This window comes from Schistocerca cancellata, chromosome 5, assembly GCF_023864275.1.
Source record: "Schistocerca cancellata isolate TAMUIC-IGC-003103 chromosome 5, iqSchCanc2.1, whole genome shotgun sequence".
In the NCBI taxonomy this organism is placed as follows: Eukaryota; Metazoa; Arthropoda; class Insecta; order Orthoptera; family Acrididae; genus Schistocerca; species Schistocerca cancellata.
In genome coordinates this window covers 491,743,373-491,987,165 of record NC_064630.1, presented here as the reverse complement: position 1 = coordinate 491,987,165, position 243,793 = coordinate 491,743,373, and the positions used below count along the sequence as shown (strand labels likewise).

The 243,793-nt window shown below is 39.6% G+C and overlaps 1 protein-coding gene across 3 annotated transcripts; it reads right to left on the bottom strand.

The window, feature by feature from the left end:
* Positions 1-2,257: 2,257 nt before the first annotated feature.
* LOC126187728 (mothers against decapentaplegic homolog 4) lies at positions 2,258-148,399 on the bottom strand. Of its 3 annotated transcripts, none has more exons than XM_049928975.1 (13): positions 147,915-148,398; positions 147,672-147,820; positions 145,451-145,555; positions 128,566-128,740; positions 126,634-126,825; positions 98,630-98,767; positions 89,951-90,382; positions 81,336-81,533; positions 72,550-72,799; positions 62,893-63,061; positions 46,534-46,672; positions 23,225-23,355; positions 2,258-4,498 (listed from the first exon to the last, which is right to left on the bottom strand). In XM_049928975.1, the coding sequence occupies exons 2-13, from the start codon at positions 147,810-147,812 to the stop codon at positions 4,418-4,420; spliced, it is 2,151 nt and encodes a 716-aa protein (XP_049784932.1). In that variant the 5' UTR covers positions 147,813-147,820; positions 147,915-148,398; the 3' UTR covers positions 2,258-4,417. The 3 variants fall into 3 exon arrangements, with proteins under 3 accessions (XP_049784932.1, XP_049784931.1, XP_049784933.1); XM_049928974.1 differs by having other exon boundaries at positions 148,138-148,398; XM_049928976.1 differs by lacking the exon at positions 98,630-98,767 and having other exon boundaries at positions 148,138-148,399.
* Positions 148,400-243,793: the final 95,394 nt, after the last annotated feature.

Sequence of the window (243,793 nt, the reverse complement as noted above, 5' to 3'; positions counted from 1 at the left end):
TACCTGACTTCCCTCATACGTCTATCATCCTGTTACACATCCAGAACGCAATTTACCCCTTCAAAGGTTTCTACTGCACGTAGATGTGGTACATATATTTAATGTCTGCCGGCCAGAGTGGCCGTGCGGTTCTAGGCGCTGCAGTCTGGAGCCGAGCGACCACTATGGTCGCAGGTTCGAATCCTGCCTCGGGCATGGATGTGTGTGATGTCCTTAGATTAGTTAGGTTTAATTAGTTCTAAGTTCTAGGCGACTGATGGCCTCAGAAGTTAAGTCACATAGTGCTCAGAGCCATTTGAACCATTTTTTAATATCTGTTCTCAGCCTACTTCATTTAACAATAAGCAACAGTTTTATGCCATTAAAACAACATTTTTAATTAACTGTGTTCTTCCATCTCCTGCAACATGAAAACTATTAGTTCTACAGAAAGAATGAGCAGTACCCTTTTTTGTAGGGAATTTACATGTATATTGCCCCATAATTTTCCTTCAACTGGACTATTTGGCAGCCAGTAAAAGGAAATGGGGGAACGGTTATAGATACAAAAATTTGTGGTAAATACCAGGCCCCGCAGATTTGTGTTGAATCACTCTTTGAAAGCTGTGCCTTGAAATGGCATTTTGAAACATTTGTGATGTATTCTGATCATATTGTAACACTAAATCAGACAATCAATAAAAAATAGTTTGCAATTAATTCTCTGTCTTTACTATTCTTGGCACATACAGTAAATGCATATAACCAACTCTCTAATTTGAAAAGAATGTTGACTAGTCTCTTCTTTGTCTAAGGCTGTATCATTTATTGCACACCAGCCAGTAGTCATAAAATCCCTACTCAAACAAAGAGAACTGTTACTGATATATTAATACAAACCTTAATTATATCCATCCAGTGGAGCATGCAGATTTTTTCATGCAGTCCGCCCCTATAGCTGAGTGGTCAGTGCGACAGACTGCCATGCCAAGGGGCCTGGGTTCGGTTCCCGGTTGGGTCGGAGATTTTCTCCACTCAGGGACTGGGTGTTGTGTTGTCCTAATTATCATCATCTCATCTCCATCAACACGCAAGTCACCAAAGTGGCATCAACTCAAAAGAATTGCAGCAAGCGACCGGCCTACCTGACGGGAGGCCCTAGCCACAGGACATTTCTTTTCATTTCTTCATCCATTTAAATGGGCAACTATTATACAAAAATTAAAATGGAAATAATACCTAGCAATATCTACAATTTCTCTCATTCAGTCTCCTATTATTGTCAAAGTACGTTTCCTGTGGAACCATACTGACTGAACAGAGTTTCAAGTCGTCGTCAAAGCTTTTTCTTAAGTAATATTCCATATACCACTTTTTTTTTTTTCAAAACACCAGTAAATACACACTTTCTGTATCAGTGTGCATATCAGTGGTAAAGAATAAATTATCGATCATACTGTGATGTCAATAACTTATGTAAATTAGCAAATTTGTGCAGCCTTAATAGTTAAAAGTGGCTATTTTCTAGAAATTCTTCTCCAGTACAGTATATGGAAAGTGAAGCACGAAAATCTTATAGAAAGGATAGCATATAATTACATGTCAATTTCCTTCCAATACAATTACAATGCTTGCAAAAGAAAGCGATAAAATGGACCAAAATAGCAGACTATATTAATAATTGTGAGGTTACATCTGTGAGAAATTGTATATACTGATGTGATTCATACCAAAATAGTTCACCTATGAAATATTTCATCATGAATAAATTCAATACATATTTTTTTCCAAGTGTGTTTCAACTCAATTTCTCAAAAAGCATTTTCTATGGGAAAATGTTTAACTTTGCTTACATGTGCGCCTGCTCTTACTTGTGGTGAAATACTTGTTTTTATGTTTTTAATGCTGTGCTGAAATATGTACATAAGTCTGTGCACTGTGGTGAAAAACATTTACAGTGGTCGAAGTAATAGCTTTACTAGCTGGGAGGCAAACACGCAAGTGCAAGACAACTTTGTTACTGATGAAGCTTATTGATAAATTAAAGCAGAATATAAACTGCATTTATTCATTTACAAATGCACGACTAAAAAACTATTAATATAGTACTACTAGCAAACAACTGAAGATCAACAGGGGAATTATACATAATACCTGCCTGGATTGGTGATACTCTATATAATGGGAAACGGCACCCTAAAAGAGTTCCTGAAATTAATGTGAACAAGTAGAAATATTTTTTTAAAATTCTGAAACAATTAAACACAGTGATTTCTTAAGATAAAATTTATTTTCTTTCACATACAAAGTAAAACATCTCAGTAGAAATAGGTGCAAGTTTGCTCTTCAGCAGCAAGATGCTAAAGCTTTTCATGAAGACATGCTTCTTTCATCTCTAGCATTACATAAATAATTGCAATGCTCTAAGAACATAAATTTTTTGTTAACATCCACTGACATACACAGAAATCTTCTGAATGCATGAGGATTCCATATAGTTCTTATGTTCACAATTATACCAGTTTATCCACGTGAGTAATATTTACATTATCAGTTATGTGTATTTTCCACTGTCAGCAAGGTGCATTAACTGAATAATATTACTGATTGGGCAAAAAATACAGTCCACTTCCTAATGCATTCAGTATTACATTCACACAATTTCTTAAGCAGTGCTCTTAGCCACGTACATAACCTGCTACATAGAATCTCAATCATCCACCACTCTAAGCTTTTAATACATTTGATTAATTTAGGAACTATAATCCCATGGTCATGTTCCTCGATGTACAAGTTGCTGTTAGTAAATGTGTGGCACAACCTTTCAGAGTCCATCAGCTATGACAGAATGACATACTACCAATGACTTGAAACTAAGTGACTCATGCCAAAAGATAACAAAATCAAATGCTTCGGGAATAGGTTAGGCCAGTTGAGACTAACATATGCATCAGAAAGCAGGTCAGGCATTAGGATAAAAAAAAATTATAAAAGCAAGCAAATAGCTCTCTCAGTTATGACTGATTTACATAGCAAGACTTAATACAATAACTAAAGAATCTTCATAAAGAAAGGAGCATGCTGGGAACCATAATATACAGCAGGGAATGACCACCTACTTGCCTATCAGGAACAATGAAACCAATTTAACAACCTTACATCATACTGAGACTATTTCATTTATCACTGTCCATGATAATGCCATTAGAGGCAGTCACAATTTTTAAATTCTCTACAAATGTGTGTAAAGAAACAAGCTAAAAAGTCAATGCATACTAAATCTTTACTGAAAACTGACTTGATGCCACACTATCAGGGTCACATGCAGCAAATACAAACATTTGAACTAAATTAATTCATCAGGCTTTTGTAATAGCAGTCACTTTTCCATACATTTACCTTAGATTCTGTGAAACTTATTACTTTTATGAATCCAAGCTAGGTATACAATATTAGCATATGTCTTTCATGCTTTTTTTCTGGTTTCACGAATGAGACATGTACTTTCCACTTCTATAAAAAGCCTCCACTGATTAAAAATCAGTTGAAGAAAATCTCACAACAGTAGACACACAAGCTTTAACATCTGTCTTTTGCAGAAAGGATCACTCACTCATTTATTCCGAAGTTGCATCTTATTACAACTGAACTCTACTTCCATTATGCAACTATCTTCTTGGAGACACACACAGCTCTTACCTAAATACAAACTGCTGTGAAGATTCACATTTCACAGAGTTTCTACACTCGACTCTGCTCTGGTCAACAAATCTGACAGGAGTTACATTTCTCTGTCTGTGGACATGATTCACTGCCCACCAGACCTTATCATATATTAAAAACAGGGAAACACCCTCATTCAAAGGCTGTCACTTGTTCCCAAGAGCATTACATCACAATATCCTTATACTTATTTTGCAAAACAACTCCAACATTAACGATTTCCTTGCATTTTCACCTCACAAAATCCTTTGCTGCCAGCATTGTTTCCTATAAACTACAATTTTTAAGTGGTTACCTTCATTTTATACAAACAATGTGCTAGATTGCACATACATGCCTCGTTACAAAGACTGCTCTTCTATTTAGACTGATAGAAGGGAGCTGTAGTTGCCAGTCAGCACAGATTCTACCACAAAGATTCTCTGCACCTATATGTAATGTTTAAACTGCATTACAATTTGGCACATGTCTGTTTAAATATCAAACTTCCATCCTGAACGTAACTTTGTGCCATTTCTGATAAACACTTGACTGTACAGCATAACGAACATCAAAAAGTAGTAAAAATGCTTTGATAAAATACTTTAAGTGTAGTCTCAAAAGGGAATGGATTGTATCGACTGATACATCCTGACTTGTACTCAGAAACAGTAATAAAGTACAAAATAAATACAGATGGGCAGTGTAACATAACATCATGGAACAATAACCTCTTTCACTCGATGCCTCTTGGTCCATCAATTGGCATCGTGTGTAGAACCTCGTCCAACAACTGCAATGCTCTGTGCAGGTGTACCTGAAATAAATTACTTTTATTAGCTGCTGAGGAGTGCCCACACTACACAGGAAAAATCAATCTCCCTCTCTCATGTGTGTAAGGGGGAGAGTGAGGGGTGGAGGGATAGAGCGATGGGGAGGAGTTAATGAAGGGGAGGGAAGGCGTGAAGGCAAAAGTGAGGGGTGGAGGCCGGGGAGGAAAGGAGTGGGGTGAAGTGAGGGAGGGAAGAAGGGAGAGAGTGAGGGGAGTAGTAATATGGGAGATAATGAGGAGTAGTAACAGGTAATGGGTGGGTGGGGGACAGGGAAGTGAGAGTGTGGTGTTGGAGGGAGAGTGTGAAGGGGGGTAGTTGACACATCCATGCCCGAGGCAGGATTCAAACCTGCGACCGTAGCGGCCACGCGGTTCCAGACTGTAGCGCCTTTAACCGCTTGGCCACCACGGCTGGCATGATGAAGAGGCATTAGTTCTCAAAATCTACAGTGAATTTGGTTGGGCTGTATCAAATGTCAGTCACTGAGAGACTTTTCAGAGTTTGTGGATACAGAGTTTACGGGAATTTTATGAGAGAGCCATACAAGATGGCTCTTGCTACTTCCTCAATTGACGGAGTTGTATACTGCTGGTCTGCCATCAAATTGTATTTTATTTCAAAGACAATAAAGATTGTTCAAGACTGATTTGACAGTTTGTGACATCAAGCGAGGAGCAGGATGCTGAAGAAACTGAACATTCACTTCCTGAATGCTGTCTATATTCTCTGCAACATATTTTGCCCCTATTTGAAACTGCCATTAGAAAACTGGAAAACAGCTCTATTATTTCTGTTTAGTTGGACATAATGATAAGGGGCCTTAAGAGCAAGCTAGAGAGCAGGAAACAAGAATGAAAGTTTATGAAAGCCTGGAACAAATTGCAAGATCACAGAGGCAGGGGTTTTGAAAATGTTGTACAATCTTTCTTGTCAAATTGCATTGATTATTTGTCCTAAAACTGTAACTTTTCTGAGGACAACATGTTCAATTTGCTTACTAGTTTTTTGCTTAACAAAAAATAAGAATTTTGTCTGCACTGGCATTATTTTTTAAAGGTTACAAACCAACTGAATCTCACCATGCATGAAAATCAGCTACACAATGAGTTCTGCGACTTCTGTAATGCGTATCCTGGACTTGATAAAACTAGGGAGATTTGGATAGATTTCTTCAAGCAGCAGACAACAATTTATTGATGTCTTCCATTCCCAACTGCTTAAGCTTATATCATACATATTTTCAGTCCCTACCAGTAACTCATTCGCTGAAAGAATCTACAGTTTGATGAAGACCCAATGGTCAGACGAAAGAAATCAGGAAAACAGCAATCAATAACACAAAGTATTATGGACAGTGTAAATTACTATACGTCTAGCACGTTTCAGACAACCTATCATGCTGTAACCACTCCTCAATTTTCTTTATTCTTCCCCCCTCCCTGTAACAGCAAAATCACAAATGCACCTCATGTATACTAGTGTTTGTCAACTATTTCATTTCTTGAACTATGTTACATTCTATTATTATAGTTATAGAGTTTTTATTCTTAACACTGTGATGCAATTAATTTTGCATCAAGTTAACTGGTTCATGAGCTAGCTTGATTTGAATATTTCGTAAGTTCACCTCCATGCAAAAATCTAAAACCTTAAATTTAATTTTCAGATCCAACCATCAACCGGTTTTATTTATGGATGTCCATCCTATCGCATGGACGAGGGACGTCAGCTGATGTATATATGAGAGAAAGTACCACTACAGCAGAGAATGTCTTTATTGTCTTACACGACTAGTTTTGGCGGCACATTACCACCATCCCTAGGCCCCATCACTGCCAAAAGAGTATTAGATTTCCTCGGTGCATTTATTGTGTATTTCTTGTTACTAGTACACGTGGACTAGCTTTCTTCAGGAGTCTCTACTTGACAACGTGTTGTCTCCAATGCAATCACATGTACATACCCAAGGCCAAATATTGTTGAACTGGAGAAAATGATTAGTTTCTCTCAAAAATCTACATTTTAAAAGTTATTAGTTAAATAAGATTTGATTGTTAAAGTTGTAAACCAATGTAGATGATAAGTTCTCTAAATTCTGCACATCATTTAAATTAATTTTTAAGGCAACATTTCCTCAAGCAGGCACTTCAAAGCACCAGCTAAGGCAAATGGATGTATAATTGCAGTTATTAGAAATTCTTTCCAGACACTCAGATTCATTAGGTCTTTACAAAACTGCTAGAGGTACATGTGACTGCATTGGACACAACACGGTGTTGAGTAGAGACTCCTGAGGAAAGCTAGCCCACATGCACTAGTAACAAGGACTCCACAGTAAATGCGCCAAGGAAATCTAATACTCTTTTGGCAGTAATGGAGCCGGAGGATGGCAGTAATATGCCACCGAAATTTGTTGTGTGAGACAATAAAGACATGCTCAAGGTACAGCTGTGGTGTTACTTTCTCTTACATCAACCAATTTTGTTGGCCAAGTATTGTTGACCCTGGAAAAATAATTAGTTTCTCTCAAAAATCTGATTTTTAAAGATGTAAATCAATGCAGATGCTGATTTCTCTAGATTCTGCACATTGTTTAAATTAATTTTTTGAGGAAACATTTCCTAAAGTAGGCACTTCTAAGTAGCATCTAAGGAAAACACTCATGTTTCTAAGTTCTTCACAGAACTGCTACAGTAGTCCACAGTTCCTAGACACTATTAGAGCTATAAAAAATATGACAATACTGAATAAAAAAGAATTAATGACAAAAAATATGTAATGCAAAAAATAAAAGCAAAGTACTACAGCATGTTGTAAAGCATGAAACTGGAAAAGGCAAGCTCATGTATAATTACACACAAATCAAAGATGGAGGTAGAATTAAAGAAAATCATAAAGAACTGGCAAATTTTTGTAAATGACTACACACTAAAGTGTCATTACTCTGGCCCACAATAGTCCATCCTCTCAGTAATCTGGCCCACAATCAGCCTCAAGCAGGAATGATGAAAACAATAATGAAATCTCTTGTGCAACAATATTTTTAGGCTTGAACAGACAAAGAGAGAATCAAAAACGTACAAGAAAGTTATGATGAAAGTGATAAGGAAGAGCACACAAAAGGAGAGAACATAAAGATATCTCACACTGCTGGTGCTGAAGCTGCAGATGTTTTTCTGCAGTACATTATGCAACAATCAGAAAAATGCAGTACTAATGTAATGCTCGTAAAACTGTTGTGTGATAAAGCACACTGCTGTCGTGTCTCATCATTGTGACAATAAAAATTTGGGATGTGTTTCATAGTGAGTGATACTACTGTATATGTACACACTCAAGAACTAAGTTTCCTATGAAAATGAATGTATCTTTGGACAAAGTATAACCTCTATGTGTTTACATTAAAGACACTCTCAATAATCTGGCACCTGTATGTGTATGGACTGGTCAGATTAGAAGTGTCTATCATATCTCTCTGGTATTGTATAAAATGCAGTCCAATAAAATGTGGAGCACCGTGATCTGCACGCCACAAGCACCACACATCGGAGGGTCCTCTCGCTGGAGTCAAAATCCATGCGTCATAGGGCTGTGGCCAATGCGAAGAAGAGTAAGGAGGACCTCGTCCCATCAACGTGGCTGGAAGTAAGTTTGCCACAGCCGAGTTGTGGGCTTGACGACATGGAGCTTGTTGTCGGTCACTTCTAGGCACTCATCTTCCCAATGACACAGGACTTTATACCTCAACAGTAAGGTGAGAACATGCAGGTGCAGGGGGATAGTACACCGAAAGACCTGACGGTCAGGACATGCCTCCTTGGCTGCTCAGTAGCCGCCTCTACGAGGGCCAGGTTGTCGACAGTGGACCGATATTGGCGGAATCCACACTGAGAATGGCTAAGGAGTTGCCTGGTCTCTAAAAGCCAGACCAGACGACTGTTAACCATTCGCTACATGGTCTTTCCTATACAGCTCATGAAGGTGATGCTCCGATAACTACTTGGACATGTGCAGTCCTTTCCTGGTTTGAGGAGAGGGATCAGAATTGCCTCCTTTCAAGAGTTGGGGAAGTTGCCTGTCTGCCATATTAGATAAAAACATTTGAGGAGGATTTCCTGGAACACTGCTGGCACATGTGGAAGCATGCATACTGGATGTGGTTGTGACTGGGTGCAGTCTCATAAGTCTCAGCCGGTGCCGATTTGAGCTCTCACATGGAGAAGGGACAGTTGTAGGCCTCAGAACCGTTGGACCTGAAGTCCAACTTTTCCCTCTCTACAGATGCTTAGTAGCGATGAAACACTGGATCCTGACTTGCAGTGGCAGTAGATTGTGCAAAATGCTCAGCCAGCATCTGAGCAAAGTCTCTGGGTGTCATCTGAAGGCACCCTTGTTTCAGCAATGCTGCTATTGGTAAATGGCTGCATGTACTGTAAATCCTCTGGATGGCTTCCCATACTTTTGTGGAACAAGTGGAACAGTTGAAGAAAACCAGGAACTCCTTTGATGACCATTTTTTGCTCTCTTTAAAGACATGGTGAGCCTTGGCTCTCGCATTTCGAAAGGCGGTGAGAGTTTCCGCAGTGGTGTGGCATTTAAACTGTCGAAGAGCTACACACCTGTCCCAGATGGCTGAATAGCGCTCTTCTGTCCACCAAGGTACAGGTTGCCACTTAAGTGGGCCGAAAGACTTTGGTATGGTCACGTCAGCAGCATGGTGGATCACACGTGTGATATGATCCACCCATTCCTGGATGCTGTCACGGCATTCTAAGACAGCCAACTGACTGAATAGCAGCCAGTTAGTCCTGCCAATCATCCATGTTGGCAGCTTCTGTTCCAGCAACACACTATCCAGGAGGTGAATATGGATGGGGAAGTGATTGCTGGAATGAAGGTCATCAATGACCTCCCAATCGGTTTGGGCTGGAGAGCAGAGGGAAAAGTCGATGGCTAAGAATGATCCAGTAGCAGCACAGAAATGAGTCGGAGTACCAGTGTTGAGGATGCACACAACACTTGAGATGTCAGGAGGCTCCCCAACACTCGACCCTGAGGGCAAGTAGAGGTTGAGCCCTGCAGGACATGATGGGCATTGAAGTCTCCCAGGAGGGGAAATGGTCAAGGAGTTGTTCTATAAGATCGGAGTCTACTGCATCCAGAGGAGGTAAATAAAGGGAGCAAACTATAAGCACCCGATGTGAATGAATTTCACCTGCAACTGCTTGCAGGTTGGTACTCAGGTGGAAAGCAGAGGAGTGGTGGCCATTACTGACAAGCACGGTGACCCCTTCTTTGGCCCTTTCCCCAGTCAGGTCATCCTTGCGACAGAGCATATAGCCCCTTAGTACAGGAGCATCAGATGTTTTGAAATGTGTTGCCTGTAAACTCATGCACAGGGGGCATTGCTGTGCTACGGGTTTCAGTTCCTCCACAAGTGTCCAGAATCCATTCATGTTCCACTGTATAATGGGAGCCATCAATCAGGGTGGGACTACCTTCATCCTGACTTTCTGACAGAGAGGGGAGCCCACAATCAGTGGTGGCTCTGTTTTGGTGTGAGATGATTGCCCCAGTCTGACATCAATCTCCATCGCCTCTGGAGAAAAGTCGAGAGAGACGTCAGAGAGAATGACATCAACATCAGTCTCTGCAGTCTCCTTCAGTGGGTGAGTCTTTGCTTTTGATTTCGTTTTTTTGGTTTGAGGCGGCTTTGGAGTCACAACCTCAGAAGTGGTAGGGGGTGTAGCAGTGGTGGCTGGTGCACAAGACTTGACCTGTGGAGGAGCTGGAAGGGCTATGATATCAGCAATCACGGCCTTTTCTGAAGTTCAGGGAGGAGGGGGCATGCTTCAAAGTAACTGCAGCAGCACATGTGCATTCACAAACACAGGTGCTAGTGCTGACAGTAGCAACCTCCTTTTGTGTAGCAGCATCAGTTTTCAGGACAGGCCAATTCAGAATGCAGTGAACGTGGGTGGCTGCGCATGGACCTGTATAACTTCTTCGCTTCACCATACGGGATGTGCTTTGTGGTTTTGATCTCCTGGATCTTCCGCTTCTCGAGGAAAACTCTGCAGTCCCTGCTCCACACAGGTTGATCCCCAGAGCAGTTGACACACTTTGGAACAGAGGAGCAACCAATTCCCTCATGGGTGGCTTTCCCACATTTCCTGCAAGTGGCTTCCCCTCTGCAGCCAAGAGTAGTGTGCCCAAAGTGCTGGCATTTAATACACCACATTGGATTGGGGTAATAAGGCTGTACACTGAGATGATGAAACCCACCTTCACTTGCCCTGGTAGTATGGTGCTGTTAAAAGTAAGGATAAACGAGTCTGATTTGACGAGAGCACCATTCACCCGTCTCATAATGTATTGCACGTCGACAATGCCTTCCCGGGACCATTCAGCTTTCAGTTCTTCTTGGGAAATGTCAACTAGATCCCTGCAAGTCACAACACCTTTGCTGTAGTTCAAGGTGTTGTGCAATTCAGTTTCTATCGCAAACTCCCCAAGGCATTGTGCTTTCTGAAGGTTCTTGAACTGTTGGAAACAAGATGTTTCAACCAACAGGGTCTCATTTCACAAGCGATTTTAAGGTGCCAGCAATGCCTTCTACACCTTTCTGTATGTAAAATGGTGAAACTTTGTCAAAACTCCCCTCTTTTCTTTTAACTATAAGAAACACATTCTGCGAAGCAACATGCATTTTGTTACTACTGACTGAATCAGGAGGACTGGCTACACGAGCCCTCTTGTTGGACTGGACATTGGTACCATCCAGCGGCCCACCCTTTCTGCTGGGTGGGGGTAAAGAGAATTTCGGAGGATCCATTTCACAAGCAGCTAGGAAAATAAGGGTTCACTGAGACAGAGCTCCAAGTGCCTGAGTAAGCCTTATATAACTGAGATGCGGCAGGTTCCCCAGAGGTTGCCCACTAATGACTGTTCCACCTCAACAGCCATGCATCTCATCAGTGCGCAGCACACCTACACCTCGAGACTGAGGGTTTTTTTTTTTTTTTTTTTTTTAAATAGAGGTTTAAGATCTCTGTTCCCTGTGACACACAAAATTCCACCGTCGCACTGTGCGGTGGTCACTGAAGCATGTCCAGAGCTTACAGTGGCAGAGAACTGGCGGCACTTACCAGTTCCCAGCTTAGGAACCCCGGGGTCGCCAAGCCCGTACTCAGCAAACAAATGCCAAGCCCCTGAGAGCCCTGGTATTGTGGAGAAGTTGCAATAACATCTTTGTAAAACACAGGTAGCACTCATTGAGACGTACACAACAAGCACACTGATGTTTCCCCATAATGGAGCTTGCAGTCAGGAAGACAATAGGAAAATTAAAAAAAAAAAAGAAGTCAGCAGGAATAGAAGAGACTCCGGCCCTCTTCTGAATGCATGCATAGACAGCATACAAGCCCCATTAACAAACATAATAAATGAATCAATCATAAAGGATAGTCTAATGTGTTACACAAATAAATACTTTTTTAATGAAGCACAGCTTGATTTCCAGTGGGAAAAGTATAATATCAGCTGTTACACATTTAAAAAAAGTGGTACTTGAAGCTATTATCAAAGATGACCATGTTACAGGTATATTCTTAAACTTTACCAAGGCTTTAGACACTGCTGACCATAAAATACTACTAAACAAGCTAGAAGCACTACGTGTAATAGGAATAGCAAATGAGTGGTTCCAGACTTTCCTGGAACAGTGGGTGCAGATGGCAGGAGAGGTTACATGACTGCTGGTCACAAATTTTTAGTAGAACAATTGTCAGACCAAGAAAAATATAAACACAAGTGTCCGTCAGTGTAGTATACAGTATACAGGGTCCAATTCCTTTCTTAATATACATATCCATGACTTTCCAGACAGTTTAAGACATGGTGTTTGCTGATGACAGAAACATCATGCTCACTGATAAAACACCAAAATGCAAAGAAAAGTAAATGAAACCTTTGAGGACATTTATGACTGGGCAGTGCGTGATAAGTTATGTTGAATATAAAGAAAACAAACAATATGCACTTCAGCATAATGAGGGAAAACAACTGTCACATTAAGCTTAGGTGATGAATCTAAAGACTGTAACAAACACAAAGTTTTTAGGGATGAATATTGGTAGTCAGTTATCATGAAATGAACACACAAAGGTATTGACAAAAATAGTGTCATCAGCGTGTTGTGCTCTTAGCATCCTATCATCAGTGTGTAGCAGCCAATGTATTGCAGTGACGTGCAGTTCCTATGTACGCACAATTCTTAGCTAGGCGATTCTTCTCTGGGTATCGAAGACACGCAAAGCATGGAAACAGTTTTTGAACTGCAGAAAAGGGCCATAAGAGCAATAATTAGATGTAGTAGTTGGGCTTACTGTAAAGAACTATTTAAAGAATGGTATCCTTATTGCACCAAGTGAGTACATCTACCAATGTGTTGTGCACATTGTGGAAAACAGTTCTAAGTACTTCATTAATAGTTCTACACATAATTATGAAACAAGAGCCAGTTTGGACTTATATTATTATTATTATTAGTTGTAAAGCTCCCAACATGGAAGACGCTAAGTAAAGATGGTTCACTTCTGGGGCTTCTTATTCTTCTTGTTTGCCCACCAGGTCTTCATTCTTTGCGAGAATTCAGCTTTTCTTTCTTCGCTCCATTTTGTTCCAGTTCTTGGCGCTTTTGTCTCTGGTTTGACCTCCCATTTGTCAACTTTAAGTTTGAAATTGTTTCTTTTGTTCATGTCTTCAGTAGTAATGTTGGCTAATTCCAGATCTTTCTTTACATTTTTGATCCATTCTCCTCCATTAACAAGGGATGCTACGTATCTTACTATTCTTTTTGTAAGTCTGTGATCGGGAAGTCTCATTATGTGGCCATAGAATTTTAGACGCCTCTTCCTCATGTCTATCTCTATGTTAGAATATTCTTCAATTTTAGAATTTTTCTGTAATCTATACCCCTCTTTGGTCCATCTTGGTCCCAGAATTTTCCTAATGATTTTCCTTTCCTCTTTCTTCAGGTTTTCCATATCTGTTTTTCTTTTAAGTGTCAAGGTTTCGCTGGCATATAGCATTATTGGTTTAATTACCGACTTATAATGTTTAATTTTTGTATTTATAGATAGACATTTTTTATTGTAAATGTTTTGGACCAGCCCTAGACCCCTACGAGCTTTTAATATTCTTTCTTGTTGTGAGTATTTTTCAGAAATTATCTCTCCTAAATATTTAAAGTATGGTACCCTCTTAATTTCTCCATATTTGGTTTGTAACTTAGAAATTTCTAGATTTGTTGTTGTACACACTGTTTTCTCAAAAGATATTTGTAGGCCAACTTTTCCTGCACACTCTTTTAAGGTTTCTATCTGTTTGACTGCCATTTCACTAGAATCTGCCATTATTGCAAGATCGTCTGCGTAGGCTAAGTAGGGGATTTGTAGGTCATCTTTTTTGGTTCCCAGTGATATTGGTTTCCAGTACTTTTCTTTTTTGAGTTCTTTTTCCCATTCTGCCATGACTCTATCCAGAACTAAGTTAAATAACAGAGGTGATAATCCATCACCTTGTCTAACCCCAGTTTTTATCTCAAATGATTTTGAAAGTTTTCCCATGAATTTCACTTTGCATTTTGTATTTGTTAATGTCTGCTCTATGATGTTCTGTGTCTTCTTATCCAGTCCTTGTTCTTCAAGAATTTTAAATAGTGTGGGCCTGTGAATTGAATCATATGCCTTTTTAAAGTCGACAAAGACATATACTGTAGGCTTCCTTCGCATTTGTCTCATCCTTGTAATCAATTTCAAGTTTAAAATTTGTTCTGGACATGATCTGTTTGGTCTGAAACCAGCTTGGAAATCTGAGATTTTGGGTTCTAGCAGTTTTTGTGTTCTTTCAAGAAGACAAGCTGATAATATCTTGTATGTGACGGCAAGTAAGGAGATTCCTCTATAGTTGTTCACATCCGATTTATCACCTTTTTTATGTAATGGATGTATTAGGGCACATTTCCAATCTTCTGGTATTTCTTCAGTAACCCATATGTTTTGAATAATTTTAACTAGCTCATTTCTTGAGTTAGACCCTAGACTTTTGAGAAATTCGGCTACAATTCCATCTTCTCCTGATGCTTTGTTATTTTTGAGTTTGTTTATGTGTTTGATAATTTCTTCTTCAGTTGGTGGTACAGAGTCTTGCTGTTGCGGGGCTTTAGTGCTGGATATTGGAAGAGCTTCTGTTGGTTCTGGACAGTTTAGTAGCGTTTCAAAATATTTGGCTAATTCTTCACAGTTTTCTTCGTCGCTTAGTGCCAGATTCCCATCTGATTTCCGAAAACAGACATTTTGAGGGATATACCTTTTAATTTGGTTTGCAAAAGTTTTGTAGAATCCATGCGTATTATAATTTTTAAAATCTGCGTCTATTGATTCCAGTTGCTGAGTTACATACTTTCTCTTCTCTTGTCTAATAAGTTTATTTGAAAGTTTCCGTGTTTCTAAAAAGTTTTGAAGAGTTTTCTCATTTTTATTTGAACTGTACTTCGCAAAGGCTTCTGTACGAACTTGAATTGCCTTTTCGCATTCCATATTCCACCATGGATGTTTGTGCTTCTTCTTCAATGGTATTTGCTCCTTCGCTATTTTTGTGATTTTTTCCTTGAATGTTTCCCAGTTGTTTGCGGGAGAATTTTCCCATTTTTTAATTGTTTCTGATTCTGTTAGTTTTTGTAGGTCAAATTTTGGGATTGCTGGTGGAATTCTTGGTGTTTTCCTTCTTGGGGTGAATTGGACCCGAACTCTTGTGAGATAATGATCTGAGTCAATATTTGAACCTCTCCTAACCTGGATATCTCTGATCTCTTTTTGGAAGTTATATGAGATGGCCACATGGTCAATTTGAAATTCTCCCAACTGGCTTATAGGGGATCTCCAGGTCTTCTGTTTTCTTGGTTTCTTATTGAATGAAGTTGAGCTGATTTTCATGTTGAATTGTTGACAAAGTTGGATTAGTCGCATGCCATTTTTGTTGGTCAATTTGTGTGCTGGGTATAGCCCAACCGTCTTCCTGTATTTCTTTTCTCTGCCAATCTGTGCATTGAAATCTCCAAGAAGTATTTTGACATCATTCCTCGGTATCTTTGACATTTCACGTTCTAATCGTTCCCAAAATTTATCCACATTGTCTAGGTCCTTTCTATTGTCAACGTTGCAGGGTGCGTGAACATTAATTAGGGTGTAATATTTATTCTTGTGTTTCAACCTAAGAAACATTAGTCTATTGCTAATAGTTTTTACAGATTTTACAAATTTAACTGAGGATTTTTCGACCATAAAGGCCATACCAAGCATGTTTGCCCCTTTACCAATTTTTCTGTCCGTTCCACTTTTGAAAATTCTGAAGCCATTGTAGTCAGTGATTTGATTATCAGGAAATCTGGTCTCTTGTACTGCTAGGATTTGGATTTTCAGCTTCTTTAATTCTTCTGTTAATGTGTATAATTTTCCCGTTTGTATTAGTGTCCGTATGTTTACTGTTCCAAAGTAATCTTCTTTTTTGGGAAGTTTTCCAGAGTGCTCCGATCCACTCACAAGTCGTGTAGGTCTGGTCTCCCCAGAATCCGATAGACCGGTTGCCACCTTTCTGCTAGGTGGGTGGATTTCACCACCTGGGGTACTTTTGTTATTACATACACGAACCATGATTTTACTTGTAATTGGACTTATATTTATTAAGGAAACCAGACAAAAAACTCAAAACAGCATTTCCTAACAGGGAATAAAATGGTACTATAAACTGTCCAAGGAGATGAAAAGACCACTGAAATAAATCTGCTTAAAATGGCAACTAAAATATTCTTCATCAGTAATGCACTCTACACAATTAAAATCTATTTTGAGGACTGAAGAGCAGAGGTTAGTGACGGGGAAAACTATAATGCCCTCTCAAATTACAAAACGTGATCACAATGTAACGCTTTTACAAGAAAATCATGTCCAATGATTGATAGGATATGACAGTATTGCCATGTCATTGTTCTTAGATCAATACCTCACTCATCATGAGGGGATGCTGACTCAGTTTTTCAGGTGTACTGAGGGGAGAACATGAAGAGGCACATGGGGCATAGTTGCATGTTTACAAGCCTGCAGTCAGTTTTCTGAATAGATTGGAGTTAGTGCAAGGGGTACAACAGTGTTTGTAGTCCAAAAATCACCAGTGGAATGTTGTTAGTGTGTGCAGTGATGCGCTGCAACACCATGTTTTATGCAGGGTGTATCAAAAAGAATTGTCTGATTTAAAATATCATAACTGTTATGTTATTTGAGATATGTGCGTGAACAAAATATGTTGGAAAGAGCAAGCTCTTGAGTTTTACATCTTTCCCATTAGGTAGCAGCAGTGTGCGTCCACTTAAGTTCTAGTAAAAAGTTTTTGGAACAACAGAAAGTGTTTTGTGTTATACATTTTGCACAGTGTGGGTCAGTAATAACTGTTCAGCGTGACTTTCGTACTAGATATGGTGGGGATCCTCCTACTGCACAGAGCATTAGATGATAGCATGAACTATTCTGAGAAACAGGTTGTTTGTGTAAAGGCAAATCACTGGGCTGACCTCGAGTGTCTGACACCGACGTTGAACACATCCACCATAGTTTCACAAGGAGTCCACAGAAATTCGTTTGCCGTGCAGCTCGACAGCTCAATGTGCCCCTGATGTCCATCTGGCATGTGTTGCATTGATGTTTACACATGAAACCATACAAAATTCAGCTACTACAAGCTCTTCGTGAAGGTGACAAAACAACAACATGTGGAGTTCTGTAATTTTGTTCTTGACAAGATGGAGGATGAAAGTTCTCTTCCACGCTTAGTGACGAGGCAACAATCCATTTAAATGGAAAGGTGAACCACCATAAAGTGACAATACGGGGTTCAGAACAACCACATGAAGTTGTACAACATGAGAGGGACTCTCCAAAATTTAATGTGTTTTGTGCAGTTTCACAGGAAAAGGTATACGGTCCATTTCTCTTTGCTGAGCACATTGTTACAGTAAACACATATCTCGATATGCTTGAGAACTTTCTTTTCCCACAGTTGGAGACTGATTCAAACAACTTCATTTACCACCAGAATGGGGCACTGCCACACTGGCATCTGGAAGTGCGGGAATTTTTAAATTGAAGGGTTACTTAACGATGGATCGGTCACACTGCACCAAAAGATTCAACCTTACATTACTGGCCTCCAAGGTCACCAGACCTGACTCTGTGTGATTATTTCCTGTAGGGGTTTATAAAAGACTTTGTCCATATGCCTCTGTTACCAACAACAATTAATGAACTGAGGCATCGCATAACTGCAACTGTGGAAGCTGTCACTCAAGACATGCTTGCTGCAGTGTGGGAACAATTTGAATTCCGCTCTGACATATGCCATGCAGCTCAACGGGGGCATATTAAATACCTATGAAAATGCACGAAAAAAATTTTTTTTTTCAGTTTCCTATTCATGAAAAAACAAAATTCATTGTATACGTTTATTAGTTTCAGAAATATAGATGTGCCAAAGTGGACAGTTCTTTTTGATAGACCCTGTACGATATACGATGAGTTATCTGGTGCAAGTATTACATCAAAGAATATTGTACAATAGGGACCAACTGAATGAGGCAGTGCAGTTGTAAGACGCTGACCTCATACAGTGGGACTTCAATTTTATGTTCTCTAGTTTTATGTTCTCTGTGATAGTACACCACAAATTTGTAGCAATAGTGAAAAACTCATAATATCAATGCTAAAAATTTTCTGTTTTTATGTTTATTCCTGGTAAAGTTTATTTGATTCAAAATTCTTGTTCAATGTCTTGCTTGACCTCATCCTGTTTGTTCCAACTGACATTTGATGTGACTGAATGAGTTATAAGTGGCGCAAAAGAAGACGGTTCACTCCGTGGGTGATGGCAGAGTTAGGGAATATTTTAACCTGCTGCGGAGAGGGAGATGTGATAGAGGAAATGTTGACATAATCCACGATCAGCATAGCCAACAGAACTTGCATAATTTAGCTTCACCGTGCAATGATGATGGGTCGAGTACATTTCACACTGTTTTCTTGCAAGAACTGATGTAATCGTGATGTGGTGGCGCAGTGAAGGCAACCGGGAATGAGGCTATTGATTTGTCGATCACTATAGTGTCAAGTTGATGTTTATGGATTGTTAGTGACAGGAGAGTTGTAGCAAGAACTCTTTGGGGAACTATGTGATTGTGCAATATGCGAAATATTTGTGACAAGTAAGAATATGAATGTTATTGCTCAATGTTTCACTTGCAGCAGTCTACGCTGTCCTCTTAGGTTCCTGCCTAACCACACACTCAGAAATCACCACACATTCGGAAATTAACAGAAAAATATTTGTTTCATCCTTCATTTTCTAACCAGAAAGAAATGTCTACCATCATCAAATATTGCAGAACATATTGTATTACAATCCTAAAGAACATGATAGCAAAGCTAAGTTGAAAAGGGAGGGGGGGGGGGGGGGGGGGGGGGGGGAATGGTATGCAGTGAGTTGCGCAAACTTATAACCTCTAATTCAGCTAACCACAATGTTAGCCATTACATTACAGCTTAATCAGCTGAATTTTGTACTGTGTATTAGTTATCATAATATCTCCTGAAGCCTTACATCGCTGAGCACATTTCACACTATCTTTTGTACGAACTGACATAACCGTGACACGGTGGCACTGCGAAGGCAACCAGGAATGAGGCTATTGATTTGTTGATAATGACATTTAATGATAATTGTGACATATTTGTGATATGCTTTCATTGCGCCATTGCTTTTAAATGGCATACTGTGCACACACCTCACACACTACAAAGGAAATGAATAATCAAAATGCACGCAGTCCACATAGGAGTCGCTCAAAGCACTCACAAAAGCCGACATTCGGAAGTCCACTAGTGACGTCATCACTGATTTTTTAAAAAAGGTGTAAAGCTGTGTACACACTGTCACTGGAAACATGCTTCTGTTGGGAACATTATTTCCTACAATGTTTCACATCTATTTTGGATTTTGTTTCTGTCCACACTGGCAGCAAACATTTCTCGGTGTATTCCCACTGTCTGAAATGCTATTTGTTGTATTGTTTTCCTATTGTCTGCCACGTCACGTCTAGAGACGAGGAAACTGTAACAAGTGTTACTGCATTATTAATACATGAAGGTTCATGGAAACAAAATGAAAGACATCATCGTCATTCATTCTTCCTTATTTATTGTCACTTGTGACCTGAAGGCCATTAGCAGTGTTTTGTAGTTTTACAGAATAAGATTGCATTTATCAAAGAATTTTGTAATTGGTTTTAAAACAACAATGGAGAGTTTGTATAGTAATTGGTAATGGTTGATAAAATTGTATTAGCTGTTGTATGAAATCTAATTGTTGGGGGGACTGAATATGGAAGACAGCTCTAGCTTCCATAATTTCACTTGGATATTGTCTAACGATTTTGATTTGTGTGAGTTTCAGACTGGCAATGGCAAGGAAAGCATTTCTGAGGAAGAGAAATTTGTTAACATCGAGTATAGATGTAAGTGTCAGGAAGTCGTTTCTGAAAGCATTTGTATGGAGTGTAGTCATGTATGGAAGTGAAACATGGACGATAAGTAGTTCGGACAAGAAGAGAATAGAAGCTTTTGAAATGTGGTGCTACAGAAGAATGCTGAAGATTAGATGGGTAGATCACATAACTAATGAGGAAGTATTGAATAGGATTGGGGAGAAGAGAAGTTTGTGGCAAAACTTGACTAGAAGAAGGGATCAGTTGGTAGGACATATTTTGAGGCATCAAGGGATCACAAATTTAGCACTGAAGTTTAGTATTGGAGGGCAGTGTGGAGGGTAAAAATCGTAGAGGGAGACCAAGAGATGAATACACTAAACAGATTCAGAAGGATGTAGGTTGCAGTAGGTACTGGGAGATGAAGGAGCTTGCACAGGACAGAGTAGCATGGAGAGCTGCATCAAACCAGTCTCAGGACTGAAGACCACAACAACAACATCTTATTCCCCTGGCCACCAAACTCCCCAGATTTAAACACAACTGAGAATATGTGGGACCACCTCAATCGAGCTTTTTGTGTCATTTATCCTCAACTGAGAAACTTAGTGCAGCTGGGCATGGCGCTGGAGCCATCATGACTCAAAATCACTGTCAGTATATTCCAGAACATCGCTGATTCTTTTGCCATGTGCCTCACAGCAGTCTGTGCTGCAAAAGACAGTTATTCAGGCTTTTGAGAGGTGATCACATTAATGTGGCCAGATAGTGTATATCCTGTATGTATACAGCAGAGACAAACTGATACAGAAAAATACCTGTGAATTTTTACACAATTAGATTTTTACTTCTTCTCAATGCAATCCCCACCAACATTAATACACTTATCACAACAATGTACTACTCTTTTCCATACCGGTCTTGTTATTTGTGCCACTTTCCCACAATTTCTCTGACCATCTCACGTTGCTGAACTTTTTTCCGTATAATGTCTCCCAACACATTTTTACAATGGTGTCCTTGATCAGCTGAGCAGTGTGACGGCATGTAAAAATGTCATGCCTTTTCTTTGAGATCCATGATATTTTTCTCTCATTGCTCATTTTACTTCGTTCATCAAATGGCTCTGAGCACTATGGGACTTAACATCAGAGGTCATCAGTCCCCTAGAACTTAGAACTACTTAAACCTAAATAACCTAAGGACATCACACACATCCATGCCCGAGGCAGGATTCGAACCTGTGACTGTAGGAGTCGCGCGGTTCCAGACTTAAGCGCCTAGAACTGCTTGGCCACACTGGCCGGCTCTTTGTTCATCAGCATGTCTGAGTAGCAGAAACTATTTATTGTATGAAATAATCACAAAAGATGACACCTTGGGCATCCCAAAAGATAGTCAACATGATTTTCCTGCTGATGCTTGTGAACTGAATTTCTTTTGGACAGATGAGCTGGTGTGCTTCCATTCCAAGTTTTATCTTTTGGATTCTGGTTCAATATGATGAACCCAAGTATCATCACACATTAAAATCTTGTTTAGAAAAGGGTCACCTTCCATCTCATTGGTGTCCTTCAAGTCTACACACACTTTCAGTCTTGTTTCCTAGCCTTGTTGGTTAACTCTTTTGGGACTCACCTTGCACTTGTATCACTGTAATTGAGCTTCTTATTGATAATGTTATGAACTATGCCAACAATTACTGCAACTGTGTTTGCTATATGTTCAACTGTAACACTTTGGTCTTCATGAATAATGATATCAATGTAAATTTCAAGTGAAAAAGCTGACACTTCAAGAGGCCAAGCTAGAATGCTGCTCATCAGTCACTCCCGTAAGACCATTTTTGTACTGTTCTACCTACTTATAAAAATTTCCATGGTTCATCCAACTTTCACCATATTGTAAAATCATTTTACAAAATATTTTAGGTGGTTTTTCACCTTCGGAAAGCAAAAAAACAGATCACTGAATGTTATTCAACTAATTTGGAAACTTTGAGTGGACGTGTCACCATTAAATGCAGTATTGAGGTTATAAGCAACACAATTTTTATCTGTCAGCTGTTCTCAGCTCATCCCAGCGATGCCACCCTAAGGTTACGAAAGTACAAAACTCGTCCTACCAACTGTTTCTTACACAGTTCGTTTCCTTAAGTAATGAATGTCCCTCATATATTTTGAGCTATTTATTTGCACTGTATTATGATGACAAGTCCTACATCATTGTGAAATGGTCACTGAATGAGTAAATCTAATAAGGAAGTATCTGGCACCGTCAGAGTACTGGTAAATATTTAAGTGAATGAACTGCCCATAAGCAGCAATTACTTAATTTCAGTTTTTTTTTTTCAATTAACACCAAAACAGTAAGCAACTCCATATCCCACTGTATCACAAGTTCCATTGTTTCTGACTTTTCAGGTCACAGTTTTAGTGGGCTATAAAGCAGTATATGATAAGGAACAGAACTGTTTCAAGTGAAAGATACAATCTTTGATTTATTTTGTTCTTTGTTTGTCTGTGTGGCCTTATAAGCAGGTGATGTTTCTACCTGCACTCAAATAAAGCTTCATTTTGGACATATTTCCGTAAATGAGCTTTATGATGTGAGATACTTATGTTAATGTCTCAGAGATTTTGTTGAACTACTCGAAATAAAAAAGGAATGCTAACCTTATCTTTGACAGAAGAGGGAACAGACACTTCTCATCAGTTATGCTCACAATCATCACTGTTCAGAGTGACTTGACGAATCCAGAAAGTATTGTTTAACATGCACATAACATATGAGATGACTGAGGTGGATAAAGTAGAAACAGCAAGAATATCAACAAATATGCTATGGACTTCGAAGCAAACAAATAGCACACTCCATACCTCATATACTAACAATTTGTTCTCCATGAAATAAAAGAACAGAAAGAGGTTCTGTAAGCATAATCCATCTTAACCCATGGTTCTTTATGCAAATGTATATGAGGGAGAAATTAGCAAAATCAAAGTGAACTAGTTAGAAAACAAGATGGAAGCAATATATATTGTAGGAAGAGAGCTTGATGATTACTTAGTGATTACATAAACTAGATTTTTGAAAACTGTATTTTACAGGGCATTATTACCTCAATCCAGCATGGAGTTTCCTTTATGGACTGGCGTGGGTAGTCTGGACCCCAACCCTTCACAAAACTCAGTCGTAAGATGCAAAGCCTCCTCAAATCATCAACTCCAATTCCAGCAGCTGCACTTAAACCTAAAAGTAACACATGGAAAGTCCATATTACAGACACTGAAATAATTACTACAGGTTCTTCTCATCCACTTCTGTGGTACAATGCATACTTCCAGCAAGTGGTTAGAGTTCAAAAACTAACAGCTGATATCATTTTACACATGTAACTTAATTTTATTCTTCAGACATTTAGCTATTTACAATCAAACATTCTTCCCTAAACCAATAACACAGTTATAAAGAGTAAGATTACTATCATAATTTTAATCTTTTATACATTACATCACGTCAATAATGAGTTCTGTAGTTTCAAAATCGAACAAATACTGCTCCATTTTGTGTTAAGAACTGCCTTTATCTACAAATTCTCAGTCTACTCAGAGAATAAATAAGAAATCCAACTATTATTTTTCCACGTATAAGCAACAAGAGTCTTCCAGTTTTCAAGAAACATCATCACTTTATATGACCAAAACTGTTACAGGGAGACAAATGACAATGTCTAGAGTAATCTAGATCAAACAATGGAAAACCAGGATGGAGTGTAACAATATTATGAAAAGGAAAGTTGCTATTCACAATATAGTGAAGATGCTGAATCACAGAAAGGCACAATAAAAAGACTGTCACAAATATAACTTCCAGCTGGTAAGGCCTTCGTCAAAATTAGATGACAGACACACACACACACACACACACACACACACACACACACACATAACTGCAGTCTCAGGCAACTGGGCCACACTCCAGAGTGAGTGAGTGTGTGTGTGTGTGTGTGTGTCATCTAATTTTGATGAAGACCTTACTGGCCAAAAGCTATATTTATGACAGTCTTTTTATTGTACCTATCTGTGACTCAGCATCTCCGCTATACGGTGAGTAGCAACTTTCCTTTTCATAATATTGTTAGAGTAATATAGATATGTACATAACTTTAACAAAGTGCTGTTTAATATATTTAAGTGGAGGAATCTCAGAAAGCAATGCCCCCCCCCCCCCCTCTAAATAGCATGAATGTGCGCTCTGCAACAGAGTAGCCATGGTATTGGTGCTTAATTGGGCGCTATATGGATCATCCTTCTTAATACTGAAAGCTCAGGTCTTCACAGATTGCAATTTCCTCTACAGCATGTGCTGCTTTCCAAAAACTAATTTACCCTCAACTAATGTCAACTATTTCACTAATGTTTACCTACTTTCCAATCTCCCTTAGTCATTGTCATCAATGGCAATCCTCTACCTCCCTTTCATATAGGCTGTTTTCTTTCCTTTGCTCCATCCCCCCCCCCCCCCCCTTCTATTTTCGGTTTGTCCTTTCCTTAACTATTACTTGTTAACTGCACTCTCTGTCACTTTTAGCTGCTTTGGTTAACAAATTTTTCTTGTTACAAGCATTTAACTTTGTAATTCTCTCTCCCCTCCTGCCTTGCTCTTTTGTTTGGATTCCTGGCTAACTGTTGCAGTTAATTCCAGAATATCTCATTTTCTGAGTAAGTAGTAAGTTGTTAAGGTACTGGACTCACATTTTTGATGAATAAGTGAAACAGAGCAAGTGCAGGTGACTAGAATGGATGTGTGTAGTGCGGTGTTATGTTTGTGCTGGATGATGACAAGAGAAGGGAGTGTGTGAAACATGGTGCCAGCACACAGGCTACTCTTATCAAATAACACCAGTGGACTGCCATGCTCTCAGTCAGATCACCATCTACACTATCACATGCTCTCATTCCATGAGATGCTGCACAGAAGTTTGGAATTTAATCCAGGACACTGGTGCAAAGCCTGGTGAGCAGGATCTCTTGGCACCAGCTGTCTTTCCCTTTGCCTGTGGAGAAGCTAGCAATATGCCAGTCAGGCCATACAGTTTGCTCATGTCTGTGGGCTAAGAACTGTGTGCATTTATCATCTGCAGAGACTATCTTTAACTGCAAAACAAAGGATGCCTTTGACTAAAATGGTCTGATAGATAGAGATGTACATTATTGGCAACAAATCTAAATTAAAAACTACTATGAGGGGGTAAAAAAAAGGTGGGCTACAGTTGTCCCATCAGTGCTTCCACTGTTCAAAACATTTTTGTAGTCATATGGCTGACAGTTCCTTCCTCGTTTTTTTTCTTGACTTCTTCAATGTTGTCAAGTCAGTGTCCTTTCATGACCTTTTTCATGCAAACAAATTAGAAAGTCACAAAGAGCCAGGTTAGGTGAGTAAGGTGTATGGGCCAATGGAACAATACCACTTTTAGCCAAAAACTGCGTAATAGAGATCGCTGTGTGTAAAGGTGTGTCGTTGTGATGGAAGAAACAGTTTCCTGTCTGTCACAAATCGGGTCTTTTTTAATAAACACTACTGTGCAATCTTCTTAAAACTTCCAAATAAAAGGTTACATTGACAGTCTGACCTGGGGAACAAATCCTGAATGAACTACACCTTTGGCATCATAAAAGCAAATCAGCATTGTTTTGATGTTTCATTTGATTTGACAACATTTTTTTGGATGGGATGACGATGACGTCTTCCATTGACTTGACTGTTGCTTTGTTTCTGGGTCATAACCATAGTACCATGACTCATCAACAGTAATGACATTTGACAGAAAATTTGGATCAGTTTCAAGCTGTTGTTTCAAACCATGATGTTTCAACTCACCGTTCCTTTTGATTGTCAGTCAGAATCCGAGGTACAAACTTGGCAGCAATCCTTTTCATTCCCAAATCTTCTGTTAAAATTCACGGAACCAAGCTCCAAGATAACCCACTAATTTCTTAGACCTGATCAATTGTCTGTCGATGGGCTGTGAGCACAAGCTCTTGAATTTTTTCAATATTTTAATTGATTTGGGCAGTTTATGGACATCCAGAATGAGGTTTAGCATCAATTGACATGTCACCATTTTTAAATAGAGCAAACCTTCCGTACATTTGAGTTTTCCCCATAGTGTCATCTTGGTAAGCTGTTTTCAACATTAAAACAGTTTCAGCAGCATTATTATCGAGTAGAAAACAAAATTTCACAACTGCATGTTGTTCACTTAAACTTGCCATCATAAAACACAAAACAAGAGCAAAACAGCATTAGCGAAAGCAATCACAGCAGGTGAACAGAATAAGCCAGGTTGACAATACAGGCGGCACTGAACTGGCAATGAGTTGCGTTATACACGCCTAGCCGCAGTGCTATGACTTTCAGTTTTGTATTCAGTTTGTTGTTTATTCGATATGTTTAAGTATGTTACAATATTATTTTACAGAATTGCTGTTTTGCGTTAATAAATGTGCATATTTATATACTGGCTATTTCACGAATTACAATTATGTGGCCTCTAACCAAATAATATATTATTTGGTGATGAGAATTCAAAGAATTGTAAAGATGATCCAGAATGGTAATGGCAGAGCTCATGGAGCTTATCAAGATGTTGATGCTGCAACTGTGGAGTTCATGGAACAACGACATGAAATGTCAAAAGAACAATGAGATTTTCTAAAACTGGTGACAAAACAGAGTGCTATGTCACTGGAAAAAAAAGAAAAAAAATCAAGTGTTCCAGTGTTTCCTGCATCTGAAAGAACAAAGGAACAATGGGACACATACCTGAGGCACACATGGCAACAGCCAATGACCAGAAACGGGCATATTTCCTGTCATAGCACTGACACATTCCACCTGCTGGTGAAGCTCTTTGGACAAAAGGACATCAGTAAGAAAAATTCAGAGCTAGTTAAGCAACTATCAACCTATTTTAAATAAAAAATACATGTGCTGGTGGCCATTTACAAATTCCTCAAACACAATAAAGAAGCCTGGGCAGGCATATTCAGAATAGGTTGCTGATTTAAATGTGAATATGATGGTCACGAGATCGCTTAAACTGACAGATTGATCAGTGACATTATTATACTGCATACCTCCCATTGTGACATGTGTAATTTGTCTCTGCAATACAGCAGCAATCCTCACTGGCAAAGTTCTGAAGACTACTGAAACATATGAAGCTACTCAAGGAACCGTAACACCAAACAAAGATGAAAATACAGTACATTTACCTGAACTTTTACAAATGACAAGCCACTAAAAGCTGAAAAACCCACATACAAGAACCTCATCATAAGAAATAAACACTAACCAGGAAAAAGTATAAGACTTGCTCAAAATATGCAGTAAACTATAGCTGGAATGTATGCACATTCAGAAATGCAGTGTGCAATATTTGCAAGAAGATCGGCCACATCTGCCTGCGGCAAAATAAAAATCTTTTCACTGTCAAGAAGCATCAATATTGAGACTTGCAGACTAGGAAAACAGAATGAAGTAAATTAAGTTACAATGACTGAAGAAAACTGTAGTACTGAAATCGTCAGCAGTGAAGATGCAGTAAAAGTCTACATAACACTGGATATCAACGGATGCACAACAACATTCTAGTACAGCTTGCTCACTAATAAACCTATATGCTTACGAATTACTGGGATCACCAGACTACTTCAATTCAAATTCAACACTAAATGTACAAAGCAGCCAGATTAATTTACAGGGAAAATTGATGGCAACTGTCAAATACAATGAACCAAAAAGCTTTAATTAATTATTGTGAACTCATTAAAAGCAACCAGTCTCTTTGGCATGAACTGGTTCAATGTCTTAAATTTAAATACAAGGTCTGTTCAAAAAATTCCGGAACATTCGTAATTTTGCGCCAATGGTATGTTGGAGACAACAGTGGTTGGCAACCCTGCACACGCTTGAGTATAATATGTAACTGCCGCAAGGTTCATTGTTGTACATCCGTTAGTTATTGTTCGGTGCTGTATTGAGTAGAACGTTGTGTCCCACAGTTTGTGAATTTCAAGATGGTTACAGGAGCAATGTGTCTGCATTAAATTTTGCACGACACTCAAGAAAACCCATACAGAGACACACCAAGTGATGCAGGAAGCCTACGCTGATAAGTGTTTAAGATGTACTCGGTGTTACGGATGGTTCACATTGTTTAAAAATCGCTGGACGGAAGTTAAAGATGACTCTCATTCAGGACGCCATCGACTCTACCGATGATGCTCACGCCAGGAACTTCAACAAAATTTTGCATGTCAATCAAAGACTGACTGTCCGAGAAATTGCAGAAAAAATGTACCATTTCAGATGGATCAAATCATGAAATCCTGTCAGACAATCTTGGAATGAAACTTCCTGACAGATTAAAACTGTGTGCCCGACCGAGACTCGAACTCGGGACCTCTGCCTTTCGCAGGCAAGTTCTCTACCATCTGAGCTACCGACGCACCACTCACGCCCGGTCCTCACAGCTTTACTTCTGCCAGTATCTCGTCTCCTACCTTCCAAACTTTACAGAAGCTCTCCAGCGAACCTTGCAGAACTAGCACTCCAGAAAGAAAGGATACTGCAGAGATATGGCTTAGCCACAGCCTGGGGGATGTTTCCAGAATGAGATTTTCACTCTGCAGCGGTGTGTGCGCTGATATGAAACTTCCTGGCAGATTAAAACTGTGTGCCCGACCGAGACTCGAACTCAGGACCTTTGCCTTTCGCGGGCAAGTGCTCTACCATCTGAGCTACCGAAGCATGACTCACGCCCGGTTCTCACAGCTTTACTTCTGCCAGTATCTCGTCTGCTACCTTCCAAAACATCCCCCAGGCTGTGGCTAAGCCATGTCTCCGCAGTATCCCTTCTTTCAGGAGTGCTAGACCTGCAAGGTTCGCAGGAGAGCTTCTGTAAAGTTTGGAAGGTAGGAGACGAGATACTGGCACAAGTAAAGCTGTGAGGACCGGGCGTGAGTCATGCTTCGGTAGCTCAATTGGTAGAGCACTTGCCCGCGAAAGGCAAAGGTCCCGAGTTCGAGTCTCGGTCGGGCACACAGTTTTAATCTGCCAGGAAGTTTCATATCAGCGCACACTCCGCTTCAGAGTGAAAATGTCATTCAATCTTGGAATGCATTGTGTTGCCACCCAGTTCGTCCCAAGGTATGAGTCAAGACCAGAAAGACCTTTTCCTCACAATCTGTGATGAGCTTTTTGGTTGTGCAAATGAGAACAAGATGTTCTTTAACAGAATTATAACTGGTGATGAGATGTGGGTCTGTGGTTATGATGTTGAGACCGAGGCTCAATCTACACAACGGGTCAGGAAAGTTTCTCGAAGACCAAAAAGAGTTCGTCAGGTCAGGTCAAATGTCAAAGCCATGTGATAGTTTTCTTTGACTTTGATGGATTAGTTCATCATGAATTTGTGCCACAGGGACAAATTGTTAATCGGTGGTACTATCGGGATATGTTGCAACACCTGTGAAAAGATATGAGAGGGAAACGGCCTGAAATGTGGTGAGACAATTCATGGCTCTTGCTTCACGAAAATGCACCTGCGCATTCACTGCTATCAGTGTGTGACTACTGTACAAAAAATGAAATCACTATGCTGCCTCATCCTCTGCTCTCTCCAGACCTGGTCCCTATAGACTTTTTTTTTATTTCCAAAGTTGAAATCCCCATTGAAAGGATGAAGATTTGCAATGATAGATTAGATAAAAGAACATTCGCAGATGGTGTTTCGCGTAATCCAGTAAGAGGCGAATCAAGACTGCTTCTGGAAGTGGAAACTGTGTTGGGAGCAGTGCATCAATTGTAGAGGAGAGTATTTTGAAGCATATTGTGCACAATAAGTAAAAGGTAAGCATAGAAAAATTTTGTGGAAAAAGTTCCAGAATTTTTTAAACAGACCTCGTATTAGCAAAAGGAAGTCACAGCCTATAAACATGGTGGATCAAAGTAGTCAAAATAGTTTTAAAGAAGCCAAAAAGAAAATACGCCACAACCTTGAATCTCTTTTCCAGTGCCTGGCTTAGGCAAATGTAAAATCTACAAAGCAGTCATGAAATTGAAGACAAGAGCTACACCAAAATTTTTCAAGCACTGACCAATATCATTGGCTATGATGGATAAAGTTAAAGAAAGACTGAACAAAGAAGGAATCTGGAAGCCAGTGAAACCCAGTTAATGCGCTACACAACTGTGGCTGTACCAAAGCCAAACCGATCAATAAGAAGCTGTGGAGATTTCAAAGAATGACCAGTATCCAATCCCTAGGCCAAAGGAGCTCTTTCAAAAAATTAGATATGGCAAATGTTTTACAAAAATTGATGTACTGGACACACATCTGCAGTGGGAAGTAGATGTAGAACTCAACAAGATGACAGTTGGCAATACTCCAGTTGGTCTTTCTTTTTATCAGATGTTACCATTCGGCATAACAAGTGCTCCTGCAATATACTAACGATTTGTGGAAGAAATGACAAGTATGAGGGTAATCCCAAAAGTAAGATCTCCTATTTTTTTAAAAGTACATAGACTTTTTTATTTCTACAATGGTTGACATCAGTTTACAGCTTGAACATTTAGCTTATTTTTCGACATAATCACCATTTCTGTCGATCCATTTTTGTAGATGCTGTGGCAGTTTTTATATGCCCATGTCATACCAGCTCGCTGCCATGCTGTTCAGAAAGCTATGAACCTCTTCTTTCACCTCGTTGTTGGAGCTGAATCGCTTTCTGGCCAAATGTTCTTTTAACCTAGGGAACAGGTGATAGTCACTGGGTGCCAAGTCAGGACTATAGGGGTGGGTGGGTGATTATGTTGTACTGAAACTGTTGCAGGAGAGCAATGGTTTGCCGAGCGATGTGTGAGCGAGCGTTGTCATGGAGAATGTGTACGCCCTTGCACAACATTCATATTTCCCGGTTCCGAATTGCCTGTTTGAGTTTTTTCAGTCTCACAGTACCTGTCAGCATTAATTGTGGTCCCAGTGGGCATAAAGTCAACCAACAATACCCCTTTCCGATCGCAAAAGACAGTTGTCATGACTTTACCGGCAGACCGTGTTTGTTTGAATTTCCGTGTCTTTGGTGAAGAAGGATGCCGCCACTGGCGTAATTGTTGCTTGGTCTCAGATGTAAAGGGGTATGCCCAGGTTTCGTCACCCGTGACTACTGAGTCCAGAAAGTTATCCTGTTCAGCTGCAAGGCGGTGAAGGAATGCATGGGAAGCATCAACTCGTTGCCGCATGTGGTCCTCAGTCAGCACACGTGGCACCCATCTTGCGCACACCTTCTGGTAGTTCAATCTTTCCGTTAAAATTCTGTACACAGTGCTTCAGGAAACCTCAGGAACCAACATGCAGAGATCATACACTGTGACCCGCTGATCTTCACGCATGCTTTGCTAAACCTTCAACACTGTCTCCTGAGAAATTGATGATCTCCCGCTCCTTTGTTCGTCATGAATTTCGGTCCGACCAGCTGCAAATTCTCTACACCACTTATGAACATATACGACATCCATGAATGACTCACCATACACTTCAATCAATTGGCGATGGATTTCAATTGGTGCAGTGCCCTTTGCATTCAAAAACCGAATAACTGCGTGCAATTCTCACTTGGCGGTAACATCCAATGGGAGCTCCAGTCTCAAGGGCTGCCAAGCCAAGACTGAGCGCCTCAGCATGGCGTGCGCATATTTACAAACTGCACGTGAAGCACTCCTCATAACAGTTTGACGAACTGCCACACAAACAGACGTCTGTACTTATAAAAAAAATAGGAGACCTTACTTTTGGGATTACCCTCGTACCATACCAGAACATGCTGATTACTTGGATGACATAACTGTCACAGGCACAACCATGGATGAGCACGTGGAGAATTTGGACAAGCTTTTCACATGACTGGAAGAACGTGGCCTCACATGCAATAGAAAGAAATGTGAATTCTTCAAAACACAAAGTAGAATACCTAGGCCATGAGGAATCCAGCAATCCACCCACATGGAAGCAATAAAATCTCTGACTCTTCCAAAGAATATCCAGGAACTAAAATCTTTCACTGGAAAAGTAAATAACTACAACAAATTCATCAAGTGGTTTGCTGGAATTGATGGACCACTGAATCAACTTTGGAAGACAAATGCACAGTTCAAATGGACCAAGCAAGAAGCAGAAGCATTTCTTAAGCTCAAGAAGGAAATTACTTAGGAAACTAAACTGTTGCACTTTCACAGAACTAAAACTGTGGTATTAGCCACTGATGCTTCTTTGTATGGAATGCAAGCAGTATTGTCCACAAGTATTCACATGGATCAGAAAACCTATCACTTTTACTTCCAAAACTTTAAATAAACATCAGGCCAGATATAGCACTATTCATAATTTATGAGATCAGGAAATTTCACCAATACTTGTATGGAAGAAGGTATCAACTGTTTGCCAATCACAAGCCTATGGTTGCAATATTCCAGTAATGACAGTTCAGAGGTGACAAAGATGGCCATTCACATTGATGAGATATAACTAATACATCAGATACAGGCCAACAGAAAAACATTGCAAAGCTGATGTCTTACGCAGGCTGCCTGCAGTCCAGATGAAAAATTCAGTACGTCCAAAGAATTTTGCTTGCAGATTAATGAAGAAATTAATAAATAGTTCAATTCATTTTCAGTTGATCACAGAAAGTTTTGAGAAGCCATGAGCAAAGATGCAGGTTAAAAATGGTTCTGCATTATGTGAAGAACATCGCCAGACTATTTGCCAAAAGACAAAAAAATTTTTGAAGCCGCATTTTAGCAAAAGAACTGCCATCATCACCACCATGGCTTGTCACTTCTTCAGACAGATTTCACAATGCTTATCATACCCAAAAGCTACCGTAAAAAGATTTTGAAGAAACTTCACGAGGGACACAGGCGCATTATCAGAATGAAACAAATGCCAAGAAGATATTGTTGGTGGCCAAAAATTGACAAAGAAATTGAAAAAATGGCCGTACAATGTGAACTTTGTCAAATGGCAAAACCAAACCCCAGAAAGGATCTTCAAAGATCCCAAACAACTGAAGCATAAGAAAGGAATTCACACTAACTACGTTGAACCATTCTGGAAAGCATCCTGGTCCATATTTGTGGATGCATGTCATATTTCCGTTATATATTTGACATAACCTCAGCAACAAGCCACAACAAAAGCAGTCAAAAAAATCTTTGCTATATGATGATTCCCCAATACCACAGTTTCTGACAATGGTACAAAATTTGTATCAGAGAAATTCAAAAATTCCATGACATGAATCACACACACCACCTGACTACACCTCAATTTCACCTTGCTTCAAATGGTGAAGAAGAAAGACTTGTCAGGACTTTCAAGGAAGACATGAAAAGGGCTAAGTGGGGACAAGGGATCACGCAAGATACTATACAGAAAATTCTGATTCTTATCACACAACTCCAATTACAATAACTGGAAAATCACCTGCTGAATTACTTCATGACAATCACCCAAAAATCACACTGTCAAGATACTTAAGCCAAAAGATGCAGCTTCTAAAACATTGTGCACAAGTTAATAGGTGTGAAAAACTAAGTGTGTTGCGTGTAAAAGAGGTGGGAGGGGGGACGGCCAAAAATAGACAGGTCAGGAAATGACAGATGTAGAAAACTAAAATGGCGTGAAAAAAGGAGTAGTTACTGTGAAGAAATGCTGGGACGGAAGGAATTTACGTAATATAAGGCCAGATGGGTGGCGAGAACCAAGGCCATATTGTAGCACTAGTTCCCACTTGTTGAATTCGGAGAAACTGGTATCTGGGGGAAGAATCCAGATGGAACATGTGATGAAACAGATGCCGAGGTCTCGGCTCTTATGTTGTAGAACATGCTCTGCAACAGGATATTGAGTGTTGCCAGTATACACCCTCTGCCTATGCCCTGTCTGATAACTGGGTGGTAGTCAAGGTAATGTAAAAGGCCAAACAGTGTTAACATAACAGCTGGTATATGATGTGTCGTTTCACAGGTGGCTCTCCCTTTGATAATATATGTCTTGCCAGTTACAGGGCTGGAATAAGTGGTGGTAGGAGGGTGCACAGGGCAATTTTTGCAGTGGGGACGGTCACAGGGGTAGGAGCCAGTGGGCAGGGAGATGGGTGCAGAAGGAGCACAGGATCTGACAAAGATATTGAGGACGATGGGAGCATAATGAAAAGCTATTCTAGGTATGGTACGCAAAATCTCAGACAGAATGGATCTCATTTCAGGGCATGATTTTACAAAGTCATACCTTGTCAAAGTAGCTGATTAATACATTCAAGATAGTAGCTGATTAATTTATTCAAGACCAGGGCAATACTGGGTGACAAGTGATGTGCACCAAAGTTGTTTTTTGGAGGGATCAGCAGTACCAGGATTAGATGTGATGACTCGGGAAATGTACATTTGAACTAGGCTGTTGGGGTAATTATGTCCAGTGAAGGCTTAGGTGAGAATGGGGATGTATTGCTGCAAAGAGTTTGCATTCAAACAAATATGTTTGCCTCAAATGCCAAGGCTGTATGGAAGGGAACATTTGACTAGGAAAGGATGGAAACTGCCAAAATGTAAGTACTGTTGTCTGTTAGTAGGTTTAATGTGGATGGAAATGTATGTACGAACAGGTCAGGGGTATGGCCATAGGAACCAGGATGGCTCCTTCCTAATCCAACCTTTCATGGCTCACTTGGAGGAGACTTTCCTGGGATCCATAAGCCTTCAGCCCCTGTTTTGGTTTAGATACAATGATGACACCTTTGCTGTATGGACTCATGATAAGGCTGACCTGTTAAAATTCCATGAACTTCTACATACCTTCTTCCAATTAAATTTCTCATGTTCTTATTCCAAATTCCACGCCACTTTTCTTGATGTTGATCTCATCCTCACTGAGAGCCAGCTACGCACTTCTGTCCACATTAAGAGGGCCAGAAAGTCAGTCTGACCGACTTAGCAGGAGAGGCACCACAGGACATTTGAATTTCCACTGTCTATACTTTTACACATAAATTCATAAAACTTCGTCAGCATCACCAGGAAGGATTCAGTATTCACACTCACAGAAGTGGAAGTTCAAAAACATAACAATATAAATTTTTTATATGTGAAATTTCATCATTTTTTTCACTGACTATTGGCCGCATTTGTTGCTACAGGTACACTTTTCTTCATAAGTAAGAGAGATTCTTTGATGAATTTTGCACAGCATACAAATCATACTTACAGGTGTATGAAACTCTAGAATTTACTTACTTTATGAAACAATGAAAAAGCTGTTACATTTTAATCTTCATGTTTAACTCAAATTTTAAAGTTAATTGCAATAAAACTTCATTTATACGTTTTTCAATGGACTACAGAAAAAAAGTATAAATGTGAAACACATATAGGGCCTACATGAAATACAGCACCATACTATCAAATTAATTGGAAAACACAAATGAAAAACCTAGTAAATAAAAAGTTATGTCCTATAGAACATTATACAGGCTTACTAGGTACCATACTTAACAAGGATATAAAGAAAAATGTAAACCTCTACACAGAAAACAAATGTCATTTCGTAAAAAAAAGTACGTAATTTTTGCTAGTTTTTTCTTTGACGCGGCAATAGCATACACTGTACCCTCCAAATGGGATAACTCTGTCATTATTTCATCAGAAACACTGTGGCACATCACAAATTGTTTCATTATTTCTAATGTATTTACTGCATTGTTAAACGTCACACTTTATGGTGAAATGAATTCCCAGTCATGAATGGTCGTTGCCAACATCAACACACTAAACCACCGAAGCCGTAAGTAAAATTATACCTGGTCTGCAGTTGCTTGCACTGCAATTGCATCTGCACGAAAAGCAGAAGAAAAGGAAACTTACTTGGGTGAAGATGTGGACTTCACAGCGAAATGCGAAAGATATACAACAAAATTTGCTATGGGAGCTGCAAGTCGAGGACATAAAGTTGCATGAAAATCCCTATGGGAATGGACGAAAGTGCATTTCAATATGTGCTCAAGAAAGTGGCTCCTCATATTATGAAGCTGAACATTCTCCTCAGAAATGGTACATCCGCGAAAGACAGACTTACCATAATACTGTGATTTCTAGCTACTCTAGTTTACAGTGCTGGTATAGCGCTCTAATGCTGCAGTGCACATTGACGAAAATAATATCAGAAATGCTTGAAGCTATTTATAATGCACTGAAGGAGGAATATGTGAAGGCAAATAAATTTAATATGTACTGCAGTCATGAAAAATTTTTATTTCCACAGAAGTTGTAGATTTTCTCCTTTATATTCTCGGGGGTATATCCTGGCCATAATACATGGCTAATAGCATCTGCAATTTTTTTATAGCTCTCTTTTTATTTTGTTTTTGTATCTGCCTCAAATATTTCCATCAATTTCATTATATATGTGACGTACCATGTCAATTTGGGAGCCATACTGAAAAACATTGTTTGTCAGACAGCTGCAGTGGTGCTAGAGCTCCAAGCAGTTGATTTCTCCAAGCAGTAAATGTGAAACGAACGCTTCCTTTGATCAAATCTAAAGTGAGGCACTAGATTTGATCAAAGAAAATTTGACAAATGCCTAACTTTGATAAAGTTCCTTATTACACTACCAAATTTTATTATAGTCTAATAGCGGCCTTACCAATCCACTTCCTGGCAATCCACTCTGAAACAGTGTGTCTTAACTTGTGCACACAGTGGACATTTTGCTGGGAAAAAACCATATAAGTGAGAAAAAAGTATAAAAATGTATAAATGAGGTTTTACTGTATCTCAATTTTTACCACAGTTTTTTACAAATTGGAAAATTCTAGAGTTTCATAGATCTGTAAGTATGGTTAGTATGCTGTGCAAAATTCATCAAAGAATCTCTCTTACTTATGAAGAAAAGTGTACCTATACCAACAAATACAGCCAATAGTAAGTGAAAAAATGATGAAATTTCACATGTAAAAAAAAAGTTATGTTTTTGAACTCCCAATGCTGTGAGTGTGAATCCTGAATCCTTCCTGGTCATGCTGACAAAGTTTTATGATTTTATTTGTACAAAGTTCAAACAGTGGAAATTAAAATTTCCTGTGGTGTGTCTCCTGCTCCAAGAGAGGTCATTTGACATCCTACCCCACCTAAACCTACTAACAAACAACAACACTTACATTCTGATGGTTGCCACCCTTTCCATATCGAACATTCCCTCACATACAGCCTTGGCATTTGAGGCAAACATTTTGTTCTGATGCAGACTCTTTAAAGCAATACATCAACATTCACACCTCAGCCTTCACTGGATGTAATTACTGCAACAGTCTAGTTCAAAAGCATATTTCCCAGTCCACCACATCCAATTTTGGTACTGCTGATCCCTCCAAAAAACAACTTCGGAGCACACCACCTGCCACCCTGTATTGTCCTGGTCTTATATGTATCAATCAGCTACTTCAACAAGGTTATGGGTTCCTAATATGCCCTGAAATGAGATCCATTCTGTCTGAGATTTAACCAACCACACCTAGAATAGCTTTTTGTCACCCTCCCATCACCACAATATTCTTGTCAGACCCTATGCTCCTCCTACACCCATCTCCCTACACAATGACTCCTAACCCCGTGACTGTCCCTGCTGCAAGACTTTTCCTACACACCCTTCTACCATCACTTATTCCTGCCCTGTAACGGGCAAAACTTATATTATCAAAGGTAGAGGTACCTGTGAAACAACACGTGATATACTAGCTGTTATGTAAACACTGTTTGGCCTTTTACATCACCATGACTACCACCCAGTTATCAGTCACGGCATAGGCAGAGGGTGTATACTGGTAACACACATTATCCTGTTGCAGAGCATGATCTACAACATCAGAGCCACAAGCTCAGTGCCTGTTTCATCACACGTGCCATCTGGATTCCTCCCCCAGATACCAGTTTCTCCGAACTCAACAAGTGGGAACTAGTGCTGTATCATGTACTTGGTTCTCACCACCCACCTGACCTTAATTTATGTAAATGCCTTCCATCTCAGCATTTCTTCACAGTAACTACTCCTTTTTCCACTCCACTGTAGTTTCCTACATCTGTCATTTCCTGCCCCGTCTATTTTTCACCACCCCCCTCTCACCTCTTTTACGTGCAACACACTTAGCTTTTCAGTCTTATTAACTCGTATATGATGGTTTAGTAGTAATCTCTGTCTTGCATACTACCCTGTCTTCCACCTTTAAGCTCTCAAGTTTTCAAATCTCATCTGGCGCAGTCCCCAACAGTTTGTCTTTCCTTCTCACCCTGTCTGGTAAATCTCAACTGACCCTGGGTGACTTCTCTGAGCTGTACCCATTTTCCTAAACCTATCCATCTTTTTCCTTCACTCCTCATCCTTGCCCTTCAATTCCTCTGTCAGAAGAAGGAACTACTGGTTCTGAAGGTTGTAAAAGTTAAACCATTGTGTGAGTGTTTTCTCCTGCTGCCTCAAGGTGAGTAAATTTTTTATCTAGCGATTTACATTAATTTGTTAAGTGTGTTATATCCATATGTAGCTGGATATCAGAGCACATGTCGGTACTCAGGAGAGAAACAGGTGAAGCGCAAGGTGGAAGGGCTGTCTGTGTAAGAGAACATACTACCAAGAGGTAGTCGAGCTAAACACAACTGACCGACAGCAGAGAAAATAACAGACTAGAAAAACCACTTAAGCAACCTAGGCAACAAAGAGAGGTAAAGTAAGAACCTTCACCACAATTATGTCAACAATACAAAAACAAAGAGAGGGAGACAATCCAAAACACTATCAGGTAGAAGAACCAAGTGGCAAGCTAGGTTGTTATTAATCCATAGTACAGAATTGACAGTAATCAGCAATATCAGATGCAAGTACAGAACAGACTGACTGTTTGCTGGTCAGCCATATTTATATGGAGTGTGAAGAACACTACTGGCCAGCATATTTATGTGGTGAGATGGGTGGCAAACTCATTATGAGCATGCAGTGCTGCTGTGAAACTATGCCCTCTACTGGCCACCTAGGTCCATTTCCTCCAGCGGCTATTTAATTTCTGCTGAGCCTGATACCATATCTTCCTCCTCCCCCCAAAAACAGGTATGTATGGACAGAAACGCCCCAGACGGTGCTGTGGAGGTATGGACGAAGACCCACACCTTTCGATTGCAGGCAGTGGGAAGAAAGGTGTCCGACTGCATCTATCAGTACATCGCTGGTGATGAGCATACAAGGGGGATCCACCAATCCAGATGTACATAGAAAGTATCGCTCGGGAGCAGCTACCAGGAGCGCTGGCTGTGGCGCCTCGGTGTCACCAGAATGCTTGTACTCGGGGTCAGACCTGGTTGTGGTGGCGGTGCTCGAGTCCCTTCTCTTTTTTGGAGCAATGTAACTCGCTACCCATGGGTCTCCACTACCTTTACTGACATTTGAGTAATTGTAGATCATGCTGCTCAGCAGACTGTGGATTACTTTAACAGCTGCTTTACAGCCGGCACCATCTCAAACCTCGCTTTTGGTTGGTCCCCATCCTCCATAGTCGCTCCCATCCTTGTTCATTCCATCCTCTTGTAACCTCCCCCATACGTTCTAGATACCCCCTAGCACATTTTAACTCCACAATAGTTCTCCCATATCTCCATTCCTTTATATTTTTCGCATCCTTGGGTCTCTCACTGTGCTATTTTCTTAACGTATTCTGTCCTTCTTTATGGATATAGGAACCAACAACTTCCCCCGTGCATATTTGCATACCTACACATTTCACCCCATTGTTCTTCTTCGGCCCTCATCTCACACCCCTTCCTTGATCCTCTCAGTAGTCTGGTTAGTAGAGACACATCTCCATTTACAGTTACGTGCCCCATATAAGTTTTTCCATAAATAAACTAGTGGAAAGAGTGATGATGACAACGAGAACATTTTGAAAAACACTTTGAATGTATTCACATTTTGGTAGCTCAAAAAGTGACAAACAAGCCTCCATCAGATTTTTCATATCACACAGGAAAACTTCGAAGTTTTTTTTTTTTTTTTTTTTTTTTTGTTGGTTGGGTTTAAGGGCGCTCAACTGCTGAGGTCATTAGCGCCCAGTCACTGTTGTTAAAGCACATGGAATCTGGTAAAACTCAAGGGGATGGAGGGGACACCAGAAGGACCCGACAAAGATGCAGACAAAATAAGTAAAAAGATTAAATGTCTTTGGACAAGCCAGTTAAAGTTATAAAATGCAGAATACGAGCAGCTGCTCGAGCGTCATCAGCTAAAACATCCGGTAAAGTAGATGGCAGGGACAGGACAACACGAAATTGACTAAAACGGGGACACGACAATAAAACATGGCGCACTGTTAATGCCTGACCACAAGGGCACTGCGGGGCTGGGTCACCGGAGAGCAGGTAGCGGTGGCTAAACCGGCAATGCCCAATCTGCAACCTGGTCAGAAGGACCTCCTCGCGCCGAGATGGTCGGGAGGATGTTGTCCAAGCAGTTGGTAGCGGTTTTACTGCCCCGAGCTTGTTTCCTTGGAGGGATGACCAAGCATCCCACCACAACGACACAAGCCTCTTACATACATCCCCACGAACGTCGGATGACGGGACACAATGGGAGGCTGGCTGAGGCAGGAGGACTGCAGCCTTGGCTGCAGCATCCGCAGCCTCATTCCCAGGCACTCCTACATGTCCGGGAACCCACAGAAAGCTGACAGAACCACCGTTATCAGCGAAAGAATGGAGGGACTGCTGTATCCGTTGAATCAAGGGATGGACCGGATAGGGAGCTCCAAGGCTCTGAAGAGCACTGAGTGAGTCAGAGCAGAGTACATATGATGAATGGCGGTGGCGGCGGGCATACTGAACGGCCTGATGGAGAACAAAAAGCTCGGCCGTAAAGCTGGAACATTGGTCGAGGAGCCGGTGTTTAAATGTGCCGGCCCCGACGACAAAGGCACAGCCGACACCATCGTCAGTTTTGGAGCCATCGGTGTAAATAAAGGTGTGACCGGCAAGTCGAGCACGAAGTTCGACAAACCGTGAGCAATACACTGCAGCCGGAGTACCCTCCTTCGGGAGTGAGCTGAGGTCGAGATAAATATGAACCGGAGCCTGGAGCCAAGGTGGTGTCGGGCTCTCACCCTCTCTGAAGGTGGTAGGGAGGGCAAAATCCAATTGTTGAAGCAGGCGACGGAAGCGGACTCCGGGGGGCAGCAGGGCAGACACATACAACCCGTACTGACGGTCGAGAGAATCGGCGAAGAAGGACTTGTAAGAGGGGTGGTCGGGCATAGACGACAGCCGGCAGGCATACCGACACAGCAGTACGTCGCGCCGGTAGATCAACGGTAACTCGGCAGCTTCAGCATAAAGACTCTCGACAGGACTAGTGTAGAAGGCTCCGGTCGCAAGACGTATCCCCCGATGGTGGATGGAGTTGAGCCGGCGTAAGAGGGACGGCCGAGCGGACGAGTAGACGAAGCTCCCATAATCCAGCTTCGATCGGACTATGGACCGATACAAGCGAAGCAGGACAGTGCGATCCGCTCCCCAAGATGAACCGCTAAGAACTCTGAGGACATTAAGGGAACGTGTACAACGGGCCGCCAAATAAGAGACATGTGGAGACCAACACAGTTTCCTGTCCAACGTGAGCCCTAGAAACTTACTTGTGTCCACGAATGGGAGAACAACGGGACCGAGATGTAAGGATGGCGGAAGGAACGCTTTATATCGCCAAAAGTTGATACAAACCGTCTTTTCTTCAGAGAACCAGAAGCCATTTGCCACGCTCCATGAGTAGAGGCTGTCTAGACAATGCTGAAGGCAGCGCTCCAGGAGGCATGTTCTCTAGGCACTGCAGTAGATCGCGAAGTCATCGACAAAGAGAGAGCCTGAAACATTAGGTGGAATGCAATCCATAATTGGATTGATCGCGATGGCAAAAAGGGCTACGCTCAAGACGGAGCCCTGAGGCACTCCGTTCTCCTGGAGGAAGACGTCGGACAATACGGAGCCCACACGTACCCTAAACTTTCGATCCGTTAAAAAGGAATCAATAAAAAGGGGCAGGCGACCGCGTAGGCCCCACCTGTGCATAGTGCGGAGGATACCTCCTCTCCAACAGGTGTCATAAGCCTTCTCCAAGTCGAAGAACACGGCTACTGTTTGGCGCCTTCACAAAAAGTTGTTCATGATGAATGTCGACAAGGTCACAAGGTGGTCAACAGCGGAGCGGCGGCGACGAAAGCCGCATTGGACATTAGTAAGTAGCCGTCGAGATTCAAGAATCCAGACTAACCGAACATTAACCATGCGCTCCATCACCTTACAGACACAGCTTGTAAGAGAAATGGGGCGGTAACTAGAAGGAAGGTGTCTATCCTTCCCGGGTTTGGGTATAGGAACAACAACGGCGTCACGCCAACGCATGGGGACTTGACCTTCAGTCCAGACGCGATTGTAGGTATGAAGAAGGAAGCTTTTGCCCGCCGGAGAAAGGTGCGCCAGCATCTGAACGTGAATGGCATCTGGCCCCGGAGCAGAGGACCGGGACAGTGCAAGCGCACGTTGGAGTTCCCGCATAGTAAAGGGGGCATTATAGGTTTCCAGATTCAGTGAGTGGAAGGAAGGTCGCCGAGCCTCTTCTGCCTCTTTCCTGGGAAGGAAGGCAGGATGGTAATGGGCGGAGCTTGAAACCTCCTCGAAAAAGCGGCCAAAGGCGTTGGAGAGAGCCACAGGATCAACAAGGACCGCATTACCTGAGGTCAGGCCAGGTACCGAGGAGTGGGCCTTAATGCCAGACAGCCGGCGCAGGCTACCCCAAACGACGGAAGAGGGAGTAAAACTGTTAAAGGAGCCGGTGAAAGAGGCCCAACAAGCTTTTTTGCTGTCTTTGATGACTCTACGGCATTGCGCTCGGAGTTGTTTGTATTCAATACAATTCGCCAACGTAGGATGGCGGCGAAAGGTGCGTAAAGCACGTCGTCGAGCACGGATAGCGTCCCGACAAGCCTCGTTCCACCAGGGGACGGAAACGCGACGTGAAGAAGTAGTACGAGGAATGGAACGTTCGGCAGCATGGATGATAACAGCCGTGAGGTATTCGACCTGACTGTCACAACTGGGAAAATCGTGGTCCGGAAAGGTCGCCAGGGATGAGTAAAGTCCCCAGTCAGCTTTCAGTATGTTCCAGCTCGAAGGACGTGGGGATGGGGTGTGGTGCAGGAGACGAACGACACAGGGGAAGTGGTCGCTCGAATAGGTGTCAGAAAGGACATACCACTCGAACCGATGGGCAAGAGTGGTAGAACAGATCGAGAGGTCCAAGTGGGAGTAGGTATGAGTAGAGTCCGAGAGGAAAGTCGGGGCGCCGGTATTGAGGCAGACAAGATTGAGATGGTTGAAGACATCTGCCAAGAGTGAGCCTCTTGGACAGGATGCAGGAGAGCCCCAAAGGGGATGATGGGCATTGAAGTCGCCAAACAATAAAAACGGCAGGGGAAGCTGAACGATCAGGTGCATCATGTCAGCCCGACTAACAGCAGACGACGGTGGAGTGTAGATGGTACAAACTGAAAAAGTAAAAGCAGAAAGAGTAATGCGGACAGCTATTGCTTGGAGTGGGGTGGTCAATGGGATGGGATGGTAATAGACGTCGTCCCGAATGAGCAACATGACCCCACCATGAGCTGGGATCCGTCCACAGGGGTGAGGTCATACCGCTCCGAGGTATAGTGGGTAAAGGCAATACGGTCAGTCGGGCGCAACTTGGTTTCCTGGAGTCCAAGGACGAGCAGACAGTGCAGGCGGAGGAGCAGTTGTAATTCCTCCCGATGAGATCGAATACCTCTTATGTTCCAATGAAACAAAGTCGGGGGAACGAGACGGGGGAAGAGCTGGTCACCTCGACGGCCGCGGAGGGCCAGGTTGCGAGGGAACAACGCTACAACCGACGGGAGGCGGATCCGGTTCCATCGACTCGTCGCCAGCTGCGGCCGCTGTCCCTGGTTGTGTAGGAGGGGCAGCATCATTTGCCGACGAAAGGCCAGCTGAGCGCCTGGCAGCAGAGCGTCCCGGCGAAACTGAGGACGGCCGGGAGCAGCGACTCACGGATGGAGCGTCAGTCGAAACGCGCCGGGGTGGAGAGGGGGATAGAGACTTCTTCTTGGAGGCCTTCTTGGAAGGCCGAGGAGGCACAGGGATGGTGGGCTGGACCCGAAGAAGGTCCTCACGCGCGGGGTCCGTTTTGGAACGCCGGACCTCGGAAGCCGGGGTCCGGAACGTTTCCCCGATGGACGCCTGAGAAGAGGATCGCTTCTCAGGTGGCGTGGGGGGAGAAGGAGGAGGAAGGGTGGCCCCTGGGGCAGAGGGGATGGGGGCCACAGGGGAGGAGGATTTGGAAGGGAGGGATTTGGGAGGCGGAGGCAGAGCCCCCTGATGGGCGGAGGAGGCGGAGGGGGGACAGGAGACGGGTGAGGATACCGCAGAAGGAGTGGACACAACTGAGGCAAACGAAGTGGTCAATGGCACGGGATGGAGGCGGTCGTACTTCTTCCTGGCCTCAGAATAAGACAGCCGATCCAAAGTTTTGATTTCTTGTATCTTCTTCTCCTTCTGATATGCGGGGCAGTCTGAGGATCTAGGCGAGTGGACGCCAGGACAATTAACGCAACGAGGTGGTGGGGTGCATGTATGTTCCTCACGAAGAGGACGTCCACAATCGTCACAAAGGGGCTCAGCCTCACACCGTGACGACATGTGCCCAAAGCGCAAACAGCTAAAACAGCGCATAGGAGGCGGGACGTAGGGTCGCACGTCACACCCGTAGCACATCACCTTTACCTTCTCCGGGAGAACGTCCCCCTTGAAGGCGAGGATAAAGGCCCCGGTGTCGATGCGACGGTCTTTGGGGCCGCGCTGGACTTGCCGGACGAAATGCACGCCTCGGCGCTCCAGGTTGGCCCTGAGCTCCTCATCAGATTGTAGCAGGAGGTCACGATGAAAAATAACCCCCTGCGTCCTATTGAGTGCCAGATGTGGGACAATGGAGACTGGGATGTCCCCTAGGCGGTCGCACGCCTGGAGCGCCGCCGACTGTGTGGCGGAGGTTGTCTTGATAAGAACGGACCCTGAACGCATCTTGCTGAGAGCCTCGATTTCCCCGAAGATGTCCTCAATGTGCTGAACAAAGAACATGGGCTTGGAGGTGGCGAATGTCCCCCCATCGGTTCGAGAACAGACCAAATAGCGGGGGAAGTACTTCGCTCCAAGCCGGCGGGCCTGACCCTCCTCCCATGGAGTGGCCAAGGGGGAAAGGGCAGGAGAACCAGAACTAGAAACGGTACCTTTTCTTTTGAAAGACTCGGCCGCAGAGCGACCTGATACGTGGTGACGTTTCATCTGCGAAACGTCCGCCCCGATACCACCCACTCCGACCAGGGGCTCTCCCCACGGGCGCCACCCAGCCGCAGCAAGGGCCACCTGGCAGGATGACCATTGCCGGGAGTCCTGATGCCCCAAGGAGACGGGCATCTACTTCTTGGCCGACGTGGGGAGGGTGCAGCTCAGGTATCGGCAGTACGATCCCTGTGTTGTCTGGGGGCTACAACCTAGAGGGTACATGATGACCCCACCACAACGGGCTGGCTACCGTGCTGGATTCCTGGTGCCATGGAAAGTCCATCATGATCGCTGGTGCAGATGGTGACGCACTATGGGCGTAACTTGGACAACCCAAAAGGCGTTTAGGCCCAATTTGAGTAATAGTGGGTATGGTTACAACGCCGGTGCAATGCTGAGTGCCAAGGTCTGAGTGCACTTAGGACCAGTGGTACACCACGTAAGGTGTCCTTCCCCAAAAGGCTCGTACTTCTGTAGAATTTTGAAAAATGGAGGTCAAACCCCAAGGGGGACCATCACATGGAAGGCCGAAACGGTTGAAACTCCTTTTAGTCACCTCGTACGACAGCCAGGAATACCTCGGGCCTATTCTTACCCCGGACCCGCAGGGGGGAAAACTTCGAAGTGCGTATCTGCAAAAGTTGACTTTGCTATAGTATGTCAGGTAGTATGTATCACATGACCCCTGTCACACCTCCATCCCCAAGAAAGGAGAAGACCACTGTTTCGACTCTACTAACAGACGTTGATTTATGCACACACAGAAAAATCTGTTTGGTTTGCTTTACTTATTCAATACCGATTTTATAAACAATGTTTCAATATTCACGACTTAAAATTAAGATTTTTTAACTGCTATATAGAATTTGGTGGCACAAAAATTCAAATCAACATTCATTTTTTGCTTACTGATAGCAGGTGCAATGCCGCCGACAGAGTGTGGGCCTGGGATGTGCCCTGCCACGGCTGCTGCCTGAGCTGCTGCAGCAGCCTGAGCAGTCATTGCTTGCTGCTGCATCTGCTTGTGACACTGGCGTAAATCAAAAACCTGGGGGGAAAAAAATCAATGCTCCATTTCATATTTTATCCTAACAAAAGAATCACGTAAGCACGAAAAATGGTTTGCCAGGAAATAATATTAAGAAATACATCTGGCAAATTAAGCAACACAACACAAAAAAAAGAACTAACACTTAAGACGAAAGATTTAGCCACTTTCACACTGAGTCATCTGTGGTGAGAGCAAGAACCAGCTCTATTACAGGAGCTGAAGGAGGCCCTGTCTATTGGTTTTCACCTTCCATATACAACTTTAAGTTCCTTAATTGACTGAAAATGGGAGTTTTGAGATATAAAACCAGTCTTGTTAAAGGCAGTTGAAAGATGTGACTGTGGACTGCCACAAACTGAAGAACATCTGCTAGACTTCAGAATCTGAATGCAATCTGCCCCGACTGAGATTTTACAATATGCAGTGACAAGGATATTCTTGTAGCTAGATACTGGTAGAACCAAATAGGAAATATGATTTTAATCTATTACTATTGGTTTATTATTACAACTGTTATTGGTGAAGTATTGATATCCATATCTTGATGTATTAACATTTATAGTTGTATCCAGACCATGCCTGAGAAATGATGTGAATAAACTTATAGTATCACAGACCTTCAGCTAGGGTTGGTGGTCTAGTGGTAAAACGCACACCTGGAAGATGAGAGATACAGACCTTGAAATTTTTTAGTCTGCCCCAATCCTAGTCTTCGCCTCTCAAACATGTGAAGATATGTCAGGAATGACATATGGCTTGGATTTCTAGTTAAACTATAGATCTCCTTTTGCCAGTAATATTACTGGGGTAGATTAGAGTGGACAAGTCACTGAGTGGTGTCCAACTGAGAGACTTGCAGCAAGTGGCTGAATGTTCCTCTTCAGGGGTTACCAGTAAATCAGCTCATACTACTATATTTTTAGTTTTCATTTACACTGAGGGAAATGATTATCCATTTTGCACAAATTACAACATGAGTGATTTCACACCACAACAATAATATGAGTTTCACAAGGGAAACATGTTCTTTTAGAAATACACCAAGACACGATGAGAAGGGAAAAGGTCGAAGTTTAACATTGTGTTAACATCACAGTTATTAAAAATGAAGCACTTGCTCAGTTGGATGAGAATGAAGGAGTTAATCCATGGGCCTTGCTGACTGAACGAATCTGGTATCTCAATAAAATGAGATAAGGAAATTACAGGGAACCTAAGTCAGTATTGCCATTGGAGGCACTATTAATTCCGAGTAAGAGTCAAGTGTTATAACAACTGAACCACAGACCTTGCTATGAGAAGAATTGGAGAAAATATGAGTACAAAAATGCAATGAAATATCAATGTGACAGAGAAATGTTGAAAATCAGTACCCTGTTTTTAAATATTATGAATATTAACTTGGAAGACAATAAAGTGGTGTTACTGTTACATTATAAATGCATCAGAGGGTGTCTAAATGCTAAAATCTGCATAACTGAAAATGGGAAGGTAATAAAATCACATAATTTTTATCAATGTTCTGCTGCAGAACTGATTTTCCAACAGAAGCAAACTGTCAAGTGTACTTGCAGGCCACTAAAAATAGAAGCTGAAACGATGGTAATCATATTACCAACAAGAAGAAATTCACAATTAGATGATCCCATCATGTTCTACTTGCGGTGACACAGACAAATGAATTCTAGGGAAAGTTTACAAAATAATCGAATAAAATTAAAACTGAAGGAAATATTTAACAAAGATGCTGGTCTGCAGTAAGTGTAGCACTGTATGCACCACTAACAAAAATAGACCTGGTATGAATGGCAAAGAAGGAAAACACTATCACATAAGACAATGGATTAAGGACTAGTGACATCAAAAACAATAGACTGTGTATAAAGGCTCACACTGCCATTAACAGCACTGCATTAATGCCACCAGAGATACACCATTTTACTTAAATTACAGTAAAACCAATAAAAACAAACTCTGGATGGTGTTATGTAGGCCATGTGACCAGCCATGTGTGGACAGCTCATTGCACATTGCAGGGAAGAGTTTGCACCAAGTAGCCAACATGTACAGGGCTGGGCAACTGAGAAGGGGTGCTTACAATCTCACTGATACACTGAGTGGATGGTCTTGCAATCCTGCTGGACATACAGGTGCATCTCTTGAAATAATTATGCACATGTCCAGCAAAGTTGCTAGGAAACACTGTGTGGAAGCACTTCTATTATCTACAAAGCCACAGCTTTATTATCAAGTGAAAAACTGGCCCCTTTATCTGATCTGTCAGAGCTGCTTCTCACCACTATTGACTTGCTTGTAAGTGAATATTTTGCTACAAAAATGCAAGTGCTGGGCATTCATTAGAGTTCCTTCAACATTGTAAGGCACCAGACAGTTATGTATCATGGATCATAGACTTACAAGGCCTGAGCAGGAAATGCAATCTTTGTGGCAGTCAGATCCCTCTTTAGCTGAAATTTTGCGTACCGCTAGGACTTTCAAGATTTCTAAATAGCTCAGGCTTTCATTTCCTGACTGTAAGATATCAGAATTGTCATCTCGATCAGCAAATGTGGTGAAACTTAGTCCGTCTGATGGTGAAAATGCAAAAATGTGCAATTCAGGTAGCAGTGGAGTGGCTCCCATTTGAACAGACAGGAATCAGCCTCAACACCATAACAATTTTTCCACCTCAGTTTAGCAAAATTGTTGTAGACTGTCCAGTAGTTCTGATTGTTTTTATATACATGCCAGACATAGTTGCTTACATTATAATGATGTTTGTCAAGTGTTTTTGCCAGTGTCATACAGCAGATGTCCGTCAGAGCTAGCTGCGCCATCAGCAGTTGAATGCACCAATGTAAATGAGCAACATCCCAGAGTCAGGGGTAGCATCATGCCATTTTATGATGTCAGCAATGGTTCACGGCATTCCCATTTATTCCTTTTTAAACAGGGCATTGGTTTTGATTATTAATCACCATACATATTTCAGTTTGGAATCCACACTCTTAAAATCAGTAGCAGCACAGTTGTGGAGTTACATTCATAGTGAAATTCTGATACAAGACCAGATATTTCTGGAATTAGTGTGTGTGGTGGCAGAACAGTTACTGGAAATATTTTTCACCTACATGCATATAAATCCCTTGTGTTTTCTATCCAGTACTCCGTCCAACAAAATAAGAATACCATTCAATGTGCGTAAGTGGACTCTTCATATCTCCAATATGCTCCCTTGTTTTCCCCAGGCCTGGGAAACAATTCTAATTTTAGCACCTACATTGCTTTAAAAGAGTTTGCAGTGTCAAAATTAATTTTTCAAAGCCCACACAATACTTTTAGCCTCGAATGACCAGGTTCATGTAGCATTGGATCACTTAGAGGAGTTAAAAATGCTATCCTCAAGTACATGTAGCAGCCAGAAGGTGCATTATGCCTTTGTGGGGACTTCAAATACATGGTAAACTCTCGGTCAATTGTGGTCTCATATTCACTTCCGATTCCTGATGAATTATTTTCAAAATTGGCAGGGATGGCAGTGGTCAGCATTTCTCCCAAGATTGATCTTTCGCAAGCTTATTTTCAACTTCCAAAGCCATTTTGGTATTAAATACTCCTTTTGCTTTCTATCAATATACCAGATTGCCTTTTGGCATCAGCAAGCTTTCAGAAATTGTTGGAAAAAACTACTGCCAATATCCCATAGTGAACGAATTATTTGGATGCTTTAGTAAAAACAGGAAAGATTCAGGAGAAGCTTATGCTGAATCTCTGGTTAGCATTTTCAGTTCTTTTGCAAGTTGGTTAAAGTGTAGCTTGTTGAGATGCTCCTCCTTTTAGTCTTCAATTAACTGTATAGCATATATCCTTAGTCAGGATGATGATAAACCAACATCAGAGAATGGGACAGCATTTCCCATATTCCTACACCAAAGAATGCAAAGGACCTGCAGGATTTTATATACAATAGTGCATTTGTTTAATCAACTGAGGAGAAAAGGGGTCCCTTTATAGATGTCTGCAACCTATCACCAAGCATTTCTTAAACTGAAGGAATGTCGCGAAACTGTATATTTGGTTAATCTTTGATCAGCCTCATTTACCTCATTTGTTGACTATAAACATGTCACCATGCTCTGTTGTCATAAGTATCACAATGGTTCAGAATGGCATATTATGTTAACTTTTAAGAGGCTAACCTAGAAATTTATTCCCAAATACAAGAGGAAGCTTTGGCAATTATCTTTTGTATCCAGATGTTCCTTGTTTTACTGTATGGCAGTTTGTTTCAGCTGCTCACGGATCACAAGCTGTTGTTACCTGAATGAACATCTCGCAGGTTACAATGTTAGTTTTTTTTTTTTTTTTTTTTAAATTAAGTTACCATTATACCATCATTATTGTACATCTGTCCAGCATGCAAATTTACCTAGAAATGTTGTCATGGTGCCTTACGGGTTCTGATGAAGAATTTGATAAACAAGAGAACGTTTGCTGTCACAGTGATCACAACTGGAACAGTCAGTGTAAGATATTCCCAATACTTCTGGAGATGTCATAGTGACACTATGCTCTTTGTTATTTCAAATGTGTCTTACTAGTGAGTCAAGATGACCGTCAGTATTGAGTGATGATTCCAGAGGTTCTGCACTTAGTATATTGCAACTGCTGCAACAACCCCACTGGAGCATTTCCAGAATGAAAATTCCGAGCTGTCAATGTGCATTGGCCACAGGTCAATGAAGATAATGTGCATGTGGCTCAACACTGCCAAGCTTGTCAGATGCCTCAAGCTGTGGCCCCTACCAGCTGTGGCTTGTGCCTACCCAGCTGTGGGATCAACTGCACGAGCATTTTGTGGGGCCATTCCATGGAGTCATACAGCTGATTTTAACACAGCTGATTTTAACACATCTATTCTCATTTATCATCAAAAAACAAGACCACAGCAGGAATAACTCTAAGGACCTGGCCATCACTTTTTTTTTTCTAGGGAAGGATCTCATACAGGCTCTCATCACTGACAATGGACTGCAGATTGCATCTGGTGGTTTCCAATGGTTTTGCACCCAGAAGGGAAGAAGCATATTATTGTACTTCCATTTTAGCATGCCTCTAATGTAAGGGCAGAATACATTGTGTGAAGGTTTAAAATGCAGATGGGAAAAATATTTACTTCCTTGCCTATCGATTCTGCACTACTTTCCTTTCCATCCTCTTACAAGGTGACACCTATACACAATCTAAGCCTGGAAGAAGACTTGCATGGACACTCTATTGTCCGTTGGTAGATTTGTTCAGCCTCCATCGGTACAAGAAGAAACAGCAACAGCACACCTTTTGAGGTATCTGGGTGTGCATGTTCGAACATACACATGGCACGTTGTATGGCTCACTTCCAAACAGGGCTGCCAGTTGGTCCTGGTGGCCACTTCTCAAGACGTCCTCCACTGGCAATGGAGCTAGCTCCGTTGGCGTCATCCAGCCAGACTCTGTCTCAAGATCTGCCAGACTGGTGGAATTAGTCCACCATCCTCAAACCAAGGTGTCTGGTTTCAGGACTACATCCCAGGTGGTGGCACCTGGAATTCCTGGATTTCCAGCTGTCATCATCGCTCCTACGGATCTGGACCAGAGCAAAAATAGCCGCTCCCCAGCCTGCACTGAGCCTTCTCCAGAGCTAGTGGCAAGCCGCAACTCAGAACCACTGTCATCTCCTGCCCCTCTGGTGTCAGACCGAAATGACTTCCTTACCACTTGCAGCACCTGATGAAGCACCCTAGCCTTCACAGCAGGCTATGCCCACCTCTTACTCCCTTGCATTGGCCAGAATGGTTCTGGCCTTATGGGCCAGTTCAAGGGGGAGGAATCTTGTGATTCCAATGGATGTACTAACAGAGCAATTGATATAATTATGCATACATATAGTGAGGTCATTAGACGCAGTGCAGAAGTGTACACTAGCCAGCACCAGGTCACATGCGATCAACACCATACGGGTACCGTATTTACTCGAATCTAAGCTGCACTCGAATCTAAGCCGCACCTGAAAAATGAGACTCGAAATCAAAGAAAAAAAATTTTCCCAAATCTAAGCCGCATCTGAAATTTGAGACTCGAAATTCAAGGGGAGAGAAAAGATTTAGGCCGCACCTCCAAATCGAAACAAAGGTGGTCCATTGTAATATGAGACACAATTTAGGTCGAATGAATGACGATACAGCTACAGTAGTTTGGTTCGAGTCGTAAGCTTAGCAGTTAAGCTTTACCAGGTAGCTATTGCTACGCGTCAGGCGCTCCATCCATATTTATACGGATACCCTTCCTTTTTCACGTGCTTCGTCTAGTTTGAATTGATTGCTTATTTTTCTTTGATCTGATAAGTGCCGTTCTCTTTGTTATAGATGTTTACGTCACTCTAAGCTGAAAATGCATTATTGTACTGTGTCATGCATTGTTTGTCGCATTCTGATAATGAGTGTTAACGACCTGTCGCCGCTCGCGGCTTGGCTTGCTTTTGTGCGCGCTACCGCCACTTCCAATTTAAAAAAAAATTGAGGAATCTTCTCATTAGTGAAACAATGGCAAGAGACTGCTATTTGTTGTTACTTACACTGCTGCTTTCTTTGATAATGATTAAGAAGAACCAAATAATAGACTGCGTGTGACAGAAGATGTTGTGAAGGAGAGTTTAGTGAAAACTTTTCCTCATTTGAGAATCTTTGCAGAGGCCACTTCAGTACATTACATTCTGCACAGAAATTAGAGTCATCTTAGATTTAAAAATCTAGTCAGTTGTCGTGCTTCATTCCTGACTGTATCACTATTTGGCATTAGAATAATACGAATATAAACATGATATGATATGTATATTCTTCCGCGTTTGCTGTTGCCGCACTCTAGTTTCGTGGTTTATTAGGCAGACAGGATTTAAATGAGGTAGCAGCAAACACGAAAGAATACGTGGCAAAATGTTTATATTTGTATTATTCTTATGGTGAAGAGAATACTACATGTGATTCATAATTCATAAAAGTTCCTATTAGCAGCCATCTCTTGTCACAGGTAGGAAAAAATTCAGAACGTAGAGTTGGCCATATTGACCTACATCCCAAACAGTCTTGCCAGTCGGATTTTCATAGTACATTGAAAGGCTGCTACATCCGAAGATGAACAATACGGAATTTGTATTTACTTCATTGGATAATGTATGAATATGCAGTGGTCGAAACTCGGGGCAGAGAAAAAATCTCGTCTTCTACCTTTTTTTAAATTTATTTACTGACGCAGAGGTTTTGGCGCCAGTATTTATCTTTGTGCCTGCAAAGCATGCCTATGTAGTGCTACATATATTCAACGGCAGAAGTTAGTTGTGGCGGCACCTACCAACATTTTACAGAACTTTCGTTTACTTTGCACTCGATTCTAAGCCGCAGGCGCTTTTTTGGGTTACAAAAACCAGAAAAAAGTGCGGCTTAGATTTGAGTAAATACGGTATTTCAGTGCTTCCCAGACAATCTTGCGCACAGTTTTCTCCTGCACTAAAAATTGAGTTATTCAACCAGCTTCTGTAGCACTATTGGCTAAGAGGTATTCACTTCCAGAAGTTTTTTCTTTTGTGTATTCTGGTACAGTAAGAAGCTGTTACTTCCTATGATTTTTTTGTAAATAATTTATGCAGATCATAAGAAAGATGGAGAATCAGGTGGCCAAGGATCTTCACATAACTGGAGCAATGAAAGATAATGTCAAGAACAGGACACTGTTGAGGAGGTTACTTGATGAGGCCAAAAACCTTCTGTGGTTTGCGAGATCACGAGAGTATGAGTGTGTAATTTGTACTTAATAAAACCTGTGTTGTTGAAGAAGCAGACTTACAGCAGTCGGCAATGTGAATTTACAAAAACAAGGTTAATTAACCTGGCCATAATAGGCCAGCAATGATAGAAATTTGAGGCAATGGTTCATGAACAACCACGCCATTATGCCTCATGCGTCACAGCTGCAGCAATATTGCAACACACCAAAATCATGGTTACTATGTAAGGTAATCATAGTTAAAATATTTTTTTAATTGTACATTGATGAACCTGAATCAGAAAATGTACAAAAATTTTTTCTAACTTTGTTAAGACAAGTGGAGAGCCTGTACTTGTAGGGAAATTTCAAAGCGCAGTGATAGCAATAAGTGTAATATTTTTATTTTTTTTAGAAGATACGGAGGATGAAAATAAAAAGTAGACAACAGAGGCACAAGTTACTCAGAATGGAGTACTGATGGAGAATGCTGTGTGCAGCTCTCTATGTTGACATAAACATGATGGAACTTCCTGTATGGAGTAATGGACAAGGGTTAAAATGCATACTAACCAATACACATTACTTTATTTTCAGTTTTGTTTCATAATTTCAGCCACTTAAGTACAACAACCCAACACCAGTGACTGTAGAGACGTAGATGGTAGCTGGTTTCAAAATTGGCCACAATGCCCTTAACACATACCACTCTATTTTGTTACTGTTTATTCTCTGTCCACAGCCTTGTTTCATCTTACTTCAAATCTTTCCTGTCATTTCTCAATGTTTCATCTCTGTTCTTATCACCTTCAGTACATATATATTTTCTTAAACTGGGTTCTGTCTTGCTCCACTCTTTCTGTTGCACCTCTTGTTGAGTTCCAAAACAAGAAATAATATAATTCCAAAGATTCAAGTTTTATACTCTCTGGCTTTGATGACTACCCTATTCTCTTACATACAGGGGAATTTGTTAACATATTATACAAATAAAAGTAAATGCCAGCCATGAACAAGTCTTTCAATATGACAACCCTAGTGGCGGGTGTCAGTTTTGCTGCTTATCTACTCAAGTAGCTTCTCATCAGGCATCACAATCAAATCTACCACATAACACCTTTCTATAGCAGGAAAATCTGAGGCAGCAGCCAGGAATGAACCCATAACATCCCCATCGCCAATTGGTGTCAGCAGCCATCACACTACCAAAGCAAGCTTAATGTATACTTACCAAGTGTGAGTGCAATACTTACGACAAATGACGTGGGAGACATAAATATGGCTTAAGACTTAAAACTGATATTTAAGTGTGTTAAACATACTGGAATGTTGTGACTGGAAGCATGTTCCACAAGAATGAACTATAAACCACATGTGGTTCACCAATGTGAACTGCCATATGGATAAACATTTACTAGGTACCGGTAGGTTACTATACAAAATGGTGACAGAGACATACATATATTTAAACATTAAATAAGGGTTAATATCATACAATTACTTAAATCTCTGTAAAACGTGCACTTGGAGCTGACACATTAGTAATTAACAAATAAAATACAATAAGAAAGAATGCCTTGAAAGTATCAGCAAACCTCTATAATTAATACGGGAATAACATGTATTTGGAAAACATATAAATGACTGCTTAGGAGATATGCAGTTTGCAGTGTTTACTGTGCTGCAAGAAGACTCCTTCACGCAAAATGAACCAGATTGCACACATGACTGAGGAATTATTTGTTGTGCCATATTAATATGTGATTGTTTTTCGATCTTGAGCTGTTTCCTTAGACTGTGACAAATTTTACTAAAGTCGATCAACTCAGAGGCAGCAGCTTTGAGATATATAACAGATATGTTCTCGTGTTATATAGTCTGACACAAGAAACTGATGCTGCAAGTTTGTGTACTGGGCAAAGATGTTAAATTAGTAGTGGCCATCTTCCAAGCAGCAACCATTCAAGTTAACTCTCCACTCACTACCAACAACATTTCTACAGGTTGTTTCTAATTAGTGTGTAGAACTGGTCCACCAGTTTTCCTTTCGGCAGAGGGCAAGAGCACAAGTGTAATAAACTGCCTGTCCATTTCCACTAAGTTTATTTGTTTGATGTAATGTGTCGCTGTGTAACAATAGATCAAGCCTGAAAACAGCCCCACATTAATAAGCCACAAAAAATAATTCCTTAATGAAGCAAACTGGATTGATTCTTTTGTACCGAGATAGTATAAACTGCTGCACCCTGGATCATTTAATTGTATTAATGCAGGCAAATGACAGATCTTCGTAACACACCAGCACGTAGTTGTTTATACACACATTGCTTTTCCTTATTTCTTAGTTTTTTTTTAAAAAATGGAAGCAGTAAGAGATATGACAGATATAACCAAGGAAAAAATACATTCAATGCTTGAAGCGATCTTAACAGCGTCACAAGAAAGTATAGAGAAAATATCCTAAGAAAACTAAGAAAAATCATGAAAAATCCAAGAGAATACAGAGACAATGTTACAAGAAAATCTGAAGGAATTCCATGAATGAATGAGGAGAGAGTTGGTAAACAGCAGCAGAACATGGGCCAAATCCATGAAGATATGAGCAAGCTGGAAGTGTAGATAACAAGAAAAGCCAAGGAAGATACTAGGGGAGTTAAAACTGAATTAGAAGGGAAGAGGAGGATGGGGTTGTTTGGGAGAAGAGACCAAACAGCGAAGTCATCGGTCTTATCAGATTAGGGAAGGTGGGGAAGGAAGTGGGCCGTGCCCTTTCAAAGGGACCATCCCGGCATTTTCCTGGAGTGATTTAGAGAAATCACAGAAAACCTAAATCAGGATGGCCGGACGTGGGATTGAACCGCTGTCCTCCCAAATGCAAGTCCAGTGTGCTAACCACTGCGCCACCTCACTCGGTAGAAGGGAAGATGCAAGGAGTAGACACACATCATTAACAGATTAAAGAAGTAAAACAGGTACAACAATAGTGTAATGTTACTACTAATGGATTACGAAATAGAAAACTGAACTGGTTGTAAATTTAAAGAATGTGACAGTGTTGCAGAGGCAAGAAGACAATCAGAGCGTCATGGAAGGGATTAAACATTTACAGGAAGAAATATTCCTAATGGAGAATAAAACCAAAGAGACTGATAAGACAATTAACAGTACAACCTTGAAGATGGGAAAAGGTATTGTTGTTATACTGCTGAACAGTGATAACAAGCATATTCAGGTTAACATGGGGCAAAAGTGTAAACCAAGGGGGAATTGTGCACAGTGATATTTACCAAATAGTTACAGGAATTTTTTTACAGCAGACTTTAAAGATGAATAGAAAATCCAGTTCACAGTAGACACAAGGCAAGATTAAGTTTTCAACCAAGGGAGTTAAAGAGAAGGAAGAAGTTAACAATTACAATCAATTTGATGGATAATTTCTTAAGAAATACTCGTCGAAGAGTTATAAGGAAGCAACTTTGAAAGATGTATTGCACTGCAAATCTCTTAAAATATATGGGATAACTCAAATGGCAGAGTAAAATCAGATAAGGCTTAGGAAACCAGCAACTCTTTTGCTGGTATACCAACTGGCAACTGGTACACACTCAGCTGGGTGAAACCTTACTTCTTGTTTTCAAGTTTCACTCCTCTCCCATCTTTCCTACAGACAGTTTAAGAAAACTATACCATTAAATAAATTAAGCAGTGATTGTTCAAGTATTTCAATTAGGAATGTTTAGTAAGACCTACCATCTACATCTACAACTATTCTCTGCAAATCACTGTGAGGTGCATGACAGAGGGTACATTCCATTGTATCAGTTACTAAGGTTTCTTCCCATTCCATACACATATGGAGCACAGGAAGAATGAATGACTGAATGCCTCTGTGAGTGCAGTAATTAGTCTAATCTTATCCTCATGATCTCTATGTGAACAGTACGTAGAGGTTTCTAGTGTACTACTAGAGTAATCATTTAAAGCCAGTTCTTGAAACTTTGTTAACAGTGTTGCTTGGGATAGTTTACGTATATCTTCAAGAGTCTTCCAGTTCAGTTCCTTCAGTATCTCTGTGACACTCTCCCAACGAACAACCAAACCTGTGACCATACATGCTGCCCTTCTCTGTATACATTCAACATCCCCTGTTAATCCTATTTGGTACAGGTCCCACACACACTTGAACATGATTCTAGAACTAGTCGCACAAATGATTTGTGAGCAATCTTCTTTGTACACTGATAGCTCTTCCCCAGCATTCTAGCAATAAACTGAAGTCTACCACTTGCTTTACCCACAACTGATCCAATGTGATCATTCCATATCATATTCCTAGAAAGTGTTACACCCAGATATTTGTATGAGTTGGCCAAACCCAACAGTGACTCACTGATATTATAGTCATAAGATACTACATTTTTCCGTTTTGTGAAGTGTACAGTTTTACATTTCTGAACATTTAAAGTAAGTTGGCCAATCTTTGGACAACTTTGAAATCTTATCAAGCTCTGACTGAATATTTGTGCAGCTTCTTTCACAGAGTATTTCACACAGATAACTGCATCATCTGAAAAAAGTTTGAGGTTACTATTAATATTGTTGTTACTACTAATATTGTCTGCAAGGTCATTGACATACAATATGAACAGCAAGGGTGCCAACACACTTCCCTGGGGCCACCTTAAGTTACTTCTACATCTGACCTGTGGTACATTCATCATAATAATATGAAGACAACATTAAAGTAATAACTGAGATATCAAAGAATCCATCATTTGTGTAATTATTTAACGTAAACACATTACAGATGTAGTTGTGCTAAAAGAAGAGAGACAAGTGCCAGATTTGAAAAACATCATCTACAAAATATTGAAATACACTAATTAGTTTCAGTAAAGAGTTAAGCGAGATCTAGTAGATTTTTTTTTTTTACAAGTCGCAAACAGAGAAACTGTAAAGAGTTGGAGTTACGTAACAAAATTGGTTCAAATGGCTCTGAGCACTATGGGACTCAACATCTTAGGTCATAAGTCCCCTAGAACTTAGAACTACTTAAACCTAACTAACCTAAGGACATCACACACACCCATGCCCGAGGCAGGATTCGAACCTGCGACCGTAGCAGTCCCGCGGTTCCGGACTGCAGCACCAGAACCGCTAGACCACCGCGGCCGGCAGTTACGTAACAGCTGATGGTAGTGATAAATAGGAAAATGTTTAAAATGACATACAGACAAGGAGTTACTTGTTTAGATGAGTAATGTGATGTGTAAGGATGATTAACGTATTGAGATAAATGATGTATGGAAAAGTTAAGGAGCCTGAATTAATTCTTATGTATTTTTTTAAGGTGAATAAGGAGGATTAATGGATGTTGAAGGAGTAAATATTTGAGGTAAAAATAATATGGAGGTGAGAGAGAAATGTGTAGTGGAGATTTAGGGGAAATGAATGGTGTCAGGAGCATGGGATATGAAGTATTTAAGCACCAATTTTTGAATAATGTCATTTATTTTCACACAACTTGTCCTGTCTGTCTTTATATGTAAGTGATGATGAGAAAAGTATGATGACAACAAGTAATGGGTTACTCACGAATGGCAAAGAAATTATTTAGTTAGCTGTCAAGGTCGACAATACATGTACAGGGTGACACAGAATAATGAGAATGTTTGAAATGAGTAACGGCATCCATGGGCAGGTGACAGTACTGCGGGTTCATGACAGTTAGCAAGTAAACAATCTGACATTTCAGTAATCATGGATCAGTGGAATGGACAACAGCGTGCGTTAGCCATAAAAAATGTTTTATAAAAATGATAGTTTGGTAGCGGAGCAGAGGGTGTTTCGACATTTTTATAATTTAGGACGTCATGATGCCGTTCTGTCGAGACATGCGATAAAATGTTGGATTAATAACTTTGAAGAGACTGGATCTGACCTTGAGAAGCAACCAACAGGACACCCAAGAAGTGTACGGTGTCCATCGAACATTGATGTTGTACGCGTGTCAGTCTTATGGAGCCCACAGCGTTCAATTCGTAAGCAAGCAACAGTGGTTGGAACGTCCCGGGAGAGCGTTCGTAGAATTCTACATCTTGATTTAAAATTTCATCCATACAAACTACTGGTGCAACAACTGGAGGACAACAATTACTGTTTACGATTAGGATTCTGTCAACAAATGATAACAAAAAATTTAATGACGATGAATTTCTAAACAAGTAGTGGATGTCAGGTGAGGCACATTTTCATCTCACAGGTTATGTGAATAAACAGAACAACCATTACCGGGCAAAAACACAAATCCTAATGACGTTCATGAGCACCCCTTACACACTAGTAAAGTGACAGTGTGGTGTGGTATTTCATCTCATGGAATTATCAGACTGTTTTTTTTTTTTTTTTTTCGCAAATGAACAGGAAACACAATAACTGTCAATGCCGATCGTTACATGCAGATGTGAGGAATTTTCGTTACAACTGCATTGAACAACATTCCAAACATTCAAGAAGCCTGGTTTCAACAGGACGGAGTGACATCACACACTGCATGACAATCAATGGCATATGTGGGAGAATTGTTTGGCAACCATGTGATCTCACGATTTGGTAACATTCCCTGGTCCCCTAGACCACCAGATTTATCTGTTTGTGATTTTTTTCTTGTGGGGCTACCTCAGGAGCTACACGACTCGACAGAGAACCCAGGGTGAGTTAAAACAGAGAATTCAGGATGCAACTCACAGTATCCCAGCTGAGATGTTGCAGCAGTCAATGAGGAATCTCAACAGAAGAGTACACGAATGTATTCATACAGGAGGATGCCATCTAAAGGACATAATTTTAAAAAAATGATAAATGCCATCAATGTTTTGTAAATGGCAAAGTTGTAAGGTTTCAATTATTATGAATGCAATTTTTTTCCATCACTTCTAGTTTTATTGGATTGTGGAAATGTTCCCAATTTTTTTGTGTCAACCTGTATTTGAACTGGGTTCAGAAGTAGAATTCTGGCACTATTTAATGAATAAAAAGTGCCAACACTTCACAACTTTGAATCAAATATCAATGAAATAAGAAAGTGCCATAGAAAAGTAACTGCACTGGCGATACTAACAGCTGTTTAACCACAATAAATATTCTATGAGAGAGTAAAATGGCCATTGCTTCCAAAATTTCTTTCTGTGCAACCACATTAGTTATAATAGTGTTGTAATTCTTTAAGATATGTTTAAAGCATTCAGTTATGACCTACATTTTTGGCTGATATAATACAAAGTAAAGAATTATCCTCCTCCCAGACATGAGATGAGCAGGAAAACAAAATCTATAAATACATCAGAGATCGTGTTACCATGGAATTAAAAATAACCACTGGAAGGCATACATCTAAGAACAGAAGAACATTGAGAAACTGTCATAAACCTCACACACTGCGACACTATCTGGCATAACTCTCAAAAAACAAACAGTATGATTAAATTACATGAATGTAGAACCACATGAACACAAATCATACAAGCAATATCATTTTACTGGTAAGAACAAAAATATGACCAGCAGAATACCATAGAAACTGCCTGTAACCATATAAATAGCTGACTCAACTGCCAATATGGCAGTCAAGTAAAGTCATTAAGAAATAACAACTCGACAGCTTTAGAAATAACTGCTCCAACTAAAATTTAACACCTACTCTAGTTCCACCAACATCAAAGGCGCAAATTTATACAGCAGTGACAGCAACTGAGGTGTCATGTCATATTGATATCAAGACCTGCTGTACATAGCAAAGCATAATTCCATAATGCATTACATTATGTACTTCAAAATCTGAAATATTGTACCAAACTATGTATTTTCCACAGATAACATGAAGTTGGCAATCTTGCTGAAACAAATGTCTGCTTGTGTCTGTGTGTATATGCAGATGGATATGTGTGTGTGTGCGCGAGTGTATACCTGTCCTTTTTTCCCCCTAAGGTAAGTCTTTCTGCTCCCGGAATTGGAATGACTCCTTACCCTCTCCCTTAAAACCCATATCCTTTTGTCTTTCCCTCTCCTTCCCTCTTTCCTGACGAGGCAACCGTTGGTTGCGAAAGCTAGAATTTTGTGTGTACGTTTATGTTTGTTTGTGTGTCTATCGACCTGCCAGCGCTTTTGTTTGGTAAGTCTCATCATCTTTCTTTTTAGATATATTTTTCCCACGTGGAATGTTTCCCTCTATTATATTCATATCATTAAAGTGACAAATCTGTTACATTTCAAGTGATGTACATAGTAGTATTCTACCAGAAGCCATTAGTTACAAGCACACGTATTTTACATTAGGTTTTGGTGTTCTTACACAATTTCAATGTGATATACGTCAGCAACAATTATCCATGGGGAAATAATACAGACTGATACTTACATACCTTTATATAGGCACTAGGATAAATCTTATGTACAGCATCCCCTGGAGCTCTGCCAGCTTCCCGATCTAGGTAGTAACTCTGAACAAATACAGAATGGTCACTTAAGCATCGCAACCAAACGTCTCCTTCTCCTCTCAAATCTAGCATCACACCTTTTCCTATATGTAACCTGAAACAAAATTTCATATTATCAGAAAAGGAAGGAAGACAATCACAGCATCATTTTTTTTAAAGCATTTGTCCTTTCTGGTGATTGTGGCAGTAACAATGCTGTGTTTTCATTGTGACTTTTTGTGACAATTGTACAAACAAAAGCACAGTCCACTTATCACGACACATTAAAAAAGATTGTTATTTCTTATTTGGTGAGCAATGTCTGGTAAAGTTTTGAGAGTACTAATCTATGTCAGATGGAGGTAATACATACCTCAGAAATACAATTTGATTTCTTAGCAACTCTCATCAGAAAATCCAGGCACAAGGCTATTTGAAAGTCTTGGTGCTTCTGTCCAGTTGCATTTTTGCAGTTCGTTTGTCATAAGAACACGTTATAAACTACTGTTTCTCTTTTCCATAGAGTTATTGGAACTGCCCTCCATACCCCCCCCCCCCCCCCCAACCTCCTTGTTTTTACAACCTTCTAAGCAGTTTTATTCATCACACATGAAAAACAGCAATCCAAGTATGAATTTACTGTTTCTTAGTTTTAAATAAAATGTTGAGAGCAAGATACTTATACTCATCTGTCATTTTGATTTCTATGAAACACATGAGATGTACTACCAGTACTATGAGACTGCTGTGAACTGAACTGAGTTGTGACATCAAATGTAGCAATTTTGGATGCTGGGGGAGTGGTGTCCAGTGTAAGTGGTTGTTCCTGTAACTGTGCATGTGTGATGGAGCACTTTCTCTGTTACAAATTAAATGTACTTGGGATTTTTTGTTGTATAAGAAAAGGAAAAAGAAAACCATGGCTACTCACTCTTGCTTGTTATTGCTGCTAGAGGTAACAAGTGTTGTTTTGTATCCCATAAACACTGTTTTATAGAATTATATTGTAAAAATTAAGTGATGCTGAAGTAACTGAGTTAGCTGTTGAGCATTTTCACGTAGGATGCTTTGGTTGGCGGTATTAAGTAATGAGAAAGCTTAGAGCTGTAGTAACAGCAGTTGCTTAATGGACTGAGATCAAGTTTGACTGGTGGCAGGTAATGTTTGTACAGTTTGTAAAGATAGAGAATAATTCTTGTTGAAATGGCCCATGTAAAGATGTCTTTTTTTTATTATTCAAGAGGAGACAGGATCATTAAATTTGTTGCCCTGCCTGTACCAGGATTGACTACTGCACAAAAAATAAAATCACTGTGCTGCCTCGCCCTCTGCACTCTCCAGACCTGGTCCCTACAGACTTCTTTTTTATTTCCAAAGTTGAAAATCACGTTGAAAGAACAAAGATTTGCCCATTAACTGTAGTGAAATGTATAAAATGCATATCAGGTTCATTTCAAGGTGTGTGCCAACCCTTATTCTTTGTATTCCAAAAATGCAAACTGCATATCAGTTGAGCCAGGGTTGAAGCAATCTGTTTAGAAAAATCGTATTTTTGCAGTTACATTGTTAAACAAGTCAATTATGGCACTAATTTATGAGGAAGCCCACATTCTGACCTTATTTATGTGCTTAGCAATGACACTGCACATGCATGGCAAAGAAACACTTATCTCCAGCATAGCAGCGAAACAGTGTTACTGTCAGGTAATTATCAGATGTAGAGAGAGTATTTTTTTTTTCTTTTTTTGCTGTGGATGCACAACATTTGTGCGTGTTTGATAGTTTGCTGAATGCTTGTACAGTTGCCAGTGCCAAGTTGCCATTGCTGTAGCTGGAAACACATACCATTTGGATGTGTTCAGCAGTTTGCAAAACGCTTTTACACTTTTCAGTGCCATCAGATATTGGTTTTTATGTGGATTAGGTTCCAAGTGGGTGTCATTAGAAGTGAAACTAATTGAGAGAAGATTTATGCACAAAAATGGGGTACATTCAGTCTGCTGAAGAGACGGAATACTGTCATACTGTGTTTGCAAGTTTTGCATCTTGTCTTTACCACAATTAATACTTTGTTATTTCATTGTCTGCCTGATAGACTGGAACCAAATTCTGAAAACATAATGTATTATTTTATTTTACAATACATATTGGACTTAATAACTAACAACCTGGGAACTGTCTGCTTGTTTCAGAATATTTATTTGATTTGCCCACTTCATATAGGTGAAGAAGTTCTGATGATAAGACAATTTTAAGTGTTGAGTGTGTTTGGTTCCTGTGGTGCTACATTTTGGTGTATACTGCAATTTATGTCATGGCATGCACTAATGAGATGTAAATGGTTTTGCACTAGTGAGACGTACACAGTTGTTATTAATCTTAAGTGCTTGTGTAACATTTGATGGATACCATGGTAAAATGACCTTTTAGGGCATTGTTTGTTACTTCATAATCTGCATGTAGTACATTTTTCTACCTCTACATCCACATAGATACTCCGCAAGCCACTGTACATGGTGTGGCGGAGGGTACCCTGTACCACTGCTTGTCATTTCCTCTCCTGTTCCACGTGCAAATAGAGTGAGGGAAAAATGACTATCTGTACGCCTCTGTATGAGCCCTAATTTCTTGGATCTTATATTTGTGGACCTTATACACTATGTATGTTGGCAGCAGTAGAATAATTTGGCAGTTAGCTTCAAATACTGGTTCTCTAAATCTTCTCAATAGTGTTTCTTGAAAAGAACATCGCCTTCCCTCCAGGGATTCTCATTTGAGTTCCCAAAGCATCTCCATAACACTTACGTGTAGTTCGAACCTGCTGGTAACAAGTCTAGCAGCCCGTCTCTGAACTGTTTCGATGTCTTCCTTCAGTTCGACCTGGTATGGATCCCAAACACTTGAGTAGTACTCAAGAACAGGTCGCACCAGCATCCTATATATGATCTCCTTTACAGATGAACCACACTTTCCTAAAATTCTCCCAATAAACCAAAGTCGACCATTTGCCTTCCCTACCACAGTTTTCACAGGCTTGTTCCACCTCGTATCACTTTGCAACATTAAGCACAGATATTTAAACAACTTGACTGTGTCAATCAGGACAGTAGTAACACAGTATCCAAACATTGCAGGTTTTTTCTTCTTACTCGTCCACATTAACTTACATTTTTCCACATTTAGGGCTAGCTGCCATTCATCACATCAAATGGAAATTTTGTCTAAGTTATCTTGTATCTTCCAACAGTCACTAAATTTTGACACTTTGCTATACACAACGGTATCATCAGCAAACAACCGCAGATTGTTGCCCACCCTGTTCACCGAATCATCTATGTATATAGAGAACAACAGCAGTCCTATCACACTTCCGTGGGGCACTCCTGACGTTACCCTTATCTCTGATGAACACTTGTCGTTGAGGACAACATACTGTGTTGTATTATTCTTGGTATGTCTAGGAGCCACTCACATATCGGTGAACTTATTCCATATGCTCGTACCTATGGTAACAGCCTGCAATGGGATGCTGTGACTAATGCTTTCTGGAAATTTAGATATATGAAATCTGCTTGTTGTCCTTCATCCATAGTTCTTAGTATATCATGTGAGAAAAGGGCAAGCCGAGTTTCGCATTAGTGATGCTCTCTAAAACCATGCTGAATCGTGGACATAAACTTCTTAGTCTCAAGATTGTTAATTCTATTCGAACTGAGAATATGTTCAAGGATTCTGCAGCAAACAGAAGCTAGGGATATTGGTCTGTAATTCTGCGGGTCCGTTTACATTTCTTACATATTGGAGTGACCTGTGCTTTTTTCCTGTCACTTGGGACTTTGTGCTGGGTGAGAGATTCACAATAAGTGCACACTAGGTAAGGCGGCAATGCTGTAGAGTACTCTTTGTGAAACTGAACTGGGGTCCATAAGGACCTAATGATTTATTTGCTTTCAAAGCTTTCAGTTGTTTCTCTACATCAGGTGTGCTTATTCCTATGTTGTCCATATGGGGGTCTGCCCAATGGTCAAATGATGGTATGTTTGTATGGTTCTCCTGTGTAAACGATTTCTTGAATCTGAAATTTAAAACTTTGGCATTTCTTTTGCTATCTTCAACTGCCACACCTGACTGGTCAACCGGGGACCAAACAGAAGCCCTAGACCCGATTAGCGATTTTACATAACAGCAGAGCTTTTCGTCTTCTCTGCCAGATCTTTGGCTAAGGTGTGATGGTGGTAGTTGTTGTAAGCTTTGTGCATAGATCTTTTCACAGATGCATGAATCTCTACTAACCTTCGCTTATCGTCACTTGTGCGTCTCCTTTTGAACCTAGAGTGCAACAGCCTCTGCTTCGTCAGCATCTTCTGAATTTCCTTATTAAACCATGGTGGGTCTTTTCCATCCTTTATTAACTTACTAAATACATAACTCTCCAGACCACGATTTCCAATCTGCTTAAACTTTACTGATAATTCATCTATATCCACCTTACTGGAACTAAGTGATGCCAATTCACTTCCTAAGTGAGATGTTAATACCTGCTTGTCTGCTCTACCTAGCAGAAACACTCTCCCAACCTTCTTGACTGATTTATTAACTTTCATAATCATAGTTGCTATAATGACATCATGATTGCTAATCCCCATTTCTATACCGACATTGTTGATAAGGTCTATCCTATTTGTAGCTATAAGGTCTAAGATATTTTCACAGCTTGTGGGCTGCCAAGCTAGCTGTTCAAGACAATACACCTCATGTGAATATAGGTAATATCTGGCTTATAGCTGTTATAAGTTCTAATTTTTGTGTCACTTCATTATGTCTGTAAACTTGTACTTATCTTTTGGTCTATGTTTTTCATTGCTGTTGTTGATAAAGTGATTCAAATGTCTATTCTGCTTCACGGTATTCACTTATAACTTTAATTTTATAATTCCTGCTTAACAAGTACAGCCTTCTGGATATTGATAGGATCCTGATTTTGAAAGATCTTTCCATTCGACAAATAGAAATGCAATAAATGACAAACACATTTCTGTTAAAGACATCAGAAGTGGGTTCTGTTAGTACAAGTTGGTCTGATTTTGGGTATTGTGTGTTCAAGTGGACTGCATTCATCAGTTCTGGTGGGAGTTTTATTGGTATCACACAGATATCTACATCCCTTATGAGGCTAATACTTTAAACATACTCAGTGCCTCAGAGCCTGCATTCCAATTAGTGTTTTGCCTTTTCTATAAACACTTGAGCATGTTGCCATATGTTAATGTAATATGTGAGACAGCCAACATTTGTAGAGGCACACAAGTTGCAGCAGGTACATCTGCCTTGGTGTACTCTACTAAAAGTAGTAAATCAAATAACAAAACAATAGCAGCTTTCTTTCCCTGCTTCCTTTACCATACAACAACACTTTTACCCTATTTTGTTGTTGCACTCTCTACATATTTCCTAATGTTTTGCATATATGAAGTCTGTTCCAAAAATTCCTGAACATTCTTAATTTCATGCCAATGGTGTGTTGGAGTGAAATGCAGCTGGCATCCTTGCACATGCCTGTGTTTAATGTGTAACTGCTAGAAGTTTCACTGTTGTATGCCTGTTAGCTATTGTTCAGTGCTGTACTGAGTAGAACTTTGTGTCCCACAGTTTGAGAATTTCGAGATAGCAGAAGTAGAGGCACAACATGCCTACATTTAACTTTGTGTGAAACTCAAGAAAACCTTTTCAGAGACACACCAAGTCTTGCAGGAAGCCTACGCTGATGAGTGCTTAACTATACTCAGTGTTACAAATGATTCACATGGTTTAAAAATCGCCAGACGGATGTTAAAGATGACTTTCATTTGGGACACCCTTTGATGTCTACCAACGACACTCGTGCCAGGAACGTCAACAAAATTGTGCTTGCCAATCAAAGACTGACTGTGCGAGAGACTGCAGAAGAATGTAACATTTCAGTTGGATCATATCATGAAATCCTGACAGACCATCTTTGAATGCATCGTGTTGCCGCCCAGTTCGTCCCAAGGCAAGTGTCAAGACCAGAAAGAACTTTGCCTCACAATCTGTGATGAGCTTTTAGGTCATGCAAATGAAAGCAAGATGTTCCACAACAGAATCATAACTGGTGATGGGACATGGATCTACGGTTACGATGTTGAGGCAGAGGCTCAATCTTCACAACAGGATGGGAAAGTTTCTCCAAGACCAAAAGGGCTTGTCTCGTCAGGTCAGGTCAAATGTCAAAGCCATGTTGATAGTTTTCTTTTTCTTTGAAGGATGAGTTCATCACGAATTCATGCCACAGGAACAAACTGTTGATTGATAGTACTATTGGGACGTGTTGCGATGCCTGTGAGAAGGAAATGCCTGAAGTGTGGGGAGACAATTCATGGCTCTTGCACCACGGTAATGCACCAACAACATTCATTCCTGTTAATGTGTGGCTATTGCACAAAAAACAAAATCACTGTACTGCCTCACCCTCTGATCTCCAGACCTCGCCCCTACAGACCTTTTTTATTTCCAAAGTTGAAAACCCCATTGAAAGGACGAAGATTTGTAACGACAGACGTGATGAAAGAAAATTCGCAGACGGCACTTCGCGCAATCCAGCAAGAGACGTACCAAAACTGCTCCTGAAAGTGGAAACAGCGAGGGGTGTGGTATATCAATTGTGGAAGAGAGTATTTCAAAGGAGACAATGCACAGTAAGTAAAAGGTGAGTGTAGAAAAATTTTGTGGACGAAGTTCCGGAATTGTTTGAACAGATCTCGTATTTTTACTACGCACAAAATTCCGATGGAGAATCATTCAAAGTAAGTCTTCGCTCAGTAACATGGAAGTACTGATCTTGCAGTGTTAGTTGGAGGCAGTTTTAACATAACAAGCATAAACTAGGAAATCTACGAATTTGTTGCAGTTGGTATGGACAGTCTTCTTTCTCCAGAAACTGTATTGAGAAACTAGTGCAGCAATCCACGTGCAATGAAAATATTTTAGACATTGTGGCAAAACATAGATCTGACCTTATTGACACTGTCAGAATAGAGACAGGGATTAGTGAACATTATGTCTTTGCCAATATGGTTAATAAAGTTAGTAAATTCATCCTTCCGACTAGGAGAGTTTTTATTCTGGAAAGAGCTGAAAAGCAGTAATTAGCATTCTTCTTAGACAATGAATGAACGTCATTTATTTCCAATACGATGAGCATAGAGAGATTACGGGCAAAGTATAAACTGATTGTAAATCACACTAGAAACCTAGAAAATTCTGGTCTTAAATAAAATCTCCAAGTAGGTCAAAGCTTTCTATTTGGTCACTCATAGATCAGTCTGATGCAGCAATAAAAGACAGTAAAAGGAAAGCTGAAATTTTAAATCTTGCATTTAAAAAACTGTTCATGCAGGACGCTTATACAGACATACTGTAAATATCATTTGACTATCACACTAACTCCCATATGGACGACACAGAAATAGGCATCCCTAGCTTTGAAAACAGCTGAAAGAACTGAAAACAAATAAGTTGCCTGGTCCAGATGGAATGTCAATTCAGATTTACAGCACTCGGCACTGGCCCCATACTTAGCTTGCATTTATCACGAAATTTTTGCCAAGTGGAAAGTCCCAAGCGAATTGAAAAAGTGCAGTTGACTCTTGCATATATGAAGGTAAAGTACAGACCAATATCCTTAACACTGGTTTGCTGAATAATTCTTTAATATATTCTAAATTCGAGCATAATTAATTCCTTCAGAGAGAAGACAAATCATGTGAAACTTAGCTTTCCACTTCTTACATGATGTCCCTCGAACACTGGACGAAAGTCAACAGGCGGATTTAATATTCATAGATTTCGAGAAAGTGTTTGGCACAGATCCACACTACAGACTGTTTACGAAGGTCCGAACATACGGTACAGGTTCTCAGATGTGTGTATGGCTTGAAGACTTTTTAAATAATAGAACCAAGTACGCTGTCCGGGACAGGAGTGCCCTAAGGAGGTGTAATAGGATTGATCTTGTTCACAGTATAAGTAAATAATCTGACAAGATAGGATGGTCACGAATCTGTTACTGTTTGCTGATGATGTTGTAATGTACAGGGAAACTGTTTGCTTTGATTGACTGTACGAGGAAACCAGATGACCCAAATAAAATTTCTATTTGGTGTGATGAGTGCTCGAAATGTGAGAAAAGGAAAGTTAATGAAGTAAGAAAAAAAAATTCTGTTGTGCCCAGATTCAGTACTAGTGGTGTGTTATTTGACGCAGTCACAGCTATTAAATATCTAGGTGTAGTGCTGCAAACTGACATGAAATGGAATGAGTATGTAAGATCAGTTGTAGGAGAGGAACTGTTGACTTTGATTTATCGGAAGAATACTAGGGAAGTGAAGTTCATATATAAAAGAGACTCCCTACAGAAAACTTCTACAATGCTTTCTCGAGTGATGCTTGAGAGTTTGGTATTTCCATGATATCAGATTAAAGGATGACATTAAAGCAATGCAGAGGCATGTCACCAAATTTGTTAATGGGAGGTTTGGTCAACATACAATTCTTACAGAAATGCTCCAAGAACTCAAATGGGAATCCTGGAGGTCGGATGACATTCCTTTTGTGAAACACTGTTAGGAATACACAAAAATTGTAATATCATATGTAGAAAATTATTTAACACAATTAAATGAAATTATTATACACATAAAACAAATACGTATTACAGGCCACTGAAGAGGCTTCATAAATAAAAAGAAGCAAAATGTGTATGGCGTTTAGTTGCACAGGTGGATAATGTAGAAGCAACAAGTAATGATAGAGAACACAAGAATTACTACTGAGAAAATTTAGAGAAGGAGCCTTTGTGACAGACTGTTGATATCTCGTAGACTGGTATAAATAAATGATTACAGTTTGGTATTAAAAAAGCTACATCACAGGAAGAGAAGAAAGTGATTGCATCTTGAGTTGCAGTGTATCCAACTTGGTTTAGGTGGTGCAACACAACAGTGAAGGTGTAACTATACAATGATAGTAAAAATGAAGACCCCAAAAGACAAGCTAAAAGAAAAGAATGGAGGCACATCACTTTGGGATAATTAATCAAACTTATAAAGGGGGAGAGGACATTGGAGATCTTAAAGGAAAGTAAAAACAAGAAAGCCAGGAAAAGGAAAACATGAATTTAAAGAAAGGATACCGAAAATAAAAAGAAATTACATAATAGTTATGATTAGGAGAAGTAAATCCTGACAACCTGAAAAGTAGGTCGCGCAGTTTGAAAATGGGTCAAACACAGTAACTGAAGATAAGAAAAAACAAGCAATAATATAAAGAATAAACAAACCAAAGAACTAAAAATGAACAGTATCAAGAAGTACTAACTGCACTGGTTTGGAATCAATGTTTAATTTTCAAAGGGTTATAAATCAGATCTACACCTTAAAAAATTGCCATTAAAAACAGTTAAAGAAATGAAGATTAGTGTCACAATCTCTATTTACAAATTATTTGCAGTGAAACTACACTGAAAATAACATTCACACTCTTTGTATTTGTCAAATATAATCATTACTTTTGATATAATTTTTGTACCTTGCTTTTTCACTTTGTTCAGTTCTGTGTACATTGCTAAGAGCTCCAAGGCAAAAGCGATTTCCTCCAGAAGGATCAACATATCCATCAATAGTTACATTAGGACAGGATGAAGGCACCTTGAACGTTTCTCCAACTTGTGTGTCCAGTTCAAAATAGGCAACAGAACACCAATATTCAGGTGCTGGCTGGGTTGATAACAGCCCTGTCATTGGAACATCTGAAGCTAACTGTCCAGTGCTTGGACTCCCTAAGGGCAAAATTATACACTTGAGTCATATATAAAAATCAGTAAAGTAAAATGCTGTAATTAATATTACTTCATGATGCAAACAAAAAATTACATATATTGCAGTCCTGAGAATGTGGAAAAAAAACAGTAATGGATCTTTGACACAATAATCATTAGAATACAAACACCTAACAATTTTTTGGGTTAATCTGAAGTCATAACAGACAACAGTGCTATATTAATCATCAAGTACATTATTAACCAAATCTTTTAGCTGTATTTGACTTCTACGAAAGAAACCTATGGAATTTTCTGCAAATGTACTAGTATACTCCTAAGATATGTTTAAATCAAACAATGGAAATTTGGGGCTGGAACAACAATATGAATTAAGATTGACTGCTGCTCACAGCACAGAGGAGGCGTTTAGCAGTGGACAGGCACTTTAAAAAGTAGACTGTTGATTAAGTTATTGGACTAAGTCCCTATTTCCTTACCGATTATGACATGTAAGAATCTATAAGTCAAAGTTTTTTAAGCCAATCACCTATTTTAGAAGGTACTGCGTGTTTGAAACAGGTAAGTCAATTGGGAAAACTGTTAAAATTTTAAGTAGGCTGAATGAGTAGCCACTAGTTAGTTTCAAGAGGCCAATTCCCAGTGCTGCAGGTAGAAACATTTAATGTACAAATGTGAAAACTGAAAAAAGCAAGCTGTAATTCAAATGAGTGAGTGGTCTTTTGTAAACCTCTGCTGAGCCACTGGAGAAGCTTATTTTCCTTGAGCAATGTGCATAGATTCGAGCATAGAATATGCTCTAGAATTGTGCAACAGACGTTTGTTAGGTGTTGAGTAGTGGACAAACACATTTAAAAGTAGAATGTTGGATAGCTATGCGACTATGGCTTTGCCCCCCCCCCCCCCCCACACACACACATACACAAGAATGACAGTGGCTCTGTGTGTGTGTGTGTGTGTGTGTGTGTGTGTGCGCGCGTGCGCACACACTGTACAGTCCTACAGCATATTGTATGTTCAAACATACACAAATTCCTCAAGAAAATTAAGCTTTTCCAATGGCTCTGCTGACGTTTACGTACAACCACTCACTCATTTGAAACATCACTTGATTTTTTTTTCCATTTTTCACATTTCTGCTTTAAATATCTCTACCAGCAGCACTATGAATTTTCCCTCCTGAAGCTCAGTACTGTCCAGCCATTCTGCCTCCTTGAAATTTTAACAGTCTTCACAATTTAATAACCTGTTTGAAAGAATGAGTACCTTCCAAAATAAGTGACTGGCTCAAAAATTTTGACTAATAGAACCTGATATGTCACAATGGAAAGGGAGTGTTACACACAGAGTGCCTCTAAGAAATGTAATAGGACTGCTAATGTTTTCAACATATAGGCATAATTTATTACATGAGGTTAACAGAGGTCTCTGATTGTTCATTAAGAATGGTAGTGTCTGCAGAATAGTATTGTCACTAGATGTCAGTAAGGAAAGGAAGTGCGACTTAAACCAAATTTCCACTCAGTGACTGAATGGCAGCTGCTCTTAAACGGGGATGACGACAAGATGAATATAAATAATAAGAAAAAGGAACTGTTAGTATCTTACAGAACATGTAAAATGATTTGAGTTTATAACAGTAACATGACTGCATAAGAAATGGAATAGAAAAGAATGAAAACTTGCAGTCAGTAGGAGGGAAGGGAAAGGATTGAAATTGAATGTTGTGAGTATTCTGAGATTATTTATTTATTTATTAAGGAAACTGCATACAAAATTTTAGAGCACATTATTAATAGAAAAATGATCATATGATCTAACAACAACCTTACTTATTATATAATTGGGCTTGGTAACTTAAGTTGCCAGTCAAAATGAATGTCAGAGAAAAACTAGGCATCAGTAACACGTTAATTCCAATGGCATCAAAACTGACCAATTATTGTGTTTTCATTCATTATAATCAAAAGCTGCTGATTGTGTCATCCCATTTCCATTTGTATTAGTGTTGTTCTGCTTCTCTTACCCTACGTGTCTTAAATACTCCAATTTGGCTTACATTATCTCTATTTCATTTATGCCATTTGTATGTAACAGTAACAATAATTACATTTTCTTACTGTAAACATACATTTCTTTTTTCATTCTCTCAGTTTCCCCTCAGTCTTTTCCTGCATTTACATTTGTATTTTACTACCTCAAAGTTAAGTTCTCACCACTGTGTTACTGATTACCATAACTAATTATTAAAAATATTCTGAATCTGAATCATGGATATTACTTCTGAATCATTTAGTGGCATAAATGTTTTTATGTGACTAAAAGAAACATCAGAACAATACATCATTCACTCTATCAAAAGAGACTGTTGATATTCTGTGGCATTAGTCCACATTTTTCTTCATATTTAACTGTTGTTGTTGTCATTGTTGTCTTCAGTCCAGAGACTGGTTTTTGATGCAGCTCTCCATACTACTCTATCCTCTGCAAGCCACTATCTTCGAGTAATCACTGCAACCAATATCCTTCTTAATCTGTTTAGTGTATTCATCTCTTGGTCTCCCTCTATGATTTTTACCTCCCGCACTTCTCTCCAATACTGTATTGGTGATCCTTTGATGCCTCAGAACGTGTCCTAGAAACCAATCCCTTCTTCTTACAAGTTGCGCCACAAATTCCTCTTCTCCCCAATTCTATTCAGTACCTACTCATTAGTTATGTGCTATACCCATCTAATCCTCAGCATTCTTCTGTAGCACCACATTTCAAAAGCTTCTATTCTTTTCTTGTCTAAACTATTTATCGTCCATTTTTCACTTCCATACATGGCTACACTCCATACAAATACTTTCAGAAAGGACTTCCTGACACTAAAATCTATACACGATGTTAACAAATTTCTCTTCTTCAGAAACACTTTCCTTGACATTGCCAGTCTACATTTTATATCTTCCCTACTTTGACCATCATCAGTTATTTTGCTCCCCAAATAGCAAAACTCATTTACTACTTTAAGTGTATCATTTACTAATGTAATTCCCTTAGCATCACCTGATTTAATTCAATTACATTCCATTATCCTCATTTTGCTTTTGTTGATGTTCATCTTATATCCTCCTTTTATCTATTTATTTCATGTTCAGTAGATCCTGGAAGCGAGTGAATCGCAAGGATATGGAACGTGTCAAATTGTACATAGTTCAAGCATAACTTGTACAAATACATACAATAAAGATACAATGTAAATAAAATCAATAGACAACAGCACAATCAATAAACAGAAAATTGTTTTTCACATATTAAGGATAAGTCATATATATATGATATGGCATGTGTCTGATTGTACACACCTGAAATATATCTTACATAAATGCAACAAAAAGATACAATGTAAATAAGATACCAACTAAACAACAGCACATTCATCTAACAGAAAGTTTTTGTTTCACATGTTAAGGATGAGTAATATATACAGGAATCAAGATAAGTTCACTATTCCAAGGGAAATACAGAAATACCAATAAAAATTTTCATATTCCCATTCAAAACAAAATTAATTACACTATTTAAACAACACTTGCAAGTTTAGTGATTACATACATTTTCTTTCACATATTCATCAATTGTATAAAAAGATTTCTCTATCAGGTACTCCTTGAGAGTTTGTTTGAATGCTGGCAATCTATTGTTAAGGCATCTGATGTGTGATGTGTGGTGGGAGAGCATTAAACAGCTTAATACTGGAGTAGTTGAACCATAGTGAGACTTTTCAATTCAATGTGCAGACTGTTTTTGGTCCTTGTGTTATAGCCATGAAATTGGCTGTTATCTTTGTAGATAGAATGGTTATTACAGACAAAGGTCACCAAAGAAATGATATACTGTGAGGCGGTGGTAAGGATCCCCATCTTTTGAAACAAGCATCTACAAGAGTGTCTGTGATGGACACCACTCATTATTCTGATGGCTTTTTTTTGTGTAGTGAAAATTTCCTTCACAAGAGGTTGGTTCCCCCAGAATATAATAGCATATGACATTAATGAATGAAAATAGCCGAAGTAAGAAGCCTTAATGGTATCTATGTCAGCCACTGAAGCAATAACCTGTAGCGCAAATATTGCTGAGCTAAGTGTTTTATAAAGATGAAGAAAGTGTGTCGACCAATTACATTTGCTGTCTATATAAGCACCCAGGAATTTTGTAACCTCAACTTTTTGTATTGCTTGATTTCTACATTTGATGTTAATTTCTTCCAGATTTCTTTGCGGAGTATGGGATCTCATATAAAGGGTTTTATGTGTATTGAGTGAGGGACCATTTGAAGAAAACCAATTTACTATATCATTGTAAACTTCGTTTGTGGTTTGTTCAAGATTGTTGTCTGTAAAATCATCAATTAGAATTGTAGTGTCATCTGCAAAAAGAGTAAATTTACCCTTTGTACCAGAACAAAGTGGGAGATCATTAATGAAGATGAGAAACAGCAGTGGACCCAAAACAAAGCCTTGTGGCACACCACAACTTCCTGCGCCCCACTCAGATGAGGCAGGTTCTCCGGATGTGCCATTCAGCATTACAGTCTACTTTCGGTCCTTTAGATATGAATGGAGCCACGAACCAATGGAACTAGTCAAACCATAATATCCTGATTTATTCAAAAGAATTAGATGGTTTACACAATCAAAGACTTGAGAGAGGTCAAAAACAATACCTACTGGAGACATCTTTTTTTTCATGGCTAACAGAACTTGCCTGGTGAAAGAGTATATTGCTTGTTCTGTACAAAGACCTGCACGAAAACCAAAATGACTTTTGTTTAGGATATTGTGGAAGCTGAGATGATTGACAATCAACCTGTGCATCAGTTTTTCAAGAATTTTTGAAAAGATAGTTAAAAAGGAGATTGGGCGATAATTTGTAACATTGTCTTTCTCACCTTTTTTAAAGAGTGGTATCACTACAGCTAGTTTTAGCCTGTCAGGGACAATTTCTTCTTGCAACGAAGCATTGAATATGTTGCATAAGACTGGACAACATTTCAATATTTTACAGGAAATATTGTCCACACCTACAGCTTTTTATTTTTTAATGAGGTAATAATTCTTTCAATCTCTTTTACTGAAACATAAGATAAGGATACCTGTGGGGGTCTGTTACTGATAGATTTCTGTAGAAGAGCCAATGACTCATCCACAGAACCTTTACAGCCTGTCTTCTCTGCTGCAGACAAAAAGTGCCTGTTGAAGATTTCTGCAACCATTTCAGGTTTCTTTACAATATTGGTACCTTGTTTAAGTTCTATGGGTGTCCTGTTACCTATTTTTTTGGTCAGTTTCCCACTTTATTACATTCCAAATTGTTTTTATTTTGTTGTCAGACTTACCAATTTCAGACTTAATGCACATATTTTTTGACTTATTTATTACCTTCTTCAGGATGCTGCAGTAAAGTTTGTAGTGCTGACATTTTTTTGGACCATACAAGTTCTGAGGGAATTATATGGTACCCTCTTTGTTCTGCTGGATGTTTTTACCCCTGCAGTGATCCATGACTTATTGATAGTGCTTGCATGACTGTTTCTAATTATTTTTGTTAGGAAAAGTGGTTTCAAAAATAGACATGAATTCATTTAGAAATGGGTCGGGTTGTTTTGGGGAAGGAGACCAGACAGCGAGGTCATCGGTCTCATTGGATTAGGGAAGGACGAGGATGGAAATGTAATAAAGTGGGAAACTGGTAAAAAAATGGGGAACAGGACACCCATAGAACTTAAACAAGGTACCAATATTGTAAAGAAACCTGAAATGGTTGCAGAAATCTTCAACAGGCACTTTTTGTCTGCAGCAGAGAAGACAGGCTGTAAAGGTTCTGTGGATGAGTCATTGGCTCTTCTACAGAAATCTATCAGTAACAGACCCCCACATGTATCCTTATCTTATGTTACAGTAAAATAGATTGAAAGAATTATTACCTCACTAAAAAATAAAAAGTCTGTAGGTGTGGACAATATTTCCTGTAAAATATTGAAATGTTGCTATAAATATATAAGTCCAGTCTTATGCAATATGTTCAATGCTTCGTTGCAAGAAGGAATCGTCCCTGACAGGCTAAAACTAGCTGTAGTGATATCACTCTTTAAAAAAGGTGAGAAAGACAATGTTACAAATTATCGCCCGATCTCCCTTTTAACTATCTTTTCAAAAATTCTTGAAAAACTGATGCACAGGTTGATTGTCAATCATCTCAGCTTCCACAATATCCTAAACAAAAGTCATTTTGGTTTTCGTGCAGATCTTTGTACAGAACAAGCAATATTCTCTTTCACCAATCAAGTTCTGGAAGCCATGAACAAAAAGATGTCTCCAGTAGGTATTTTTTGTGACCTCTCTAAAGTCTTTTATTGTGTAAACCATCTAATTCTTTTGAAAAAAGCAGAATATTATGGTTTGGGTGGTACCACTGGTTCGTGGCTCCAGTCATACCTAAAGGACCGAAAGCAGACTGTAATGCTGAATGGCACATCCACGGAATCTGCCACATCTGAGTGGGGCACAATAAGTTGTGGTGTGCCACAAGGCTCTGTTTTCGGTCTACTGCTGTTTCTCATCTTCATTAATGATCTCCTACTTTGTCCTGATACAAAGAGTAAATTTACTATTTTTGCAGATGACACTGCAATTCTAATTGATGATTTTACAGACACTGTCCATTCTGTTCAACTGCTCTTCCAGATCCTTTGCTGTCTCTGATAATATTACAATATTATTGACAAACCGCAAAGTTTTTATTTCTTCCCCGTGGATTTTAATTCCTACTCTGAATTTTTCTTTTGTTTCCTTTATTCCTTGCTGAATGTACAGATTGAATAACATCGAGGATAGGCTACAACCCTGTCTCACTCCCTTCCCAACCACTGCTTCCCTTTCATGCCCCTTGACTCTTACAACTGCCATATGGTTTCTGTACAAATTGTAAATAGCCTTTCGCTCCCTGTACAGGGCTATTACAAATGATTGAAGCGATTTCATAAATTCACTGTAGCTCCATTCATTGACATATGGTCACAACACACTACAGATACGTAGAAAAACTCATAAAGTTTTGTTCGGCTGAAGCCGCACTTCAGATTTCTGCTGCCAGAGCGCTCGAGAGCGCAGTGAGACAAAATGGCGACAGGAGCCGAGAAAGCGTATGTCGTGCTTGAAATGCACTCACATCAGTCAGTCATAACAGTGCAACGACACTTCAGGACGAAGTTCAACAAAGATCCACCAACTGCTAACTCCATTTGGCGATGGTATGTGCAGTTTAAAGCTTCTGGATGCCTCTGTAAGGGGAAATCAACGGGTCGGCCTGCAGTGAGCGAAGAAACGGTTGAACGCGTGTGGGCAAGTTTCACGTGTAGCCCGCGGAAGTCAACGAATAAAGCAAGCAGGGAGCTAAACATACCACAGCCGACGGTTTGGAAAATCTTACGGAAAAGGCTAAAGCAGAAGCCTTACCGTTTACAATTGCTACAAGCCCTGACACCCGATGACAAAGTCAAACGCTTTGAAATTTCGGCGCGGTTGCAACAGCTCATAGAAGAGGATGCGTTCAGTGCGAAACTTGTTTTCAGTGATGAAGCAACATTTTTTCTTAATGGTGAAGTGAACAGACACAGTGTGCGAATCTGGGCGGTAGAGAATCCCCATGAATTCGTGCAGCAAATTCGCAATTCACCAAAAGTTAACGTGTTTTGTGCAATCTCATGGTTTAAAGTTTACGGCCCCTTTTTCTTCTGCAAAAAAAACGTTACAGGACACGCGTATATGGACATGCTGAAAAATTGGCTCATGCCACAACTGGAGACCGACAGCGCCGACTTCATCTTTCAACAGGATGGTGCTCCACCGCACTTCCATCATGATGTTCGGCATTTCTTAAACAGGAGATTGGAAAACCGATGGATCGGTCGTGGTGGAGATCATGATCAGCAATTCATGTCATGGCCTCCACACTCTCCCGACTTAACCCCATGTGATTTCTTTCTGTGGGGTTATGTGAAAGATTCAGTGTTTAAACCTCCTCTACCAAGAAACGTGCCAGAACTGCGAGCTCGCATCAACGATGCTTTCGAACTCATTGATGGGGACATGCTGCGTCAAGTGTGGGAGGAACTTGATTATGCAGATGTGATGTTATAAGATGAAACTATTTTTATTTCAATGGTACTAGCTTCCCTGAGGAAAGAACGCCATAGTAACATACTTTTATTTGAAACTTCAGAAAAAATGTTTACCAATAAAGCAACAACAAGCACATGATAGGAACAACAAACGTCACTTAAATCAAGTTGTAAATACAAAAAGGTATACTATAAAAAATTTGAAAGCTAATATGTATATTTAAAAAATAAAATGAAAAAAAAAAAAAACCAAAAAAATCTTGTTAAAATATTTTCCACAGCCGTTGAATAGTAGCAGTTCTAACAAATGTAACGAGATAACAAGCAACGTGTTCTTGAATCAGAGAAGTGAGACAATGAAAAACTTACAGAAGCTGGGATGGTGAGTCCTGGGATCAGGTGGCTGCATACTCTGTGTGTAAGTTAGAGTATTATTTCCTGTCCAAGTGCCTTGAGCAGCAGTAAATGGCTGTTGTGTAGGTGAAGTACCTCTCAGTGCTGCTGCATTAAAGCCATTTTGCTGTACACTTGGTGAAATTGAAGCTGCTGGACTTTGCTGACTAGCTCCTATAACAATTAAATGATAAGCTACATACTCTTTTTTTTAAATCAGCAAATGAAGTTGGAACTGTAACAGGAGAAGATGAAGCAAATTAATACCCACAATGTAAAACCTTATGGAACCAGCAAGAACACATTCATTAGAAAACATAATTTGAAGTCTTAGAAATGTTTACCTTTTAAAAATCAACTTCTTGCCTTCATGCCTAACATATGTAAGGGGGAGGGGGACTCTTTCTCTTTGAACATAATCACATTCTGAATGTTATGTCCATGTCCTTTTTAAGAGACACACAGAAAATGGCACTAGAAACCAATATGTAGCTTAAAGGTAGCAAACAGACTTTGACATGGACAGTCATCAATAATAAAAAGAACGATGAGTGGTTACAGCTCAATCACCTTTTTTATTATAAATTTATTATACTATTTAAGAAGAGGTGGTTAATTTACCAAAATATTTTAGTGCACAGTAAATTTACTCTGATTTGCACACCTGTACGTTTCTGAGAACAATTTGTAATGGCAATTTTAAACAACATATGCAGAGAAAATATTATGTCTCTTGCAGCAACATTGGCACAAATTATTCTGCGCTGTTATCTTCTTCCAGTACTGCCATGGTTTCAAATATGTATGGCATATCAGACATCTTGCAGTACTTTATTAGTCATAAAACACCAATGCTCAAGTTCTTGCAGTGTCAAGTAGTCTGTGACTAAAAAATTTTCTACTTTTAAATAAGTAATGAACAAAGCTTATATGGTCATCTTTTACAACAACATCTAGTACTAAAGCAATACCACATCTTGAATGCTAGTGTCCTTTTTCGCTCTTTAAGCTTCACAATACTCGATCTGAAGAGATGCAGCATATCAGTTTGCTGTTAAGAGTTATGTCTCTTTTGCAAGAAATTCTATGTCTGTTATATGTACATCATTAAGTAACCATATTCTGACCCAATCTGGATAATCATTTTTCAGAGCACTGTTACTCACTGGGACACTAAAAATCACTGTCTTGCTAAGATGTAAAGAGTGACAGAGGAAGAGAAAACCCAAGGAGAAGTTTGTTTGAAATTCTGAAACACTACACAAAAATGTGATAGTATCGACCATAGAAAATGGAGAAAAATTGTGCTTAACTCAGACTAAAAGAAACAAATGATTCCACAGTATAAACTGACTGGAAAATTATACCTGAAATGAAACAAACAATATTTTACTACAAGATGTGTTTTTAAAAAATTGAACACTATCCCACAGGTCTGAAAAAAGGACCATACATTGCAGAATATGTCCCATAAAGTCATGTGATCAAGACAGTTATTTTTCACAATGTAGTAAACACCGTGCACTGAACATTCGGAAATGAAATAAACTGACACAGAACAGAAGTACTGATTGTAGAGACAAGGGAGCAACAGCTGTAAAAAGAGATAAAGAACTAGTTACAAGTATGGAATGAAGTGTAATGTCTTAGACCAGATGAAAATAGTACATGAAAGATCTGTTAGATATGCTTCTTGACTTTAGGGTCTTGTCCATTTTATTTCCAATCCATTGGCTTCTTCCTATTATTATTTTTAAATCTTGTAACACACATCCTGTGGTTCTTTATATGTAGCTAATCATATTTATCTGCTTGTCTTCTTGGCAAGAAAAACATTTTTTTAAATTTTATTTTGTTCATAACTTCTACAAAAACCATGAAGCCATTTCATTTTTAGCATCGTCAAAATTCTTTGGTATTAAGCAATAACCATACCTGATTTTACAAGGAGAGGCAACAAGATCACCAATACCCGATTTTTCTTACACCATGCTTCCTTCAAAATGTCAAATTCCACTGGGAACTATGTGACCCCACGACCGTATTATTGCAAACATATTTTGGATAAATGACAGCATTGGTCATAAATATTGAAATCCATTATTGGTCACTGTGTGACTATCCGCAGTGCAAATTATTCCAACCTTGTACACCATTATTATAATGGCATATCATTTTCTATGAGGTGTAACATGCACTGTGATGATTATTTTCAACAGATATCTTCACTTTTAATGCATACAATAATTTTTAAATTTACTGTACAATGGATTGGCAACTGCTAAAGTTAACCGGTAAGGTTACAAGATATGCTCTCTTGAAAATTTAAAAATTATTGTATGCAGTGAATGTGAAGATATCTATTGGAAGAAATCATCACAGTACGTGTTACTTCACAGAAAATATTGTGCTATTAGGATATGGGCCTATAAGGTGCAAATAATTTGCACTGAAGATGTAACAGCAAAAACAATCAATTATTGATAAAATTATTTAATTTGGCATTTACATATGTCTGCCTGTGTCTCTATGTGTGCGGATGGATGTGTGTGTGTGTGCGCGCAAGTGTATACCTGTCCTTTCTTCCCTCTAAGGTAAGTCTTTCCGCTCCCGGGATTGGAATGACTCCTTACCCTCTCCCTTAAAATGCACATCCTTTCGTCTTTCCCTCTCCTTCCCTCTTTCCTGATGAAGCAACCTTGGATTGCGAAAGCTTGAAATTTGTGTGTGTGTTTTTTATTGTGTCTATCTACCAGTGCTTTCCCGTTTGGTAAGTCACAGCATCATTGTTTTTTATATATATTTTTCCCACATGGAATTTTTCCCTCTATTATATTCAAATTATTTAATTGGATAGATTAAGAAATCTACTCACCAAGTGGTGGCAGGACCTGCATATAAACGACTGTTGTGATTGGCAAGCTTTCGGAGCAAGTGGCTCCACCTTCACCTTCAGGCAGATGGGTTGAAGGGGAAGGAAGAAGGGGGAAGTAAAAGACTGGAGAGGCCTAGGAAAAGGGGTAGATTTTGGGAAAGGCATTCAGAACTGCAGGTCAGGTGAGACTTACCATATGGGATGAGAAGGAAAGACTGATTGTTGGGGACTGCATCAAAAACAATTTAAATAATTTCTTGCTAACCTAGTTTATTATAACAAGTTTATTCTGGCAATGACAAAAATTGCATTTCCCATTGACAAATCTCAGAAAAAAAGTATACAATTTACCTTGTCAACAGAGTCGAGTAGACATTTCAAACCTCCATGTCTGGCTATGTTTCACCCAGGGAAGCAGTAGCTCATCATGGCTACTGGTGCTTCAGAGCAAGGGATTCGAACATACTAGTGCACAGGAACCCAGACTGCTGTGAGCAGCGAATAGCCTTTCACTTCAGAATCTCTCAATTTGACACAAAAGAAGTATTTCCAAGTTGAGAAAGAAGCACTGGACATTATCTTCACCCTTCAAAAATTTCAAGTCATCTTATACGACATCATATTTCATCTCATCAAGGACGTCAAGTCACTGATATCTCTGTTTGGTCCAGCAACACGGCTACTGGATAGAACTGCACACTGACTCCAGCACTGGACCCTTTCTTAAGCTGATGTAATTACGAGTCATTTCAGGAATGCAGGATAGCATGCTAGCGTCAACTCTCTCTCCTGCTCGCCTATGTGACTTAATCCAACTTTTGACCACTAAGATATACCATGTTTTCAGTAGGATGCGGCTGAGCAAGCAGTTTATCATTTCCCTATGCCCAGCTGCTCACATAGCTGACGCCGTCAGCGTCGACCTGATTATACAACAGTTGTGCCAGTTCACCATGCGAGGGATAGCTAGACTGATCCTCTTGAAAGAAGTACCGCCCAATACACAACATTTCTTTGCACTCTGCCACTAGCTCATTCTGACGGATTGCATGGTTTTGCTAACTAAAGACCAGAACTTGCTGTGGGTGGTGATTCCCAAAGGCCTTTGGTCCAACGTGTTACAGCTTCTCCTCATGCTCACTGGGGTGTATAATGCACAAAATTGCTCGCATGGAGATACGTTTACTGGCCAGGCACTTAATTCAACAATGCAAACAAAGTGTGACACACCAAGCAGTGCCTTGACAGTCTTTATCACCTTGGCCCATATCCAAGGAGCCCTAGGAATGAATCCATCTGGATTTTGCAGGCTCTTTTTAGATGACAACTAGCTCACTGTCGCAGACGATCAAGATTCCCATACATCATAAAAAGCCGCTTGACTAAAACGGAAGCTGCAATAAAGGCACCCACAAAAATCTTTGCAACTGAAGGCCTCCCACGCACAATTACAATGAACAGCAGCACAAATTCTGGGCTGACATATTTGATGATTTTTGTCATCAGAACAGTGTCTACCACACTAAATATTTGCCGCTTCACCCTCAGTTGATGAGTGAAGGGGACTGACTAGTCTGCATATTTAAAAGTCAATTGAAAAAAAAAAAAATACATCAAACAGTTTCAAGCAGAAGATGGTTTGACATTTTTCTCTCTTCTTAAAGGGCAACATGGTTAGGAGACAAGTGTCTGGCGGAGTTGTTACAAGGCTGCCACCCACATATCCTGCTGCACCTCCTCATTCCAGTACCTGGAGCACAACCCCCACCACACTTGTTGGTACCCAGTGGAATGGCACTGGACACTGACATAGGTGAAAGGATGGTTGTCCATCATTAGAATCAAATCTGCCTCCGCAGGTTGGCTAATAGACACCTCCACTGGACACAGCCCCTACTTCACCCTATTCTGATTGTCCAATTGTTTCAGTGGAACCCCAGCCAGTGATCTTCTTTCCTGGCTCTGAACTTGTTTCCCAGCCTCCGCTACAACCCTGCACCCAGCTCCCAGCTGAAGACTCATCACAATCCTGTAACACAACTACCAGCCAGAGTGCCTCTTCCTGAAGCCTGATTTGTCATTTGACACCTGTCTGATGAAGCCACTAGATCCTACTGTCGAGCCTGAAATGGACATAGCACCCGTGCAGACTCCACTGGCTTATGCCCATCCACCACACAGTCCTTGATGGGTCCATCCACTGTTCGGGCTGCTTCCAGCATTACACACCTGCACTGACAAACAGGAAGCTTTTCACCCTACTGAGCCAGTCCACTTGACACAGATATCATATACCTGGCAGGTGTCCTCTGACATTCTGTGCAGTGTGTGGGTGCATGTCGCTGAATGGTACCCTTCTTCTGCAAGGGGGAAAGACAGCGATAACCCACTGGTTTACTACATCTTTTGGCCTGCATTATCCAGCCACAGATGACACTGCCTCATCCAGCCACTGCTGGACCACTGCTGCACTCCACCTCTGTGTCTGCAGGACATATACACCAAGCCACACCACGTTAACCTCCAGCTGACGCGGATCTCAGAATGGTGCACCATACTGAGTCGCATCCATCAATCCAGAGGTACATTAATGAGCCAACTGCCAGGAGAAGCACCACAGATGATGGCACAAGTGCACAGCCAAGATTCAATCATTGTTGTCCTCCTAGCAACATCGCTAATTCTTCGGATTACTGCTCCTATTAAAAGCCTACACAGCAGCTCAGAAAGACATTTCATCGCTCATAATGTTAGTTGTCATTCTAGTACTGCGCTTTGATACTTGGATTTGCTATTAACTCGGTTATGCTGTTGGTCTGCCCATTGTTATCTGTGTATTACACTTGTGAACATTTTGCACTGTACTTGTGCAGTTCCAAACATAACTGTTTAACATTGTGTCATGTTTTACTGTGTTGAGAGCTACAACAGTCATCACTTTGCAGAATGGCAGGCAACTTACATACATTACTGGGTTAGTGTTCCATCAAAGTACTGGAAGTTGCGCACCATGTCCAGCCATCGATCTCCAATTCTTTGGCAGCATGTTGGAGAATTTCTAATAGACACTAAGCAAAGTGTGTTAGTTTTACTGATTTTAAGTCCCATGTTCATGAATTCTTTATGCCAAAAATCTAGTATGGTTTGTATTTCCACTTCTCTCATCCCAAACCTTTATATCATTGGCAAAAACTAAGGAATTACACACTGAGCCATTTCTTTCGACTGCTTTTAAAACTTCATCTAGTATGATGATAAAGAGGAGTGATTTCTTTGTTGAGCTGAACACTTTGTTTCAAACTTTCCTGACTTCCCATTCCGGACCCACATGCAGCTCTGTTTCAAAATGTAATTCCCTCACTTGTGTGGTGACGTAATAATTACTTTGCACACCAGTTATTTGCATACATTCCTGCAAGGTACATCATCATAGTCTTTTTCTATGTGCAGAAAAACAGTTAAGAATGTTTTATTTTCCTTCTAACACTTGTGACAAAATTGAGACCAGTAGTTTATCTCTGAGGTCTAAAATCATGTTGCTCTTTCTCAAGTATAGATTATTTTATTCTGAAGGAGAGACTAATAGATTTTTAGTCCACAGAATAACAGAGCTACATCATGATACACAAATTTCTGTCACCCTTTTTAATAATGGAACGATTATTGCTTGCTTTCAATCATTAAGTATTACACTTTCTTTCCAAACTCTGTTTAGTGCTCTTTACAGCCACTGGTATCCAATCTTTCCGATTACTTTGATTATTTCTACATCAGACCAGCTGTATTTCATTTTAGATACCTTGTCTTACATTTTCCAATGAGGTCAAGATAACCATCATTACATGACTAGAAGTACAGAGCAAAGTAACAGCAAATTAGCTAAACATTATTACAAAAAATTAACATCATAAATTCCTTACACAATCTGCACACATATACTTTCTGTTCATTTTTTCTCTGACACCACTTTTCATTCTCACCCTTATTCACACACTTTAACACAAAAACCTGGTAGAATACCATTGTCTGAGATTTTATCAGACATGAACAGAAGTTTAGAATCGTGTGTTTCCATTTTGGAAGTGTATGTCAAGACATCTAAGTTATTTATACTCAACATTGTTGGTAAAATACCTCCGGCCTTTCAGTATCAGTTCAAGGAAGCACATGTAGAAGTTAGTCCTCGTGTTTTGTGCATATTTGTACACATTTTTTGCACTCATCTTGCACACAGTTTCTGAAAATTTATTGTAATGTTGTCCCAGAACACCAGCGGAACTTATAAAACAAGTCAGCTTAGTATAAAGCCGCGATTTTCATTACTTCGTTATTAAAACCCTAAATGATAAGCGTGACACTGCTCTCGCCATTCACACAACTGTACTGTTACTCCTAATTCCATGACATTGTCTTGTTTTACATCCGCTCACTGATTAAGATTTATAAATCCACACAGTTTTTGGTGAATTTCATATGAATTATGCTCTCTTATGTTGAAAAATCCAGTTAATGGCCAGAACGCACAAGTGGCAGGACAGCTTATTTTCACAGCTGCCTTAACTTTATGCCACATAAGAAAACAACAAAAACTATATGCAACTACTTGTGCTTTTCCATATAAATTATTTCTCAAGTGCAGTCTGATCCCTACAGACAGTCACACTTTTCCACCAACTGACCATTACAGGGTGTACATAAAGTCGGGGAACACTTTCAATTATTTATTGCACAAGAAGCAAACAGTGTACAGATATCATACATGTCATTTTGAAGAGAAACCTTGAAAGTTTTTTTTCATGTATATTGCCACAGAATAGTTTGGTAATTTGCCGATAGTCAGCGCCAGTCACAAACGTGGCGAGTTTAGGTGCGATGTGGATGTGTATTGTTGATCGCTCAATTTTTAGCGACAAAGCCACTTTTTACACTAATGGGAAAGTGAACAGGCATAATTGTCGAAGCTGGGGTACAAAGCATCCACATGAATGCATTGAATTTGAGTGCAATTCCACAAAGGTAATTGTTTTTTGTGCCTTGTCACGTCGAAAACAGTACGGGCTTTTCTTCTTTGCCGAGAGCACTGTCACTGGATATTCCTACTTGGACATGTTGCAGCAATGGCTGATGCCTCAAATGCAATCGGACTCTCTGTTCATCTTTAAGCAAGATGGGGCTCCACACCATTTTCTTCGTGAAGTTCGTGGGTACCTGAACATGGAGCTGCTGCATCGTTGGATTGGCCGTGCTACAGAAGGGGGACAGCTGTTCATGAAATGGCCTCCCCGATCACCAGATCTCATTCCGTGTGACTTTTATCTGTGGGGACACATTAAAGATCTGTTGTATGTACCACCTCTACCACGTGATGTAGCAGAGCTTTGGTAGAGGATATGGGAAGCGACTGTCACAGTCGACGATGCCATGCTGGGATGGGTATGGCAAGAATTCGATTACTGTATTGACATTTGCCGTGTCACTCATGGTTCGCATATTGAAAGTTTGTAAAAAAATTTCAAAGTTTCTCTTCAAAATGCAATATGTATAACATCTGTACAATGTTTAGTTCTTGTGGAATAAATAACTGAAAGTGTTCCCAACTTTATGTACACACTGTACTTTTGGGACACATGCTCAACACGTATTTGGACATATACCAACTTCTAGTATTTTTTTAATATCTAGCCACGATGCTTAATTTAGTAGTATTATATCATACCTAATGTGGAAGCAAGAGTGTCAGCTGCAGAAGAGAGGCTGTCAGTGCTAGCAAAGAAGGTCTGTGAAGCCACAATTGCAGATGAAGCAGCTACGGGAGCAGCAGTGGCAACAACTGGTGGCTGAGGTTGTGGTGTTGGTATTGGTTGTTGTTGCTGTTGTGGTGGCTGTTGTTGTTGCTGCTGCTGTTGCTGCTGCTGTGGCTGCTGTGGTTGCTGCTGTGGAGATGACACCATGGGGACAGAGCCTGGAATGTTTGCTGTCTGTGGCTGTGTTAGTTGCTGCTGTTGCTGCACAACTTGCTGTTGCTGCTGTGGAACTACAGTGGGAGTGCCTGGAACAGCAGCCAGTGGACTGGTAGCAGCCTGGACAGGTGCAGCCATACCGTGAACCAGTGTATGGCTGCCAACTGCTGGGGAGGCTGCTGCTGTCGCTGCCACAGAAAAGTTTACTATCCAAACTCGAGAATCAGTTGTTCCTCAAATAATAAACTAATATGTTACAAGATCACTACATAGATGATATCAACTACAAGATAGCATGTTACCAAATTTTATAATAGAACTTTCACAGTAATTACACATAAATAAATAAAAGTAATTGGAAATGTTGAAATTACTCTTTTTGGCAGGTAGAGTAAATGAAATTTTAATATGTACACTGAAAACTTCATTTAAATTAGATCAACAGATTGCAAGAATAATGTATCGGCTAACTTATTAATAGCTCTAACATTTCAAATTTTGAGTAAGAAAGTTTCTTTTCCTTTACGGCCATCACATATACAATAGGGTGAATGAGAGTCCTGCTCCCTCCCTCTCCCCAACTAGCCGGTGTATGAGAAGAAAAGAAAATAAAGTCACAGTTACTATGTACTCTTGGCTCAAATAGTGGAGGTTGATATACAGACCATATAACATGAATTAATATGCCAAAGTTAGTCAAAATACACAGAAAAGACAGCATTTTTCAGAGCAAGTTATTATGCATGTTCCAGTAAAAGAATAAGTTTAACCACAAGACATTTGGCAGACATCATCAACACTTACATTCATACATAATCCACAAGCAATGGAATAGCATGCCACAGAGGGTACCTTGTACCACTACTAGTCACTTCTTTCCCTGTTCCATTTGCAAATAGAGTGAGGTAAAAACGGACTGCCTATATGCCTTCATATAGGCCCTAATTTCTCTTATCCTCATTGTACACACACAAGATGTACACTGATGGCAGAAGAACTGTTTTTAGTCAGCTTCAAATACCAGTTCTCTAATTTTCCTAAATATCATTCCTTGAAAGGAACATTGCCTTCCCTCCAGGGATTCCCCATTTGTGTTTCTGAGGTGTCTCCTCGACACTCGAGTGTTTATCGAACCTATCATTAACAAATCTAGTGGCTCCAGTGTGGTAGCCATGAACTTTTACCGCTGCGCTACGCTGACTTGCTTGGAACACAAGTAATGTTACAGATATACAAATCCCGCAATGAGCTTCAAAATCAATTTTCTCAAAAACCAAGGCCCATCGCTAAAAAAACGGATACCCAGGTACTCAGGGTAAGTGCCTCTATAACATATTTGAAGCACATCAAAATCTGTGATTTACAGTATGGAGTGTCCCCTTGTACTCTCCTACAGTCACTCAACTATGGTACCTTCCTGTGCACCACAGCATCACCAGTAAACAACCACAGATTGCTGCTCATCCTGTCATTCAGATAATTTACATGTGTGCAAAAATAGCTTAGCACCCACTACTTCCCTTGTGTAGACTGTGTGGTCTGAAAAGATTTTTGTTTTTCTTTAATCAAATTACTATGTTGTTTACAAACTGCAACATCTAAACTTTCCACACTAATTAAGGCCAAAGAAGCACAGTATTTTCCAAATGTACTTCTGAGCAAAAAGCAATTCTGGTAGCTGGAGTCAGAGGTCTTAGTTAATCCTGCCTTTTGAGTTCTTGTGGTTATATTTCCAAAGAATGTTTCATCCCTGAACAAATATTTCTTTAGAAGTCAAATACAAATTTTCATAGATTTAGATTTAAGAATATTTTAATACAAAGAAATGTTTCTACAAAATTTTTCATCCCTTATTTCACCCCCTTAGCGGTTGAATTCCCAAAAAATGCCAAAACACTGCCCGTGAAAGGCAAAGGTCCTGAGTTAGTGTCTTGGTCCGGCACACAGTTTTAATCTGCCAGGAAGTTTCACATCAGCGCACACACTGCTGCAGAGTGAAAATCTCATTCTGGAACAGTGAAACACTTTTTTTTTTTAATTTCTAACCAAGAAGTGAAATACAGATTTTCAGATTTAGTTCCAAAATTCTTTCACAATGAAATATTTCCATAAAAACTTTATCCCATATTTTACCACCTAAGGGATTGAATTTCCAAAAATAATGGAACATATATGTTCTTTATTTCTAACTGACAAGCCAAACACACATTTGTTTGGATTTAGCTAATGCTGTCATACTGAAATGTTTTCATAAAAAATTTCATCCCGTATTTCATCCTCTTAGGCGTTGAGTTTCTAAGAACACTGAAGAATGTATTTTTTTTTTTTTTTTTTTTTATTTCCAACTGAAAAGTACAATACCAATTTTCACAGATGCATCTCTGAAAATCCTTTAATAATGTTCAACCTTTTAAAAAACTTTCACTGACTATTTCACCCCCATATAACCTAAATTTCCAAAAATTCTTCAACATATAGTTCTTTATTTCTGACAGAGAAACCAAATAGCAATTTTTGTAGTTATAGCTGCAAAATTACCTACGCAATTTCAAAAAACTTTTCATCCCCTTATGGATGGAATTAAAGGGGAAAAAACCTTCTTAAACAATGCCTACAGTATAAGATCAACATTCTCTCCAAATTTTATGTTCCTGTCTTCAGTAGTTTGGGCTGAGCAATACTGAGTCAGTCAGTCAGTCAGGCAGGACATTTCCATTTATATTCAGGGTGTTTGGGGAGGAAAGGTCAACATTTTATACAGTGATAGTACAAGTAATTCTGAACAAAAAATGTTATATGAACATAGGTCCGCAAATGCTTCGTTAGGGAGGTATGGGTATTGAAAGGAACTTTAATTCTGCAAAATTGATATGCACAAGGTGAATGTATATGCAATACAACTGGACCGTAATGTGATTTTCTTGAAAACAATGTTACAGAGAAGTAGAGTTCTGTTACACATTTTTACATAATGTTTATTTACTTTGCATTTAGTACATAATGCGTTACAACATGCATGTTACATGAATTCAGTTGAAAAAGGCGTACCATGTCTTTTACAGACGGCTTTAACACTTATCATACAGATGTTGTACAGTTCACAGAACAGGTTCGAATATCCCACCATGAACATCAATGCACTTTTGTGCTCTAGTGATATCATGTTATGTTGCTTGTTCAATTGCCTGTGGTTGGTTCCTAATCAATTTAGCAGCGTCCAATGGTGCAACGAAGCAGTTTATCTTGTGTATTTACCTTCACTTTGCACACCTCTGATTTCATCCAACCCATAAACAGAAATCTAAAAGTGTAAGGTCGCATGATCTGGGAGGCCAGTTAATAGCAATGCCACGGCCAATGCAGCGATCAGGGTAGGTGCTCACATGGAAGGTAACATGGAGGGGCACCGTCATGTTGAAAGTACATTCCAGTTCACTTGGCTAAAAGAACATCTTCCAATAGTTTCAAAAAGTAATTTTCCAAAAAATGTGGGTACCTCTCTCCCGTCAATCACTAATTGATAATAAATGGACCTATCAAAAGGTTCCCGATCATGTGGCACCAAACATTTATGGCAAAATGAACTTGGAAACTGCTATCCACTGAAGCGTGTGTATTTTCCTGTGACCATCCATGATTATTGTGTGTGTTGTTTATACCATGTCACGAAAACTGCGCTCCATCAGTGAATACTATGCGTGGAAGCAAATGACTATTCTCAATTACCCAGTGACAGAATTGAAATCGTTGGGCATTGTCGCCAACGTGGAGATTTTGACACGATGTATGTGACATGGATACAGGTTTTCCACACGTAATGTTTCCCATACACGTGTCTGTGGGACATTCATACACAGGGACATTCTTTGTATGCTCGTACCGGGACTTCGCTCAACACTTGCGATAATTTCTTGCTGTTCTTGCAAAGTTTGTTGACGTGCATGCTTGGACAAAAAATGTCAACTTAGAAGAGAGCCCGTTGCACACAAAGTGATAAACACTTTGGTAAACATCCTGTGGTCAGGTAGTCACTGAGTCGGAAAGTGCCTGTAGTATTCTTCTCTCACAGTGGTGGCACTACCGTCGCAGAAGTCATAAACATAGATCATATCTGTGTATTCCTCATTACTGTAGACATGTGGCATTGTTAGCAGCAGTTGTACGAACACAATGAACACCACACACTGCACAGCTAACCGATCCATCACCGGTACACAAAAAAGTATTCGGCTTACACGGCACAACTGCGCAAACAACAGGTGATTGTACTATGTACATCACATGACCATAAAACGTGGTATATTGCATAGCGTAAACATTGCATGTGCCTGTGCATTGTTTGCAAGAAAATCACATTACGGTCCAGTTGTATTGTGTATATGCTCATGTTGTGCACATCAGTTTTGCAGAATTAAAGTTCCTTTCAATATACCCATACCTCCCTAACGAAGCATTTGCAGACCTATGTTCATACAACATTTTTTGTTCTGAATTACTTATACTATCACTGTTTAAAATATTGACCTTTCCTTCCCAAGCACCCTGTGTAGAGATAAGATTGACCCTAATGCATTTCCCTGGGGTACTTCTGATGATACCCTCGTTCCTGATGGACAACTGCAATAGAGGATGACTTGTTGGGTTCTATTACTGAAGAAGTCTTCAAGCCACTCACATATTTGGGAACCTATTCCACATGATTGTAACTTCATAAACAGTCTGCAGTGGAGCACTGTGTCAAACGCTTTCTGGAAATCTCAGAATACACAATATGCCTGCTGCCCTTCATAAGTGGTTCACAAGATATAATGTGAGAAGAAGGCAAGCCAAGTTTCACCCAAGTGATGCTTTCTACATCCATATAGACAGAAGCTCTTCCATATCAAGGAAATTTATCATATTCAAAACGAAAATACGTTCAAGAATTCTGCAGCAAACTGATAAGTGTACTGGTCTGTAATTTTGCATGTCTGTTCTTTTACCCAACCACTGGGGACTTTGTGCTGGGTGAGACATTTGTGATAAATGCAAGCTAAGTTAAGTGGCAAATGCAGTACAGTACTCTCTGTACAACCGAACTGGGATCCCATCCAGGTCTGGTGACTGATTTTCAACACTACCAGTTGCTTATCTATCCACGGATGACTATTACTATACCTTGCATTTGACAGTCTGTACAACAGTCAGACAATGGTACATTTATACAATCCTCATGCGTGAATAATTTCTTAAAAGTGAGATTTAAAACTTTGGCTTTCTTTTTGCTGTCTTCTACTGCCAGATCAGACTGGACAATGAGAGACCTGCTTAGTGATTTCGCATAGAATCATAATTTTCTCAGGTTCTCAGCAACATCACTGGCTATGGTATGACTGTAGTAGTTGTATGCTTTGCGCATTGATCTCGTTACAGACACACCAATTTGTACATTTGCATATTCTTTATTGAACCAAGAGTTCAACAGTTTCTGTTTCTGCAGCAATTTCCAAATTCTGTTAGTAAGTCATGGTTAGTGTTTTTCATCCTTAATAAACTTACTTGACACATACTTCTCCCTCTCTCCATGGTGTGATTTACCATCTGTTTAAACTTTGCCCCTAAGCATCATACTGGAACTAAATGGTGTCAATTCATTTTCTAATTGGGATGCTAACAACTGCTTACCTGCTTTTTCTAGCAAAGATACTCTTGTAGCCTTCTTGATGATGCTAACAATTGCATACCTCCTCTTTCTAGCAAAAATACTCTCATAGCCTTCTTGATGATTCGAACAACTGTTTACCTGCTCTTTCTAACAACAATAATCTCCTAGGCTTCTTAATGGATTTATTAATTTTAGTAGCATCGCTGCAATGACAACATGTCCACTAATCCCTGTCTCTAAACTGACACCGTCAATAAGGTCAATTGCACTGTCATACTAGTTGGTCATGACAGTTTTAAGGAAAATATGTTCAAAAGTACTTCACAAGACTGCCTGTCCGCACCATCTGCAATGAATCCAGAAATGTTCCAGTCTATACTCGGTAGGTTAAATGTGACTTTAAATAATATTGCATAATTTTAATATTTCCACATTACTGATCACAAGTTTTCTTTGAACGATTCTATAACTGTCATGGTGGAAACGGGTAGCTGGTAAAAATATCCAATACTTAACTTGAGTTCACCTAGGTCTGTTACAGTGTCCAGATAACTTCACGGTCAAGACTCAGTTTTGACCATGATAGGCACAATATTTTTGTCAACTGCAATGAACCATCCCCTTCTACGGCATCTAACTTGTCTTTTTGATGTACATTTCGTGCCTTGCAAATTATTTCAGAGCCTTCTGCTTCAGGTTTCAGCCAGCTTTCAGTTTCGAGAATACCTTGGGCATGACAACTTTCCCAAAGGGCAGTAAATTCAGTAATTTTGTTATGAATACTTCAACAATTTACCTTTAAACTTCTGATAGTCTAAGTGTCTTTACTTTGTCTGATTCCACTCTCTGTGTACTGACTGGTGTGCATTCATCAGAGGACTCCAAACTAATGCCTAGCTTAAAAAGCTCTCATGTGCACTCTACAAGTACTCTGCTAAATGAGGAGCTGCTTCCTTTGTGTAGTGCACCCCGACCTATCAAGGGGTTTCCTCCAATTCTCCACACCATAACACAGGTAAGAAATCTGCAGCCAAGACCATCACAGAACCATGGAGCCTTTGGTTGAGACCCTCCACTTGGCTCCATACCAAAGGACCCGATCAATACTGGGTACGACATCACAAATGCATTTAGAAAAACAGCTTGGAATCAGAATGTACAACATACATAGACACAGACTATACGCAACTGCTTAAATACAGGGTGTCCAGGTTGAACATGTAATAATATAAAAAGTAATAACTTGATACGTAATTGAGATAACTCAAAATGTTTTCTGTGTTTGTTTGTGACAGTTGGTACTACTTGTGCATGCGTGTAATAGCTTTGTTCACGTAAATGCTTATCAGAGCCATGTGGACTCCACAGCAGAAGGTGTTTTGTGTGCTTTCTCTAATGGAGCTGAAGTATATTACACTGATACAATGTTGCTTTCAATGTGAGTGTGGACTGCACATCATGCCATTTTATGGACACTGTGAGGGATTTCTTGAATCACGAATGTCCCGATCACTGTATTGGGACTGACAGTCCATCGTTTGCTCGGCTTGCTAGAAGCCCAGACATTACGTCACTTAAATTTTTTTTTTTTTTCTGTGGGGGGTTTATGAAGAACCAGGCACCACCTCATGATCCACCAGAACTGCATCACCGCATTCATACAGCCATCGCAAATTTTACACCTGCAATGCTGCAAACAATCGGAGAGAAGTGGAATACAGATTAGATGTCTGTCATGCCACTAATAGTGTGTACATAAAGTTGCATTATGTGTGTAAAAAAACTTTTCAGATACCATACTTGTGGAAACATACCATCAATAAATACCTCAATTATTTCTCAAGTTATTAAATTTTATATAATAATATGTTTAGCTTGCACATCCTGTATAATCTTATGGAAAATAAAAACACTAAAAATACACTTTTGAATTCCTGTGAGGAACTGGTTGGAAGTGTGTATGATTTCTGCCATTGCCTTAATGATTCAATATATTCGTTCATATTAACACAATTTAATTTTATAACTATATTATCATAACATATTCAATAAATTTACTGAGTAAGCTGTACGCCCAAAATTAACCGCTGATGAGTAGCAGTGACATGCAAATATGACACCATGACAGCTGCTAACAAATTTTGGCAAACACCATCTCGAAATATGTCAAGTTAGTACAACCAGACTCACTATAATATCACAGAAGATCACAAACAGGCTTGTGGGTGCAAGCGTGTGCGTAACTGCCCACTCCCCACTCTCCCAACCCAAACAAACACACACACACACCTGAGGGAGGACTCAAACCTCCGGCAGGAGGGGCTGCAGAGAGACAGAGCGAGAGAGAGAGAGAGAGAGAGAGAGAGAGAGAGAGAGAAGTGATGGGGTAGTAAATAAATAAATTGATTAGTAGCTCTGTTTTTGGCCTGGAGAAGTAACAACTCAAACTGACTCTGAATAAGTGGTTTACCAACATGTCACTAAGAAAATGAAGAGAACTTCTTTTGAGACATTGTGTCAATACTATAATGTGTAGAGCTGAACAAAATTTTAGCTTACTAATTATAATTTAGTTTAATCACAAACAGTAACTGAGTGTAATTAAGTTTATTCTTCCAAGCGTAAAATGAAAGTATAAGAGTGGTTTCACTATACCTCACAAATTTGAAATACAGGGCATTCTAGTGGATTATCAATGACATATGTGTCAACTATATCAGTTACAGTATAATGCACAGCATCTATGACATCAAGCACAACAAACAGTCATTCAATGTGTCATCACCCTTACAATGAGAAAGTCGTGTGGGGACCCATGTTGAACGAGGACAAGAGTCTGGTGAAGGCTCCAACTCTGATGTTCGTCCATGTGTCCCATAGAGGGGTACATCAGTTGGTGGACACGGAGGGTTTGGGTACTTGCTACAAACTTGAAAACAAAAGACAAGAAAGAAACAAAAATAAAAAATCAAAACAAAAGTAAGCATAAATAATATTGCAAAAAATGATATGAGTATTCTCTTTTATGAAATTACAGCTTTATGAAAATCAAATTCAGGTAAACAGAAATACTACAGTGATAATCAATTGAAATAACTGTAAAAAGTGTGAACAAAACTATTTTCAAACATCTCTACAAAGCAGCAAACAGAATACAATTATCTTTAACTTCATATTGTGCAAACAAATAATTATAAACTTTGTAAGCAAGTAAAACATGCAAAACTACCATTTAAATTATGAGACAGAACAGTTTGCCAGTATTTATCTCCAAGAGGCAAAATGTACAGTACCACTGTTACATGCATATAAAAGCAAAAGTGACACATTACCTAGCTTTCAGCACTAATAGTTTCTTTCTCAGGGAAGAGACAATAAAATGATGTGGGAGGTTAGAATGGAAGAGCAAGTCGCTTGGAAACTGGAATAAGAAAGATCAGCATATGGTATGAATGAGGGTAAACAAAGATGGAGGGGGATGGGTCAGAGAGAGAAAGTGCTAGTTCACCTCCTGAAAATGCAATGAGGTGATAAAATTCATGGGATAGATATATGCACACATACACATGGTGGTAGTATTTTGTACATAGGCTATAAAAGGGCAATGCACTGGTAGAGCTGTGATCTGTACTCAGTTGATTCATGTGAAAAGGTTTCCACTGTGATTATGGTTGTACTTTAAATGTGGAATGGCAATTGGAGCTAGACTCATGATTTCACAAATCGTTAGAGAATTCAATATTCCAAGTCCACAGTGCTAAGAGTGTGTCAAGAATACAATATTTCCAATGTTACCTCTCACCATGCACAATGCAGCAGCCAACTGCCTTCGCTTAATGACCAAGAGCAAGCAGCGTTTATGTAGAGTTGTCAATGCTAACAGACAACTAACATAGCATGAAATAACTGCAGAAATCTATGTGGGATATGATGAACATATAAGTTAGGACAGTGCATTTTGGCATTAATGGGCTACGACAGTAGAAAATTGATGCAAGTGCCTTTGGTAACAGCACAATGCTGCCTGCAGTGCCTCTCATGGGCTTGTGACCATATTGGTTGACCCTAGAGAACTGGCCTGGTCACATGAGTCCCAATTCCAGAAGGTAAGAGCTGATGGAGGGTTTGAGTGTGGCACAAACCCCATGAAGCCACTGATCCCAGTTGTCAATAAGGCACTGTACAGGCTGGTGGTGTTTCCACAATGGTGTGGGTTGTGTTTATATGGAATGAACTGGGACCTCTGGTCCAACTGAAGTGATCATTGACTGGGAAAGATTATGTCCGGCTACTTGTAGACCACTTGCAGCCATTCAAGGACCTCATGTTCCCTGACAACAACGGAATTTTTATGGATGGCAATGCGACGTTGTCACCAGAACACAATTGTTCGTTGCTGATTTGAGGAACATTCTGTACACTTTGAGCAAATGGTTTGGCCACCAAGACTGCATGACATGGGACTTAATTGTGAGGTCAGGTTGTGCACAAAATCCTGCAATGGCAACACTTTTGCAATTACGAATGGATATAGAGGTGGCATCGCTCAATATTTCTGCAGGGGACTTCCAATGACTTGTTGAGTCCATTCCACATTGAGTCACTGCAGAGATAAGTTCCTTTTACATGAATGACTTTCTTGCGTCGGTCAACTACTTGTAGTGAGTTAGTCTGCTGCCCTGCCTGTAACATATTATTCCTATACTGAGTCTCACTTGTCCACACTGACAGTTGTTCATATGTCAGCGTTAAAATTGTGTTTGTCGTGACAGATGCCTGCTCTGCAGTTTGGAATCCGAACAGAGAAAGCAACATTATGAGAGGCAATTATTCTTACGAAAAGTTGAAGTATTGTAACAGGAACAAAGAATTAGCAACGAAAATAGTGTTTTCTAATGATCAAAGCAACACATGCTGAATGTTCTGGACAAATATGGTAAATTTTCGACATGGTTGACAGCTTAAATAATTGGTGAAATGTCACCCTCCCCTCACTTATATTACAAAACAGCTTAATTTATTTTAGAAGGCAGTGAATAATGCCTTTTTATTTTATGCTCTGTGCCTGGTTTTCTTTCTAAGAACCAAATAACATAGAAAATTATTTTTCTTGTTCAACAGAGTTGACTGTTCCAGTGTTGAAACAATTTTCATTTAAAATTTTGATCTGTTTACATTCTTATTTATGCATAGTGTACGTATTTGCTTTGTTCAGGTTCAATGAAACCTAAATACCTTTTTACTTTCAGGTATTTGGTCTCTTTTGTGAGAGAACACTGTAGGAAAAATATCTTTGCAGCATGCCACACAACAAAGCAAAACCTAAACTAAACATTAGGAGCACACAAAAGCACAAAATCCATTATACTGTGAGTGTGCATGATGAGAATTGGTTAGCTTCTGACATCAGCAGACAATGCTACAATCCCTGTTCACGTGCATGCGCAGTTTTCAGTATTCATGTGATTATAGATTATGACAAAGTCAATTTATCATTGACATCACTGATTTACCAGCGATGGGGTTAGCAGGTGCGGGTTGCGCACCCAACACATACAATCAATTTTGGCCAAAAAGTCATCATGTAAAATACGATACATAAGGTAGAGGTGTAGCATGATGGTACAGCTGAAGAACAATTTTCAAGTAAACGGTCCTAATCTATTCATATAATACAATAAAATAGAATAAGAACTGTAGCAAAAGCAAATATGCGAAGATTGAAACCAGCACAAGACTGTGTATTCAAATATCTGCAACCAGTATCTATTTCAATATGTGATAAAAAATAAAAATAAAATAAACAGTAACTGACAAGACCAGATATACAGTATGAATGTAGGCCTACAGTTGTAAGAGATGTAGCCACAGAGCAAAATCTGACACATACATAGAAGTGCTGTCACAGTGTAGTCCCTACACACTCAACCACACAGCACTCCACACCTCTCCCCCCCCCCCCCCCCCCTCATACACTGCTATCCCTTCCCCTTCCCTGCCCCTCTAGACTGCTGCTTCCATTCCACGTGACAGTCGCATTCTTGTACAAACTGCTGAAAATGGTGATCATGTGTGCATGAGACGTGCTCGCTTGTGTGAATGAATGGTGAGTGCTTCTCTTTCTTTTACTGCTGATGGCTGTGGCCAAAAGTTAATGTGTAAGTGTTACTTAATTGAGACTGTTTGCAACTTAATGTGTCATTTCATGGTAAGTAGCGATTTAGCTTTTCCTCACATAATTTGTACTGTATTGTCAGCTGTAAATAACCTTTGTCCTTCAACAAATTTTAGTTGCATTATCTCTGGCAACACAACCACTACCCCCTGAATTTCAGTATATGTCTATGTTTATAAATATTGTGTGTAATATATTCTAAAAATTACAGCAGCACTATCTTGTTTCGAAAAATCTATTCCTATTAGTTGCAGTGTAGATACCAATGTGATTAGTTCAATAATTCCACTCCTTTTCAGTTTGTTGACCTAATAGTTAAAAAAAAGTGTTTGTAATAAAGATTATAATTGCAATGCAAATAAAGCTCATCTGAAATTAACTGCTGTGGCATAATATAGTGTTTAGTGCAAATTATAATTGTCATATAGTATTCTATTTAGATTCTCTCTTCCACAGCAGTTAATACTGCAGTAAATCACCACTATTTTCAAGTGTGTTATTACATACAACCTCAACAAAAGAAGAAAAAAAAAGACATATTTGAATTTGTAAAGATAGCTCCAGGTAAGCAGTAAATTTTATCCCATGTTTTTTTCTCATTATAGCCCAAATCACTTTCTTGGGCACTGTAGCTTCAGTTCTTAAAAGTAACTTCTTATCCTCATAACGTAAATCATCATGAAATTACAATAGAATCATTGAGTTAATTTCATATTATTTGTTTAGTGTTTAGAAAAAACATGCCAAGTCTTGATGTGGCCTGACTGTGATTGTTGTTCTTGGGAATGAGATGAGTCAGTTGCAGTTTGTAAGCAGCTGGGGATTCCCATGTCAAGCAATTGGAAGCTGCTGTGAATGGGTGTGCTACCAAGACACGCTTATAATAAATATAAAAAACACTTCAAATACTATCTTTTCCTGTGGATACTGCCTCCTACGCATGTAACACAGGACATACCACAGGAAAATTTCATTTCAACAATAACATAATGAAGAGTGTGAAATCAGCACTGTTTAGTGAAGTAACGCAAAATCTGTGAATTTTAGTGAGATAACAAGTTACTGGTAGTTATTAAAGAAATAATGTGGAAAATAGCAGTTTCCACTACTCGAAGGTAACAAACATTGTACATCTCTGGATGTCCGTGACATCTGATAGCTATTTAACATTGAAATCAGGTACTAACTTTTCCATCATCACTGACTGTGGTAAATAGTCTAATTTAAAATAACAGTTCACTCCCCATGTTAAGAAGTGAGACTGAGGGCACTTTGCTTCCAGTCGCTGCCAACATGAGTGATTAAAGAGTTTTGTGCACAATAGATGGCGGTATATATGGTTGGACTCTGTGCTTCATAAGCACTAATGTTTATTTTTGTAACAAAACTACCATTAGTGAATGTAATTTAAATTTCTATCAGACAAAAAATTTCAGCATTCGTCATATAAGTCAAAGCACAACAAACTCTCTATCTGTTAGAAAGTAAACTTATCTTGTAATGTGTACAGTAGAGTCCCGTTAATCCGAACTAATTGGGATCAGACCGATTTGTTTGGATTAGCTGGAATTATGGTTACGAGTTTCTAGAATGAAGTATACCAAGCAGAGAAGTAGATACACCATGGTAACAAATGGGAACAAGTGTGGGAACAATGGCTCTCTCTCACTCCCTGCCATTGTTGTTGTGAATTGTGGAGACCTTTGTAGTGTCTGAGGTCAGTGCACTGCCAGTCGGCTCACAAAGTGCTTGGTTACGTTAGTTATCAATCATTGGCATGCGTAACAGTTTATCGTATTCATTCAGGTGTAGTGGTGTATGTATTTTCATCATGAGTAAATGGAAACATACAACGTTAACTCTCAAAGAAAAGCTGAATGCTTTGAATCGGATAGACAATGGTGAGAATGCATCTTAACTGGCAACGGAACTGGGTGTTGGCAAAGCAACCATTTGTGATTGGAGGAAGAACCTAGTGAAGCTGTGCAATGTCTTCGGGGAAAAACACTTGAAATTTGGCAGACTTTGAAACAGTCCCAGTACGATACAGTGGATGAAGCTCTTTTCCTTTGGTTTACTCAGGAAAGAGAAAGGGGAACTCCTTTGAGTGGAGCACTGGTTCAGGAGAAGGCTGTTTACCTAAACAAGTTATTGAATGGTGATCAGTCTTTTAGTGCGAGTACGGGTTGGCTGGGCAGATTCAAAGAACATCGTGGAATCCATCAGCTAACAATTACTGGAGAGGAACTTTCTTCTGACTGTAATGCAGTGAAGGAATTCTTAGGTGAGTTTATAAAAATGATAAGAGAGGGAAAGTATTCTCCCCAACAAATTTATAAAGCTGACAAGACTGGCCTTAATTTTAGGGCATTGCCAATAAAAAGCCTGGTATCAAAAGCAGAAGACCATGCTCCTGGTTTTAAAATGTGCAACGATTGTGTGACTTTATTAGTGTGCAGTAATGCTGCTGGTATTCACAAGCTGCCTTTAATGCTGATCGGCAAACTGCTAGGCCCAGAGCTTTTAAAAACTGCAACATGAAGTCCCTGCCCGTATATTATTGCAACCAGAAAAAAGCATGGATGGATGGATGGATGGATGGTAAGCTGTTCAAAGAATGGCTTCATGGCCAGGAAAATCATTTGTCTCCCCATACAATCCTTTTGATTGATAATGTGTCATCTCACCCCCAGCACTGAGTAATTATGTGACAGAGAAATTGTGACGAAGTTTTTGCCACCAAGTGTTACACCACTTCTACAGCTGATGGACCAGAGCGTACTGCAAATATTAAAACTGATTTACAGAAAACAACTTTTAAGAATGCTGATCCAAGATGATAGCATTCCTTTAGTGGACAAAATAAGAAAGACCAATGTGAAGCATGTTGTTTATTGGGCTACTGAGGCAGGGCAGAATATTTCAGAAAAGACTGAGAAAATCATGGAGAAAAGTGTGGACTCTCTTGAATTTCAGAAAAACCTAGTTGAAAATGAAGAGAAAAATCTACTACAAATGATACAGACAATCCCTGGATGTGAAGAAGCTAGTGAAGGTGATGTAGACGAGTGGATGGCAGCAGATGGGGCGTGTGTGGAGAACCTTACTGACACTGATTTAGTTGCTGCTGTGACTCAAGACCAGGAAGAAGTGGACAGCTGTGAAGGAAGTGATAATGAGCCTGAAAGTGACAAAGGAGAGCTGTGCCACACAGTGATGCAGCAGAAGCCCTTGACCTTGTGCTACATTATTTGGAGCAACAGCCCACTGCTAAACCTGCTGATTTGATGTTTATGAGATGATGGCGCAGCTATGCCTCATGTAACAGACTCTTCATTATGCCAAAAAACAATGACAGTTTTTTCATCTAAAAAGTAGGGACAAAACGTCCGCTGTATTTTAGTAAGTTTGACAACTTTTCTTTCATTGATATGCATTGTTTAAACCTAATGTTTTCTTGCCAATTTTTCTAATACATGTTTACTGTACTGTGTAAATTAAAATATGTACAGCAGTTTACTGCACAGTTTTCCATACTTAGACTAACATTTTTCATGTTCGGATTAACCAAACATTCGGATTACCGGGGTTTGAATTAGTGGGGCTCTGCTGTACTATGTTATGAAAAGTGATTTAATATCAACATAATTGTTCAATTCAGACACCAATACATACAACTTTTTGTTGTTCATCTCACCATACATTTTTTGGTCATGTAGCTGTTTCACCCCAATGTTCAAAGTTTGCAGCAGTGCAGCACTATCAATGTTTTCTCTAAAATTATCATGAAATCTCAAGTTAGAACACATTCTGTCTCTATTCATTGCATCCTAAACTCGGTGAAGTACAAATGTGCTGAAGTAATTTGTAACTGTGAAAATGCTGAAGCCTACAGTGACTGCTGATGACAAGGTGTGGGAATTTGAAACTGAAGGGTTTTACACTCCTGATAAGTCAGTAGTTTCTTTTTTCTTTTTTTTTTTTAAAGCAAAGACACCATTTTGAAACACAAGCAAAAGGAAACGTGTACATGCAACAAAATGAACAGTCCAGTTTGCAAATAAAGTGGTAGTCTTCAATTAGTAGCAGCTTTGAAATTGCAAAAAAGAAGAAAAGTAACTGTAGTTATCGGGCCCATTTCACTCCACAAACTGGAAAACAAAGATTTTCAGCAACAGAAGAATGATTTCATTGAAGGTAGGCTGCATTTTGTTAACAGGTAAAATACAGTCTGACAATCTCCCTAATAAAAGTTAAAACTTAACATTTAATAAATTGTGCTCTAGTAGAGTACCAAATTAATTTAAAAAGCCAGGTACGTAACAGAATAAAAGATCCTTATTAGGTGCTGGTAACACAAAATGTGTAAAAGCTATGATACAACAACAATGAAAAAAATGATGTAATGGAGCAGCTAGCAGGTAAATATGTTATTATATTAGCCAATGAGCCCACCAACAGAATTGGTTCGTTTCTCTGCTGTGCAGTTGATAACTGCTGAAATGTCATATGAGAAGAAAGTTTTTGTTGCACTTATAAAACTTCTGGAAGCAGCAAACTCAATGCACTGTGCTTGTATAATTTTAGGGATCTTCTCAAATACGATATACAGTACAATAACGTGAAAGCTGCAATGAATGACACTGCCTGACACATGAACAAATTTGTTGACTGTTAGAAAACAATAATAGGTGATCACATTTAAACCACGTTAAATGCTGGGTATATTTAATGAATGTGATTGCAAACATTTTTTTCACAGGAATTTAATAAGCCATTTTAACATTCTGGAACCCATGGTTCTCCACAACCACTGGCAGAATATTTTGAAGACATGATTGAATTCTTCCACAGTGATGATATGTGAGAGCTGTCTAGTGCAGGTACAGAGTGTGGCAATTCCCTGTTGGGTGATGCAGTGAACTGGATTCTTGTGAAGACTACATTTGTTAAAGAATATGTCAGTGAATTCATTACTATGACTGCCTTGTTAAAGGATTCAAAATGTTCCACTTTGCACAAAGTTAAAACGGCTTGAAGAATGTTTGAGTACTGTGGGCAAAGGAATTTTTGGTGATTAAACCAATATGAATAAAGAGAGAGAGAGAGAGAGAGAGAGAGAGAGAGAGAGAGAGAGAGAGAAAGGGGGAAGTATTTCAGACAGAAGTTAAGAAGGGATTGAAGCATACTACATTGCATATTCAGATGAGGTTGTCAACTCTCTTGGCCACAGATCCAAACAAACCAGTCTTCAAAGCCTTAGATTCATGTTTTAACCCAAAGACAATAGGCTTGAAACCCATTAATGTAGACCTTGCAAGGATCTTGCAGACTGTACCTGGAATGACTGGTCTCAATAGTGCAGATACTCTAAAAGTGTGTAAATTTCTTCAGATGTTCGCTGAAAAGCATGTGTCCATACCATGCCAATTACATGTTGACATGACAAATGTCTCAAAGTTGGTAATCAGTAGTTTTCGATGCTGGGTATTTGGATTCAGTGTTCCAGTGTACAAAATGTGAGGCTATTTTCTAACTTGGTTCAAATGGCTCTGAGCACTATGGGACTCAACTGCTGAGGTCATTAGTCCCCTAGAACTTAGAACTAGTTAAACCTAACTAACCTAAGGACATCACACACATCCATGCCCAAGGCAGGATTCGAACCTGCGACCGTAGCGGTCTCGCGGTTCCAGACTGCAGCGCCTAGAACCGCACGGCCACTTCGGCCAGCTATTTTCTAACTGCAGTGAAGTGTTGACAGGTGGGTGGCACAGTCTCTCAGAAGCCTAGAAATTATGACAATGCTGCCATCTGAAAAACTGTCCACAGTATTTGGCTGAAAAACATACTGCTTTGGAATAGCTTTTTTTCTTTAATTATGAAGTGTAATATAAATGTTTTCCCTTTCTCTTCAAGTTAGCATAATGTAAATAAACATGATGTGTATGGTGTAATAAATACATTGTAAATGATAGGTATAGTTTCATTTTCAACACAGAATTGGAAAGTGGTTAAACAGATTGAAAGTAAGTAATTGAAAAGAGAAACAAGTTGACAGTAAATAACGCTGAAATTAAAAAAAGAAACCCTGAAATGGAGGAGGCAGGGACCAGGGAGAATTCAGAGAACTACACACATTGTTCTACCAACAAATTTGAGGTGCTGATCCCACTGAAATTGAGCCAGTGAGGCACCTTCACCTGTTGGGAAGTCTAGTGTCCTACGTCAATGGAAAGTAGATGCAGTTGGTAGGAGTTTGTTAATTGTTGGCAGTTAGAATTTAAAGTGAATAATGGTACCCATTAGAGAAATTGCATCAAATGATAAGCAGAATCACCTTGTGCAGTGGTGCATATACCTGAAGAGGCTATTATGGTGACAGTTGAGAGAATATGGTGCAATCAGCTGCAGATTGTCATACAAATTGGAAACACTGATACCTGCCAACTGGGCTTCCAAGGTAATATTTGAATCATTCTAGCAACTGGCAGTGAATGTGAAGAACACCAGTCATGTTCACAGGATGATAATGAAGCTCATAATCTGCAGAACTTTCCCCAGAACAGATTTTGTTTCCTGATTTTAACTGATGTGGAAGGCCTGAACCACAGACTTTGAAGGTTTTGGGACAGCCTAGGCTGTGATTTCCTAGACAAGCACTCTATATCTGAAAACTGGAGGATGCCCTTTAATGGATCAGGAGTGCACCACACATCAGTAGCTATTACCCAGAAAACTAACTGTGTGTGGGGTGTGCAGGGCCACAAATGTATATTAGTTTAGGTAGCTCTCCAAATAATGATAGCTGTAGGAGATCCAATGTATTAAATCCAAAGAAGTGCAGCTTAGAGAAGAGAAATTAAAATACTAGTGATCAACTGCCAAAGCATTTGAAACAAAGTTCCAAAATGTGTAGCACTCCTAAAAAGCAGTGATCGTCATATAATCCTACATACAGAATGTTGGCTAAAATTTGACATTAACTGCAGTTTTTAAGTTTAAACTATGTCTATAGTGAAAGGATAGGCTAATGGGAAATGGAGGTACGACTTTCATCAAAGTATATGCAATACTCAAATCTACCAGAACAGACAGTGTAGCTGCAGGCGAGACTGTTGGAGCAAGACTCAGTATCCAGTGTGGGGATAAACTTGTAACTGGGTCCTTCTATCGAACACCAGACTCACACCCAGATGTAACTGAGAACTTTTCAGTGAACATTAGCTCACTAATTCATATCTTTTCCACCCATACTACCATCATTGGAGGAGATTTTAATCGTTCAGCTATCATCTGGGAAAATTAGTTTTATAAATTGTGGATGTGAACAGACATCTTGTGAAGCAACACTAAACACATTCTCCGAAAAGTACTCTGGACAAATAGTTCAGAAGCTCCCTCATGATGGAAATATATTACACACAGTGGAAACAAGAAACCTGGACTCTTTGAGGATCTCTATATTGAGACTTGTGTCAGTGACTGTGAGGCAGTTGCAGCAGCAAAGTTTACTAAAGTACAAAGGACAATCAAAACAAGTAGAGAGATTTCTATGTTCATTAAAATAAGTAAACACACAGTTATGTAATCCCTCAAGCAGGAACCCTTAAAAGAGTTAGCTCTGGGCATCATTATATACAGGAACTATGGCTCAAATGTACAAGAGTGACTGACATATCTACCAGAACATTTGTGACTGGTGGGACCCTCCAACACAAGCTGTTCACCTTGAGTGCCCACATGTGGGCAGGAAGGCACCTGCAGGCACAGGTGGGCATGGTGAGCAAACAACTGACATGTGGGCAGTCAAACAGCCAAGCTTTAGTATAGATGTTCGTACAGCCCTAAGGGGGTGTGTGAGGGCAGGAGAGTGGGCAACTGGCTCAAGCACAACAGGCAAAATACATGCAACAGCACTGCTCCACAAGTATCCAGTCATCTTAATAAAATTTCAAAGTAGTGCAAAGATTGGCAATTTGGTTTAACCGTTCAGAAACATAAAATTCTGCAGTCACAAGATGCAGCAACAAACTCAATGAGTCACAACTGAAATCAAGCAATGCATACAAATATCTCAGGGCAACAATTTGTGGGACTAATAACTGGAATGATCAAATAGTCTCAGACTTTTGGAAAATATATAAAGGAGATTGCTTACAAAACTCTCAGGCAGCCAGTCCTAAAATATTGCCCAAGTGCGAAGGACACATACCGAACAGGGCTACAACAGGAAATGAACATATATGATGAAGGCCAGCAGAAAAGGTGACAGCTTTGTATGACCCACAGAAGGGCACCATGGAAAAGTTGAAAAACCTGAATTCACAGAGGCTTGAAGATAAAACTATGAAGTTTAACAATGGAAAATCCAGGGTGGAATGTAACAATATTGTGAAAAGAAAGTTACCACTCACCATATAGAAGAGATGCTGAGTCACAGATAGTCACAACAAAAAGACTGTCACAAATTAGCTTTCGGCCAGTAAGGTCTCCATCAGAATTAGACGGCAAACACACATACATACACACTCACGCAAACGCAACTAACACACACATGACTGCAGTCATAAGCAACTGAGGTAACACTGCAAGCAACGGCACCGGTGCATGATGGGAGTGGCAACTGGGTGGGAGTAAGGAAGTAAGGAGGAGGCTGGGGTGGGGAGGGGGAGGGATAGTAGGGTAGGTGTGGCAGACAGATGTGTTGTTGGGGAGCACAAACGGATGAGGTGGAAAGAGGGTAGGGCAGCTATGTGTAGTTGGGAGGTTAGATGAAGGGAGGGATGAGGTGGAGAGAGGGTGGGGGATAGTGGGAAAGGAGAGAAGTAAAATGACAGCATGTGATGGAGGAATGAGGGCTGTGTAGTGCTGGAATAGGAACAGCGGAGGGGCTGGATGGGAGAGGACAATGACTAAAGAAGGCTGAGGTCAGGAGGATTATGGGAACGTAGGATATATTGCAGGGAAAGTTCCCAAGTGTGCAATTCAGAAAAGCTGGTGTTGGTGGAAAGGATCCATATGGCACAGGCTGTGAAGCAGTCATTGAAATAAAGGATGTCATGTCTGCCAGTGTACTCAGTAGCAGGGTGTACACTTTTTTCTTGGCCACAGTTTGTCGGTGGCCATTCATGCGGACAGACAGCTAGTTGGTTGTCATGTCCAAATAGAATGCAGCACAGTGGTTGCAGCCTAGCTTGTAGATTACATGACTGGTTTCAGAGGTAGCACTGGCTTTGATAGGATAGGTTATGTTTGTGACTGGACTGGAGTAGATGGTGGTGGGAGGATGTATAGGACAGGTCTTACATCTAGGTCTATTACAGGAGTATGAGCCCTGAGGTAAATGGCTGGGAGCAGGGGTTGTGTAGGCATGAAAAGTATATTGTGTAGGTTCGGTGGACAGTGGAATACCACTGTGGGAGGGGAGGGAAGGATAGTGGGCAGGACATTTCTCATTTCAGGGCACGTCGAGAGGTAGTCGAAACCCTGGCGGAGAATATGATTCAGTTCCTCCAATCCTGGGTAGTACCAAGTTATGAGGGGAATGCTCCTCTGTGGTCAGACGGTGGGACTTTGTGAGGTGGTGGGAGCCTGGAAAGATAAGGCACAGGAGATTTGTTTTTGTACAAGGTTGGGAGGATAATTATCACGTATTTATGCTAAATCACTGCTGGAAATTATGTTGCACTGTTGCATGTGGGTCTGCTTCAGACTAATGTGCTCATTATGTGAATTATTTCTACCATCTCGAGTAAACTGTGCCTCATCAGTAAATAAAATGTATTTGCGTAACCGCCAATTAGTATTTAACCAATTGCACAACTCCAAGTGAAGCACAGGATCTCCTGGATATAAATGATGCACTTTTGTTAATGGTAAGGATATAGATTATTGTACCTCAGTGTACGCCACACCTTAGATTATGAAATGCTAATCACTGAGAGATACGTCATGTACTGGCACCTAGGCTATGTTGAACAGCATCCATAATATCCTCATCACCGTCTTCACGTATTGAGCACTTGCACCGATTAAGAACGCTAGGTGGAGAACCTGTCTCCCATAACATTTGAAATACTCCACTAATGGCTGGTGCATTTGGAGTTGGATAACATACGTGATATTTGTTAACTGCAGCCATAACATTACCATCACATTTACCAGAAATAAACACCACATCGGTGTATTCCTCTGTCGTAAATTTGAAAGGCTTCTCTATTTCATAAATAATCTACAAAGGAGTGGAGCCTACTGCAGAGTCTACCAATACTTTCTGTGGTCTTAGTATCTTTTGTCCTCTCCACAAGGAATGTGTTCTTTCTGTGCTGTACGAAAGTACCTACTTATGCTATGGAGCAGTGAAAGTTATGGCTGAGAGGGCCAGGTCACTTCTTCTACCCCTCATCTTTACTGTGTTACCAAGTGCCAATGAGAAGCCTTTGACCAATTCCAGCTTGTTCCACGACTCTACACTTGGCCATGCATGGCGTTCAGGTGGCATTGTAAGCAGCAATGGCTAACAAACAAACACCTACCATTAACAGGATTCTTGTGGCAATACTGTACATCATTCATGCTGCTACAGGTATGGCATGTTGCTATCTGCTATCCAGCATTCGTTTGTGTGTGCACAACATGGAAGTGTATGTTTGCAAAGAGAACACTGATTTTCACTGAGCAGTATTTTTTTGTTTGAAAATTATGATGAGCGAGTTTCAAGACGCAGAGAGCAAAACAAAGACTGTTATATACCAGGTATACAAATTCCTTTGTGATCTTAAAGACAATGCCAGAAGAGATGAAATTGTATTTCCACTGCAACAACAAGGGCATGTGGTGTTTCACTACGAACTGCACACAGCATATTTTCTGAAGCATGGGCAACGGAAACCTATGGTCAAAAAATGAAATTTCGATCTCCGAGAAAAGATATTAGTGGAAGAATAACTGTCACTGGATTGTAGTTTTATCCACAAGATGTTCATTGCACTGTATTAGAATTTTATGACTGGCAAGTATCTTACAAGGCAAAGGGTCACAGATGTGTTAAATGACAAGATTGCTTCAATGGGGGACACCATTCAAGTGGAAGAATTTTGATATCGCTAGAATTTAGGTACAGAAAATGCAATGATGGAAGACACATTCTGATGGAAGAGATCTGATACTGCAACAGCCAGGACTACTTTTCTGAAAAAACATGCACAACATCTGAAAAGAAAATCATCATTGCCCTATTATTTATCTCAATGAGACCTAGCTAAGTCAAAGTCATGCCAGGAAGGAGATCTGGCAGGATTTGAAAGTCAATGATGGGTTGAAAGTATCGACTGGCAGAGGAAACAAGACTTATTGTCTGTCATCCAGCATCATTTGAATACGGCTTTATCATAAGAGCAAAGCTAATATTTACATCCTGCAAATCCATTGATTATAATGAAGAAATGAGCAGTTTTGTATTTAAACATTAATCCTAATTCAAGTACAAAGAAGGAAGAAATTACACAGTCGCTAAAAGAGTGGAGTATTTCTATTTCAGCCACAATACAAAAGCAGATATGTTGAGGAAGTCAGGCACCACAAGCACCTTTATAATCAATAGGAATTTGACAGCTTAGCAGCAAAAATGGGCCATGAAGTTGTGAGACTGTTGCCCTACCACTGCTAATACAACCCCATAGAAAATTTGTGGGCTCTAGTGAAGGGAAAGGTTACATCCAGAAATTGGACATTCAAAATGAAAGATGTGCAGCATGTCCTTGAGGAAGCGACTGATGATGTCACAGCTGTGAACACTGTTCCCTCTCTCTGCTCCCTTTCCTGTCATCTTACCTCTGACCCCGTCACCTCTCCCCACAAAAAAATAAAAAAAAGTCAACAAGAGGCAGAACAACCACCTGGTGCACACTGCCTGTGGTGACATTTGTCAATGTTACTTTTGGGGAGGAGGCAACACGTGTTTTCTGCCTGGTATCTAGGTTACACCTAATTCGCAAAATGAAGGAATGCTTAAATGTTTACATAATCGTAACAGAAATTTAACATATGAACAGTAATACTGTAGCTGGCTTAATATAACTTCTACAACATACGAGAATACCTTAATATGAGGGGACGGCTGTTGCACAACAGTATTTTCTACGCACTTTCTTGACATACAGCTTCACAGCCATAATAAATAGTTTAAAATAAGTCACTGCCTGCTTCTGATTCAAAAATCATTATTTCAATGTGCTGTCTGCCAGTTTTGGTTATCAATGTGCTGCCTGCCAATTTTGGCTATCATACCACTTTCAAGGGAGCGCCATGTAATGTACTGAGCATACATGTGCCAGGAAGCACTGCCAGATCACACAGTTTGCTGGGTTCAGTTCAACATGTGCAGGACAAGAGTTATCGACATGGGATGATACAGGTGTGTGGCAAGGACAAAGCGTATAGAAAAGATACAAGTGATGGCATCTACGCTTGCCCCTCCAGCCGTCACTTTTGCTGCTCCCTAATATAGCTGTAATTACTGTTGTCTTTGTACCTTGTGCACAGAAGCAATATTGTTTTTCTGCTACAGAGGTTGATCAGTTTCTGCTTGGAATTTGCTGAAACAGGAGAGTAATGCTAATAGTAACTCAAATACTTGAGGAAACAGAACATCCTCCAACTCTTCCATTACAATTTAATGACATCAATCCACTAGCAAGTTTAGATTAAGGTTATTATCTAAATTAATGTTTTTATCTGTCCAAGTACACAATATAAGCGAAGATCTTATGGAGTATACGGTAGTATATTTTATAATGGATTTAATTTAATAAATGACAGAATCGCGTGAGGGTTTATCTAATTTTCTACTGGATGGCAATTATAATTATAGATAATGGTTGGGTTTGTACAACTTTTTTTAGGGCAGGTTAATTTACACTTTAGGCAGCCAAGTTATATGACCCTGACTTAAATAATAACACTAAGATGAAGCATAAAATGTTAATAGCTAATCTATCATCTTTGTAGCTTAGTTGACATGTAAGATATAAATTACTGCTTTGGGTGCTACACTCTCCAAATGCACACAATGCTAGCTTGTTAGTGTCATTTCATGTGGCCTGTGGATATTAAGCTGATGGTGTCCATTGTGGAGGACTGATGAAGATCTTCATCCTCTGGCCTACCATGGAAGTACCCCCTTGGGAAGGTTCATTGGGGTAAGGGGTGGTATGCATGTCTGTCTTTTTTCCTCCTCCGGTTTTAACACATTTAGCCTTACATATTCTTTCTTTCTTGCCCACCATGGGTACCGTTCTGTCCCACTTTTCAGATTCAACAGTTCCACTGCAAGGTCACTTCTTTTACCTGTACACTTACCCTGTTATCACAGGAGAGCCTGAGAGGTATCAACACTTAAGTAACTTCCATACAAAGTGTTTTAATATGCCAGCACCAAAACAACATTTACATTTTTCTGTTTTATTTTCAAATTCCTTACTTCTACACATATTATAAAAATGTGTATTTGTGTGTGTAGGTGCGTGAAGGAAGGTGTGTGTGTGTGTGTGTGTGTGTGTGTGTGTGTGTGTTTTTTCCCCGTCTCCTTCTTAACCACTGAGCTGATTTCAACCAAACTTGGTACATATATCCCTTACAGTCAGGCAACCATCACTGTGGCAGTAAAAACCATCTGTCTATCACAGTTCAGAAGATATGACATCATAAACACCAAGATGCATGAAAAAATGCTGCAGTGTGCATGAAGTTGTAATCTATTTATTCTTTACTACTGACACACTCCTACTGTCATCTTCAAGAAATCCGTGACACCTGGCAGTACTTTTCACAGATTTCAACTGTGAAGTGCAAATAGCTGTAGGTAAAGACAATAGCTGTGTATAGAGCAACGAAGAGACATTGCCAGAGAGATGTTTACAAAATCGATTTGTAGACACATGATGCAGCTGCTATTATGCATTTGTACATTACGCATATTTCTCTGTATGACAGCCTCATAATTTCTATGGTGTTTTTGTGAATACAGGGAAATAAATTTTTTTCTACCTTAAGCTACAAACAGAGTTCGTTTTTTGATTTTGTTTCTAATAGAAAATTGGCAAAATGAATATCCAGCAATGTAGGGTTTGTCAGCTGGTGTGTGTGTGTGTGTGTGTGTGTGTGTGTGTGTGTGTGTGTTGTATCCAGCAATGTAGGGTTTGTCAGCTGTGTGTGTGTGTGTGTGTGTGTGTGTGTGTGTGTGTTGTGGGGTTTAGAGCTTTGTAGTTCCAAAAGGAGTGAGGATACAGACAAAAACGTGTTTTTCCCAAGTCATTAGCATACAGGCTGTCCTACATGACAGGTGTGTTATGTTGGAGCAAGATCAATCTACCTTTGTGGCCTGCTTTGCAGGGCAGCCAACACATCATGGTCAGGGGTAAAGGTTGGTTGGTTGGTTTGGGGGATTAAAGGGACCAGACTGCTATTGTCATCGGTCCCTTGTTCCAAAATGGCAAAAACCCACACAGAATAAAAAGGAACAATGACAAAGATGACAGACGAGAGAGGACAAGAGGACGGAGACAGAGTCCAGACAAAAGGAAGTAAAAATCACACAAAGTGTGACAGTGGTTGGCCAACCACAGAGACAAAAAAAGGAAAAGCCAACCACCGAGAAACACATTAAAAACTCAGTCTAAAACTGTAGGCTAAATGCCAGACTCAACACAAAAAAGGACAAACACTTAAATTAAGTGATAAAAGCCCCCTGCCCGAATAAAACACAAAACTAAGCCTGACATGGCAGTGTCATCTGTTAAAAGGGCAGGGAGCATATTAGGCAGCGCAAATGTCTGCCTGACCACAGCTAAAAGGGGACAGGCCAACAAAATGTGGGCCACTGTCAAAGCTGCCCCACAGCGACATAAAAGGAGGGTCTTCCTGACACAGAAAATAACTGTGCGTCAGCCGGGTGTGGCCAATGCGGAGCCGACAAAGGACAACTGAGTCCCTGCGAGTGGCTCGCATGGATGACCGCCACACAGTCGTCGTCTCATTGATAGCATGGAGTTTATTGGAAGTGGTCAGATTGCGCCATTCAGCGTCCCATAGTGCAAAAACTTCGTGGCGTAAGAAGGCTTGCAAATCAGTCTCTGGGATGCCAATGTCCCGAGATGGTTTACTGGTGGCCTCTTTTGCCAGGCGGTCAACATTTTCATTGCCAGGTATCCCAACATGGCCTGGGGTCACACGAAGACTACAGAGCGGCCACAACGGGCAAGAGCATGGAGGGAGTCCTGGACAGCCATCACCAGACGAGAGCGAGGGAAACACTGGTCGATAGTTCGTAAACTGCTCAGGGAGTTGCTACAGATAACGAAGGACTCACCTGAGCAGGACCGGATATATTCTAGGTCACGAAAGATGGCGACCAGCTCAGAAGTGAAAACGCTGCAGCCAGCCAGCAAGGATCGTTGTTCGTAATGGTCCCCTAGAGTTAGAGCATAACCGACACGACCAGCAACCATCGAACCATCAGTGTAAAACATGCCAGAGCCCTGATACGTGGCTAGGATAGAATAAAAGTGGTGGCGGAAGGCTTCCAGAGGGACAGAGTCCTTCGGGCCCTGTGCCAATTCGAGCCGAATGCAAGGGCGAGGCACACACCACGGGGGTGTACGCAGAGGGGCCCGGAAAGGAGGTGGAAGAGGGAAAACCCCAAGCCCGGAGAGAAGCTCTCTGATGCGGACAGTGATCGTACAACCCAACCGGGGCCGACGTTCTGGGAGATGGACGACTGACTGCGGGAACAGGAGACGATAATTAGGATGCTCGGGCAAGCTACAAACATGCGCAGCATAAGCGGCCAGTAAGAGTTGGCGCCGTATCTGCAGTGGAGGGACACCTGCCTCCACAAGTAAGCTGTTTACAGGGCTGGTCCGGAAAGCACCAGTGGCAAGGCATATCCCGCTGTGAAGGATTGGGTCCAGCACCCGCAATGCTGAAGGGGATGCTGAACCATAAGCCAGGCTCCCATAATCCGGACGGGACTGGATTAACGCCTGGTAGAGCCATAAGAGGGTAGATCGGTCGGCGCCCCAGCTGATGTCAAGCATCGCAGAGCATTTAGATGCCGCCAACACATCTGTTTAAGCTGCCGAATATGAGGCAGCCAAGTCAACCGGGCATCAAAAACCACACCCAAAAACCTATGTGACTCCACCACAGCAAGAAGTCCGCCATCAAGATAAAGCCGCGGCTCTGGGTGAACAGTGCGTCGCCGGCAGAAATGCATAACGCAGGTCTTGGCAGCCGAAAACTGGAAGCCATGCGCTACAGCCCAAGACTGCGCCTTGCGGATAGCGCCCTGCAGCTGACGTTCAGCAGCGGCAATGCCAATGGAGCTATAGTAGAGGCAGAAGTCGTCAGCATACAAGGAAGTGGAGACAGACGTTCCCACCACCGCAGCAAGCCCATTAATTGCAATTAAAAACAGGCAGACACTTAAGACTGATCCCTGTGGTACCCCGTTCTCCTGAACTTGGGAGGAACTATTGGAGGGCAGGACTTGCATGCGGAAGGTACGATGCGACAGAAAATTGCATATGAAAATCGGCAGCGGACCCTGAAGACCCCAATCATGAAGTGTAGAGAGGATGTGATGGCGCTATTTCGTATCGTACGCCTTCCGCATGTCGAAAAAGACGGCAACTAGGTGCTGACGGTGGGCAAAGGCCGTACGGATGGCGGACTCCAGGCTCAACAGATTGTCGCCGGCAGAGCGGCCTTTACGGAACCCACCCTGAGACAGAGCCAGGAGGCCCCGAGACTCGAGTACCCAACGCAATCGCCGGCTCACCATCCGTTCGTGCAACTTGCAAAGAACGTTGGTGAGGCTAATGGGGCAGTAGCTGTCCACTTCCAAAGTGTTCTTGCCAGGTTTCAAAACGGGGATGACAATGCTTTCCCACCACTGCGACGGAAACTCACCCTCGACCCAGAGACAGTTGTAAATGTTGAGGAGGCGTCGCTGGCAGTCCACTGAAAGGTGTTTCAGCATCTGACAGTGGATGCGATCTGGCCCAGGAGCGGTATCAGGGCAAGCGGCTAGGGTACTGTGAAATTCCCACTCACTGAATGGAACATTGTAGGAGTCAGGATGGTGGGTGCGAAATGAAAGGCTCCAACGTTCCATCCGCTCTTTAATGGAGCGGAACTCAGAGCAAAATGCTCTGCCAAGCGGCTGGCAATTACGTCGGAGTCAGTACAAACTGCTCCATTCAGTGAGAGCGCAGGGACGCTGACAGGGGTCCGATAGCCATAGAGACGTCGAATCTTGGCCCAGATCTGCGATGGAGAGACATGGAGGCCAATGGTGGACACATACCGCTCCCAGCACTCCTGCCTGTGTTGGCGAATGATGTGGCGGGCCCACGCACGCAGCTGTTTAAAGGCAACTAGGGTTTCTAAAGATGGATACCAATTGTGACGCTGGAACGCCCGCCGGCGATCTTTAATTGCCTCCGCGATCGCAGGCGACCACCAAGGCACAGTCCTCCACCGAGGGGACCCAGAAGAATGGGGAACGGCAGATTCCGCAGCAGTAACGATGCCAATGGTGACCGAGTGAACCACCGCATCAATGGCGTCATTAGAGAGAGGATCAATAGCGGTAATGGAGGAGAACAAGTCCCAGTCAGCCTTATTCATAGCCCATCTGCTAGAGCGCCCAGAAGAGTGACGCTGTGACAGTGACAGAAAGATCGGCAAGTGGTCACTACCACACAGGTTGTCATGCACACTCCATTGGACAGAAGGTAAGAGGCTAGGGCTGCAGATTGGAAGGTCGATGGCGGAGTACGTGCCATGCCCCAAACTGAAATGTGTGAAGGTACCATCATTTAAAATGGGAAGGACGCGCTGTGCCAATACATGCTCAACGGTGGTGCCTCGACCTGTTGCCACTGACCCACCCCACAGAGGGTTATGGGCGCTGAAGTCGCCCAGTAACAAGAAAAGTGGCGGCAATTGGGCTATCAGCGCAGCCAGGACATGCTGCGCGACATCAGCATCCGGTGGAAGGTAAAGACTGCAGACGGTAACAGCCTGTGGCATCCACACCCGAACAGCGACAGCCTCTAAAGGTGTTTGTAGAGGGACAGACTCGCTGTGAAGAGAGTGAAGGACATAGATGCAGACGCCACCAGACACCCTTTCCTAACCTGCCCGGTTCTTATAATAACCCCGATAGCCACGGAGGGCGGGGGTTTGCATTGCTGGAAACCAAGTTTCCTGAAGAGCAATGCAGAAGAAAGGGTGAAGGCTGATAAGTTCTCGGAGCTCAGCTAGATGGTGGAAGAAACCGCTGCAGTTCCACTGGTGGATGATATTGTCCATGGCTGAGAAAGGCGTGAAGGGACTGGGAAAGCAGATTACACCGCTGGGTCACCTGCTGCCTCCGATTGAGCACCTGTGCTAGTGCTATCCATGGTGTCTGAGGCACCAGCGAGATCGAGGTCCACAGCGGACGCCAGGATCTCGACCTCATCCTCAGACGCAGACGCAGAGCTCGAAGGGTGCGGTGGGGTTAGTACCACCGTAAGTTCTTTTGCCTTAGAGGTTTTTGCCTTAGAGGTCTTTCTCTTGGACTTATCTTGCTGAATCTTGGGTTTCACCGCCTGGGAGGGCTTCACCGATTCAGTCTCCGGACGGAGGAGGATCGCGAAGCCCTACGACCAGCCGCTGGTGGGAACTTATGCCACTGTCTGGCGTCATCCTTCCCGCTGGTGGGGTGGGTGGGAGGGTGTTGCTCCTGAGGTAGGTGGCGCAGGAGCAACCGGTTGGGTAGAGCCCTCCACGAGCAAGGGCTCATCGATCCGGCCAGAATTCTCGAAACTGATGGAGCTAGCACAGTTGTTGTAGCAGCGGCGTAGGAAGATGTCATTCTCACAAGATGTAGTCGGTCATATTTCCTTTTGGCCTCAGTATAGGTCAGTCGGTCCAGGGTCTTATATTCCATGATTTTGCACTCTTTCTGGAAGATTCTGCAGTCTGGCGAGCAAGGTGAATGATGTTCTCCGCAGTTGACACAGATGGGAGGCGGGGCACATGGAGTATTGGGATGTGATGGGCGTCCGCAATCTCGACATGTGCGGCTGGAAGAGCAGCGGGAAGACATATGGCCGAACTTCCAGCACTTAAAGCACCGCATCGGGGGAGCGATATAGGGCTTGACGTCACATCGGTAGACCATCACCTTGACCTTCTCCGGTAACGTATCACCCTCGAAGGCCAAGATGAAGGCACTGGTAGCAATCTGATTATCCTTCGGACCCCGATGAACGCGCCGGACAAAATGTACACCTCGGCGCTCTAAATTGGCACGCAGCTCATCATCAGACTGCAAAAGAAGATCCCTATGGTAAATAACTTCCTGGACCATATTTAAACTCTTATGGGGTGTGATCGTAACGGCAACATCCCCCAACTTGTCACAAGCAAGTAACTGTCGTGACTGGGCAGAGGATGCCGTTTGTATCAGTACTGACCCAGAGCGCATTTTGGACAAGCCCTCCAGCTCCCCAAACTTGTCCTCTAAATGCTCGACAAAGAACTGAGGCTTTGTGGATTGAAAAGACTTCCCATCAGCTCTCGTACAAACTGAGAATCGGGGCGAATAACTGTTACTGCCATCCTGAGACTTACGCTCCTTCCACGGTGTGGCCAGGGAGGGGAATGTTTTCAGATCGTACTTCTGAGCATTAAATTGAGCCCGAGAACACTTAGAGACTGCTGACACCTGGCCACCAGCAAGAGATGATGTACCACGCTTCATTGTGGGTCATCCGCCCTGATGCCACCTACTCCGACCAAGGGCGCTCCCCACGGGCGCCACCCAGCCTCAGCAAGGGCCACCTGGCAGGGTGGCCATTGCCAGGAGTCCTGATACCCCAGGAGGATGGGCATCTACTCCTTGGCATACATGGGGAGTTAACGGCGCAGGCATCAGTACAGCGATCCCTGTGTTGTCAGGGGGCTACAACCAACAGGGTACATGGCGGCCCCACCACAACGGACTGGCTACCGTGTTGGATCTTAGGTGCTAAAATGTCCAAGGTCATCATCTCAGCAAAAAGCAACATTGCACGGTGCATAGTTGTAATCGCACCCAGGAACGTATCCTCCCCCAAGAAGTGGAAAACGAACGGGGAGCATTGCAACGACGAGAAAGCTGGCTAAAGGTCTCATTGCACGACGGATACAGTGCACCATGTAAGGCGCCCTTCCCCAATTGGCTCGCTCTTTGGAAGAATTGAGAAAGATGGAGGGGACCAACACATAAGACCGAAACGTTTGAGATTCCTTTTAGTCGCCTTTTACGACAGGCAGGAATACCGCAGGCCTATTCTAACCCCCGAACCCGCAGGGGGGGGGGGGGGGGGGGGGGGTAAAAAACAGTTTTCACGAACCTTAACTGGAGGCTCCCCTGCACGACAGACATGTCTTGCTAGACTAGTATTGGCCTACTTTCTCAACATGCTTTGCAGGGAGGCTGTACATCAAGGGCAAATAAATTAGTTTTGAGGCCTTGATGTGTAGCCTGCCCTGCGTGACAGGCATGTTGTCAGAGAGAGGGGGGGGATGATATGCTCAGGGAGAGGGGGAGGAGAATATGGTCAGACAAAGCAGATGGAGGAAATGGAGAAAGAGAGGGGTAAATGGCGATGAAGAGATGGAATCAGTAGGAAGAAGTATAGAGATAGAAGTCGTATGATTAGGTGGACAGATAGGGGAGGAAGACACGAACACAGAGAGGTGAAGAAGATGTTGAACATGCAATGTCACCACATGACATACCTTGTCGCAGGAGCAGTGGTTGGGCTTTTCAATCCTACACTAACCAGGAGGGAGCAGTGCTACGCATTGCCACACGACAGTGCAAAATTTTGAACACCTTTTGTAAACGTGATCTGTTGTAAATGTAAAAATTACAAAATTACTGCCCTCACTGCACCAAACAAAAGCTGTTTTTACTTTGTGTTTTTTTTCCCTTTAGTCCGTATCTTTTTTGTTTACACATATTACTTATTAAAGAAAAGTAGCTCATTTACTGGTAACAACGAAATTCGGATGCTCTTACCCATTTACTTCTGATGCAATGCAGTAGTTTTTTGGTGTACTGTACTTTGCAATAAGCCAGATGAGACAAAGAGACTAGCAAATTAAATAATAAATCTTACCTCAATGTACATAAACACATAACTGTCTAATGCAGTGAAAAAGATACTGCCTTCCAGATGCAAGACTTAACAAACCCCAAGCCCCATGCACTCTGGAGCCACACAGACATGAATACTTCACTTGGGTTGGGATAATCGGGTGTGACAGACCGATAGGCTCAACTGCTTCATATGTAGTGACTTATGTCATCTGGCAATATCACGTGCTCAGCATTGTCATCCACTTTTGGGGTATTTTCTGACATTTGCGGCCTCATGTGTCTTTATGCTAAACTATTTGTCTCAGCATCAAATACGTTACTTTGGAGGTTTTTAAATGTTAATAAGAATCCCCGTGTGTGTGTGTGTGTGTGTGTGTTTTGCAAAAAATGGTTTCAATGTACAGAAATATGGTTATATTATGAGAACTGATGTAATTAACAGAGTCTTTTTAGACATATATGATTACTGGACTTAAAAAACACAAAAAACAATAATAATGATAAATTATGATACAAGAAGTACATACTTACCTGATGTAATTTCAACTTGTTGCTTTTAAGAAGCAAATCAAAATAACAAGGATTTTTAAAGAGGAAATACAAATATGAATTATGTTGAAATGAAAAAAAGTTTAATTTCTATTATACTACTTAATTACATTACTTAAGGAATAGACCTAGTAACATGCTTACTCATTTATAGGGAGCAGCATATGTGAGTTTATAGAATTTTGCACGGTTAAATTCGGGATCTTTCCCTTAAGAGCAAGAGATGTGATGTTTTCTGTATTCTTGTCATCATATATAAATGAGTAATCGTGTAGTCTATTAATGGTAGGTTAAATGGGAACATTCAAACACTGCACAAGTCCACCTCTTTTTAAGATATTATCGGTTAGTAAAAATATTTGTGTGTGTTGTTTTGTTATCCGTTTGACCTACTCCTTGCGCAGCATGTAGCATTTGGAGCTCACCAATAGAGGCAAGTATTTCACAGAGCTTCCAACACTAGATGGATGCTGAGGGGCATCTCTGAATAGGCAGCATCAAGATTTTCCAATGAAGTACATGCAACAACAGAATTATAAAAATAGTTCTATAAAATATCTGTAAGTCATTTAGTCTTCTTGAGATACCCACGATGAAAGTTCATTTGTACAAATTGATGCAATATGTGTTAACAGCTGTGTAGATTAGCTGAAAGTTATTTTGAATGCAAGAGAGTACAATTAATAATTGCTATATGAAAACTAAAGTTACTTCAAGAGTATTTTGTGACTCTGCCACCCCAAATGCTCTCTATTTGCGATTGAAAAATCAATGTCAGTACCAGTAACAATATTACGATAGTGAGTACCGTATCACATTATTCTCATGAACTGCTACATAACTTAGTAAGATATTACAGCTGTAATCTACCCGGGCAGCATCAGGCTTAAGAAAAGATGTCAGATAACTTACCAATAATAAAAGTAAGGCAAAATGAAACAAAAAGTTAGAAGAAATCAAAATGGAGACAAAAATGAAATTTTGGCAAATGGTCTTACTGAAACAAGACAATGGACACTGCACTGCACAATGATTATTGCAGATGGCCACCTGCTTGGTCATGCACAGAGATTAACTAAAGGATTTAGCAAGGAAGAGAGACTTAAGATTCGTGCCAGTCATCCATTCTAGTTTTGCATATGATAACTTTATTAACAAATAGTACTGTTCAAAATATACAGGGTGTTACAAAAAGGTATGGCCAAACTTTCAGGGAACATTCCTCACACACAAAGAAAGAAAATATGGTATGTGGACATGTGTCTGGGAACGCTTACTTTCCATGTTAGAGCTCATTTTATTACTTCTCTTCAAATCACATTAATCATGGAATGGAAACACACAGCAACAGAACGTACCAGCGTGACTTCAAACACTTTGTTACAGGAAATGTTCAAAATGTCCTCCGTTAGTGAGGATACATGCATCCACCCTCCGTCGCATGGAATCCCTGATGTGCCAATGCAGCCCTGGAGAATGGCGTATTGTATCACAGTCGTCCACAATACGAGCACAAAGAGTCTCTACATTTGGTACTGGGGTTGCGTAGACAAGAGCTTTCAAATGCCCCCATAAATGAAAGTCAAGAGGGTTGAGGTCAGGAGAGCATGGAGGCCACGGAATTGGTCCGCCTCTACCAATCCATCGGTCACCGAATCTGTTGTTGAGAAGCGTACAAACACTTCGACTGAAATGTGCAGGAGCTCTATCGTGCATGAACCACATGTTGTGTCATATTTGTAAAGGCACATGTTCTAGCAGCACAGGTAGAGTATGCCGTATGAAATCATGATAACGTGCTCCATTGAGCATATGTGGAAGAACATGGGTCCCAATCAAGACATCACCAACAATGCCTGCCCAAACGTTCACAGAAAATCTGTGTTGATGATGTGATTGCACAATTGCGTGCGTATTATCGTCAGCCCACACATGTTGATTGTGAAAATTTTCAGTTTGATCACGTTGGAATGAAGCCTCATCCGTAAAGAGAACATTTGCACTGAAATTAGGATTGACACATTGTTGGGTGAACCATTCACAGAAGTGTACCCGTGGAGGCCAGTCAGCTGCTGATAGTGCCTGCACACGCTGTACATGGTACGGAAACAACTGGTTCTCCCGTAGCACTCTCCATACAGTGACGTGGTCAACGTTACCTTGTACAGCAGCAACTTCTCTGACGCTGACATTAGGGTTATCGTCAACTGCACGAAGAATTGCCTCATCCATTGCAGGTGTCCTCATCGTTCTAGGTCTTCCCCAGTTGCGAGTCATAGGCTGGAATGTTCCGTGCTCCCTAAGACGCCGATCAATTGCTTCGAATGTCTTCCTGTCGGGACACCTTTGTTCTGGAAATCTGTCTCGATACAAACGTACCGCGCCATGGCTATTGCCCCTTGCTAATCCATACATCAAATGGTCATCTGCCAACTCCGCATTTGTAAACATTGCACTGACTGCAAAACCATATTCGTGATGAACACTAACCTGTTGATGCTACATACTGATGTGCTTGATGCTAGTACTGTAGAGCAATGAGTCGCATGTCAACACAATCACTGAAGTCAACATTACCTTCCTTCAATTGGGCCAACTGGCAGTGAATCGAGGAAGTACAGTACATACTGACGAAACTAAACTGAGCTCTGACATGGAAATTAAGTGTTTCCGGACACATGTCCACATAACATCTTTTCTTTATTTGTGTGTGAGGAATGTTTCCTGAAAGTTTGGCCATCCCTTTTTGTAACACCCTGTATACCTAACATTAATGAACACTTACCAATTTAGTCAAGCATCCAGAACCTGTGGTGTTCTCACAAAGTAAACATAGGGGTAAAGGATGTGACTGAAGCAGCAGTATTACCTGGTTGCTGGGGCTGCATGGCAAGAGAAAACTGTGTAGGTGGCGGGTGATGCTGTATTGTCTGGGGAACACTATGTGTAACTCCTACATCTCCATCAACTTCCATTCCACTGCCTGTGGCTACAACACCGGCTGAGTATTCATCTTTCACAAGCCGACTAGGGCCTGACTGCAGAGAAAGTCCAGAAAGATCTGAAACAATGGCAGTTTCATTCAAAGTCAACAAATTACAGAACCATAAATTAATAAATAAAATTATATCATTAATCAAGTAATGTCAATTTTCTATAAAATCTACACTATATGGGAATCAACTCTGCCACGCAGGCAGTGGTAGGAACTACTAGCTGCCATATTACATCTGTACACCTACTCAGCTCCTTTATATCCTCATTACAACAGCTTGTGAACAGTTACCAGAATCAACAGGGATGTTGACATAAAGTGAAACTTGCCACAATGACTGCTACTGTATCAACACCAAATAGGAATATTTGTTTCATGCAGTAGACTTATTGCAGATGTGAGATTATGTACAGCTGAGCATGCTGCAAATTTGTGCTGATTTCTAGCCTATGTCAAATATAGCAGAAAAATAACTGTGTTTACATTTCCACACCTCTTTCAATTTGCAAGAGGATTCACCAACTAGTCTCACACTGTAAAGCACAGAGTGCTTGTTCTTATTCCATCCTGGACTTTCCATTGTTTGACTGTAAACTGTATGATATATGTCATGCTTTCCCTTGAATACATATTGTGTTATACAGAAGTTAGGTTAGGTCAGGTTAGGTTAGATTAATGTAGCTCTGGAAGTAATTGGTGTTGCATGGGATCTGTAGCAGGTTGGGGTTTCCAGTAGATTCATGAGGTGTTCTGGAGCGAACTGTCTACGAATGGCAATTATCCAGGTTTGAGTCCAAGTGAGGCATGCCGGTTACACATTTTGTTGTTGTTGTTGTGGTCTTCAGTCCTGAGACTGGATTAATGCAGCTCTCCATGCTACCCTATCCTGTGCAAGTTTCTTCATCTCCCAGTACCTACTGCAACCTACATCCTTCTGAATCTGCTTAGTGTATTCATCTCTTGGTCTCCCTCTACGATTTTTACCCTCCATGCTGCCCTCCAATGCTAAATTTGTGATCCCTTGATGCCTCAGAACATGTCCTACCACCCGCTCCCTTCTTCTAGTCAAGTTGTGCCACAGACTTCTCTTCTCTCCAATCCTATTCAATACCTCCTCATTAGTTATATGATCTATCCATCTAATCTTCACCATTCTTCTGTAGCACCACATTTCGAAAGCTTCTATTCTCTTCTTGTCCAAACTATTTATCGTCCATGTTTCACTTCCATACATGGCTACACTCCACATAAATACTTTCAGAAACGACTCCCCGACACTTAAATCTATACTCGATGTTAACAAATTTCTCTTCTTGAGAAATGCTTTCCTTGCCATTGCCAGTCTACATTTTATATCTTCTCCACTTCGACCATCATCAGTTATTTACACATTTTGTATACAATAAAAAAAACATTTAAGATAATTACCGAAAAATAAATGAAATACTGTACTTTTTAATATATAATCTTCACCTTACATAGCACATTATGCAATGCTACAAATTAAATTAGTGACATAACTAGACTATAGCCCAGCATAAATTGTGTATTCTGGTGAACTTTATATACAAATACACTTTACAAACAAAAAGCAATCTGTAATGGAAATATAAAAAAAATATGAAGGCCACAAAAATGGAAACAAGCTGTATGACAACATTTTCCATAACATTAGCATTAATATTGGAAAAGTTAACTTTAAAATTAATCAGTTCTATTTCCTTGTCTATACTCAAGCAGGCAAAACTCCTGCTCCATGAAAACATCAAGTGACACTGAATTATGACTTTTAAGGAAGAAACAAACCTATTCCCGGAGAAACAACTCTCTCATAGTGGTATGGATTAACACAGACAGAATCACACTTCAGGTCAAATGCAAACTGGCAGAACTTCACATGTTTCAGCTCATTCTTGTGCAAATCTGGCCATCGCCAAATTCGTGCATAAATGACATGAGGGAATCCTTTTCTACCAGCAACCTGAAAGGAGATGAAAATAACTTACAAATATTGCAGACACTAGATACAGAATTTACTATATCAGACTGTTTCTTGGATGCATGATTATTTTCTCATAGTTATTTTAATAATCTCATTACACTTCTGTCCCACAAGAGTCCATAAAAATATTTTCATTGGAGGGGGTCGGGAAGGAGAGACATGATTCTAAAATTTTCATTTTTTATTTAACAAAGCAGTGAGATTGGAGATACGTAATGAATCAACATCTCAATTTTAAATGAGATACACAAAACTTATGTCTCAAAGAATTCACAGTTACCAACTTCATATTTTTTGTAGGGAGATTACTATTGCATATAATGGTACACAACTCAGCAGCATACAGGTATATTAAAAAAACTTCCTGGCAGATTAAAACTGTGTGCCCGACCGAGACTCGAACTCGGGACCTTGCCTTTCGCGGGCAAGTGCTCTACCATCTGAGCTACCGAAGCACGACACACACCCGGTACTCACAGCTTTACTTCTGCCAGTACCTCGTCTCCTACCTTCCAAACTTTACAGAAGCTCTCCTGCGAACCTTGCAGAAGTCTATAGTTTCTGCATGATATGGCTCTATCACACTTCGTCACTCTGTTCATGATGCACTGGACAATATTTCAAATGACAGATAGATAGACAGAGGAAAATAAGTTACATTGTCAGTACATCCCCCCCCCAACCCCACTCCTCTGTAGGGCTGTCTGTGAAATAAATTGGTTTATGCAGCACACGTTGATAATGCAACGATGCCTCATCAGAGTATCAAGCAAGCCTTCAAAGTACTTGTCGCCATTCAGATGTGTTTGAAAATGGGCGAAAGCCAAAGATTTGACAAATCCATGTGATTGTAAAGGAATGCACAGGATGTTTTTGACATTTGTTTTTGTTTTATGACTTCAGAATTTTGAGAGATGTTCCTTTATTACTTACCCAAACAAGAAGAATTTTCTTGTGTACATTTACTGGAAATTCTTCCTTGTTTCGGTGTGAGAAATCCCCCCCCCCTCCTCCTCCTCTACTCTACTAAGTTCGTAGAAGTTTTTTGTCAGATCCTGTATTGTTGTTTATTTGTTAACAAAAAATCAAATATGATCATATGTTATTTAAATTGTCTGGTAGAACCAACTCTTAACAGTCTAGGATTATACTAAGATAGCTCTCATATCCACAGTCATTGTTGTTTGACCATAACAGTGGGTTGCTAGTATAGATTGCACACTCCAATTGTAGAAGGGAATCAGCCATGCCCTATTGAAAGGAACCATCCTGGCTTTGCATTGGTCACTTTAGGGAAATCATGGAAAGCCTAAATCTGGATGACTGGACAGGGATTTCAAATGCCCTTCTCCTACATGTGAGTCCAGTGTGCTACTTGCTGTACCATCTTGCTACATAACTACATTGTCGAGTTAGAGTATGTGTCAATTCCTGTATGTGGTGCTTCCCTCAACTCTTTTAAGCTGCCAACCCCCCCCCCCCCCCCCCCCTCCCCCGGTTCCTTTTTTTTTCCTTTTTTCTTTTTCCTCCTTTTTTCTGACTGATGCATTTGAGTCCACAAGTGAACCCCAGTAAAGTCCATCTACTCTATCGTGTCTGATGTTCAAAGGAGAGCTACGTACAATCACTCTGCTAGATGATTAAACTGAATGTAGTCTCAGTGAGCTACTACACATCCAGAATTTGAACAGACAAAAGATATAATGTGGTGAATAAGTTTGTCAATGGGGGAGGAGCTGTCCAAATGGGAAGTGCATGCAGATGTTACACCACGTATACAGCAAAGTGTGCTGGTGAAGGAGGAGAGGAGTGTATAGGTAACTGTTGATTGATTCCGTACACTTGGCTGTTGAACCAGTAAACTGTTGCAACTCAATCAAGCTGTGAAATTGTTAGTAAGTCAAAGGACAAGGGTTATTTACTGTGAACAGCATGACCCATCAAACTTACGTTGTGTAGTGATTATTTCTTATCGTGCTCGAGCATGTAATGCTACAATAAGTTAAACATGCAGTTTTGCAGACTTACAGACATCAATTGCTGGGAACGCATGAGATACTAAAATGAATAAGAAATCTGTACTTCAGAGTCCAGTAGCGAGTGCGTGTCCTTTCTGGTCCACCCACCCTTGGACACACCTATGGCCCTTGCAGCATAAGGGACACAGTGATTGCAATAGAATATTTAATCTAAACTAGCTACAATTAAAGGGCACACAACACATCACTGTTGAAGATGTATCCAGATAACAGGAGACGGCTGTGACTCCCCCCCGCACCTCTCTTGTGAATACCTATGCCTCTGTCTGATTTGGTAAATTCTCCTGCTCACTGCCTGTTTCAAGATTTTAGAAACCAGTTAACCACTTTACTTAGTGTGTTAGTGGCTAGAAAGGTCAATGTGTATCCAGTCTGCAAATTAAGGTTTTGGTTTCTACAAACAATATCAATATAGCTGTCCTCAGTATGAACCTTCCTCCCTTCCCCACATACAAACAATGCTAACATTTGTAACTGTTAAAATTTTCTGTTAATGTCCATGCAGCTTATTTCTATTTAAAACACAATAAAATTTGGTCAAAATCTTTACGACACTCACAGTTTTCATCCCCAGAAGGTCAAGAGATTAATTTAAAAAGCTTAGAAAGAGGGAGCACATACATATAGAAGTTCACTTAGATTCTATGGTGTGTTGAATCTAGAAACTTACAGTAACGGAGGGTAAGCAGGAATTCAAAGACTAATAAAAGTGATCAAGAATTACCATGTTATTTTATCATTAATAAACGTAAATTTTTGTGAGGAACTGTCAGACAGGCACTCGGAGCCCCAGACTCATCACTGTCATCAATCTGCTGTGCAACTGGTGCTCCAGTGAGCACAAAGAGCATTAATATGTGGGTTGCAGAAAGGGGGCTCAGCTCAAAGTGCCCCTTGCACTGACTACCACTGACATCTGTACACCAACAAGCCCGTTTGCAGTGGTGCCGGGCATATTTGGACTGGAATCTCATTGACTGGAGTACAATTGTCTTCAGTGATGAGGCCCACTTCAAACTGAACCACAATGACCAGCGAAGATGTGTCTGGAGATAACATGGACAGTGGTGGGATACCAACCCGTCTGTCACCTGCCATATGACCCGTCAACTAGAAGTGATGATCTGAGATGATATTTCATTTCATAGCAAGGCCCCTTTGGTTGTCACCCTTACAGCACAGACTTCACCAATATTCTATGCCCTGCTTTGTTCCCACGAATGGGAAGCCATCTTGGGATTACATGTCAGAGATACAATGCCTGCTTGCAGGTGGCAAAAATTTCTACTGGTTGTCTTAGTGTTTGCCAAAACATACGAGTACTATGAGCATGACTCTCCAACCATCTCACGATTTTGATGATCCAATGCACCAATTGGACACAATTTGGCACAATATCCCTCAGGAGAACATCCAACACCTCTGTCAATCAATGTCAAGCCAAAGAACTGTATGCACAAGGGCCAGAGGTGGAACACTGCATTACTGACTAGCTCCATTTGCAAAGCTCTTTCTCTTTCTCCTGAATATATCATCCACTTTTCTGAATACTCATTTGTTTCAATAATCATTTGTTTGTCAGTAAATATACATCAAATCTACATATTTCCATCCCAGTCAGATAATTCCTTCATGGCATATTGTTTTGTGTTAAGAGTGTACTAAAATACAATTTGACCAAGTTAGGATTTTTGTGCGTCCAATAGTAAACTGCAAGAAGTCCAATGTACAGGTGAAATAATATTACAGATTTTCTACATTGGAGGATAACAGAAACTAAGAGTCTCTGTATTAAACACCTAATCAGGGCCAATAAGATCGCTATGATAAAATTCAGATATTGCCAGGTAATACAAAGGTAGGATTATTTGGAAGGATGTTTAACGACATAGTTTGAGAAACACATTCTGGCCTATGGAATGTGATTGCTGTGAAGAGGAGAAGCAATTCTGACTTATAGGAATAGTAGTGGGAGACGTGTAGATGCTGCATACACTACTGCACATGTCGAGAAACTTGACGAACGTGCAGAATGATACGGCTTATTAATAAAGCATGGTGGTAATGTAAAACCGTTCACATACCAAAACCCTACACAACAAGCAACGGTACTGATATCAGCACAGAAATGAAATTAATAAAATAATATGTATATAATAGGATTATGGTAACTTAGGAGTATTTATGATTAATAGGGAATTGAGAAAAGTATAAAGCTAAATTAAGTACTATAAACACTACTACACAAAACGGTAGAGGAATGAAAGAACATGTACAAGACAATGAAAGTGAAGTAAATTCAACAAACATTACACCTCATTTTGAATTAAACTAGTATTTACACTAGATACTGCGAGTTACAGTTGGACTTTTTTATCACATAAGCCAACTACAGTATTTAAACAAAACTACAAACTATACAGAAAAGAACTGAAAATCGAGTACCACATATTAAAAGAATAACTACTAGCTTATTTATGCTATACATTAGATTACACAACGTTACACATGAAGCCATTTGTGTAATACTGTATGCATAAACAGAACAAGCGGCTGGTAAGTTGAAGGGACCTAGAATAATATTTGTGTTCATATTAAAAACAAAATGTGTGTTCACGAACACAAGGTTTAGAATACTTTAAGAATTTAACTCTGCTGAGGGTGAAAGTAAACAAAAATATAATACTCCCACATACGGAGCCAGTATGATTAAGTGATTAAAGGATGAATGTGATGCGAGATGACCCACAGGCAATAACATACCTAGCAGTTTAATTATTGATAAGAATACTTTCTAGGGAATGATGCAAAGCCGCATCCCAAATAAACACAGCAATATTATGGTGGTAAGTACCTTTGAAGATGGGCCCACCGTACTGCAAATGTTGTGCTTATGAATGATAAGTACCGATATGTATGTGGAGTGGGAGAGTTTTTTGGAGATTAAAGTATGTGAATGAATTTATGAAGTAAAGGAAAGATCTACTACCATAAAAAATGAGTTAAAAGGTAATTTACTATGAGGCAAATGACACACGGTGTAAAGATCAAATAAGGTTTTAAACGGCGAACTGTACAAGCGAACATGCCTACCCCTTCTTATGACCAATGTACATACCCAAGAACTGTAAGTAATACAATCAAAACTTTAAACCATTATGACATCTGAACATAATTACTGATAAAAGCGTATGGTAAGTACAAGAAGTAAAAACCTAACTCCAGTGGAAATGCAAGTTGGAAATGGAGCAGTAGTCTTCTGCATCAAGATATGACAGGATGAGTAAAAATGTACATGATGGAACTTTTTAAGCTGGGAGATTAAGAACATTTAAAGAAGAATTGTCTAACAGTTAACACAAATACATGTAGGTAGCACGATAAGCACACATGAAAACATTAGATACAATGAAATGTATGCTTGATTATGATATGATGAATTTGAGATGAAGTTTGGACAGAAAATCCCATATTTTTCCTTCATTCAAAACCCACAGTTCCCTGTAGATAATAGATCTCTTTCCCGCTGAGTTGGTACAGGTATCGCTGAATGTAGTTGTGTTCTGTTACTGTTAGAAGACACAAGGAGGACAGATTATTTCAGTTTCCTTTTTCTGGCCACCTGTAATAAAGGGAGAATATGTAAATAAATGAAAATAAGGCTGCTTTTCTTTTGTTACATAAAAGAGAGGAAAGAAAACTTACATGTGTCAGCTCAAGAATGTTAAGAAAATTGAAGTTTACTTCTAAAATAAAACCTCTGATTCTTGAATATAACCTTGTAATTATATGTAATATTTTCTGTATACTATGTAAAGACAATTACATCATCATGATGCAACATGTACCTGAACCATGTGAGGTGCAAAAAGTGATACTGGTGGCTTACTACCATGAATACCACAAGGATAAAATGAGGATAAACCTTCTATTGTGGCGCAACATGCAGGACATGGTGTCAATTGTAGAAAGTGGCTTTTTCGGACTCTACAGTGCTATAAGGTTCATTGTAGTCTACAAACAAATGGACAAGAATTTACACAGCTCCTTCATTGTGATATCAGAAAAAAAAGAGGACATCGACATGCCGATTGTACGAAGTGTTTTCTTTGGTCTCTACAGCGATGAAGAGTTTGTTGCAGTCTACGAAATAGAAGACAGGAACTTATATGGCTCCTCTGTTGTGGTTCCGACAGGTATAAGAGGCCCACGAGGTCACGATGCCGTGTGGACATACTGACTGGCTACAATAGTGTGCAATGCTTATGCACTAACAATGCGGAGTGGAGACTTGACTTAAACAATCAATATGCCCACTGCAGGGATAATATGTAAGAAAATACCACCTGAACTAAGGAAGGCATAGAGAAGAGAAACAAAGTATATTAATATTGTAAATAATGTTACTGTACAAAAGACTTTTGTCAAGTGAATATTAAATAATCGATAAAAGTTAATATAAAAAAAATTGTAATTTAACGTTTGCTCTGGGCAGAGAACAAACAACCCCTAACCAACCAGATAAGTGCACCACTACTGCATACTGTCATCCAGTAAAGTCTGAACAATACCAGTACACAGTAGGGCGGCAGTTGTAGTGTACCTAACTGGAATACCAAAAGAACATAATTTTTTAGATTGCTTCTCTCTCTCTTTCTCGTCATTTACAGGAAGATAAACCTAACATGACTGTATAACTTATGGTATAGAATCCATGTTACCTCACCAATTTCAATGTTTTTCATGTTCATTTGTTAACAGTTTTCTTTCATTAACCACTTGTCTAGTTTCTGATGCCTCCGTGGTAGGATGTTTTATGGAGACTGTTGTGTTGGCAGAAGAGCCAACAACATGTTATGATTGGAGGCTGAAATGCACGCGTTTTAGCTCACACAGGCTGGCGTGAGGAGGGAAGAACTATACTGACATGAGGTCTGGAACATGACAAGGAATTAAATTCAGAAAGAGGATGTAGCTAGTTTGATACTTAACTTTAAACCATTAATGATGAACTTCGCTCTTGATGGTACATGATTCACAATATTATCTGTTCAGAAGACATAGTAACTGAATATGGTGCCTTGCTAGATCGTAGCAAATGTCGTAGCTGAAGGCTATGCTAAACTGTCGTCTCTGCAAATGAGAGCGTATGTAGACAGTGAACCATCGCTAGGAAAGTCGGCTGTACAACTGGGACGAGTGCTAGGGAGTCTCTCTAGACTAGACCTGCCGTGTGGCGGCGCTCGGTCTGCAATCACTGATAGTGGCGACACGCGGGTCTGACGTATACTAACGGACTGCGGCCGATTTAAAGGCTACCACCTAGCATGTGTAGTATCTGGTGGTGACACCACAGAGACGCCCTGTCTTTGTGTGAAGGGAAAAAGTGTAAACTCACATTAAAAAAATATTCAATACAGTGGTCATTACAAGTTTGGAGTGCGGTTTCATTTAGTAGGAGAAAAAACCTATGACCATTAGGATTCCTTCTACAACAATTTTATATCATAACGACAATGCCTTATCGATGTGACATGGTCAGAAGAAATTTATTTATCTTGTAAGAGGAAGATCGGGAAAAAAAAAAAAGAAGAAACACATCACTTGCAATTCAGCGTTCCCTCGATGGATGGTACTTATGGTCTTGGAGAGCCTGGCTACGGCCTCTAATGCCCTCTGCGATTCCTGATGAGTACCAAGAAACTGTCTCCCATTGGGGTGGTCCTGAGAAACAGGGGATCACTAAATCAGCTGCCGAAAGACTGGTTGTAGTTGTATTCTGGATTGCCTCATCGACATCACTGTGGTGGGGAGCCAAGGGCGACAGCAGAGGTGAAAGCATCCCAGTCAACACTGTTGAGAACCCATCTTGGCAAGCATCCAGCAGAGTTATGCTGAGGGAGAGACAGGAAGATCAGGAAGGTCACTATCACACACGACGCTGTGGATACTCTAGTGGATGGATGGGAGAAGACAAGAGCAGCAGATGGAAAAATCAATGGCCAAGAAAGTTCTGTGCGGCTCACTGAAGTTGGTTAGTTGGTTGGTTGATTTGGGGGAGGGTACCAAACAGTGAGGTCATTGCTCCCCTTAGATTAGGGGACGTCAGCCGTGCTCTTTCAAAGGAAGTGTCCGGGCATTTGCCTGAAGCGATTTAGGGAAATCACGGAAAATCCAAATCAGGATGGCTGGACACAGACCCCACTGAAGTGTTTAGGGACATCAGTATTCACAAGACAGAGGTGAATTTGTGCCAGTAAGTTTTTGAGGTCTTCACCATGGCCAGTGATCATTGTTCCACTACAAAGGGTTATGGACAATGAAATTACCCAAGAAAAGGAAAGGGGGGGAGGGGCAGGGGGAAGGGGACTGTTGGGGGATCTGAGAAACCAATGCAAACAATATGTTATGAGGCACTTCACCATTGGGAAGGAGGTAAACACTCCAGATGGTAGAATTGTAAAACGCACTTACCTGAACAACCATAGCCTCCATAGGTGTATTAAGAGTCACACTTTCACTCTACAGAATTTTTGGAATGTACGTGTGAATTGTGCCCGACACATGCCGTATGTAGCATAATTCTTATAATATCCCCCGATATCCACGAAGGGCCAGGGTCTGCAACGCTGGAAACCAAGTCTCCTGAAGAGCAATGAAGAAGGCAGGAGAAGTGCTTAAAAGATGTTGTAGCTCAGCTAGGTGGTGGAAAAAACCACTACTATTCCACTGGAGAATAATGTTGTCAACGTACTGTGTGGCCATGAAGAGACCAAAGAGAGAGTTTATGCCCAGGGTCACCCACTGCCACTGGTTGAGGTGTTATGGCATCAACACACATAGGTTTTGGATTCAATTGTGTGGTAAACTTGGGGCCTCAGGGGCTGCCAGAATCTCCGTCAGCCACATGAGTGGAACGGGAGATTTGGTGGTGTGGGGGCCATCGTGATATCCCTGTTCTTGGAGGACTACTACTTATCTTTCCTCTCCTTCGAGGATTTGGATGACTGTGAGGCCTCCTCTGAATCAGTTTCAGGTAATGATGACCATGAAGCCCTATGACCTGCAGCCTGTGTCTCCAGCCTCTGGCTGGTGTCTGGTTGCAGACTGATAGAAACCTTGGACAGAAGTTTCCGGAGGGACCTTTTCCTGTCGAGAGAAATTGATTTGTCTCTAACTGGGAGGTGGGAGCCAATGTCCCTGGGGACATGGGTGGGAAGGCAATGACCCTACATCAGGTGTGGGGGAAGCAGCAAAAGGAGAGCCCCCAACTGTCAGGGGAAGGGTGGGGGGACAGGGGGGGAGGAAAGGAGCGCAGGCATGGTCGAATGGCCCTGACGGCCCACTGTTGGAGGTGGAACAGGCGGGAGTACCGCCGCCAAAGGATGCGACATCGTCATAGCTGTAGCATGTGACACTGTTGTACATGTCTGGTGCAACCGCTCGTACTACTTCTTTGCCTCTTGGTAAGTTAGTTTGTCGAGAGTCTTCTATTCTCGTATTTTCTTCTCTCTTGGGAAAATGGTGCAATCTGGTGGGCACAGAGAATGTTGCTTTCCAAGTTTGACACAGATGGGGGAAGGCGCTCAAGCAGCGTTCCTGTGCAGCGGTCATTTAAAATCTCTGCAGATGGGGCTAGCATTGCAATGCGAAGACGTGTCCAAATTTCAAACACTTGAAGTGTCACATGGGGGCAACATACAGTTCCACACTGCATAGGTATACCATCACCTTGATCTTTTCACGCAATAAAATGTCCTCAAAGGTCAAGATGAAAGCAGTGGTAGCAACTTTATTTTTCTTTGGCCCGCTATGGACACAACGGACAAAGTGGACATCCTGACACTCCAAGTTGGTGCATAGCTCATCATCAGATCACAAGAGCAGGTCTCTGTGGGAAACGATGCCCAGAACCATATTTAGACTATTTTTGGGGATTGACAGTCACTGGTATGTCACCCAGCTTGTTAGAAGTCAGTACCATCTGTGAATGGGCAGGGGATGCTGCTTTGATTAAAACTGACCCACTTTCCATTTTAGGGATGGCGGAAACTTCCCCAAACTTGTCTTCTGCGGTCTCCACAAAGAATAAGGGCTTTGTGGCCTAGAAGGTATCTCCATCAGTGTTTCTCTACTTGGCACTTAGCTCTATGCTCATCCCATGGTATAGCAACAGAAGGGAACATTTTAGGGTTGTATCTCTCTCTGCATTAAATGAGAACCTTCCTTCCCCAGAGACTGCTGCACCATTGGCTGCCAGTGGGAGATAACTTCATCTGCTTCATTTGTGGCTCATCCGCCATGGCGCCAACCATTCTGAACGGGGGCTCTCCCCACCCAGCCTCAGCAATGGCTACCTGGCCAGTATTCTGTCACTCAAAGTCCATGTGCTCCAGTCATGACAGGCGCACACTCCTCGGCATAGACTATGAGTTTCCAATTCAGGCACCAACAGTGCAATATCTGCGTGGTCAGGGGGCCACCACCGTGCAGGTACATGACGACAAGCCCCCCCCCCCCCCCCCCCACCTGCCATTCCCACAATGGGATGGCTACCACATTGGGTTTTGGGTGTACTACCTTATTAAAGGGAAGGGCGCAAAAACGGAAAGACAGAAAGGTGGAGACTGCATTGGCCAACCTTCCCTGCATGATTTTGAAAATTTGTCACAGGCAAACCAACCAATGGGCACCATGTATTTATTTAATGAAAAGTTGTGGGAGTATAAGCTCGCATAATGGAAAGGAAGTAATGCTGCAAGTGCTGGGGCCTCATGGTAGCCAAACACATACTTATAAGAAGAGATGGGAGCCCCCTTGGGCTGGGGGTTGGGGGGGCGGGGGGGGGGGGGGAGCAGCAGGTGGGGTGGCAGTGTGGCGGTTCTCAGTCATTAAGTGAAGAAAATCAGTCACTGCATTGTCTGTGGTCAAATGTAATGCCTGAAATTTGGCATTCTCAGCACACTATAGATCTCTGAATATTGAATTCCCCAACGATTTACAATATGGAATGTCCCATGTGTCTAGCTCCAACTACCTACCCACATTCAAAGTCTGTTAAATCTTTTCACATGAACCACTGGAGTATAAATGATAGCTCTGCCGATCCACTAAGCTTTTATAACTTGTTTACAAAATACTACCACCATGTGTTTCTGTAGATACCGCTACCCCCATGACTTTCGTCCTCTTAGTGGAAAGTACAGACACTAACTTGTCTTTGGAATTAACAGCTTGGTTTGTGGGGAGAAGAGAGGACAGAGTGGAGGAAGTTAAAAAAGAAAGGCAGGTTCCTCAGGTCCCAAGATGCCTTTTCAGCCTCACTTCCATCACTGGAATAAATAAAATTTTTACGATTTGCTGGATACAGCACACAAATTTATAACAAAGCTAACTCCTGAAACTGAATAGGAGGAAAGTGAGAACTTAGAAAAAATCTCATATGGAAAAATTATTTCAATGAAGCGCAATATGAATATCCCGAGAACACACTATATTATTAACACACCATCTTCTGCAGCAATTAATGATTAACTAATAATGTTAATCTGCTTCTACTATTAAATTTCAATTAACAAAAAGCTGCAGCTCTGTTCTGAAATACTATTTGTTTGGTACTATGGACTGAAGTTTTACTTACAAAATCTGATGAAAATTATCTGGACACCTCTATGTAACGTGGAACTGACCCTAGATGTCACGGGACGTGGACCTGCCAGTATAAAAGGATGTGGGGAGTATTGTGTTGTCAGTAAAGAAGTAGTAACAACTGAGCGGTTTTGTCAGAGAGCTATGTGACTTAAAATTAATAAATTATTAATTACTGGATATCATCTGAGTAATAAATCTATCGCGGACATTTCGACTCATCCACAGGAGCCAAAGTCAACTGTTAGTGATGTGATTGTGAAGTGTAAATGTGAAGGAACAACTGCAGCTTAAACGATGGCCGGACAGCCCTTATGTGGTGACAGACAGGGACCATCAAGCATTGTGGATGGTGGTTGTAAAAAACTCAAATGAAGTCAGCAGAATATGAGTTCCGAAGTATTACCAGCGTCCCAACCAGCACAGCGACTGTGCATATGGAACTGGTTGGTTGGTTGATTGGGGTTGAAGGGACCAAACAGCAAGGTAATCAGTCCCTTGTTTTAAAGGTGGTCTATTCGGACGGATTTACATTTCACAAGAGTCATAACAGGTGGAAGGGGGGGGGGGGGCTAAAAGTGCAGTCGTGTTGTCAATGGTGAAAACAAAAGGAGGGAAGTCAGCAAGTGGGCAACCCCAAGGCTATGCTAGAGGCAGGAAATATCCCACCCCAATACAATACAGGCAAGACCACCTGCTACTTAAAAGCATTCAACCACTAGAATGTACAAGTGCGTATTGTAAAAGGAGACTAACCAAATCTAAAAAGCAGCATAAAAGGGAGATAAACGAGGATCTTGGCCAGGGAGGGGAATCAGGAATCTCCAAACACAGCTTACAGTGGGAGACACCCCAACCCTCACCGCCCTGCCCCTACTCCAGAGGGAGATTAAAAATCTTAAAACTGAAAATAAAAACCACTTTCATGGAGGAAACTGGGAACCAGTTCCACCATCCAGGAATCGTCTGCCAATTAATAAAGGTAATGTGCGGGGAAGTCCGTACTTAGTACGCAGAGCCAAAAGGAGGGGGCATTTCACCAAAATGTGGGCTACTGACTGGAAGGCCCCACAACCACAAAGAGGGGGTGGCTCATTACGCGAAAGAAAACCATGGTCAGCCAGGTATGGCCGATGCCGAGATAACACAGGGTGGTCAAGTCCTTTCGGGAGAGGCGGAAGGAAGAATGCGATGGGACAGGTGTCACCTTAATTGCACGAAGTTTATTAGACAGGGAGGTAGCCTCCCACGAGTTGGCCCATGATTGTGCGAAGTGGGATTTGATATGAAGCCGTAAATCCACCGCAGGAGAGGTTACAGGGAAGGGGACGGGGGTTAAGTGACTGCTCCCCCAACCGAACAATCAGCAAGCTCATTACCTGGGATACCCACATGGCCAGGGACCCAAAGGAAGTCAACGGAACAAGCAGCATGGTGAAGACCAGCGAGATAGTCATGGATGGCAGAGACCAAGGGACGGCGGGAAAAACGCTGGTCAATAGCCCGAAGGCCACTCATTGAGTCCATACATAACAAAACGTGGCAGAGTTGGGACTGTTTAATAAAGGTAAGGGCCTGGGAAATTTCCATCAATTCAGCGGATTTTCCATCCCAACACAGGACGTGAAGGCATATCCCACACGATCAGCAGATTTAGAGCCATCAGTGTAAAAATCAACAGCATCCTGAAACTCTCATAAAATTCGGCGGAAAAAACAGCGGAACACCATTGTGGGAACGGAATCTTTCAGACCTCGGCAGAGATCCATCTGAATCCGGGGCCAAGGAACTAACCAAGGGGGGGTGTTGGGGAGGGAACGTGGGAGACAGGACAAAGAAGGAAGCTGAAAATCAGTAAATCTGCCCAAGCCCACGGGCAGGAATCAGGTGGGCGATGTCCTTGGTCTGGGAACAGGATAGAATAGGAAGGATGAATGGGAGAGGAACGGACAGTGATTGCATAAGAAACCAGAAGCTGGGACCACAGAACAGAAAGGGGGGGGGGGGGGGGGGAATCCCAGCTTCAACCAGGAGACTATCAACAGGGTTAGTAGGTAAGGCACCAGTGGCCAAACGGATACAACAACCGTAGATCGGATCCAGGAGGTGCAGTGTGAAAGGAGCAGCCGAACCATAAACTTGACAACTATAGACCAAGTGAGACAGCACTAAAGACCGATAAAGGCAGAGAAGAGTGGAATGATTCGCACCCCAAGGGGTGTGGGCAAGGAAGCAAATGACATTGCGTTAACGGAAACATCCTATCTTCAGAAGTCTGATATGAGGCAGCCAAGTGAGCTTCTTGTCGAAAAGAAGACCCAGGAAACTACACTGTGGAACCACAGGTAATCATTGTGCATCGAGGTAGAGCTCCAGATCAGGGTGGACTGCAGTACGGCAATAGGAGTGGACACCTGCGATTTTAAAGGAGAGAACTGAAACCCGTGTGAGAGGGTCCATGCAGAGGCATGCCATATAGCAACCTGGAGCTGCTGCTCTGCAAAAGCCATCGAAGAGGAAATAACCCAAATGCAGAAATCATTCACATACACAGCAAAGGAATAAAGGACCAACGGAGGCAAGAAGTCCAGTTATAGCAATTAGGAAAAGAAGTACACTCAATACGGAACCCTGTGGGATGCCATTCTCCTGGGTCTGTGGAGAACTGAAAACAGTACCAACCCTAACCCTGAACGACCAATGGAACAGGAACTGGCGGATAAAAATCGGGAGTGGGCCCCAAAGATCCCACTCATGAAGCGTAAGTAAGATATGATAGCGCCAAGCCATGTCATAGGCCTGTAGAGACTTTCAGATAGGATGCATTATGCCCGTGTGCATTTTGCACGAAAAATTGCAAACTCTGCTTTGGTCTTCAGCAGAGAAGCATTATATATAAATGGACATTATTGTCATATCTTTTGCTGCAGTTTATACTTCACAGTTCTTCTAAAACTGAATTTTGTAATTTGAGGCATCTATCTAATTTAAAAGGTCTACGTCATTACATGTGTGAGTAACAGCTCCAGCTCCTATGCAAAGAGTTCTGTTAAATAAATAACATAATTTCTTCGTGTTACATTTCACAGATCAGACATCTCAGAGGCAATAATCTAGAACAGGGCTATGCCATGAAATACATGTTTTGTGGAAGCATGTGTTGAGACAAGAATGCAAGGGGCTACGCCCACAACTGGATGTAAGTACCGAATTATAAAGCATCAAACAGACAATATGTGATCTCTCATGTTTTATTGGTGTGATCTATTAACAGCGTGCTTTAAGGTGTTCCGACAAATTGTTTTTTCATTTTATGCATAAAATTATGACAACTGACCCAGCTGTCTTCTTCAGGTGCTGAAAATTTTGCTTTTATTTGTACTTGCTACCTGGATTGTGAATTATAATTGGCCTCATGTCACTAACTATAGCTGAATTTGTGTCCTGATGCCCACTATGTCCTTTCGTGGCTTTTCAGAGCCCACATTGTTATTCTGCAAACCACAAATTCCCAGCCCTGGTGTACACAATGGCTGGTGAGGTCATTAAGGTCTTGCAGCCCATGGAAAGAGGACTATCGTATGGGGAGGGCCTCCAAGCGAGTAGACCTGATCATCTGGTGCAAGTCTTTTGAGGTGACGCCACTTCGGCAACTTGCGCATCGATGAGGATGAAATGATGATGACGAAAGATGACACAAACACCCAGTCCCTGGGCGGAGAATATCTCCGACCCACCCGGGAATCGAACCAGGGCCCCCCGGCATGACAAGCCAGCACGTTGTCGACTCGGCTACAGTGGTGGACTTGTTGCCCATCAGTGCTGGGAAAATGCTAGGAGAATTTGTGTTTCACAGAATATCAGTGGGGGCTCTGAAAAACAATAGAGCATCAAAGGGCATAGTTGGCGTCATGAGTCGCATCAAAGGGCATAGGTGACGTCATGCGTCTAACTCTGCTATAAATGGACCAACGGTAATTCACAATTTGGTTGAAGTCTGGGCAGTGAGTACACATAACAAAATTCACAGCAACTGAAAAAGAAGGATGGACCAGTCACTGAAACAATGTGCATAAAATGAAAAAATAACTTGGCACAACAACTGGAAACACACCATTAAATATATGGAATAATAAGTAGCTGAAGTAACTATATCAAATACTGAAGTCAAAATAATCACAGTGTGTGCTATGAATTTGGGTGAACAGTGATCATAATTCTAATAGTTTGCAAGATATTTCCATAGGCCTACAAACAAAAATAATTTTGTGGCAAATGACGTACAGCCAAAAATCTCTAAACTGACTATTTATCAACTAGCTGAGTTTTTTCCATGACATACATTTGCAGCACCAGCAGATTTTTTTTTCTCAAAATCTCCAGCTTTGTCAATTTACAATCACATTATCACCTTCCAATCTAACCCAGGCCTCAGGTTACACTACAGCTCAATCCCAAGAGAGCCTTCATTTCAAAGAGGTAGAAAAAATTACATATATTGTGGTGACAGGAATCTATGACACCCTTCTGTGACCTAACAAATCCAACATAACCAGTGAAGAATATTGAATAGTTTCAATTGTGGCACTTAAATGCATCACCTCTTTATCACCTTTCATTGGTCCCCTATAACTGTCTTTCCAATGGCTACTTGAAACAGGCACTTGTCAACCAATGTATCTTAGATAAGCCACACCCTGACCGACACTGTCCCTGTTTTAGACTTTTAGCCTGTCAGAGAGACAAGAATACAAATATAGACAGAATATGTTGTACATATTTATAAGGCCTTTTGTATATAAATGCCACTAGCAAAGACTGAATACTAAAATTACTTTGCTCAGTATGTTCAGTGTCATGCCTAATTTATCTATAATCAGTGCTTATCTACAGATTTCATAACTTCACTTTGTTATATGATTATAGTGTTTAAATGACTGTTACAGTATGATTTTTCTTCTAAGTACTGGGATGATAATATTTATCTTCAAGTCATGTTCACCTGCAGTCTGCCATCCAGAGTACGCTGAATTGTAACACATTTACTTGGATGGGCCCCATTTGTTGTAATGGCTGTTATTAAACTGTCCAGTTCATCACGCTTTTCCTGCAAAGAAGGAATTCATTGTTTTAGTCAGCAACAATAAATTAAGTTTTTCTTATGCTAACTTGAGCTGTTTATGATACAATTTTATCACCACTAACTGAAGATATACTTAAGAAATATGTAAGAATTTGGGGCCAAATCGTCATGATGTGGTGAAGCAATCGAGAAGATTCCCTACCATAATCAAAGTCCTTAAGAAATTGTTTTACAGCTTATAATCATCTGGGCCTATAATTTTCCCTCTTTATAGCTCATTTAAAATATATGTTAACCATTTCTGTATCAGTAGCGAGATGTCTCACAAACAGCTTTACTGTAGCCATGGGAGAGTACACGTGTGTGTGTGTCTGTACTTCATTTAGAAAAAACAGCATCTAGAAAACTACCAGTATTGGTCCATGTATTTATGCAGCACACATTACAGGAATAAGAGGTAATTTCTGATAGAACTGTAGGTTCAAAACAGACTAGGTTAGAGATGGAAATTGGATATGTACTTTTCAAAGGAACCACTCGTGCATTCATTTTGTGTTGAAGGGAAATGTGGAGAAACCTAAATCCGTATGGATGGATGAGCACTTGAGTTCACTCCTGCTAAATGATAGTCCAGTGTCTGAAAGACTGGGCCATCTTGTTACTTACTCTCATTTACAGTAATACCATTATTCAGACAAATAGTTCCCAAAATTCCTTACTCAATTTTATATCAACATTCACTAACATTAAAGAATCTATTTAATTTAACAAAGGTTATTTCACCGGTGTGTTTGTCATCTCAATTGTTATGGAAACCTTCTGTAAGTCTACAAACCGTTCTCCAGTCTGTATACAAATGTAGTCATCGAAAAGACATTACATTTTGACAATGTTCAATATCTACCTTTATTTTCTGAAAAAGTGTTAAGCTGATGTCTTGTCTCTTTATGATTCATTTCAAGTATGTGTAGTGCCATCACTGTGAGTAGCTCTTTCCTTCACGATGAGGGCCTGTAGGTGCAGCGGTGCTATGGAAATGGATCGCACTCAAATCTAGGTGATGCCTACTAGGTGAGTGGATCATAGAGAATGTCTTCAGTGTTTGTATGTCCTTTTTGTCTTTACTCTAGTGCTTTCTGTTCTTTTCTGCATTGACATGTCACTAGTGATTCTTCCACTTTTAAAATCAAGTAGGCCTACTAACTTTAAGGACAAAAGTGTGATCTGTTGTCATTCACTACTAATATTGTCAAAACTAATTTCTGTGTTGGATACAACGAACCCATAGTATCCACACAGTTATTCAGATCTACAAGGCCTCAAAACAAATAATGCACAACTTCTACAGTTGTTACAAGCAGTATCCTTCTCTTCCTATGCTATTACCATAGTCTGGTAGATCTACACACACATTTTCTCTTTTCAGTTTGATAAAGTAATGTCAATATAATAGAAGAGAAATGATATCTACTGTTACTGATCTTCAAAACATTAAGGCCTTATTTCATTAGTTTACTGTACCTACATAAGTGAATCTACTATTGGAAATAGTGGAAATACTCTAACACTGATCCATTATTAGTTATGTGTTCTTAGGAAGTATTTTTTCATCTGATTTAAAGCGTAAGTATTTGATCAGATCGCAGAAAAATACAAACTGAATAACGGGTCTAATACTCGAGCATAGTGTCCGTATATAATTTTCAGAGGCCGACTGATGACAAGAAGTTTAAGTATACTATTTATAATGTACCACGAAATAATGTGACAGCGTAAAAACACTGAGTGTTGACTACTGACGTTTCGGAATATGATCAAAATCATTCACCATGTTAAGTTTATGTCACATACATTTTGTACTTAGCACTCTATGATTATCGACAATTGACTGATAGTGAATATGAATAACTACGTGAATTGTGTGACGACAGTGAATTAAATAACCCACCAGCCTGTCACTATTTAAAACACTTTGGTGGACACTAACTGGGAAATGAATTTACAGGTGTCCATAATGCGAACAACTGTTATCGTCGCTGAGATAGGCTATTACCTTCATAAATACACGAAGTAATCAGTTTATCAGAACACAAGACACGGCTGAACTGCTGTACTTAACTAAAGTCTAAAAAGTACCAACCTTCAATTTCTTCACTAAACTTTCAATAGCGCGTTTTGCAAAACCTTCTGATTCTCCTCCTTGGCGATGACACATTAAACTATGCACTATACTCAAGCAGGCGTCGGCTGATGTTGGTGCATTTGTTGTTATAGCAGTCATGTCTCGATCTGTAAGCAATATTAACACATTCACACCGTCTTACATCACAAGACTGAAACGTGGTTTCGTCCTGCTTTCCTATTACAGATGTCCATTACCTACCCTTAAGTTCTTCCTATTGATACAGTAGAGTTGACAGTCACAAAAAATCCACTAAGCTTGAAAATTACGTTTATACTTAATTCAGTCATATAGGTTTACTGGGTATCATACAATTAAATAACAGGATTCACAACGGTTTTACATGTTTCCACTAAGACTGATATCACCCATATCTTCGAAATTACGCGTTTCACTTAAACTGATGGTCACAGAAAATCCAAACCTTCTGCTGTTGCCGCAGGATTGAAGAGGTGTCCGCCGCCAGACAAGCCTACCATTCTTGCAGTTTGTAGTGTAACACTCCTTTAATGACAGTCAATACTGTTTCTGCTTAATGTTTAACGTCCACACTGAACGACAACGAATGTAAACATGTCTCCAGAGATGTTTACAACAAATTCACTGAGCTTCCTACATTACCTAACCACAAACACTGCCTGCAGACATGCTCTAGAAACAAAAACACTACTACCGATTAGCACCACAGATGTCGATAGCACAAAACTAATGGAAGTTCATCTGTGGATTCCGACGCTAAGGTGTTTCCAATTGCAGCTAAAATTGAGTTCATTGATTTCATCATATTTACATGTTTATCTCACTGTAGCAGAAGAAGCACCAAATCCTCAATATATAAATGCATATTAGCAATATATTACGTAGAAGTAAGTTTACTGTCCCACCGAAGACATACTCACACTAGACGACAACACAACGTCAGGGGACTTCACCGTCAAATGGCGAAGAGTCCATCACACTAGACCGAACATCAACGCGACGTCAATTCCCTTAGCGCAATATCGAACGATGAAAGTGAGATTATGAGATACCATCCGCGGTACAAAAAAATCAGAATGTAGCATCAGAATTAAGGATCTAGAGCTGTTAAAGTTTAATACAGACCAAAGTAAACTTAATAACGGATTTCTTCATTTCTTTACTATACAAACACACACACACACACACACACACACACACACACACACACACACAAAAGGTACGGCCAAACTTTCAGGAAACATTCCTCACACACAAAGAAAGAAAATATGTTATGTGGACATGTGTCCGTCCGGGAACGCTTAATTTCCATGTTAGAGCTCATTTTAGTTTCGTCAGTATGTACTGTACTTCCTCGATTCAACGCCAGTTGGCCCAATTGAAGGAAGGTAATGTTGGCTTCGGTGCTTGTGCTGACATGCGACTCATTGCTCTACAGTACTAGCATGGTGCATTTCAAATGCCTGACTCCTTGAAGAGTTATCTACATGATGATCATAGGCGAACACCAGATGTTATTCTTACTGCTCAATTTTGTGCAATCAATACTAACTTTCTGAGTGATAAGTCTCCCAAAAAAGTTATCCCATAAGACATTACTGGTTAGAAATATCAAAATTATTTCCAAGACTAGCGATTATACCAAGGACAAAAGTAATTGCACATAATCGTTTGAGCAACTCAGTATTACACTTCTTCCAGTTCCCCATTTGTTTTAGAGAGCTGAATACAGTGTGTTTTCTCGAAAGTAAGGGAGAGTCCACTTTCAGAGAAACAATAATTGTTTGAAAAATATCATTAACAGTCTCTTTTGTGACTTTCTCTCTAATGGTATTTATTACAACACTAGTACCGTCTTGTAACATAACTTTTCTTAATGATCAATAAATGTGAGAGAAATGAGTTTGTGTCAGGAAAGACATTACAAATGTGATGGCACAATGTGGTTAGCAACTTATCACACATCAAGAAATATATATTCAATTCTTTGAAATAATGAATCATTGTTGTTTTAGACCTCTCTGCCATTATATGCTATATTCTTCTGTGGTTATCGAGCATCATCACTGTTTGAAGCCTTGTTGACCATAAAATACTATTGTGATTTCTGTGTAAAAAGTGACAATGAATATTCGATCACACTTCATAAAAAACTGATCTGCTAGTTCGATTTGTGGAAAATAAAGTACGTAAATAACATGATGCAATGAGCAATTGATCACTTTGATTTCAGACAATGTAAGCACAATTTCCTGTTACATTTGCCTGAAAAATTTAAATTCATTAAAAAATCAATACGGAGATATCAAGAGTTTCACTACAATAACTGGCAGTTCATAAGAATGCACAGTGTATGATTTCGGCGACATTACATCTTAGTACACTGAAGGCCAAAACAGAAGTAATACATTATAGGAGCAAGTGTCTGCTTTCTTCAAAAATATTTGTTTCCTTTAGAAATAAAAGGATGTATTTTCTGACAGAGGCCTCTTTTTACATTTCATATACACAGTCTCTTAATCCTCCTTAACGTTTGTTAATTAGTCATTAATATTACCAACTATTTGTAGTACAATAATAAATAATATACTGAACTTTCTTCAACTGAGTGAGGTGGCGCAGTGGTTAGACACTGGACTCGCATTCGGGAGGACGACAGTTCAATCCCGCGTCTGGCCATCCTGATTTAGGTATTCCGTGATTTCCCTAAATCATTCCAGGCAAATGCCGGGATGGTTCCTCTGAAAGGGCACGGCTGACTTCCTTCCCCATCCTTCCCTAATCCGATGAGACCGATGACCATGCTGTCTGTTCTCCTTCCCCAAACAACCAACCAACCAACTGAACTTTCTTCAAATTATAATTTTTTTGTAAGATACACTTCAGTCTTAAAAAAAAATAAGAGTACCAATTCTGCTTTCTGAAAGTTAAGTGTTGGGTCATTCACATGTCTAAGCAATAATATTGGAATGAAAATTGAACCCTGTAGGACTCCCTTTGTGATTTCTCTCCAGTCACTAACATTTTCTACCTTCCTAACATTGTTTCAATTAATCAGCACAAACGTTTCCATTCTGTTTGTTAAGTTTGATTCAAACTAATTGTGTGTAAAGGCATCAATTACATAAAAGTTGAGTTTTTCTGGTAGTATAAAATGACCTGTCAAATCAAACTCATTGGAAAGGTCACAAAAATATCAACTGAAGATATTTTACTATGTAAGGCTTGTAATGTTCGGTGGCTGAATACAGAAACAGCATTGTTGTTCGAGCAAGATCTAGAATCCAAACTGTGATGTGCCAAGTAAAGTGTTCTTACTTAAATGCGGGACTACTCTTGAGCAAATTACTTGTATGAATACTTCGGAAAGGATGTTAGTAATAAATCTGGAAGATGATCTTTTAAGTCTTTCTTTTCATCTTCCTTGTAAAGCGTTTTAACAATAACATGTTTTAATCTGCCTGGAAAAATTCTCTGTACCAGTGTCGCTATGTCTATCACTGAGGACAATGTTAAGTTAGAGCAATGGTTCAGAATTTCGTCTGAAAGTCAATCGGCACCAAATGAGATACTGTTTTAGTATTTTTATAATTCTATTAATTATGGTGTAAGGTGTTTGTGCTCTTTATAGTTGCTTAAAGTTTTGTGGAATGATATTTTTAATTTATCCTCTAGCTACTTCAACCCAACCATTTAATCCTGCTTTGGCTCCTATATTTAACAGATGATTGTTAAAAGTATTAAAAGTACCTGCAATTTGTAAATTATCAGTCACACCAATGTCATTGTTCACTGACTGGTTCTCCAGTCTCCCATTTGACAATATTCCATATAAACACGAAATGAATTCTCAATAACGAATATGGACTCCCACCAGCTGTATAATGGAATGAGGGCCATGAAGATTTGTTCTAGTCGGTGACTCGAAAGCGGATTTCCCACTTTTCTCATGCAGTCACCTTACCATTTGGCTATCTGAGCACAACTCACAGGCAGACCCAAACTTCTGTATGTCGTCAACAATGTGTCAACAACCTATATTCGTATGTCCATTATGTATATTCCCGTACAGGAAAGATATTTTACTTGAAAGTCACTTGCCCGCTGTCGGTGTATAAGTACGATATTGCGGTGCCTGTGTTATTCCAAATTATGATGCAAAGTTCCTTCAGACTTGCCTGCATGTCCGAAGGAACAGGCATTGCAGTACTAAGGTCATTATGAAAGACATGAAATATATTTGCAGTTTGCAAATATTGGGTACTGCCAGCTGTGTAAGGGAATGATAACAATGAAAGTTTGTGCCAGACTGGAACTTGAATCCAGATTTCACATTTATCATGAGTGGTCGTCTTTCCATTTGGCTACTCAAGCAACACTCATGGGCACCCAGGCTTACATATATCGTCCAGTCTGCCACAAATTTTCATTGTTGTCCTTGCATTATACAGCTTATGGTAGTCCTTATCCACAACTGTGAATACATTTCATGTATTTCATAGCAGATGTAGTGGTTGCAGTACCAGTTTCTTCAGACATGCATGCATGTACGGAAGAACTTTGCATTGTAATTTGGAATAACACAGGCACTGCAATATCGTATTTATCCATCAACACCGGGCAAACAACTTTCAAGTAAAATGTCTCCCCTGTTCAGGAATATACATAATAGATGTTGGTGACACACAGTTGATGACATATAGTAGTTTGGATCAGGCTGCCATTTGTGCTCGGATAACCAAATGGTAAGACGACTGCTCGAAATAAGCAGGAAATCTGGGTTTGTGTCCAGGTCAAGCACAAATTTTCAATGCCGTTATTCCATTATACGGTTGTCCATACCCGTAATTGCGAATACATTTCATGTCTTTCATAATGGCTGTAGTCGCCACAGTGCCCAAAGGAACTTTGTTATGTAATTCGAAATAACTCAGGCACTGCAATATCATATATTTCATACAGTTTTAATCTTATTACCTACATTATTTATTTCTTTCAGGACTGCATACTTCAGACATTTTATGGCTTTCCTTAAAATGTTAAGTATTTTTAATTATGCAATTAATGTCAGATCTTGACTTACTCTCTCTTCCTCTTACACGAGTTGTTAGTTCCCTTGGTTACCGATGACTTACTTGCTTTTTAATGGATTTTCTGGATATATTGTTAGTAAAGTTACTTTCAAATACTGACACAAATTCGCTATGGAATAAACTGAATCTGACATTATCATCTCTTTTTATATACAATATCACCTCTTTTATCTTACTTTTAAAACACTGTATCCTGTGCTCGTTAATATGGCTTATTGCTTTGTACAAATCTCCCTCAGGGCTGGATTGTAAGGTACCATATTGTTTATTTATCTTGCTATACTTGAGTCGGAAAATTAACTACTGAAGTTAGATCCAAATAATGATTCCATTTCATTTTTCCTATCTGTGTCTTTTAAGAGATCTGCATTGCAGCCTCTGTAACTACTAAATTTTTCTTACTGCCTGACAGGTAGCTCAACACTGATTCTAGATTTCTAATAAGTAGGTGAATGTTTGCAAGTGGGATCCATAAAAAGTTACAATTAGAAGACAAGTATTCCATAGTAGCAGCTTGTAAGTCCATGCTTCTACACTGAAGCTCCAAAGAAACTGGTATAGACATGTGTATTCAAATACAGGGATATGTAAACAGGCAGAATACCGCACTGTGGTCAGTAACGCCTATATAACACAAGTGTTGTTACATCGGTTACTGCTGTTACAATGGCAGGTTATCAAGATTTAAGTATGTGTGAATGTGGTGATATACACTACTGGAAATGGAAAAAAGAACACATTGACACCGGTGTGTCAGACTCACCATACTTGCTCCGGGCACTGCGAGAGGGCTGTACAAGCAATGATCACACGCACGGCACAGCGGACACACCAGGAACCGCGGTGTTGGCCGTCGAATGGCGCTAGCTGCGCAGCATTTGTGCACCGCCGCCGTCAGTGTCAGCCAGTTTGTCGTGGCATACGGAGCTCCATCGCAGTCTTTAACACTGGTAGCATGCCGCGACAGCGTGGACGTGAACCGTATGTGCAGTTGACGGACTTTGAGCGAGGGCGTATAGTGGGCATGCGGGAGGCCGGCTGGACGTACCGCCAAATTGCTCAACACGTGGGGCGTGAGGTCTCCACAGTACATCGATGTTGTCGCCAGTGGTCGGCGGAAGGAGCATGTGCCCGTCGACCTGGGACCGGACCGCAGCGACGCACGGATGCACGCCAAGACCGTAGGATCCTACGCAGTGCCGTAGGGGACCGCAGCAAATTAGGGACACTGTTGCTCCTGGGGTATCGGCGAGGACCATTCGCAACCGTCTCCATGAAGCTGGGCTACGGTCCCGCACACCGTTAGGCCGTCTTCCGCTCACGCCCCAACATCGTGCAGCCCGCCTCCAGTGGTGTCGCGACAGGCGTGAATGAAGGGACGAATGGAGACGTGTCGTCTTCAGCGATGAGAGTCGCTTCTGCCTTGGTGCCAATGATGGTCGTATGCGTGTTTGGCGCCGTGCAGGTGAGCGCCACAATCAGGACTGCATACGACCGAGGCACACAGGGCCAACACCCGGCATCATGGTGTGGGGAGCGATCTCCTACACTGGCCGTACACCACTGGTGATCGTCGAGGGGACACTGAATAGTGCACCGTACATCCAAACCATCATCGAACCCATCGTTCTACCATTCCTAGACCGGCAAGGGAACTTGCTGTTCCAACAGGACAATGCACGTCCGCATGTATCCCGTGCCACCCAACGTGCTCTAGAAGGTGTAAGTCAACTACCCTGGCCCGCAAGATCTCCGGATCTGTCCCCCATTGAGCATGTTTGGGACTGGATGAAGCGTCGTCTCACGCGGTCTGCACGTCCAGCACGAACGCTGGTCCAACTGAGGCGCCAGGTGGAAATGGCATGGCAAGCCGTTCCACAGGACTACATCCAGCATCTCTACGATCGTCTCCATGGGAGAATAGCAGCCTGCATTGCTGCGAAAGGTGGATATACACTGTACTAGTGCCGACAGTGTGCATGCTCTGTTGCCTGTGTCTATGTGCCTGTGGTTCTGCCAGTGTGATCATGTGATGTATCTGACCCCAGGAATGTGTCAATAAAGTTTCCCCTTCCTGGGACAATGAATTCACGGTGTTCTTATTTCAATTTCCTGGAGTGTAGTTGGCACATGAGCAATGGGCCACAGCACCTCGGAGGTAGCGATGAAGTCGGGATTTTCCTGTACAACCATTTCACAAGTGTATTATGAATATCAGGAATCTGGTAAAAATGAAACCCTCACCATCACTGGGGCTGGAAAAAGATCCTACAAAAAAGAGACCAATGACGACTGAAGGCGATCGTTCTATGTGACAGAAGTGCAACCCTTCCGCAGATTGCTGCAGATTTCATTTCTGGGCCATCAACAAGTATCAGTGTGCGAACCATTCAATGAAACATCATCTATATGGGCTTTCGGAGCTGAAAGCCCACTCATGTACCCTTGATGACTGCATGACACAAAGATTTACACCTCGACTGGGCCCTTCAACATCGACATTTGACTCTTGATGACTGGAAACATGTCTGGTCGGACGAGTCTCGTTTCAAATTGCATGAGCGGATGGACTTGTATGGGTATGAAGATAACCTTATGAATCCATGGACCTGCATATCAGCAGGGGACTGTTAAAGCTGGTGGAGGCTCTGTAATAATGTGGGATGTGTGCAGTTGGAGTGATACAGGACCCCACGTGTCGAGAATTGCTACAGAGTGGCTACACGAACTGTCTTCTGAGTTTAAACATTTCTGCTGGCCACCAAACTCCCCAGACATGAACATTATGGGACATATCTGGGATGCTTTGCAATATGCAGTTCAGAAGAGATCTCCACGCCTCATACTCTTACGAATTTATGCACATCCCTGCAGGATTCATGGTGTTAATTCCATCCATCACTACTTCAGACATTAGTTGAGTCGATGCCACATCATGTTGTGGTAATTCTGCATGCTTCCGGGGGCCTACACGATATTAGGCAGGTGTACCAGTTTCTTTGGTTCATTAGTGTAGTTTGTTTTCTGCACAAAAATTGCTTGTTTCTATATTTTTGAAATGATGTCCAACTTTTACATATGTTGCAATTTCTCCTTTTTGCATTTTCACTCTACAGGGACATGATGCTAGTTTACAATCTTTTATATTTAATTTCCCTATCCATATGGTTATATGGTGTTCAGGGAGGCATAGAAGTCTATCATTTCAGGATTTTTCACATAATTTAAACGTACAAGAAGCTCATATATCTTGTTTTTCCAACATTCTAAGATTCTGATGAAACATTAATTTTTTTTGGGAAACTGTTACATATTTTACGTTCTTGTTCTGCTGTAATTTCTTCAATACTGTCTGTCTATAACTTGACCGTAACCTAAAACTCCGGGAAAGTTCCAGTAATCACAGAGATTTTGCTGCCAGTGCTTGTGGTCCCCTTACACTTTCTGCAAGATGCTCACCTAATTTATACTTCCCCTTCACGCTACAGAGTGAGGGGGTGCAGTAGTTAGCACAATGGACTTGCATGCAGGAGGATGACAGTTCAAACCCGTGTCTGGCCACCCTGATTTAGGTTTTCCATGGTTTCCCTAAATCGCTTCAGGGAAATGTCAAGATAGTATCTTTGAATTGGCATGGCCAGCTTCCTTCCCCATCCTTCCCGACTCTGCTGGGATTGATGACCTCACTGTTTGGTACCCTTCCACAATCAAACCAACCAACCCCTACCTATTTATTAGCAGGCTATGATTAATGTATCCTCACCTTCCATTCGCTGCAACAGGTACAGCAGAGATATAAGACTGTGTTTCAGTTGAAAGCAACACACTGAGCTCTTTGTTTACATGGCTGACATCTGTATTAACTCTGAACTGATTTCTGCACTGCAGACCCCCTACTATCCCCATACAAATGTGTGCTTGGCTGTACCTATTTCCTTCAGGTCACCTTTAATACTATACTGTATATTGGTAGCCAGGCTGTTTTTTGCCTCTCCTGTTAATCACACCTTACCCTCTTCATTAAAATCTGTGTACAAAGCTCCTGTGTTCTTTGTCATCTGATTAAGTCTGGCACTAGGGTTCACAATGCTTATGAGCTAGCATTCTATGCCTAGTTTCTCCTGTAGCATTTGGTTTGCACCTCTCTCATGACTGTTATATAACAACAGTACGCTTTTCTTTCTAACTCACTTTTCAACTGACCTAACCTTATAGTTGTTCCTACGAGTTTGCTGCACTGTAATCTGGTCAAAAACGGTTGAGGCTTTTATCCTATTTCAAGTAACAACCCAAACTGATTGATAACTGGAATCTTAAATGTAATTTCTGAGGTTTTCTCCTTTCGCTCCAACATTCTCTTTCCCAGTTTAACCTCTCTAATTCAAAGTACATGATTTCTAATTCTGCTTGTAGGGCACAAATCTTTCTTCCCTGTTCCACAGTTCTCTTCTCTCGAGTACATAAGCTACAACCCAAGGGAGAGCCTCATCTAATATTCTACTGGCTTCCCTGCTGCAATCACTCTAGTGAAATGCCAACCAACTGTCCTGACAATTTTCTCCCATTCTAACTAATCTACATCAACATCCATATTTGTGACACATTATGATGCTTTTACCATAAACTCAAAAACCCCCTTCACACAATTAAACTGTAATGAAATAAGCATCAGTGAAAACTTACCTTTCACTGAGATGTAGAGCTAACTTCTAGGTGGCAGGTAGCTATAACACATGAGAATGGAAACATGACACATACATAAACTAAACATAAGTTTTAGGTAGCAGAATGTATGAAATGAATGAAAACTAAAAAGGACATTATTTTTTAACAACAGTTTTCAACTGGCACTATCTGGAATTTATGAAAAGCACTTCATGTATCCAAACAACATGTAATGATGAAATGGGTGCCCCACATTTACACCAATATGTAAACATACTACAGATATTCAGCAAATTTAAGTTTTATATAACAGTTTACACGAAAGGAATGAAAATTTAAAAAATCACAATATTTTTTACAATATTAAAAAGACATTCTCCAGAAATTGTAAAAAGCACTGGAATGTATTCGAAGCAAAACATGGCATAGTGCTACTACTCAGTCTGTTGTCAGAGTGCTTGGAGAGTGTGACCGGCTTCTGCAACTGGCAACTGCCAACTTCGACCAGCCGAAATGGCTGTGCGGTTCTAGGCGCTACAGTCTGGAACCGAGCGACCGCGACGATTGCAGGTTTGAATCCTGCCTCGGTCATGGATGTATGTGATGTCCTTAGGTTAGTTTGGTTTAATTAGTTCTAAGTTCTAGGCGACTGATGACCTCAGAAGTTGAGTCGCATAGTGCTCAGAGCCATTTGAAGCAAGCCAACTTCGCAATGGGTCGCAAAAACAAAGTGGACTAATAATAAATTAAATTTAAGAAGAAGCACAAGCACAAAAACACTTACGAGTTTGGAGGAAATAGGTTAACTTCCATTGTTAGGAAACAACGACACAGTTCACATCACCAATGACAAAACTTTCATCCCAAGAAACTTTGACTTTGATGTCTGATACTGCTCCATTCCAATGACAGCCTGTGTGAATCCTGCCATTTGATGTGTATTTTACTGTCCACTTGCCCTGTTCACTTCTGCCTTAATGTTGTATTCGTAAACTGTACATACAAGTATTGTGTTTATCACTGGGACAAAACTAGAGATTAACCTGGATTAATCAAGCTTAACTGCAATTCATAAGCCAACAACATAGGATGTGTAAGCTTAAGACTAAGAAAAGGGCACACTTCAAGGAGTGGAGGATTTTGCATTTATATCACCAAAGGAACCAAGCTCAAATCAAGACATGACCTCAGTACTGTAAGTGAAGACAAACACTTTGAAATATCAGCTATAAAATTAACAGGGCTTGTTATCACCAAGAAGTTAATCATTTTGTGTGTGTATGGATTTCCCAGTGGTAGTGTGGACACTTTTTTCAATAAGTTAACAGAAGTTCTAGATAAAGTCTCAAGTACAAAGGTAAACATAATTGTGTGTGAGGACATTAACATCAACACTAAAATCATAAATTAATCCAGCAGCACCTTCATAAACATCCTTCAAAGTTTTGGCATGTCCCTATTGGTCAATAGTGCAACAAGAGTTACCACAACGACTTCATCAGTAATTGACCATGTGACCACAAATATGGACAGGGAAAATGTGATGTAGCTGTACAAGATCTCAGACTATCAGACCATCTCTCTCAAATAACAACAGTAAAGTCAGGCATAAAATCATTCCCTAAACTACAAGCTTACAAACCAAAATAAAACATTTTTCAAAGGAACTAGAAAAACAAAACTGGGATGTAGTGAATAAGGAAACCAATATGAATATGAAATTCTCTAAATTCTCCACATTGTTTAAATTGAACTTTGAAAAGGCATTTCCAAAAGTATGGATGTCTGTATCAACATCTTACAAAAACAGATGGATATCGGTAGGTATTAAGAAGTCCTCTCAAACACTTAAACACCTCAGTTCCATGAAAAAGATTCGCAATGATCCAGAATTCTTAAATTTCTATCATAGATACAAAAAGATCTATAGGAAAGTGCTGATTGCTGCAAAAAAGTCATTTAATGACAAAATAATATATAATGCAGAGAATAAAAGCAAAGCAGTCTGGGGTGTTATAAAAAAGGAAACAGGGAGAGGTAAACAAACACACAATAACATACAGCTAAGGGAAGGGGATAAAGTAATAAATGATCCACAGCACTTAGCAAACTACGTAAACGAGCATTTTTCAAGTATTGCAGAGACATTACAGCAAAAATTCCCCTAAACAAATATAAAACCTATAAATAATGTTGCACTAAATACAATGATGTTACTTCCAACCACAGAGAATGAAGTCAGTAAAACCGTTCAGAAGCTAAAAAATAAAAAGTCAGTAGGCTTAGATGAAGTACCAATGTGTGTACTGAAACAATGCATAGGGTTTATACAAGGCCCCTTAACAAATATAATAAATGAATCCTTCACTTCAGGGACATTTCCAGAGCAGTTAATACAGGCAAGAGTTGTACCTTTGCTTAACGAAGGTAATGCAGAAGACATAGAAAATTACTGGCCCATTTCCCTTCTGTCAGCATTCTCAAAAATAATAGAAGCAATTATGAAAGACAGATTAATGAATTACCTGAAGAAATACAATCTTTTGAGCGAACCACAGTTTGGTTTCCAAAGTGGCAAAAATATGGAGTCAGCCATAGTAGAATTCACAAAAGTTGTACTTGATGCTCTTGATAAAGATGAGTGTGTCACAGGCATATTTTTGGATCTTCTAAGACGTCTGATACATTCAACCACAAGATTCTATTAAATAAATTAGAAGCATTAGGAATAAGAGGGGTAGCTAATGACTGGTTCTGATCATACCTAACAGATAGGGTACAAAGAGTAGAGGTAACTTCAAATAGATCTAAACATTTAGTAAAACACTTATCAGAATTAAAATAAATTAACATAAGGGTTCCAGACGGTAGCATATTAGGAATAATACTGTTCCTGATATACATCAGTAGTGTTACTCATGGTGAAAAAATTCTCTTTGCTGATCACAACAATATTATAGTCACTGAGAAAACGAGAGACCTCCTTGCTGAGAAAGCAAATGAAACTCTCAAGGAAGTTTATGATTGGTCAATAAGCAATAAAGTGACATTGTACACAAAGAAAACTAATACCATGAATTTCAGCCTGAAGAGGAAAAATGATGATGTTAAATTAAATGTAGTTGGCACCTCTACAGACTGTGCAACAAATGCAAAATTTGTAGGAATGAATATTGATTCTCAGTTGAAGTGGTATGAACATACTAAGGTACTTGCAAACAGAATGTCATCAGCTTGTTATGCCCTTAGAATCGTATCATCAGTGTGTAACATGCAGTGTCTTTCAGTTACTTATTATTCACATGTACACTCAATTCTTAGCTATTGAATTCTTTTTTGGGGAACAAATGCACAAAATATGAACACAGTTTTCAAACTCCAGAAAAAAGCCATAAGATTATAACCAAAATTACCAGTTGAGCTCATTGTAAAGAAATTTTCAGAACATTGGGGATTTTAACTGCTCCATGTGAATACATTTACCATTCAGTTGTAAACATAAAAAATAAGATTGGTAATTACAACACAAACAGCTCTGTCCATGACCATACAACAAGAGATAGACTCAACTTACATTTACCAAGAAAAAGTAAACATAAAACTCAAAACAGCATTTTCTACCAAGGAATAAAACTGTACAATAAACTACCAAAAGAGATTAAAGAAATTGCAAAAATAAACTTATTTAAAAAGGCAGATAAAGTATCTCTTATGCAATTCATTTTATAGATTGAAGGATCACTTAGCTAAAACAGAGTAGGGGTTTGATAGTAATGTTATACAAATAAATAATAATAATAATGATTATAAAATATCCAACATTCCACATAACACCTTCACTTTATGTTTTCTTCCTTCTTTTTTTCCTTCCTAGGAATACTTACCCCCAAGCTATGTATAGCACAATACTAACACCTCTTCCTCTTTCTGAGATCAAAATCTCACTCATTATGGAGGGATGCTGACTCAGTTTTTTAGGATAGCAAATGGGAAGCTGCAGTACAGCAAATGGCTCAGAGATCACCAGTGTGCGTGTATGTGTATGTGTGTGTGTAGTGAGTGAAGTGTTATGAAACAATGTGTGTATAGTGTGTGCAGTAACTGATAGTGAGTTATGAGTGAACAGTGTGGCATTACATTATTTAATAAGTTATTTGTAAAAAAAATATTTGTATACCAGGAGTAAATCTAATGATTGTAACTAGAAGTCTGTAAATATAAGTGTATATGAATTAGCTTATTTTAAATTGATCTAAATTTGTAAATACTTTGACATGTCCTATATCCTTGTCAGCTTTAAACTTTCTCTACAGTAGTCTATGATGATTCTGTTAAAGTCTTGTGCTCCTGCATTTTTGGTGAAGCTCTTTCAAATTCTGAGTAACAGGGTTAATTGCAATAGATACTGCATGAGATTATTATTTTTAAAATCTTCACATATGTTTGATTGTATCAAGACAGGAACTATGGCCATAAGAAGACTTTTAGTTGATTCAATATGACAAAGGAATGCATCATTATATGAGTTATCAATCTTATATGATCATTAAAACATACCAACAACTTACTTTGATTTTTGGCATTGTTTAAGATATCCATCAATCATCAACACTTCATAGCATATCCTATTAATATTCTAATTAAATGTATAAAGGGAATCAAATATGTATTGTGTACTAACAGATGTATAAACATATATTGTGATATTCCTTTATGGGAGGACCTCATGCTGCCTGGAGATGTAGAGAAACCACGGAAACTCTCTGGAGAATGTTCCCCAGGCAGATATGTTCCCCAAATCGTTGTTTGTGAGGAAGAGGACCTCCACTACTTTCGACTGTGGGTCCTAATGATAATCCACATTGGAAGAGTTTTTAAGACAGAAATATTATGATCCTACACACCACAATTTTTTTGTTATTTCGTAAACTAAACATAATGCAGAAATGCTTTTAGTGCAGACCTATTTTGGGAAGTACATATGTCTTTTACTGTGAGAAGTGCAGATGTTCCACAATAATAGCGAATGTTGGTAGCAAGTACTGTGAATAATAAGACAAAGAATCTGAGCTGGCCAGTCACATGCAAAGATAGAAGTAGAGTGCATTTTACAGACTGCTATTGGAGAGTCATAATCTTACCATTAGTTAGTTAGTTCCATTTCCACATATCATTTGCATGTAAAATCATCATGATGAGAAACAATTTGTTTCTTATTCACATATCAAATTGTTTTTTAGATGTGCCTACATGCTTAGCACTTAAACCGTTTTTTGGGAAAAGAATTGAGAAGACATACAGATGTGAGTTAGTAACATTTACCCACTATCTTTTACACATTACAATAACAGAAATCCTTCTATAGGAAAGAAGGAGTAAGGATTGCTTCAGGGCCTGATATGGGACACATAAAAATCTCAGAGGTCACTTGAGACTTTAGTGCTGAGAGCAACAACTAGCAGTCAGAGCCAGTTCAGCTGCTATGTTCATACAGCCAACAGGAGACGTTGTCTCATGAATCATTCAAAACAACACACTATCATGCACCACATGGTAATGATATGCATTAGTGCAGCCAAGTAGGTATTTGCCTTTGTTCTCTTTGCCTCAGAGTAACAACTGACGTCCAAAGAAGCTAGCCTGTAGTAATTCTAATTACGATACACGCATTGTAATAACTAAATCATGAAGGGTTGCCAGAAAAATAAAAAAAAATTAGTTGTGAAATAAGCAGGAGGTCTGGTAACTTAGACATACAATGCTAGTCCCTTTCGCCCGCTCAATATTGGGTGATACACATTAAAAAACTGCTGATTTCACATTCACTGACTGCAAACTGGATGCAAACTGTGATGCAGCCATGCAGTATCTGTAAGCAGGCAGGCTTAAAGCAATAGATGCATACCATCAATCGACGAGCAGGGCAGAATACCAGCCAGCAGCGAAAGTTTGACCCTATTGTCCATAGAAATCAGCATCTGACCATAGGAATTGTGTGAGTAAGAATTACAGTCAGTTAAGGTTTTAAACTAAAAAGAACTTTCAGAACTTGCCTTTATTTGGTTGTCACATCCATTGTGACATGTAAGGGTGCGATTAGAACAATAGACACTGGTTCCTTCCATGATTCATGGTACTGAATACCATCATTGGACATAACTGTGAGTACCCTGTTGCAAATAGAGCATTAGATCTAGTTGTTCTAGTTATTGATTGAAGCACCTAACAACAGCTGAGGTTACAAAGCTCATTGGCGTTTTGTATGTGTACTAAATGGGTCTTAGGACTCTAGTGATAAGCCAGTGTCCGTGTTCGTCATCAACTTAATGTAGACACGTGCAGAAGCATCAAAAGCAGATCAAAAGCCAGTCTAGAACTCATTTACTTATTAACACCACATCTATCTTCGTACCCTGACATCTGTGTCGTTTTTTACCATCTTCAACCACAGAGAACTGAAAAATGTCCGCTTGACCCCGTCACTGTCTTACCTCCTGCACAGAGCCACTTTCTTTCCTAGGACAGATGACCTCAAATCTCATGTCATCTCCGGTAACCTTTCGATCACAGCCAATCAACAGCCAGACTTCGTGGGTGAAGCACCATTAGTAGCGTATTTAGATTCTCCATATGTATATTTAGTTTAATTCTTAAATTCTTTACTTAGCGAGGTGGCGCAGTGGCTAGCACACTGGACTCGCATTCGGGAGGAGGCCGGTTCAATCCCGCGTCTGACCATCCTAATTTAGGTTTTCCGTGATTTCCCTAAATCGCTCCAGGCAAATGCCGGGATGGTTCCTTTGAAAGGGCACGGCCGAGTTCCTTCCCTGTCCTTCCCTAATCCGATGAGACCGATGACCTCGCTGTCTGGTCTCGTTCCCCAAACAATCCAATCCAATGTAATCTTAAATTCTTTCGGTTCTTTTGTGACCTTGCAAAGTTTGATTCTTAAATTAATTACGCGTTTTTGAATTTGAGAGGTATAGTATAGCATTTTGGTGATGGTAATACATAATTTCACGCAGTCATCATTTGTTTATCTGTTTCTGGAAGGGCAGTAGCCTTTGACGACCGCTCAATCAGCTGACAGCTTCCACTGATGAAGTATAGTGTGTGTGCATGCTGAGTGCAGATGCAGGGGGAGCTGGCTGCAGTTCATCACTGTTCCAAGATGGCCGCCGAGTAAGTGAGGCCAGAAACCATTTCCAGAAAGTTAAGTGATTTAGACAGAAATATAATTTAGTTTAACGCCGACAACAAATTAAATACATGCATTAGTGTATAATTTAGTCTTGCCGTTAAAGGTTTGACTTTTCTTTGCGTATTTTTTCAGAAAACACGAAAAGATCGTAACTTCGCGAAGTCGCGCTTAGGCTTAAATTTTGTAAACGTGTTTGTTTCTTGTTTCACGGTAATTTAACTAATTTCTCGGTAACAAATAAGTAAACTACCGTAAATAGCGTATAACTTCATTGTTTTAATACAGGTTTCAGAAAAACAGCGTAACTTTATATCAGAAACTTGCTTATATACATTTGTTTATAGGCATAATTCTCGTAACGTTTTTGGAGAATCAAAGTTAAAGTATCTCGTTTAATTGTCCTTTTTTCATTCCATCGAGTGAAATATAAAATAAATAGCGTATACCTTCATTGTTTTAATACAGATCTCAGAAAAACAGCGGAATTTTAAATCAGAAACTTGCTTATATATATTTGTGAATAGGCTTAATTCTCGTAACGTCTTTTTTGATTTTCGGTAATTTAATTGATTTATTCTAGCTAAAGTATTATTTTTGCCATGAGTGAGAAGTGCCTGACTTGCCGTAGAATTGTTAGTTCCGGGATTTGGTGTGATGGATGCAGTAGTTTTTTTTCACTGGGGGCACTGCAGTGGCGTGGGTGTCGGGAAAGTGGAGCAGGCTCATCAATGGTTATGTAGGATTTGCAGCAGAGATAGGAAGATAGTGGAACAGGAGGGGAAAATTGCTGCCCTTCAGGCTGAGCTAGATCGGGCTAGGGAAGATCTGGACAGGTTAAGGAGGGAGAAGGGCAAAGAGAGGTGGGAAGTGGCAACAGGTAGCAGAAGGAACAGGCCTAGAACTAAGTCTGACAGTTTTGTGGTGAATGTCAAAAATAAGTTTGTCCTGTTGCTTCAGTTAGAAACTGATGAGCCTCAAGCAGAGGTAGGTGTAGACAGGACACAACAAACTTTCAATAGGAAATTGAAAAAGAATGTAGGAAAGCCAACGAAAAGGAAGAAAGTTTTGTTGTTAGGCAGTTCTCATGCCAGAGGTGTAGGCCAACTTCTGCAGGAGGAATTAGGACCAGAATACCAGGTCACAAATTTTTTCAAACCAAGTGATAGTCTGGATCAGGTGACAGAGGAATTAGGTTCACTCTGTAAGGGATTTACCAGGGAAGACACCGTGGTTATTGTAGGAGGGCCAGGGAACAGCATCAACAGAGGTCCTGGGTACAGTATAGAGTGTGACCTGGTAAAGATTGCGTCGGCATCGAGACACACCAGTGTTGAATTTGTATCTGTCCTGAGACGCCATGACCAGCCTCATTTGAACTCTTCTGTTGGGAGAGTTAATTTGGAGTTGGAACGGCTACTTGGTTTGGGTGCGGGGGCTCATATTGGTGTGGTTCCTGTTGATTCTCTCAGTAGGTGGGACTATACCAGGCACGGCCTACATCTCAACAGGAAAGGGAAGGGGAAACTGGCTGGGGTAATAGCAGGAAATTTAAGGGGGGGAGGCACTGCCATGAATGGTAAAATACCAGTGGTTACAGGTGTTGGAGCAGCACCTTTTTTTAGGATAGGTAAGACAGAAAGATGTCAAGTTCTACGAGAGGTCAGGATTGAGCCAAATCTTCAGTTTAGGAAAGAAATTAAACAGCACAATTATATCACATTGGATCACCAATCACAGCTGTCAATTATAAATTTTCACCAATCACCAGAAATTTTATCTCCACCAAAAAAAAAGTTGTATCTCAGTCCTAGGTAATTGCATTGATGAATTTAAGTCACCCAACCCAGTTGACATAATCTGCCTCTCTGAACACCATGTGACCACTGGTATAGCAACTAGGCCTAAGCACAATGAGAAACTCAGACAGGAGAGTACTGCAAGTGTTAGAATAAGGAAAGGTTCACATAAAAGTATAACTAAAAATAATGTAAGTATATTTCATCAAAATATTGGGAGTTTAAAGAATAAAATAGATGAGCTTCTGGTTTGTTTAGAAGATTTAGAAGCTGAGGATGAAATAGATATACTATGCCTGTCTGAGCATCACATTGTTACTGATATGGATAAGGTAAATGTAAGTGGATATAAACTCTCTGCACATGTAATGAGAGAAAATATGGAGAAAGGAGGAGTTGCCATATATGTCAAAAGTTATCACTGTGCAAAAAGTATAGAAACAAAAAAGTTTTGTGTAGAGAAACATATAGAAGCATGTGCCTGTGAGCTTAAATTAAATAAAGGCACATTTATAATTGTAACTGTATATAGGTCCCCATCAGGAAATTTTCATCTATTTCTGAAAAATGTGGACTCCTTGTTGTGCTATATGTCAGACAGGGGGAAGCAAATTATTATTTGTGGGGACTTCAATGTAGATTCTCTGAAAGAGGGTAATAGGAAAAATGACCTTGAAGTATTACTCGGTTCTTTCAATTTGACACCCGTTATTGATTTTCCTACTCGGGTGGTAAAGGATAGCAGCTCACTGATAGATAACTTCTTTATAGACCAAGATAAGTTTAACCAGATAAATGCTCAGCCTGTTGAGAATGGTCTTTCTGATCATGGTGCACAGCTAGTTACAATATATGACATAGCTCCATTCAGCAATACTAAACAGTCCTCCAAAGTAGTACGTTCAGTCAACGATTTAACAATTGCAAATTTCAGGGAAAGCCTACAGCAGTTAGACTGGGATGAGGTGTACCGTGAACCTGATGCCAATTTAAAATATAATTTATTTCATGACATTTTTGTAAATGTATTTGAAAACTGCTTCCCCCAAGAAAATAGTTAAATGTACTCGTAAGAAACCTTGTAACAAATCATGGCTTACTAAGGGTATAAAAATATCTTGTAACCGGAAAAGGGAAATGTATCTGACAGCAAGAAAGAGTAGTGACCCAGTAACTATCAAACATTATAAAAACTACTGTGTTATATTAAGAAAAGTTATTAAAAAAATCCAGAAGTATGTGTATCATGTCTGAAATCAGCAACTCTGATAATAAAATTAAAACAATTTGGAATATTATTAAAAGAGAAACAGGTCATCCAAGAGCACAGGAAGACAGTATTACCATCAAATTGAATGAAAAGGTTATGAACAAAAAGTCAGAAGTTGAAAATATTTTTAATAATAATTTTCTAAATGTTGTGGATATAGTAGGATCCAGGTGTTCATTAGAAGATACTAGGCTGTTAATGGAAGAGGGCATACCTATGCAATTTGATACAATTGAAATCTCACCCACTTCTCCCTCTGAAATTAGGAAAATAATAAACTTGCTTAAAAGCAAAAACTCACATGGAATTTGATGGCATTTCCAGCAAAATACTAAAAGCTTGTTCTCAACAGATAAGTAAGATTCTCAGCCACATGTGTAATAGCTCTCTGGAACAGGGCATTTTCCCTGATAGACTGAAATATGCTATTGTTATACCTTTGCATAAAAATGGGGATAGATCTGATGTCAACAATTACCATCGAATCTCCCTTCTAACAGCTTTATCTAAAATTTTTGAGAAAGTAATGTATTCAAGAGTAGCTTCACATATCTGTAACAATGAAGTACTAACAAAATGTCAGTTTGATTTTCAGAAAGGTTTTTCACCAGACAATGCCTTATATGCTTTCACCAATCAAATTTTGAATGATCTGAATAACCGAACACCACCCATTGGGATTTTTTGTGATCTCTCAAAGGCTTTTGATTGTGTAAATCATGAAATTCTGCTAGACAAGCTCAAGTATTGTGGCATGAGTGGGACAGTGCACAAATGGTTTAATTCGTACCTAACTGGAAGAGTGCAGAAAGTTGAAATAAGTAGTTCTCATAATATGCAAAGATCAGCATATTCCTCAAACTGGGGAACTATCAAGAATGGGTTCCACAAGGGTCAGTCTTGGGTCCTTTGTTGTTCTTAATATATATTAATGACTTGCCATTCTATATTCATGAAGAGGCAAAGTTAGTTCTCTTTGCTGATGATACAAGTATAGCAATCACACCTGACAAACAAGAATTAACTGATGAAATCTTCAATACTGTCTTTCAGAAAATTACTAAGTGGTTCCTTGTAAACAGACTCTCACTGAATTTTGATAAGACACAGTACATACAGTTCTGTACAGTGAATGGTATGACGCCATTAATAAATATAGACCTTAATCAGAAGCATATAGCTAAGGTAGAATATTCCAAATTTTTATGTGTGTCCATTGATAGAGATTAAATTGGAAGAAACACATTGATGATCTGCTGAAACGTTTGAGTTCAGCTACTTATGCAATAAGGGTCATTGCAAATTTTGGTGATAAACATCTTAGCAAATTAGCTTACTACGCCTATTTTCACTCGTTGCTTTCATATGGCATCTTATTTTAGGGTAATTCATCACTGAGGAATAAAGTATTTATTGCACAAAAGCGTGTAATCAGAATAATAGCTGGAGTCAACCCAAGATCATCCTGCAGACATTTATTTAAGGATCTAGGGATATTCACAGTAGCTTCTCAGTATATATACTCTCTTATGAAATTTGTTATTAACAACCAAACCCAATTCAAAAGTAATAGCAGTGTGCATAACGACAATACTAGGAGAAAGGATGATCTTCACTATTCAAGATTAAATCTAACTTTGGCATAAAAAGGGGTGAATTATACTGGCACTAAAGTCTTTGGTCACTTACCAAATAGTATCAAAAGTCTGACAGATAACCAACAAGTATTTAAGAAGAAATTAAAAGAATTTCTGAATGACAACTCCTACTCCATAGAGGAATTTTTAGATATAAATTAATAAAAAATAAAAAAACAAAAAAATGAAAAACTTGTTATATTAACTTAAGTATGTTGTTAAATTAACTTAATTATATCATGTATTGGAAAATTTGACTCGTTCCACATCATTACGAAATATCGTATTCATGATCCATGGAACTAGTATTAATCTAATCTAATATAATCTAATCATGAACAGCTTAAGTCGCTTATGGCCATGGTCAGCAAATCTGCAGGCAGCTGCCTTGGGGTGCAGCAACAGCAGAGAAATTGGCTCATAGCACGAGGCACCTCAGATGTCACTTGTTTCACCCACAGGCTATGCAGTGAAGGCACCTACTAGCATACCCAATTTGAGGGATCCGCACTGACTGCAAGGTGAGTGGTGACTTGTTACGCAGTCACATCGCTCGAGGTGGAGAGGCAATGTAGAGGCTGACCATCTGGCCTCGCATATTCACCCTGTGAGTGACCAGGTGGCCACTCCTTCAATAGAGCCCGAGCAGCATGGGGGGGGGGGGGTTAACTAGTTACTAGTTATTGGGAGCTCTGATGTTAGGTGCAGTAAGGAGCCTTTTAGGGACATGGTGCCTAGAGCCAGAAAGAGTCCAAAATGCAATTTTGTAGTATCGTACTGTAACGCCGGAAATGCATATCCTCCTATTTCCATCTATTGCACTGCAAATTTTTTCCTTATTTTGTTACCTGAAGATATAACATTTCTGTGTCTTTGTATATTGTAATTGTTTTACTATTTGTATATATATATATATATATATATATATATATATATATATATATATATATATATATATGCATTTATTTCAATGATAATTGGCTTGTTTTGTGAATATTATTTGTATTTATACGCTGGGTCTGGCCTAGGGAAAACTATGCTATCGAACGAATACATCAATAGGTCGTGTGGAGAACCAAAGTGTTTAGGATCTTTGGAAGTGTTAACTCTGTCGCATGGAGCGCGGGCAGAGAGAGTCTGGCTGGGGTAGGGTGGTGGAGCAGGTGTGTTGGGTGACGCTCCCGCGAGTTGCCGCGCTTTCGGGGTTTGGTAGCATGTAATTGCGCTCGAATTACTATGATAGTTTCTGACACAGTGTCACGGACGGGAAGCATTAGCTGGCGCACATCAAGAGCCCATTTCGCCTGGAGACTGAGTCGAGAAAAAGGCACGAGGATTTATTGTGGGAAAATAAAGAAACAGTCGAGGACAAGTGTAGACAGATAGTAGTGTCTGTTAATATGCACGACCTACAACTAAACGTGTTGATTGATACCGGTGCAGAATTGAGTGCTGCATCTGGGAAAATATTTGAGTTATTGAAGGACAAACCTGGTATCGTAGTTATGCCAGTAACAGGAGTGAAAATTATCAGTTCAACTGGGGAGGCCAGTAAACCGGTCACAAAACAGATTTTTATCAACTTCGAGATATGTGGGGCACGATTTGAACAAGAGTTTGTCGTCGTGCCAGACTTAACTACGGAAGTAATTATCGGGTTAGATTGGCTATTAAAGTACCGTGCAGTAATTAATTGTGAAAGCAAAACTATGACATGTACGACACAAGATGAAACAGTAGTAGTTAGTTTTGACGAGGCAGGAGACGGGGTGCATAGGCAATACCAGCCTATACACATTGTTAACTGGCTGAATGCCTTAGATGTAGGCTTGAATTTGAACTACTGTAACGTGAGGAATCTACGGATTGACATTAGTATTGGTGTGAAAAAAGATCGTTTGCGAGAAATAATGAAACTAAAAGCTGACGCTCGCATACGTCGTTATGACGCTAAAGCGCGTTTTGCTAAGTTTGCAATCGGAAACTTAGTACTTGTAAAAGCTCATGAGAAATCGAGCGAGATAGACAATGAAATCTCTAAATTTAAGTTTGTGTATAATGGACCATATAAAGTCACTGGTATACCTCACACAAATGCTTATTGCTTAGAGTATCCAAGCTCTGGAAAACTATTAGGTATACGGAACATTGTAGACTTGAAATTGTACCAACCTAGGATTGATTAATACCACAGAATGGGTAATTTGTACAGTATGTAAATATAGAGTGTAAGATTTAAGGATTTGCTAGATTGCCATGCTTTTGCCTGACCAAGAGGATATTAAAGAAGTTGTAATTAACGAGTAATTAATTTTTACTAAATGATTTAAGTGAGAGTAATTATTAATCAATTGAAAAATCCAAGCTGCTAGTTTAAGTTTTCAGCTGAGTCACAGTAGATTAAGGAATGTAAATTTTGTAACTAGCTGTAAGATTTAATAAATATGTGATTTACTAGTCATTGCCGAGGCGCTGTTTTAAGTTTCAGGCTAGTACATGCGTGTGATGATGGACAATGTTGAGTTATCCACTGTGATAGTGTTAATGGACTCCTTGAGATTACTTGGGAGTGAGTTTTTCCGAAAGAATTCAGTGAAACGGACGTTCTGGAAATGCCGTTACACAGGCGAGTGAGATCAAGCGTGCCGCACAGGCGGGCGCAACAATACTGGCGAGGCGGAGCCGCTGTCGGCTCTTGTGCCGCTATCGGCATTCTTTGTACTTGCGAGTAAGGAAGGCGGAGTTGTTCTTCTTCCCGGACAGCTGATATGAAAGAATTCTGCTGCCAATATTTATGTTTTTGTCGATCTGCTGTATATTATTTTCGCCGGCCTGTGTGGCCGTGCGGTTAAAGGTGCTTGAGTCTGGAACCGCGTGACCGCTACGGATCAGGTTCGAATCCTACCTCGGGCATGGATGTGTGTGATGTCCTTAGGTTAGTTAGGTTTAATTAGTTCTAAGTTCTAGGCGACTGATGACCTCAGAAGTTAAGTCGCATAGTGCTCAGAGCCATTATATTATTTTCTTGTTTAGCGTTAAGTGGACTCTCATGACGAGAATATTAATTATGAAAAGGTTATATAAAATGTGTATTCTATGTAATTAATTATTAATTTGCGTGTTTTGATATACCTGTTTTTATGACCATGTACTCTGATTAATTTTGTAAATAGAATTCCATTTCTTGATACTGTTAGGAATTTTGACGATTTTAGAATAGCTAATCCATTTTCTATGTTTTCTATGAAACTTAATATGTTGTCAACCTGTTTTCTTTTGTTTAAGACGACAGAGTGGAATAAGATTAGGAGTGTCTCCACTCAATTATTATGGTCTAAAAATTGGTTTGTGGTTAATTAGCCTTAATTCTTGATTTTTTGAGCATATGCATTTCTGCTGTTTTTTTTTTCCTTTTTGGGACATTTTCTGAGTCTGTTTAGCTTACACGAACATCCTCAGACAATGTGGGGCACGTGTAACGCCGGAAATGCATATCCTCCTATTTCCATCTATTGCACTGCAAATTTTTTTCCTTATTTTGTTACCTGAAGATATATCATTTCTGTGTCTTTGTATATTGTAATTGTTTTACTATTTGTATATATATGCGTTTATGTCGATGTATAATTGGCTTGTTTTGTGAATATTATTTGTATTTATACACTGGGTCTGGCCTAGGGAAAACTATGCTATCGAACGAATACATCGATAGGTCGTGTGGAGAACCAAAGTGTTTAGGATAATTGGTAGTGTTAACTCTGTCGCATGGAGCGCGGGCAGAGAGAGTCTGGCTGTGGTAGGGCGGTGAAACAGGTGAGTTGGGTGACGCTCCCGCGAGTTGCCGCGCTTTCGGGGTTTGGCAGCATGTAATTGCGCTCGAATTACTATGATAGTTTCTGACACGGTGTCGCGGACGGGAAGCATTAGCTGGCGCACATCAAGAGCCCGTTTCGCCTGGAGACCGTGTCGAGAAATAGGCGCGCCAACATCCAGCTTCTGCAACAGCGACGGCCGACAATGAGTGACTGTCGCCACCTCCTCGATCGACGACTACAAACCTTCAATCAACCAACAAGGAAGACTGGTAGCACGTAAAGTTTTAGAACCGTATGGCAGACCTCAGCTTCTCAAACTGTTAAATTTTTCTCACTAAATTACAGCAACGTAGCATGAACCTTTGTTGCTCATTGTCTCAATTGCATTACCAGGCAGGTTGCCTTCCTTTTCCGGAATGAACCCGAGTGTCGTTGAAATTCAAACGCCAGCATTAAAGTAATATCATTCGATTTCACTGCTTTAATTTCAAAGTTCAGTTAAGGTATTCATAGCTGGCTACAATATGTAGATTAAACAAGCACAAATTAAGAGTGCAAGTTTTGTTACCGTATTTTAGCTTACCTGTGACTGCAGCTCAGCTTGGTACATACTAAATGCTACTATTGTTAATTGTCCAGAATCATTTAATTCAAGTTCAAAGTTAAATCTCTTATTTCTAAATTGCGTAGATTCAAGTAGCTTTTGAAATGATTGTTGAGGTAACCCAAGACTAACCTTGTATTATTGAATTTCGTAGTGCTTCAGAAACAAAATTCACTATTAATTTCAGTCACTAAATTAACTTTCAGTTTTCCGATTTTATTAATTCTTTTGCTAAATTAAGTCAGAGTGTAGCGAAATTTATTACTTCTGACAAACTTTCAGTTTTCACACAACACGTGTCAACCTTCAGTTGCCACGCTTTTAGTGCTAATTATATGTGCAATAACCTTTCTTTTTCACTTATTATAGTAGTTGTCCTTAGGACTGGCGACCGTAATTTTCCCCAAATCTCAAATATCTAATTAACGCCAATTAATTGTTAACATGACGACTGCACATTTACTTTCTTTATTAATTTTACCCTTTTCTCAAAATTAATTTCCACCAATTTCAGTTGCATTTTTCCTTTCATTTAGATGTAACCCTTTCCTCCCTCTTTACCGACAGATTAACTTCGGTGACGATTGCTTTTTCCCAAATTTCCATTAGGTACACGCGGTTTAATTTTTCGAAATATTCATAACAAAGTTTCCCAATTTACTGCTCTTTAGGTAATTTCTGGTACTGAAATTATTCTCATGGTCGAGAGCTGGCTAAAACTTGAAGTTGAAAGCTCTGAGACATTCAGTGATTGATGAAATGTATATGGGAAAGACAGATTATATGTCGTAGGAGAAGAAGTCTTTATTTAAGTTGTCAAAAGTACTGTCTCTATTGAGGTCGGATTTGAGTGTAACAATGAAGTTATGTGGACATGTGTAACAGGTTGAGGTGAAATCAAGTTAATTGTTGCACGCTTTTATCAGCTACCCAGTGTCACTGTGACAGTTTCAGAGTCATTCAAGGAAAGTCTAGTCAGTATCGCGGAAATACCCTGTTCATGCAACGTTAATTGGAGGTGGCTTTAACCTACCAAGTATGACCTACCAGTCAGACAATATTGTGAAGTACTTCTAAATGCGTTTTCGAAATCTGCCATGAACAGCTTGTTAAACAACCCACACACAACAGATATACTTGAGACCTTGTAGCTACAAACAGTCCTGACCTTTTCGACAGTGTCAGTGTAGAAACAGGGATTAGTGATCATGATGTCGTCATAGCGACTATGGTTACTAAAGGTAATAAACCCATCAAGAAGGCCAGAGGAGTGTTTACCCTAGAAGAAGCAGATAAACTGTTGATAGCGTCCCACTTAAAAGGTGAATGAATGTTGTTTAGCTCCAGCATGACGGTCGTAGAGGGATTATGGACAAAGTTTAAAGCATTTATAAATTGCACTCTGGAACCATATTGGGACTACCTCTTTAATTATTTTCATTATTAAACACTGGTCTACACAATTTTCCCTGACAAAGACTACTCGAACTTAATCTATTCATTCATTACCCACAATATACAAGCCCAACACAATGTGACTGCTATACATTGACAACATGACTCCCAATAATTAACACAATGGAATGACCCTGAAATGCAAGAAATCCTAACAATAATACAAATGCAAAGTATATGAAATTAAAGAAATATGAAACTACCTCCAACTCTGTTAATTGCCTAAACTCACGTCAATCACGAATCCCAACAGTGATAACCCCATTCTTTTTCATAAATCACTTACCTCATAGAAAATCTTTAAAACATGAACTACAGCAATTACAGGAAGTAGCAACTACAGCCAGCTAAATGAAAAGATTCCAACTACCATAGGCGCTAACTACTAGGAGGCACCCTGTTAGTGAAGGAAAGGTTTTGTTGAAGAGCAAACAATGCATTTAGAAAATTTTACCTTACTCATGTGACATGCAGTTCCAAAAATTATATACACTACTGGCCATTAAAATTGTTACACCATGAAGATAACGTATTACAGACGCGAAATTTAACCGACAGGAAGAAGATGCTGTGATATGCAAATGATTAGCTTTTCAGAGCATTCACACAAGGTTGGCGCCGGTGGCGACGCCGACAACGTGCTGACATGAGGAAAGTTTCCAACCGATTTCTCATACACAAACAGCAGTTGACCGGTGTTGCCTGGTGGAACGTTGTGATGCCTCGTGTAAGGAGGAGAAATGCGTACGATCACGTTTCCGATTTTGATAAAGGTCGGATTGTAGCCTATCGCGATTGCGGTTTATCGTATCGCGACAGTGCTGCTTGCGTTGGTCGAGATCCAATCACTGTTAGCAGAATATGGAATCGATGGGTTCAGGAGGGTAATACGGAATACCGTTCTGGATCCCAACGGCTTCGTATCACTAGCAGTCGAGATGACAGGCATCTTATCCACATGGCTGTAACGGATCGTGCAGCCACGTCTCGATCCCTGAGTCAACAGATGGGGACGTTTGCAAGAGGACAACCATCTGCACGAACAGTTCGACGACGTTTGCAGCAGCATGGACTATCAGCTCGGAGAGGCTGCATCACAGACAGGAGCACCTGCGATGGTGTTCTCAACGACGAACCTGGGTGTACGAATGGCAAAACGTCGTTTTTTCGGATGAATCAAGGTTCTGTTTACAGCATGATGGTCGCATCCGTGTTTGGCGACATCGCGGTGAACGCACGTTGGAAGCGTGTATTCGTCATCACCATACTGGTGTATCACCCAGTGTGATAGTATGGGGTGCCACTGGTTACATGTCTCGGTCACATCTTGTTCGCAATGACGGAACTTTGAACAGTGGACGTTACATTTCAGATGTGTTACGATCTGTGGCTCTACCCTTCCTTAGATCCCTGGGAAACCCTACATTTCAGCAGGATAATGCACTACCGCATGTTGCAGGTCCTGTACGGACGTTTCTGGATACAGAAAATGTTCGACCGCTGCCCTAGCCAGCACATTCTCCAGATCTCTCACCAACTGAAAACGTCTGATCAATGGTGGCCGAGCAACTGGCTTGTCACAATATGCCAGTCACTACTCTTGATGAACTGTGGTATCTTGTTGAAGCTGCATAGGCAGCTGTACCTGTACACACCATCCAAGCTCTGTTTGACTCAATGCCCAGGCGTATCAAGGCCGTTATTATGGCCAGAGGTGGTTATTCTGGGTACTGATGTCTCAGGATCTATGCACGCAAATTGCGTGAAAATGTAATCACATGTCAGTTCCAGTATAATATATTTGTCCAATGAACACCCGTTTATCATCTGAATTTATTCTTGGCGTAGCAATTTTAATGGCCAGTAGTGTAGTTGTCAATAATTCCACTGCCCAAACATTATCGACCACAAATCCATCATCATACATTTCCTTGCACATTTTCTTACTAACACATCATTTCATCTCACTTCACAATGCATGTCCTACCAACATAGAGTCCCCACTAAGAATATCATGTCCATACACTTCCCTATCCACTCACTAACTGCTAGTCCAACCAACCACACAATCTCTTGCCAAGGGAGCAGAGTGCTGTCAGCGATATTAATACAGTCGATAGCGCTGCCAACATACAAACAGCCTACTTAAATAGCTCCCCTACTCACCTAAAATAATTACAAACTATTTTGAGCAGTGGCCAAGACTAAGTTGATAAAATTTTTATTTAACAATATCAAATAGAGCAGATGTACAGAAAGATTAAGTAATATGCTGTTGGTTAATAAAGTAAAAATTCTCCTCGCAGTCCCTACAGACAGTCCTAATAACACATCAGAAGAGATGTCTATGCTAGTTTCTGCATTAATGGTGTCCTGCTTGAAACATTCATGTCGTTTCAGTATCCGGACATAACACTGCAATGCTATATGGATTGGAACGAGCACGTGAGGATTGATGTAGGGAAGGCGAATTGTCGATTTAGATTTATTGGGAGAATTTTGGGAAAGTATAGCCCATCGATAAAGGAGACACTATACAGGGTGGTCCATTGATAGTCACCAGGCCAAACATCTCTCGAAATAAGCATCAAACAAAAAAACTACAAAGAGCGAAACTCGTCTAGCTTGAAGGGGGAAACTAGATGGCGCTATAGTTGGCCCACTAGATGGCACTGTCATAGGTCAAACGTATATCTACTGCGTTTTTTATATAGGTATTCCCATTTTTTATTACATATTCGTGTAGTACGTAAAGAAATATGAATGTTTTAGTTGGACCACTTTTTTCGCTTTGCGATACTTGGCGCTGTAATAGTCACAAACGTATATGTACGTGGTATCACCTAACATTCCGTCGTGTGGACGGCATTAGGTTCGTGATACATTACCCGTGTTAAAATGGACAGTTTACCAATTGCGGAAAAGGTCGATATCGTGTTGATGTATGGCTATTGTGATCAAAATCCCCAACGGGCGTGTGCTATGTATGCTGCTCGGTATCCTGGACGACATCTTCCAAGTGTCCGCACCGTTCGACGGCAGTTACGTTATTTAAGGAAACAGGAAGTGTTCAGCCGCATGTGAAACGTCAACACGACCTGCAACAAATGATGATGCCCAAGCAGGTGTTTTAGCTGCAGTCGCGGCTAATCCGTACTTCAGTAGCAGACAAATTGTGCGAAAATCGGGAATCTCAAAAACGTTGGTGTTGAAAATGCTACATCAACATCGATTACACCCGTATCAAATTTCTATGCACTATGAATTTCATGGCGACGACTTTGAACGTCGTGTACAGTTCTGCAACTCGGCTCAAGAGAAATTACGGGACGATGAAAGATTTTTTGCATGCGTTCTATTTAGCGACGAAGCGTCATTCACCAAAAGCAGTAACGTAAACCGGTATAATATGCACTGTTGGGCAACGGAAAATCCACGACGTCTGCGACAAGTGGAACATCAGCGACCTTGGCGGGTTAATGTATGGTGGAGGAAGGATAATTGGCCCCATTTTATCGATGGCAATCCAAATGGTGCAATGTATGCTGATTTCCTACGTTATATTCTACCAATGTTACTACAAGATGTTTCACTGCATGACAGAATAGCGCTGTACTTCCAACATGATGGATGTCCGGCACATAGCTCGCATGTGGTTGAAGCAGTATTGAATAGCATATTTCATGACAGGTGGATTGGTCGTCGAAGCACCATACCATGGCCCGCACGTTCACCGGATCTGACGTCCCCGGATTTCTCTCTGTGGGGAAAGTTGAAGGATATTTGCTATCGTGATCCACCGACAACGCCTGACAACATGCGTCAGCGCATTGTCAATGCATGTGAGAACATTACAGAAGGTAAACTACTCGCTTTTGAGATGAATGTCGTTACACGTATTGCCAAATGCATTGAGGTTGACGGACATAATTTTGAGCATTTACTGCATTAATGTGGTATTTACAGGTAATCATGCTGTAACAGCATGCGTTCTCAGAAATGATAAGTTCACAAAGGTACATGTATCACATTGGAACAACCGAAATAAAATGTTCAAACATACCTAAGTTCTGTATTTTAAATTAAAAAATCTACCTGTTACCAACTGTTCGTCTAAAATTGTGAGCCACATATTTGTGACTATTACAGCGCTATCTATCACAAAGTGAAAAAAGTGGTCCAACTAAAATATTAATATTTCTTTACGTTCTACACAAATATGTAATAAAAATTGGGGGTTCCTATTTAAAAAAACGCAGTTGATATCCGTTTGACCTATGCCAGTTCCATATAGTGGGCCAACCATAGCGCCATCTGGTTTCCCCCTTCAAGCTAGACAAGTTTCGTTCTTTGTAGTTTTTACGTTTGGCGCTTATTTTGTGAGATATTTGACCCGGTCATGATCAATGGATCACCCTATATACAATGCTAGTGTAACTCATTCTTGAGTAACGTTCGAGCTGTTGGATCCTCACAAGATCACATTAAAGGAAGATATCGAATCAATTGACTCTCCAGCTGCTGGATTTGTGACCAGTAAGTTTGTTCAGCATACAGATATTATGGAGATGCTTCATGAACTCAAATGTGAATCCCTGGAGGGAAGATAATGCTCTTTCTATAAGGTATTATTGTGCTTATTTAGAGAACCAGTATTCGAGGCTGACTGCGGAATGATTCTAATGCCGCCAAAGTATATTTTGCATAAGAATATGAAGATAAGATGCGAGAAATTTGGGCTCGTATGGAGGCTTTTAGACTTTAGTTTTCCCCTCACACTATTTGTAAGTGGAACAGGAGAGGAAATGATTGGTACTGATAGAAGGTATCCTCCAACTTGCAAAATGCAGTGGTTTGTGGAGACTGTATGTAGATGTAGAAAATACACACATTCTCACTATGCAGTAACAATTGTTAGTGGGAGACAATGATGCACTATTTTCATTTAGAGTTCTTATACATTTCTCTAACTTTGCAGAGACAGTTTAATTATTGTATAATTAAATTTGTTAAAGCTTATTTCTGTGGCTGCCAGTGTATAACACTGACTGCAATGTGTGTACATTCTTGACAAGCTGTTGGTTAGCAGTAATCTTTTTTGTTTGTCATAAACTGTGAATGAAAAATTTACACTGAACACTGTAGGCTTTAATTTGCAGTTCTATAAGTCACAAAACAATGATCGCTCCACACATAAGGATCGACATATATAGCATGGACGATAATATGAAGTTAGGATTTCTGTCTAAAATGATAAATATGTACTGCAGTTTGTAAATCTCACCTATAACCATTTATTAATTTTGAGGGAATGGTAAAATTAGCAATGTCTAAATTGACTGATTACAAAATTTCACCCATGATTACTCACTGCTGAGAGCAGACATCTTTCGTTATTAAATATAGCTTCTACCATTCAATTTCCACAATCTCTTTGGCAAAAGGCTATCTTATTTACTTATTTTTTGTAATGTACAGAAATTTTTTCTCATAATTGTCGCTTGGTTTGGCAGGATGAGCAACTGATGAAACTGTGGTGTACAGTAAAGTGTCGGCTTTGAGTGACGGTAAGAAGATGCACAGTGACTTAGGCATAATTTATGGTTAGTGTTATGATAGGCAGCTTGCCCTAAATGCAGGAAAAATGTAAGTTAATGCAGATGTGTAGCGAAAACAATTCTGTAATGTTTGCTTACAGAATTAATAGCATGTTCCTTGAAGAACACAAAGAAATTAAATGGAAGGATCAAGAAAGGGCAGCAGAAGGGAAGATGTACGATCAACTTCCTTTTATTGAGAGAATTTTAGAAAAGTGTGGTTCATCTGTAAAGGAGAATGTGTATAGAACACTAGAGCTATCCAATGTTGAGTACTAGTCGAGTATTAGGGATCCCCACCAGCTTGGGTAAAAGAAGACATCAAAGCAATTCAGCGATGTTCTTTTCGCCTAAGACCCAAGAAAATCAGATAAGAGAAAGTAATGTTCACAGAGAGGCATACAGACATTCACTTTTCCTGTTCTCAATTTCTGGGTTGAACAGGCAAGGAAATGACTAGTAGTGGCACAAGGTAGCCTCCACCCTGCACTGCATAGTGGCTTAAGGCGGATGTATGTAGATTTAGATGCAGAAACCTGCCATGTTGCGATTGTCGACTCACTTCAGTAGAGTTCACCTACTTGCATGTTTGTATTGTGTGTGCATACGAATTTTACAAGTTCTTCATGAGATTTTGTTGATCTGTGTTCTTGATTAAATGTCACACATCACACTCAAGTTCCCAGCTCAAGTTTAATAAACTTTCACTATTATTATTATTATTATTCTCGAATCAGAACATTACAAATTTACAGTAGCCATACACATCAATAAATATGTACATATATATACACAAATTGTATTTATATTACATGTGCCCAGTACTTTGCAACCTCCAAAGCGCTTGGAGTGGCTTGCAGGAGATCAATCTTCGTGCAGGATGTAGGGCACAAAAGGCACTGGAGCATGTGGCTTGTGGTTTGTTCTTGTCTACAATCACAGGACGTATCTTCTGTTATGAAGCCCCATCTCTTCAAGTTGTCTCTGGATCGTCCAACTCCTGATCGTAATCTGTTTAAAGATTTCCACACCAGCCAGCTCTCGTTGTGTCCAGGTGGTAGTTCTTCAGCTTCTGGCATCTGCAGGTGAGGCGTCGACTTCTTCCATAACTCCACCTTGTCGACTTTCACGATTATAAGCATGAACAAAATGACTCCTTCCATTTATGGTTCCTTCAACAGTTTGTCCACATCTGATTCACTTCATTATTGCATGAATGTGAATATAGTTATTTATTTTTGCATACAGTCCAAACTACCCTATGAATCACACACAAATTCAGCCCATATGTATGAAACGATATTATTAGAAACAGCAATTTTAACAACAAAACACTTAACTGATCTTTAGTAAACACTAAAAGAAGCCTCTGTTTCTGGTGTGAGGTTAATTGATACACTCAAATCTGGAATTTATGTGTAAGCATCTTTATTCTTCTAGCAAGTGGTTTCGGCATTGGCAGGGTGTGGAAATGAAATGAGCATATGGCATCGTTGGCCAGGAGGCCCCATCTGGGGAAGTTCAGCTACCAAGTGCAAGTTTTATTTCAGTCAACGCCACATTGGACGACCTGCGCGCCAGTGATGAGAACGAAATGATGATGAGGACAACACAACACCCAGTCCCCGAACTGAGAAAATCTCCAACATGGCTGGGAATCGAATCTGGGTCAGTTTGTATGGGAGGTGAGCATGTTACCAACAAGCTCAGCACAGGGAACTTCAATATATCATTATTTATGTCGTAAGTAGCCTGTTTGTATTTTGGCAGCACTATAGACTGTGTTAAAATTGCTAACAGCACTCTGCGACCTCGGCAAGAGATTCTGCAATTGGATGAACTAGCAGGTAGCAAATGGATAGGGAAGCGTATGCACATGATATCCTCAGTGGAGACTCGGTGTTGGTAGGACATGCATTGTAAAGTGAGGTGAAATGATGTGTTTATAAGGAAATGAGCAAGGAAATGTATGATGCTGGATGTGTGGTTGATACCATTTGGACAGTGGAATTATTGACAAATATATAATTTTTGGAACTGGATGTCACATGAATAAGATAAAATTTTCTAATTACATTGTTTGCTCTTCAACAAAATCTTTCTTTCGCCTCCTAGTAGTTAGAGTCTATAGTAGTTAGAGTCTTTTCATTTAGCTGGCTGTAGTTACTACTTGCAGTGATTGCTATAGTTCATGTTATGAAGATTTTTTGTGAGGTAATTGACTAATGAGAAAGAATAGGCTTTGTACTGTTGGGATTTGTGATTGAAATGAGTTTAGGGAATTAACAGAGTTGGAGGTATGTAACACTTATATCGATTAGAAGTAGCTTTGTATTATGTATCTCTGTCTCTACAGTTATAGAGTGTTTATTCTTAGTTAGTCAAGGACATTGATTTGTGACATGAAATTTAAAGTATTGTTATGTATATATGGAAAAAGATAAATGACTGTTAAAAAATGAAATTTTATAATATGTGTATGGTTATAAAGAAAATAATGTTATTGGAAAATCGTTCAAGCTTAGGGCATTTGTGTTTGTAATATGTAAAAGACATTGGGAACTCCCTCTTCAATGACAGTGGCTCAGCGCGATGTAAAAGGTGGTTTTGCCGGTCGAAATGGGCGGCTACTTGGTGGGACCGATAGGCTGTCAGTGGCTGGTTGTATCATGGTACACATCGAAGGTGCCAAGGGAGGCAGTTGGAAGCAGTTTTGCAAGGAAATTTGCCTCAAATATGGATTTGGTTGTTGCTTGGTACTCTCGGCAATAAGGAATGGCTGTAACAAGTTAAAAATCCGTCACCAAGAAGAAATTTTATAGAGCATTCAAACAACAAGAGCTGTGAGTATGGTTAGCTGCCACATCGCTTGCCACCATCCACCACTGCTCCACCAACTTCATACACACAGATATATATAAGAGCATGGACCAGTTAATTTGTGTGAGTGATTTTAATAATAATCCAAATGCTATAAATCAGTGTTTGGAACTGCATCTTTTATCCTGATCATGAACCTATGCAGGGTCCCCTCCTAAGCGGTTATCAAACTGAGCATTCTGTTTCAAATGCACTATTATTGTGTATTTATGTTTGTCAGATGTGCAAGGATTACTAAAATTGAAGTTAGTTAGAATTTTACTAAAGTACTCTCAGCTTATTGCAAAAATTCAGTGCCAGACTGTGTAAATGTTACTGTCAAAAATACCTACTTCACAGGTGATGAAAAAATTCAGATATGTTACATTCATTTGGAACTTTATTTAACTTTGATTACTATCATTAACGAATTTTTGAAGTTAATTGAGCTTGTTGAATAATTTGCTTTGAAAAGTAAAAATATAAAATATTCCAAGTGCAGTTAAGAGTTAATTTTGTTTGAATTAGTCTTTGCTACTGAAGTAATCTTAGAGCTTGACAAGTGACACCATACTAGTTTGTGTGCTCCCCATCACAGTGTCGCAGAAGAAGCTCAGTGGCACTGTCACTGTGGTGTAGTGGTTATGATAGTAGACTATTGCATGGAGGGTGGTGAGTTCAGAACTCGCCTGATGTGTACAATTTTAATTTCTATATTTGGTTCACCGAGCGAGGTGGCGCAGTGGTTAGCACACGAGACTCGCATTCGGGAGGATGACAGTTCAATCCCGTCTCCAGCCATCCTGATCTGATTTAGGTTTTCTGTGATTTCCCTAAATCTTTTCAGGCAAATGCTGGAATGGTTCCTTTCAAAAGGGCACGGCCGATTTCCTTCCCCATCCTTCCCTAACCTGAGCTTGCTTTCCGTCTCTAATGACCTCGTTGTCGACGGGACGTTAAAAACCACTAACCTAACACACTAACCTATATTTTGTTCGATGACATTCTAGAAGTATCCACAACTATCAAGAATCATTGAACTGGAATGTTCTGTAACTGTATTATATCGTATGTTTTCTGGCCCCATGCAGTTTGGTATGCACTCTTGCATACGCAACTGCTGAATAAACCTTCATTAAGTGAAGTTAGTGTTAGTCATTCATCAAATTACACCCCTCTTCTGTGTGACAATATTCTTCGCATATTAAACAGATGATTGGAGTATTATACTACAAAGAATCTAATATAGTTCTATAAATGGGAATATAAACACTGTGATTGTTGTATTATTTATTTTAATAGTGGTATTTATATGTTGGTTCAGGCAGAAGCCCATCCTAGACAAGTTTAGTTCTGCACTTCTTGCACGAACATTTCAGGACTGATCCAAGTAACAATACTGAGTGTAGCTCTTATTAGTGTGAGTTTGGTACGATTTTACTTTGTATGATTACTAGTATATACATTATTGGTGGCTGCTGATAAGGACAGCTCAGAGTGCCCTGTGTCAGTTTGTATCCTATGTGCTATTCAAAGGGAAATTTTAATGAAAGTCACTTCAATAACTAATATTCAAGTTTCTTAAACATACAGGGTGCGTCAAAAAAATGTATACACACTTTGAAGCGTCATAGAAAATTTATTTCCCGTCTACAATGTTAAATTTCTGGAAATGGAAAGCTTAAAGTCCAATTGGAAAAATAAATGTACTTTGCAAATGTGATTAATGTTCAAACTGGTGGCCTTCAGCATCAATACATTTCTGAGTACGAGTCACCACTGATTCCGTACACCGTACCAAAGTGTCCAATGAGATTTCCTCGCACACCGCTGAATCTCATTCCAAAGTGTGTCCAGGTTACGTGGTTTACGTTTGTACACCTCTTCTTTTACTGTGCCCCATAAGAAGAAATCCAACAGCCTGAGGCCTGGAGAGCGTGCAGGAAACTCGATTGGTCCCCTGCGTCCTATCCACTGGCCTGGCACACTGTGATCCAGGTATACTTGTACATCCCTATGATAGTGTGTCAGGGCGCCATCTTGCTGGAAATAAAACTCATCATTACTGTATAATGCATGAATGGCAGGGAACATGGAGTCAGGAAGCATTGTTAGGTATGTTTCTCCAGTAACAGTACCTTCAAAGCGGAAAGGCCCAATGAGTCCCCTTGCAGACAAACCACACCACACATTTACACCAGGCAAATTCACAGCCTTTTCAACTGTAATGTGAGGATTATCTTCAGCCCAGTACACGCAATTGTGCTTATTGACAGTTCCATTGAGTTTGAATTGGGCTTCATCCAGCCAAATTATGCTACCCATAAATCCTGGTTCACGTCTCAACATCTCCTGAACCCATTCACAAAATTCTAACCTTCAATCTGGATCACCATCACTTAGCTGTTGCACCAGCCTTGGAATGTACACAAGAAACCTGCTTTTCTTCAGAATGCATAGCACACTACTAGTACTTACATTACTCTCACGTGCCGGTTGCCTTGAAGATTTTTAGAGGCGAACGCTGAAACGTTTCCAAGACCGCAGTTGTGGAATCATAACTTGTAGCTGTACGAGGTCGCCCTGATCGACCTTTATGCACATCACACACTGTTCCATGAATTTCGAATTTGTCTCATAGACGTGTAATTGTTAACCTTGAAGGTGGTTCTGTATCATGCTCACTTCTCCACTGTCTTCGAACCGCAGCTACATTCTCTAACTTCCAGTACCACTTAATTATCTGCTCAAATGCACGTCCGCCATGTTGCAGTTACTTCCTTGTCACTGCTGCCACCTGTTGAAGAAATATAACATTACTTTGTCACAGATATTTAACCTTGTAGAACGGGAAATAAATTGTCTATGACAGTTCAAAGTGTGTATACATTTTTTTGAAGCACCCTGTATATTAAAAAATCAATGCACCTTATTGGGTTGGCAACGTTCGATTTTGCATTCGTTTATGAATTTTACTACTTTGATTAACCCCAAAGTTAGAGCCTGTTTAGTTTTTCTGTTAATTGCGCTCTATTCAAAATTGTAGTCTGATACCTTCATCCATTAGAGACATGTATGGTCAAACCTCAAAATCCTCCCAGAGGGTAACATTAGCTTGTGTCATGCTAGGCTAGTGTTATAGGTAGTTTCATATTTATTTAACTTCATATTTTTTGTATTTGATTTATTGTTAGGATTTCTTGAAATCCAGGGCCATTCTTTTCTGTTAATTATTGGAAGCCATATTGTCAATGTATAGCAGTCAGATTGCGCTGGGCTTGTATATTGTGGGTAATAAATTAACAGGTCAACTTTGTGTTGTCTATGTCAGAGAAAATTGTGTAGGTCAGTGCTTAATAATGAAAATAATTAAAGAAGTAGTTTCACCTAGTGACCCTGTCAGGATACTTAACGCTCATCTTCTGATTTCCTTGTAGTTTGAATAATTAATGCATGATTAGAAATTAGTTATTGTGGACTGCTAGTGCGTAATTGTATGTGTGGGATTTCGTTTGTACTTGTAGTTTCTTATTTTTGTACTGTACTGTAATGAGTAAAGTAGCTGTGGCATGCATGTTGGTTTGCACTAATTATCTCGCAGTCACTTTTGCATCTATTTAGATATTTATTATTTTCAGTGTTATTTTAGTGTTTCCTCTTATTTTTGATTTTCAAAATGTTTTTTGTGATTTATTGTGTAAAATAGTGTGATAATCATGGCGAGTGAAAAACATAAAACTAGGCTGCAAAGCAAACTGAGAAATGACTGTGGCGATGGGCATAGCTTGTTAAACCTCCTACTAACAAACTGACAAATTTTCAAGGCAATAATTTGGTAACAGTGCATAGGGACGTGGATCAGATAGTAAGTAACGAGTTGCAAATTGAAACAATCTGTGAACAGGGAACTCTTGACGATCGATCGGTCGGTAGCAGTTCGCCTCAGAATCGCGAAATAAGAGAACAAAATCTTGCAAATACTGTAGATTCAGGTTTTGCATCAATACACTTTTCTCAATTAAGTCAAGACAGACTCTCTGCTTTTCAAAATACGAACATTGCCGGTACAAACGCGCTGACGAAAAACAAAAAGGAACATGTTTAAGTCAATAATGCATTGGTATTGCAATTAATTAAAAAAATATCAAACAGACCAGAAGCTTCAAAAGTTAGACACAATTTACGAAATTAAACAAACACATGAACAAACTCGTGAAGATTTAACCGCTGAGGTACACAAAATCGAATCGAAATATCCAAACATTTCTGAAGACGTAAAAACTCAGATTTGTGAGCATTTTCAGTTTATTTTTTCGCAACATGAAGACACATTACAGAACTATGAATCAGCAATAAAAGAACTGCAGACCATTGTACACGAAAATCACGATACCTTGCAGGCTAAAATTGACTCTGTTGTATCTACCGATACGATTGTGCAACTTGTGAAAAATCAGGAAAACTCAAAGCACACAGTAGATACGATTACGACACAAATGGACACTCTAAAACTTGGATCAGAAAAACACTCGGAGGAAATCCTCACATTATTGGAAAAAGTAGGCGAACTTTCGGATCAGTTAACAAATTTATATACGAAGGTAGATGATAATTTGAATGATAGGAGACTGATAGTGTTTACGGACACAGAGGAGTACGAGGAAATTAGGAAATTTAAACAAAGTCAGAAACAAATTAATACGCAACACAAAAGCGAAATACGAGAATTCCAAGATCACATGGCACAGTTGAGTCAAGAATTACATATTCCAGAGGATACTCGTGCACCGACACGGGAAGAGGGATTTAGAAACACGGAAAAGCCACACAGTAAGAATACATGGTATTTTGGAGATCTTGAAAGGAGCTGGCAGGGTAGACCGAGCCTTGAGATGGAACCGCCGACACAACGTAACAATGACCGATTTGCGACTCGCCGACACGATGGCTTTGACTATAAGCTCTACATCACAATGCATAAATTTAAAACATTTAAGAATTCTAGTAATGACATACATCCGCAAACTTGGCTTCATCAATTTTCTCATCGTTTTCCTACTAATTGGTCTTTAGAATATAGAAAGACCAGCTATAAGAATGCGATCGGTTATTCGCGATTGTCACAGTGAAGGAGATTTTTATCATTCCTTTTTACATATTGATCTCAGGCTACACAAGATCGAGTAAAACACAGTGTTACAATGATGAAGCAATTCGAAAAGTGTGAATTTTCCAGCCCTGTGAAATATTTTGAAGATGTGTTACACAAAATCACTATTTGTCGAACCCATACAGTCTCTCGGAACTTATTCGTATTTGCTTAATTAAATTGCCTGAACACATAAGACATATTATTTTGGCTGGACGTTGTAAAGACGATATCTAATCTTTTCAGGGACTGTTGCAAGGACGGGAAATCTACACGGACAATTGCATAACACGAAAACGTGAAGACAACAACAATTAAAGGTCACATCCATCACAATTTTGTGACAACAGGAACAATAACCACACACAATAAGTCTACCGTTGTATCGCAAATCGTACTAAAACAGACACTACCAACATGAGAACAATTGGCAGAATAACAATAATTACAGAAACAGATCACGTTTCCATGATAATGACTATGGCAGAGATTCAGGGTAGATTAAATGACTTCAGATGCTTCCTCATAACTACGATTCTGGGAGAATATCTTCACTAACTAATCGACAAGAAAGAAACTACAAAAATTACTGACAAGACGACAGACGTTACAATCATGACAAGAGACTTGAATTTATTCAGAACTGATGTGACTAAAATAGGGCTGGGCCTTCTTGACAATTTGAAATCGTAGAAATTGTACCTCCAAATCCAAGTAACGATGCAGGACAACAAAGAGATAATATACAAAAACTCACACCACAGGCAGCTAAAAAACATACTTATTGGGCTGGTGACTTAGCTGCATGATTATGAGAAAAGAGAAGACATTAGGGACATTTTACTCCACGAACATTACATGAAACAGAAAAACACTGCATATCCTGTAATTTACATCATAACAAATGACATAAAATTTATGGGAGCACATGACTCAGGCGGTCATATTTTGGTAATTAGTGAAACAACTTTCAGTAAATGCAACAAATCGAACGACTGCCCCACACTTCCTTTACGTAAAATTAAATAACAAGGCGCAATTTTTGGAAAAAGTGTAGATGTGCACTAACAAACTAACTTAGATATCTTTTGTTAAAGCTACAGATTTATTATAAATTTTCTTATTGTTCCATGACAGTCAACAGAGATTATATTAGGTGTAGATTTTTTGGATGAGTATAAAGCAATTTTAAACCTTCACGACACTGATAAGTTTAGAGGAAGAAGGTAAGTCAATAGCTTTCGACAGAATTTGACACTAATGATCACTTTGCAAGAACTGACAGGCACTAACGTTTTAATTCAGGAAAAGATTCAATCAATTGAGAACCATAATGACACTGACAGGCAGGCCATTTTTGACATCTTACAAAGGCATTCCACAGTTTTTACTCACAAAACAGGAACAATTAAAGGTTTTCAGTACAAATTTTGTGTTCATGAGCATACAAAATTTTGTGTCAAACCATATGTAATTCCTGCACATTATAGAAATCGTGCTAGAAGGGAAACATAATCTATGCTTGATGAGGGTATTATTGAACCAGCGGTAAGCTCATACAATAATCCATTACATATTGTTGAGAAGAAGAACAGATTGATCAGGCTTGTCTTAGATTTCAGACAAATAAATACTATAAACATTTCTGAAACAGACAGGCCATAAACTTTGGAAGAAATTCTTCAAAATTTCAGTGGTGTAAAAGTGTTGTCTTCTATTGATCTCAGGTACTGCTTTTGGCAAATTGAACTTCATCCAGAATGTAGAAAATATATAGCTTGTCTTTGTTTGGGCTTTTGTTATTAATTTGGAAACTTCCTTTTGGTTTGAACATTTCTTCAGCAGCATTAATTCGTGGACTAAATTCCATATTATGTGAGTATTAAAACGACACATCTCTCAGTAGGTGGGACTATACCAGGCACGGCCTACATCTCAACAGGAAAGGGAAGGGGAAACTGGCTGGGGTAATAGCAGGAAATTTAAGAGGGGGAGGCACTGCCATGAATGGTAAAATACCAGTGGTTACAGGTGTTGGAGCAGCACCTTTTTTAGGATAGGTAAGACAGAAAGATGTCAAGTTCTACGAGAGGTCAGGATTGAAACAAATCTTCAGTTTAGGAAAGAAATTAAACAGCACAATTATATCACATTGGATCACCAATCACAGCTGTCAATTATAAATTTTCACCAATGACCAGAAATTTTATCTCCACCAAGTTGTATCTCAGTCCTAGGTAATTACATTGATGTATTAAAGTCACCCAACCCAGTTGACATAATCTGCCTCTCTGAACACCATGTGACCACTGGTATAGCAACTAGGCCTAAGCACAATGAGAAACTCAGACAGGAGAGTACTGCAAATGTTAGAATAAGGAAAGGTTCACATAAAAGTATAACTAAAAATAATGTAAGTATATTTCATCAAAATATTGGGAGTTTAAAGAATAAAATAGATGAGCTTCTGGTTTGTTTAGAAGATTTAGAAGCTGAGGATGAAATAGATATACTATGCCTGTCTGAGCATCACATTGTTACTGATATGGATAAGGTAAATGTAAGTGGATATAAACTCTCTGCACATGTAATGAGAGAAAATATGGAGAAAGGAGGAGTTGCCATATATGTCAAAAGTTATCACTGTGCAAAAAGTATAGAAACAAAAAAGTTTTGTGTAGAGAAACATATAGAAGCATGTGCCTGTGAGCTTAAATTAAATAAAGGCACATTTATAATTGTAACTGTATATAGGTCCCCATCAGGAAATTTTCATCTATTTCTGAAAAATGTGGACTCCTTGTTGTGCTATCTCTCAGACAGGGGGAAGCAAATTATTATTTGTGTGGACTTCAATGTAGATTCTCTGAAAGAGGGTAATAGGAAAAATGACCTTGAAGTATTACTCGGTTCTTTCAATTTGACACCCGTTATTGATTTTCCTACTCGGGTGGTAAAGGATAGCAGCTCACTGATAGATAACTTCTTTATAGACCAAGATAAGTTTAACCAGATAAATGGTCAGCCTGTTGAGAATGGTCTTTCTGATCATGGTGCACAGCTAGTTACAATATATGACATAGCTCCATTCAGCAATACTAAACAGTCCTCCAAAGCAGTACGTTCAGTCAACGATTTAACAATTGCAAATTTCAGGGAAAGCCTACAGCAGTTAGACTGGGATGAGGTGTACCGTGAACCTGATGCCAATTTAAAATATAATTTATTTCATGACATTTTTGTAAATGCATTTGAAAACTGCTTCCCCAAGAAAATAGTTAAATATACTCGTAAGAAACCTTGTAACAAATCATGGCTTACTAAGGGTATAAAAATATCTTGTAACCGGAAAAGGGAAATGTATCTGACAGCAAGAAAGAGTAGTGACCCAGTAACTATCAAACATTATAAAAACTACTGTGTTATATTAAGAAAAGTTATTAAAAAATCCAGAAGTATGTGTATCATGTCTGAAATCAGCAACTCTGATAATAAAATTAAAACAATTTGGAATATTATTAAAAGAGAAACAGGTCAACCAAGAGCACAGGAAGACAGTATTACCATCAAATTGAATGAAAACGTTACGAACAAAAAGTCAGAAGTTGAAAATATTTTTAATAATCATTTTCTAAATGTTGTGGATATAGTAGGATCCATGTGTTCATTAGAAGATGCTAGGCTGTTAATGGAAGAGGGCATACCTATGCAATTTGATACAATTGAAATCTCACCCACTTCTCCCTCTGAAATTAGGAAAATAATAAACTTGCTTAAAAGCAAAAACTCACATGGAATTGATGGCATTTCCAGCAAAATACTAAAAGCTTGTTCTCAACAGATAAGTAAGATTCTCAGCCACCTGTGTAATATCTCTCTGGAACAGGGCATTTTTCCCTGATAGACTGAAATATGCTATTGTTATACCTTTGCATAAAAAGGGGGATAGATCTGATGTCAACAATTACCGTCCAATCTCCCTTCAAACAGCTTTATCCAAAATTTTTGAGAAAGTAATGTATTCAAGAGTAGCTTCACATATCTGTAACAATGAAGTACTAACAAAATGTCAGTTTGGTTTCCAGAAAGGTTTTCAACAGAAAATGCCATATATGCTTTCACCAATCAAATTTTGAATGATCTGAATAACCGAACACCACCCACTGGGATTTTTTGTGATCTCTCAAAGGCTTTTGATTGTGTAAATCATGAAATTCTGCTAGACAAGCTCAAGTATTGTGGCATGAGGGGGACAGTGCACAAATGGTTTAATTCGTACCTAACTGGAAGAGTGCAGAAAGTTGAAATAAGTAGTTCTCATACTATGCAAAGATCAGCATATTCCTCAAACTGGCGAACTATCAAGAATGGGGTTCCACAAGGGTCAGTCTTGGGTCCTTTGTTGTTCTTAATATATATTAATGACTTGCCATTCTATATTCATGAAGAGGCAAAGTTAGTTCTCTTTGCTGATGATACAAGTATAGTAATCACACCTGACAAACAAGAATTAACTGATGATATTGTCAATACTGTCTTTCAGAAAATTACTAAGTGGTTCCTTGTAAACGGACTCTCACTGAATTTTGATAAGACACAGTACATACAGTTCCGTACAGTGAATGGTATGACGCCATTAATAAATATAGACCTTAATCAGAAGCATATAGCTAAGGTAGAATATTCCAAATTTTTATGTGTGTCCATTGATGAGAGATTAAATTGGAAGAAACACATTGATGATCTGCTGAAACGTTTGAGTTCAGCTACTTATGCAATAAGGGTCATTGCAAATTTTGGTGATAAACATCTTAGCAAATTAGCTTACTACGCCTATTTTCACTCGTTGATTTCATATGGCATCATATTTTGGGGTAATTCATCACTGAGGAATAAAGTATTTATTGCACAAAAGCATGTAATCAGAATAATAGCTGGAGTCAACCCAAGATCATCCTGCAGACATTTATTTAAGGATCTAGGGATATTCACAGTAGCTTCTCAGTATATATACTCTCTTATGAAATTTGTTATTAACAACCAAACCCAATTCAAAAGTAATAGCAGTGTGCATAACTACAATACTAGGAGAAAGGATGATCTTCACTATTCAAGATTAAATCTAACTTTGGCACAGAAAGGGGTGAATTATACTGGCACTGAAGTCTTTGGTCACTTACCAAATAGTATCAAAAGTCTGACAGATAACCAACAAGTATTTAAGAAGAAATTAAAAGAATTTATGAATGACAACTCCTACTCCATAGAGGAATTTTTAGATATAAATTTAAAAAATATTAAAAAAATAAAAAATAAAAAAAAATAAAAATAAAAGAACACAAAAAATGAACAAGTTGTTATATTAACTTAAGTATGTTGTTAAATTAACTTAATTATGTCATGTATTGGAAAATTTGACTCGTTCCACATCATTACGAAATATCATATTCATGATCCATGGAACTAGTATTAATCTAATCTAATCTAATCTAATCACACATGGATGATATTTTGATAGCACAATCTTCTTGGGAACACTATAATCGCATCCTCAACAGTTTGTTACATATTTTTGCTGAATCTGGAGTTACAGTTAACTTGGAAAAATCTGAATTTGATAGGACAAAGGTGAAGTTTTTGTGTCACATTATTTCTTCTGATGGCATTCATCTGGATCGTGAAAAGTTAGAAGCAATCAGAGCTATTTCTGTTCCATCCACAAGAAGACAAGTTCGCAGTTTTCTAGGTCTCGGGAATTTCTACCTTCGTTTCCTGAATATGCAAATTCTAGTAGCATGGACTCTGCTAAAGTTGGTCTTGGTGCACATTTATTGCAAGAAATTATAGAAAATGACATTACTGTTCAGAAAAACCATTGCTTTTTGCTGACAAAATCTGAGGAAAATTATTCCATTACTGATCTGGAAGCTTTAGCTATTGTTTGTGCATTTCACAAATTTAGTTTCTTTCTTTCTGGGGAACATGTAAAAGTTTATAGTGATCATCGAGCATTGCAATTTCTTGTCATCAAAATCAAATCATGGCAGGTTGAATGTTGCACACTATTTCTGCAAGAATTCCGTTTCACAATGCTCTGGCATGGAAAACATTGTTGTGAACGTACTTTCACTTGCACTGGCCGACCTTGAGAACGGCAACACAGAAGCTAACCCTGAGAAAAATTTCAGTATTCTTTACATTCAAAAAGTAGCTTTTGAAAACTTCGTCACTGCATCTTTAAAGGACTTTGCTCATGAGCAAGACAAGGATGCGATTTGGAACGATATTAAAAGTAAATGGCACCAAAAGACACACATGCAGATTCGTCATTGTTGATGATAAGCTCTTGGTACTTTGTATTCCTGACGATTTTGTTAAGCTCATCTGGTACATTCATTCCACCTACACACATTTTGGTCCACGAAAACATTATCATATACTTCATACATGGGAAAGAGAAATAGTAGAGTTCTGTCTATTTGCAAACATTGTCAAAAAGCTAAACTGTCTATCATCCCGGATCATACTCCACTGTATCCTGTTATTCTTAATAGATTAAAAGAATTAGCTGCAGGTGATCTTCTGGCACCCCTCATCAAAACATTTTATAGACTTTCATACATTTTCATTGCTGTTGAACTTACTTCAAAATTTGTTTCTTTCACACCATTACCCAAAGCCACTGGACGTTGTGTACCCAACTAGTTTGTTACAAAATTTCTTACGTGACATTGGACACACTGACAACTTAGATCTGCTATTTGGTCACTCATGCTTCAGAATCGCAAAATCAAACTTGTTTTTATTTCATTGTACTCTCCACATTGTAACCATCTGAACGCATTATGAAAGAAATTAATAAGCTTTGCAGACTTTATTGTCACAGGAAGCACCAGTATTGGGAGAGGTCCTTACATTTATTTGAAAATGTACTGAATGAAATGCCTCATGACTCCACTGCTTTACCACCTATTCTTGTACTGAAGAATGAGGAACCACCGAAGAGAACTAAAAATATAAATTCTGCTGCAGACAAAAGGAGAATACTAAATGGTAAATCAAATGCAAAGAAACTATACATTGGTCAAAAAGTTCTCATTAAAGGCCATTTGTTGTCACATAAGAAGAAACATTGGAGTCACAAATTCTTTCCGATTTACAGTGGACCTTGCAGGAGCCTAAGTATACTGCGTGGTAATTGCGTTGAAGTTGAAACTCTGTGTACTAAGAAAAGTAAAGGAGTAGACCACACTTCTCATGTAAAACTGTTTATTAAGTAATAATTTGCTTCCTGACTCAGTCTCTACTACAAAATTTTTCACTTGAAGTTACTACTGAGCTTTGCCACATTTAGAAACTGTCAACATGCAGCAATGTTTTGAAGTTAACTATCCAGACAAGAACCTATGGAACATATTAAGACAGTAATTTTATGAGTAAACTTTTATAATGAACTGATGATACAGTCTAATTGTGGGTACATTTTCTCTTGTCAGTTGCATGATTATGTCACGATTATAATGCTGACATTCTTGGAACATACACTGCTAATAAGGTTTTGCTGCAACATTCTGGTTTACTTGAAGAGACATTTTTAATTAAATTACTTTCTGAGACGTCATTGATGACACAATATTTAGTTTGTTTGACAGCTACACGATTATATTACGACACTACTAAAGAGAGACACAATTTTCATTACTGCTTTTACGCTGTATCTTTTTAATGTCTGCAAATTTTTTCTATGTTCTTCCAGAAAGTGAAACACGTTTTGGTAATGACTTTTGTGGCATGACTACAGTGAGACAGCTATTTTCGTAACACAACAATACGTTACAGTACAGTACTTACAAGGTTTCCGCCCCCGGTAGCTGAGTAGTCAGTGTGATGGAATGTCATACCCAACGGCCTAGGTTCGATTCCCGGCTGGATCGGGGATTTTCTCCGCTCAGGGATTGGGTGTTGTGTTGTCTTTATCACCATCATTTCATCCCCATCGACACGCAAGTCGCCGAAGTGGCGTCAACTCGAAAGACTTGCACCAGGTGAACGGTCTACCCGACGGGAGGCCCTAGCCACACGACATTTCCATTTACTTACAAGGTCACGGCAATGAACGTAATAACTACAACATATAGACTAATAGCGCTTTACTTTAGTATATGACAAGCTAAGTACATTGATTTCTAGAGAACTTTGCTTATGAACAACAATAACTACAACACTTGACACATTTTTACCGTTAAGCGATAACAGAAATTTTCTTACAAAAAGAAGTACAATTTAACACGACATGACACTAATTTGAGTGATTACTTTTTTGTAATTGATACATTATCAGAAATATTTTTGAACTACAATGATATAGAGAAGGTTTTCGGTGTTACATTTCATTCTGCAGTTTTAATCTGTAAGATAACAAGGATAATTACATTATCCCTCAAGGGGGTACACGTACTTTGTGTACCATGTGTGTGGCAAGTGCAAGGGGCGATATCTAATATGGCATTTGCTTATACAGTTTTACACATCTGTACCATATTTCTCTAACACAGAATTACGCAATTACCTGGTCATTTAACAGAAAGAAATTAACATTTTTACTGCATCACTGACACAGTTCTACATAATTACACAGTTGGATTACTTTGCATTTGTGAAATTGTACTTTGTCTGCATTTTGTGAACTGTTCACATACATATTTGGAACCACTGTGATACTGCGAGAGCTTTGAGTGACGTATATTGTATAGGATAGTGGTTTTTGAAGTATGTTTGAGGAAGATGACAATAATGAAACGAGCAGAGAATTTTTTTCAGGGGTTTTGAGATTTTATTGATGTGTTATGATAACGTTATCACAAAGATAATGCGTATTATGATGTTGCGATACGGTTATAATCAGTAAGGAGATTCTATATGAGGAATACAATCATGCTACAAGTCTATTACGATAAAATATTCAAGAATTATCGATGAATCTGTAAATGTGTAGTAAGGTAATGAATAATGAGTAATGGTTAGGGACTCTGGGAAACCAAGAATTGTACTTTAAGAGTTATGAAAAAAGAGTATATATGTGATTGCGAGTGCCAGAATGCCGACGGAAATTTTTGGCCCCTGTTATTGATGAGATTTCATTGCTATACACTTCTTCTGTAAATTTTCAACCTGTGAATCATTTTTGTTTGTATTGTAGTTGAAACTGCTGTCGTAAATATTTTGGTAAAGAGCATATGTGACCTTGATGTAACACTCTGCTGTGCTGGGCTGCGCACTAGCTGCCTTGAAATATACCCATTGTTTTGTTGACTTTCAACTTCACTGGTGCCACTGCGGCCACTATGAAGCTCGCCGCACTCCTGCAAGCACTCGCAGAGGTGTATAAAAAGGAGGCCATTCACCTCACTATTGACATTTCCTTGCAGAACATACCACAAACACGGCGTACACTACTACTTGTAAACATATGATTACACTTTGGAGTGTGAATTTCGTGCAACTTACTGAAATGCTTATGAGTTGATGAGAATTAATCTTATGTTTTCACACCTAATTATGACAAGTGTCTCTCTATGAGAGTTGAGAGAATTTCTACTGACTTATGAAATGCCACATGGTTATTGAATGATATTTTTATGCTTTACTTTGTACATATTTGCTTATTTTATTTCATATCTGGTTTCTCGCCGAACTGCAGCATTGCCTTTATTAAATAAAAATTTAATACACATGCTAATGTGAACACTTTCTGTCAACAGATCCATTAAATAATAATTTTATGAGCAACATTCTTAACATAGGGCAATTGGAAAGGAAAGAGCAATAAGAAGGAGAAGGGACTAGTAATAGGAACTACATACATAATTTTGTTTTCAAGAACTTGGTAATTTTTTCTTTGGTAGAATAAGTTGATTTGGTTTACCACTTTAGTGTGATATAAACCAATGCGTTTCACATGGGAGATAGTATAGATCGTGTTCCTTGTGCTGGTGCTTTGCCTAGTTTTGATGGTCACAGATGCACACATGGTATTGTAAGCTTACATGTATATTTGCCTTAACTGCACTGCTGCCCTTGCTACAGTCTTTTTTGTGCTTGTGTTTAATCATGATTAGGTATAAGGTATTGCAGTTGTTGCTGCTATTTGTCAGGCAGTGTACTACTGAATTTTACTTAGCATAACTGTGCTACGCCTGTTTTGCCACTTATTTATTTTTCTTGTTTGCTGCATATTGCCTTATATTAGTTGTGATGTTGCATTTGCTTTGCTAATTTAGATATGCTGCTGCTCGCTTGGCCAATTTCCATATTTGTCAATTGCCTCATTCTCTAGTTTATGTATCTGAGCTCTGTAGATTTAAGTTAGCTTAAGAGGTGGTTTGCTGTATAAGAAAATGAATTGTGATGCATTGGGATGAAATGCATTGAGAAGCTATAAGGAAAAGGTCTGGTCAAAGAGTATTGTATGATGAGGAATAAATATTACGAAAGAAGAAATGAATAGATATAAGTTGGGTATAGTGACAACAGGTTTAGGTAAGATTTTCTTGGAAACAAATGATGAGGAAAGAAAAATGTATAAATACAGATAGCATGCTTAGGTGGGATTTTCGTGGAAACAGCTGTTGAAGTAAGAGATGTTTGTGAGAATTAAATTAAGATTTGGTTGGAAATGAAGTAGTTTTAGTTGAAAGTAAATGAGGTATGTGCATGAAGGATGTTATTGAAAAGAGAAAAATGAAACAGAGGTATAAAATGCACCCCACAAGTACTGCAGTATCAAATGATACACTTTGACACATTTACAGGTGAAAACAAATCCTGTCCTCTCCTTTTGTGTTATTCAAATATGTTTATGTATACCTTTGTGTCTATGTGTTCTTCCTATCTCTTTGTATTTACTTGATAAGATAAATTTGGTAGAATTTTTTTCCTTCTAATACTGGGCTGCATTCACTATGATGAGGAATACTGTTATCCTGAAACCTAATCTCTGTTTTTCTACCATGTTCTTTACTTTAGGAAGATGTTCAGACATTATTTTTCTTTTAACAATCCTGCCTCAAGTTAATATTTCTACTGATATTCTTATTTTTCATTTATTTCCTTATGTCATAATTCCTGTAATACTTGTGTATATGTTTATTTCTATTCTTTTTGTAAAGCCTGTATTACTACATATATTATTTGTATTATCATGTTCTTCACTGTAACGTTTTCTTTACATTTGTAGTTGTTATTGTATTATCATGTTCTTCTCAGTAGGTGGGATTATACTAGGCATGGCCTTCACCTGAACAGGAAGGGGAAGGGTAAATTGGCTGGAGAAATAGCAGGAAAGTTAAAGGGGGGAGGCGCTGTCATGAGTGGTAAAATACCAGTGGTTGTAGGGTTCAGAAAAGACCCTTTTTTAGGGTAGGGAGGACAGAAAGAAAGCAAATTTTAAGAGAGGTTAGAACTGAGACAAACCTTGAGTTTGAGAAAGAAATCAAAAAACATAATTCCAGCTTATTACATAAGCATAAACAGCTATTGGTTAAGGATTTTCAACAATCAACAGATATGATAACTCTACCAAATTTTAACTCAGTCAATGTGAAATGTCAGCTATCTTTATTGCATCAAAATATTCGAGGACTGAGAAATAAAATTAATGAATTAACTATCTGCATAGATGAATTAGTCTTCAAACCCAGCTGACATAATCTGCCTCTCTGAACATCATGTGACCACTGGTATAGAACTTTTAAGTGTTACAGGGTGTAGGTTAGTATCTCACTTTTGTAGATCAGAAATGGCGAAAGGAGGAGTTGCCACATTCATTAGGAACTGTCATAAATATAAGAACATAGGCATTCATAAATTTCGCCTAGAACAGCATATGGAAGCATGTGCAACAGAATTAGAATTTCACAAAACATCCTTCAAAATATTAAGCGTATATTGAGCACCTGCAGGTAACTTTAATCTGTTTGCAAACCACTTTGAAACTGTGTAGATTTCCTTAAAGACTCTCCCAATAAGAACTTATTTGAGTTAGTAACAATAACTTTCAACTTAATTCCCACTGTAAAGTTTCCCACTAGGGTAGCCAATTGCTCACAAACATCCGTTGATAATATCTTTATAGAAAAGTCCAATGAACAAAATTATATTACGAAACCAATAGTCAATGGCCTCTCAGACCATGACATGCAGTTCCTTCTGTTAAATGTTAATACTGAACAGGATATAAAATCTGTTAAATCTGAGCTCAAGAGGGTAATCAATAAACCAAAAATTGATTATTTTAGGACACTCCTCAGAGACATTCAGTGGACTGATGTTTACAGTGCTCATGGCATGAATGAAAAACATAACACTTTTGCTAATAACGTGCTTACCTTATTCGAACACTGTTTAACCCCAAACCTAACCCAGGTTAGAGCAAAGTCTACAAAAAAGCCATGGATTACTCGAGGAATAGGGGTATCTTGTAAAACAAAAAGAAAACTGTATCTGTCAATCCGAAACAGTTCTGATGTTGATGCTATAGCACATTACAAGAAATACTGCAAAATATTAAAGACTGTAATATGGATGTCAAAGTAAATATATTACAAGGAAAAGATAGATAAAAAAATAAAGACAATATGGGATATGGGAGGAGACTGGTAGAACCAGACATGCAGAGGAACAAATAGCATTAAGAGTAAATGATACATTGGTGACAGATGTGTATAGTGTTGCAGAACTTTTTAATAAATATTTTATAACTATTACCGAAAAGATGGGGTTGTCAGGTTCGGTAGATGCTGCTATGGAATACATCAGACCATAAATTTCAAGCAACTTCCATAATATGAATTTGACCCTCACTACCCCAACAGAAATAATGTCCATCATAAAATCTTTAAAATCAAAAACATCTAGTGGGTATGATGAAATATCAACATAGTTAATTAAAGAATGTGATTCTGAGCTAAGTAACATATTAAGCTATCTGTGTAACCAGTCATTTATCAGTGGAACATGTCATGAATGGCTGAAATATGCTGAAGTTAAGCATCAAATTTCCGTCCAATTTCACTGTTGCCAGCATTCTCAAAAATTTTCGAAAAATAATGTACAGTCGGCTTTATAACTATCTTATCTCAAATAACATACTGTCAAAGTCACAGTTTGGATTTCTAAAAGGTTCTGATATCGAGAAGGCTATTTACACTTACAGTGAAAATGTGCTTAATTCATTAGACAAAAAAATGCAGGCAACTGGTATATTTTGTGATCTGTCAATGGCATTTGACTGTGTAAATCACAATATCGTTTTAAGTAAATTAGAGTATTATAGTGTAACAGGAAATGCTGCAAAATAGTTCAAATCTTATATCTGTGGCAGGAAATAAAGGGTGTTATTAGGAAAGAGACATGCATCAAGCTATCAGGCATCATCCAACTGGGAACTAATTACATGTGGGGTCCCACAAGGTTCCATTTTTGGGCCCTTACTTTTTCTGGTGTATATCAATGACCTTTCATCAGTAACATTACCAGATGCGAAGTTCGTTTTGTTTGCCGATGATACAAACATTGCAACAAATAGCAAATCAAGCATAGTCTTAGAAAGATCAGCTAATAAAATATTTGTGGACATTAATCACTGGTTCCTAGCCAATTCTTTGTCATTAAACTTTGAAAAAACACATTACATGCAGTTCAGAACTTGTAAGGGGTGTCCCACGAGTATATGTCTAACATACAATGACAAGAAGATAGAAAAATTAGACAGTGTTAAATTCTTGGGATTACAGCTTGATAATAAATTCAACTGGGAGGAGCACACCACAGAACTGCTGAAGTGTCTTAACAAATCTCTGTTTGCAATGCGAATTTTGTCAGACATAGGGGATATAAAAATGAAAAAGCTGGCATACTATGCTTACTTTCATTCCATAATATCATATGGGATTATTTTTTGGGGTAATTCATCAAGCCAAGCTAAAGTTTTCTGGGCACAAAAACGTGCAGTGAGAGTTATATGTGGTGTGAACTCAAGAACATCCTGCAGAAGCCTGTTTAGGGAACTAGGGATACTAACTACTGCTTCCCAATATATTTATTCCTTAATGAAATTTGTCATTAAAAATACATCACTTTTTCAAACCAACAGCTCAATTCATGGAATCAATACTAGAAATAAGAATAATCTTGACAAGGATTTAAAGTCACTCAGTTTTGTACAAAAAGGTGTGCATTATTCAGGAACACACATTTTCAATAACTTGCCAGCAGCCATAAAAAGCTTAAAAACCAATGAAATTCAGTTTAAGAGAAGCATAAAGGATTTATTGGTGGCCAACTCCTTCTACTGCATTGATGAATTTCTCAGTAAAACCAACTCATTTGTGCATATATATATATATATATATATATATATATATATATATATATATATATATATAAAGTACAATATAACTTCTGCGCAATTTCAGTGCAGTAATGTGTTCACTGTAAATGTGTGTGTGTGTATGTGTGTGTGTAAGTACAATCTAACTTCTGCACCATTTCAGTGCAGTAATGTGTTCATTGCAAATAAGTATTATAGTAGTTGTATTACATGTTTATTACCTTATAAATAAATAAAAAACTTTTTTATTTGAAATCCAGTGCATTAGTATTTGTAAAGTGACTTTCATATAGTGTTCAATAAAAAATGACGATCATTCCACTTGGGACCTGTGGAATGGTACATTGGCTTATTTGTTTTAGTTGTAAATATTGTTGTTTTTCTGACATGTTCCACATCCTGGAGGACCTCCTCACTACGGATCAATTGGAATGAAAGTAAATCTAATCTAAAAAATCTAATATTCACTATAATGGTGTTTTCTTTACATTTGTAATTGTATTCTTATGCTGTAAAATTGTAATTGTATAGACACCAATTCTCCAAGTCAGGAAAATAGTACATGTTGTTTTTAGTGCACATATTTGTCTGTTGGTCATACTATATGTATCAAATTTGAGAGATTATATGACTGTATTAGTGCTTGCATGTGTGTTAATAATTCAGCAAGTGATTGGTTAACAGCATTGCTGGTTGTAAGGATACTGTAAAAACAATTAGTAAGTGCACAAGTGTTGGCTCAGGGACTTGCAATATACATCAATACTGACTACACAATGGTGGCTCTTGGACTTACTATATTATCCTCAAGACTCTTCAATTCTCAACTGATGGCTGCTGGCCATCTCTATGAGGACCACAGTGGGTCTGCACCTTTTGTGGTCCACTACTATCATAATCTCTACTAAGACTATAGTGGGTCTGTTCTGTGGTGACCTACCAATTATACTAATGTTCTTCAATACTTCGACTGATACTGCTGTGGGTCTGCTCTGTTGTGGCCCATTGCCAATTTTACAATACCATTTCAAAACTTACTGTCAAGAGTCAGCATTGTGTTTCTGTTGGGAGGACAACACTACTTCTTCAAAACTGCATGGTTGTGCACTGCTTACTTGTGCATTTTCATATACTGCTCAGTCTTTGTGTGTAAAACTGGTGTAGACTTCTCTTCCGATAAATTATTAGGACTGTCTTTGGAGACTGTCAGGAGAATTTTTACTTTATTAACCATCAGCACATTACTTAACCTTTGCGTGTATCTGCTCTATTTGATTTTGTTAATTTAAAAATGTTAACTACTTACCTCGGCCACTGCCCAAAACACTTTGTAAAATATTTTGAGGGGAGCAGGGGGGCTATGTAAGTAGCCTGTTTGTATATCGGCAGCGTTATAGACTGTGTTGATATCGGTGACAGTGCTCTGCGCCCTTGACATGAGATTTTGTGGTTGAATGGACTGGCAGTTAGCGAATGGATAGGGAAGTGTATGGACATGATACTTTTATGGAGACTCTGTGTTGGTAGTACATGCATTGTAAAGTGAGATGAAATGATGTGTTTATAAGAAAATAAACAAGGAAATGTATGATGCTGGGTGTGTTGATACCATTTGGGCAGTGGAATTATTGACAACTATATAATTTTTGGAACTGGATGTCACATGAATAAGGTAAAATTTTCAAAATACATTGTCTGCTCTTCAACAAAATCTTTCTTTCGCTAACCATATGCAACCTGAGCTTGTCTCAATTTGGTTATCAAGCTAGAATTTTATTTTTAGAAAATTTCAATTGCTAAGTTGGCCAGCAGATTGGAAATTTGATCCACCAATACTGCTTGTTTCTTGAAACCGTCTTTTGCAAGGGAGTGTGTGTCCGGCAGATTTCCTGCTTTGTCGCCATTGTTTCCTACTTAAAAAAACCACCTCTTTGCTTAAGTACCGTGGATGTTGTCCCAACCAACAGTTCCACTTTTAGGTAAAAAAATTGTTCTTGTTTTTTTTATTTAAAATTTGGAAATTTGTGGTAAGTTTCTATGGGACCAAACTGCTGAGGTCATCGATCCCTAGGCTTACACACTACTTAATTTAAGTTAAACTAACTTTAGCTAAGGATAACACACTGGAGGACTCGAACCTCAGACGGGGGGAGCTGCATGAACCGTGTGAAGGCACCTCAGAATGCACATCTACACCGTGCAGCTCATTTTTAGGAATAATTCCGTTAATGATTATGTATGCTGCTCTCTACCCAGAATCCCATATGAGCAAACCAACTGAGACGATATCTGATGTTGCTTGTACATTAGGTAATTGGGCTATGCTCGGCTCAGTTTAAAACCAATACCTCGATAATATCGTAGGGTCAAGCCCTACTTGTCTGCTTTCATTATCAGCAGCTAACTTGCTGGAAATAATACACTGCAGCTGTGCTCCTGAGTCAAGCAGTCTGTGCATTGGCTAGAATTGCAAACTAATAATTTAAACAAAAATATTAAATAAAAGGTAAATGAATAATTAATACAAAAGTTTCTATTTTGATGTCTGTAATTGATGTAGATGACACCAGGAAACTATCTTGAATAATGGTTATTGATGAAAGTAAATCTTCCTATGATAAACAATTATAAAAAGTATGAAAGACATTCTTTTAAAACGCAGTAAAGTTACGTGAAGAATGTTACGAGAATGGTAGTGGAAGCCCAAGCTAAATAGTCACCCAAGACAAGCAGAAAACTAAGTCCACTTCACAATCACAGCACACGAAATTTTCGCCAGCTCAAAATAATTCAGAGTTCAGCATAACAATCTATACATTGACACATGAGAGATAACGAATAGAAACTCATACTCTGTCTATTTTCAGTTCTGAAATGCAAGAATTAAAAAATTAAAGTTATGCACTGTAGCACATTCAGACCTCACGAGACTTGGAGTACCTTCAGAAGTTAAAGTATTGTAGCGGCCGTCCACCGCCCAGAATCTATTACCTACATGACTGAATAGCATATGTTATCACTGCAGGTCTGTATTCTTACAGAACAAACGTAAAAGCGCCCATAATCGCTCCATTGAGTGCACTGCTCAGAAGGTGTTAGTTTTCTCTAAGAATAACTTAATGTGTGACGAATGTGGATGATGCCGCAGGTTAATAGGAACTGGAGAAATATGTTAGGACCGTGGATTGGTGTTTCATTGTGGAGAATGCAGCGGGGAAGCTAAAAAATAGGTCAGATGAAACTCTTCCATGGAGTTGTCAATTATGCAGCAGAAACAAGAAAATCGTGGAACAGGGAAAAATATTTATGCCATTCAGGCAGAATTAGAAAAGACTTATTTCGAATTAGAGAGATTGAAAGGGAAAAGAGACAGTGGGAGCTGGGAGAAAGCGATAAGTAATAGGCAAAAAGAAGAAAACCTCAGTAATCACATTTCCAAATCCGGTTAGCAATCAATTTGGTTTGTTACATTACATAGGGAAGGGCTTCAACCAGTGTTTGAGCTAAATTGGGTGCAGCAAACTAGTAGGAACGATTTTAAGACTAGATCAGTAGAAAAGTCACATACAAATAAAAGAGTCTTGCTACTAGGGTGCAGTCATGGGAGAGTTGTAGGCCAATTGCTACAGGAAAAGCTAGTTGAAAATATCGCTTCACAAGTGTGTTGAAACCTAGCGCCAACATTAGCCAGGTGACAGACAACATAGGTGCCTTGTGTAGAGGTTTTCAAGGTTTTTGAAGGCACTTATTGTAGAGAAGTGGGAAATAACCTGGCTAACAATTTAGCATGTAGCATTAAAGGTGACCTGCTGAAAATAGGAGCAGCCACAGCACACGCTCATGTAGGGTTTGTCGAAGTTTTTCAGCGACATGACCAGCTGTGGATTGACGTGGCTGATAGCCATGTCAACAAAGAGTTGAGCAAATTGCTTCTGACTGAAACAAAGTCTCATATCTGTGCGATGCCTGTTGCTGTGAATAGGAGGCGGGAATACACTAATCATAGCCTGCATCTGAATAGGGGGGGTGAAGGAAAGATTTTCTGAGCACCTTGCAGAAAGTTTGAGGGGGTCACATGTGATTACTGGAAACAAAGGGGCACTTTTTTGGGTTAGAGTCAGGTTACAGACAGAGAGTATTGAAAGAAATTAGAGTAGTACAAGACCATAATGTTTGAAACAGTTCCCAGAAAAGAAAAAGTAATTTGTTTTCATCGGAACCTTAGATGGCCAAAAGAACAAGCTAGATGAGTTTATTGTATGGCTAGAAGTTGTGGAAAATTCTGAGGAGATAGATGTTTTGTTCAAAATGTTCAAATGTGTGTGAAATCTTATGGGACATAACTGCTGAGGTCATCAGTCCCTAAGCTTACACACTACTTAATCTAAATTATCCTAAGGACAAACACACACACCGATGCCTGAGGGAAGACTCGAACCTCCGCCAGGATCAGCCGCACAGTATATGACTGCAGTGCCTAAGGCCGCTCAGCTAAGAAGTTTTGTGTCTCTTTGAACAGCACGTAACTGTAGGGGTGGAAGAGTTAAACACCAGGGATTATAGATTGAGTCATTTTCGTGTAGAGTTAACATGGAAAAAAGAAGGAGCTGCAACAATCCTGTAGGAAGCTCTCAGCAACTTATGCGAAATCTAGAAGCAGTATTGACCTACCTGTCAGATAAGAATAAACAGTTAGTAATTTGTGGAGATTTCTTAAAATATGTGGACAGGAAAAATGAACTAGAACTATTATTTGGGTGTTCAATCTAATTTTGGTAGTCAGTTTTCCAACTTGTGTGCAACATAACAATATGGCGCTGATTGATAACATTTTTCTAGGCAGGGGTAAGGCTGAAAGAATTAATGTGTACCTAATTGCTAATGGACTATCTGATTGTGATGCATAATTAAGAGAAATAAACAGTATGACATCTTACAACTTGGATGCAAGTTTATTCAAGGGGTGTGGTTTATTAATGTGCATGATACAAGGTTTTAATAGTAAGCTATAAGGGGTAGTGAGGGGTGAGGTATATATAGAAAGAGATGCTATTGTCCATTTTAGTTTATTCCATAGTAAATTTATGTAAATTTTTGAAAGTTGCTTTCCTAAAAAATTATCCGAAGATCCATTAAAACTAATGGAGTTAAATTCCCACATAAGAAGAAGAAGGAAATTTATGTAAAGGCCAGAGTAAGCCAACCTATGACATTAGTTGCATACTATAAAAATACCGTAGTATTTTAAGGAACATCAATAAACTATCCAGAAATATGCATGTCCTGACAGAAATCATTAATGCAGATAATAAGATTAAACCTATATGGGGCATTGACAAACGAAAAACTGGGTAGCCAGTCATTGTACAAGAGTCAACAACAATTAAACTAAATGAAATAGTTGTGACTGCTAATTTACAAATTATAAGTATTTTTAGCTATTACTTCCTAAATGTTGCTTCATACACACAAATGTTGAGGTGATGCAGCAAGAGAACACGTTAAAAATATGATCCTACAAAACATTAATCAACAAGAAGTGACACCAACATCCTTAACTGAAATTAATACAATTCTAAAAAAACAAAAGCTCATGTGTGGTTAATGGGATTTCAAGCAGAATTCTGAAAAGTCATTCCATCTTAATAAATATCCTTAGTGATATTTGTAATGCATCACTGGAACAGGAATTTTTTTCAGGCAGTTTAAATAAGCAATTATTAAACCACTTCATAAGAAAGGTGAAATACAGATTCAAACAATTATCATCCAATTTCCTTACTGACATCTTTTTCCAAAATATTCGAAGTGATGTACTAAAGAATAGTCACACATTTAAGTGGAAACAGTTTACTTAGCATATCACAGTTTGGATTCCAGATAGGTTGCTCATCTGAGAATGCTATTTATACATTCACTCAACAAATAGTAAAAGTGATAAATAAGAATATATCGCCAGTTGTCATTTTTTTGTGATCTCTCCAAAGCCTTCGATTGTGTAGATCATGATATGCGCTCTTAGAAAAACTGAAGTTTTTGTGGTAATGATGGCTTTACACAGCTTGTTTGAATCATATTTGACAACTCAGATTGCAAAAGGTTGTGTCGAATATTTCAGACAATGTAAGAAAGGTAGAAAATTTTAGTGATTGGGGTAAATTCAAAAAGGGAGTCTCCACAGGGTTCAATTTCTGTCCGCTCATATTTCTTATGTATGTGAATGACCCTTCACTGAGCATTTACAGACGATACTAGTGTTGCAATAAGTCCCACTAGTGTTGCAATAAATCCCATTAGAGAAAAAGCAAAAGATGTGTTGCTAAATAGATTTTCCTTAACTATAGAAAAAACACAGTACATTCATTTCTGTATGACAAATAAGGTCATGCTAACCAATGATATAGCACATGAGTAGGAGTCAGTAAGTAGGGTAGCCTGCTCCAAATTTTTGGATGTACATATTGATGTAAACTTGAACTGGAAGGAGCATATTACTGAGCTTCTCAAATATTTAAGTCATGGTACTTTTCCCTTTTGTATAATTGCCAATCTTGGAAACAAACTTGTCAACTTCCTGACATATTTTGCACATATCTTCTCAGTAATGACACATGGAATAATTTTCTGGTGTAGATCATCAGTGAGAAAGAAGTATTGTGCAACAGCGAGCACTGAGAATAATACGAGGTGTTTATCCAAGGACGTCATGTAGGTACCTCTTTGAGGAGCTAGGCATTTTAACTGCACCATCACATTACATATTTTCACTAGTAAAATTCAGTATCCATAATCCATCATAACTTGAGAAGAACAGTGATTTACATACCTACAACACCAGACCTTCATTACCCATTGTTAAAGCTGTCAGCGGCTCAGAGAGGAGCGTAATATGCAGCAATAAATGTTTTTGATCATTTGACCAGTAACATACAATGTCTAACATGTAGCGAAGCAAGTTTTAAATCTAACTGAAAATCATTTCTCCTGGACAACTCTTCCTATTACACTGGCAAATGTTTACTTAAAAACTGGTGGCAGTAAAAAAAGCCAATATCTAGCTTTAAAGTGTAGCTGCATGAGTAGGAATAAAACAGTAATGTGTTTATTAATGTTAACACTAATTATGTGTACATAGCCTGTAAACTGATGCATTCCACAACATTTCGATAAAAGATTCATTCAAATGATCTACAGAACATGTATCTAACTAACTTCCACTGATGCCCAACCCTTGTTGGCTGAAGGTCATACCTACCAAAGCTATGTTTTAGAGGTGTGGTTTGGATTCAACTTCACCACTTTACATGCTAAACTAACATATTATAACAATATTTAAATAATGAAATGTTGTAAAGATTGGTAAAGATTGTCACACTCAATTTCCAGTAAATATAAGCAAAGGTTTGTTCATAAGTAAATGAGCTAGCTTTCTTGTGGAAATGTGCTCACATTAAATGACAACAATATATTGTTAAATATTGTTTAAACAGTTATCTATGTCTGCTTGATAGAAGTATCTTTTGGCACTGTTTTCAATAGTGATATCAGTTAAGACATGTGATTGCCCACTTCTTAAATAACCATGGTTTTTTAATATCGATTGTAAACATATATAAATAAAGCTACTGACAAAATAGTAAAATATCCATTAAATAACTGCAGAAGTATGATAAGTTACGAGGTATGCATAGTTAATTGATTTGCTGTGTTATTGTGGAAGATGCAATGTTACGAGAAACATCTGTAGAATAAAAATACATAAAACATAAACATCAATGAATAAAAAAATAAAATAGATATAGAAACTTAGCTTTCAGGGGTGATGGCTATAGTGCTATGCTATCACCTGAGATATCGTTTTTTGAAATTACATGAAGTGTTCAAAAGTTGTTAATTCTATGCTTCATTGTGAAAGTATTTAATTACTGTAAAACATTAGCTAGTGCAATTTTTAAGTTATTGAAATTATTATTGTTTCAGTGGATACACCTAATTGTTTTTGAGATTGCAGATATATTTATATTATTGATTTACAGTTTCTAAGAGTGGTAAGTTGCCATATTTCAGACTGTCTTAGACTTTGCTATTTCTGGTGCATCATGTGGTCTTCGACTAAGTGAACAACCATTGCCCAAATTCTTTGCACAGGGTATTATCTGTTTCCAACCAAGCACTCTTTGCCTTTATACTTGGGTAGGGTTGTACCAGTCTCTTTGCTGAACTGGCCACAGCCTGCCACTAGCCCACTGTTTAGCATACAGTGTAATGTTCCAATGCCTTGAGCAGTAGGTTCAACATTTAAAACTGGTTTCGTCTGTTATGTCTGTTGTTTTTTTGTCTGGCAGTTTTCTGTAACAAAAGAAATTCACTGAAACTAACAATTAAAATAATAAATTAGTAATGCTAATATTCATATTTACACTTGTTGTTATGCCAAAAAGAAGCTGTAATATTGGTCTCAACTAAAAAAAAATCATCTAGCAGCACTTCACTATTAAGTTTATTTAGTGTGCAATTACTTTCTCCAAAAATCAGAAAACGTCTACTGCTACTATAACAACAAAACGGCCTACAACTACAAAATGAATTCTGAATGGCAATTTGAAGTTTTCCACCCCAGAAGTTAACACCTGTTGCGATTGTAAATGGCCTGCAAAACCTAAACTAACCACCTGTGGAAGAAATAGTAAAGTGAATGTTTGTTAAAAACAGTCAAGGCAGAAACATTCAAAAGTCTTCTAACAATTACACAGATGTGGTACCCTGCACGAAGAAAATGAATGAATTCAGAATGTTATTCTAATATAACTTAGTTTATGCCAGGTAGGTCACAAAAACAAATACGGTACATTTTTCTGACTTGGTTATGAACCCATCAACGAATTTCATAGCTGTGCAATTCATTCTATTTTATAATTTTTGTTTCTTCCTCCACTCAGTTTTTCCAGTTCATGAAACAGAAAAACGTTATCTTTATAGTTACAAATATACGATAATATAAAGAATATTCACTGCATTAAAAATTATCAAGTCCTGTCATAGTTACCTATTACATAATAACTATATTTGTGGATAACAATTATGCACTGTTTCTTTTTACAGTAATTGTACCTTACTTTTACTTTGCAATGACTGCTAAATTATTATGTACTTAAATTTCATAAGGATACTGGGTACTTATAAATAGTAGAAAAACCGAAATTTTTTAATGACTTTGTTAAATCATATAGTCTTTCCTGATTACATTGAGATATACTTTATTGGGTTTCAAATGAAACATGACCTATATATACCCAATTTTAAAGTTATGGTCATGTATGCAACCACACCCCCTTTCTTCTGTAACAGAAACCAGTATTATTTCGAAAAGAACTGTGAACTTTCTCTTTCCAGCTATTATACGTGTGATAAATTGTACATGTTAGTAACAGTGTACGTTTCTATAGTCTGTAAGTGATTATCTTTGCTAGTATTTACTTTTGTTTCACTGAAGCAGTTTGTTCATGTGTTACTTAATGTTTGTTGCCCAAGAGCTACATATATTTTTGGAAGTACATATCCTTCAGTGTGCAATAAATACGAACTATGCCATGCATCAAGAAATTCAATGATGAGGAAAGGCACTCCTCCTGGTGATTCAAATTTTTGTGTTAACAATGACGCTGTTTGTAGTGGATCTGTTGTTATTGATGTGGGTATCTTATCTTCCCTGGTAAAGGAAGTGGCGAAATGTAAACAATGTGATGGTGTAGGCTATCTGGCAATAACTGAACAACAAAGTAGCGGGAGGGGTTTAGCTTCAAAATTAGTTGTTCTGTACAGATACTGCAATAAATCTACGTTGAAAATCACTTCGAACATTGTGCATAATCCATTTAATGTGAGTTTGAAGTTAGTGTATGCAACGTGCACAACAGGAAACGGAAAAAACGCTGCTCAAACGTTTTGTGGTTAGATGGACCTTCGTTCTCCTCCCAGAAGGTTCAACAAGTACATAAAAATACTTACAGGTGCCTTGAAGGTTGTGTCTAAGGCATCTATGAAACGTGCAGTAGAAGAAACTGTAAATACTAGTGGAATCAAGGAAATTTCTGTTGCACTTGCTGGGACATGGCAACATCGAGGACATCGTTCCTTGAATGCCCCTGCCACTGCCACACCTGCCACAGTAGCACTGAAGGACATATTGAGCATCCGTATTCTAAGAATTGTGATGGTTATAGTGGAGGTATAGAGTGTAATGGAGCTCTAAAATTATTTCAGTGGTCGGTGCCCGTTTATAACGTTCGGTATACAAAGTACCTAGGCGATGGGGACTCTAAAGCTTTCAATAAAATTAAAGAGTTCAATATTTACAGTGATACCTTGGTAACGAAACTGGCGTGTTGTGGACATGTGCAAAACAGGATGGAGCTAGATTGAGGAAGCTATGAAGAGAAATGAAAGGAAAGTTGCTATCTGATGGAAAATCTCTGTCTGGCCGAGGCAGATTGACAGAAACTGAAATGAACCATCTCCAGAGTTACTATGGACTGGTCATTAGACGAACCGCACCTCTGAATGATGTTACAGCAATGAGAAAAGCTGTATGGGCTACTTTCGAAAGTTGTCTACAGATGATCACCTTGTTCACGGACTTTTCCGGAAAAGAGCAGATTCTTGGTGTGGTTACCAAGAAGCAAAAGAAAGTGGTCAAATATACCATTATAAGCATTCTCTTCCTGAACCTGTTATGAATGAAACAGAACTAATTTTTGGAGACCTGAGTGACCCTGTTTTGGTTAGTAAATGTCGTTAAGGGGGCACTCAGAATTCAAATAAAAGTTTCAACCAGTAAATAGGGGAAAGGCTACCCAAGGATATTTTTGAAGGTCTAAATACTTTAAAAGTTGATGTACTAGATGCATTGATCTGTTTCAGTGATGGAGTGATAGGAAGGTTGGCAGTCCTGAAAAATTTAGGCATAAAATGTGGCTGTAATATGGAAGATCAATTGCTTTCATGTGGCAGACAATGGGTGCATGAAGCTGAAAGATTCGCTCTTCAAGTTACCAAAGAAGCAAGAAGAGCTAAAAGGAAGGCCAAGAGGAAGCTTTAAGATGAATAAATGCTTCAGGATGAAGACTATGCTTCAGGAGTGTTCTGAGGCACAGTTTAATTGGACTCATATCTTCATCCACAATTTCCTACAGGTTGTATTTTTCAGATTGAGGTACAAATATTACCTAAAGTTTAAAAAGCATTGATCTAATTTTTTTCTGTAACTTGCAATAGTCCATACTTACATAGTAGACCTAAGCTTTATTCCAGAGTCAACTAAATTATAGAAAAAATAACATTTTTATAAGTAAAAAATTATAAAAATTGAAATGTAAGATGTGATATTTTTTATTCTTGTCATATACATAATAGGTGGAATTAAAGAGGTCTAGTACCTCAGCCATCATGTCACGCATACCTGGTAAAAATACGGTATCGTTCAAATATATAACATTGGATTAAATGGTACCTCCATTTGAGCAAGCATTTCGAATAAAAGAAGTGCACCAATTTCTTTGTAATTTTTAATAAGCATAAGCAGGGTCAAAAATATTCAAAATACTTACAATTTGTTTAGAAAGTGTGCTGCATTATCTGATATCAACAAAAAATCTGTAAAACATATACATTATAAAAAGTACCTGAAAGAAATAGGTGTTGATTTTTCAGTAATATTGAGCCAGAAAAGTACCCTGTAGCCTTAACTTTTGTCTCTGTAGGAGCCAATGTACATTGCTGACTGCAATATGTATTCACAAGCTGATGGTTAGCAAGATTTTAGTATCCTGTAAATAGTGAATGAAAACTTTACTCTGAACACTGAAGTTTCTAATTGCATTCCAATAACTCACTGAATAATGGCAATAAAAAACGTAATGACTGACATATTTTTAATGTAGATGAAAATATGAAATTAAGATTTCTATTTAAATAAATGAGTTTGTCATTTGTAAATCTCCCAAATTATGTTTTATTAATCTTGAGAGAGTGATAAAAGTAGCCACATCTAAAATGATCGTGATTACAAAACTGAAATGTGACTCTCCTAATAGGATTTGTATTTTCTTTCCAAACAACGGAATCAGAATGTAATAACAACACACCATTCTCACAGAATACTTGAAGGGCGGTAATGGTAACAATACATGCTCTCAGGTCTTTGACTGAGCAATTTGCACAATAGCTACTCCTAAATCACGTAAAACAACTGACTGGTTATGAGATATTACAAAGCCCCAAATGGCATCAGCCACATTTAATAATTAAGATATCTATTCCCATTACAGGCTTTGAAATATCTTATAATCAATGAGTTGCTTTGGGTGAATTTAGAATGGCTATTGCACAGACAGTTCAGAGGTGCTAAGAGTATGTATTTTTATTGGTGTGAACCTTCAACTATTTCGTGACTTCTTTCTGAAAACAATGAATTGATAATGCTCTCATATTCTGTTTCTCAGAAAGACAAGATGCAATGTTAAGAAGAGAGCCATTATGCAATTTTGTATTTAAAGCAAATTTGGATTTGGTTACATTATCTTTGACTAAAATTGATACAGGATCATTGGTGAGATTTACAAACCAACTTTGAATAGCAATCTGGATATTTCCATCCATGTTATATATGTCGACCATTATGTGTTGTATGGCCATTAATAGGCGAATTATGGAAATGATAAGTAGAGCCTGCAATCTTTAGAGTAAAGCTTTTCAGTCACTGGCTGTTGATATACTTTCCGGGATGTGAGGTCGTGGTCCAAGAACTTTTCTGCTCCTTACGTTTCGTCCAGGACTGCGCTGGACTTCCTCAGAGGCGCTGCTCCGCTGAGTCTTGCCGACTGCGGAGCAGTGCCTCTGAGGAAGTCCAGCGCAGTCCTGGACGAAACGTAAGGAGGAGAAAAGTTCTTGGACCACGACCTCACATCCCGGAAAGTATATCAACAGCCATGTCAACCGGTCGTGAAAGCCTTCATTCTATTTTCAGTCACTATTTAGACCCAATAAAAATCATCTTGCTAACCAGCTGCTTGCTAAGAACGTACACACATTGCAATTGGTATGATATATTACTATCCATGGAGACAAAAGTTAATGACATTAACTATATAACAATTAAACTGTTGCTACAAAGCAAAAGCAAAGTACAATAGCTCGAAAATAAAATACTTAGAGTTCAATTGCTAATACATTGCAAAAGAAAGTACAGGGTTATTACAAATGATTGAAGCGATTTCACAGCTCTACAATAACTTTATTATTTGAGATATTTTCAAAATGCTTTGCACACACATACAAAAATTAAAAAAGTTTTTTTAGGCATTCACAAATGTTCGATATGTGCCCCTTTAGTGATTCGGCAGACATCAAGCCGATAATCACGTTCCTCCCACACTCGGCGCAGCATGTCCCCATCAATGAGTTCGAAAGCATCGTTGATGCGAGCTCGCAGATCTGGCACGTTTCTTGGTAGAGGAGGTTTAAATACTGAATCTTTCACATAACCCCACAGAAAGAAATTGCATGGGGTTAAGTCGGGAGAGCGTGGAGGCCATGACATGAATTGCTGATCATGATCTCCACCAATCTCCTGTTTAAGAAATGCCGAACATCATGATGGAAGTGCGGTGGAGCGCCATCCTGTTGAAAGATGAAGTCGGTCTCCAGTTGTGGCATGAGCCAATTTTCCGCGGGCTACGCGTGAAACTTGCACGCACGCGTTCAACAGTTTCTTCGCTCACTGCAGGCCGACCCGTTGATTTCCCCTCACAGAGGCATCCAGAAGCTTTAAACTGCGCATATCATCGCCAAATGGAGTTAGCAGTTGGTGGATCTATGTTGAACTTCGTCCTGAAGTGTCGTTGCACTGTTATGACTGACTGATGTGAGTGCATTTCAAGCATGACATACGCTTTCTCGGCTCCTGTCGCCATTTTGTCTCACTGCGCTCTCGAGCGCTCTGACGGCAGAAAGCTGAAGTGCGGCTTCAGCCGAACAAAACTTTATGAGTTTTTCTACGTATCTGTAGTGTGTCGTGATCATATGTCAATGAATGGAGCTACAGTGAATTTATGAAATCGCTTCAATCATTTGTAATAGCCCTGTAATTGTATAACACAGACTCATTGTGTAACACTCACTCATATATATACGTTCTCACACATTTTATATATATATATATATATATATATATATATATATATCCTGCAAACAAAAAATATACTGACTTTGAGTAGTTTTTTCTTGAAGAACAAAAGTTTTGTGGTCTCTACAGTGTTGTTGTGATAGATGTGGGTGCATTAGGAGTGATCAAATATCCTGAATAATATCTGGTCCATTGTGAACACCTTATTTATTTATTGTTCGATCTAGTGAATCATTTTTAGTACATATGATATGGGCAAAGTCAGGGATAACACAGTTACTTTGTAATTAAGGACTAAATAAATGAGACTACAAGTTCAACACAATCAAACATAGATAATAGTATGAGCATAATACAAAGTAATATAATGTATCATGATAACATAATATAAGGTACTTGGCAAATCTGATTTACTCATTATAATGCTTCACAAATGCAGATTACAAGCAATGGCCTAGTAAGAAATGCTTCAACTCCACTTTAAATGTATTTATCACTATGCATTTGAAGTAAGAAGGCATGTAGTCAAACTCCAGTAAGCTATACTTCTATTTGAGTAAGTCTGTGCTTGCTATATTTACATGTAAGTTAAGCTTCTGTCTATTTTTGTACAAGTGACAAATCATAGTTACGTTAGAATGTATTTTTTCCTTTTAAGATGATTCTTTCTTATTTCATACATATGTAAACGATAGAGACAATATTTTCAGATTTTTAAATGGTGGTTTACAGGACTCCATACACTATATTAATTTGTCACTGATCGTTTTTCTGTATTCTAAATGGTTCTCTCGAAATTGTGAAATTCCTATTAAATTGATTTTCCACATTAGTAGCCACTATATTACTACCATGGTACGTTTTCATCACTGATGAGAAGCTAGTACCTTGTGTGAGAATTCTAACAGTGTGTGTAAGTGTATTTGGCTTTTTTTTAAATTGTTAAGGTCTACCTTCCACTTCAAGTCTTCCTAAACATATATGCCTAAAATTTGAGACTTTTTTCCCATTTTGCATGGTATAGTAGTAAAAAGCGAAACCTTTATCAAAAATCATGATGAGTCTGTTAGTTCCAAACCACTCTGACAAACTTTGCATTACAACTTTTAAACTTTTCTGCAGCTTTTACTAACTTTGTGAATTAATTACAATATTAGCAATACAAAGTAGACTTTCACGGGCAGTATTTGGACATTGCTGATATCTGATTTATGGGCTTAAGACAGCAGTCCAAAGGCATAATTCTCTGCCTAACGTTTCGTCTTCCACTGTTAGAGACTTCATCAGATGCTTTGACGACTCAGAAAGTATTTACAGACTCAAAACAAGCTCAATAAGCCGACTGATTTTATGCATCCACGCAATAGTCAGTTCGTGACATCAGATCTCTGCCTAAGATCGTGGAGTCGTTCCGATGCAACCTATGGAGCCTATGTAGGGGAAGTGTTGGTGCTGAGTGTCTTATTTAGCATTATGACCCACAAATTGTTGAATTTCAATACTTCTTCTTTTGTGTTGAGAATGTTTCTGTGTTTTTGAATTTCTGTGGCAACCCTGATTATGTCAGAGAAATGAATTTGGTGGTTCCCAGTCCCATTGCTTGGTCTGCCACTAATGATTTATCTGTTTTTTCCAGGGAACAAATGCTCTTGTGTTCCTCGAGGCAGGTGTTAATGCTTATTTTTGTAATTAACATGTATATTTGGACACAAATGCATGGGCTTTTATACATTCCTCTCACTGCAAGTGGCGGACATAATTCCTTTGCAGTATTCAAATACTTGTGACCTTTTCTTGCTGATTTAAACAACATACAAGTATCTTATTTTCTGAGCTCTTTGCTGATGCGATCTGTGATAATTTTTACAAATGGGAGTAAAACTTCCCCTTTAGTTCGTTTTCCTCCATTAGCAACTTTAGACCTTTTAGGATGTCACGCTTTCTTTATGTCTCTGTCAGAGTAGCTGTTTCTTATGAAGGCTGTTCTTACATAATCGAGCTCATCCTCCGAGTACTGTGGTTCACATATTCTTTTAGCCCTGTCTGCTAGTGTTTTCTTCATCCTTGCTTGTTTCCTGTGTGGGAGAATGACTGAAACTTTTGTGAAGGTTATTGTCTGTGTTAATAGGCTTTCTGCATAATATTTTCACTAGCTCGTTTTCTAATTACCTGCACATCTAAAAAAATTTATCGCCTTGCTCTTTTTACATGGAGAAACTTACATTAGAGTTAATATTACTCAAAAAATTTAGAAATTCTTTTTGTCAACGAGGCCATATCAGGAAAATATCATCCACACACCGGAGCCAACGTAAGGGAACTTCTACATTGCCTGAAGGGCTGAGTCTTCAAATTTTTCCATACAAAAACACACAACTACACTGAGTGAGTTCTCAGCAGCCACACCATCAGTTTGCTCACAGAATTAGTTGTACCATTGAAAATAAGTTGATATGACAATGTTTAAAGGGATCTACCACATTCTTTGCGAAAGTAGTTTCCAAATATGGCATCACCTCATTAAGAGGAATCACAGTAATACAACACAAAAACTGACCATAATATCACTTGGACTAAGCCTGAAGGATTTTAATTTTTCGATAAAATGACTAAAATCTTTAATATAAGGGTTACTTTTTCCTATAAATTTCTGTAGGAGAGTGGCTAAGTATTTGGCAATCCCACACATCGGAAAATCAATGGAGCTAACAATCGGTCTCAATTGATTGTTGTGCTTGCAAATCTTTGTAAACAATAAAATATTAGTGGCAAAGCTTCTGATTCGACAAGAGCTTTCTTGTCAATGACAGAAATCGAAGAAGCGTTCATTAGCTCACTCGTTATCCTGAGGAGAGAAGATATCTGATCTCCCTTAAGTTCCCTGTATCTTCCTGATTCTAATAAATCCCAGATATTACTGCGGTGATGTTCTTTCTTTATTACCGCTGTACCATTGCATTTTATCTGCTGGAAGAACTAGAATATCTTTATCAGAATTCAAAACTCACAGAGCATTCATCTCACCTTTCTTTAACTTACTGCGGGGTGGTTTTCTCCTAAGCAATGGCTGAATCTATGCGTATTTTCCTGCAACTGATTTAGGTAATGAACGCTTTCCAGCTTCGATATAAGCAACAACGCCTTCTGTTGGTATTCTAGCAAGCCACATAGTTTCTTCCTTTGGCAAGCAGGTCAGTTTCATTCTTAGACAAAAATCTGTCAGACTTATTAATAACAGTATGATTCATATCTCAAGATACGAAACTTACTCTCTTCTTTTGCAACCTATCGAATTTCTCCTTCTGTATACTAACTGATACTGCAGAATCTACTTCCATAGGTTCTTACGTTAAACTATTGATATTGTCCCAAACACTGCGACATATCTTATTACTGAGGAAAATGCAGAGCTCCATTAACTTTCAGTTCACAAAGGCCAGGTCACGACGCGTGTGATGGATGCGCTCTCGGAGCAGCGCGATCGTAGATCTGATGTGCAGCTGCCGAAATGAAGTTTCTCTTCGCCCTTAGAAAATTTGGGTTTGATGAGGAGTCTCTGCATCGTAGCAAAAACGTGAAAGAACTTAATAAACGAGATCTCCTGTTCTGTGGGCCTTCCAGTACATGGCGTACAAGCTCAATCATTTAACAGTGGCTTTCAGAAGAAGCAGTTAATCTGACAAAGAGATAAATAGGACGTTGCATCCTAAAAGTTCTAGATTTTCAAACGAAAGAGAACCAACTAAAGGGTTTTCCTTCGATTTATAAAAACCATCACATATCGGTGTCTAAACCAACAAGAAAGGTGCACAAATATTTGAAAACTGCAAAGGAATTACGTCCACCACTTGCCACAGCAGGAGTTTATAAAAACCCCTGCATACGTTACCGAGTATACGTACAAAATACAAAAAGAAACATCAACTCTCGCATCAAAGAACACAAGAACAGTTGTCGCCTGGGCAAGGCGGAAAAATTAGCAGTAGCTGACAATCCACTAGGGCCAGGCAACCATCAAATTCGTTTCTCTGACATTATGGTTTTGGCAAGACCCAGTAATTACTATGCTAGGAGGTACATAGGGACCATATAAATTCAAAAACACGACAACAGTCTCAACAGAATAGAAGAAGTATTTAAATTAGACAAGTTGTGGGCCAGAGCGATGAATAAAACAAAAAGTACCATCACTTCCCCTATACAAGTTCCACAGCATACGTCAGACTGACTCCGCTATCTTCATCTACATCTACATCTACATGATTACTCTGCAATTCACATTTAAGTGCTTGGCAGAGGGTTCATCGAACCACAATCATACTATCTCTTTACCATTCCACTCCCAACAGCGCTCGGGAAAAACGAACACCTAAACCTTTCTGTTCGAGCTCTGATTTCTCTTATTTTATTTTGATGATCATTCATCTGGTCTCAACAAAATATTTACGCATTCGAAAGAGAAAGTTGGTGACTGAAATTTCGTAAATAGATCTCGCCGCACCGAAAAACGTCTTTGCTTTAATGACTTCCATCCCAACTCGCGTATCATATCTGCCGCACTCTCTCCCCTATTACGCGATAATACAAAACGAGCTGCCCTTTTTTGCGCCCTTTCGATGTCCTCCGTCAATCCCACCTGTTAAGGGTCCCACACCGTGCAGCAATATTCTAACAGAGGACGAACGAGTGTATTGTAAGCTGTCTCTTCAGTGGACTTGTTGCATCTTCTAAATGTCCTGCCAATGAAACGCAACCTTTGGCTCGCCTTCCAAACAATATTATCTATGTGGTCTTTCCAACTGAAGTTGTTCGTAATTTTAACACCCAGGTACTTAGTTGAATTGTACTATTTATCGAGTAATCGGATCCCGATGGATTTCTTTTTGAACTCATGTGGATCACCTCACACTTTTCGTTATTTAGCGTCAACTGCCACCTGCCACACCATACAGCAATCTTTTCTAAATAGCTTTGCAACTGGTACTGGTCTTTGGATGACCTTACTAGATGGTAAATTACAGCATCATCTGTGAACAATCTAAGAGAACTGCTCAGATTGTCACCCAGGTCATTTATATAGATCAGGAACAGCAGAGGTCCCAGGACGCTTCCCTGGGGAACACCCAATATCACTTCAGTTTTACTCGATGATTTGCCGTCTATTACTACGAACTGCGACCTTCCTGACAGGACATCACGAATCCAGTCGCACAACTGAGACGATACCCCATAGGCCCACAGCTTGATTAGAAGTCGCTTGTGAGGAATGGTGTCAAAAGCTTTCCGGAAATCTAGAAATACGGAATCAACTTGACATCACCTGTCGATAGCGGCCATTACTTCGTGCGAATAAAGAGTTGCACAAGAACGATGTTTTCTGAAACCATGCTGATTACGTATCAATAGATCGTTCCCTTCGAGGTGATTCGTAATGTTTGAATACAGTATATGCTCCAAAAACCTACTGCAAACCGACGTCTGTAATTCGATGGATTACTCCTACTAACCTTCTTAAACACTGGTGCAACCTGCGCAATTTTACAATCTGTAGGTACAGATCTATCGGTGAGCGAGCGGTTGTATATGATTGCTAAGTAGGGAGCTATTGTATCAGCGTAATCTGAAAGGAACCTAATTGGTATACAATCTGGACCTGAAGACTTGCCCGTATCAAGTAATTTGAGTTGCTTCGCAACCCCTAAGGTATCTACTTCTAAGAAACTCATGCTAGCAGCTGTTCGTGTTTCAAATTCTGGAACATTCCATTCGTCTTCCCTGGTGAAGGAATTTCGGAAAACTGCGTTCAATAACTCCGCTTTAGCGGCAGAGTCGCCGGTAACAGTACCATCGGCACTGCACAGCGAAGGTATTGACTGCGTCTTGCCGCTTGTGTACTTTACATACGACCAGAATTTCTCCGGATTTTCTACCAAATTTCGAGACAATGTTTCGTTGTGGAGCCTATTAAAGACATCTACCATTGAAGTCCGTGCCAAATTTCGCGCGTCTGTAAATTTTAGCCAATCTTCGGGATTTCGAGTTCTTCTGAACTTCGCATGCTTTTTCCGTTGCCTCTGCAACAGCGTTCGGACCTGTTTTGTGTACCATGGGGGATCAGTTCCATCTCTTACCAGTTTATGAGGTATGAATCTCTCAATTGCTGCTGCTATTATATCTTTGAATTTGAGCCACATCTCGTCTACATTTGCATAGTCAGTTCGGAAGGAATGGAGATTGTCTCTTAGGAAGGCTTCTAGTGACACTTTATCCGCTTTTTTAAATAAAATTATTTTTCGTTTGTTTCTGGTGGATTCGGAAGAAACGGTGTTGAGCCTAGCTACAACGATCTTGTGATCACTAATCCCTGTATCAGTAATGATGCTCTCTATTAGCTCTTGATTGTTTGTGGCTAAGAGGTCAAGTGTGTTTTCGTAGCCATTTACAATTCACGTGGGTTCGTGGACTACCTGCTCGAAATAATTTTCTGAGAAAGCATTTAGGACAATCTCGGAAGATGTTTTCTGCCTACCACCGGTTTTGAATAAGTATATCGAGTGAAGGTTGAAGTCTCCACCAACTATAACCGTGTGAGTGGGGTACGACACTCAAATTTTCTCTGAAGTGTTCAGCAACTACACTCCTGGAAATGGAAAAAAGAACACATTGACACCGGTGTGTCAGACCCACCATACTTGCTCCGGACACTGCGAGAGGGCTGTACAAGCAATGATCACACGCACGGCACAGCGGACACACCAGGAACCGCGGTGTTGGCCGTCGAATGGCGCTAGCTGCGCAGCATTTGTGCACCGCCGCCGTCAGTGTCAGCCAGTTTGCCGTGGCATACGGAGCTCCATCGCAGTCTTTAACACTGGTAGCATGCCGCGACAGCGTGGACGTGAACCGTATGTGCAGTTGACGGACTTTGAGCGAGGGCGTATAGTGGGCATGCGGGAGGCCGGGTGGACGTACCGCCGAATTGCTCAACACGTGGGGCGTGAGGTCTCCACAGTATATCGATGTTGTCGCCAGTGGTCGGCGGAAGGTGCACGTGCCCGTCGACCTGGGACCGGACCGCAGCGACGCACGGATGCACGCCAAGACCGTAGGATCCTACGCAGTGCCGTAGGGGACCGCACCGCCACTTCCCAGCAAATTAGGGTCACTGTTGCTCCTGGGGTATCGGCGAGGACCATTCGCAACCGTCTCCATGAAGCTGGGCTACGGTCCCGCACACCGTTAGGCCGTCTTCCGCTCACACCCCAACATCGTGCAGCCCGCCTCCAGTGGTGTCGCGACGGGCGTGAATGGAGGGACGAATGGAGACGTGTCGTCTTCAGCGATGAGAGTCGCTTCTGCCTTGGTGCCAATGATGGTCGTATGCGTGTTTGGCGCCGTGCAGGTGAGCGCCACAATCAGGACTGCATACGACCAAGGCACACAGGGCCAACACCCGGCATCATGGTGTGGGGAGCGATCTCCTACACTGGCCGTACACCACTGGTGATCGTCGAGGGGACACTGAATAGTGCACGGTACATCCAAACCGTCATCGAACCCATCGTTCTACCATTCCTAAACCGGCAAGGGAACTTGCTGTTCCAACAGGACAATGCACGTCCGCTTGTATCCCGTGCCACCCAACGTGCTCTAGAAGGTGTAAGTCAACTACCCTGGCCAGCAAGATCTCCGGATCTGTCCCCCATTGAGCATGTTTGGGACTGGATGAAGCGTCGTCTCACGCGGTCTGCACGTCCAGCACGAACGCTGGTCCAACTGAGGCGCCAGGTGGAAATGGCATGGCAAGCCGTTCCACAGGACTACATCCAGCATCTCTACGATCGTCTCCATGGGAGAATAGCAGCCTGCATTGCTGCGAAAGGTGGATATACACTGTACTAGTGCCGACATTGTGCATGCTCTGTTGCCTGTGTCTATGTGCCTGTGGTTCTGTCAGTGTGATCATGTGATGTATCTGACCCCAGGAATGTGTCAATAAAGTTTCCCCTTCCTGGGACAATGAATTCACGGTGTTCTTATTTCAATTTCCAGGAGTATATATCATCGGAGTCTGATGGTCGGTAGAAGGAGCCAAGTATTAACTTAGTTCGGCTGTTAAGTATAACCTCCACCCATACCAATTCGCACGGAGTATCTACTTCGACTTAACTACAAGATAAACCACTACTGACAGACACAAACACTCTACCACCAATTCTGCCTAATCTATCTTTCCTGAACATCGTCTGAGACTTCGTAAAAATTTCTGCAGAACTTATTTCAGGCTTTAGCCAGCTTTCTGTACCTCTAACGATTTCAGTTTCTGTGCTTTCTATTAGCGCTTGGAGCTCAGGGACTTTCCCAGTACAACTACAACAATTTACAACTACAATTCAGACCGTTCCTTGATCCAAGCACGTCCTGTATTTGCCATGCTCCCTTTGAGATTGTAGCCCACCCCGTACTTTCCAGAGGTCTTCTAACCTAAGCAGCACTCTGATGACGTCACGAGTCGACCGTTGCGTGGGTACATAAAATCAGTTCGGCTTGCTGAGCTCGTTTCGAGTCAGTAAATGCTTTATGAGTCGTCAAAGAAGCTGATGAAAGACGAAACATTAGGCAGAGACTTATGGCTCGGACCACTGCCTTATGCCCATGAATCAAATACACAACCGGCCATTAAAATTGTTACACCACGAAGATGACGTGCTACAGACGCGAAATTTAACCGACAGGAAGAAGATGCTGTGATAAGCAAATGATTAGCTTTTCAGAGCATTCACACACGGTTGGTGCCGGTGGCGACTCCTCCAACGGGCTGACATGAGGAAAGTTTCCAACCGATTTCTCATACACAAACAGCAGTTGACCGGCGTTGCCTGGTAAATCGTTGTTGTGATGCCTCGAGTAAGGAGGAGAAATGCATACCATCACGTTTACGACTTTTATAAAGGTCGGATTGTAGCCTATAGCGATTGCGGTTTATCGTATCGCGACATTGCTGCTCGCGTTGATCTAGATCCAATGACTGTTAGCAGAATATGGAATCGGTGGGTTCAGGAGGGTAATACGAAACGCCGTGCTGGATCCCAACGGCCTCGTATCACTAGCAGTCGAGATGACAGGCATCTTATCCTCATGGCTGTAACGGACCGTGCAGCCACGTCTCGATCCCTGAGTCAACAGATGGGGACGTTTGCAAGAGGATAACCATCTGCACTAACAGTTCGACGACGTTTGCAGCAGCATGGACTATCAGCTCGGAGACCATGTCTGCAGTTAGCCCTTGACGCTGTGTGACAGACAGGAACGCCTGCGACTGTGTACTCAACGACGAACCTGGGTGCATGATGGTCGCATCCGTGTTTGGCGACATCGCGGTGAACGCACATTGGAAGCGTGTATTCGTCATCGCCATACTGGCGTGTCACCTGGTGTGATGGTATGGGGTGCCATTGGTTACACGTCTCGGTCCTGTACGGGCCTTTCTGGATACAGAAAATGTTCGAATGCTACCTTTGCCAGCATATTCTCCAGATCTTTCATCAATTGAAAACGTCTGGTCAATGGTGGCCGAGCAACTGGCTCGTCACAATACGCCAGTCACTATTGATGAACTGTGGTATCGTGTTGAAGCTGCATGGGCAGCTGTACCTGTACACGCCATCCAAGCTCTGTTGACTCAATGCCCAGGCCTATTAAGGCCGTTATTACAGCCAGAGCTGATTGTTTTGGGTACTGATTTCTCAGGATCTATGCACCCAAATTGTGTGAAAATGTAATCACATGTCAGGTCTACTATAATATATTTGTCCAATGAATACCCATTTATCATCTGCATTTCTTCTTGGTGTAGCAATTTTAATGGCCAGTAGTGTGTGAACAATACTGTAGAATATTAGTATCATCCTTATTATTTTCTCTGTAAACTCATATACAAACAGCAGAAATAGGACAGCTTATAGAACTAACTGCTGAGGGACTTCATCCTTGATTTTGGCCCACATTACTATAAAAATTGTAAATTCTGTATGTTTATCTGTCTTGGTAATTTATTTCTGTAAGTTGTTGTTGATCTTGAAGGCATGACTGGCTCCACTTTTCTACTGGCTCTAATTCCATAATTACTTAACTTATAGAAGATAATATCTCGATCAATAATATTCATGGCTTTGCTAGGGTGAAGAAATATTCCAACATGAATTTTTTATCGGTCTTTATTTTCTTATTTTCTGCTTGCATATCATGATGTGTATTTATGAACAGCTGTGCTATATTTGAGAAACTGAGAGCATTGGCTACTAGTATGAGGCCTCTAGTTTATTATTATTTTTATCAGCTCTATATTACTGCAGTTAACTAACATTATTCCAACTATTTTTATAACTTACCAGATGTATGATTTGTCTTTGAACTTTTTTGAATTTCGAAGTCAGCATTGAAGTCACCACACATGGTTATATTTTTCTTGAAAAAATTAATGCCATCCAAAAGTTTCTCTTTATGAGTATAAAACAGTTTTGGCACCATCTGATGACTGAATTTTGCCTTGGAAATTGAACTATAAAGAGTTCTATATCTTTTTCACTGAGTAGATTATTATATTTAGGTTTTTTATAGAATGCATTTTAGCCATCAGCTGTTTATTTGTCCCTTTAGCTATCTACTGGTTTCAGTTATTAACCATCATCCAGGATGTAGGATACAACAGACTGTTAAAAACATCTTATATTCCTCTGAAGCTGAACAGTATGGAAATTATCCAGTGAATTGTACAAACATCTGACATAATTTGTCTTATAAGACACATCCAGGATGATGGTTAATAACCGAAACCAGTATATGAATAATGGGACAGATAAAGAGCTGATGGTTAAAACTTGTTATATATAATACTTTACAGCTGTTGAACTTCATCTTATGGAAACATTATGCATTATATTTAGTGGCAGTGTTCAATTCCGTATTTACTCAGATTTACGTATAGCTATCCCCATGACTGGATATTTCCATACAATACTTGCTAGTTCGAAATGAGGAGTTGGATCAGCTCTAACATACCTTGACTAAGCCAGCATTAAGACAGAAGAATAATTCAAGTCATTTAACATTATTTCTATTTAATTAAGTTTATTAGACTGCTACTGAATGGTCTGCAATCTTCCAGAATTACAATATATTAACTGCCAAGCATTCAACCTGCGACACTAGGAAAGAAAGCAAATAAAGATATTTTACTTATTGTCCATATACATTATAGCAGGAAGAATACATTATTAAATTTGTAGGAAATTTGAGAAAATATAGGGCGCAAAATTCAGTCACAGAGTTGCCACCTCTGGTAACAACAGATCTTTGAGCATAAATATTGATGGAGTGAGCATTTGAATACACATAACAAGAATTCTTTCCACAGCATCTTCTGCATTTCAAGTCACATGGTTTTGGGACATGTGTGTAGCCTGTACACACCTTAGCGTAGTTTGAGTGTCAATACTTCACTGGTACAGAGAGATCAGCTTCAGAAGTACCATGAAACTTTGTGTACTTGTTGTATACACATCTTAACGGTTTGGTACCTGAGACTGAAGACAGGTTGAAGATGTGAGGAGCAAGAGTATTGTGCTTTTTCGCCACACTTACATAGCTCAAATTGCATTGTATTGACATTTTTCTTCAGCTGCAGGGAAATCTGCCAACCAACAATACCTTTCATACATTTTGTGTTGCCCTTATAAATATTGTCGAATATGTTTTAATTAATCACATTACCATGACACTGTACAGAGCGCCGAAATGTCACAAAAAGAACAACACATTTGGAACTATGAAATTGTTACAATAAATAAGTGAATCACAGCACCTGTTTATCTATTATTATTTTCAATTTTCCTTTATTTGTTCTTCAGCTTTTTACAGACAATTACAGAGATATCTTTAACATTTTTTCACCTTTCAGTCAAACACAGTGGTATGTATCAATAAACACTGGTGCAAACAGACAGAAATCCAACATGAAAGAACAAGCTGTTATTTTAATATTTCCATAAAAGTTCGAGGAACATTCTGTACACATTTTAAAGTTAGATATTACCTTTCTGCATACTGTTTTAATGCAGAGCTTGTAAGATCACTCAAGGGATAGGGACATTTGCACATTTCTTTGATTGATGGATCACCCCTCATTCTGTCACATCATACATAGCATGGTTTGCATCTCAATGCTTCTGGTAAGAGGCTACTTGCACAGCTAATTGCCAAAAACATCCAGTCTGGCTAAATATGTAATCATCCTACCCCAGTGATTTTCAATGTGTTCACGATGCCCTTTTTTTTTTTTTTTTTTAGAGTAAACACATATGAAAGACAGAGCTGCAGGTTAAATATAGTTACAGTGATATAGTTACCAGTAAAACTAAGTAATGCAGCTTGGACAAACGCAATTGAATTGAAAAGAATGCGTTTTGTGCCTCTATCCTACACACCAGAAGCATATCAAATAACAAAGTTGAACTTTTAATTTCTATTCATGAAAATGAAATGGATGATGGAATTTTGTTGCGCATATTAGAACATCAAATGAAAATTACTGAAACAGAACACATTCATCTTGAGGAATAGAAGCTATCATACGGTGTAGAACCCATCAAAGGGAAGGGCGAGTGGCTGTATATATATATACACTCCTGGAAATGGAAAAAAGAACACATTGACACCGGTGTGTCAGACCCACCATACTTGCTCTGGACACTGCGAGAGGGCTGTACAAGCAATGATCACACGCACGGCACAGCGGACACACCAGGAACCGCGGTGTTGGCCGTCGAATGGCGCTAGCTGCGCAGCATTTGTGCACCGCCGCCGTCAGTGTCAGCCAGTTTGCCGTGGCATACGGAGCTCCATCGCAGTCTTTAACACTGGTAGCATGCCGCGACAGCGTGGACATGAACCGTATGTGCAGTTGACGGACTTTGAGCGAGGGCGTATAGTGGGCATGCGGGAGGCCGGGTGGACGTACCGCCGAATTGCTCAACACGTGGGGCGTGAGGTCTCCACAGTATATCGATGTTGTCGCCAGTGGTCGGCGGAAGGTGCACGTGTCCGTCGACCTGGGACCGGACCGCAGCGACGCACGGATGCACGCCAAGACCGTAGGATCCTACGCAGTGCCGTAGGGGACCGCACTGCCACTTCCCAGGAAATTAGGGACACTGTTGCTCCTGGGGTATCGGCGAGGACCATTCGCAACCGTCTCCATGAAGCTGGGCTACGGTCCCACACACCGTTAGGCCGTCTTCCGCTCACGCCCCAACATCGTGCAGCCCACCTCCAGTGGCGTCGCGACAGGCGTGAATGGAGGGACGAATGGAGACGTGTCGTCTTCAGCGATGAGAGTCGCTTCTGCCTTGGTGCCAATGATGGTCGTATGCGTGTTTGGCGCCGTGCAGGTGAGCGCCACAATCAGGACTGCATACGACCGAGGCACACAGGGCCAACACCCGGCATCATGGTGTGGGGAGCGATCTCTTACACTGGCCGTACACCACTGGTGATCGTCGAGGGGACACTGAATAGTGCACGGTACATCCAAACCGTCATCGAACCCATCGTTCTACCATTCCTAGACCGGCAAGGGAACTTGCTGTTCCAACAGGACAATGCACGTCCGCTTGTATCCCGTGCCACCCAACGTGCTCTAGAAGGTGTAAGTCAACTACCCTGGCCAGCAAGATCTCCGGATCTGTCCCCCATTGAGCATGTTTGGGACTGGATGAAGCGTCGTCTCACGCGGTCTGCACGTCCAGCACGAACGCTGGTCCAACTGAGGCGCCAGGTGGAAATGGCATGGCAAGACGTTCCACGGGACTACATCCAGCATCTCTACGATCGTCTCCATGGGAGAATAGCAGCCTGCATTGCTGCGAAAGGTGGATATACACTGTACTAGTGCCGACATTGTGCATGCTCTGTTGCCTGTGTCTATGTGCCTGTGGTTCTGTCAGTGTGATCATGTGATGTATCTGACCCCAGGAATGTGTCAATAAAGTTTCCTCTTCCTGGGACAATGAATTCACGGTGTTCTTATTTCAATTTCCAGGAGTATATATATATATATATATATATATATATATATATATATATATATATATATATATATATATATATATATACACAACACTTCACTGTTTGGTGAGAAGCTCTTTCAACTGGCTGCACAAGGCAGGGATTGCAGCCAGTTCCGATAGAAAACGGACAGAACTGCGACCTCCACCAAGCCGTATACAGAGTTATAGCCTTCTCAGTCATCTTCTTCTTCCTTACTTTTCAAACAAGCTGCATACAGTGGTAGGTTGGATGACGTATCAGCTGGTAACATCATCTAAGCTTCTCCATTGTGTGTCTTGCGATTCTCTCTGGAACAAGTGTTGTGTCTTTGCCTGATATCGTTTTGTCAACAGAAAAACGAAGTGAATTATTCCAGTTATTCGACGAATGTGTTTCATAATTTGTTTAATAAAGATTATTTCCTTGAAACTTTGATTACAGCATTTGTTGTCTATTTTGCGGCTTGAAGTTGCTTACTGCTGGTGGGAATATTCTTGTCGATGTGTATCATGATATACTGCTGTGTTTAAAAGGTTTCATTCGTTAAATGTCAAGTGCTGGTTTATTGTTATAAAAGTGTGCTTAGATTTGCTTATGCCTTTTTCTCTTATTGTGCAACTCTGCGTCTTCAACATAAATACTGTGAGTATTGTTCACCTGTGCTTGTGTTGGTGCATTTTTGTTGTTGTTGTATACATTGTCATCCAATACTGAAATTTTTTCTGTCACATTATTGTCCTGAGTTTATATTAGACAATAATCCTTCCATTTTCCTACCATCATACCTTCATAAGACTTGTATTCATTTTCCTTACCATAATGATCATCTATTCATCATTAAATTCAAATAATTATTTCTGTATGTTTTGTGTCATACTTTCATTGTCTTCAAGTCCGGGTTTTCTTCTTATTATGTTTTCCAGATTATAACATCCATTAGACAGTTACATCAGCTTCCTTTTCATTCCTTTCTCATATTTCTTTTAGTTTTCATCATGCCAATTACACATGTAAGAAATATACTTTTTACCATTAATACATATAAAAGTCCTTCAACAATTCATAAACATAAAATACTTATGCCTCTAGGGTAGCATTCTTTTAAACTTAAGTAATTATCTTGAAGTCAGTTAATCTTGTTTTCTCTTGTTCTTCAATTGGTTAACGGCTTCTTTCTCTTTTCAGAAATTATCTTTCCTGTGAACTTCTTCATTTTAATCTTCTTAAATTCTATTATTGTTGTATGTATGCTGTAACACGTACATTACATTTAATAATAAATGAATAAAATAATCCTTATAACTATACATAAGAAAATGAACAATCATCCTGTGGTTCAAGTCTAATATCGGTGTCCTGTTAGTAAATACTTTTGTCATTCTCTTTTCCTTCATTTTCTCTTCATAAATGGTATACATCTTCTCATTGATAATATTTATTTATCTCTGTGCGGTGAAATAAACCTTTTTATCTCATCAGGATTACAGTCAGCAAGCATATATCTTCCTTCATGGGGAATTTGTATTATTCTGTATGGTCCACTCTATGAATACTGCCATTTCTTATTTAACTTTTTCTTTATCGAGGCTCTTGGATGGTTTCTCATCAATATTTCTTTTCAAACAGGATAGGGTACTACTTTCTTCATATTTTAGTGAATTTTGCCTTTTGTAATTGAGCTTGTTGTTACGCTGATATGAAGCTTCCTGGCAGATTAAAACTGTGTGCCAGACTGAGACTCGAACTCAGGACCTCTGCCTTTCGTAGGCAAGAGCTCCACCAATTGCGCTACCCAAGCACGAATCACGCCCCATCCTCACAGCCTTACTTCTGCCAGTACCAGGCACACAGTTTTAATCTGCCAGGAAGTTTCATATCAACGCACACTCTGCTGCAGAGTGAAAATCTCATCCTGAACTTCTTGTAGTTTTAAGTAAACTTTCTTCGAGATGTCCACCTTAGTGAGATTGTCTCTTTCCATTTGTTGCCATCCCTTTAGTAGGTCTTAAGAATCATCCTTGCCATACATGACTTGATTGGGCGAATATCCTGTAGAAGTATGAGGCAAGTCGTTATAAATCCTTTCAAATTCTGATAACCATTCGATCCATTTGTAATGTTGGTGTGTGGTATAGGTGTGTAGAGAGCGATTTAATTCGCAGAACAATCTCGCGATTGGATTCCCGCAGGGATGAAAATGTGCTATATACGTATGTGTTTAATATTGTGTTCCTTTATAGTCTCTATCCAGATTCTGCTGGTGTAATAGGCAGCATTTTCTGTCAATATCTTCTTCGGTTTTCCAATCTCTGTTATGAAATCAATGACAAATTTCTCTAACATTGGATGCACATGTAGATTCCTCAAAGGATACAATTTCACATACTTCAAAAAATATCATAGAATGCCAGAAGATACTTAAATCTTCCACGAGTAGTAGGACATGGTCCACAGACGTCACAAGATATCAATGTCAAAGGTCGGTATGGTAATTCAATTTTCTGCAATAGTTGATGGGTTTAGTTTACTGGCAAATCTTACATTTCTTTAGAATGTCACTAGCCAAGTGTTGTAAGTTCGGATGGTAGCAATATTGGGCTAACTTGGCTTTGTATTTTAAAGATCCAAAGTGTCCCCACTTCAGATGTGTACACCACAGTAAATATTTCAGATGTTCCTTTAGAATGCATACTTTCCATGGTTCATCATGATTTTTCTTCAAATAATATATTAGATTGTAAAGTATATAGACTACCAGAATAATTCGTAGCTCCTTGGCTGATTACGTCTCGAATAGATTTACAATAAGGATGTTGTTCTCCCAACTGCGTCATATTGTGACACAACTTTGAAATTTGTTTCCCACAAAAGGCAATAGACAGATTCATTACTTTGAAATCTAAAGTCTGTTCGTCAAATTCTTCATTATTCTGTCTTCCAGGCAAAAGAGATAGAGCCTCTGCTACAATGTTGTTCTTCCCTTTTATATATTGCACTGAAATGTTATATTCTCGAAGTAAGAGGGCCCATCTGGTTAACCCTGAGTGAAACATTCTTCCCGTTAAAATATATGATAAAGCTTAATGGTCACAAAACATGGTTATTCTTTTTCCATAGATAAAATATCTAAACTTTTTAAGCGCCCATACCACAGCTGGTACCTCTAACTCAGAGGTGCAGTATGCCCTTTCACATTTAGAGAGCGTTCTACTTGCGAATCCTATAACCTTAATGGTATTCATATCTTGTGGATCATCCATATGGAAAAGCGTAGCGCCTTGGCCTGTTTCAGAAGCATCAGTGGCAATGCAAAAATCCTGTTCAAGTTTTGGGTGATGTAACAATGGGACATTAGCAAAAGGTCTCGGATTTTGTCAAACACTTGACTACACTCAGGGGTTCATTTCCACATGATGGTCTTTCGCAATAACTGTAATAAACATTCTTCGCTGATTAATTGATTAGGCAAAAATCGGCAGAAAAAATAGGCTAATCCCATGAAGATTTTAATTACTTTTTATTTTTAGGGTAGGGACACTCTTTGATAGCACTCATTTTCTTAGGATTCGGCATAATACCGTCCAGCGTAAATATATATCCTAGGAACTTCAGTTGACATCTGGCAAGTCTAGATTTCATTAAATTTACTGTTACTAAATGCTCTAAGAATTTCGCAAATACTTTTCAAGCAGATCGAGATGCTCCTCACAAGTTTCGTCGGTAGCGATCAATAATTCGCCCACACACAAGGTAATTTTATCGAGCAAATCTCGTCCAAGTACAGTGTCTAGCGCCAATATAAATACACCTGCACTATTATTTAGTCCAAATGGCATAACAGTGAATTGATAACTTCTGCCTATAAAAGTAAAAGCAGTATACTTTCGAGATTCAATAGAGATTTTCGTTTGCCAGTATGAACTTCTCATATGAAGGGATGTCATCAAGCAAGCACCATAGAATTTCTGAATTAACTCATCCAAATTCTCAGGTCTTGTCTGTACCAGTATGATTATCTTGTTTATCTCTCTGGTGTCTAGAACCAATCTGATGTCACAATTCGATTTGCGGACCGCCAAAAGAAAAGTAGTATTCAAAACCTTTGATTATTCCAGGACGTTTGCTAAATACAGGCAGATAATTACTTAACAAGCAACACAAATCATCTCGTTGACTTACAGATAGGTATTCGGATTTGGAGATTTTCTGCTGAAGTGTAACTTGACTTATTTTTTCTCCAGTATATTCAACACAGAGAGTATCACCAACTAAAATACAGTCAGTACCAATATAGCTAACCATTAACTTCATGCAATACTGATCCAGGACTATTTTGGCCTTTATCATAGAGACTGTCAAAACGTCACCTTCAGAGTGCAAGATACATGTTCCTTCTTTTAAATTGATGACTGCTCCAGCATTACGCAAAAAATATAGACCCCAAATACATGCTATGGTCATTTTTGGAACAATCAAGAAGGTACTTTCTATTGAAGCCCCCACGCACTATAATGTTGACTCGTGCCTGCTTTGAAACCTTTTTTGCTTTCGCACTAAATGCTCCAGATACAGTACATCCAGTAACAGGAAATGTAAGCACTTTTGCTCCTCGGCTAATTTGTTTAAAAGAATCTTGCGTCATTACGCTAATAGTTGCTCCAGTATCAATCAAAATTTCAATGTCAGTACCATTTATTACTGCTTGAACTACTGCCTGCAAAATTCGTAAACCCTTATTCGAATTGTAAGGTGTTTCTTCAATCAGTTCCTTCCTTAGATCCAAATCATCATTATACCTCAGTACATTCACTTTAAAATGATGCCTGCCGTCCTCATCCTCTTCAGTCATCCTAGGAAGGCTTTCGGTGACCAGTTCTAGTTTAATCTTTCGGTAGATGTCATATTCGGTGGTTCATGTACATCAACAATACGTACAGTATGGTTGGAATTTGGCAGTTGTTCCCTTCACAGATTTATTGCTCCGTTACCAGGTGGTATCGGTCCTTGTGGTTGTTGTACTTGTTGAGTTACATTTGCATCTACCCATCGAACTTCAGGTGTCAAAAGGACTTTCCAAGGTTGTGTACTATCAGGATTGTCTTCTGGGTATATATCACATCTGCATGAATTACCACACTGATTATTTGACTCATTCTGTCTGCATTTGCGATTTGGTTTTCCTGTACTAAACTGATTCACCTAATTGTTATTATTTCCATAGGTTTCTTTAGTATAATAGGTGTTACGTTTATACTGATTATTATTATTCGCTTTACTATAGCCCTAAGATGTCGCTTGTCCTCCTTCGTGTAGTATAGCTTTAGTATTTCTGTCTTGGTTGTCGTTATTGTTAGTTCTATTATTATTATTATTATGTTGTGATGTAGACATCTGATTATTATTCCATACTTGGGCATCTTCTAGTATCATGTCGATTGGTTCGACCACAGACAAGAACTATTCCACGTCATAGTCAGGGACATTTATAAGTTTCTCATGTATATGAATAGGTAATCTTCCTCTCAAAATACGTATCACTTCTCTAAGGGAAATAGGATTACTCCAGTATCTCGTTTTATTAATGTGTTTCTCAAAATACTGTCTTAATGAACCACGTTTACTATTATAAAATTCTGGTTGATATACCTCCTTTTGTAATCTCTCTTAGTTGCTTCTCGACGAGTATTTTGCTAAGAAAAGTTGTTCAAACTCTGTGCATGTATTACAATTCTCACTCACTTCTACAGCCCACAGCGCTGCTTCACCTGTGATCTTGGACACAATAAATTCAAGTTTATCATGTACAGACCAACTGTGAGGAAAAATACGCTTAAAATGGTTGATAAAAATTTTTGGATGGATGTCATATTTTTCAGTCGAAAAGGTAGGAAACTGTCTGCTTTAGAATACGCTTGTCTCAATTTTTAAGGACGATAATTACCCCCTTTGGACAAAAGTGTCATTTTCATTTCCATAACAGTCACAAAATTTATTGGGTGTATTCCCACAACAGTTACATTTTACTTCACTAGAGGATTTATTATTCCTAAGCCTGTCTTCGGAATAGTTGTCTTTAGTCAATACATTTCTTGAAGAATTTTGTTCTAATTCTGACAATTTACAATTTGTTTCACTTTGCCACTTAGGTAATTCTTCAATTACTTTATCTTTAATAGCCTGAAACTCACTACTAAATAATTAGATAAGTTCATCGTTTGCCATCTGTTTTTCCTTAACTACCTCAGCTTGTTTCAACTCGAGCGTGGTATTGGCATTCTCTTCTATTTCCTTACTTTTAAATTCTATCCACTTAGAAAGATCATCATCTAATGTTTTAGTTTGGTCCTTTAAATATGTATCTATGCCCTTGCAAGTGTTCATTTCGAATTCTGACATCTTTTTAGACAGATCCTCGATTTGCACATTAGCCTTCAAGTAACTGCAATCATAGTTACAGATTTTATCTGACAAATCACTATTCCCCTTTCAAATAGTTTCACATTTATTCTCCATCTCATTAATTTTGCCCATAAATTCTGTATGTAGGTTAGTTATATATATAGAAACTTTTATTCCTAATTCACAAAATTTAGTATTTAGTCGTTCTTCCCTACTTTTAAGTTATCGAATTTCTCATTTAATTGTCTATCATCATCTTTAAGTGACTTGAAGTTGTTACCAAATTTTTCATTGAGTAAACCCATTTGGGTGTTGAAGAGACGTAATACAAGTTCTGTAGTGATGTAGGACAATCAATGAAATTACACAATAGTTAATAATTTAACTTTTAAAATTGCTGGTTTATTGGCATTTATGGAAATAAAAACAGTCTCATACTCTCATGCAGTCAGCAAATGCCATGTAACACTTTTTGTGTGTAATGTGTCTTACTACAACACAAATCGTTCTAATGAATTAATTAAGCTGCTTTACAGTGTTGATAGGCAATATAATCAACAAAGTGATATATGTCTCAATTAAAACCATACCTCACTATTTTTAATAAACTTTCAGTTAATTTTTTGTCAAAATCAGCACTTGTCTCAAAATTATTTTCCATAAGTCCAAACACATTTGTAACTATTGCAAGCGATTTACTGGACAGCTGAATCACACAATGGCGTTTAACTTATTTCCAATTGGGGGCGCAGGTTTCAGTTTTCCCTAATGGGCTAAACGATTCTTTTGTAATGCCGTGATGTGTCTATCTCAAGTAAAATTACTCTTCATTTGGGTCAACATCACAAAATAAAATTCACCGCATAGGTCAGCGAACTGTACATGCGCACTTTCAGGACTCTAAGTGAAAATTCGTCTCAGAGTAAAAGCTGTATATAAACTCAAAATTCTTTTTATACAATTAAATTCAAAACACTTTTATATTAACAAATAAATAATGGCACATAATTACTAATTAAACATTTCCGATTCTGAATAAACTTCAAGAATTTGTATTTCATAATCAATAAAATTTTATTGCCTGAGAGAAATTATTAGTTTGCTAAAACAGATTCAGATTACAGTCAACTCGTGTCTGGACGATGACGTCACGAATCAACACTTGCTTGAACGAAATACCTGTACTGAAAAATACTGTCTACTGAGTAATTTCCTGACTTTTATAGCAAATTTGGTACCCCCTGCATGACTACACTGTGTAATTCAGAGAAGAAGCTGTAGTCAGCATTTGAAACTTCCATTACCATCAGTATTGTCGAATCCTCCGCTCTGTTCTAAGTAAACCTCATGTTGTTGTTGTGTGGTCTTCAGTCCTGAGACTGGTTTGCTGCAGCTCTCCATGGTACTCTATCCCGTGCAAGCTTCTTCATCTCCCAGTACCTACTGCAACCTACATCATTCTGAATATGCCTAGTGTATTCATCCCTTGGTCTCCCTCTACGACTTTTACCCTCCACGTTGCCTTCCAATACTAAATTGGTGATCTCTTGATGCCCCAGAACATGTCCTACCAACCGATCCCTTCGTCTAGTCAAGTTGTGTCACAAAATCCTCTTCTCCCCAATTCTATTCAATACCTCCTCATTAGTTATGTGATCTACCCATCTAATCTTCGGCATTCCTCTGTAGCACCACATTTCGAAAGCTTCTATTCTCTTCTTGTCCAAACCATTTATCATCCACATTTCACTTCCATACATGGCTACACTCCATACAAACACTTTCAGAAACGACTTCCTAACACTTAAATCTATACTCGATGTTAACAAATTTCCCTTCTTCAGAAACGCTTTCCTTGCCATTGCCAGTCTATAGATTATATCCTCTCTACTTCGACCATCATCAGTTATTTTGCTCCCCAAATAGTGTCTAATTTCCTAATGTAATACCCGCAGCATCACCCGATTTAATTCGACTACATTCCATTATCGTCGTTTTGCTTTTCTTGATGTTCATTTTATATCCTCCTTTCAAGACTGTCCATTCCGTTCAACTGCTCTTCCAAGTCCGTTGCTGTCTCTGACAGAATTACAATGTCATCGGCGAACCTCAAAGTTTTTATTTGTTCTCCATGAATTTTAACACCTACTCCGAATTTTTCTTTAATTTCCATCACTGCTTGCTCAATATACAGATTGAATAACATCGGGGACGGGCTACAATCCTGTCTCACTCCCTTCCCAACCACTGCTTCCCTTTCATGTTCCTCGATTCTTATAACTGCCATCTGGTTTCTATAGAAATTGTAAATAGCCTTTTGTTCCATTTATTTTACCCCTACCACCTTCAGAATTTGAAAGAGAGTATTGTAGCCAACATTGTCAAAAGCTTTCTCTAAGTCTCCAAATGCTAGGTACGTAGATTTTCCTTTCCTTAATCTATTTTCTAAGATAAGTCATAGGGTCAGTGTTGCCTCACGTGTTCCAACATTTCTACGGAATCCAAACTGATCTACTCTGAGGTCGCTTCTACAGGTTTTTCCATTCGTCTGTAAAGAATTCATGTTAGTATTTTGCAGCCATGGCACTTGCTTTCTTTGGGATTGGAATTATTATATTCTTCTGAGGGTATTTCGCCTGTCTCATACATCTTGCTCACCAGATGGTAGAGTTTTGTCAGAGCAGGCTCTCCCAAGGCTATCAGTAGTTCTAATGGAATGTTGCCTATTCCCAGGGCCTTGTTTCTACTTAGGTCTTTCAGTGCTCTTTCAAACTCTTCACACAGTATCATGTCTCCCATTTCATCTTCATCTACATCCTCTTCCATTTCCATAATATTGTCCTCAAGTACATCGCCCTTGTATAGACCCTCTATATACTCCTTCCACCTTTCTGCTTTCCCTTCTTTGCTTAGAACTGGGTTTCCATATGAGCTCTTGATTATCATACAAGTTGTTCTCTTTTCTCCAAAGGTCACTTTAATTTTCCTGTAGGCAGTATCTATTTTACCCCTAGCGAGATAAGCCTGTATATCCATACATTTATCCTCTAGCCATCCCTGCTTAGCCATTTTGCACTTCCTGCCGATCTAATTTTTGAGACATTTGTATTCCTTTTTGCCTACTTTATGCACTGCATTTTTATATTTTCTCCTTTCATCAATTACATTCAATATGTCTCCTGTTACCCAAGGATTTCTACTAGCTCTCGTCTTTTTACCTACTTAATCCTGTGCTGCCTTCACTACTTCATCCAAGAAAGCTCATATGCTATGTCAAAAAAATAAAATATTCCAAGAATAAGACAAAGACAATACTAGAACTTAGAAAGTCAGATTTGCTATTGGAGTCGAGTAGCGTAACCCCATTAGGATGACTTAATCATTCGACATAATCTTCAACCTCTCTGAGAAGTTTTAATAATTCAGAAAAATTTTCTGGTGCCAGTGATGATCTAAAACCTTTGCTCAAAAGATTGCGACTTTTGAGAATGTCAATCTAGTAACATTTCTGGATGTGCTGATGACAAGTAACCTGAAACTCAATATATGAAAAGAATCGAAAATAATAGTGTAAGTTTGATAATATATACACATACTAGCAGCTGATAAAGTTCTTTTTATTGGCGATTTTCTTGATGGCACACTCTGTAATAGGTGCTGTGGGAAATTAAAAGTTGTTTGATCAGCATCAGGCTGCAACCACACATTTACAAACCTCGCTGTATCAAAACAGTCCTCTGTGAAATGTTTAGAGCACACTCTTCAATATTTTATAAGGATTAAATTCTTTCTTTTCATTATATGGAGCAATATTTTGATTCTTTGTTCATCTTTTGTGAAACTGGAATACAAAACTAACGTAATGTAGGAAACTGTCTCATGCAGAATTATCCAGATACACACAATGGGTTTGGAACCTACATAAATAGGAAGAAATGAATGAGATTTTCATGTATAATTTTATCTGCAAATGAACATAGCACAAATATGTATACACTGACTGGCAGTTTGCTCAGACACGCTTTCAAATTTAAGTAGCACTTGTCTCGTAAACACATGGCCAAAAAGTCGCAAAAATTAGCTCTATAGTGCAGGACTTTATTATAATACTGTGTCTCAATATTTTTCCAACATATAAAGTGCCTCATATTAATATGTCATTTACAACTACGCATTTGCCTTACAAAACTATGAAAAGTGACTGGTCCTCCTTTCACATACTTTTCTTTACATCCATAGCAACAGCAATACTGCACCATAGATGTTACTAATACTCAAAAGTGCAGAAACGAATATATAACAAGGAGAAAACATGTAATACCCAAGTTTTACTGCTACTGTTAGAAGCAGCATCGTCCCAAAATCACATGGATAGCCTAGTTTGATTTGGGAACATGAGCAGTAGGGTATCATCACTCCATAGATATATATACTGTATATGTGTACCAAATGGCCCCTACACCATTAAGCTAGGTGATGGATCCATGTGACAATGACGAACACAATTTACCAATGTTAGTCCTTACTGGAGCCTCCACACAAGAATACATCCACAGTGATGCTTTATGTACAACAGGGACTGATCTGAAAAGATGACTTGACTATCATCACTTCTGTCTCCAATGTTGTAATTGTCCATAGTACTGTCAGTACATCTCTGTCTGCTACTGCAGCAGAAATCACAGCAATGGTTGCCTTGTTAACAGTCTATGGTGCTCCAAATGATGTCTTGCTGCAAATGCACTCATTTCCTGGCTCGAGGAACATGACATGGCTGCTTGGTGTTAAGCATGTCCCTCCTGAACCCATATTTTCCATATACGCTTTATACTGTATGATCCTCGCCAACGATAGTGGCAATAATGTGGAACAATAAACCAAAGTCTTGATAAGCAGAAGTTCTCTCTCTGTCAAATTCTGAAGTTTGTTGGTAGATGTGTCTCCTCCTACAGAAATAATAGCAAGATTTTCTCACAAATAACCAACATTCAAATGGGATTCATCTACACAGAATTATAGGGCATTAGCTCCAATTTCTTTGCATGGTTGTGCTGAAGTAATGATCATATGAATATTCAGGTGTATAGTACACTTCATGTCTATTTGACATTCGTTGCAGCCTTCATGGTGTAGCAATTTTGGTGGCTACCAGTGAGTGTGTGTGTGTATGTGTGTGTGTGTGTGTGTGTGTGTGTGTGTGTGTGTGTGTGTGTGTGTGTGTAAATATGACATGTTGGAGGTTGAGAATTATTAGGAAAAAAATTTGGCATAAATATGAGATATTATGGACCTTCTAGACATTTGGTGGGTTTCCATAAATGCTAGTAACTAATAAATTCTCAAGGACAGGATAAAGTGTTAGATGTCAACATTTTACTATTTCTTGTTGAACCATACAAAATGAGATAATGCAGTTATTTTATTGGGAAATATGCTGACAATTGTTCTAAGTAGGCACCAAAATCATATTTTTATGTCATTACATATAGACACATGTCAATTAATATGTGTAACACTAGACAATAGGTAATGTAATTGAGAATTAAACATACACACACACACACACACACACACACACACACACACACACACACACATACACAGTAAAAAATGGAAATTAAATTTAATTCACAGCCATCACTACAAGTATTTCATATTACTCTTCAAAGGTAGTTCCATTTTAATTTAAAAACGGCATAATACCATTTTACATGAGGATGACATGTTATTTTTTTGACAAATGTAGTTCCAAACTGTGGAAGTTTTCTTGTATTAATTTATTATTAAGTTTCATGAGCACAAACTGTGCAGAAAGAGTTTTAATTTATGAGATTTTCTTTGCTTCTTACACACGTTGAAGTAAATTGCTGTAAATATTATATAA

Coding starts and splice junctions, on each gene's coding strand:
- LOC126187728 (XM_049928974.1), bottom strand. CDS start 148,192: ATGGTAGGCTTGTCTGGCGGCGGACACCTCTTCAATCCTGCGGCAACA. Junction 126,826..128,565: donor AGTTGTTTCTCCGGGAATAG/GTTTGTTTCTTC, acceptor CCATTGTTTCAG/ATCTTTCTGGACTTTCTCTG. Junction 90,383..98,629: donor CCCCACACGACTTTCTCATT/GTAAGGGTGATG, acceptor TTTCTGTGGCAG/CGACAGCAGCAGCCTCCCCA.